Source organism: Panthera tigris, chromosome C1 (assembly GCF_018350195.1).
Source record: "Panthera tigris isolate Pti1 chromosome C1, P.tigris_Pti1_mat1.1, whole genome shotgun sequence".
NCBI lineage: Eukaryota > Metazoa > Chordata > Mammalia > Carnivora > Felidae > Panthera > Panthera tigris.
Genome location: NC_056667.1, coordinates 95,553,608 through 95,801,495, shown reverse-complemented (window position 1 = coordinate 95,801,495; position 247,888 = coordinate 95,553,608). Strand labels below are relative to the sequence as shown.

Sequence of the window (247,888 nt, the reverse complement as noted above, 5' to 3'; positions counted from 1 at the left end):
AAGCCACACCCTGCCTTCAAGGGCTACACAAGAAATTCTACTCCATTCGCCATTCGTAAATTCTCCCGCCACCCTCAGGAACCATTTCAATAGGTCTTGGAATCCACTAAAACTTAGGACACAAAAAAGGACTTCAGGGCAAAATGAATCAGTCCTCTTTCAATTGGAATTTCCCTTTATAAAAAATCCCTTCCCCAGAGGGAAGAAAGTAATGTGCCCAGCCAGCTCCTAGGGTCTTCTCTAAATTAAGGCTGCCCAAAGGAAGAAACACTGAGACTTTCCACAAGGGAAGATCAAGAGGTGCTTTTCAAACTTCTTACCTCGCTGGGTATTAGTCTTTCAAGCTCAAGTGACCTTTAGGAAATAGCACACATTTAGCAGGTGAGACAGGCAACTAAGGTCTAGACAAGCTGTGAGAAAAAAACTGGTGCTTAGGAGGAGTGGGGTCCAGGAGGCAAAAGTCCTGCCAGCACGATGCATTGCTTTTTCTCCGGGTCTGCTGTTTATTGTTATTTTTGCGCTTCTCCAAAATTCTCAGCACCGCACACTTGAATCTTAACCTTGAAGTTCCTTTCCAGTGAAAGCATACATGCATGGTCCCTGAGCCACCCTCAGGTTCCATGTATAAAGAACAGGGTCCCGGAAGCAACAGTAATTCACTGTTTGACAATTGTACTGCCTCTCTACATGGTTTCTGGCATAAAACATACACTCGTGCACTTGTCTCTGGAGCTTGCCCAAAAGAATAAATAATTCGCGCTAGCCTAGATCACTGCTGACCTTAACCGCAAGCCTATTGTTTCTGAGACGGAGGAATTCGCACTGGTTTTGATGGAGCATTTAAAAGGGACATGGAATTAAACTACTTGAGCTGGCAAAGAACTCAAGAGCAGCTGGTCATCCCACACACGGGATTCTACTTATTGATTTAAAAACCTGGTTTCTTGTGAGAGAAGAATAAAATAGGAGCTTAAAGGCACTTACTCTTGAATGCTTCAAATACCTGCCTCTTTGTTCCCAGATGCACTCTACTTGCACTTACGCTGTAAACACACGTCCGTTTCCAGCGTTCTGGCAAGCACTGTTCGGAGCTGCAGTCGCCTTTTGTTTGAATTTCGGTGAGGCTAGTGATGTGTGCACGTTGCATTGCATCAGAACTACAAGCACGCCAACCAGTGTTCCTCGGTTTCATTTCCAGTTTCTCTACAGGGCTTTTCAGTATATAAAGCACCAACTGGGGTCAGAGGACAATGTGATCCAGTATAAAGAACATGGGCTCTTGGGAAGCCCGGGTGGCTCACTTGGTTAAGTGTCCAACTTTGGCTCAGGTCATGATGTCACAGTTCATAGATTTGAGCCCTGCGTCGGGTTCTATGCTGACAGCTCAGAGCCTGGAGCCTACTTCGGATTCTGTGTCTCCCTCTCTCTCTGCCCCTTGCCTGCTCTCTCTCACTCTCTCAAAAATAAACATTTAAAAAAAAAAAAAAAATCTGGGCTCTGGAGTACGTGACCACAGGCAAATCACATAGTCTGAGTTACAACAAAATTCTGCCGACCTGCTTGGGTTACTGAAGACTATTAGTTTGCTCGGGCTGGCATAACAAGGTACCCCACACTTGGTGGTTGAAACAACAGTTGATTTTTTTCACAGTTCTAGGGGCTAGAAGTTCAAGATCAGTGTGTCAGCAGCTTTGATTTCTTCTGAGTTCTCTCTTGTTGGCCTGTGGATGGCTGCCTTCTTGCTACGTCCTCACATGGTCTTTCCTCGGTGAACATGCATGTCTGGTGATTACATTTTTTCCCTCTTATTTTCCTTTAATGTTTACTTATTTTTGATGGGGGGATGCAGAGAGAGAGGGAGAGAATCCCAAGCAGGCTCCATGCTGTCAGCACAAACCATGAGATCATGATCTGAGCCAAAATCAATAGCCAGACACTTAACCAACTCAGGCGCCCCTACATTTCTTCTTAGAAGGACACCAGTCGTACTGGATTAGCACCGACCCTAAAGGTCTCATCTTAACCTCATTACCTCTTTAAGAGATTGTCCAGTCATATTCTGAGGTATTGGGATGAGGGCTGCAACATATGAATTTGGGGGACACACAGTTCAGCCTCTAACAAAGACTAAATGACAAAGGTGATAAAAGCTCACATTTTCCCTGTCTTTGGCATAAGGAAAAAATGTGTGCTTTGGAATCATGTAGTGTTAATTTCAGCTCCTGGTTCTGTTGCTTGCTAATTAGATAAATTTGGACAAGTTGCTTGTTGGACAAGTTGTAAAATGGGAGTCAGAATATCTCCCTCAAAGGGACAGTTGTGAAGATCAAGGGCCAAAGCACTTAACAGTATCTGGAAAGGGTAGCAGACAGAATGTATTTGCTATTATTGCATTATTTCCTGCTGGCAATAATTGTGATCAATGCTTCCTATTTGCCTCTTTTTGTCGAAGTGCAACTAGTCTTGGTGATGGTCGGTGAACTAAATAAAGTGAGAACCTTCTGTCCTGGGGATTTCAAGAAATATTTCTTGGTTGGCTGAACACCTCCAATAGCAGCTGAAACTTCCCCAGTGGAGCCTTACCGAAGGCAATCACAGCAGCGATTACCCAAGTCCACATCAGATCCCCTGTGTCAGACCATGTCCCTCCCAGCATGATGTACTTCCTCTTCCCTTAGCCTTATGATGACCCATACACTTCCTTTTCCCCTTAACCTATCTTGTGACAGTTTCCCTTATAACAAAAGTCACAAGCAGCCCAGCCGGAGTGCATTGGCCAGAAAGACAGCAGGACTGGAAAACAAGCAGGATGCTACCAAAAACTCCACCATGCAGGGTGCCTGGGTGGCTCAGTTGGTTAAGCATCCTGACTTTGGCTCAGGTCATGATCTCACTGTTCGTTGAGTTCGAGCCCCACGTCGGGCTTTGTGCTGACAGCTCAGAGCCTGGAGCCTGCTTCAGATTCCATTGTCTCCCTCTCTCTCTCTGCCCCTCCCCTGCTTGTGCTGCCTCTCAAAAATAAACATTAAAAAAAAAATTTAAAAGCAAAACAAACAAAACACTCCATCATGCAAGCAAGCAGCTTTAGGGCAGGGGTTGCTGGCTGAGCTGAAAAGGTGTTTTAAATTGCTGCTTCCAGTCAGGAAGGCCTCAAGGGACAGAAGCCCAGTCCTCAGTTTCAAACTACTAAGAATAAAAGGAATCTCCAGAAATGAGGGAGACCAATCCCCATCATGACTCATAACCATGTCATTACATGGTTACAGCACTGTTCCTGTAAAAGTGGTCTGCAGATCAGTGCCTATCCATAAACTATTTGCTACTGGTCCATGACAAAGCACAGAAATCAAGAGTAACATTTAGAAACTTTAACAGCAGTTTGACAGAGTGATTTTATGTCCGTTAAATCTGTAATTTAATAAAATTATTAATAAAATTAATAAAATAATATAATAAAAATGTTATGGTTGTCTTTTGTCTTGTTTCGTTTTTCTAGAAATTCTTACTGTACTTTACACAAGTGTTGGTCCATGGCCACTAGCCCAGCAGCACAGGCAGCTTAAGCACTGGGTTAGAAGCTTCTAAACAGCCGAGTGTGAACAAGTCTCTTGCATAACTCAGCAGGATGCGGCTACTTGGGCTCCAATACATCCCCTTCCAAAACAAAAAATACTGAAGAAACTATAGCATTTTCCTTCATTCCACCTTGTCAGAGAAGAAATTGAGTGTTTTCTTAATCAGGAATATTGTAAAAATCAGCTTCCAGTATACATCCCAGTCCAAACTTCACCATATTGGAAATTATCGATGTCCAGAGGGCTTTGTATTCAAATAGTTCTGAAGACTACAGACACAACAGTATCTGTCCCGAGCTAGAAGGTATCAGTGGGGCAAATGCTGAATGTGTATCAGAAAATCTGGATTCAAGTCCTGGCTTTACTGCCCAAAAGCGTTTTGACGTGTGTAAGTGATCATCTCAAGCCAATTTCCTTAACTACAAAAAAATGGCGATTAAAATGATCTATCCAATCTACATTTTAGAGAAGCTTTGTGAGATTCGAATAGATGATGTCGGTGGAGCGTGCCCCATAAAGTGCAGCAGAAGTGCACGAGGGGTCCAGCCCTCAAGGAATAAATGAGGGGCTTCTGACAGTCTCAAAAGAAATAGCCCCTAACACAGTACAGTGAGGAAGCTGACCAGAAAACAGAGCTTCTTCAAGTATTTTGCTAATTTTGAATTCGAAAATGCTGCCTTCAAATCCTTCCTTGTGTAGGAAGCATTCTTATTTTTTAATGAACTATGAAGTGTGTTTCCATTCTGCCAGGCATCGCTAGATGCCAGGGTGGACAACAGGAGGGAGGCAGAGAGCCCCGGCCCTTGGGCAGCTCATGGGTGCAGAGTGTTCCAGAGGCAGGCTCAAGAAAGTCTGTGACTCAAACACAGCAGAAATTAGAGAGGGGCAATAACTTGCACATCTATTTGGAGACCCTCTCAAAGGACCACAAACTGAAAAATGCACCATTTCCCTCCTATACTTGAGGCAAGAGAAGACCAGAAAATGATAATGTATTTTAGCTTTATTGAAGACATGTTACAGTAGACAAACAGGTAGACAAACAAACACATGCTTTATAAAATATACATTCTCATGTGTGAGAAAATATAAATAGATACTAGGAAAGGATCACACTGAACACCAACTTGGCTTTTAAACTCTCTTTAGGTACATCTAGTACCAGGGCTACTTGGACCAATGTCCTCCGGTGGGATAAAGGGGGAAAAGGAGAGGGTAGAAATAGTCTTTCTATGGATCAAGAGGCCACTTTAAGCAGCCAAGAGATACTCCAAGAGCACTTGACCACCTGATGATCAATTTCTCTTTCAAGACAGTTACAGTTGATAAAAGATCACTTTACTCTTTGTATCTAAAAACAGGCTCAAATCAAGATGATTTTTCACCTTCACCCCACTCATTGGTGGAGATTATTAGGATTGCTAAGACACACTCAACACACAACCTTGAGGGAGCAGGTCCAAAGATTACTACACACACACACACACACTGACCTCTTATCACTCACAGAATCTTCAGATGTTTCATGGGCTCAAGGGTGTTGTTTTGTAAAGAGCAGTTTATAATACATCTCTTAATCCAGAACCTGTTATTTTTGTCAACAAACCAGGCAGTTGTCCAAAAAAGAAAAAAAAAAAATTAAGGCTAACTGATGGTGGTTTAGACTGCACTCTAAACAAAAAAGTTCTAAGTTAGAAGCTGGAGGGAAAAACATCTGCCAGACTGGAAAGAGGCCATGTCACAGAAGAATGAGACATTCCTTACAGGTTGCCAAAAATCTCAGCACAACCTCGTAAGGCCCAACTGCTTCACAATTACCCCTGTAATCTGCACTGAGGAGCAAACTCAGAAATGGAGCACGTAGCATGAAATGGCAGTAAATTTACCTCTGTGGCTCCATTACCTTCTAGCATTTCTGTGGATATTAAAATTATTTTGGAAAAGGCCATAACACACTTGGGTAAAATACTGGGTGTGAACACCACAATTCCAACCCCATTCCAATCGGAGTCCTGCTGGTAAGAAGAAACAGGAATAAAATTAAAGAGTAAAAAGGACGGTTATAATATTATATAGACTTTTAAAGTTTTTATTATGGTAATGCCATTTGTGTTAGTAACTAGTTATAGATTTCTGCAGAAGAATAAGCCCGGAGTTTCATGGTTTCAGCCATTAGCACAGAACAGGTTCCTTATGTCAACCCAAAACCAAAACTCTTTAGTTGAAAAAAATGTCTTTAGTGCTCTATACTTACTGTATATAAAAGACTTTGAAGGAAAAAGTTTTAAGACTGTCAGATTGCTTCTGGAAATTTCCAATGATAAAAATGAGAGAGATCTAACAGTCATCTCTCCCATATTCCCATTCTCAATGTAGAAATTTCTTCAATGCTATGAACCGATGATCATTTGGCTTCTGAGTGTACTTTTCCCACAAAACGCTGATTATTCCAATTACTGGATGAATTTGTTAGAAAATTAGTTAATATAGAATTACTGGCAAGTGTATACTGTACTTCCCTGTAACTTCTGCCCCACAGAATGGCGGCAGATACGACCCCGGTCCTCAGGAATAAAAATAGTGAATTTAATCCTATTTCATGGCAAAACTTTAAGTAATTAAAGACTTATCCCATCTCCCATCTCTTAGGAAAATGGGTAAGAGTCTAAGTTGCTCAGTATCTTAATGTTCCTTTTACAACCCACCAACAGGCAGTGTGAAGGCAACTCTTTTTAAATATTAAAGTTACCTTTCAGAAAAATACACATAAAACACTCTGAGATGGCACATTAGAGGGTTTCTGATACTTTGTATCCCATAGAGTAACTTGCACACTGGGGAAAGCACTTTAGAAGCTGCTGAATGACAGAAAGCCAATGGCTTAGGTGTAGACCATGTGCCAGGAAGGCATGGAGTTAAAGATGCTATTTCTTCTTCCAGACAGACTTAAAGAATCAGTCTAAGAGGGGCACAAATTAAGAGGACTTAGGCATCCCTACTGATACAGGGTGATAACTGGGTGAGGGGCAAGAGAGTATTTCTCTCCGCATTTTGACTTGCTTGGCTTTGCAACATCCCTGATTCAAGAGGCATTAGGCAGACCTTACATGCTGGGAGGAAACACTGATGAGCCACTAACCCTGTCTACGGGTAAGGGTTAAATCACTTCTTGGTCAAAAGCATATGCAGTAATGAAAAATTTCAGGAATTTCTTTTCCTAAGATTAGAATTTATTAAATTTATTATTATTTTTTAAGACCATGGGTAAGGCTCTTGATATTTAAACAAATTCTTGACTCGTTTTTTTTGGTTATTTAGGCAAGCTAGGAGTATCTAGGAGGACATCTCAGCTGTTTGAGGTGATGTAAGGGTGAACCTGGCCGTTCAGGAGACCAGACCAGTCCTAGAAGTAGTAGGACCACTGCCAGGGCAGAGGCAGCGCTCTTGTCTTCGAAGTTTTCTAGAACACTGGTTTGCAGCCTGTTTGTTGGCCCTATCACCCTTAACAATCTTGCTATAACTACACCTTTACACTCAAGAAAGTCTGCCAGATTCTGAATGGGAGTTCAGGGTAGTGACAGGGTAACCTTGAATACACTGGAAAGGTGAGGGAGTCACAAACTAGCCACAAATCAGCCACAGTGCGGCCTCGACGGACTCTGATGCTGTGGTGTGCTGGGGCACTAGCCTTCAGAGCTGCTGCTCGAGAGGGCAGTTGGTGGCTTCCATCGAGTCAAGATTCTTTGTTTGCTGAGACTGGCTCAAAGCAGAGTGATTCTTCTAGTTGTGAGTATTTCTTACGCTGTCACCCCTGCTATGGAGAAAGGGAGTCTGGCTCAAGTCAGAGGAAGCAGCACCACCCGTTACTCTAACAAACGTCCCATGAAAGCAGCTTTTTATTGGAGTAGCCTAATCCTCCTTGGCTCCTGGAGGGATCACAGATTCACAGGACGTTACAGCTGGAAAGGGCTTTGGACTAGCTAGCAGAATGCCCTCATTTCATAAGCGAGAAAATCAGGCTGGAAGTGAAGAGACTCGCCCCCGACTGCACAGCCAGTAAGGAGCAGAGCTGGGAACAAAATCCAGGTCCTGACTCTAAGTCAGTCCCGTACAGACCACAGTGCACGCTGGTAAGGAAGAAGAGGAGTCACAAACTGGAAGGAGAGAAAAATGGTGATATTTAAGAAGTTCAAAGTAAAAATGAACAGAGGTTGACAGTTTAAAAAGGAAAGAGAGAAAGGCTTGGCAGGAGAAACAGCTAAAGAGGTGCTGCTGTCTATGGGAGAAAAAAACTGAGGATTGAAAACCAGTGTGCAATTCAACTTTCTGGCAAAAAGCGAAGATATTATGTGAGTTGAGAACCCTTGAAATGCGCAGTAACTTAGAAACAGAGATTTGCATTTCAGTGATGGAAGTTATCCAGGATGTAACTAGTGCTCACTAGGTTTAGAGGACAGGATCTGACAGCCTAGGTAAGAAAATCTGAAAGCACAGACAAAAAAAGAACTTTGGTCCATTACATTCCATTAGAGTGTGAAGACCTTTGTTCACAGAAAGTTTTTTGCTATCACAGAAATTCAAGAGAACTTTTTGGCTTGAATAATCACTTGTACAAAACAAGGACCACTGTAAAGCTTTATAGTATAAGAATCTGTGCACATTCAATGACTCCCAAAAGCACTCTTCCCTTCTTAAGATATACTGTGCATTGGTAGAAGAGATATTATTTAAAAAAAACAAACAAATAGAAAAGAAGCAATCTTTGGTTTCCTCGTCAACAACGTACTTTGCTGAAAGAAGATATTCCCAAAAGAAAATTTCCTTTGTCTATGTGCACACAGCTATAACAAGACTGCTAGAGTCTTTTGAGTCTTTTTATGCTTAGAAAGGTAGTATTACCCGGCACTCGTAAATAGATGGCAAATGACTAGACGTATGAACTTTTAGGTATGAAGAAAGTGGTTAATTACACCAAGATTGTGTTTGTGTGTACGCAATCACTAGGTACCCTGCCTCTGTACATATACTTCTTAACAAATACAGTTTTAAAACTTTAAGCAAAGTCTTTAGGTTCACTAAACCGAGTTATACAAAATCTGTGGTCTGAGAAGCTGCTGTCAATATTATAACTGGATATTATATATAATTTTGGCATATCAAAAATATTTACAATACAGCCAACACATATGGTCAATGAATACAAAAATTATTTATAAATGCACATGTATTTACAATAAGATCCCTGGGCGATAGGGACAAAAAAAAAAAAAAAAAAAGATTCACAAGAATACAACACCCACTGACATGGTAACAGTTGGTCATGCCTGGGATTCTTATCAAAGACCTTGAATATCAAAGCCCAATCTCAACTATATGCTTAAAACCACTGAAGAATCCCAGACACACTTCCCAGAGGGCTCCAAAGTTATTTGTATTCCATGGAAGACAAAACAGAACAGTGATGTTTTCTTAGAATCATTCCGCAGGTTGAGACAATCCAGCATGTTAAGCAGCAATGAGACTCTTCCTAATAGGCAATGCACAGCTGGGCACATCCCTGTGGAACCATCAGGAGGCACATCTGTCCTGTATTTTCCTCTGCCCGTGCTGCATGTGTTTTATTAGATGTACCCATTTCTGTCAGCCATTACCCCTTCTTCATCAGGTATAAGCCCAAACAAATGCCCGGCCCACCTTGGTGTGGTCAGATGTAACTGCAGATAGGGAAAGCAAATGCTGACTTCGGGGTTTCTTCTGAACTCTGAGGTAGTAAATACAAAATTAATTACCTTGAGTCTTTGCCCAGATTTCATCCTGGAGTGGGTTTCATGTGCCCTCACAACCGTCTTGAATGTTCCGAGTCCTACTAAAGTCAAAAGCGTGGTCGTGCAACCTGTGACAGGGCATGGAGGATGTGGAACAATCTGGACCACTCTCCGCCAGACCCTCGCTCTGATGGAGTTGCGGTGACTCAATTACCGGCTGCTGGGAAAAGGGAGGATGAGGCAGGCCTCGTTCTTTGCTTGCGCTCCACAGAGGCCGCTGCAATGTTTCTGACAATGAAAGACAATAATCAGTGGCAAATGGAAGTTCAAAACGAATGGTCTAAAACTTAATTTTCTTCTATCCAAATCCTCCAAAAAAAGATGCTCAATATTCCTGAATAAGGACACTGAGAGCAAATGTATACTTGCCATCTTCTTGGCAACAATTAATAAAAGAAAACAAAATCGAAACGGGAACCATGGTCTTTCAAGCCCTTCTACCCAACAAACTTCACCAATTATTTACTGAAACCAGGAGCTATGTCCTCTCCTTTCATCTATTATTAGTGGTTCTGCTGCTACAAAAATTTAAAAATAAAATGCTTTAGACACATGGAAACAGACTAAAATAGCATCCATATTGTCGTGAAAGTTGCATGACACACAGACAAAAATCGCTCATTCAATGCAGCCATTACATCTTTAAATAACAAATGCCCATGTTTAAAAAAATTCTTTTAAAAATAAACAACCACTTCCCTCCAGCTTCTAGCATGCCAGTAATTCTAACAACAAAATAATAACCCAAAGCAGCAATTTTAAATCAGATTATCTGTACTTTGTGGTTTCAAAAATACGCATTTCTCATTCACCTTATCTACTGCAGTGGTGAACTCTTTCCCCAAATATCAGTTGCTGAAAGTTATATTAACTTCATGGGGATGCATTTTGGAAAAAGTTAGCCAAACATTCTGGAAACAAACACTCAGAAATAAAAACAAAACCCAAGGGAAAAGTAGACCAGCACAGGGGCTTTTAAGCTCTAATATGCATACAAATAACCTGGGGATCTTGTTAAAATAAAGACTCTGGTTCACTGGGTCTGGGGTGGGAACCTCGGTCTGCATTTCTAAAAGCTCCTAGGTGATGCCAAAGCTGACACCACACTTTGAGTGGGAAGGAGCTAGAACACCCCACTTAGGAATGAGCAGGGCACCAGAGCATTCATTTGCACACTTCCTCACTTACAGACCAGCTTAACAATAAGATGTCCCCAAAGTTAGGAAAAAGATGCACTGCATTTTTGCTTTTACTAAAATTTTTTCGTATGTGTCTACTTCTTTCAAGACACAGGAACATGGATTTACTGTTGGCACACTTCTAACATGGGCACTGAACTTCAGTGACAATATACTTTTCTCTGACTTGTATTCTCTTTAGAAATCTTTGGAGAGGGTTTCTTAATTAATTATTATATATTTATTCAAAATTCAGGGGCTCCTGGGTGGCTCAGTCGGTTAAGCGTCCTACTCTTGACTTTGGCTCAGGTCATGATCTCCTGGTTTGTGAGATCGAGACTTGCTTCAGGCTCTGTGCTGACAATGCAGAGCCTGCTTGAGATTCTTTCTCTCCCTCTCTCTGCCACGCCCTTCCCTCTCAAAATAAATAAACAAACTTAAGAAAAAATGTACTGCTAAAATTAAGAACTTAAATAAAAAAAAAAAAAAAAAAAAGAACAGAGCATGTATCTTAGAAGTCCCATGTCAGATCATTTACTCCCACCAGACCCACCACCCCAGGATGCACCTATAGTCCTCCCCCTCCCCAATTTCCTGTGCTCTTCCATTTCAGGTTGACAAGAGGGTGACAGTTGATGAAAAGCCTGGAGGGACAGGAAGACATGCTAAGGAGTGCCCTTCATGGTCTAGAAAGAGTTGTCAGCAAATGCCTCATCTGCACAATGTAACATATACTTCTTTTCCCAGGCCATGTGGGCCAGCAGACACTATCCCAAAACTGCCTCCTCACTTATGGCCCTGGATCGTAACACCCCACAGCACCAGCTAAGTGATCCTGGCATTCGATGTTTACCTGAGAGAACAGTGACCAAAACATTTTTAAATCTTCTCCATAAAAACCTCCACCGAATTATGCCCAGATTATATCCTTAGCATTTCCAATCTCCATTATTTACATAAGGATGGAAGAAACAATTAACACCCATATGACACCTTTTAGAAGCTTTCTCTGTACGGCTTCTGAAGCTTTAGGAGTGTGACCTTGATACTCCCACAAAAGCTGTTTCCACCCTACAGATACAGACTTCTTTGTAACCCTTATCTCTAAAAATCTCTGGCTCCAGTTTACACCAGCTAATAGTAGCTCATTACTACATTATACCAATTGGCTTGCTTCCTGTCAAATCAGAAGGAAAAATCAAGTAGGGGAGGGTAAAAACAAAGCAAAATAAACAAAAAACGCTGTGCCCTTTACCACTGTTCGTCTGTGTGGAGGGAAGTTTCTTCTCATTTATCCTCTCATGGTTGGCGGGAAAGGCGGCCAACTCTCTGTCTGCTGATGACACCAGGCTCTCCAAGATAGGGGCATCTTGGGGAGCATGTGCCAAATATGTTTCTTTGGGCATCTGGACCATGAGGCCGGACAGCGTGTGATCCAGAACATCCTCCTCGGCAATATAGGTGTACGGACAGTATTCTCGGGTCCTGGAGTAGATGTTGGCATTGTCGTAACAATCAGAGCAAATAACCCGGGTGCCAGTGCCACCTGATGACAACAAAGGAAAGAATCCTTCAGTTAAGGAATCAGCTTTGCCAATTACCAGTTTCCTTCACCAGCCGCCATCATTATCATCATAGTTGGCACTGATTCAGCACTTATTCAATAAACCGTTTCACGGTCTTTCTGTGAATTAACTAATTTAATCCTCACAACCTCCCTATGAGGTAGGTACTATGGTTATCCCCATTTAACAGATGGGGTAACTGTAACACAGAGAAATGAGGTAACTTGCTCATAGATGCCTCCACCTTGTTATGGTAAGGAGGTGAAATCTGAACTCAGGCACTCTGGCTCCAGAGCCCATGCTCTTGAATGCTAGGTTAAACCATCTCTGTCCAGCCTGTACAGGTCAGGCCGAAATCAAGGGCCAAGATAAGGTGGCACTGTGCTATAAGTCACATGTTTGAGTTAAGCAAACTAAAGCAGAGAACAAGGAGTTATGATGACTTCACAAAAACCCGCATCCCTTTTGTGCCATCAGGGAGTTAAGCAACACTCATTACTAAAAGTACCCCTCGAGAAGGCCTCTGATGGTCAAGAGTCCTGCCTGATACACACGTGTTTGGCAGAAGTAAAGTTTAATAATGAGCTCCCTGGCCAGTTATGTGTTTTGAAAACTGATGAAAGACAGGAAAGAGAGAGAGAAATAAAGAACAAGTAATTGTTCTTGACCAGGCAACAGTGTTAGAACTGGAAGAGACCTAGAAGTAATTTAGTTTAGCCCAGAAAGCAGTGTTATTGCCCACCAATTTCAAAGAGTAGAGACATTTAAAGATGCTTTTAAGTGCTAGCAGTAGCCCCCTTTCCATGGAAAGCCAAAATAAAATCCAATTTATCGATTAAACCGAGAAATTCTGTTAACCCTCGGCCTAAACAATCTCTGTACAAATAGAATAGACCTTTCATTTGAACAATACTTGAAGAACTACACAGATTTGTTGAAAGGATCTATGAAAATCTTGAGAGTAGTGCTTTATAAGACATTGCTTATTTATTTTAAAAATGAGAAAGTTACAAAGCTCAGATTTAAGTAACTTGTTCGTGGTCCCAGAGCTGGAAAGAGAAACTAGGAATCAAACCCAATTCCTCTATCCCTTAATTCATCTCCCTGAGCTCTGTCACTCCCTGCAGGAAGGGTGGAGCGAGGGAGAGTAGTAGTATTGAGAAGTGGGATTCATTTAACTAGGGAACATGTTGTATCTCTCTGCTGTTCTCCAACATATGCTGATAATCATCACTGCCCTTCAAACTTTAGTATCAACCTGCCAGCAGGAGACCCAAACCTCCCTGTATATGGTCTGAAGAGTGCTCATGCCTTAAAGGATCAGACACCCGAGAAAAGTTTCTAGAGCATCTCCTACTTTGGTTTGGGAGCCTTTACTGTGTGCACCAATCCCTTGATTTGGGATGTGTTTCTCCTTTCTGTCAGATGGTTTTCTTCTCTGTTAAGATTTCCATCCAATCAATTTCCAGTCAATTTCCATCCTATTTTGCATGCAGCCAAATGTTTTCCGTGAGTATCTTACTTTTAAAATGTTGCCTCAGGTTAATGGGGAAAACAGTACACTGAAAACTAAACTCAACAGAATAAGCTGAAATTGTAAGCATATACAACAAAGTGTCATTACCATCAGTGCCTTTGTGTAAATATCCATTGGTGGGAGGCATAAGTTGCTGATGACTGCCTGCCTCAGAGTTACTGTAGCCTTCCTGTGGCTCCGACAGTGTTCCTTGGGAAGACAAGTAGCTGGGAATGTCTGCAGGCAGATTAAGCTCCTCTGTAAAAGAGACATCTATAACTCTCAAATAAAGTTAGGTGACTGAAGCCAACACTCAGAAGACATTGTGCAAATGTGTTCTACTTTGATACTCTTGGCCAGGAAAATACTATGTACCTAGGAACTCGACAGCTCTTAGAATTTTCCCCTAAACTATTTCTCACTAAAATTCTTTTCAAAGCTTCATTTTAAGGGGTGCCTTGGTGGCTCAGTCAATTAAGCATCCTACTCCTGATTTCAGCTCAAGTCATGAGATCACAGTTCGTGGGACTGAGCCCTACGTTGGGCTATGCACTGAGAGTGCAGAGCCTGCATGGGATTCTCTCTCTCTGCCCCTTCCCCGCTCATGTGTGCACGCGTTCTCTCTCTCAAAATAAATAAACATTAAAAAAAAAAAAGTATTACTAAAAGAAGCAGAACATGAAGTCTGAAATCTTATCCATAGGCAAACTCTCACCATCTATCTGACTGACCTGTTCTCTTTCAGGATTTCCAGGGGAGGGCTATGAAAGGCTGATCCCAGTCATAAGAGCTCCACTCTTTCCCAAAGGGAAGCTTTGATGGAAATGAGCCCTTGGCATTAAAGAAAGAAGGTGTACCTGTAATGTGTTTATGAGAGCAAAGTCTTGGGGGAGTATCTACAAATTCTTAAAATTATTAATCAGAAAGGTTCTATTATATGGAGGAAGTAGGACACTTTAAGAAAGAAACTCTTCCTTCTACCACATGTAAAGTATCAAAGCTCCATAGCTTTTTATATTTTACGACAAATCCTACATTATGTTCCTGACTCAAGTACAAGCCATTGGTGTTAACTGGTACCACTCACCTGTGTTTGTGATACTATAGTCTTCATTCTTCCTTCTCATGTGGTAAATAACAATGACCCAGATCAAAGAGGTGCCCACAACACAGCAGACCACAACAATGATGACAATGCCAACTGTGGTCCAGCCATCATCTTCATGCCCAATGCTACTCTGGGAAGAGTCGCAATTGGGGGATGAAATGACATTGAGGTAAATGTGACCACGTTCTGTTCCAAGGGTGTTAGACATGATGCAGGTATATTTTCCAGCATCTTCCAGGCCAGCATCTACAATGATGAGAAGCTGGTTGGCTGCAGCAAAGAAGTGCCGTTCTGTCACCAGCAGTGGCCCATCATCTTTGGTCCAGTTGAGGCGAGGAGCAGGACTTCCTCCCGCTATGCACTGTAATACCGCAGTTTCACCTCGGGTTACTGTCTTGTCCTCCAGGGGTCTGATAAATGAGGGTGTCTCTTACAGAAAGATGTACAAAAGAATCATGTTAAACAATTTTATTTATTGATTTCTACTGAATTAGACAAATGAGGTGTTAATGAAGTAAGTAAGCACTTTCATATGCCCGTAGGAGGATTGAAGTTTGTGTTCCAGAAAAGCAAAAGACTCAAAAATCACTAATTCTACCTTGGGCAAGCGATCCTAAGCAAAGAAGTCAAAGATTTATACACAAAGATGTTTATTATGAAATTGGTGCAATTTTTAAACATAAAAGAAAGAGATCTTTTTAAAAAAAATTTTTTTTTTTAATGTTTATTTTTGAGAGAGAGAGAGAGACAGAGTGTGAGCTGGGGAGGGGCAGAGAGACAGGGAGACACAGAATCTGAAGCAGGCTCCATGCAGGCTCTGAGCTGTCAGCACAGAGCCTGATGTGGGGCTTGAACTCACAAACTGTGAGATCATGATCCGAGCCGAGGTCGGACGCTCAACCGACTGAGCCACCCAGGCGCCCCAAAAGAAAAAGATCTTTAAATCTAGCAGGAAAATGAGTGAGTATAGTACAGCCACATGGTATTTTTTCAAGACTTAATGACAGAGTAACCCTTCTGACACAATATTTAAGAGGAAAGAAGTAGGTATACATAACTACGTGAAAATGTATTAAAAAAAAAAAAAAAAAAAAGGTCCAGAACACGCCAAAATCTTTAACAGTGTTTTGGTGACTTTCCCTTTTTCTAATCTTCTGTATATTCTAAATTTTTAAAACAACAAACTTATTTTTCTGATTATGCAAGTAAATAACACAAAGCAACAAACTTAAAAAAAACTAACACCTAGGGGAATAGAGAACTAGAAAGCAGACTCTGCCTTTGATTTGAGTCCCATAAAGAAAAGTATTCTCATAAGGAAAAAAAAAACAGGGTGGTCAAGGGAACTCTTTAGGGAAAAGACACTTTACCAGAACACAGGAAGAAGAGGGACACAATGGAAGGAAAACAGGACACCTAACCAAAAGACAGGTCATTTTTGGTGCATTTAATTAAAAAAAAAAAAAAATGAACTAAGGGATGCACTGTATGTTAGCTAACTTGACATTATATTAAAAAATAATAAAATATGGGAAAAACAATTACATTGCCCTGAGTTCACTATGAAGCAGTATAAAACAACTGCCAACTCACTGCTGAACAGGTAAAAAAACATATACATGAAGTAGAAACCTTCCAGAGGGACAGGATAAAGGGATCCGAATTTTCAATTCATGTGATGAAGATCTCTAATTCTGCCCTCATTACTTTCGCAGATTTCAGTTATCTGATCCACAGATATCCTAGGCTGACATAACCCCATGTGTATTGGCAAAATACAGTGACAGAGATCCAAGGATCACAATTAAAATCTGAAACTTAGACTTTTTTTCACCATTAAGATCAGAGCAGGCCCCCTATAAAAAGGTTCCAAGCAAAGCAGGGAACCACAGGGCAGCACACATACCCAATACTGTGAGTGAGGCATTTGCTGAGAGGCCTCCTGCTCTGTTTTGTGCCATGCAGCTATAGATTCCCATGTCTTCTATTTTCACGTTGGCAATGAAGAAGACGTCATCTTCGGGCATGACATGCATGCGCCTTTCTCGAGCCGCAGGAAAATCAGTACCACCATCTTTCTGCCAGGAAATCTGAGGTGCAGGGTGCCCCTCTGCAGCACACTCTAATCTGGCCATGGCACCAGTGCGAATGGTTAGATCCATTGGAGTTTTCAGGAAAGATGGCATCTCTGTTCCAAGAAAAGATTACCGAAAAAAGTGGGTGGGTGGGGAAATACACATACACATATTTACATACACACATAAATGAGACAATCTGTTAGGCACAATATCAACTGTTGTAAATACTCTATTTCTTTGAGAAGACATGCTCTCTGGATGAACAGTAAATACAAGTTCAGAGGGCATCTCTTCTCCCAAAACCTCAGAATACTTGGAGTACAGTGATGACTAAATTCTTCCAGAATGCATGCCACATCCACCTGATGTCTCTGATGGGGACAAGGAAGGCAGAAGGCCACAAACCTTTCTGGGCTCCATATTTTAGAACTCACTATTTGCTACGCTTACTTAAGATACTAAATGGTGCTTTCCAAACTAACATCTACAAAGCTGGCATGGCAAATGCATGATAAAAAAAAATTTATGCTTTCAAAAATCTCATAAAACAACACAGAAGTAACACACAAATACATCCTGGGGCACCTCAGGTGGTTAAGTGTTCAACTTTGGCTCAGGTCATGATCTCACAGTTTGTGAGTTCGAGCCTCACGTCAAGCTCTGTGCTAACAGCTCAGAGCCTGGAACCTACTTCAGATGGATTCTGTGTCTCCCTCTCTCTCTGCCCCTCCCCGGCTCGCATTCTGTCTCTCTCTCTCAAAATCAAACTTTAAAAAAAATTTTTTTTTAAATCTTTAGGAAAAAAAAAAAAAAGAGAAAGACACAAATACATCTTTTGGTTGTACAAAACCCAAAATATTTTAATTATTCAATCTGATAGAGGATAGATTAAACTATTTTGGAGAGGTTTTATTTTCTTTAATTAATTAATTTATTAATTTATTTATTTTTAAAACCACAGTGAAAAAGAGCATTAATTTAAAAAATGATTCTGTGTGACTATACTCAATGATAATGATACTGTACCTAGAAATGCCCTAAATACTCCCAATTATTAGAAAGCCCTGTGAACAGTGTCAGGAATAAATTTCATAGTTTTCAGAGCCAAATTATGGTTCTAGAAAGAAAAGAGAATTTCCAAAGAATTTTTTCAAAAGCGTAAATAACAATAAATGTAGCCTATTTCCTGGGGTCATGGAATTGCCCCTTATCCTCAACCAAAGAGCAGTTAGGGACAGTAAGTAAGCAAAATGGTAATCCAGTCTATATATTATCACAACCCTAAAGACAAAACAGTAAAATGCCCCCCTTAAGTGTCAGGTTTAGCCTCATTTTCTTGGTTAGGTGGTTCAAAAATTGAACATGAAAAACCCTTCTAACTATAAAACTATCAGGGAGAATTCCTTACCATTCACAGTCAGCTTGGCTTTAAGAGAATAATTAGAACCAAAGTGGTTAGTAACAATGCACTGATATTTTCCTTCATCTGTGAAATTCACGTTGAAAAGATGTAGGACACTCGTATACTCCAGAGCTTCTCCAGCTTGCTGCTGATAACGAACAAAATTCTCAACATCGACATCATACAAGATTTCACTGTCTTTGCGCCACACAGTAGACGTGGGCGAATCGCTGCTGCTCACTGCAGTGCATGTCAGAGTCGCGTTCGTGCCTCTTAGAGCAACTGTAGTTTCAGGATGCATTCTTATTTGTGGCTTGAGAAAATCATCTAAGAGAAAAAAAATGGGGCAGGAGCCAAGTCACTTATTTATTTTTGCTTCCACAGCTTTTGAAACAAATAATGTAAAACTGTGCGTTCTGTTTACAAAATGGCATATTAAGACAGAGACTACAGAGCTAGCATCCAATTCTTTGGTTTAAGGATGAGGAAAATGAGGCCCAGAGGGTCAAACAACTTATTCAGAGACATGTGCTGAACCGGAACCCAGGTTTTCAGACTTTAGGGTTTAGCACCACTTTCTACTATCCCTTACAGTCACGTATGCTTAGAATGTCCTTCCTTAAGTATTACCAGTTACAGGGAAAAAAGAAAAACCCAGATTCAAATTTCAAGACAAGTTCTAATCCTATTAGCTCTTGTGTATACACAGAGCTTACATATAAAAATATGTATATAACAACACTCATTCTTTTCCGTGCCAATATAGAAAATAGGGATTATGATTCTATTATATTTTATGGGGAGTAACAACCATAATATACTTTGTATGTGGGTAACTCTCACCTAAAATAGTGAGAAATATCAAACATGTTAAATGTCCAACTGAAGACTGGCTTAGGACTGGCTAATATACTACGATTCATAAATAATATGTCATTAATATGTAAAAAAAAAATAAGCATTTTGTGGGCCTGAACTTCCAAGTGTCCTCAGTATCTTTAAGGAGATTATAAAAACAGATCTGGCCATACATGGGTATCTAAATGATCAGATACTAGAGACATGCAACACAAACACACTGATCTAAAAGTTCTGCTGCCAAGGCTAAGAATCAGTTATTCCACTTTAAACGAAATGTAAGTGTAAAGGAAAAATGTACAAGCTTGAGAAAAGAACAATATAGATATATACTTGAAATTATGAGTGTCAGAATCATGACAACTTTTCCATGACTGTCCGCCTTTCCCCTCCAAAAAATGCCAACACCTTAGTCTTAAGAAACTGCATGAAAAACAGGAACAACATGAACCTGGTATATTCATACATTGCTGGTGACAACCTAAACAAGTGCTATCTTTCTGTAAAATACCTGGTAGCACTTTTTAAGATCTACCTTAAAAAAAATCATTACTTTTTTGTTTCAGGAATCTTACTACTGGAAATTTATTTTAAGGTTAACAACTCCCTAAAAGTGAAGGCCTACATTCATAAAGATGCTTTTATACTGACATTAAAAATGATCACTGAAGAACACAAGAAAGGAAAAAAACTACTTATGATATGCTAAGTCAAAGAACACAAAATTTAACCTACGATTAACAACAATATAAAAATTTTAGAGAAGAACACAGAGAAATGGAAATGGATATGCTAGTGAGAAAGCATTCTGGTTTAATTTCTTTTTTTTTACTTTTGTTATTAAGATAGTGTACTATGCATCTTTTCTGACCACAACGCTATGAAATTAGAAATCAACCACAAGAAAAAATCTGGAAAGAGCACAATACATGGGGGTTAAATAACATGCCATTAAAACAACGAATGGGGGGCACCTGAGTGGCTCAGTCGGTTGAGCATCCAACTCCAGATTTCAGCTCAGGTCATGATCCCAGGGTCATGGGATTGAGCCCCGTGCCAGGCTCCACACTGAGCATGGAGCCTGCTTAGGAATCAATCTCTCTCTCTCTCCCCCCTTCTCTCTGTCCCTCTCCCCCTGTCTCCCACTTGTGCTTTCTCTCTCTAAAATTAAAAGAAACAAAGACAAAACAAAACAAAAACAATGAATGTGTCAGGCCACATGGCTGGCTCAGTTGTAGAGCCTGCAACTCTTGGTCTCAGGGTCGTTAATTTTTAGCCCCACCCTGGGTGTAGAGATTACTTAAAAATAAAATCTTTACACAAATGAATGAATGAATGAATGAGTTAACGAAGAAATAAAAAATTACATGAAAACAAATGAAAATGAAAACACAAGCGTCCAAAATCTTTGGGATGCAGCAAAAGTGGTTCTAAGAGGGAAGTTTATAGCAATACAAGCCTACCTCAAGAAGCAAGAAAAATTTCAAACAAACAACCTAACCTTACATCTAAAGGAACTAGAAAAAGAAGAAAACCAAAACCTAGCAAAAGGAAGGAAACAGTGCTGATTAGAGCAGAAATAAATGACATACAAACTAAAAAAACAATAGAACAGATCAATGAAACCAGGAGCTGGTTCTTTGAAAACCAATAAATTGATAAACCTCTAGGCAAGACTCATTAAAAAAAAGAAGACCCAAATAAACAAAATTACTAATTAAATAGGAGAAATAACAATCAACACCACAGAAATACAAATAACTGTAAAAGAGTATTATGAAAACCCGTATACCAACAAATTAGATAACTTAGAAGAAATAGATAAATTTCCAGAAATATACAATCTACCAAAACCAAAGCAGGAAGAAATACAAAATTTGTACAGACTAATTATCAGCAATGAAATTGAATCAATAATCAACAACCTCCCCAAAAACAAAAGTGCAGGACTAGACAGCCTCACAGATGAATTGCAGCAAACATTTAAAGAGGGGTTAATACCTATCTTTCTCAAACTATTCCAAAAAATACAAGAGGAAGGAAAACTTCCAAATTCATTCTACAAGGCCAGTATCACCCTGATACCAAGTAAAGACACTATAAAAAAAGAGAACTACAGACCACTATCTCTCATGAATATAGATGCAGAAATCCTCAACAAAATATTAGCAAACCAAATCCAAGAATGTATTTTAAAAAATCATATACCACAACCAAGAGGGATTTATTCCTGGGATGCAAGCATGGTTTAATATTGACAAAACAATCAATGTGATGCATGACATCAATAAGAGAAAGGAAAGCAATCATATGATCATTTTAATAGATGCAGAAAAACCATTTGACAAAGTACAACAACCATTCATGAAAAAAACCCTCTGTAAAGTAGGTTTAGAGGGAATATATCTCAACATAATAAAAACCTTATATGAAAAACCCCACTCAGCATCATACTCAATGGTGAAAAAGTGGAAGCTTTTCCCCCAAGGTCAGGAACAAGACACGGACGTCCACTCTCACCACTTTTATTCAACAGACTACTGGAAGTCCTAGCCACGGTAATCAGACAATATAGAGAAGTAAAAGGCATCCAAATTGGTAAGGAAGAAGTAAAACTTTCACTATTTGTGGATGACATGATACTACATATAGAAAACCCTAAGGACTCAACCAAAAAACTACTAGAACTGATAAATGAATTCAGTAAGTTTGCAGGATACAAAACCAATGTACAGATATCTGTTCCATTCCTATACACTAATAATGAAGCAGCAGAAAGTGAAATTAAGAAAACAATCTCATTTACTATTGTACCAAAAATAATACAACATCTAGGAATAAACTTAACCAAAGAGGTGAAAGACCTGTACTTTGAAAAGTGTAAAACACTGGTGAAAGATATTCAAAGAAATGGAAAGACATTCCATGCTCATGTGTTAGAAAAATATTGTTAAAATATCTATACTACCCAAAGCAATCTACACATTTAATGCAATTCCTATGAAAATACCAAGAGCACCTTTCACAGAACTAGAACAAACAATCCTGAAATTCGAATGGGACTGCAAAAGACCTCAAGTAACCAAAGCAATCTTAACAAAGAGAAACAAAACTGGAGTATCACACTGCAGAGTTCAAGTTATATTACACAGTGGTAGCAATTAATATGGTACTGACATAAAAACAGACATATAAATCAATGGAATAGAACAGAAAACCTAGAAACAACCCCACAAATATATGGTCAATTAATCTTTGACAAAGGAGGAATGAATATACCATGGGAAACAGTCTCTTCAACCAATGGTGTTGGAAAAACTGGACAGCTACATACAAAAGAATGAAATTGAAAATCGAATCACTTTCTGATACCATACACAAACATAAACTCAAAATGGATTAAAGACCTAAAATGTGAGACCTGAAACCATAAAAATCCTTGAATAGAGCACAGGCAGTAACCTCTTTGACACTGGCCACAGCAATATTTTTTCTAGATATGTCTCCTGAGGCAAGGGAAACAAAAGTAAAAATAAACTATTGGGACTACATCAAAATAAAAAATTTTTGCAGAGCAAAGGAAACCATCAACAAAACTAAAAGGCAACCTACTGAATGGGAGAAGATATTTGCAAATGACATATCTGACAAAGGGTTAATATCCAAAATATATAAAGAATTGATACAAGGGCATACTCCCAAAACAAATAATCCAATTAAAAAATGGGCAGAAGACATGAAAAGACATTTCTCCAAAGACACACAGATGGCCAACAGACACATGAAAAGATGCTCAACAGCAGTCATCATCAGGTAAATGCAAACCAAAACCACAATGAGATATCACCCCTACACATGTCAGAATGGCCAAAATCAAAAACACAAGAAATAACAAATGTTGGTGAGGATGTGGGAATTGCACTGTTACACTGTTGAGGAAGTGCAAACTGGTGCAGCCATTGTGGAAGAAGACAGCATGGAGGTTCCTCAAAATATTAAAAACAGAACTACTCTACGATCCAGAAATCACACTACTAGGTATCTACCCAAAGAATACAAAAACACTAACTGAAAGGGATACATGCACCCCTATGTTTACTGCAGCATTATTTACCACAGCCAAATTATGGAAGTAGCACAAGTGTCCATTTATAATGAATGAATAAAGAAGATGTGATACATATACACAATGGGGTATTATTCAACCATGAAAAACAATGAAATCTTGCCATCTGCAATGACATGGATGGAGCTAGAGAGTATAATGCTAAGTGAAATAAGTCAGTCAGAGAAAGACGATTACCATATGATTTCACTCATATGTGGAATTTAAGAAACACAACAAGCGAGCAAAGTTTAAAAAATAAAAGAGAGAGAGAGAGAAACCAAGAAACAGATTCTTAGCTATAGAGAACAAACTGATGGTTACCAGAGGTGGGGGGAGAGGTAGGGGAGATAGGGGAAATAGGGGATGGGGATTAAAGAGTATACCTATCATGATGAAAATATAACAATAATAAAATAAAATAATAAAAAAGACAGTAGATGTACAGTATACAAAATTTTAAAACAAAAATACAAACCGCAGACAAAATCTTTCAGATCCACATTCAGGATGCTCTGCCCTGCTAGCCATTCAGGGTGTGCACAGCTTACATTCACAGAATGTTGGAAGTTATTATCAACCAGCCACTGAAGTAACCACTTCAAATGACAGTCACAGAGTAAGCTGCTTGTGTTCAGAATCCTGCAGAAACAAAGAGGAAAACAAGTACTCTTTACTTTTCATTCTCAGTTTCTTGACTACTGAGAGCTTACTGCGCACCTATGCATTTTTCTCACCAAAAAATGTTTAACCTGAATTGAACCACAAGAAAAACTCAAACTGTCGGCCTCGATTCCTCAAATACGTCAGTGTCATGAAAGACATTAAGAAAAGGTAAAACAAGGGTAAAGGACCTATGTTAGATTAAAGGAGACTAACAAGTCATTACAACCAAATATGGTACATGATTCTTGACTGGAAAAAATATCTATAAGAACACTTTTTGACATTGGGTAAATCTGAGTATGGACTGCAGGTCAATTAATATTACTTTATCAATGTTAATTTCACTAACAGTGCTGTGACTATATATAGGAAAACACCCTTGTTCTTGGGAAATACATACTGAGATATTTAGGGGTAAATTACGATATCTGCAACTTACTATCAAATGGCTAAGTAAAACAACAGTGTGTGTGGAGAGAGAGACAAAGATAGAAAGAGATGGAGAGGGAGAGAGGGAAGGGAGCAGGGAAAGAGAGAAACAGATCACAAATTTAGCAAAAAGTTAACAAGTGGTAAAAAGGGAATATGGCTGTTAACTGTACCTTCTTTTCAATTTTTGAGGTTTAAACTTTTTCCCAGAAAAGTTTGGAGAAAAGTTTACCATACACACTGGAGCACAGAGCATGTCTGTTGTGGAGAGGACAGAACTCTTTTCAAATTATTTCATCAAGACTGACAACACTTCACCCTGTGACAATGTGTACTGCAACTCAAACTAAGAGGCAGTGAAATTTTGTTTGTTGTCTGTATATAATAGGCCTATAAAACACATCTGAAAAATCAGATAGCTTTTCTCTTACTGACCCATGAATGTCCCATCCACTTGGCAGCAGTGAGAGCAAATGATTTTGAGAACACTGTAACTTGCTTTGTGTGCATCACCAAGATCCCATCTAGTTTTAAAGTATCTAAGATTTGATTCCAAAGAAGTTTCAAACAGTCTTCAATGGTATCTCAAAAGCCTTATTTAACTAAGGGTAATTTTACTTAATCAGGCCAAAAGTTACCTTTCAAATGTAATAGGATTCTTAGGTTATATTCATTCACTGACACAGAAATACTTGAGTCTACTATATGTGAGGCACTGTTCTGCGCTGTGGGGATACAGGCCTCACAGAACTTACATTATTCATTAGCGCCAAGCAATAAACAAATAAAGGCAAAGTACAGTGTCAGAAAGTAAGTGCCAGCAAGGAAAACAAAGCTAAGGCAAAGATACAGACACAGTAGCTACTGGTTTAGATAAAGTTGTCAGGGTAAGATTCTTTGAAGAGAGGGCATTTGGGCAAAGACCTGAAAGGAGCGAGACAGCAAATCACACGAAGACCTGAGGTTAAGAGTGTCGCAGATACAGGAAATTGTGTGCAAAGGCTTTGGGGCAGACATGCCTAGGGTGCTCAAGGCAAAGCAAGGAGGACACTGAGCCTAGAGCACAGTGAGGGAGGGGACAGCGACAGGAACAAGGTCAGAGAGCAGGGCAAGGAGGACCAAGCCATGCAAGTGCTTTGCAAACTGAGAAAAGAACTTAAGGTGTTTTCTCCCTATATGTGATGGGAAGCCAATGGAAGGTTAAGAATAGAGAAGTCACATGGTCTGATCTATGCTTTCTTAGGTATAAGCTGGGCTCATGAGACCTGGACTCAATCCTAATTCTGCTACTTACCTTAGGCAAAATACTTAATGTCTCCAAAATCTCAGTTTCTATTTCTGGAAAATGGGTTTGAGAATGCCTACCTCAAAAAAAAATTTAAATATAGCATTTAGCATAGTGCCTGGACACAGATACCACTGAATTCACATTACTTCCCTTTACTTCTGTTTCTTTTGCATCTTTCCCCCCTCACACACTAACCAACCTGCCCCCAAGCACCTAACAGAGTACCCTGTTAAAGCCTCTCAAAAAGATACACACCAAAATATTAATAGTGGTTGTCTTTAAGTAGTGGGCCTCTGGGGACTTGGCTCTCCTTGGTTTAATTGTACTTTCTAATGTTTCTACCATGACTACAGAAGTTTAATGCAAAATATTTTTAATTTACATACAACTCTCCCATCTCCACCTAATATTTATGCAAAGCACTGAAGGATACCAAGAAGCATACAGATATATTTTAATAAATGTTGATGTAACAGTATTGTAAATATGACTTAGATTTAAATCAACCAAAAGCAACCAAAATGTCTCAGTAAAAAAGGTACATTAGAGTCTCCTCCACTAGCATTTTGTTCAAACCAATTCTCAAACTACCAAATGACTAAAGAATGAAACTACACTATTTGCTCTCGCCTACTGTCTAAATTACATTTTACACTGAGTTCTCATGACAAGAGTTAAAACTTCATTGGTGGCCCTCAAATTCTCAAGGGCAAAAAAAAAGGTAATTCTAATATATGCACTAGGTTGTACCCTTAAAAATTAAGCCTAGGAGAAATATCTCAAATATCTCAACAGACCCCACCCCCTCAAAAAAAAGAGCTACCTGAAAGTCTGGCAGAAAATAACTAATGATTATTTCCATAACATTTTTATTTTTATTATTAATATTATTCAACTTTTACTGTGTGCCAGGCTCTGTACTGAGCATCTTCTCAAAACCCTCCAAAGTTTCCTGAGACATTTAGAGGAAAAAAAATCCAAACTTCTCATAACTCATTGAGCCCTACTTGGTCTGGTTCCTGCTTAACTCTCTGACCTCATCTCCTAAGCACTCTTCCTCTTGCTCTCTTCCAACCACACTAGCGTCTCTGCTGTTCTTCAAGCATAAGAAACAAGATTCTACCTCAGGGCCTTTGCACTTGCTGTTCTCTGTGCAGAATGCTCTTCAACTAGTATTCAATGCTTTGCCACTCACTAACTCAAATTCTGTTATCTTCAAAATGGCCTTCCATCACTACTTTATCTAAATAACAATCCCAGGGGCACCTGGGTGGCTCAGTTGGTTGAGCGTCTGACCTCGACTCAGGTCATAATCTTGTGGTTCATGAATTTGAGCCCCACATTGGGCTTGCTGCTGTCAGCACAGAGACCATTTTGGATTCTGTCTCCGGCTCTCTCTGCCCATCCCCCGCTTGTACTCTCTCTCAAAAATAAACAAACATTTAAAAAAAAATAAAAAATAAAATAGCAATCCCCATCACTCTCCATAATTCTGACCCGCCTTTATTTTCCTTCAGAACTCTTATTACTTGATGAGAGATATTATGTATCTACTGATTTATTCTTTGACTTCCTTACCAGAATTTATCGTACTATGCTATGAGAACAGAGACTTTGTCTTGTTCACCACTGTGTTTTTACCACCTAAAACAGTACCTTACATAGCAGATGACAATACATATTTCTTGAATGAACAAATTACCTCATTTTATCCTCACATAACTCTAAGAGGTACAAGGCCCATTCTCAAAAGGGAAATTGAGTTTTAGGTTAAATGTTCTCAATGTCCCATAGCTGTAAAGAATGGGGCAGAATTTGAAATCTAGGCAGTTTGAACTTACACACTTCCAGTGCATCTCAAACTACCTGTGATGAAGAACCACTTTTTAAAATTTCCAATCTGTTGTAGATTAATACTTCTATAAAATTCAACAAAAGTATCACAGTAATGTCAAACTGCTCTACAAGCTTCTGAATGCTTCCTATGAACTTCTAGGCTTATCTCATCATGTACCAGTTTGGGACCACAGTCCTTCCTCTGAGTAGCTTTCAGGCAAGGCAAGATAAATTGCTTTAGTCTACTGATTCTTAACACTGGCTGAATATTCAAATCACCAAAGGTTAAAATGAATACCAATGCCCAACTAACCGCCCCTCCCCCTGGGAAAACCCTAAACATAATTTTTTTAAAAACCATGAATGAAAAAGGGTATAAAGTGTGTTTTTCCACTACAACTATTTAACAGTGTTTGACCATTTTAGTAGCTTGAACACCCATATCAGAACATCCCCTCTGACCATTATACTGAAAGTGCTAGATTATATGCAACAAATTACCTAATACCTGAACTGTGATCCACCCTAAGGGGACTGGGAACACATTTTTCCAATAATCCAAAAATAAATGGGAGGTCAGGGCGGATAAGGAACAGGAAGATATACAACAAGCACAAGGAGCAGTGCTAAGGTCTCTTTAACTATAAGCATTAGCAGCACAGGCAAAACAGAAGGTCTTGGTGCCACAAACTCTGGGCTTTTCAATCTTGGGTTATTTAAAAATTATATCCAGCCACTACAGTAACTGAATATTAACACTTTCTCTTTTTTTTTTTTTCCTGCCTGAATCGTGTGCTTTTGGAAACATATAGGTCACATTCATCAACACATTCATCACAAGCATGGATAATGATCTAATGATTGGTGACAAAAAGACTGAAGTTACGTACAGTTCTTTCAAGCGAGTCTGAGAGAAAGCATTTTCTTGGATAGACATTATAGCATTGTTGTTCAAATCTCTGAAATGAAGAGAAATGAAACATTACCGGTCACATTTCTACAATTAAGTTATATAAACACTTTAAATGGTCATGAGAACCTCTGCTAATAGCAAAGATTATTTATATACGGAGCAAAATGGATGCAAAATACTTACAGATGCTCAAGGGATTCAAGACCAATGAATGCTTTCTTTGTAATTGACTTAATTTGATTTCCTTGTAAGATTCTGAAATACAAACAGACCTTTCTAATAAAGCCTCCACGAAGCAAAATTTAATTCATTAAAGCAAACATTTACCTATAAAAAGTGAAAATAAGTTTAACATACATTTTTAAGAAAGTTGTAAACCTTTATTACCAACCAATGCAAAACACAGAATGAAGGCTTCTATTAATAGGTTGGAACTCAACGAGGTGCCTGTGAACAGCCATCTGGACCACTGATGGGCTGCTAGTTTTCATATAATAAACTGGATTATAGTCCCAGTTTCTCCCTTCTTAGCAAAAGATCAGGTCAAAGAAATTCAGACAAGTGTAAAGCCTTGGAGAAATTCTCAGGAGAGAAGATCTAAAATCTTGAATTCTCTTGAGAGAATTCCTCTCTCCCTAGATAAATTACCCATAAATCTCTTATGATTAAGAATATAGGGGTGCCTGGGTGGCTCAGTCGGTTAAGCATCCGACTTGTGCTCAGGTGATGATCTTACGGTTCATGAGTTCAAGCCCCACATCAGGCTCACGGCTGTCAGTGCAGAGCCTACTTCAGATCCTCTGTCTCCCCCCTCTCTGCCTCTTCCTCCTGTCTCTCTCCCTCTCTCAAAAATAAATAAATATTTAAAAAAAATAAAAGAAGAAGAAGAATACTGGTTCAACTCTGGAAGAACAATTCTAGTTCCATGAATAACTTCTCTTTGAGTGTCCATAAGAAAGCTCTTTCAGTAGAAAGTGTCCCACCAAGGAACACCTGGGTGGCTCAATCAGTTGAGTGTCCGACTCTTGATTTTGGCCCAGGTCAAGATCTCACAGTTCATGGGTTTGAGCTCTGCACTGGGCTCTGGGCTGACAGTGTGGGAGCCTGCCTGGGATCCTCTCTCCCTCTCTCTCTCTGCCCCCTCCTCCAGCTCATGCATGCACATGCATGCTCTCGCTAAGATAAATAAACTTAAAAAAAAAAGTGTCTTGCCACTAAATAAATAAATAAAATTTAAAACCACTGATAAACAAAAAACTTGATAAACAACAGTTTCTTCCTTTAGTGGATGAGTCAAAAGGCTGACTTTCCAGACACAGCAAAAAGACAATCCAATCACATATACAACTGCTTCTTAAAAACACACCTTTGTAAACATACATAAAGAGTATAAATACATACAATTTAGTGAGACTTGTGAGTCCTGCAAATGCTTCACTAGCATCTTCTATGGCCCATGAAATTTCATTGTTTCTTAAGTTTCTACAAAAATGTTAGGGAAAGACAGATTAGGTTAGTTAACATGACCATTATAGCACCGGGCATCATCCTGGCATGGCGATGCTAATTTTCATCCTTATTTTAACAGTTATTTACGACAAAGACTTGACTACGGTTTTTAAAGAATGTCTGCAATAAGCAAGCAAGAACTGATTCTCATAAGCAAAGAATTAAGCTGGCCTTGATAAATAAATTAAGCAACCTGGTAAGAGTATTAATCTTCCCAGCTAACAGCCCCTGATTGTGTTAGCATATGTAAAATTATAGTCCGGGTCCTGCAAAAAGCAGGAGGATTTCAAGATGCAGGGGATATGCCTTACAAATGTGATTTTAGACTAATGGGATTTCTGGGTGACCCAATCCTTCCCGCAGGCCCTTAAACCTAAAATGGCTGACAAAGAATTATGTCAGTAGAGAGCTTCATAGCTTGACAGCAATTAAACATGCCCTCTGGGAAGCGACACTGATACACCCATGCGCTAGAGTGATCACTGTTATTTTTAAAAGGAAAAGTATGGATCTTTTAAAATCCACTGTTGCGTCCTCAGAGGAAATGCAATTGTACTACACGATGCCCTGCTGGAAAAAGTACCAGTTATAGATAATCGCTTTTGCTTCCTTAAGTCATCTCATAATAAACACAAAGCTCTTTTCTTAATGAGACATTTAAAGTTGTGTGAGTAACAGGAGATAGGAGATCACGCTTCCTATTTAGCTATATCTTTACTTAAAGTGAAAGCTAACGGGTTCATTTTATTTTACTAAGCGATAAACACTGAAACAACTGACGACTCAACTCTTCAAGACTTTCCTCCATAGCACAGCACAAATACAACTCACTGGCCAAAATCAGTAAGTACTCCAGCAGGAGTATTGATCTAAAGCCAAAATTTCTCAGATCTTATTCTAGTTCTGCCTTAACCGTCTCTGTGGCATTAGACAATCATTTACTTCTGCAATTATTTTCCTAAACTTTAATATTAAAAGTAATAATCTGTGGTACTGAAAGAACCTGACTGCCAGTCTTTGAAATGCCAAAAGGCTGCACCTGCATCTAAGTTCCTGGGTTTAAGCTGGTCTAGGTTTACCTCTAATAATGTAGAAAAAAGAACAACAACAAAAAATCACTTTTAACTTTCCAGGGCCAAATCTGAAGGAAAAAATACCTCATTAAGCTAAAAAAAAAAAATTCCAATAAACTTGTGCAGGTATATACACACCTTCACAAAACTATCATGCTAACTTTCTCGCTGATGGCTAGGTCTCCAATTTGGGAGCCTGCCTCTTTTCTGAGACCATTTATCAACCCTGAATATGATGACCAAAAAGTCCCCTATTCAGGAACTTTACAATCTACAAATTCTACTAATTAGCCTTTTTCTCTTTATTCTGCTCTGTTTGAAATCACTGTATTTCGTTAAAATACCTCTTCTTTCAATTACATTTCATGACAGAGTAAAACATCCAACTTACAGAAACCCAGAATTTTAGAGTGGAAATTGCCTATAGCAACCACTTACTCCTATGCCCCTCCTCCACTGGAGGAAGACAAAAAGAAAATGACACTCATAGAAGGTTAAGTGATTTTGTTTTTCAGGCAGTATGGTAAAAAGCCAGTGTCAAACAGACCTGGCTCATTGACAAGCTGTGTGACTTTCCCCTGAACGCACCTGATTCTGTCTGGTCTCTGAAACTAAGCAGGGTCAGGCCTGCTTAGTACTTGGATGAAAGACCACTTGGGAACACAAGTTGTATAACTTTAAGCAAATCATTTTAACCTCTCTGAACCTCAGCCTCCTAATATGGAAAAAAGCAATAATATCCTGTTATTCTGAAAGCACCTAGCACACATGAGCTCATTGATAAATTTAAGGTTTTTTGTCCAAAGTCATGCAGGAAATTAGCAGCACTGAACAGGGTTCCTGCCATAGCTGTTCCCACTACACAGCCTGCATCCTTCTGAACGAGTAGCAGTTTTGAAAGTAGTTCAAGGTCAGAGGAACAAGAAAATGTGCATTCTTGACTAGCAACCGTGTTTTATTCCATGGTAACTGAAACAAGAGATGCTCCGTTGTTCAGTTGATTAAATTCGAAATTAAAGTACAAACTGAACTGGCTAGAGACAAGTAAGATTTATGTGTGAGGACAGAGACAAATAAGACTGTCTTGCTCCTAAGTCTAAGATAGAAGAACTGCAAAATGTTAACATAAACATAAATGTGCAGCTTATGATTAGTTATTTTAATTTGCTTTACTGTTTTATAAAAATTAGCAAAAAAGAAAATACAGATGTACTTACAGTGTCTGAAGATTGGAAAGAAACCTAAATACACCATCAGCAATGTGAGTGACTCTGTTGTCCCCTAAATTCAGTTTCTCCAGTAAGCTCAGACCCACAAAGGCAGATTCATCCAGGCGGGTCAACTGGTTATAGGACAAATCACTAAAAACCGGAAACATGGAAGGTAAGGAATTCATTGTATTTTAATTCAATTTTCCTATTCTCATTCTATTTACATGATAAATTTAGAGCTTTCAACAAACTTCTAATAAAGCAGGATGTTCCATCTCATTATTGGCCATGGGAGTGACTTATCCCAACCTACTCTAGTCTCACAGCCTCCAGCCAAATGCCATCCAGCACTCACAGTTCAGACAGTCTTTGGCAGAACTCCCATGCGTCAGGGCTGATTCTCTCAACAGCATTCTGGCTCACATAGAGCTGTTGTAACATTCGCAAGCCATACAACCACCCCTTGTTCACTTCTGTAAGGTTATTATGCTCTAGTTCTCTGCAGAATTAGAGAAAGAAAGGAGAAAATATGGTTCAGAACAAGACACTGCAATGAGAAGATTCCAAAACTCTTCAAGAGGTCCTGCTCCGTGAGGCCTCTATTTTTGCTAAACCCAAGTAAGCCAACCAATTCTACTTGGTAAATATTTAGATTTTACTTAAGATTTATCGCTAGGAGGTAGTAAGACTGTCTAAAATACCAAATCTATAAAATCAACCCACTAAGGGGTTTGATATACCTGTTTGAGGTAAATTCTGGTAATTTTCATTGGCCCCAACATTAAGAAAATAAAAACTTGTTAGACAAAATGCTTGTAAGAATGACGAAAAAAATACCAGTTCTATATAACAAAGCTTAAAGGGGGCGCCCAAGTGGCTCAGTCAGTTAAGCATCTGACTTTGGCTCAGGTCATGATCCCACCCTTCGTGGGTTCGAGCCCTGCGCCGGGCTCTGTGCTGACAGCTCGGAGCCTGGAGCCTGCTTCAGATTCTGTGTCTCCCTCTCTCTCTGTCCCTCCCCTGCTTGGACTCTCTCTGTCTCCCAAAAATAAATACTAAAAACAACAACAACGAAGCTTAAAGAGCTCTGTGTATACTTACTTCACATCAGAGAAGCGAGAAAGAACTAATGTACCTGGGTGTAATTAAAGCAACGATCTTAGCCATTGGGCACTGACAAGTCCCAGTCAGACTCCTTTCCTAACAAGATTCTATTCCAGTTCACAGTACTTACAATTCTTCCATGTTATCCAAGCCAAAAAAAGCTCCATCCTTAAGTTTGCTAATACCATTCCGCTGCATCTTCAAAGACCTTAAGGAGTCAAGCCCTTGGAATGTCAGACCTTCTATCACCTTAATCTTGTTTCTTTTAAGTTCCCTTTAATAAAAATTGTGTAACAGTCAGACCTTTGGTTTGCTGATTTGCTCTAATAATAATTAAAATAATTTAAAAGAAAAGACAACCTTCTTAAAACCCATCTGTTTAGTTACTCACAAGAACTGGAGGTGAGGTAGCTTGAAGATCTTGGGTGGAATCATGCTGATTCTGTTCCTGTTTAACTTTACCACTAGTAAGGAACTAGATAAATTATCAAAGCAACCAGCCTCCAAGATGGTTATCCTATTATTACTCAAATTCCTAAAATAAACAAAAGAACAAAAAAATTTAGTGCAATGGAACATTCTACCACCTGACAGCTACCTGAAGTCTATGACGACACCCAGCTCTACCACTTAGCAACTATACACAACTTTACAAATCATTTAACTGCTTTGTTTATGCAAGTGCAAAATAAGAATACCAACTTCATTTAGGTTCAAATGGTATGTATGAATACGCTTTGTAAAGTGTAAAACACTATCGCACATGTTAATTATCATTGTATAGGATAAACCACTATTTAACAAACCACTGCTATTTACCTTTTATAAAACTGTTTAGTAAAACACAATCCAGAATTAAATCTCAAAAATTAACCTGCATACTTAATATTTCCTGATAAGAGAAATAACAACAACCTCAAAAAACTGCCCCTAGGTTTGTTTCACATAAGCATATCAAAATCACAATAAATAACAGACATCTCTGGGAAGATAACTATCAATACATAAACATGCACTTTAAAATAAATCTACTTACAGGTATTTAAGCTGCATTCGAGGAAATGAAGATGTCTTGATTTCTGATATTATATTTGAACTGAGATCTAAATTCTCGAGAGCAGGGTAAAACTGAAACGCCTCTGCATTTATTTCTGGGATTAAATTATGGATTCTATTAAAAAAAAAAAAAAAAAAAAAAAAAAAAGACTGTAATGAAGCGACTGACAGAGACCTACCCCAGACCACAAGGATGTTAAATAATCAGGATCGACAAAAAAGCTACCTAAAACAAACATTCTAAAACTGTACTATTTATAATTTAAAAGATCTGAAATCTTACTTACAATGAGAGTTGAGTAATATTAGAGGTTGGTTCTCCAAAATATGGGATTTCTGTTAGCTCATTATAATTCATTTTCCTAGGCAAGGGGGAAAAACAGATTTAAAAGTTTAGAGAGGGAAATGTTGCCTGTTGAGTTCTGGTTTCTGGCTAATAATTATTCTTCAGGATAGGTGCCAAATTTAAAAAGGCCTATGACTCAGAATGAGATAGATTTAATGCATTATGCTGAGAAACTAAAGATTTTAATAAGAAATGCTTTTTCATGGTGTAGATCTATGATTGATACCAATATTTTGCACATGAAGTATTTTTAATCCCAGCAACATCCTTGAATTACATTTCTGACAGCTAATTTCAGTCTTCCTTAAAGAAGAAATAACTAAACCATCCATATCTTTTTATACATCTATTTATAAGATAAAAGCTTTAATTAAGTAAATTTTTAAAATACACACACATGTTTCTTGATATTACTCACAGTTAGAGAGGGTTGCTTGGGACCATGGATGAATCTGCCCACTGAGATATGGACCCTATCATTCATTAATTTTACAGATGACGTGACATGTCACGATCTGATCCTAGCAGCTCTTTAAACATATGGTCTCCCATGTTTTAGTACACATCTAATATAATCACGTTACATTAATCTGGTTTTCAGTCACTGAACAACCTCAATAATCTAGAATACAAAGAAACCAGAAGTAAAAGGCCTCCAAGAAACAAGGTGAAGTTACAAAATTGACGCGTTTTCAGGACTTTCTTCAGGGCCTATTCTTTCAGCTCATAAGCTTGTCAACTGTTTATTCCGTGCACAGCAGATCAGAACCAGTGAACGGGGCGGGGAAGCAGAGAATGCAAGGACAATGACAACATGAACAAGTTATCCCAGTCAGAAACAAATTAAACTGATAATATCATTTTAGAAAATTCCCTCCAAAAAATACATAATAATACATTTCAATATTAAAGGAAAAACTTCAGTGAAGTAGAAAATGAAACTATCATTAAGAGACTCTTGGATACTGAGGAACAAACTGAGGGTGGATGTGGGTGGGAGAGAGGGGAAAGTGGGTGATGGGCACTGAGGAGGGCACCTGTTGGGATGAGCAATGGATGTTGTATGGAAACCAATCTGTCAATAAATTATATTTAAAAAAAAGAAAATGAAACTATATTAACCACCACATTACAGACAACAAAAAAAAATACTGTATTTCACGTAAATCTACTTTAGACATGATGCCTCCATCTTGGACAAGTCAAGACATAAAAAAGTTTACACAATAGAGCGTTTCACTAGCTCAAATTGGCAAAAAAACAAGCAAAACATATTTACTCTGAAGAGGGGAAAAAAATCTTATTTTTGGTCCCAAGAAAGTAGATAGAATAATATTTCTACACAGTTTGCAACTAATCACCAACCTCTGGCACGATGTCCAGAGTCAGAAATAGTAGCAAAGCCAAAGACAACAGTTTAGGTTTTTAAACAACGTCTTTTAAATTTTTTCCCTCAATTTTTTGATAGCATTTCTGGATTGAACATCCTCAAATGCATAATTCACCATCAAATTTAAGAGTTTAATAAATATTTAAACAAATAAAAATAACTTACACTTCTTGTAATGTTTGAGACTCCAAGCTGATGTTCCAGTTAGACAACCGATTATGACTCAAATCCCTAATGGAGGACAAAAGATCATTCTTAGTTTAGTGTTGGAAAACAGACTTCAAGGGGCGGGGACTAAAACAATCTAAAAGCCCTATCAAATGTGAATTTTAATACACAAAAAAAGAAAAAATGGTTCTAAGGGATGAATAAATATCTAGATTTCAAAACAGCTATTTTACATTTCACTTTTATGAGCTTTTTATTTATTTTATTTTTTAAAGTTTATTTAGAGAGACAGAGTATGAATGGGAGAGGGGCAGAAAGAGACACACACACACACACACACACACACACACACACACACACACACAGAATCTGAAGCAGGCTCCAGCCTCTGAGCTGTCAGCACAGAGCCTGACATGGGGCTCGAACTCATGAACCGTGAGATCATGACCTGAGCCAAAGCTGGATGCCCAACTGTCATTTTTATGAGTTTTTTAATAAGTTACTAGGGAATACATTCACATGGTTCAATAATCAAAAAGTATAAAAGGAAATACAGTAAGTCTCCCACCCTGTCATCGGCCATACAATTTTCCTCCCCAACAGCAACAAATGAAAATATACCATTTCTTGTGCAGCCTGTCAAATATTCTATGCACGTACTAGCAAAATTTTATAAAACTGGTGGAATAATTTACACAGTAATGTGCCCTTACTTTTTTCACATAACAATGTATCTTGTAGACAGATCATTCCACAACAGTATTATAGAGTCCCTTCATCCCTTTTAGTGATTATCTTCTACTTTCTTATAATGGACTATACTTTATATATTTTTGAAAGAAAAAATATACTTTCTTTAAAGTAACATAATATGAATATATAATTTGCATAATAAATATTATAATATGTAATAATATACTACATTATACTTTAGGTGTAAATAAAAGAAGATTGACTTTACAAACAAGATAGTGAGCTTCTATATGAGAAATGAGGTTGGTCATATCCTTGACAGAGATACGGTCTTCCTAAAAAAAGCAATCTAACTTCAGGGAATAAAAATTCATCTCTAAATTATGTTGATGACGATGACTGTTAGTGGTGGCAGTGGCTAACATTTATTAAGTGGTAGGCACTCTCCTATGTATTTTATACATATTAACTGCCTAAAAATCCACACAACAACCTTATGAGGCAAATCCTTTTACAATTCTCACTTGCCCTAGACAGAAACAGGCAGATAAATAATTTGTCAATCCAAGGTCATACAACTAATCAGTGAGGAAGCCATAAACTTGAGATTCCATCTCACTTCTAGCACGTGGTTTGTTAGATATAGCGGAGATTTCGCTGAAATTAGTCAGGAGTCTAAATATTTAAATAGGCTTTAAAAATTCACCTTGATGCTTCCTGGCATCTTTACAGGGCTGAAGTGGAATCCAGCCCACTCAAGCTGTCTGCCCAAGAGATGTATTATACATTACAATATGGCTAGCAATAGGGACACACTAGAGAAACATTACAGATCACTTTATCTCACTGTGCCACCACAGGGAGTTGACAGATGCATGCAGGTTTGAATGTCTCTATCACAGCAGAACAATTGGTTCACAGCTAGATCCGTGTCTGTCCATATGTAAAATTTCAGCCACTTTCACTTAGGAGCTTAATTCACACATAACATAACTAAGCCTAGATGAAGCCATCACTTTTCCACAACAGTTCTAAAACCTTTATTCCAAGGTAACTGGCTGGCATCAGATATCAGCTGAAGGACACTCATGACTAGAGGTGTGTGCTGGGAAACGTGAGAGAAAAATAGGAATTTGCTCCACATAAAAACCTTGTATTTGGATACTTTCATCCAATTCACACTTGCGACTGAACAACAAACACTGAATTTTACACAAAAGATATTTACTGTGGCATTTCAACTAAAGAAGAAATTCAGCTCTTCTAATTTAAGTTAGATAGTCCACTTTCTGCTTCAACATGGTTGGTCTGGCAAGTAGAGAGCGAGTACCATCTGTGTAGCAGGCTAGCACAGTGTGATTTAGTTCCATATCTCATGCTTGCTGAAATTTAATTTTTTCCCTTTCATAGATTAAGAGCTTTCATTTTATTTTTTTTTTTTAATGTTTATTCATTTTTGACAGAGAGAGAGGCAGAGAATGAGCAGGGGAGAGGCAGAGAGAGAGGGAGACACAGAATCCGAAGCAGGCTCCAGGCTCCAAGATGTCAGCACAGAGCCTGACACGGGGCTTTAACTCACAGACCGCGAGATCACGACCTGAGCTGAGGTCGGACGCTCAACCGACTGAGCCACCCAAGTGCCCCAAGAGCTTTCATTTTAACCATACCCGTGCTTCCAAGGCCTTCCCAAACCCTAATCTCTCTGGCAATGTAACTCTTGACTGTATTCATCTCCTGCAGTTCTCTCATCGAAGTCAATGACAACCAGATAATCGCTTTTAAAGGAAACCATAATTTAAAAAATCTAAAGCAATCGAGTTAACCCAACTTACAGATGGCATAAACTATTTTGTATTAAGTATCAGTGAAAACTGTCCAGTGTCTCTAATGGGGGAAAGATTAATTTTCTCTATCTCTTTGAAGAACTTCTAAAGGCTTTTAAATTTTTTTTTTAATGTTTTATTTGTTTTTGAGAGAGAGAGAGAGCGAGCACGAGACAGGGAGGGGCAGAGAGAAAGGGAGAGACAGAATTCAAAGCAGTCTTTAGGCTCCGAGCTGCCAGCACAGAGCCTGATGCGGGGCTCAAACCCAACCGTGAGATCATGATCTGAGCCAAAGTCGATCAGTCAACCGACTGGGCCACCCAGGTGCCCCAACCTCTAAAGGCTTTTTGATAGAATCCAAAGGATACCTGAAATACTCTGGAGCCTCCCTAGAGGACAATGCTATCTTAAGAATATACACCTCAGATGCCACAAGTGCACTGGCATGGCGCTCGCTAGGGGTGTTGCCTTGCAGAACAGATTGCCTGGGCCCGCAAAAGGATTAATATGCCTTTCTTTGGCTAGAGATTTACAACACTGGCCCTCAATGGAGGAAAAGAAAAAAGAAACAGCTAATTCAAAACCCAAACTCCTATTTTATGGATGTCTGAGCCATGTTCAGACCGTGGTTCTTTGTGTAGGCTGTTCAACTGTGTTGTGCCAGCCAACAGGAGGAAAGGCCAGACTCACAGAAGGGTGTTCATTTAGAAGAAAGCAACACTAATGATCCACAAAACCTCCGGAACTTGTGTTATATCGCCAAAAGCCTAATCAGTTCAGTATTTCCAGTTAATCTACCAAAATAGTGTTTTAATTCTGTGAGATATACACTAGTGATATCCTATTTTGGTGTCAGTTTTTCAATAAAGTTTTGATTATGGATAAAAAAAAAGAATATATGCCTCAGAGGTCAGAACCCCATAATGAGGCTCTGTGGACCCCTTCTGTGACAAATCCACATTAGGTGGAAGTTTAAAAACACTAACAGTGAACTACAATACACTCCTAAAATAGTGCTAGCATTGAAAACAACTACAGTAGTTCCCCCAACCCCCTTATCCACGGTGTGGCTTTTTGTGACTTCAGGTGTTCACAGTCACCCAGGATCTGGAAGCAGATGATCCTAACACTATGCTGCAAATGCCTGCATCGTTCACCTCACTTCATTTCATCATGCAGGCATTTTATCATCCCACAGCATCATAAGAAGGGTGAGTACAGCACAGTGTTTTGAGAGAGACTGCATTCATTTAACTCTTATTATAGTATATTGTTATAACTGTTTTGTTATTATTGCTGTTAATGCCTTACTGTGCCTAATTTATAAATTTTACCATAGGTGTGTATGTGTAAGAAAAAACATGGTAATATATATAGGGTTCAGTGCTATCCATGGTTTCAGGCAACCACTGGGGGTCTTGGAATGTATCTCCCATGAATAAGGGGGGAGGGGGACTACTATAGTGTGAATCAGTATAACTTTAAGTTATCAAAATACCAGCTGTCTGACTAGAATTATATGGATTGATCTGCTCATCGGGTACCATGTGCCAGGCACTGTGCTAAATGCTAGGGTTACAAGCTGTCAACTTTAGCAACCTTTTTGTCTTTTTTGAAAGCAACATTGATAGTACTCAGGTGCAGTCACTGGAGAACTAAAGATAGATTTAACATCAACTTAACCCTTCCCCCTCTTCCCTGGAAATGGGCAAATTCTTTTATACCTAAATTTCACTCTGGAATTTAATCATGACATGTGAATATGGGAATGCATAGACACATGCTTTCCATAACCATGCCTTTCCTATTTCTTTTTGTAAAGTACTCCAGGGGCGCTTGGGTGGTTCAGGTGGTTATGTGTCCAACTTCAGCTCAGGTCATGATCTCACGGTTCATGGGTTCGAGCCCCAGGTCGGGCTCTGTGCTGACAGCTCAGAGCCTGGACCCTGCTTCGGATTCTGTGTCTCCCTCTCTCTCTCTGCCCTCCCCCACTCAAGCTCTGTCTCTGTCTCAAAAATAAATGCTTTTTAAAAATTAAAAAAAATAATAAAGTACTCCAAAACAGCTGAAGACTAAAATTGAAAGACTTCTATTATCAGATATAAAACTCCTAGATTATGAATTTGAATGATTTTTTAAAGTTTCTCATCATCATTCCCAGTGGCCAATCATTAATTCCATTTAGTCTGGATAATAAGCTAATGCTAGTGTTAGGCTTTTTTTTTTTAAAGTGGTAGTCCTGAAATGAAGAAGTATCTTTCAAAAATTTTCACTTTGAATATCCCTAAGATGAACCTGAAGTAATCTAATGCTTGATAAATATAACCTAAAGAGTCTAGCTTTGTAATAGCCAATTATCTTTCCTTTATTTTTAAACACCACTAATATCTGAATATTTATGGATACGATGTTTGGAGAGTAAAGGTCTCACAGAAGGCCTTATCTCAATGTTGTCAACTCAGCTCCCACTCATGCCAATTTACAGGGATGTAGCTGTAATAAGTGATGAATTATTAAAGTTCTTGATATCATGTGGAGCCAGAGGTGCCATTAATGTAGTCGTTTAGTACCATCAGGGTGTAAATAATTTATAGAATGTACAGAGCAATCACAATGCTCTGAGGAGGAAATTAAGGTCTGCAAGGCAATTGCAAAAAAATCCTGCAGCATCAGAGATGCACAGGTTCTCTTCTGCCCAGTCACATGTGTACACTTCTGAGTCATCATCAATCTTTTTTGTTTTTGAGAATCTGCAGCACTAATAGGCTATGCTGTGAACTTCAGCAACAACAATGCTTTAAAAGTGAAAAGGGCCCTTCACTGAAATTAAAAGGATACATCATATCCACTAGTTTGGGTATGACAATGCCACACGGATTTTATCCAGCAAAATTTGCCCTTTTGTGAATGGAAATCACTGTCTTGCTGATTAAAGTATATCTAGCATAATTTATTTTTAAAAATAATACTCAGGATTGACATTACAATCAATCACCATACTGGTTTTAAACAAGTTGATGGCCTTGAGTACTCCTGGAGTATACGAAAGACAAGGATTCCAAAACAACTCTTAAAATTCTGTCTGCTTGTAGGTTTTTCTTCTACTACTACCAGCGTTACACCAAAAGCTATTCCTTCTTGGAACTGTCGGCTTTCTTGTCTGTAACGGTGCTACCTGTGGTTTTTCTAATTCATTGCTTCTAATCAACTGTCATAGGTAGGAAACCCCAATGCATGTTAGAACTATCTGAAATGGGAGTAAATGAGATCTGAGTGAGAGTCTGAGCAGCTCCGTTTATGAAGAAATGCTTCCTGGAAGCATTTTGGTTTTTTGGTTGAACCAGAGATGGCTAGAGATGTTGGGTAAATTATCTTTAGCATAAATGAGATTTTATTATAGCATGAAGCATAATGCAATTCCAAATTAAATAGTCTATCCTTCACTTACATCACTTATTCGTAATATAATGTATATGAATCCAAAAAGTTGGAGGTGGTAAGAAGATGGCAGCATTCATTTCAAGAATCAGAGGCATGTTTTGTTTTCTTCCATTATCTTTTGCTGGATTCTTAATGACTGAAAATGTCGCTTCACTGGAAGGAATACAATTTTAGTATATGTGCTACCGAAGCAAGCACCCATTGGAAGGAATACAACAAAAAACCAGGAAATATGAATTCTACAGTTACACTTAGGAACAGAGTTTCCATGTGCCCAGTTCTGGGCCCCTGGGCAAGGCATTCAACCTGTCTAATCTTCAGTCTCTTCTACATTTAACTGTACCAAACTCACCCAACTGCTCAGATTTAAAAAAAAAATTATATATATAAAATGCTTAGAAGACAAATGAGCATGTATATAGTAAGCTACTACTGGATGGTCCAGCATTATCACTTTTTCTGAGTATTTATGTATTTTATACACAGATATAATCCACTTCCCAAGCCAATTAATTAATTGGAACTACTCCCCTACATTAACTTAAAAGTAGTAAACTAAATATTGCTTATGAGCTCCAATTTTAAACTTTTTTTTAAATGTTTATTTTTGAGAGAGAGAGAGAGCATGAGCAGGGGAGGGGCAGAGAGAGAGGGAGACACAGATTCCAAAGCAGGTTCCAGGATCTGAGCTGTCAGCATAGAGCCTGATGTGGGGTTTGAACTCAGGAACCGTGAGATCATGACCTGAGCCAAAGTCGGACACTGAACCACCCAGGCACCTAACTCAAATTTTATGAGAAAGATTCCAATAACAAGGCAGTCCACCAAAGGTTTGGTCAAGTTATTGAAATACATACCTATATCACAAGATTTGATGTTTTACAATAACCCAGTGATCTTTGGATCTATTCTATATATAGACACATAATTATGAAGAGATATCTACCAGGAACTTATTAGAAAAGCAAAATCATAAAATAAAAAGAAACCTAAATATTTATCAAAATGGGATCACTAAAATAACTTATGAAAGTTCCATACAACAGTTATTTCTGCAGCAATAACACATTTATTTATGCATGGTACACTATATGGCTTCCTTCATGTGTGTGCATACATATGTGGACACATTTAAAAAAAAAAGAAAAAAGATATATATATGCGTAGAACTTTGAGAAGTATACCCAAGAAACAGTTGACAGTGGGTTTTCCTTAGGTGGGACAAAGGAACTGTTATTTTTCCACTTTATATGCTTTAACAGTTTACTATGGGAAAATATTGTCTAAAATTAAACTCACAAAATCTATCTTCAACCGCGGTGCCTGGGTGGCTCAGTCAGTTAAGTGTACGACTTCGGCTCAGGTCATGATCTCACAGTTGAGTTTGAGCCCCAAGTCAAGCTCTGTGCTAACAGTGTGGAGCCTTAAACCCGCTTATTCTGTGTCTTCCTCTCTCTCTGCCCCTCTCCCACGTGCTCTCTCTCTCAAAAATAAAATAAAAACATTAATAATTTAAAAAAAAAAATCTATCTTCAACCAAGAATGTAACTAGGAAAGATTTTAATTGTTACTCTTCTAAGAAATTAGAATTCTTCCTACAGAATGTTTTTCAGAATAACACCCTAAATTGACCAAATTAGGCTAATTACAAACTGGACAAAAGGAAAAAAAAAAACAAAAACTAGATGTTTTCTTGTATTCCTAATCAGTAATATACCTCAGAAAGATAGTGGAAAATGCAAACATACTAGACTTAAGTTTTTGGACTGATTTATGAAACACTAAACTCCACTGCAGAACCCAGTGAGCAGGTAAAATTTAAGCAAGCAGCACAAAACCATTGCATACTAATAAAATAATAATTCAGCAATTGAAGAACAAATGCTGTTGCTTAGACATGAAAATATATAGAAAGCTACGCATTTTCCATCATCATTAGTAAGCATTTTCTGGGTATAACTGGGTTCACATCTTTATATCAGATTATTTATGCATTATTGGTGTTATAAAGATTTTTAGGAGTGAATGGATATTAAAACAAGTTATCTTATCATTTACATCATTGATAGAAAAGGAAGGTCTAACCAAAGCCAAGCATTGGCTGGGTTTTTCATTATTAATGTAATCCATCATTCCTTAACATCCACCTAGCTTAACCTGGCACAAAGTCTAGTATCTCCTCAAATAAGCATATCGACGCTCTGGGTTGGTTATGCTTTTCTTGCAGCAACCTGACAAGATTTTGATTATATAAGCAAGACATAATAGTGATTTTGCAAACAGATGTGTGAAAAATAAAAATGTAAGAGAAACCCAAAGCTAAGAAGTATTGTTACACATTTATTTATGCCACACTTCACTGATGTTGCACTATTTATGATTTAACTTTAAAACTGCTAATCACCATTAGTTATTCTGATAGTTATTTCTACAGTTGTTTGTTAAAATGACATAAGTTCTTTCTGGGGGAAAAACTGGGGAAGGACAAGGAAAGGAGAAAGGTAAAAAAAAAAAAAAAAAAAAAAAAAGCACGCACTTTAAAAAAAAAAAAAAAAGGCTTATAGCAAGGTAAAACTTGTATTAACTATTCTGCTCCTCTGGTTTTTGTCCCAAACATAAAATTAAAAATTTAGGTGGGATCTAGTTACTTAAATTGATTTTTTATTTGCATGAGCTGAACATCTTAACATTTTTGATGACTGGAATATTACAGAATAAACCAGGTAAGTCACTTACTTTGGAAAGGAAAAGAAAATAGTGCATAAGAATGCTGCATAAGATTCCAGATTTTTTAAAAAATATTTTTGTTACACTTTTAATAGGATGTGTTTTCTCTGCTAAATGCCAGTTTTCCATTAGTATTTAAGGACCTTTAAAACATAAAATGTACCATATAAAATGTCATGGACCAAAGATGAGGGAAATGTATTTTCTAGCATCAGGATTCTTTGAATATCCATGTGCAGACTATATATGTTGTGTATTAAGAAAAGCAAAATATTTTTAATATATTAAAACATAAGCAGGACAATATTCCCTATTAAAATGTAAGTGTCCTCCAAAGCATAAAGGACTTCTAAAGAATTAAGCACAGATCTCAATTAACATTCAATAAGCAACAACTGCCCATGGTTCAGTACTTCTCTACCACTGCTGCAGCATCATCAGAGAAGACCCTAACATACTGATGCTAGGGTCTCACCCCAGACCAATCAAATCAGAATCACTGGGGTGTGGGGCTCAAGTAACAGTATTTTGTAAAAGCTCCCCAAGTGACAGTCAGCCCTGAGAATGATTGCACTCATCCAGAAATCTAATACACCAAAATCTGTGGCCAGAGGATGCTCTGTTGAGATTCTTTCAATTCTTTCCCTTTTCTTGAGCCTATAATAAACCTGTCAACAAAGATTTGACACCCACCATTTGCCAGGCAACACGCTAAGCAAACATGAACAAAACAGACATTTTGGGAGTTTATATGATCCCTCTTGGAGTTTACAGGATCACCTTGAAGTCTCACTGACACCCAGATGCCACTAAATTGTATTTACTATCAAGATGAAATTCCTATAAAATAAATTCCTATTTGTAACACAGGAAGGAAGGATAAAAGGGGTAAAGGAAGTTATGGATGCTTTTATTTCTATTTAATACATTTGTTTTGCTTTTTTTTTTTTAAATTGAAATCCAAGTTAGTTAACATATAGTGTAATAACAATTTCAGGAATAGAACTTAGTGATTCATGACTTAACACATCACCCAGAGCTAATCCCAACAAGCGTACTCCTTAATGCCCCTAGCCCATTTAACCCATCCCCCCCACCCAACACGCCACCAGCAACCCTCAGGTTGTTCTCCATATTTAAGAGTCTCTTATGGTTTCTCTCCCTCTTGTTTTTATCTTATTTTTGCTTCCCTTCCCTATGTTCATCTATTTTGTTTCTTAAATTCCACATATGAGTGAAGTCATATTAGTCTTTCTCTGACTTATTTTGCTTGGCATAATATACCCTCTAGTTCCAACCACATTGTTGCAAATCGCAAGTATTCATTCTTTTTGATTGCCAAGTAATATTCCAATGTGTGTGTGTAGACACGCGTGCGCGCGCGCGCGCGCACACACACACACACACACACATCACATCTTCTTCATCCAGTCATCAGTCGATGGACATTTGGGCTCTTTTTATACTTTGGCTATTGTCGACAGCACTGCTATAAACATTGGGGTGCATATGTCCCTTCAAATCAGCATTTTTGTATCCTTTGGACAAATACCCAGTAGTGCAATTTCTGGGTTGTAGGGTAGTTCTATTTTTAACTTTTTGAGGAACCTCCATACTGTTTTCCAAAGTGGCTGCAGTGTTTTCCAGTTTACATCCCCATCAGCAGTGCCAAAGAGATCCTCTTTCTCTGCATCCTTACCATTATCTGTTGTTGCCTGAGTTGTTAATGTTAGCCATTCTGACAAGTGTGAGGTGGTATCTCATTGTGGTTTTGATTTGTATTTCCCTGATGATGAGTGATGTGGAGCTTCTTTTCATGTGTGTGTTAGCCATCTGGATGTCTTCTTTGGAAAAGTGTCTATTCATGTCTTTCACCCATTTCCTCACTGGATTATTTGTTTTTTGAGTGTTTAGTTTGATAAGGTCTTTACAGATTTTGGATACTAGCCCTTTTCTTGATATGTCACTTGCAAATAACTTCTCCTATCCCATTGGTTGCGTTTTAGTTTTGCTGACTGTTTCCCTCTCTGTGCAGAAGATTTTACCTCAATCCCAATAGTTCATTTTTGCTTTTGTTTCTCTTGCCTCCAGAGACATGTCAAGTAAGAAATTGCTGCAGCTGAGGTCAAAGAGGTTGTTGCCTGCTTTCTCCTTAAGGATTTTGATGGCTTCCTGTCTTACGTTTAGGTCTTTCATCCATTGAGTTTACTTTTGTGTATGGTGTAAGAGAGTGGTCCAGGTTCATTCTTCTGCATGTCACTGTCCAGTTTTCTCAGCACCATTTGCTGAAGAGACTCTTTTTTCCTGGATATTCTTTCCTGCTTTGTCAAAGATTAGTTGGCTATACATTTGTGGGTCTATTTCTGAGTTCTCTATTCTGTTCCATTGACATAAGTGTCTGTTTTTGTGCCAGTACCACACTGTTTTGATGATTACGGCTTTGTAATACAGCCTGAAGTCTGGAATTGTAATGCCTCCAGGTTTTCTTTTTCAGGATTGCTTTGGCTATTTTGGGTCTTTTCTGGTCCCATACAAATTTTATAATTGTTTGTTCTAGCTCTGTGAAGAATGCTGGTGTTATTTTCATAGGGACTGCACATTTGTTTTGCTTTTTAAAAAATGAGTATATATGCCCTTTTATAATTTATGTATGCTTTTAAAAAAATTTTTATTTTGAGAGAGCGAGAAAGAAAGCGAGAACGTGCGTGAACAGGGGAGAAGGGCCAGGGGGAGGGGGCAGAGGAAGAGAGGCTCCATGCTCAGCACTGAGCCTGATGCGGGGCTCAATCCCATGATCCTGAACTGAGATCATGGCCTGAGCCGAAATCAAGAGTCAGACACTCAACTGAATGAGCGACCCAGACGCCCCTATGTAAGCTTTTTAAAATAAGATTTTTTTTTTCAAGATTTTACTTTTAGGTAATCTCTACACCCAACATGGGGCTCAAACTTACAACCCTAAGATCAAGAGTCACAAGCTCCACCAACTGAGCCAGCCAGGTACCCCAAATAAGATTTTAAATTTATTCACTTATTTGGAGAGAGCACACACGCATGAGCACAAGCAGGAGAGACAGAGAGAGAGAGAAAGAGAGAGAATCCCAAGCAGGTTTTGCACCATCAGGGCAGAGCCCAAACTCAATGCTGGGCTCAACTCATGAATCGTGAGATGATGTCCTGAGCCAAAACCAAGAGCCAGATGTTCAACAGACTAAGCCATCCAGGTGCCCCACCCCCACCCAAACCAGGATTTTCAAAATCAATTTGTAGTTACATGCAGCAAGAAATATTAGTTAATTCTTGGATAATCCTTGGCTACATAATTTCACTGGGGAGGACTGGGATTTGGGCTGGGGTACGAGAGCCCATAGCAAAGCTAATGACCCTAGGTTTCTTTCCTTTTTGCAGTAAAGAAGTAAATCCCTTAACTATTGTTTCCATGCCCAGCAAGATCTTATCTGAAAGGGCAAAGGTTGAAGGTAAAAATCCTTAGGGGTTTACTAAGCACGCTATCACTCTTCTTTCCAAGTGGTTCTGACATCTAAAATTAAGTGCCACTCAGGGCAAGGCAAGCACTGGAGGCCAAGTTAATTAAGAGAAACAGACTACACAAAGAAAACTAATTAAAGCAATACCACTTTCCCCCTACCAAGTTATCAAAAACAAAACTTTTAATAATAATCAATGCTAGATAAAGTGTGTTAAGACAGGCACTTTCAGGGGGACCTGGGCGGCTCAGTCGGTTAAGTGTCCGACTTCGGCTCAGGTCGTGATCTCGTGGTTTGTGAGTTTGAGTCCTGCATCGGGCTCTGTGCTGACAGCACAGAGCCTGGAGCCTGCTTTGGATTCTGTGTCTCCCCCTCTCTCTGCCCCTCCCATGCTCATGCTTGCTCTGTGTCTGTCTCTAAATAATAAATGTTTAAAAAAAAAAAAAGGACAGGCACTTTCATAGTGCCAAAACAAGTTTAAATTATGCTGGGCTCAATGTAAAATATCAAGATAATTCAGGGTAGACCTGTGTTAACAACCAGTCCTAAATGATCTGTATCAGATATACATTAGTTCAGACATAAGGTTCTCTCATTGTAGGCTTTCTCACTTGGGTATCTTCTGAACTAATAAAAATGCCTTGAAGATCGCAAAAGATTTCATGGGATCACATCTGTTTGCCACTTCCCCAGACAGACCAAGATAAAAATGAAATATGTTAAATCTTTAGTACAATGAAAGAAAAGCATATTGTATAAGCTTTGAAATGATTTCTGGAAGTCAAACAATTCATTATAACAGTAGTATGCAAGCCAAGGACAATATATACTTGATTCTGGAAACACTATAGTAGTATATTCCCATCCCCCCAAAACGTACTTTAGGAATTTTCCAGCAGGTCTGTTTCTTTTGAAGAATAAAACTGGTGTTTCTCCTAGCGCCTAGAAAGACAGGGCATGTGAAAGACAAAATGCCTTTTGAAGTACCCCAACTCTAGAAACAGATGGCTGCTGTACAGGTAGGAATGAGGTTGTACAGGCTATTAAAAACTCCTCAAACCACAGCTGTAAACCATGACACTCTATGTGCTACTGATTATTCATTAATATTTAGTAAATATCTAATAGATGCTACAAAGTCCTATAAAAACAAAAATTATTTGTGCATGGAAAAAGTTTTTCTGAATTTTAGTACACTTACACAAAACACCTCAGACAGAGTAGGATGGGAGCTACAGTCAGTAGTAACTTAATGTGCCTATATTTAGAATTTTTCTCTTTTGGTAAAAAAAAAAAAAAAAGAAAAGAAAAGAAAGAAAGAAAAAAAAAGATGATGTTAAAATACAAATAATTAGCTAATACCCTGATTCATTCACAATGTTTCCTATAGAAAATGAGATGCCTTAAAAAGAAATCATCTAATAAGATATATAAAAGACTAGAGAAGCAAATGAGTAGACTGCTTTGAATTTATCCTGATCTACCTCCTCAGAGGGCAAAATCACACACTTTAATTCAATTACTTACTACATTCCTTCAACAAATGTTTTTGAGTACCTACTACTGCTGATCACTGTTCATCTACAGCAACGAACAAAAATCCACACCCTCATAATATTTACAATCTACTGAAAAGAAGACAAAGTAAAATATGTAGCATGTCAGAAGATGATGCCTGCTAAAGGCAAAAAGAGGGCCAAGGGAGTTGGGGCTGTCTCTGGGAGAGGAGAGATAACCTGAAGGTCCTGAGATTGTGGAGACTGGTGTAAACAAGAATCAAGGGCATAATGAGACTGGTGGTGATGGTCTCCTGGCAGACACTAGTTGTGGTGAGAATGTGACAGATAAGGGGAATGATGGGGTAGGGAATCTTTCCAGTTCTTTACTCCAAAGTGTAGACTTGGAACAGAGTGATATTATCCACAGCAAAAAGAGTTTCCTCTGATTTCTGACCTACGGAAGCCTAGAGGCCAAGAGAAGGAAGTTCTATCTGGGTTTGATCAGAGCAAACCAGGCTTCTTAAACCACTGCAGGCGGGGCGCCTGGGTGCCTCGGTCAGGCATCCCATTTCGGCTCAGGTTGTGATCTCAAGCCCCATGTCGGGCTCTGTGCTGACAGCTCAGAGCCTGGAGCCTAGTTTGGATTCTCCCCCACTTACATTCTGTCTCTCTCCCAAAAATAAATAAACATTAAAAAAAAAAAAATTAAACCACTGCAAGCTCAGTTTCATGACCTCTGTGTAAGAAGTATGGTGAGGGGCGCCTGGGTGGCTCAGTCAGTTGAGAGTCTGACTTTGGCTCAGGTCATGATCTCACAGTATGGGGTTGGAGCCCTGCATCAGTCTCTGTATGACAGCTCAGAGCCTGCAGCCTGCTTCAGATTCTGTGTCTCCCTATCTCTGCCCCTCCCCTGCTTGCTTGCTCACTCACTCTCTCTCTCTCTCTCTCTCTCTCTCTCTCAGAAATAAACATTAAAAAATTAAGAAAAAAATAGTATGGTGAAAAGTATCATGGACACAACAAAATGGATGGAGGAAGTGGAAAATAATGGATGATTGTAATAAATGAGGTAAATGAAGGACCTCAGAAGAAAGGAAATCACATCTGTACTTTTTAAAAGGACTCATTTTCGGTTTACCACCTTGTGGTTTAAAGCAATTAAAGTTCTTTTCACATTTCAGCTAGATTATACAACCAAAGAGTATCAAGTTACGTCAAAGTTATGGTCCTGCCTCTCATAGTTTTCTTCATAACATACAATGGAAGGTTGATAGTTCATTTTCAGAAAACATATGTACATCTGAAATGAGCTTAGGAGGCCCTCAAATCAACTCCCCTAACATATCACTTTCTAAAACCTAAAAATGTTTTCCAAAGAGTATCTTAATCCTTACCAGTATCACTATAAATGCAGAACAGAAGCATATTACAGATTACCTGCCCCTTTAGAAAGGAAGTATGAAGTACAGACAAAGCTATGCAGTTTTTCCTTGACATCACACAAGTTACTGATAGTGAGCTCAGGACCTTTGAAGGGATAAAGGATGGCTCCACCTGTTAACTAACAGTGAAAACATTTTGCCAATGTCACTTAACAGCAAGACACTGACCTTTGTGTAAATTTGGACTTCCTAGAATTATTCTACATAAGTTAATGTCCTCTTTGTATGCTAAAGAACTCATCAATTCACAACTATTCTCAAAGAACAAATGCAAACAAATCTTTTTTTTTTTTTAACGTTTATTTATTTTTGAGAGAGAGAGAGAGAGAGAGAGAGCACTGACACCAGTGCAACTGGGGGGGGGTCGGGGGGGGGGGGGAACAGAGGATTTGAAGCTGGATCTGCACTGACAGCAGTGAGCCCAATGTAGGGCTCGACTCGCGAACTGAGATCACGACCTGAGCTGAAGTCGGATGCTCAACCAACTGAGCCACCCAGGCGCCCCACACACAAATCTTAAAGTTGCTATAATGAGAACAGAAGAGACAAGAAAGAAACTATAATTAACTAAATACGTATGAAAACTCATTAATCTAATACAGCAGTGATTCCCTAATTCCCTAATACATGATAAAAGTTTTTACCAGTCCACAGTGAAATGAAAACTGTAAGGACAAGGTTACAAGTTTTCCATAACCTTGTTTTCCATTTTTCTTTAATGTACAGACTTGTCCTTATTTCTAAAATTATGTGATCCCTAATTTTGGGGGGCTGTCATGAAATGACCATGACAACAAATAACTGGAGGAGAGGAGGATTTTTTTTTTGTACTTTGTTGTTTTTTGGGGGTTTTTTTTTGTTTTTTTGTTTTTTTTTTGAGACTGTGCACCCACGAGCAGGGGAAGGGCAGAGGGGGAGGTCAAGGGCGAAGGGTGAGGGGCAAGGGACAGGGAGAGGGAATCTTTAATCAGGCTTCACGCCCAGTACAGAGCCCAATGCGGAGCTTGATCTCACAACTGTGAGATCATGACCTGAGCCGAAATCAAGAGTCAGATGCTCAGCTGACTGAGCCACCCAGGCACCCACAGGAAAGGGGTTCTAATGGTGTCACTTGGCAAAACAGAAGTTGACTAATACATCTGGTCCTCCAGTGTGTGTGTGTGTGTGTGTGTGTGTGTGTGTGTGTGTAAAATCGGAACAATGTAATACAGAGCTGAGCACCCATGGACAATCCAGTCAAATTTTATATTAACCAAATAAAATTTGAAAGAGTTTTTTTTTTTAAGAGTTTCTGATATAGAGAAGCATAAAGACAGTATCTAAATAGGTTTCTGTCTCAGAAAAACTCCATTCTCTCTTTGTCACACACACAATACTCCTGACACCAGATGTAGGATTTTTTTCCCCACACCAACCAATTTTCCAACACCAACTGGATGTCCCACAATTCAGTTCTGACATTCATGGGAGTTAGAGAAGACCCTACAAAAGTTCAGTCCCACAAGACTGCCCCCCACTTCAACCCCACAGCCAATCTTACTTCTCTGTAAGAAGTGTGGTGAAAATATCACAGATACAAACTCTAAGTACAAGTAGTAGATCCCCATAACTTCTATCCAGTTTGACTACAAATCCAAGGCTCCCATGATCCCATCTTTGGATACAACCATCTGCTAGAACAGCTTACAGAACTCAAGGAAGCAGGTTTACTGATTTATTATACAATACAGAATGTAGTAAAGAACACAGATTAACAGCCAGATAAAGAGATCCATAGGGTGAGATCCGGAAGGGTCGGTCTGGTGCAGGAGCTTCTGTCCCTGTGGAGCTGAGGTCTGGCACCCTCCCGGCACATAGATATATATGTTCACCACCCTAGAAGCTCTTCAAAGCTCATACTTTTAGAATTTTTATGGAATATTCATCACATGGGTATCACCAATTATTAACTCAACCTCTAGCCCTTCTTCCTTTCTAGGAGAATGGGAGTGGGGCTGAAAGTTCCAAGCTTCTAATCATGGCTTCTTGGTCTTCAGTATGGGGGATAACCCATACTGAAGCTATCCAAGAGCCCACCAAGAGCTGCCTCTCGATCAAAAGATACTCATATCACCCAGGAAATTCTAAGGGATTAACGAGCTCTGTGTCCAGAATCAGGGTCAAAGACCACGTATTAGAACACAAGATTCTCCCAGTGCTCTCATCACTTAGGAAAGGTTTTCAGGAGCTCTGTGCCACCAACCAGAGTGAGAGACCAATATATATATATTTTCTATTATTTCACAGCCCACCTTGGTCTCTGGCCACAGACCACCTTACAAGCAAAAAGATATACATCTCAAAAGATTGAGACACATTAGAATCCCGTTTAGTCATTAATAATTGCACTAGTCCAACATCATTATCATATGAAAATGCTTTCCAGGCAAGGCCACTCTGGCTTGCAAGCTTCCAATTTTGTCAGGTAACAAAAGCAGCAGTGGTGTTAGGCAAACACAGTTTCACCCTTTCAGGCATCTGGTATAACTGAGCTAAGAGATGATATTGTCTCTCACTCTGAGCCCCTTCTGAGGTGTTAACATTGGATTTTCCTCATTATACAATCCACTGATTCATTCCTTCACCCTCAGATACTACTGCCCCTTCTCTCCATTTATACTCAAACTCTTCTACCTTTGGAAGGGACATGAGGTTCAGCTACAGTGCTGATCTAGATTGCCAAGAGCAATAATATTCTAGCAGGTACCTCCCCCTCAGTCCACGCATTCAGTTATGAAAGGTTACACAGATGTAGAACCATTGGGCTATTTTTACCACCAAGCAATATAGTGGCATTCACCGTTAACCTCAATTTTGCCAGATGAGGCGAAGGCACAACCCACCCTACCAGGCCCTTAGGAATTCTAACCCAAGTTTAAGAATACAGTTTCTTGCTTAGGAATTATCACTTATTTTCAGAACTTTGTATCTGTAACACTGGTCCTATGACCAGTGTATCATGCACAAAAGAAAAAAGCTGAGGTGATGTGAGGAAGAAAGGAAAAGTAGAGACATTACACGAGGACACTCCTCTGTCGGTAAGAACTGCATACTCATCCTGGCATCCTTCACCACCCTCTCATCCCTTCAGATCTACCAGAAAAAGAGGACTCGATCCAGTGGTGCCGCTCCATCAGCCCTACCTCATGTTGAGCGAAAGCACAATCTCAGGAACTTATGTAAGCCATACGTTCAGGTCTTTATCTCCCATTTTAAACAACCAATGTTTTAACCGACCATTCAATTCTCTATTAAAGTAGTACTCTGAAAAGGATCTCTCTCTGCCCATTTGTTGGACATTATGGGTTGTGCATTCCTCGGTCTGAATAAATCATGGTTAGCCATCCAAACTGTTACAATTATCTTCTGTTCCTGTTCTTTTATAGTATCGTGAGCATTTGCATCTACTGTCAGAGAAGCCAAGCCCAGTCCAGAGTCTGTTCTACTCCTGGGTTACAGCATCAGTCTCATTTTCTGGCTATATTCAAGGCCTTCCCAACAGGAAATCTGCCACCTAGCCATCTAACAGTCTCTATTGTGCTTGCAGGTATAAAGTTCTTACCGGCATTTTGTGCCTCAGAAGGTACAAGGGGATTAGGTCTAGATTCATTTGTCTTTGCATTACTGCATATCCCATATCCACTTATGTCATGGCCCCAGGTGGTCACCTCAAGCTAGCGCACAGGGATATTTGCTTGTTGATTCCAGTCGCCTTACAAACCTGAAAGAGGGTTCTTCTGATGAGCATCGACATGTCCTACTTTAATGCACGCTTCAAATTCCCACAGCGATTTCCAGAAGGCTGTGCCCCATATGGGCAGTCCTTTAAGAGGCCAGGTTTCTATTGTTCTTCTGCCTAGCCATATGACCAAGCCTTTGGCTACTGCCTGTCAGTAAAAACCCAAACATAGGGGCTTTTGCCACTGTTCAATTTTTCCATTACTGCTAAGAAAACAGGATGCAATTCAGCCCACCAAGCTAATTTGTCTTTACCTTTTCCAATCAGAGTGGTGGCCTTCCAAACAGGATGGTGTCTGTTCACCTTGGAAATGCCACCCACAAACCAAGCAGCTCTTTGTTGGTCAGTTATAAGCTTATAGGACACTTGCCCAAGTGACAATAAAATCCAGCAGCTCCTCACACAGTTCCACAATCAGTCCTAGGGGAAAGAGGCTCCCTACTCTTGAGTATCTCCTCCTTGCATTTCCATTTTGTTACAGAACTCTTCTGGGCACTGCCTTACCTACTGAAGTGTTTACCCAACATTATGCAAGACATCATGAGTATTTCAGTTTTCAAGATTATTTTTATGACTTCTAGTCACAGTGGCTGTTTCAATTGCTGTCCAATGGTAAGCCAATAATTGCCCTTAAAGTGTGAATTTTCTAGTCCAAAGTCCAGTAAGTCACTGCTGGGAGGCACTCACAGGCTTTTGCCATAAGCCCCAGTCTATGGTACACTACAAAACACTATACACAGAGAATTTGCCCATACCAGCACTTCAACTTCTATTCTACATTGTGTGGCCTTGGGCAATCTTACTGGCTCCCATTTAACATATCCAAATTAATATTGAAGGGTGGATTTACACGACTTGTTTTACAGTAATAGATAGAAGAAACATCTGCCAGGCATATCTCCCTAATACAATCAGGAAAAAGCCTGTTCAAACACACCAATCAATTCTCTCACAAACTTTTACCTGACATTCCTACCTATAGTCTCCGTTAGGACCTTATTAATGGGTTTTGGTTTTACAATACTAGGAAAAGTGTTTCCCAAGCCAGAAATAACTCATTCCCATAAAACATTCAGGTAAAGGAGACACAACTTCTTTACAAAAAGCCTTGTTTAAACTTCCCAACTTCCATAATCCTATCAACCCTTGCATGGTTTTGTTCTCTCAACAGCATCAAGGCTTTATCAATGGGTTTTGGTATTTGGTACCACAGTACAAGAAGTTCCCGTATCAAGGTATCCTGGGAACTTTTCTTCCCCACCTCCTGATCATTTTACTCTTGTGCAAAAGGCGTTGGGTCTTGCCCAGGGGTTAAGCCAAAGGACCCTGACCCTTTGTCAATTTAATCTATCTAACCAATGCCCCAAGCAATTGCTGGTCACATTACTCACTATAATCTCTGCATTCAGATTTTTAAATTTCTCCAAACTGGGGAAAACAGAAAAGACTTGTTTGGGGCCCTTAAATGTTGGGGAGACCAGAAAGATGTCCCTTTAGGACTTTAGGTAGTATTGTACTAAAAACTTTGTTTTAACCCCATCAGTTGTCTGTTTTATTAATCCCACTTTTTTAAAGATTTATTTAACTAATTTCTACACCCAACATGGGGCTCAAACTCACAATCCTGAGATCAAGAATTGCACACTCTTTCTACTGAGCCAGCCAGGCACCCCCATCCCATTTCTTAATAACCATCTAAAGCTTTCCATTCTGATGGATTGAGTCTGTGATTCTTCCCTTTCTTTTTCCTTTGTTTTGCTCCAAATGGTATTTGCTTTATTCGCCTTCTTTCTTAAAAACTATTTAAAATTTTCCACCTTGGGGGTGTGTGGATGGCTCAGTCAGTTAAACGTCCAACTCTCAATCTCAGCTCAGGTTTCAATCTCAGGATCATGAGTTCAAGCCCTGCACTGAGCTCCATGAGGACCATGGGGTCTACTTAGCAATAAGATAAAATTTTCCACCTTGCCGAGACCAGTCAGTCCCTCAGCTCTCTCCTTTGCCTTTCCTCGTTCTTTTGTTAATTAACCTAATGGTTTTTTAACATCTATAAAACCTGAGAGGGGAAGCTGAAAGAGCAAATACACAAGGCTTCCTCAAGTGTTCCTAGGTTTTGCAGCAGTTAAGGTGATATGGGGTATTCATGTAAGAGTTCTCCAGGGCGCCTACGTGATTGTCAGCTGAGTTTCTAACTGCTGACTTCAGCTCAGGTCATGATGCCAGGATTGTGGGACATAGGCCCGCACTGGGCTCCACACCGAGCATGACGCCTGCTTAAGATTCTCTCTCTCCCTCTGCCCCTCTCACCCACTCACGTGCTTGCTCTCTCAAAAAAAAAAAAAAAAAAAAAAAGAGAGAGACTTTCCCTTAGCCACAACATTCACTATCAACTGAGTGACAGACATATTCAGCAGATGAATTATCCCAATTATTATAAAGATAATCCCACATAGCTTGTATATGAAACATACCATCTGCTTCATAGGGGATGTTCCACTTGGCATTTACAAGGCAAGGTGGGCAGTCCCCATTCTCAGGATAAATAAGACATTACACTAGCTTTTATCCAGTCCACCAAGCTGGCTGTTCCCTCGGGAATAACCTCCTTTGTGTCTGGATCACAAATACCTATCTGTGATTGTTCCATAGTGAGCTGTAGATCCTATCCTGAACCCAAACATGGTCTTCCACACTGCAGCATTTAAAATCAGAAACTACACCTAAGTTAATTACACTCACAATCCACTTTAATAAAGGTTGTTCAGGAAGCTAGTGTTACTGATCCACAAAATAAAAACAACTCCTCATACAATATTCCCCGGTTTCAATAGTTTCCTGGCTTTGACCTCCCCCTACACCAACAGCCTTCTTGGTGACCAGAGGTCTTAGAGGTACTTTTTGTTGTCTTTGCATAATTTTTCCCCTGGGGGACAGCTTTGAGGCTAGTAACCAAAACTCAGACTCGCTGAAATCTGACCTCGGTTTAGCATCAAGGTCTGACCCAGAATTCTAATTTCATTTTAGCTATTACAAATAACCATAACCAAAGGACTAAACATTTCACTTTTTCCTTATTAGCATCTATTTCCTTACACATCCAGTGAACCAAAGTGCTGGGAAACGGATCTATCTCTAAATTTCATTTGTAACTTTTACTTTCAGTATCTGGGAGCACCACAACCTCTGCTCCATACCACAGGTGGACACAAAGCCACCTGGGAATCAATGGTTCTACATTCCCCATCCTTTTGCCCTTTCTCTTCCCAAACCAGATTTCCAGAAGCCAGGGCCATTCTAGTAAATCTCACTTCTGTGACACCAATGTCTAAGAAGAACTCACTGTGTTAAAAGGAAAAATATTCAACAACACTTGTTAACACCTCGTGAGGAAGACTTTATTCAAGGTAGTGCAGGTTATCTCTTCAGGTACAGGGACTACTGCAATGACATTTTACAGTGACAGGAGACTGGGCTCAACTCCAAATACTGCATGGGCAAGTGGGAATTTATAGCTAAGGAGCAGGGTAGTCAGCCATTATCAGTGGATGGAAAATCACTAAGAGGAAAAACAGGGATAAGGTAGGTGCTGGATAAATAGACCTAACTGCTTATTGCTGAAGATAAGCCAGAGAGATGAGACATCACCTGGAGGATGTCAGAAGACAAGGAACCTTATCACGTATCAAGGATAATCAGGTATCAAGGGTGAGGGCTTCTTGCTAAAATGACTTAGCAGGGCTCTTGCTAAAACTGCATTTTACAAGGACATAAACAAATGAGCCCAGAAGATGGTTCAGGAGTCTAAAATTTGGCCAAGCAAAGAATCTCTGTCCCCTCTCTTGTTCAAGGAAAGAGGCATTCTCTCTTTCCTCTGAACAACAGAAGTCTATTTTTTTATTCAGTAGCCTTTTGTTCATTAAGGAACAAGTGAAGTTTCTGTTGGGACCTGGAATTAGAGGGTATCTATCTGCTCAATGATGCTAGTAGTCAGGCATTTAACGAGGGGAGTTTTCTACGAAAACACAGAAAAACAAAAAAATAATAGATTAGAAACCTAGTTTCTGAGTCCAGAGGTTAGCGAGTTGAGATTTTCCCACTTGAGCTCGAAGCAACTTTAAATGGAAGAGTGAAGGTGGCAATAACCATCTGAAGAATTTTCCTAGTTTGCAGTCTGAATGTCTCTGATGATGGCATTTGGTGTTCCGGTGAACCTTTGAATGGTCCGTACAGCAGGAGGCACAGAAGTGCCCATGTATGATATGCGGTAGTAATTTTTTTTTTTTTTTTTTTTAAGTTTATTTCAAGGACCCAGCTTCAGCTTGCAGGATTTCAGGAAAAGGGCAGTTTTAGTTCTCAGTGATACCAAGTCAGGAGGGTGGGAGAAAAACTGGAAACATTAGTTTGGAAAATTATAGCCAGATACTGCAGGAAACCAGAGTTGAGTATTTGGTAAGGACTTGCAAAATGTGCAAGACAGAACCCACAAGGGGTTTTGCACTGAATCAAAAAAAAAAAAAAAAAAATTTCTATGGTCAACCTTTTAATTCTTCCTTACCTAAGAATTCCGGTCTCGTTAGATTTGTCCTGATTATTTTACATAGGTGCACCAAGAATAGTGACTGACCACACAACCTCTTTCTGAGTTTGCTTTGCTGGAACTTTTCATAAGGAAATCTCAGATTAAACATTTAAAAGCCTCTCGAGGTTAGGAAGCCAATCCAGGAAGTAGCCACCAGACTTTATCTTCCCATACCTATAGACAGGAGTAAATTCCTCTTTCCTTGAGGTCCCCAAGATATCCTGAGACTCCTCGGCCTGCAAGGAAGTGACCATTCTTACCTGTAAGGCTGGGCACCCTGTAAGCCAGGTACCAGGCCAGTCTTCCCAAGAGCACTGGCTCCATGAAGACAACCTTAGTCCCTTAAACCAGATTCTATCCATGTGACTCTCAAATATAATATTCCAGTCAAAACCTTGGTAATAAAACCAATGTTTCCAATTATATCTTGTTACAAGAACAAATTCTTATTCACCTTACACAAGTAACTACAGTATCGTGAAAGTAAGAGTATTCACTACAAGTTTCCAAATTCCAGAGGAATAAGGAGAAAAAGTAATTGTTTCATCTTTGTTCACAAAGGTATAATCAGATTGTTGTAAGCTGCAGACAGCTTAAGAGGAAAAAAAGTTCTTTAAATCTGAAAAACATTACAGAAGTAGTACTGTTTCAAAGAGTCATAATAACCATCTTCAATCAGGTCATTCAGTCCCACGTAATTCTTATTCTGCTTGATCTTGGGTTAGCAGTTTTATGACTCCATCAGCTTCTTCACTGGTTCTGGAAACTCAGTCCAATACATGATCTTAAAATTATTCAACCGATACCATTATGGAGCATTCTTGCCTGTCGCCTACTGGAAGTGCTCTCAGAGAGGAAGGAGAGTAAAACAACAACTTGTCACACAGTATTTTGACATACTAACTGGACACCAACTGTGAACCTCAAACATTCCTGGTATGCCAATATTAGTAACATGGATCCATACACAAATAACCTAAGAAGGTTTGTCATCATTTCTTATTTGACAAGGTTTCCCATGTAATCATCTAACATTGCAAACAAACCTAATTAGTTTAAATCTCTCTTTTATAGGGTGAGCAACAAATCCCTTGAAAATTTTCAGAGACCTCTGGAATATCTCAAAGTTAGTTTGAGATCAAAGAAAAGTCCATTTAGGGGGCTCGTGGGTGGCTCAGTCGGTTGAGAGTTCGACTTCGGCTCAGGTCATGATCTCACAGTTTCAGGAGTTCGAGACCCACATCAGGCTCTCTGCTGTTGGCATGGACCATGCTTCAGATCCTCTTTCTCCCTTTCTCTCTGCCCCTCCCCTGTCTCTCCCTGTCTCTCTCTCTCTCTCTCTCTCAAAAATAAACAAATATTTTTTTAAATTCCATTTAGAATTTGATTTGGGGAAGTTGTCAAAAATGTCAAATGTTTTAAACACTTTAGATAACAGGTCACTGTGAATAATACTTATTCACTTAAAGTGGCAATTAAAAGATTTCAAAGGCAAATATAGGAAGCTACACAGTTGGAAAAAAATTTTTAGTTTTTGTAATACTGATAAGTCTCAATTTTTTAAAGTAATCAAAAACCTGATAAGCACAAGAAGCACAGAAAATCATTTCAATTGGACTTTAATTGGATTTTTAATTAAAATCTTTGTTTCCTAGGCAAATTACATAATAGGTGAAGGAAAATCTTTTTATAGTTTCTTAATAAGAGTAGATCAATAATTCAAAAAAACTTTGACATTCTAGCTTTACATCAGTAATAAACCTATTTTATTTAACCTTAGCAACTTGAGCACACATAAAATTCCTGTTCTGCAAATCTATAACCATTTTTCTAATATCCATTCAGCTTTTGTTCTATATTTTTGCTTTTTTCTTACTGTGGAACAACCAGTCTGCCTTAGAATAAAATTACTTTTTTTCCCTAAACAAAAACACATTCTTCATACCTTGCATACTCTGCATACAAAGTTGTTTTGCTTTATTCTTACAGTTTCTAGTAGTTCTACCTACATGTACTGATCACAAGTTTTAACCATTAATAATCTTTCTTTTACAGAGAAAACTATGAAGTAGACAAGTACGGTCATGTATCAGTATTCTGTAGATTAGAAAATTTATGAATATACAATTTCACAATTGCTAGAAGCATGATTGCTCACAATATAATTTTTCAATGTGGCAAGCAACAGGTTTACTTAGAGATCCAAGTATCTTAGTTTCTATACCACATAGAAACAAGATACCAAAAATACAAACCCAAACTTAGGTTCAGTAATGAATGTCTCAACAGTTTATCTTACTTAGAAATGACCTACATTTATTTTAGGCAGATAGTAACACCAAACTAAACTAGCCATCATCTCAAGCTATTTCCCTATTAACTATTTTTATAACATATGCATGGAAGGCAAGAATCACAAAAGTAAAAAACCGAGAAAGATTAAATACACGGTCTGTCCCCCCACCTTTTTTTTTTTTTAACTGCAGTGCTTAACATATATCAAGCAGTTCATTTTTATTGTATGTTTTATTCTTAGTTTGGAATTATAATTTTATCATCTTAAATACCTAGTAGAGATTACATAAACTTGACTAGTAAGCTTAGGTAGAAGACAAATTATTTTCTGTATTATATTTAATGCTGACAACTCTGAAGACATTCCTGTTTTTATTTTACCAACGATTTTCAAAATAGCTTTATTTACAAAAAAAAAAATTATCCCAAATCATGTGAACTTAATTCAGGAATACTTAATTTATATAACTGCCCATTTATCTCTAAGGCAGCTTGAACAGAGCTCCTTTTTAAGGGATTTTATAAAGTAATTTGGTAATACCATCCAAAGGTGTAAAAAATACAACACATCTACAAGACACATACATATATACACGTAAACACACATACATACAGACACAAATAGAGAGCTATTGTTTTCAATCTAAAATTTTAGCCATGCGTTAGTAAAACATAGTAATACAAATTCACTGGTTTATATAAAATAATTAGTTCTTGCCTTTTCTCCACTATTTTTTTTTAATTTTTTTGTTTTATTTATTTTTGAGAGAGAGAGGGAGAGAGAGCGCACTCATGCGGGAGTGAGGGCCAGAAAGAGAGGGAGACACAGGATCCGAAACAGGCTCTAGGCTCTGTGCTGTCAGCACAGAGCCTGACGCAGGGCTCGAACTCATAAACCGTGAGATCATGACCTAAGCCATGCTCAGATGCTTAACCAACTGAGCAACTCAGGTGCCCACCACTTTCTATTTTAATACAAATTGTGTTTCTGGAAAATGTCAGGCCATATTAATGTTACTTGTTTACCAATTGTGTAAAGACCACCTTTAACATCTTCCCTTGCAGGCACCTGGGTGGCTCAGTGAGTTAAACATCCAACTTCGGCTCAGGTCATGACCTCATGTTTGTGAGTTTAAGCCCCTCATCAGGCTCTGCGCTGAAGCTCGGAGCCTACTTTGGGCTTTCTGTCTCTCTCTCTCTCTCTCTCTCTCTCTCTCTCTCTCTCTCTGCCCTACCCCCACAAGTGCGTGCTCTCTCTCAAAAATAAACATTTTAAAAGAAAAAAAAAACAACAACAAAAAAAACGACCTTCCCTTGCACTGATATGTAATTTTATGGAGGCTGTGGACCAAATAAGTGGGTGGGTGACCAAGGAAGTGGGTGACCAAGGAAGACGTCTAGCAGCTGTCTGGATATCTCCAAAACCCATCCAACTGGCCAATTTCCAGTCTATTTTCAATTAGTCTTTTTCCTTTCCAGCTCAAGTAGTTGCTTTTGGGGGCCCCTAAATCCCCTGAGAGTCCCCAGTGGAGGGCAAGGGGCCCAAAATTCAAGTGACTATAAAGACTGAAGTGGAAAAAGTTCTGACGGGCGTAGAGAGGAGGAAGGAATTTGGAAGGGGATCTAAGAAAGGATTCAACAGAACTGGAGGGAAGACTGAAGGTGGTAAAAGGAAGAAGGAGGAGCAACAATGGGAAGGGAGAGCTCTCTGAAAAGCCATTCTGGGGGCGCCTGGGTGGCTCAGTTGGTGAAGCGTCCGACTTCGGCTCAGGTCATGATCTCACAGTTCGTGAGTTCGAGCCCCGCGTTGGGCTCTGTGCTGACAGCTCAGAGCCTGGAGCCTGCTTCACATTCTGTGTCTCCCTCTCTCTCTGCCCCTTCCTTGCTCATGCTGTGTCTCTCTCTGTCTCAAAAATAAATAAAACATTAAAAAAAAAAAATTCAAAAAAAAAAAAGAAAAGCCATTCTGGGGCTCAAAAGAGGCCAATGAAGTTCTGTATTATTCTCAGCAAAAGCATGCCAACAGGAATGGAAGTAGACAGCACTGGCAGAAAACATAGTTAGTAGGGGTTCAAGAAGAGTATTTGAGTCAACTGAGAAGTTCCCACAGAAGAGGCAGGATCCAACAAAGAAACGTATGAGGTGTTATAGAGAGCCAGGAAGACAGACTTCCAGTGCAAGGAGTTAAGGAAAAGAAAAAAAAAGAAGAGATTTCCAGTCTAGAGAATCAGAGAATAATCCTCATTCAGGGAAAAAAGAGCCAGGAATAAGAGATTTACAGACTGATAGGCAGCTTTCAAACGAAGAAGCCTAGGACTCTAACCTAGCTTCTTACAAACAGCTGTTTGCCTGGTACTCTAACTGAGCCTCTTACAGGGGACAAACATGGGACTCTAACCCAGTCTCCAGCCTGTGTTTATCTGGGACTCTATCCCATTTTCTAGGGTATACTCAGACTGTTAAGAATCAAAATCTGTCCTTACCAGCTTCCACGGACATTTGTCCGGAGCAATGGTTCAGGAGTCGGACTCACCAATGGATCCCCGATCAATCAGTCAGGAGTGAAGATAAAGCTTTCAAAGGTACACACTTAGGGTCCTGGGTGAGAGTTCTGGGGGTCCAATGATGAATCTGATCCTATCCAGTTTGTGGCACCAAAACTGTTAAAAGGAAAAAAATATTCAATGATACTTGTTGAAGCATGGTAAGGAAGACTTTGGGGGATGGTGAGGCTATGAAATTTTGTAGTAGGGGAAGGAGATTGGACTCAACCCTGAACACTGCATGGGCAAGAGGAATCTTATAGCTAAGGTGAAGGGTGGGGTCAATGAATGGAAAACTATTAAGAGGAAACATGAGGGGCCAGGGGGCTCCAACAGGATTCTTGCTGAAGATAGGCCAGGGCATTCAGACATCACCTTTACGATGGTGTAGAAGGAGGAACCCAATTAGGTATCAAGGGGGAGTGCTTCTTGCTAAACTGACTTAGCAAGGTTCTTGCTAAAACCGCATTTTACAAGGATGTGTACATATGGCCTAGGAAAGGTTCAGAAGCCTGACTAAAGCCTCAAGTGAAGAGCTTTTGTCACCTGTTTCTTCCTTTTATTCCACCTATAATACTCCTGACACCAGACATGTGGGGTTTTTTTCTCCCACACCAACCAATTCTAGACACCAGCTGCAATTCAATTCAATTCTGACACTAACCAGAGTTACAGACCTCATGACCTAAGAGCTCAGTCTCATAAGACTGTCCCCCACTTCAGACACCAATCACAAGAAGTGGGTCTCCATGTTACCTACAACTTGTCTGACTTGGTTACAATTGGGAGGTTCCCAAGACCCCCTCACTGATTGAATCACTTGCTAGAACAGTTCACAGAACTTAGGAAAACACTTACTTACGTTTACTGGTTTATTACATAAGAAAGGATATGGTAAAGAACACAGATGAACAGCCAGACGAGATACATAAGGTGAGATCTGGAATGGTCTGGCACAGGAGTTTCTGTCCCTGTAAAGTTGGGGTGTGCCACTCTCTCAGCATGTAGACATGTTCACCATCCTAGAAGCTCTTCAAAGTCCACACTTTTGGGATTTTACGAAGGCTTAATCATACAGGCACAAGCAATTATTAAGCCCCTCTGCCCTTCCAGGAGAATTGGGACAGGGCTGAAAGTTCCAAGCTTCTAATCATGGCTTGGTCTTTCTGGGGACTGACCCCATCTATCCAGGAACTTACCAAGAGTCACCTCATTAAGCCAAAAGACACTCCTATCACCCAGGAAATACCAAGGGATTTAGGAGCCCTGTGTCAGGAATTAGTCAAAGACCTAAGGGTTAGAACAGAAGATGCTTGTAGAGCTCTTGTCATTTAGCAAATTACAAGAGTTTCAGGAACTCTGTACTAGGAACCAGGGACAGATACATGCATATTTCAAAAACCAAGATTAATGGATTTCATCTATAATCTTTTTGATGATGGCCACAAGTTTCAGCATTTGAGTCTGAATCACTTATGTAATTACAGCATTATGTCTACTTTGAACATTCAAAATTACATTAAAAAAAACCCCATGTGTACCTGGTGGTTTTATAGCTGAAAGCAATTACTGAAGATGTTACATTTCTCAGTTTAAAACAGCACAATGCCATCTTTTAATATTCCAAGAGCTGTTCTGCTAATGTAAGACTTCCATCCAATTACACTTCTACAACAGAATTGCTCTCCAAGGCATTTTACTTCAACTGAAAATGTCAATTTCATTATAGGACATTTAAAATTTGGGGATGTCATTTGGCTTTAGCAAATTTGTCTAGATTACACAGAAATCAAACCCAAACACAAACTAATTGTACCTTACATAAAACTATTCCTAATTATTGTTTACCTACCAATGGAGAATCTTAAAAGTAAGCCACATTTTTTTCAATTACAGCTAAATAAAGTTGTGTTGGTTTTAAACCTGCACCAGATAATCAGGTAGCTGTTCCAAGAATTTCTTAGAAAGAGGCACTTGCTGCATTACAAAAATGCTGTGCTAGGTTCAATTCAGATTATGCTGCTCACCAATATCAATTTTTAAATTTAATCTGGGTCAACAGAACCAGAATTAGCTACAGATGCCACTATCATAAAAACAACAGAAACATCTTATTTTATGACAGGTCTATGCTACTATGACATTTGGTTATTTAAGTTACCTTAGTTTTCTCAAAGAATTCCTGAAATAGCTTTCCTTCCTATCTATCTTAACCTATTTGTAAATGTCTAATTAGTCTAAACAGCAGCAGAGAGATCTATTTGTATTCTACTTCCAAGGAAAATCCAAATAGTCCCTCATATTTTAATTGCACCTCTAACTATACTTTTTTGTAACACTCCTTTTAGAGACTATTTTAGACTCTATTAGAAGTCTGTCAATTAATAAATTCGGTGCTCAGTTAGCAGCAGAGAAATAACTGTATGTTAGTGGTTAAGAAACCCCGTAATTGCAGCATTTAATACCTACTGTTGCTCCTAATGCCACCAGGCTGACTCAGACTAATGAGCTCTCCAGGTGCCACTGTCTAACACAGGCCTGTCAAGATGAGCACTCAGCAGTGGAGTCTCCAGAAGAATTAATCCAATCACTGTACTTGTTTGTCACGCATAAACAAAGAGAACTGATTTCTAGGTTCTTTGCCACAAAGAAATGCACTGAAAACAATTCAAGTAACACATGATTAGGGAAAGAATACTCCTTCCCTTCTTTACAGTGAATCCTGAATCAGATTTTAAAAATGCTACTTATAAAGGTATTTGCTCAAAGTATTGGACCTCCTAAGCCATGATGTTTTAACCCTGTTAAGTATCAAAACTATGGCACCAAATGTGCAAATGCGAACTAGGGACAAAAGGACCATTCTTATGTCATTGGCGATCGTGGTTATCAAATCACGTACCTGGGGAGCATTCAAGTTGAGTTACACACTGGATGATGCAGCCCAAAGTGGGCGAGGATCCCCAACTATCCAGAGTCAAGGTCGGTGCCCAGGTCCAGTGAGCCCTTAACAATATCCCCTTTCCAACTCCTCCCCAGTGCAGGAATCACAAACTCCCTGGCCCCAAGAATCTTAACCCTGGTTTTCGTGCTAATTTTCATAACCTTAACTCCAGGGTTTTTAGGCTCCCACACCACCTCAAAAAAAGTTCACAACAGTATAATGGCATTTTTCTTGAGTACTTCAATTCGCAACCGCGACCTTCATCCAACTGTGTCTCCCTCCTGTCCCCTTGGAGAGGGAGCTCCCTTTCCTTTGGATCCCCGCCCGGCAACTCTACTCACAGGCTGGCAGTGTCGGGGGGCAGCGGGCTCGACAGCGCCCTCCAGCTCGGCGCTGGTAGTTTCCTGCGACTGCAGTCCAGCAGAGGGATGCGGCAGGAGCAGGGCGCGGGGCAGAGACCTGCCCGAGCGGCCGGCAGCAAAAGGAGGACAGCCTGGGCGAGGAAGAGGAGCCGGGAAAGTGGTCCGGACCGACAATCCAGCAGCGGCTCCTCCCGGACGCCTTGGGGCGCCGGCGCCATTTTCCCCCCGACCTGGACCCAGCCGAGAAGAACCGCCAGCTAGAAGAGACAGCTTGGCGGAGACGTTTGGTGGCTACGCTGCCACCCCAGGGCCCAGCTGTCGCCTGTACCCTCTAAAGGGAAAAGAGGGGCGGATACGGCGCAGCAGTGGGGGCGGCGGCCGAGGACACACGGCTGAAGCCCTACGGACAACGCTCCTCCGCCCCGCCCCGCGACGCAACGTCTTCACGCACAAGAGCCAACCAATCGGTGCCACACAAAGAGGTCGCGTCGGGGGCGGGACTCCGCGAGGAGGTGGAGCCAGTGACTGGGAGTTTCTTAAGGACGACTTTAAGGTGTCCGTCACTTTGCAGCGCCTCACTGGGGTTCCGCCGCTGGTCCTCCACTGGAGGGCGCAGTGGCTCCTTAAGAGGAAGAGCGGCTAAAGCTCTGCGAGTCCCAAGTCCTGATTTGAGGGATATCTACTATAGTAATAGAAAAGGATCTTTTTTCTGGACTCCAAGGGGAATGATACAAGGGCTACCTTCCAACTTGCGAGCACTGAAAGGGCCCTGGAACTTCCACCTGGCATTGGCCTCCAGAGCCCAGCTGGGGCCACCGCTGCCCGCTCCTGCTTGTCTGCAGCTCCTGCAGTCCTGCAAGTGGGCGGCAACTCCTTTTAACTCGAAGCGTGTTATCACTACTGGTTGCTGGACCCCTAAGCTCCTGAAGGCAGAGGCCCTGTTTATTCATCTGTGTACCTCCAGCTTCTGTTTTGCTTGGAGTTTAAGAAATGTTGATGGGACTGCACCTGCAAGGCATGTCTCTAAGGAAAATAGTCTTCTGTTTCAGCGAAGCTGTCCTATATCCTCACATTCAGAAAAGCAAGTCTGTGTGTCTGTGTGTGTGTCTCTCTCCCTGCCTCTCCCCCACTCGTGCTTGCTCTCTTTCTCTCTCAAAAATAAATAAATGTTAAAAAAAAAAAAAAAAGGAAAAATTCAACTGAGTAAATTTGAAGGTCTAGTTGGCTTTATACAACATTCATGAACGAGGATGCATCCCACCTAGGAAGTTAAAAAGAGCTCTGAGAAGCTGTACAAAATGGAAGGCTTTGTAGGCAGAAGTTAGCAGAAAAAGCAAGTTTCTAGCAAAAGGTCACCCTCCTTTAGGGGGAAAGTGGGATCTAACAGGCACATTACCTCACTAGTGCTGACCAGGTAATTCCAGACTGACTGATTAAAAGTCACAGTCCTGGGAGAGGTTGAAACTGAAATTAGGCTAGGTATTTAATCTTAGTTTGCTGATATGGGGCTTAGCACAAGTGACTCCATTTTGGATTTGTTATTTCTATTTCAATACCAGTTATCTGGAGACAGAGGCAGGCTGGCATTATTATAGGTTTTCTGACTTTTACGAATTAAAAGACTGAGCAGGTTAAAAAAAAAAAAGGCAGAATGCCTAGGTCATACTGTTGCCTTAGAAAGTAACTGAAATCAATCTTTCCATGGCAGGTTTGGAGTCACAACTATGCTTTTAAAACCCTTTTTCCATTTTTAAAATTGAAATATTTCTTGGAATCAAAGACATATCCATTGCTCCAATCTAAACTAAACTTTTAAAACCAAGACAGCAGGGTGAAACTCACTCTTAGTCTCCCTTCCCTGGCTGTTGAACATGCTTCACAACCTCCACTAAGAAATTGGGCATAGGCAGGAGTATCTTAGTACCTCTCTGGATTATAGTTTCAGAGCTTCTCTTTGGGCATGATAGAAAATCATGCTCTCTATCCTGTGTCCTCTCCAATAAATTGTACAGGTTACACCATCCAGGAGTCCCTCCCAGCCCTTAATTCCTCCTGCACATTATTTTTTACCATTCTTATATAGCACATATGTGCGTCTTATATACCTCTGTATTCCCCATACAGGCTAGCACAGTACCTGGCATATAATAGACACTCAATAAATGTATGATATGTGAATAGATGATGACATTATTTTACTCCCTACTTGATAAAATGACCTAAATTTTTTTCTTTTTAAACTTTTAGTATGGAGGCGCCAGGGTGGCTCAGTTGGGTGAGCGTCCAACTCTTGACTTCTGCTCAGGTCATGATCTCATGGTTGGTGAGTTTGCGTCCCACATCCGGCTCTGTGCTGATGGTGTGGAGCCTGCTTGGGATTCTCTTTCTCCCCCTCTCTCTCTGCCCCTTCCCCACTCTCTCTCTCTCTCTTTCAAAATAAATAAACTTAAAAAAAAGCTTTTAGTATGAATTTTTACTTTACAGCAATAAAAAGAATCATAGAATAAGCCCATATGCCCAACTTTACTAAATATGTTTTTAATAAAGTTTAATGACCTGTTTCTCATTAACAATGGAATAAAGAGTTTTTATATTTATTGTCCTAAAACTGTCTAATTAATCCTTGGGTGCCAAGTACCTGAGCAGAGTTTTTAGAATTCAGTGTGCCCATAAGCTAAGAATACCCCAACTCCAGACTCCTAAAGAAAATGGCTCACTTTGGATCCCTTGTTGCAGATGTTTCTATAAACACCAGACTTTTGTATAAACACCATCCCTTAAAATTTAGCTGCCCCATCTCCCCTTATCTCAGGACTTTGCTCTTTGCTAAGTCATAGCTAACTAATCTGGCCAATTCTGTTCTCCTAAACTAGAGATCCCAAAGTTACTCACACTTTCCCCTCTTTCTTTCCTCCCACATCCAGTCAGTCACTGGGCTCTATTGATTTCTCCTAAGGAGTGTCTGAGATCTTTCCCCACCTCTCCATCCACACTACTCTTGTCTCTGTTCAGACTTTTCTCTCTCTATGGGTATTAATGCAATAACTTCTGAACTCATCTCCTGTCCTCCATTTCTCCCCTCTGTCAGAACTATTTTTCCAAAGAATACTGATATAGGTATGTTGTTAGCTTCTCCCTACATAGAAACATTTGAGCCTGGCTGGCTCAGTAAAGCATGTGACTCCTGATCTTGGGGTTGTGAGTTCAAGCCTCACATTGGGTATAGAGATTACTTAAAAATAAAATCTTAAAAAAATTTTTTTTATGTTCCCAGTGGTTTTTATTTTGTTTTTGATATTTCCCCCCAATGTTTTATAATGAAAATGGATTATTTCAGAAAACAGGAAAAAATATTTTTTTTAATTAATGACTTCCCATTGACTGTAATATTGAATTCCAAATTCTTGTTTCTACCATTGAAGATTCCACAGTTAGGGCCCAGACTAACTACCTCCCACATTTCCCATTACCTCCTCACCATCTTCTCCATATTCCAGCCACAGGAAATTATTTTCCTTTCATAAATTGGGCCACGCATGTCTATACTTACTTGTACATGCTGTTCCTTCTACAGGTTGTCCTTTCCCACTTTCTCTGGCTAGACATTTCTTACTCTCCTTCTATGTTCTCCCTCTTTAAAGATTTCTCTGACTATTCTAGACATTTAGTGGTTTCCACTTCCATTTTTCAACCACAGTCCATGGCATTCCTCTATATATTCATATATATTAATTACATCCCATTGTGCTGAAAATTTTTTCTGGTTGTCCTCCCGCTAAGTAAGAAATCCCCATACTCATTTTATCTCCCTGGTGCTAAGTGCAGTGTCAGGAATATAAGAGATTGTAAATGAATATTTGTTACTGAATAAATTATTGTTAACTTCACTACTTCTCATTATCTACAATAGCCAAATTATGGAAGCAGCCCAAGTGTCCATCTGGAGATGACTGGATGAATAAAATATGATGTGATATTATCATATGATACACACACACATATATATACATATATAATGTTATTCATCCATAAAAAAGAATGAAATCTTGCCATTTGCAACAACATGGATGGAGCTGGAGAGTATAATGCTAAGCAAAGTAAGTCAGAGAAAGACAAATACCATATGATTTCATTCAAATGTGGAATTTAAGAAACAAAACAAATGAGCAAATGAAAAAAAAAGAGAGAAAGGCAAACCAAGAAGCAGACTCTTAACTACAGAGAACAAACTGATGGTTACCAGAGGAGAGGGGGGAGGGGAATGGGTTAAATACATGATGCGGATTAAGGAGTGCATTTGCTGTGATGAGCACCGGGTGTTGCTTGGAAGTATTGAATCATTACATTGCATGCCTAAAACTAACATTACGTTGTACGTTAAATATACTGGGATTAAAATTAAAAGCTTAATTTTTAAAAAGTGAAATAAAAAACTTCACCTGCTTCTCTTACTGAATAAGCACAAATCTATTTAGAATGCATTTGTCTCCTTCCATCTCTTCCTTCCTCTATCTCCTTTTCCTGCAAAAGCAAAGAAGAAATAATAATGATTACTCATTGATGCAAAATATAAAGCCAGAAAAAAACAGATAAATTGAGCTTCATCAACATTAAAAACTTTTGTGTAGCAAAGGATCCTAGCAACAGAGTGAAAAGACAATGTTTGGAATGGGAGAAAGTATTTGTAAATCATGTATCTCATAAAGGGTTAATATCCAGAATGTATAAAGAACTCCTGCAATGCAATAATGCAAAAAAAAATTTTTTTGAAAAATGGGCAAAGGACTTAGATACTTCTCCAAAGAAGACATACAGAGCACCTGGGTGGCTCAGTCGGTTGTGCATCCAACTTCAGCTCAGGTCATAATCTCACCAGTTCGTGGGTTTGAGCTCCGTGTCCGGACTCTGTGCTGACAGCTGAGAGCCTGGAGCCTGCTTCAGATTCTGTGTCTCCCTTTCTCTCTGCCCCTCCCACACTCACGCTCTGTCTCTCTCAAAAATAAAATAAACATTAAAAAAATTTTTTTTTTAAAGAAGATATACAATGGTCAATAAGCACATGAAAAAATGCTCAACATTCCTAATCATTAAGGAAATGCAAATCAAAACACAGTGAGATACCACCTCATACCCATCAGGATGGCTATTATAGAGTAAATAATAAATAAAATAAATAACATAAAATAACATAAAATAACATAAATAAAATAAAATAAAATAAAATAAAATAAAATAAAATAAATAAAGAGTGATATGAAATTGGAACTCTTCTGCACTGTTGGTGGGAATATAAAATGGTGCAGCTACTATGGAAAATGGTATGGCATTTCCTCAAAAATATAAACAATAGGGGCACTTGGGTGGCTCAGTCGGTTAAGCATCTGACTTTTGATTTTAGCTCAGGTAATGATCTTGCAATTCATGGGTTCAAGCCCCGTGATGGGCTCTGTGCTAACAGCTTGGAGTCCGCTTGGAATTCTCTGTCTCCCTCTCTCTCTGCCCCTTCCCTGCTCTCTCTCTCTCTCTCTCTCTGTCTCAAAAATAAATAAATATTTTTCTGGGTGCCTGGGTGGCTCAGTCAATTAAGCATCTGACTTCGGCTCAGGTCATGATCTCACGGCTTGGGAGTTCGAGCCGTGCGTCAGGCTCTGTGCCAACAGCTAAGAGCTTGGAGCCTGCTTCGGATTCTGTGTCTCCCTCTTCCTTTGTCCCTCTCCCACTCATGCTCTGTCTCTCTCTGTCTCTCAAAAATAAATAAACATTTAAAAGAAATTTTTTTAATAAATAAATAAATAAGTATTTTTAAAAGAAAAAAGATGATTCTTTAAAAAACAAAAAAAGCAAGGACTTGAAGACATATTTGCACACCCATGGTCATAGCAGCATTATTCACAGTAACCAAAAGGTGGAAGCAACCCAAGTGACCATCAACAGATGAATGGATAAAGAAAATGTATTATATACACTCAATGCAATATTATTCAGCCTTGAAAAGGAAGGGAATTCTGACACATGCTACAACATGGATGAAACTTGAAGACATACTAAGTGAAATAAAAACCAGTCACAAAAAAAAATAAATATCATTAATTCCATTTACATGAGGTACCTAAAGTAGTCAAATTCATAGGGACAGAAAATAAAATGGTGGTTGTCAGAGGCTGGGGGAGAGGAGGAGATAGGGAGTTCTTGTTTAATAGATACTAAGTTTCAGTTGGGATGATGAAAAACTTCTGGAGATGGGTAGTGCTGATAGTCCCAAAACAACACAAATGTACTTAATGACACTGAACTGTGACTTAAAAATGGTTGAAATGGTCAATTTTATGTTATGTATATTTTACCACAATTTTTTTTTAATCTAAAACCAGAAATTTAAGACTTCTCTTTGAGTCTTCCCTTTCCCTTTATTGTCCATCTGCTCCCAACTCTTACCCCATATCCAGTCCATCAGCAAATCTAAAATATACCTTAAAACTGACTGCTTCTTAGGAAAGAATATCCAATGGAAAAAAGACAGTCTCTTCAACAATGGTGTTGGGAAAACTGGACTGCGACATGCAGAAGAATGAAACTGGACCACTTTCTTACACCATATACAAAAATAAATTCAAAACAGATGAAAGACCTAAATGTGAGACAGGAAACCATCAGAATCCTAGAGGAGAACACAGGCAGCAACCTCTTTGACCTCAACTGTAGTAACTTCTTACTAGACATGCCTCTGGAGACAAGGGAAACAAAAGCAAAAGTGAACTATTGGAACTTCTGTGCAGTAAAGGAAACAATCAACAAAACTAAAAGGCAACCTATGGAATGGACGAAGATATTTGCAAATGACACATTGGATAAAGGGCTAGTATCCAAAATCTATAAAGAACTTATCAAACTCAACACCCAAAAAAATGAATAATCCTATTAAGAAATGGGCAGAAGATGGGGCACCTGGGTGACTCAGTTGGTTAAGGGTCTGCCTTCAGCTCAGGTCACAGTCTCATGGTTCGTGAGTTCAAGTTCAACATTGGGCTCTCTGCTGTCCATGCAGAGCTCGCTTCAGATCCTCTGTCTTCCTCTCTCTCTGCCCCTCCCCCACTTGCTCACACTCTCTCTCTCTCTCTCTCTCTCTCTCAAAAAGAAAAAAAAAAATGGGCAGAAGACATTAACAAACATTTCTCCAGAGAAGACATGCAAATGGTTAACAGACACATGAAAAAATGTTCAACATCACTCATCATCAGGGAAATACAAATCAAAACCACAATAAGATACCACCTGACATTTGTCAGGATGGCTAAAATTAATAACTCAGGAAACAACAGACGCTGTTGAGGATGTGAGGAAAGGGGAATCCTCTTACACTGTTGGTGGGAATGCCAACTGGTATAGCCACTCTGGAAAACTGTATGGAGATTCCTGAATAAACTAAAAATAAAACTACTCTACAACCCAGCAATTGCACCACTAAGTATTGATACAAAGGATGCAACAATACAGATTCAAAGGAGTGCATGCATTCCTATGTTTAGAGCAGCACTATCAACAATAGACAAGTTATGGGAAGAGTCCAAATGTCCATCCACTGATGAATGGGTAAAGAAGATGTGGTATATATACACAATGGAGTATTACTCAGCCTTCACGAAGAATGAATCTTATCATTTGCAATGACATGGATGGAACTATAGGGTTTTATGCTAAGTGAAATAAGTCAGAGAAAGAAAAATACCATATATAGAATATAAGAAACGAGACAGATGAACATAGGGGAAGGGAAGGAAAAATAAAGTAAGATAAAAACAAAGAGGGAGACAAACCATAAAAGACTCTTAACTATAGAGAACTAATCGAGGGATGCTGGAGGGGAGGTGGGGGGGATGAGTTAAATGGGTGATGGGCATTAATGAGGGCACTTGTTCTGATGAACACTGTGTGTTATATGTAAGTGATGAATAACTAAATTCTATTCCTGAAACCAATACTACATTATATGTTAACTAACTTGAACTTTTTAAAAAATGTTTTAATGTTTGTTTATTTTTGAGAGAGAGAGAGACAGTGTGAGTGGGGGAAGGGCAGAGAGAGGAAGACACAGAATCCAAAGTAGGCTCCAGGCTCTGAGCTGTCAGCAGAGCCCAACGTGGGGCTCAAACTCATGAACCACAAGATCAGGACCTGAGACGAAATCAGACGCTTAACCGACTGAGCCACCCAGGCACCTCTTAACTAACTTGAATTTAAATAAAATCTTGGAAGAAAAAAAACCTGACTGCTTCTCTCCATCTCTGTTACCGCCACACCAGCTCAAGGCACAAGCATGTCTGACCTATGCCACTTCAGTAGCCTCCTAACCGAACTCTTTTTTCCAACCTTATTCCCCTCAAAACCATCTGCACAGCAAACAGCATGAATGTACTCCTTAATAAGTAAATCAGAGTGCCAGCAACTTACTACATTATCAGATATAGTATGTATGTATATACATGTTATATGTATTACATATATATTATAAATATAATGTATATCATATATTTTTTCATTTACTAAAATACCTGTATGGTTTTTCTTCTTTAACACATATATACACTATATGATATATAATATAGATCACATATGCTGTAAGATATATGTAAATACCTACTATATGAGATATATCATATATCATATATGTGTGTTAGACATAATATTCCCGACATATTACAGACATGTTATAAATACTCTTTGCCAACTTGAGACACAATGAACTTCCTTAAGCTGATAAAAGATATTTACCAAAACCTGCAGCAAACATCATACTTAATATTAACATTAAAAATAAAATATAATTGGGGTACTGGGTGGCTCAGTCAGTTAAGTGTCTGACTCAGTTTCAGTTCAGGTCATGATCTCACAGTTCCGGAGTTCAAACCCCACATCGGGCTCCATGTTGATGGTGTGAGAATCCCCCTGCTTGGGATTCTCTCTCTCTCTCTCTCTCTCTCTCTCTTTCTCTCTCTCTCTCTCTCTCAAAATAAATAAATAAACTTTATTTAAAAAATACAAAATACAATATCCTAGGGGTGCCTGGCTGACTCAGTCGATAGAGTGTTCAATTCTTGATTTCGGGGTTATGAGTTTGAGCCCCATGTTAGGTGTAGAGAATACTTTTTAAAAAGCTCTTTAAAAATGAAATATAATAAGGCTCAGTCAGTTGAGTGACCAACTCTTGATTTGGGCTCAGGTCATGATCTCACAGTTCATGACTTTGAGCCTGGCATTGGGCTCTCTCAAAATAAATAAATAAACTTTTAAAAAATGCAATATTTAAAAAATGCAATATAATATAAACATTAAAAATATTCATTATACTGGGACACTTGGGTGGTTTGGTCGGTTAAGCATCTGACTCTAGATCTCTGCTCAGGTCTTGATCTCAGGGTCATGAGTTCAAGCCCCATGTTGGGCTCCATGCTGGGTGTGTAGTCTACTTTTAAAAAAGATAATTAGGGGTACCTAGGTAGCTGTATCTCAGTCCATTGAGCAACAAACTTCAGATCAGGTCATGATCTCACAGTTTATGGGTTCCAGCCCCACACTGGGCTCTCTGCTGTCAGTGCAGAGCTCGCTTGAGATCCTCTGACCCCTCTCTCTCTGTCCCTCCCTTGCTCTCTCTCTCTCTCTCTCTCTCAAAAATAAGTAAACATTAAAAAAATCTTTTTAAGCTAATTAAATATTTTTTAAATGTTTGTTTATTTATTTTGAGAGAGAGTATGCACACATGCACACACAAGCCAAGGAGGGGCAGAAAGACAGAATCCCAAGCAGGCTTCATGAGCTCCACACAAGGCTCCTTCTCATGAACCATGAGATCATGACCTGAGCCAAAATCAAGAGCCAGACACTTAACTGACTGAGCCACCCAGGCACCCCACTAATTAAATATTTCTTAAAATTCTCATTTTACATTTAGGTTAAAGACAAAGATGTCTATTACTGCTTCCATACAACAGAGTACTAGAGGTTGTAACGAGTGCAGAAGGAGGTCCTAACCAGTACAAGCAAAGTTATCAAAGGTTTAAGGATTTTAAGAGAAGATACAAAACTACCCTTACTCATACAGGATATGATTGAAGAAAAGCATCCAAAAGAATCTTCAAGTAAACTACTGGAATTATTAAAAAGACTTAACAAATCTCTGACTACAGGATCCACAAACTAAAATCAATTGTTAATGTAATAAATCAGCAATTATAAAATATAGTTTTTAAAAGACAGCATGTGCAATAGCAATAAAAATTACAAGACATCTAGGATAGAACTAAAAGATACCGCGATCAGGGGCGCCTGGGTGGCGCAGTCGGTTAAGCGTCCGACTTCAGCCAGGTCACGATCTCACGCTCCGTGAGTTCGAGCCCCGCGTCGGGCTCTGTGCTGACTGCTCAGAGCCTGGAGTCTGTTTCCGATTCTGTGTCTCCCTCTCTCTCTGTCCCTCCCCCGTTCATGCTCTGTCTCTCTCTGTCCCAAAAATAAAATAAACGTTGAAAAAAAAAAATTAAAAAAAAAAAAAAACAAAAAAAAAAAGATACCGCGATCAAACAAAGAAGTGCAAGAGAAAAAGCGTATGGAGAACATAATACAACATTATTGAGGGGCTCTTGGGTGGCTCAGTCGATTAAGCACCCAATTCTTGATTTTGGCTCAGGTCATGATCTCATGGTTTGTGAGTTCAAGCGTGTCAGGCCCTGTGCTGACAGTGCTTAAGATTCTGTCTCTTTTTCTCCCGCTGCCCCTCCCCTCCTTCTCTCTCTCTCTAAAAAATAAATAAATAAGCATTTAAAAAAAAAATTATTGAAAAGTATTTCTTAAAATGCCTAAGTAGCTGGAGAGTTATACTCTGCTTTTAGATTGGAAAAGTCATTGTCATAAAGATATCAATTCTCCCAGATTGATTGTAGACTTGATGCAATCCTAGTAAAAATCCCAAATGTACATGGTATTGCAAGGGAAAAATACCAGCAGGAAATGTAGAAAAATTTGCTTTACCAGATATCAAGTTAGATGTTAAGGGGCCACCTGGCTGTCTCAGTCAGAAGAAAGTGCAACTCTTTACCTGGGGGTGATGCGTTTGAGTCCCACGTTGGGTATAGAGATTACTAAAAAAATAAATAAATGTAAGAAAGAAAGAAAGAAAGAAAGAAAGAAAGAAAGAAAGAAAGAAAGAAAGAAAGAAAAAAGATAAGCATTAAAACTATAGTGATTAGGGGACACCTGGGTGCCCCAGTCAGTTAAGTGTCCGACTTTGGCTCAGGTCATGATCTTATGGTTCGTGGGTTCGAGCCCCATGTCAGGCTCTGTGCTGACAGCTGGGGGCCTGGACCCTGCTTCAGATTCTGTGTCTCCCTCTCTCTCTGTCCTTCCCCTGCTCATACTCTGTCTCTCTCTTTAAAAAATAAATAAACATTAAAAAAAGTTAATGAAAATAAAATAAAACTATAATGGTAGTATGTAGTACTGCCACAGGGAAATTTAGGTAGATTTTCGGTACATTTCAGAGACTTAGCCATACATTTGATTTTTTGACCCAGGTAGAACTTCAAATCATTGGAGAAAGGATAGACTTTTTAATAAATGGAACGGAGGTCATTAGATAATCATACAGGAAAAAAAATGAAACTGGATTCCTTCTCACACCATGTACAAAAATCAATTCAAGGCCTAATAATGAAAATAAAACCATGAAGCTTTCAGAAGAGAACAGTAAAGACTATCTTTTTCATTTTGGAATAGGGAAGGATATCTTAAAACAAACAAACAAAAATCATTCACCATAAAAGAAAACAATGATAAATATGAATACATCAAAATAAACTTCACAAAACATACGTAAAAAAGATATTTACAACATATATAACCAACAAACTATCCTGAATTTGCAAAAATAACTGAGATAAGGCAAACAATCCAAAAGAAAAATGGGCATAAAATTTTAAGGTGCACTTCAAAAAAAAAAAAACAAACAAACAAATAGCCAAAAAGCACGTGAAATACTGTCTGATCTCTTTATGTGTCAGGGAAGTGGAATATTAAAACCACAATGAAATAGCATTACACTTATCAGACTGATGAAAATGATAAAACCTGACAATCCCAAGTGTTGGTAAGAAAATGGAGCAATGACAGGAGCCTGGGTGGCTCAGTTGGTTGAGCAACCGACTTTGGTTCAGGTCATGATCTTGTGGTTCGCAAGTTTGAGCCCCACATCTAGCTCACTGCTGTCAGCAGAGCCCACTTGGGATCCTCTGTACCCCTCTTACTTCCCTTCCCCCACTTGCACTCACTTGCTCGCTCTCTCTCTCACTCTCTCAACAATAAATAAATAAACATTTAAATTTTAAAAAAAAAGCAGAAAAGAAAATAGAGCAATGAGGTGTCTCATCAAAGGCTAATGGGAATGGGAATTAGCACAATCACTTCGGAAAACAGCATGGGATTATCTAATAAAGCTGAAAATGTACATGTATCATAAGGCAGCAATTCCACATTTAGGTATACACTTTAGAGATAGGCATGCTTATGTACCTGGGCACATGCACCAAAATGTAGATGGCAGCCTTATTATAATTGCTCAACACTGGAAACAACCCAAACATAATATTGAGCCAATGATCCAAATTACTTTTTTCATATAAAGCTTACAAAGGAAATGTTATTGAGAGATGCATACACAGACAGTAAACTATAAAGAAAAGGTAATTATTCCTAGAAAAGCTAAGAGTGGTGACCTCTAATGCAGGAGGAGAATGATTGTGATTGGTAAGCAACATACAGGGAACTTCTGGAGTTCCAGCAATATTCTGTTTCTTGACCTGGAAGGTGGTTACATCGGTTTTGCTTGACAACCAAAATGTAGATTTCTATTTTTTTACACTTTTACATATGTTATAGTGTGTCATAGAAAGGTTAAGACTGACAAATCTGCCAAAATGAATCCATAAGTGCAACACAATTCCAAGAAAGAATTTTATGAAACTCGACAAGTTGATTCTAAAATTATAAAGAGCAAAGGTCCAAGAAGAACCAAGACTATCTTTATAAAAAAAACAGCTAAGTCAAGGAGCTGATTCTTCCAAACAATAAGACTTATAAAATACTACTCTAGTGATTAAGAAAGTGGGGAAGAGGTATAGGGATAAACAACAAGAACAGAATACAGAGTCCAGAAATCAAGTCACGCCCACAGGGAGATTGATATAAGACACAGGTCACAATACAAACAACAAATATGCTGGAATGTAAAAAAATAAAATAAAAGAGATCCCTAGCTCACATTATAACAAACATAAAACCCTAATGGAATAAAGACCTTGGGTAGAGAAGGTAGACAGAAACTACTCTTTGCTCACCAAATCTACTCTCCTATTCTTCCATAATAATCACATTGCAGATAGGTCTCATAATGAAATCAATTTCTTACAATGGGATATAAGCAGAAATGCTGACTGCCAATTACAGCTCTGGAACTTGACATTGGTATGCCTCCACCACGCCCTCCTTCCCTTTCCTGCTGGTTGGAATTTGAATATGGCAGCAATTCAACTTTGATTATAACCATGGTGATATGCCCAAGGGGATGGCAGACTCACCAGATGACATGAACCCGGGTCCCTGAATGTCTCTGTTCAGCAAAGCCACCTCAGCAATCTTCAGGACTGTTTTGTGAGAGAATAAATGTATCTGTTCTTTAATGCACAGCATTTTGGGGTCTCTTTGTTATGGCATCTCAGCCTTCACTGACACAGAAATCTTTTGTAACCATGACTCAAAGAGCACCAACTAGATGGAAAAATGTCGATAAATCTGACTATATTAAAATGAAAAACATCCAAACCACAAAACACCATAAATAATGTGAAAATAGTAGCTACGAATGAAAGAAGAAATTTATAATGCCTACCCAGAGTATGTAAAAAATTCCTCAGGGCTCCTGAGTGGCTCAGTCAGTTAAGCATCCAGCTCTTGATTTCGGCTCAGGTCGTGATCTCACAGTTCGTGAGATCTGAGATCGAGCCCCGTATTAGGCTCTGTACTGACAAAAGCATGGAGTCTGCTTGGGCTTCTCTCCCTCCCTCTCTCTCTTCCTCTCCCTGCTCGTGCTCTATCTTAAAAATAAATAAACATTAAAAAAAAATCCTCACTTCACTAGAGAAAAGATAAACAACCCAATAGAAAAACAAGGGAAAGAAATAAACATGAAATCACAGAATTAACCAAATGGCCAAATAAACATTATAAAAAATATTCAACTTTAATATTAATCAGATGAATGCAAATTAAAACTACCCCCCAAAAAATACCATTCACATCTAAAAATTGACAAATGTAACATAAATATTAAAGTCTAACAATACCAAATGTTGGCCATGAGCAACAGGAACTCTTATACCTTATTATTGCAGCAGCATAAATTAATATAACCACTTCAAAGAATAACTTGGATCTAGCAAAGTTGAAGATTCACACTACTATAATCCAGTAATTCCATTCATAGGTATATACCCTAGAGAAACTCTTTTTTAATTTATTTATTATTTAGTTTACATCCAAGTTAGTTAGCATATAGTACAACAATGATTTCAGGAGTAGATTCCTTAATGTCCCTTACCCATTTAGCCCATCCCCCCTCCCACAATCCCTCCAGCAACCTCTGTTTGTTCTCTATATTTAAGAGTCTCTTATGTTTTGTCTCCCTCCTTGTTTTTATACTTTTTTGCTTCCCTTCCCTTATGCTCATATGTTTAGTATCTTAAATTCCTCATATGAGTAAAGTCATATGATATTTGTCTTTCTCTAATTTCACTTAGCATAATACCCACCAGTTCCATCCATGTAGTTGGAAATGGCAAGATTTCATTCTTTTTGATTGTTGAGTAACACTCCATTGTATATATACACCACAGCTTTATCCATTCATCTGTCGACGGACATTTGGGCTCTTTCCATACTTTGGCTATTGTCGATAGTGCTGCTATAAACATGGGGGTGCATGTGTCCCTTCGAAACAGCACACCTGTATCCCTTGGATAAATACCTAGTAGCGCATTTGCTGGGTCATAGGGTAGTTCTATTTTGAGTTTTTTGAGGAACCTCCATACTGTTTTCCAGAGTGACTGCACCAGTTTGCATTCCCACCAACAGTGCAAAAAAGATCCTCTTTCTCCACATCCTCGCCAACATAGGTTGTTGCCTGAGTTGTTAATGTTAGCCATTCCGACTGGTGTGAGGTGGTATCTCCATGTGGTTTTGATTTGTATTTCCCTGATGATGAGTGATGTTGAGCATTTTTTCATGTGTTCACCATCTGGCTGTCTTCTTTGGAGAAGTGTTTATTCATGTCTTTTGCCCATTTCCTCACTGGATTATTTGTTTTTGGGTATTGAGTTTGATAAGTTCTGTATAGATTTTGGATACTAACCCTTTATCTGATATGTCATTTGCAAATATCTTCTCCCATTCTGTTGGTTGCCTTTTAGTTTTGCTGATTGTTTTCTTCGCTGTGCAGAAGCTTTTTATTTTGATGAGGTCCCAGTAGTTCATTTTTGCTTTTGTTTCCCTTTCCTCCGGAGATGTGTTGAGTAAGAAGTTGCTGTGGTCAAAGTGGTCAAAGTGGTTTTGTTTGCTTTCTCCTGGAGGATTTTGATGGCTTCCTGTCTTACATTTAGGTCTTACATCCATTTTGAGTTTATTTTTGTGTATGATGTAAGAAAGTGGTCCAGGTTCATTCTTCTGCATGTTGCTCTCCAGTTTTCCCAGCACCACTTGCTGAAGAGACTGTCTTTATTCCATTGGACATTCTTTCCTGCTTTGTCAAAGATTAGTTGGCCATACGTTTGTGGGACCATTTCTGGGTTCTCTATTCTGTTCCATTGATCTGAGTCTCTGTTTTTGTGCCAGTACCATACTGTCTTGATGATTACAGTTTTGTATTACGTCTTGATGTCCAGGAGTGTGATGCCTCCGGCTTCAGTTTTCTTTTTCAAGATTTCTTTGGCTATTCAGGGTCTTTTCTGGTTCCATACAAATTTTAGGATTGTTTGTCCTAGCTCTGTGAAGAATGCTGGTGTTATTTTGATAGGGATTGCTATCCTAGAGAAACTCTTATACATCGACATACTTGAGTGTTAATTGCAGGATTAGTTATAATAGTTGAAAGTTGAATGTTAACTAACTATAATTTAGTTTTTAATGTCTATTTTTGAGAGAGAGAGAGTGGGGGGAGGGGGAAAGAGAGAGGGGGACAGAGGATCTGAAGCAGGCTCCACACCAATAGCAGTGAGCCCAATGCGGGGCTCAGTTCTCACAAACTGTGAAATCATGACCTGAGCTGAAGGTGGATGCTCAGTTGACTGAGCCACCCAGGCACCCCTTAACTAACTAGAATTCAAATAAAAATTTGGGGAAAAAAAGGAAATTGGATCAATCTAAAAGTCCACCAACAAAAAAATAGATGTAGTAGCACCTAAAATAAATCTCAAAACTTAATGACAAATGAAAAAAGCAAACTGCCAGCAGATATGTCTGGTGTGTCCAAAATACACAAAGTTTAAAATATGCAAAAAATTATATGTAGTAAATATGTAATAAAAGCATGCATGTAAATGGTAAACACAAAATTCAAGAATGTTGTGGCCTCTGTAGAGAAAAGGTGGGGAATGGGTTCTCGTGTGTGCGTGTGCATGTGTGTGTGTGTGGTATGTGTGTGAGCACATGCTTAGGATTGTTTTTATATGGGAAGAAATCAACCTCTTCATGTGGGCCTCCAGAGAGGGAAGCAAAACTCCATGAAAGACACTTTTTATATTCCTATGGGCTTGTAAACAGTCCTATTTACAATTCTGTTTGAATTTAGTCTCCTTCCCTATACTGTGATTTTTTTCAAGGTATCTTCAAACATACAGTAATGGTCCTTAAATTTCAGCAGGTATCAGAATCGCTTGAAGGGCTTGTTAATAAACAAATTGTTGGGCTGGCTCCCAGAATTTCTAATTCTGTAGGCCTGGGGTAATGCTGAAGAATCTGTATTTCTAACAAGTTCCCAGGTGATGATGATGCAGCTGGCCCATGGACTATATTTTGAGAACCACACTCGGAGACCTACCGTGAAGTCTATTATACACAGCACGTGTGTTTTTGTGGTTGTGGGGAATTAGACAAAGAAGTGAAAGAAAACGTATCCCTCTCCACGTTCAGCTTGGGCTAAGACCAGCATGGAAGCTCATAATTCTGGGTGGCAAATAGAAGTGCTGACAGGGCAGCAGGTGAGAGCCAGGTGTCAGCGCAATGACTTTGATAGGAACCCCGTTTCCCCTAAATGTATGCCTGAACAGGTATGAATGATATAACTGGCTGGGGAAATAACTCCCCATCAAACCATGTCCCCTACCCTCCCCTGTCCTCAGCATAAACTCCAGTTTCACACCATAGGATGTCAGGGAGGAGGCTGTGAATGAGGACTCCATTGTGTACCTAGCAAACCAACCTGTCCCCGGGCTGCTGGAGCTTCTGAGCTAACCCAATAGTCCCATCTTCTTGTTTTCAGCCAGCTGGGCCACTCCCCAGGCCTGGTCCTTTATCTTTCCAAGGCCGGGGAGGTGGGGGACTGCTCTCACTAGGGATGAGACACTTGTGATGGTTTAATGGGCTCTTGGGAACCTCAGGGCTTGGTTATTCTCAGCAATCAGCGAGAGCAGTCATGCGTTTCTGGGCCCTCCAGCATCAGCTTCACTCGGCTCACCAGCCTTCCAGGCCTGGAATGTACCCACAAACTCTTTAGCTTACTAAAAGCCCAGGGAAATTGTGTGCGTGCCTGCATTGTGTGTGTGTGTGTGTGTGTGTGTGTGTGTGTGTGTACATGTTTAAGGGGGAGCTGAAGGCCAGTGCGTGGAAAGCCAGAGGCCTCAGGCCAGAACCTTCCAGCCCATAAATGGGACCCTGGTGATGTGCCAAACAGCCAGACTCTCATTCTGGATAATGAAGTTCTCACTGATTATCCTGTTGATGTTCTACGAGACTGGGGCCCAGGGAGGTCCATCTCCTGCCAACCCCAGGTCCTTGTTCCACTCCCCTGTGGAAATGAGGGTGCCCCACAATTCACTTCCCCAGCATAATGGCGCATCCACAAGGGACGCTGGCCCTGGGGCTGAACTGAAGTGACAGCAACAGTTTATTAATTGGACTAATGAGAGGCCTAGGCAGGGAGACAAGGAGAAGCTGGAAGAGCGAGAAAGGAGATGAAGACGGAACACCTTACAGGACAGGAGTTCAGGAGTAGATACGGGATTAGAACCTGTTCATTCTCTGAGCCTTTGGGGACTGGGCAGCCAGAGGTTTAGAACTGGTTTTGCAAAACTCCTATGTTTTACAGGAAATATGCCAATTTTTCATCAGCAAACTGTAAACGCCCCCATTTCCTGAATGCCTGTGTCTGGCCACCTTACTGTTTTGTGTGCATGATGCCAGCTCATCTTTACAAGATTCCATATGAGATGGGAATCCTTATATCCATTTTGCCCAGGAGAAAATGGAAGCCCAATGAGGTTTGCTCAAAGTCACACGTGTAATAAATAACAGAGCCCAAATTCTGAACCACTGCCATTGTGGGATGTGAGCGCTAATGAGACCCATACAGGTCACACTTACTGACCCTTCCTCTTTCCAAACGGACAGTACGAAGCCCTTTATAAGTCACAGCACCTCCAACCCTATAAGGCACCAGGTTTATTTTCCCTGTCTTACAGATGAGGAAGTTTAGGTTCAGAGAGGTGAAGTAATTTCCCTACAGCCACACAGCCAGGAAGTGTCAGAGCAGGGATTTGCTATCATCTACCAGGAACTCTCACCTTATTTCCTTGCCTGCCTTAATCTCTCTTTTCCCTGAACTCTTTCCAGCATCCTGCATAAGAGAAGGCAAGCTGCCTGAATGGTGGGGAGGTTTATTTTGCTGTAGAGGAGGCTCCAGTTTCACAGAGGGGGTCAGGATCGCCATGAGATTACGGAGCCAAAGCCGTAAGCAAGTGTGGAGGACAAGTCATCAGGACCTGGGACTGGAGGCTTGTAAAGGCTTGTTAACACAGGCAAGTGCAAAGGTTCCTCCAGGGCAACCTAAAGCTGGCTCGTTCCCCTCTCCAGGAAAAGGCTTGAGGAGTTATTAATAGCATGAAGTTCTCCTCAATGTTGTAAGATTTAAATTTTTTTTTTTTTTCTGTCAATGAGGCCAATGAGGGAAGCTGCTTCACAGGCTGCTTCATCCTTCCTGTTTGTCGTCAGGAAGCAGTTCCAGCTGACCAGCCACCAGGAACCTGCTGGTTAAGCAGCTGGTAATGGACTGCGAAGCAGCACAACACGAGGAAGGCCTGCCAGGCAAGGGTCAGCACCCTCCAGGGACCGCTGGGCCTGCCTGCAGAGAGGAGCCAAGGATTAAGAACACAGGAGCATGGCTGATGTGTGCACATCTAGCTATCCTCTGCATTTCTCTCTCTCTCTCTCTTTTTTTTTTTTTTTTTTTTTTGCAAAAAATGCCTGTAGGCAAAAGTTCAAATCACCCAGAAGAATATAAAGTAAAAAGCGAAACTTCGCCTCCCAGACACTGCCACCTGCCAGGGATAACCACTGCTATTCGTTATCTATCTTTTCTATCTTTTTCTGTTAAATCTTGGTATAAATATGAGCTTACATTTTTAAATTTTGTATTTATCACAAAATGGGATCGCTATGGGGAGCCTTGGTGGCTCAGTTGGCTAAGCGTCTGACTTCAGCTCAGGTCATGATCTGGCAGTCTGTGAGTCTGAGCCCTGAGTTGCACTCTGTGCTGACAGCTCAGAGCCTGGAGCCTGCTTCGGATTCTGTCTCCCTCTCTCTCTGCCCCTCCCCCACTCGCTCTCCCTCTCTCTCCAAAATAAATAAACATTTTAAAAAAATGGGATTGCTAGACTGATCTCCAATGTAAGGAGTAAGTCTCCAAAATGTTAGTGCAATTTACATCTCAACCGTGTATAAAAAGGCCCATTTCCTTCCATCTGAGCCAACGGTGACTTCTTTTATAGTAAAACAACAAGGCACTATGTAAATTGTAAAACTCATAAAAATGCCTCTCCCACTCTTTCCCTTTCCTCTGTCCTTTCCTCTGCTTTCTATTAAATTCACGACCTCTGATCCATGCATATTATACAGAATCCAAAGGTTTGTCAGTAGACGAGAAAGCAAGAGGAGGGGGACCTCAGGGCTCATCAGTAGGAGACACAGAAACGCAGTATTACTCTGTAAAAGACGATGCCAACCCATCATATGTATTTACAGCTCATTAGCCAGCAAAATATGTACGCCCAAGACTCCTTGCTGCATTTGGGATACCATTTGATCCTCAGATAATCATGCAGTTAGAAAAAGCAAGCATTGGGGCACCTGGGTGGCTCCGTCAGTTAAGTGTCCGACTTCGGCTCAGGTCATGATCTCACGGTTTGTGACTTCGATGACCGCCTCTGTGCTGACAGCCCAGAGCCTGGAGCCTGCTTCGGATTCTGTGTCTCCCTCTCTCTCTGACCCTTCCCCCCTCACGTTGTGTCTTTCTCTCTCTCTCTCTCTCTCTCTCTCTCAAAAATAAATAAACATTAAAAAAATTAAGAAAAGAAAAGCAAGCATCATTTTCCCATTTTAGAGATGAGAAAAAGGAATTAACAAATTTAGGTTGATTTGCCTAAGGTCACAGTGCTAGCTAGTCCTGTTCTCTCCCTTACACAATATCGACAACTTTTATATGTGTATGAAATATAGGTGTATGTACAGATATAAACACCAAATGCACAGTGTGTAATTTGTGAACACATATTTAGGTCACACCCCATTTTATACCTACAGATATACACTGGGTGTAATCTGTGTGTGTGTAATACAAGGTATATAAAATGTGGTAGGTGGCATAAGAGACACTAAGAGGTGGCTTAAAAATAAAACCCACCCAAATGTCACCTGGCAGGGCCTGACAAAAAAATGTATCAGGGCCTAAAAACGGTTGGGAAATGAACCATAAATGAGATCTCTCATACTCATGGCTCCAAACAATGTATAACAGGTTAAGTGCATGGAACTGTGGAGTCCGATCTACCTGGGTTCAAGTCCTATTTTAACCACATCCTAGATGCAGGACCTTGGACAACTAAGCTAAGTTCTCTGGGTCTCAGTTTTCTCACCTGTGAAAAAGAGATATTATTCTCTATCTCAATAAGATGGTTGAGTGGATACAATGAGATAATGCAGGTAAAACACCTTGCAATGTGCAAGGAACATGTAAATCTGAATTAGTGTTAGTTATTACTAATTTTTATTATGTTTGCCTATATTCTTCTTATTTGTTTAGATTCAGCCCACTTCAGCTGTACATAAAACCGAACCTGAGACTGGAGAAGTGGCATTAATAAAAGATAAAAGCAGTGGTTCTCAGCTCTGGCTGTCCACTGGAATCATCTGGTGAGCTGAAAACACAATACTGATGTCTCGGCCAATGAACTCAGAATCTCTGAGGGTGTTAGGAATCACTGGATTAAATAGAGGTTGCCGGGAGTATGAAGTTTGGGGGGGGGGGCACTAACAACGATGAAGGAGGTTATGTGAAAACCAAGGCTTTAACTGAGCGAGTCCTCTGAACCTCTAATACCTGACTGCCGAAGATGGCTGTTCATTGACCCCTTTTCACTTTTCCAGTAGTCCTGTTTTATTTACGTTTGGAAGTCTGTGTGGCCCTAGGGAAGACAACTCTTTTCCTGACTTCAGAGGTCAAGCAGTAGACCCCTGAAAGCTAAGGTAATCACTGCATTTTATCCACTGCCACTATGATTGATTTAAAGGGTGCATGTGACCAAAGCTGTTGTAATCAGGGTGACTCTCAGACAAAGACAAAGATGCTCTTTCCTGCTGAGTGTGAATGAGAAAGCAGGTAGCCCTGGGAGCTGTGTTAACTCATCCTGGGACCCCAAAGGGAGTCAGCTTTCTTAAGAAGAGAGCAGGGAAGAAGAGAAGGCATTGTTTTTGCTGCTAGATCGAGCCTCACCTGAAACTAGCCGCCTCTGGACTTTCTAACATCATGAGCTGATAAATTCCTTATGCAACTCGATTTTTCTCTCAGTTGCAGCTAAAGGCATCCCAACAGAGTACCTCTCATGTGGGTAGCAATAACAATGGACAAGCGAGGCTACATGGTGTTCTTTCTATTTCACAGGAAAATAGCTAGTATTTTGCTAGGGCCGCTTCCTGCCCCTTCTAGAACCAACAGCCCAAGCAAAAACAAATCAACGATAAACAGAGCTAGGCAGAACCAGTTTGAGCTCAGGGGTTTTTGAAACTGTGGCAAAAGTCTCAGGCTCTCCTCATTAACTTGTCGAGGTGAGTTAAACCAGAATGGTTGCCATAGCTCTGACCCTGTTACTCTGCTCACCCACCTCCTGTGGCACCTCAGCTCCTGGCAAAGCCTCTCAAAGCTGCTTCCACTCTCACCTCCTGCTGCACCACCCTTTTCTCATTTCAAACTATTGCTTTTCTCCAAACCCGATATGCTTTCAGGTTTCATTTTCCATTGCCTTTTGTGCCTGCAGTTCCCTTTACCTCCATACTCTTTCCCCCTTCTCTCCATGGAGGATCCCACCTATACCTCAAGGTCCAGCTTAAATGCCACTTTGCCTATTTTCCCCAAGGCAAGGCAGGGAGCCTTCCTTAGTCCTTTCGTGTTACCTCATATGCACCTTCGTTATAGTGCTTTTCACATGCTGGAGTCAATGGTCTCTGTGCCAATCTCCTCCACCAGATCATGGGCGCTTCAAGAGCAGGGACTCTACCTCTTTCATTTCAGTATCCTTAGAGAGGCAGTATAAAGTCATGGTTAAGTACACTGGTTCTGGAGGAAGGCTGCCTAGATTAAAATCCTAGCTCTACTACTTATTAACTCTATTACCTTGGGTAACAGATTCAGTTTGACTCAATGTCCTTACCCATAAAATGACGGTTAAAAATAATATCCGTATCCTAGATGGCTGTGAGGACTAAAGGAGCTACTGTATCTAAAGTCCTCAGGCAGAATGCTTTGCACAGGTTAGCGGAGACAGTGGAGCTTATAACCGACAACAAAGACGATTAGTACCCATCCTAGTGGCTTGCGTGTTTTAAGTACTAAGTACGTGTTGTTAACAGTGAACAATAACCAGATTTCTTAACCTAAAGACCTCTCATTTAATCCCAGGGCGGCAGAATGTTATTCTCTGATTACTGCTGAGTCCCGAAGACTTTGACCCCAAGGAAAGAGGAACGTGAGGAAAGCTCTTGAGAGGACTTACAGCTCAGCCTTTAAGGTTCTCAGTAACGAGGTCACCCCTGCACAGCTTCTTAAAGCAGCCTGTTTTGTTCCGTACGCAAGAATTTTGAGCAGTTTTTCCAAACCCATTAATTTCTAGGCTCAAAATGGCCTGGATTTTTTTGTTCGTGTGAACAGTTTTATCTTTAACACGTTTTGTTTCAGGGGCGCCTGGCTGGCTCAGTAGGTGGAGCATGTGACTCTTGATCTCGGGGTCATGGCTTTGAGCCCCATGTTGGGTATAGAGATTACTTGAAAATAAAAAATCTTAAAAAAATAAAAATAAATATTTTGTTTTACCTTTTTTTTCATAAAATTTAAACAGCACACAAAGGAAAAACAAACTCATCCCTTCCCCAATCCTAACCTTAGAGCTAATTGCCACTTCCAGTTTCCTGTATGTCCTTCCACGCAGTTTCTTGTTTTCATGTCAGCTTTATTGAGGTATAACAGACATATCGCAAAATGCCTATGTTAAAATGTATATAGGCTGGTGAGTTGTGACACGTGTGCAACCACCACCATGACGAAGAGAATGTATGTCATTACTCCCGAAAGCCTCCACACACTCCTTTGTAATCCACCCCTCCCTCCACCACCCTCCAGCCCTATCCACAGGCAGCCACTGATCTGTCTTGTCACTAGAGATTAGTTTACATATTCTAGAATTTTATATAAATTAAATAGCATATAGCACAACAGGGACTCTTTCTTTGTCTACCTTCTTCCAACTTTCAAGAACCATCATGCTTTTGTGTGTATGCACATTTCATTCTTTTTTATTACTGTGTAATACTCCATGTTATTATGTTTTCCATTCATTACTGCTGGACATTTGAGCCATTTACAGTTTTTATCTTTTAAAAATAAAACTGCTCTGAATGTTTGCAGACAGGTCTGTGAAGACATATCATGCAGTCTGATTTGAATAATTATTGAGACAATAGCAACAGCTACGAGTGACTGAGGGGGGACAAAATGGAATGAGCTGCTCAAAAAAAGAAAAAAAGAAAGTGTGCACACGCGTGTGCCTGTGTGCATGTGTGTGTGTGCTCTGGGTGCTGTATGTGTATGTGTCTGTGCTCTGGGTGCTGGAATACAGGAGTGACCAAAGTTTCTGTCCTCAGAAATGATAGTGGTAACGTGAGCTGTTTCTTTCAAGTATGTGTAGCTAACAGTTGTATAAAATCTTAAATATCAAATCACCCAAATATTTACAAATAAGAATCATTGAATTTATTGCAAACTTAGATTTACCAGTCCAAATTCCCACCTAGTACAGACCCAACTCAAATGTCATCACCTCTGGACAGGAATCCAGAGAGTCACCAGCTATCTCGAACACATTTTGCAAAAATCTGAAACACTGAGAAGAACTTCTTGAGGACAGAAACTTTGGTCAGTGCCATATTCCAGCACCCAGAGCACGGACACACACACACACATACGCACACACACACGCACACGTGTGCGCGCGCACTTTTTCTTTCTTTGTTTCGAGCAGCTCATTCCATTTTGGACAAGTCTAATGATTACAAAGTCTTTCTTTATGTGAAGCAGATACTGATCAAACTTTTTGTCCTAATTATGCCCTCTAGAATCACATTTTCCATACAAAATAAAAAAATATTTGAAAATGCAGACCCGCAATCTTTAACCACTTGTGTTAAGGCACAGTTTAAGTTAGGATCATACTGACTTGGTCATTCTTCTGCAAGGTAGCATCCATAGTGGCTAAGCATAAGGGTGGAGAAGTCTGCCAGACTGTGTTCAAAACTTAATTATAGCTGTATGATTTGGGGCAAATCTTATTATGTCCCAGTTCCCCATTTGTGAAATGAGAGTAGTAATAGCTATCATACAAGACTATTTCAAGAATAGTTGAGAAAATGTATACTGAAGCCCCTTGAACAGTGTTATTATCATTGAATATCCCCCTGGTTTTTTAAGGATCCTTCCATAGAATGGCATAGCTCACCAAATTATATACAGATGTAACCACCCAGGGAAGAGTTCTTTAAGTTTTTGTTTTTGTTTGTTTGTTCATTTGTTTTTAGTAGTTATAGTAAAAATAATGAAGACCACCTTGCCAGCCCATAGTTCTTCATAGGATATTCCTTTGAGCCATTATCCAAAAGCTCATACCTGTTCAATCTAGCCCTAGACTTAATTGTAGGATTAAATAATATTCTTGTTGGTTTGAGGTAATGATTCCAAAATAAGAAGATCATTATTAATCTTGACTCTGTTATTTAACTCATTAAATATTGCTCCCAAATTTGTCATCTAGAAATTTAATAAAAATGCTTTCTTAAGTCCTCGACACCACGCAGGACAGTTTTAAAGGCCCTGAATCAGTTCACATTGACATGAGTGATTTAACCCATGTAACCCAGCAAACCATATTAGAATCTTGTCACATTTTTCATCATTTCTATAGTGACATCAACTGACTCTGTAAACATCTTGCTAAAACCAGGATAAGGTTAACTATTACTTCCCCTTAATTTACATATCTGGTAATTTTATCATAAAATAAAATATAATTTGACATGAAACATTCCGAGAAAACTCAAACTCATTCCAAGTGTCAACAACTTTCTTTATGAAGTATCCACAGAACATTTAATACACTATTTAATACACTACTAATGTATTTAATATACTATTTTGGGATTTTTTTTTTCCTGTGAACAACATCCTACTTCCTGGTATGAGTTTCTGGAATCTGCCCTTCTCCCATTTATGAAATGTATGATGTTTTCCATCCTCCTGACACCCTTTTATTTTCACCACGATGTCTCAAGAATATTTAAAGTTAAAATGTGTATATCTTTATGCTTAAAGATAGAAAATTTCTGGTAGATTCATGATCCCATCCACAAATCATTTTACTACTATGGAGTATAACTCTCTGGGCCCAGAGATTTGAAGGGAAGTATGTATGTATGTATGTATGTATGTATGTATGTGGTTTTTTTTATTTTAAGTAGGCTCTATGCCCAACATGGGGCTTGAACTCACTATCCTAAGATCAAGAGTCCCATGCCCTATGGACTGAGCCAGGCTGGTGCCCCTTGGGAGGCATTTTTAAAAAGTTCATTTACAATCTCCTTACTCTCTCCAACTCCAATTTCTTCTTAGCATTGACCTTCAAGTCTTTTACTTGCTATGTTAATGCCCTTTTACTCTGCAGTGACCAGAGTTTTGTCCTCAGGGCTTCTTTAGTTTGCAAAAGAAAAATAGAAAACAAACAAATAAATAAAAATCAGTCCTGGCACACATTCCTTTTTGTTGCATCTCTCTATATAACAAATTTGATCATTTAAAATTTATTCACCAGGTATTTCATGTATAACTTTTTGTAACTTTGAATAACTGGAATTTAGATTAAAAATAGCATATTAATATCTAGTGATGTTTCAAAATATATTAACCATGTGTGACTATAGGAAAATTATTTGCCCTCTCTCTATCTCAGTTTCTTCATCCATAACAACGGAATAATGACCCTCACGCACTATCGGTAGAAATGTAAGTTGTGGGGGCGCCTGAGTGGCTCAGTTGGTGAAGTGTCCAACTCTTGATCTCAGCTCAGGTCGTGATATCTCATGGTTCATGAGATCGAGCCCTGCACTGGGCTCTGTGCTGATAGGGCAGAGCCTTCTTGAGATTCTCATTCTCCCTCTCTCTCTCTGTCTCTCTCTCTGCCCCTCTCCTACTCATTCACTCTCCCTCTCTCAAAATAAATAAATAAACATTAAAAAAAAGAAATGTAAATTGGTTCATCCACTATGGAAAACAGTATGAAGCCTCCTCAAAAAATTAAGAGTAGGAATACCATACAATCCAGCAATCCCACTTCTGAGTATTTACCTGAAGAAAACAAAAATGCTAATGCAAAGAGACATATGTACTCCTCTGTTTATTGCAGCATTATTTACAATAGCCAAGATGTGGAAGCAACCCAGCTATTCATCGGTAGATGAATGAATAAGAAGATGTGATATACAAAAATAGACACATAGATCAATGTAACAGAATAGACAGCTTAGAAATAAACCCAGGATTACATGGTCAATTAATCTACAACAAAGGAGGCAAGAGTATACAATGGGGAAAAAAATCTTTTCAACAAATGGTGCTGGGAAAACTGGACAGCTGCATGCAAAAGAATGACACTGGGCTACCTGCTTACAGCATATCCAAAAATAAACTCAAAATGGATTGAAGACCTAAATGTGGGGTCTGAAATCATAAAATTCCTAGAGAAAATACAAGCAGTAATCTCTTTAACATGAGCCATAGAAACATTTTTCTATATGCCTCCTTTGGGAAAGGAAACAAAAGTGAGAATAAACTATTGGGACTTCATCAAAATAAAAAGCTTTTACACAGCAAAGGAAACCATCAACAAAACAAAAGGCAACCTACCAAGTGGGAGAAGATATTTGCAAATGATATATTGGATAAGGGGTCCATATCGAAAATATATAAAGAAGTTATATGACTCAACACCAAAACCACACAAATAATCCCATTAAAAATGGGCAGAAGACATGAACAGACATTTTTCCAAAGAAGACATACAGATGGCCAACAGACACATGAAAAGATGCTCAACATCACTCATCATCAGAGAAATGTAAGTCAAAACTACAATGAGATATCACATCACCTCACACCTGTCAGAATAGCTAAAATCAAAATCACAAGAAATAAGAAGTGTTGGTGTGGATGTGGATAAAAAGAACCCTTGTGTAGTGCTGCTGGGAATGGAAGCTGGTGCAACCACTGTGGAAAACAGTAGGGAGGTTCTCTTCAAAATTACTATAGAATTACCATATGATGCAGTAATTCTACTACTGAGTATTTACCCAAAGAAAATTAAAACACTAATTAGAAAAGATATATGCACTCTTATGTTTATTGCCACATTATTTACAATAGCCAAGATATAGAAGCAGCCCAAGTATCCATCCAGAGATGAATGGATAAAGATGTGGTGCGTGTGTGTGTATGTGTGTGTAGCTATAAATATAGATATGCAATGGCATATTACTCCGCCATAAAAAAATGAAATCTTGCCATTTGCAACAACATGGATGGATCTAGAGGGTATAATGATAAGTGAAATTAGTCAGTCAGAGAAAGACAAGTATAATATGACTTCACTCATATGTGGAATCTAAAAAAATAAAACAAAGGCACCAGGGTGGCTCAGTTGGTTAAATGGCTGACTTTAGCTCAGGTCATGATCTCACAGTTCACTAGGTCGAGTCCTGTGTTGGGCTCTGTGCTGACAGCTCAGAGCCTGGGCCCTGCTTCAGATTCTATGTCTCCTTCTCTCTCTGCCCCTCCCCTGCTCACGCTCTGTCTGTCTGTCTCTCTCTCTCTCTCAAAAATAATAAATAAATAAGCAAACAAACAAATAAATAAACATTAAAAAACAAAACAAATGAACAAAACAGAAACAGACTCATAAATAGGGAACAAACGTGTTTATGAAAGGGGAGTGGGAGAGGGTGGCAGACTAAATAGGTGAAGGGGATTAAAGGGTAGGAACTTCCAGTTATAAAATAAATAAGTCATGGAGAAGAAAAATACAGCACAGGGAATATAATCAATAATATTGTAATAGCGTTGTATGGTGACAGATGGTAACTACACTTATCATGGAGACCATTTTGTAATGTATATAAATGTCAAGTCACCATGTTTTAACCTGAAGCTTGTACGTCAACTATACTTCAATTTTAAAAAAAATGGAACAATAGTACCAACTTCATAATTTTATTATGAAGATTAAATAAATTTGTGTCTGTAAAGTTCTCACAATAGCATATGATACATAGTAAGTATTATGTGTTGTTTGTTCATTGTTAGCCCAAGGCACCTGTGTGTGCAACACACTTTACTGAAGATTTGGGGACAGGAAGAGATTTACTTTACAGAAAAACAACACAAACTGAATTTGATCATCATTTCTTCCCGAAAGCCTCCTTGTTTATCTAATTTTCAGGCGTCCCCTTCCTTTGGTCTCTGGGAAATTCACCCTATTATGCAAAACAACTGACCTCTTCACCCACTACTCAACCCCAGGTCTTCTCTGCAGACTGACCTCCTCTAACCTGCAAGCATTTTTCTCAGAGCCAACTCCTCAGGGCCACTTGGAAATCTTTTCCTTTCTCCTTCCTCAATAGCTCCTGGGAGGACTAAGGACCAAGAGAGAGATTTATTTCCATATCAAAGTGCATTCCATCACCTCCCTAAGCAGGAAGCAACAGCAACAATCAATTCTTGTCTTAAATGGCAATTTTAATCATTGAAACTTAGAAATAAACATTTCATGGGCAAAAGACATGAATAGACACTTTTCCAAAGAAGACATCCAGATGGCTAACAGACACGTGAAAAAATGCTCAACATCACTCATCTTCAGGGAAATACAAATCAAAACCACAATGAGATACCACCTTACACCTGTCAGAATGGCTAACATTAACAACTCAGGCAACAACAGATGTTGGCCAGGATGTGGAGAAAAAGGATCTCTTTTGCACTGCTGCTGGGAATGCAAACTGGTGCAGCCACTCTGGAAAACAGTATGGAGTTCCTCAAAAAACTAAAAATAGAACTACCCTATGACCCAGCAATTGCATTACTAGGTATTTAACCAAAGGATACAGGTGTGCTGTTTTGAAGGGACACATGCACCCCAATGTTTATAACAGCACTATCAACAATAGCCAAAGTATGGAAAGAGCCCAAATGTCCATCGACAGATGAATGGAATAAGAAGATGTGGTGTATATATATAATGGAGTATTACTCGGCAATCATAAAGAATGAAATCTTGCCATTTGCAACAATGTGGATTGAACTAGAGGGTATTATGATAAGTGAAATTAGTCAGAAAAAGACAAATATCATATGACTTCACTTACATGTAGAAGTTAAGATACAAAACAGATGAACATAGGGGAAGGGGAGCAAAAATAATATAAAAACAGGGAGAGGGACAAAACATAAGAGACTCTTAAATATAGAGAACAAACACAGGGTTGGTTGCTGGAGGTGTTGGGGTGGGGGATGGGCTAAATAGTCAAGGGGCATTGAGGAATGGGCTAAATGCTGGGATGAGCACTGGGTGTCATATGCAGGGGATGAACCTCTGGATTCTTCTCCTGAAATCATTATGGCAGTATATGCTAACTAACTTGGATGTAAATTTAAAAAATAAAAATAAATAATAAATAAATATTATTGCATATACCTTTTGGAAAAAAAAAAGAAACAAACATTTCAAATACATATTTTAAACACATTTTAAAATACACATTTTAAACATATTTAAATATATTTCATTATCTTCCTTAATATTAAATTTCATCAGTGTGATGCCTAGGTCTTGATATTTTAATGACTGGATAAAATGACTCACTATGAACAGTGAGATTTGAATACTCAGCAGGGTTTCCTAATTCTGAGAAAGAAGTCAGGAAGGATGTCCTTAGGTCATTCATGCACAAATATAGCACTGATTCTGCCCAGGAGGGGAAGGAAATAAAGTAGAACTTGAGTGGAGCTGCTTTCTCAACCTCGGTTAACACTCGGTATCATCTCTTCCTCCACTCTCTGAGCTACTGGTTATGGCTGTTTCCTCCTCCCAGACAAGGACCTGGCCAGACCTACAGAAGCCCCCTCCCTGTTCTTGAACAACTCACAAGGATAATGGTAAGGTCTCCAGGGAGATGTTGGGCTTCCTGCCACTAAAGGCAGTTGCAGGGGGGTGGGGTGGGGGTGGGGGGAGAAGAGTGCACCTGGCTGGCTTAGTAGGTAGAGCATGTGACTCTTGATCTCAGGGTTGTGAGTTCAAGCCCCACATTGGGCAAAATAATTTTTTGGAAAAATAATGAAGACAGTTGGCTGGCTCAAGTGATTAATGAAAACCTGAAAGATAAGACTATATTTATACCCCAAGCCATAAAGCATGTCATACCAGTTATGCCTGATTATATATGCAACCCAGTGTCCCAAGACTTCATTAGCCCAAGACTACAGAATCAGGTCGCATTTCTTCAATAGACACATTTCAATGACTCCAAGTTGTCTCCTCTGGAATATGGGAAGCATTGTGATTCTCATTGGATTTCCCCTTTTGTTTGTTTGTGGAAGAAAGCCAACATAATCCTGGCCTTTGGAGGTTTTCCCCCTAAGTACATATGCCACACTTGGTGCTTCTCCACAGCTCTGGGGCCACCCGAAGCCATCTGGGGATTCACTCCTCCCAGACTACTGCTGCTCTCCCCCAGCTGTGTCTCCCCCAACTTGAGCACAGGCTCTATCCTCCTCTCCCCAAAGTACAGCTAGGACCAGCAAGTGGGTGTTGAAAAAAGCCTGCCAGATGTCTTGAGGATCGCATAAATGGAGGGAAACTTAAACTGGACGAGACATATCACTCCTCCTTAAATTTGTTTTCCACATGCTCCCTACAGGATCCTCTACCAGAGCTGTCTCCATGGGCCATGTGCAATCACACAGGCCCTGTGCTTACAAGGGCCCCATACTTATTAATCTGCTGTTGCCATCTTGGAATTCTTAATAACTTTTTATCAAGAAGCCCCTGTTTTCATTTTGTATTGAGCACAGCAAATTAGTAGCTACTCACACCCTCTTTTCTTTTATTGAGATATAATCAACATACAATATTATATTAGTTTCAGGTATACAACATAACAATTTGATATTTGTATATATTGCAAAATGAACACTACAGTAAGTCTAATTAACATCTGCCACCATACCTTGTCACAATCACACCCTCTATTAAATACCATCCTTCTCCTTAACCCTTAGCTTGCCTGTGTTTGCAGCCTAAGTACCTATGATTATGCCCCTTCTTCTTGGAGTTCTGATCCAACTCCAGGCACAAAATGGCTCCAGAGATGCAACCCTGCTCACAATGAAGGCTACCAAGTAGATGAGTTACAAGAGATGAAATTGTCTTTCAAGTATCATAACCACAAGGCAGTGGAAAGGTGCTTTGATTTCAAAAAAAATTTTTTTAATTGAAGTGTAGTTGAGACATAATATTATATTGGTCTCATGTGTGCAACTTAGTAATTCAACATTTATATACATTAGGAACTGATCACCACAATAAATCTAGCTACCATCTGTCATCATACAAAGTTATCACCTATTATTAACTATATTCTCTATGCTGTACATTGTATCTCCAGGTCTTATTTTTTTTATAACTATAAGGGTGCTTTGATTTTTTTAAGGTTTATTTTTGAAAGAGAGAGCACGAGCGGAGGAGGTTCAGAGGGAGAGGAGGTCAGAGTACCGGAGAGGGCTCTGCACTGACAGTCGCAAGCCCCGATGCGGGGCTCAAACTCACGAACCGCAAGATCATGACCTGAGCCAAAGTTAGACACTCAGCCGACCAGGCACCATCCAACTTTGATTGTAATACAAATACACAACAGGCATATATACCTGCGGTCATATAAATAAAATTATCTAAATGTGCTTATCTAAAGATCCAGATATTCGGTCCCATGTAGACCAAAAAAAAAAACCAAGCAAACAACCAAACTTTTATCTAAAGACAACTGTTTTGGTTGAGGGGCTTGGCATCACAGATAGACTTATTCTGTACATGAGGATATTTTGGGAAGAGACTAGAGTATTTCATGACACCAGAACATTCTGAAAAATTTGACCTCCACTCTCATCTCTACCGCTCTCTCTTCATCTCCCCCATCTCTGACCCTCTCCTCCCCTCCCTTCTTCGACTCCATCCCAGCCCCTTTGGGGCAGTTATTTTCCAGACCTGGCTCTAAAGGTATCTCCCCAGCAGGAGTCCTACACTCTGCAGAAGTCCCAGGACAGAGGGTACAGGCATGACTGCCTGCCAGGGGCCAGCCCCAGTCAGAGCTGAAAAGGGGCAAAAGCAAGAACTAGGAGGAAATGGGTCACTGCCCCGCGGTTGGCAGGAGCATCTGCTGTGCCTGAACTTTTATTCTGGGAACAAATCTTTGCTCTCTTCACCAGTGACCCACATGAACCATAATTCCCAACAGCAATAAAGTGGGGCAATAAAGAAGGTCTGACTCCACAGCTGCGGGGTAAGAGTTCCCTGGCAAGAGAATAAAGACAGAGAGACCTAGAGACAGAAGAAACAAAGAGATTCTGAAAAGGAGATTTTTTAAAAAGTCTGAGCCTTGACTAACTGCCTCTAGATGCCTCCATAGTAAAAAATTCCGTCTTTCTTTTGTCTTCCTCTGATTTTAAACACCCTTTCTTTTCAAGGTGAGGGAAGGGTGAGGAAGAAGGGGGAGAGTGTCTGCAGAGCCAAATCAAGCTGGGAGCTTGGAATCATGGGAGCCAGTGTAGGGCTTGGCAGAAGCCCACTGTTGGATGGATCCTGGAAACACCCACTGAATTGGCAACATTTTCCTTCCCTGCAAACAAGATCCTAACAAGATTCTTCTAGCCCAAAGTGGTGACTTTGTCACCTCTTGGCCTTAGTCACGTCCTCTCTCCCACCTCAGCCCCAGAGACTCTTTTCTCTGGCAGTTCCCGAGTCCCAGAGTGTCATTTATTGGTAGGCAGCAGAGGGCGATCTGGCTCTGGAGAATGACCGGGTCAACTCCTGCCATGTGCCCGGATTGCTAATGACTTGCAGCTCCATCAACATAAAGCTAACTCTTGACAAAGGAACATTGTCACTAAGCATTTTCCTTTTCATTCTTGAAAGCTCCACTGCCTTAGCTAACCCCAGGCCCCTCCCTCCTGCCTTCATTCTCACTCTCTTTCCTCTCCCAACCTCTTGGAAGCAGCAGGAAATGAACAAGGTCCACAGTGGAGAAAAACAAATCCCAGGGCCCTGCCGGGGAAAACCACAGGGAAACGACCAAGTGGCATTAGCAGCTGCAGGAGCTAGAGGCAGCGCTCTGTGTGTGTGGTGTGTATGTGTGTGTACTTTCGTATACATAAAAACGACCTTGAGAGATTGTTAAAACACAGTTTCCTGGGCCTCACCCAGGAGTTCTGATTTAGTAGGTCTGGAGCGGGGCCCAAGAATTCGCATTCTTAACACTCCCAAGCTATTTTAATGCTATCACTGGTGGACCACGTTTTCAGTAGCCCTGTTGTACACCAAATGCAGTGAATAAGTTTATAAATCTGGGTCAGGGGCTTGCTTGGATAAAATCCTGATAAGATGAATTTCCCCTAGAATAGTAAGTCCAGATCCTTCTAAATCTAGGCCAGAAGATCTCATGGATCAGCCTGCTGCTGTTCCCTCCCCTTGGAAAAGGAGCAGAGAATGTATCAACCAGAGCATTGTTTGGAGGGGGCTGAGTTCAGATAATAAGATGGTTCTCCATTGACTGTTTTTCATCCCAACTGGCAGGAGAATTACAGTAGGCCCCTCCTTCACCCCTGGGCAGGAGATGGAAACTCTGTCTACAGAACCCTGCTGTGTGTAACAGCTTATGTCCAAAGGCCTCTGTCCCCTCCTCAGCACCCTCCAAACTCTAGAACCTCTGGATCCCAGGGCTCAGTGGGATGAGCTGGTTATCCTCAAGAGAGGTGAGCACCCAAAGGCACTTTGGGTGATCGAAAGAGAGCCACTCACTTCTGTCCATGCACCAGAACATAACAGAACAAAGTATCAACGGACACTGCTTATCCTCGCCTTATCCCCATTTATGGCATAGGCCGAAATTATTGTCCTTTCTCCCCCCTCTAAGTTTGTCTAAATGGCGTGACATTCAATTCAACAAACATCCTTTGAGCACCTACTCTGTCCACACCCCATGTCAGACTCTGGGGACACATAGTCTCTGATAAAGCTGGACCTAGCTCTCAAGGAGCCCACAGTTTAGAGAGAAAGACTAACAAATATGTAAGAGATATGTACCAGGATAGTAAGTACCCTCTAAGAACTGTCAGCTGGAGGTGCTTCCCCTGCCAAGACCCCTCATCCCAGGGAGAGACACTGGGGGAGGGTGGGGACACTTCTCCCTCTGAAGGGCCACTGTTTGAGCCAGAAGAAGCCTATGGGTGTGGGGTCTGAAGCTTAATTTCCTCAAGTGCAACTGTCTACACTAGATCTGGCAGCTAAGGGGTGAGCAGCTCTGTTGCACAGAAGATAGATCAAAATGGGCAGAAGCCATAGAAAAACCAAGAAGACCAGCTTGTGGGCACAAGAAAGCCACCCCAACGGCTCCAGAATGACTCAGGAAGACCTTGAAGGGGCTGTATGTGGTGCAAACCCCGTGGATAGAGAATAAAGAATACTGCTTGGTTACTGCTATACCCAGTTTCTCTGCTAGGCTGGTGTGGGGCACGGGTGTTAACAAGGCAGGTAGTTTAGGTACACAGATACTTTCCAAAGGGTATGGGACACTGGTCAGTTTCAAAGGGATCAATTTGCAGGTCTTCAGTTTCCATTCATATTCTTCCCTAAACGGATGTGCCTCAGAGGGCATCTGCAGCCCTGATTTCCTTTGACCGCCATTTTTCTTTTCTTTTTTTTTTTTTTGCCTGGGTGGCTCAGTTGGTTGCGCATCTGACTTTGGCTCAGGTCATGATCTCATGGTTTGTGGATTCGAGCCCCGTGTTGGGCTCTGCGCTGACAGCTCAGAGATGAGCCTGCTTTGGATTCTGTGTCTCCCCATCTCTCTCTCTGCCCCTCCCTGGCTTGTGCTGTCTCTCTCTCTTTCTCTCAAAAATAAATAAACATCAAAAAATTAAAAAAAAAACACACTTTAAAGATTTTATTTGTAAGTAATCTCTACAGCCAACTTGGGGTTTGAACTTAAAAGCCCGAGATCAAGAGTTGTCTGCACTTACTGACTGAGCCAGCCAGGGGCCCCTCTTTTCCTTACCTTTTTTTCCTCAATTGCCCTCCTCCCATTTCACACACAAAAAAAGTTTACTGCTCATTGTTCTCTAATCCTGCTAGCTGATGCATTGCTCTAAGGTATAAGAACCTCTGGGACATCAAAGGGACAATTCCACAATTATTCTAATCAAGGAACCATAAATACCTCCCCAGTCTTTCCATCTCCTTATAAGACAAATTCCCAATAAAATTTCACTTCTTAAGAAGTGAACCAGTGTTTACTAATTATAAAAATTTGTAATACCTGTTGTTGTGATAAATGTTACTAATCATATATTTTCAAACAATTAGAACCTTCTGTCACTGGAAATATCTTTTAAAATGATTTCAATTTATGTATTTTTGTTGCAGAAAAGTATGTGTAATCAAAGACCAATAAAATGTTTTTATCACTAAATCATTTTAAGATTACATGGAAGAGGAATCGAAATGTGATAATGTGACTTCAAAGAGAGAAAGAAACAATATAAAACTTCCATTTTAAAGAGTTTCATCATGAATTAGCTAAATCGACAAGGGTAATATCCAATTACTCTGGTATTTATTTGAATCCTTTAGATGCATTTGAAAGAGTGATTTCACAGTTTTTATTGATATTTACAAAAGGCCAACAGTATTTTACAACTTTTAGAACTCTTCGAGCTAATGATGAAAAATGTTAGATGCCAACTTTAAATGTACGAGGAGGTACAAGATTTTTCAAAACTCTTTTAAAAGATACAGGAGCAAAAATGTTAGAGGACCGCGGCTCCAACCAATGTCATTTCCGGAGGGGGACCTCGCAGGGCTGTGACTCAGCATCACTTGGAGACTCCTCTGGGGCAGGGCCAGACCTGTCTTCCCCTTGTAGCAACTTCCACCCCCTGTTCCCAGCAACTGACACCAGTTACTCACCTCCCAGTCACATAACCTCTGGAGGCTGCGGACTCAGTCACGTACACAAATGCCATACCCCTGGGTATGGTACTTAACCCCTCTGTACCTCAGTTTTCTAATTTATAAAATGGGAGTGATATTTACTGCTTCTTCTATTTCTACTTCTTTTTCCACTACTTTTAATTTATGTATGTTACCTTAAGAATGCTTGGCAGTGGAAGCAACTGTTGTTTATCTGAATACTCACTTAACAGAAAAGGAAGAATGAGAAACAGAGGTCAAGCCAGATGTCAAAGGTCATTTGATAGGTCAGTTGCAAAGGACTAGAACCTTAGAAAGGTAGCATTTAGCCTACTGGCCTCTATTTTCTGGCAGTGACTCAGAGCTCATCTAAGAATCTAGAGGCACGGTTCATAACATCTTTTCCCAACACGGGCCTTGAGGACAGTCTATTCTTTCATGGATTTCTGCCCGCCCAGAAGCATCTGTAACCAGAGTAGGGGGGCTAGGCTTACACATTGAGGTCTTATGTCTCCGTGTCTTCAGGCTGTGCCCCTCCTCCCATAACAGAAGAGTAGTTAACTGCTAAAATCTTCTATCACTTCTCATTTGTTCATTAAATCATACAAATCTTAGATTTTAAGAATCTGATAACTAAAAGGGACTTTAGAAATCAGATTGCCCCTGGGGCCCCTGGGTGTCGGTTAAGCCTCCAACTCTTGGTTTTATCTCAGGTCATGATCTCATGGTTTGTGAATTAGAGCCACACATCAGACTCTGCACTGACAGTGTGCAGCCTGCTTGGAATTCTCTCTCTCTCTCTCTCTCTCTCTCTCTCTCTCTCTCCTCTCTCTCTCTCTGCCCCTCCCTTCCTCATGTGCTCTGTTTTCTCTCTCTCTCTCAAAATAAATACACTTGTAAAAAAGATCTCTAAAAAAAAAAGAAAGAAAGAAAGAAAGAAAGAAAGAAAGAAAGAAAGAAAGAAAGAAATCAGATTTTCCCAGCTTTGAGGCCCAAACCTTTCTCATCAGTCACCCTGCAGCAGGGTTCCAAAAAAGCATTTCCACCTGTGTTCTCTGTGCTGGCCCGCCAGGCCACCTTGAAACCAAGACAGGTGACTAGAGTTGGTGGAGGTACTGTTGCTACTGCTGCTGACTCTGTTGAGCCTCCATTCTCCAAATTTTAAAGCTCATGATCTCCTTTGACTAAAACATAATAATAATAAAGTCCTATACCTTTTTTTCATGTAAATTGACACAATGTTTGGAATGAAAACAGAATTTTTTAAAAATGTTTATTTATTCTTGAGAGAGAGAGAGAGCATGAGCTGGGGGGGAGGGGGGGGGGAAGAGAAGGAGCAGAGGATCCTGCCTCCTTGGGAAGATTCCTCCAAGAGAAACATTCCACCCCTTTATCTACACCTCCTAGACCCCACATTCCAACACACACTTCTTGGCTCCAGGAGTGTGTAGGGTACGTGTGGCAAGACCACCAAAGATGAACAGAAAGAGGTGAGAGCAAGACACCCAGCAAATTAGGCCCAGGGCCTGTGCATATTTGTGGGCAAACCGGGATGGGGTCAGGGGGAGGGGCACAGAGGAATTATCTATAACCAGAGGAGAAGAGTAAGGGTGGGGCTGGAGGGAACGGCTCATAAAAATCTGTGCCAATGTTCTTCCCAGCTAACAGAAATAAAGGCAACAGACAGGTCAGAGATTTAAGGTCGGGAAGGAAGGTGGGGAAGAGCCAAACTCACACTTCCCTGAAGGATTTCTATTTTGTACCTTTCAGGTGCTCTTCTGTCAGCTCATCCTGTTCTACAGTTGGCCAATGGTTCCCCGCTATTCCAACTGATCTCTCTTTCACTCTTGCCAGTCCCTCTTTCCCTTGTGTTTTAGGTGACTTCACTGCAGTCCTGCCACATCCACACACGTTAACATTGGAAGGGCCTCATTTGCCATCCAACCCAATTCTTTGAACATTTGGACCGTGGCAACACGGTAAGAAGTGCATTTTATATCCTGACCTAGTACCTGTGCACATAGAGTACAACCAAACCAAGTTTCAGGAAACAGCCCTTGCTTTACCACAACTATTCAATGGTTTCAATGTTAAAATGCCAGGTGTCACTGGCTAAATTAACACAGGCTATTAATGGCTCACAATTCATTCTTAAACCCAGACTCATTTTACAGATGAGCAAATTAAAACAAAAGGAAAGGCCCCAGGTCACACCACCAGCGTCAAAACCAGGGCTAGCACTCCCAACTTTTCCTGCAAGGAGTTAGATTCCACTCAGAACAACACCTTTGATTGGAAAGGGATAATTTTAAAAATATGCTATCTTGGGGGCACCTGGGTGGCTCAGGGGGTTGAGCATCGGACTCTTGATCTCGGCTCAGGTCTTGATCTCAGGGTCATGAGTTCAAGCCCTGCATTGGGTTCCATGCTGGGTGTGGAGCCTACTTAAAAAAAAATTTTTTTTTGTTTTAAATGCTATGTTGGTGCATAAACGTCTTGCCTATTTTTGTGTGGGCTCTCTGCCATGCTCAGTTATTTGATGCCAGAACACTGAGACCTAGCAAATGGAGAAACTTGGGTGAATTAGGAACCCAAAATGCATTTGCTTTTTATTTATTTATTTATTTATTTATTTATTTATTTATTTATTTTTTAATGCTCAAAGACCTCTACTGCTGCTCCCTGCTAGTAGCTGGGTAGACTGGTCCTCTCATCTGACAGAGCTGGGCAGGTGGTGGGGGCTGGGGGAGAAGTGGGGTAGGGGAGTGAAGAGGGGGATGGATGGGATTTCCTTGACCTTCCTTCCTCCCTTCCTCCATCCCTCCCCCCCTCCTCCCTTCCTTCCCCCCTTCCATGAGCAAACCAATATTATATACCTATTATTTACCGGGTCTTGTGCTACTTTCTATAGACAGGGTGAAAAAAATTCTCTTGGGAAACACACTCTGGCAAAGCAATAAATTTGTAAGCAGCCCATTATAATGCCACACAGAGGTTAAGGCTTTATGAGAAGGAAGTTTAAGCCTGTATTTAACCCAGACTGATGAAGAAAGAAGTGACTAGAAAGGCCTGCCCTGAGAAGGGGATGGCTGAGTTGACTCCAACCAGGTGAAGACATAGGGAAGGAGGTCTCCGGCAGAAATCCTGCTGGACCAGGGGACGGTCTTGGTGTTTCATAACATTGATGTGTAGCGCTCCTAACTTGGGGGAAATCTGCTAAATATACACTGATTTTCAACTCCTGTCTCTGAATACAGCTGGACTGGAGAGAGAAAGGTATCCATCGAGCCCTACCTGCCCAAACCAGTTTCTGAAGGGACAGAGCTCTCGTGGGGCGGGGAAGAGAGATAGCACACACCTACTCTGCTCATTCTTTGAATTTTATTTTGTTACACTTTTTGAAATTATTTGAATTCAGGGGCACCTGGATTGTTCAGTCAGTTGAGTGTCCGACTTTGGCTCAGGTCATGATCTCACAGTTCGTGAGTTCAAGCCCCACATCGGGCTCTGTGCTGACAGCGCAGAGCCTGGAGACTGCTTCAGATTCTGTGTCTCCCTCTCTCTTTGCCCCTTCCTTGTCATGTTCTCTCTCTCTCTCTCTCTCTCTCTCTCAAAAACAAATAAACATTAACCCCCCCAAAAAATTATTTGAATTCAGAAATCCGTTAAGAATATCCACTGAATATGCAAATGTTGTCACTACTTGGGGATGCTTAAAAAAAACAAACCAGCCCCCTCCCTACTCCCCATTCATAGCCTTGCTTAAGAGGCACTTGGAGTAGTGCTAGAGAGACAGCCTCCCCACTCCCCTTCCTCCCTGCATTCCCTGGAGAGATTGTGAGATAGGGCCATTTGTTTAGATAGGACTCTGCCTGCCACTAAGGTTCAGCATCTGGCCTCAGGCAACAAAATAAAACAAAACAGGAAAGTCAGGAAGAAGCTAGGGAGCTAAAACTAGACCCCTGAAATATCAAGCCTCCAACCCAGCAGATGTTGGAATGAGGACTCTACATACAGGAATAAACAAAAATTATGTCTCAAGATCTAACTTGAAACAACCCCACTTAGTACGTCCTCGGTGATCTTCATGTTGAAAATAATCAATTATCAGTCTAAAACTGATCCAGACGGTGTTAGAAAAGCTCAATGAAAAATTCTGACAATTTTGTGGCTTCTTCAACATATTGTCTTCCTGAGGATCAGCAAATCTGTTAAGGTCTTGCTCTTCTGTTTGGCTGACCACTATCATCTACTAAAAATGTCTGATGTCTTTCTAGTTTATTTCAACCATTACTTTTTAGTGATGACAGCTTGAAATTCATAAGAAAGCCTGAATTATGCAAGTTGTCTGATTCTGAAACCTCTTAGATCAGTACCAAATGGTGGTTCTCAAGACTTTCACTAAGTGACCTTTATTCAATGCCTGTTAATACCAGGATTTAAAAAAAAAAAAAATCCTATCTCATATATAACCATCCTAAAAGGTAACTGTTTTGTTCCATGAGATTCAGAAGTTAGGCAAGGTAGTGAGAAAAAGCAATAATTGAAGTCCAAATGTGCCTCTCTTTACAATCCAAGATCTTTTTGTCCTAATACTGCCTTCCCAACTGAACCAAAGCAGGCTCTAATTTAGCTAACTAGCTAAAAGCTAGAAGCATTATCTTAAGGCAGGAGAATAACCGGAACGGGGCTTTCTGACCCTCTCTGTCTCAACTTCTGTCTCTCTCACCCTCCCTTCTCTCCCTCATTACTTAGGTGTCCTGCTCTCTTCTCTTACCATCAAACAGAGCTCTCTAGAATGCATTCTACCATAAAAGGTCAGAGCAGCATTTTCCAACAGGGGTCCAGGACTTTTACTACCTCCCCCAACCCAATCCCCCACTCCTGCCCCCACACTACTACCTTGGAGGCTCCAAAGGGAGTCTGAGAGCTGTTGTCTCCATTTCAAAGGAGTCTAAAGAGAAATTGTCAATTCTTTTTAGGCTACTCAGATTCCTTTGTTTTTTCTGGTGTCCCATCAACTCGGTGTAGTCGGCCTGAGTTGGGAAATTGAATTAATCAATAAAGGATATTTGTCTGGCAGGTTGAAATCTTTTGAAGCACTGAGATCCCCCCTGAAAGCTGTAGAGTGGTGAAAGGTTAGGGCTTTGCAACTTAATCTCCACTAACACAGTCTTAATCCGAATGGATCAACTCTTTAGTAAAACATTCAAGCAACACTGCCATTGTTCTGGAGAAGAAGGGTATGGGTTGAAAGGCTGAAGATACATTAACCTGGATATCTAGGTCCATAATGCAAAAGAAGCAATAGACCACAGTGGTTAAGGTAATGGACTTTGACAGCAGAGAGACACTGTTCAAATCCTGACTCTGTCACTTGTTAGGAGTTATTGACCAAATTGTTGAACTTTGTACATCAGTTTTCTCATCTGTAAAATAATAGCAACCATCTCATCGGATTGCCAACTGGATGCAATGCCATAACGTGTTTGGAGTGCAAGGTGCCTCACACTATAATAACCGTTAAGAAATGCTGCCTTACATTTTTTTCAAAGGACTATAACCCAAATTGATCTTCTGTTATGCCACAGGACATCTCCTCCTCCCCCATCTGCCTACTGACTATTTCCTTTTCAAGCCCTGAGCTCATTGGATATTTTGGCTGATGTTGGAAAACTCTTGGAACAAAAGCAGAAGGAAAGTGTAGTCTGGGTCCGAAGGCTAAGCAGCAATCTTTTCGCCCTAAGTGATGACTACAGCTGGCTATGGCATAGAGGGCCTTGGCACAAAGAGGAGGGTGAAGGACAAATAAAGGTCCTGTTTACAGGAAGCTCACTGTCTGATGGGGAGCCAGGAGTCATGCTTGGAAAAGAGAGAGACCCATCAAAACCAGACTCAGGTAAGGATAAATGTTAAATGTGCAAGTGCTAGGAGGGAAATCCTTCCTTTAACAGCAGTGGACTCAGAGGTTCATGGTGGGCAACTGGTCAAGGAAAGCTTTGCAGTACTGTGCCCTCACCTCACTGAAGCTCCTTTTATCCCTCCAAGCTGTTCCCCCCCCCCACCCACCCCCGCCGCCGCCCCGCCCCACCAGCTGCTATAGTAATCGCCCTAAAGTACTAGGTCAATCATGTCACTCTTCACCTAAATGCTGGTGACACCTGCGGAATTAAGCACAGACTTTGTAGCCTCTCCAGTGTGAACCCACCTTATCACCTGTGCTCCCTGTCATGTGCCAGATTGTGGTACTCATTGTCCCCTGAGCTCATCCTGAGCTCTGGCTCCTCTGCACCTTTCTTCCTTCTCCTCCTCCTCCTCTTCCTCCTCCTCCTCTCTAAAGACCTTTATTTTTCAGTAATGTCTACACCCAACATGGGGCTCAGACTTTCAACCCCTAGATCAAGAGTCCCATGCTCCACGGACTGAGCCACCCAGGCTCTCCCTTCCTTTTATTCTTTATTCTCTCTCGGGAATGTCCTCTGGTTCTCTCCCATCTCAAACGCCACTCCTCCCTTAGAAGCTTCCTCTAATCCTCTCCCAATTCCCCCAGCACTCCCTCCTCTGAAACTTGGGGGATGGAAGGTTCTCTGTAAATCTTGTTTTCTACCAGTTATCATATTGTTGACTGCTTAAGCATAGGTGAGATGTCTGACTGGATGGTCCCCTCTGCTGACACTTAATATGTACTCAAGAAGGGATTGCTGAATTGGATCAGAGCTGAATAACCTTCCTTCCCCCTCAAGACTCTCTTCATATTTATTCTCCTAACAACGCTCCTCCAAGGGAAACAGAATTGATTCTTCCTATTTTACTGAGCAGGAAATTGAGGCCTGGAGAATAAAAATAATTGGTCCAGAGGGGGTTGGGGGTGTGAGGGCGACAGAGGCCAATATGGAAACGTCCATAGCAAAACAAACCCAGTGATGATTTTGCTTGTCATTCTGTTTAGTCTCTCTTGTCTCAAGGCTACGGTGACAGCCTGGAATGGATTAAACCGTGACTAGCAACTGTTGGTCTCTAGGCCTGGGGTGAAGTAATGTCTCTTTAACTCCGTCCTCAAAGAGAATTTTAAAAAGGCAAAAAGAAAGAGGAAAAGAAATTTTGCTCCCCGAGAAATGGAGAAATGTACTGCAACATAAAATCATACACGGCTTTAAAATTCAATGTTTTCCTTCTCTGAAGATAACCCAGGACAGCCCGTCTCTACTGTTTCTCATCATACAAATTGCTTTGCTTGAAAGACAAGTGGAGGTAAATATAGCAGCAGTATCTCTGATGTAACATTCTCTGACCTGGCCTAGACATGCCCTTGACATTGTCCTTCAGCAAGGAAAGAGAAGGAGAGAAAGTAGGTCCTTGCTACTGTGTGTAAGAGAAACTGCCATGCCCAGCCGTTATCGGGGTACAGGAGACTGATGAGTATAAAGAATAAAAATAAAGAAGTGAAGGATGTGAGGATTTGTCAGGTTTCCTGTGTTTGGCTGTCTGGCAGGCAGGCCAGAGCCAGAGCCAACCAGCGGTATTTACCAAGGTGGACGTGGCCCGAAGCCCTGCCCTGGAAACCACACACGGCTCCACTTCCACTTCTGCCCGCTGCATTTTGCAAAGTGTCCTGCCTAAAATATTTTGTAGGTTACTGAATCCCACTTTCCCCTTATTCTTTCCAGGCTCTTTTTCCTTAAGGCAACAACTTAAGGATAGCAATAATGAAACTGTAATTTGAAAGTGGGCAGAACACACACCAAAATGATCATTGTGGTTACCTCTGGTGAGAGGTCAGCGCAGCTGGGGCTGGGAGGAGGGCAGTGTGAACGCCCCAGGGCTCTTGGCTCTGTATGGCTGGACTCTTTCACAATGAGAATGATTTAGTGAATTGCATGCGTAATTTTTTTTAGCCAGGGAAGAAAGGAAATAATGGATTGAGAAATAGCCCACCTGTGATTTATACTTTGTTTAAGCATATTATGAGCTCTCAATTCCCCCCAAAGTAAAGTATCTATTTGGTAGGTTAACTGCGATGTTCTTACTTCCAGTGTCCAGGATAACAACTCTTTCTTTTCTTTACTTTTACATTCCTAATGTAAAATTTCAATTATGTGCCACACATATATATGTAATTTATGTCTGTATAAACCATTTAGAGTGATTTTATATGCACAGATACTTCCATCTATCCATTTCTGTCGATTACCTATTTCCTTGTGTTCTTAATAATACATAAATAAGAGAACCTCGTGATACCACTCGTGTGTGTGCCCACCCCCTTCTTAAGATCACTAGTCAAATTAAGACAGCTCTGCTGTCCCACGAGTTAATGTATACATTAATGTACACAAGATCCCTCACGCAATGCCTGGCATGTGTTAGCTGCTCTATCAGAACTGGGAAGGCTTCTCTCCTCCCTCTTTGTCCACAGAAGAGGACAGAGTTGACACAGAAGAATTTCAAAGAATTTCAGCGTGTAAGCCTCTGGCCTAGGAAACTTAGAGCTAGGAAGTGTTAGATAGGATTTCACCGATTTTCCTCACCTTGAGACAGGGAAATTGAGACCCAGGGAGAGTTGCTTATTTAATAAAGACTACAAATCCACTAAGTGGCAGAGCCAAGCGTCTTAATGACTTTTCTGAACTTCCACTTGTACCCCTGGCTCATGTCCAAACTAGTTAAAATGACAAAATTGCCAATTTTTAGAATAACTGTCCTCTCTCTTCCCTTCTCTTAGTGTGTCTGGCTTAGAACTTTTATTCTATTTTATACCTACCTAGATGAGCTTGTAGGAGTAAAATCTCAGAGGAGATACAAATGCAATAACTTTTTTTTTTTTTTAAGTTTATTTATTTTGAGAGAGAGAGAGTGAGCTAGTGAATAAGGGGGAAAGGTCCAGAGAGAGAAAGAGAAAGAGAGAGAATCCCAAGCAGGTTCTGTGCTGTCAGTGCAGAGCCTAACATGGGGCCGACATGGGGCCTGATCTCACAAACTGTGAGATCATGACCTGAGCTGAAATCAAAAGTCAGACACTTAACCGACTGAGCCACCTAGGAGCCCCTGCAATAACATCTTTAATAATCAAGTACTGGGCTGAAGGCATTCTGACTTCCCCCAGAGCACAGTATACATAGTGAACAGCAGGTGTGGTTTATTATTACTATTATTAGCATTATTAACATCATCATCCTTATCTGTCTTCTGTATGTGAATAGGTTTTTAATAATGCACTATTAGGGGCATCTGGCTGGCTCAGTGAGTAGAGCATGTGACTCTTGATCTTGGGGTCGTGAGTTTGAGACTTTGAGTTGGGTGTAAAGATTACTCTCATTTAAAAAAAGCGCTTCAGGGGCGCCTGGGTGGCTCAGTCGGTTATTTCGGGGCAGGTCATGACCTCCCAGTTCGTAAGTAAGTTCGAGCCCCACATCAGACTCTTTGCTGACAGCTCAGAGCCTGGAGCCTGTTTCAGATTCTGTGCCTCCCTGTCTCTGTGCCCCTCCGCTGCTCACACTCTGTCTCTCTGTCTCTGTCTGTCTCTCTCTCTCAAAAACAAACTTAAAAAAAAATTAGAAAGAAAGAAAGAAAGAAAGAAAGAAAAAAAGAAATTCGAAAGCCTGAGCAGCTTCTCACCTGGAGGCAGTGAGCCAGCACCCAGGTGGCCCCACCCTGCTGAGTCTCTTCTGCTAATGATGGGAAGGACTTCAGGAAGGTAGTCCCCAGCCCCCAGCTTGTTGCCTGGGGCAAGCTCCCAGAAAAGTTTACCTAACTTCCACCTAGAAAAACAGAGCTCTCCTCTGGAATTCAAGCACAGTTTAGAGAGGTCAGAGAAATTCACTGCCTGGGGCCCTGTTTCTGTCTGCCTGGTGCCAAAACAACCACATATTCTGCTTTCTGCTTTGCAGTTTATAAAACACGATGAGAGGCTGGGGATCTGGATAACAGGCCGGTTTTACAAAGCAACACAAACAAGGAAACAACAACAGCAACAAAAACAGAGAGAAGGAAGTGAAGAGGAAGAAAAAGATGCTAATATGTCTTGAGAGCCCCTGTGTCTCAGACGTCAGCCGCTTGTCAGCCACCTCGTATCCCTGATCTCTTTCACAACCTCCCTTACTCCCAAAAATAAGAGTTGCACCCATTTCATAGAAACCAAAGCTCACAGGCCAGGCAGCATATCTGAGGTCACACAGCAACCAAGTGGCAGACCCAGAAGTTGAACCCACCCGCTCTGACCCCTGATCTAGTGGGTGCACCTTCCACAGCCCCACACAAGGAAACCGAATCCCAGAGCATTTTCTGTGCCCTGCAGAAGGTCACATAGCTAGTAAATAGCAAGGCTGGCACCTGCCTGTAATCCTGATCTCAAACTTGAGTTAGATCGTCTGTGCTTAAAAAGATGTTTTGTTTGCTGATGGCAAACAAAAAGTGGGGTGGAAGAAAATGAGATGTCACACAGAAATTGACCTGTTTAGATTCTATTAGATAACCCAGGTTGGGGGTGTGGTTCTCAGGAAGAGGTTCTTAAACTAAAAGATCACACAACAAAGTCGTGAATCAGATGAACAAGTAGGTTATATGAAACTACTTGTAAATCCAAGTACAGATTTACTACAGTAAATCCAGGAGGCTATACTGACCAGACAACAGAGACTTCAGTTTTCCTTCAGTCTCAATCAAGTCTTTAAAACAACTTAAGCTTTCAAATGAAATGATACATGTTCACAATACAATTTTCAAAAGATGCAAAATAATAATAGATAGAAAAGTCATCCTCCCACCTCTAATTCCCCAAGCCAGCTTGACCACCACAGGGTCTCCAGAGACCTTGATTCAGCCTAAACACAGAGGGTTCTAGGTAGTAGAAGAGAAAACTGTTCATATGGTGTGATGATAAGTGTGGAAAGATCCGATGCCTTGTCTGAAATATATCTCCATCAGCCGGGTATCACTTTCCCCTTCAAACTAGTAGGAAATTCGCCCCCGTGAGTGTCCTTAATACCCATCACCCACTTTGCACTGAAGCATAGATGGGGAGGGGCGCCTGGGTGGCTCAGTCGGTGACCTGAGACTTCGGCTCAGGTCATGATCTCACAGTTCAAGCCCCGCATTGGGCTCTGCACTGCCAGTGCAGCTTGAGATTCTCTCTCTCTCTGCCCCTCCCCTGCTCATGTGCGCGCTCTCTCTCTCTCTCTCTCTCTCTCTCTCTCAAAATAAATAAATGAAACTTAAAAGAAAAATTTTAAGCAAATATGGGGATATTACCTCCAGAACTACACAGGAAAAGGGAAATGGTCAAACTCAGTAATTTTGCCTAATGGGCTTTCTGTTCATCAACCCAATAATTATTTTCTCTGATGATTTTGTTCTCCCCATTCTCATCCTCAAAACATATACTCAACTGAGGAAGCCTTAAGGGGCCCTCACTAAGGCAGATCTAATTTTAGGATTTTAAATGTGATACATTCTTCCAACAGCCCCACATTTTCTAGAAGAGCCAGCTGGACACAAACGAGATTTTGCTTATGGGTGAAATGTGAGGAATGTATAATCAAAAGCTTCCTCCCCTTCCCAGTGCCCTGACCCTGACCTCCCAAGAGCATAATTTATGAAGACCCTTACCCTCTGCTCCCCTTTTTTTTTTGTTTCAATTTTTTAATTTAAATTCTAGTTAGTTAACATATAGTATAATGTTAGCTTCAGGAGAAGAATTTACAGATTCATCACTTACATATAACACCTAGTGCTCAACACAAGTGCTGTCCTTAATATCCATCATCAACTTAACCTATTCCACCCCTGCCCCACCTCCCTTCCAGCAGCCCTCAGTTTGTTCTCTATTTTAAGAGTCTTCTCCATTTTTCAAAGTAAAACAACAACAACAAAAAGGGGTGGGGGGGCGGGTAGAAGCTCTCTTTGCATGCTATCAACTTTCCACTATTAATCAGGTCTTCTTCAGACTTAGACTTGCAATTGAAATAGTCAAGACCCAGAGCTTATACCTCTCTTGTCTGTGTTTTTCCAATTCAGAACAAAAGCTTTGCCCAACTCTGCCGCTAAAGGTTCTGTCCTGTTTCTACCCTTCTTTGCCAAACTCCTGTGACAAATTATCTGCACTCACATTTATTTTCAGCTCTTAACTTCCAATAATTCAGTTTTGGTCTCTATTGAGAATGTAATTAGGGGTCATTATCTACTCTGGAATAGGTGGATTCAAATGTCCCTTCTCAGTCTTGACTGGCATCCAGAGTCTCTTACTCAATTTGTTACTGCAAATCACACTCTAAAGGATGGGTCTTTTTTTTTTCAATAAGTTAAAAAAATTTTAATTTCATGATCAGTATAGTAACATTAATACAGTTCTACATAAAAGGCAGAAAAAGTCACCCACAATGCCACTACCCTTAAAAAAATAAACATTTTTTAAAAGTTATGTTTATAAGGCACTAGCTCAATACATTATAGTTCATCTTGTGGAATGTTATGCAACATTTGAAAACAATGAGATAAATCTATGCATCTGAAAAAACTCCCATAGTAACTGTCAAGTGAAAATAGCATGGTGTATAACAATATCTATAATGCAATACTATTTTTGTATGTTTATAAATATATCTCATGCTGGGATAGGTATGCAAATTTTCTGGGAGGACATACAAGATACATTCAACAGCTACTACTTGTAGACTCTAAAAAAAGGGAATAGCTGATATGAAAAAAGATTTTACTTTATACTTTCCTGGATTGAGTGATTTGTTTACCATGTAATTTAAAAAATAACTACCATCTAAAAAAAATTTTTTTTAACGTTTAGTTATAATTGAAAGACAGAGAGAGACAGAGTGTGAGCAGGGAAGGGGCAGAGAGAGAGGGAGACACAGAATCTGAAGCAGGCTCCAGGCTCTGAGTCATCAGCACAGAGCCTGATGCCGGGCTTGAACTCACAAACCGTGAGATCATGACCTGAGCTGAAGTGGGATGTTCAACCGACTGAGCCACCCAGGCGCTCCCCCTTTTTTTTTAATTTTTTTAACGTTTATTTATTAGTATTGAAATAAAAAATAACTACCATCTAAAAAAAAGTTATGTTTGTGCACAGTTTTTTTGGAAATAAATAAAACAGTTAAATGTCTACACATGCAACATGTGAAGTTCATTGCTTATGTAGTTGATATTCAAAAGAAGTTTATTACATTTGAAAAGTATTTGAAGGTTAAAGACAGAGAGAGATAAACCAAGAAACAGATTCTTAACTATAGAGAACAAATGAGGGTTAGCAGAGGGGGTGGGTGGGTAGGGAGATGAGTGAAGTAGGGGATGGGGATTAAGGAGTGCACTTGTTGTGATGACCACTGAGTGTTGCATGCAAGTGTTGACTCATTAAATTCACAACTGAAACTAACATAACACTGTATATTAACAAGTATTTGAAAGTAAATTTTACTTCATTCTGCACAAGTTCACAAAATTATATAACAGTTTTTGAGAAATGATAACCAAACGTACATTAAATGTTACTTGCTCATGGGCGCCTGGGTGGCTCAGTCGGTTGAGCGGCCGACTTCAGCTCAGGTCATGATCTCACAGTCCGTGGGTTCGAGCCCCGCGTCGGGCTCTGGGCTGATGGCTCAGAGCCTGGAGCCTGCTTCCGATTCTGTGTCTCCCTCTCTCTCTGCCCCTCCCCTGTTCATGCTCTGTCTCTCTCTCTGTCTCAAAAATAAATAAAAAACGTTAAAAAAAAATTTAAATGTTACTTGCTCATAGCTTAATAAATTTCAAAAGAAAAATTATACAAAATTCTGTCAACATTTTACAGCGTATTTTGATATTTGATTTGGGAGGTCATTATATATATATTTAAATTTTTTTAAGTGTTTATTTTTGAGAGAGAGAGAGAGAGAGAGAGAGAGAGACAGACCCCCAGTGGGAGAGGGGCAGAGAGAGATGGAGACACAGAAACCGAGGCAGCTCCAGGCTCTGAGCACACAGCCTGATGTGGGGCTCGAACGCACAAACTGCGAGATCATGACCTGAGCCGAAGTCAGATGCTTAACCAACTGAACCACCCAGGTGGCCCTGGATGTCATTATATATTTTAATATGTATATAGGATACTACACAGGATCTCCTCTATGTATATAGGATACTGCAAAGAATACTACAAATGCCTAGAGCACAAAAGGCTCTTAAATTAGACCTGGGTAGCATAACACTCCAAACTGTATAAAGAATAAATCCACATCTAATTCTGCTTTCACTATTGCCCTCCCTGCTTACTTTGGCTTTGGCTTCTAGAAAACAGTAGAATGTCTGCTGATAAACCAGGTAAGGTCTGGTTTTCTTTCTATCGTCTTTAAGACACTTTTTTTTAAAGGTGAATTTTATGGTATGTGAATTATAACTCAATGAAAATAAAGAAAGATAATTTTCATGCTGGAAGGGGAAGAACAAACATAGGTAAGAAATTTGAAATTCCACAGAGGTGAAATAATATGAAGTATTCTGTCACTTTTAACAAAGCAAGATTTCTAGTCCCAAATACTGTAAGGCCAGTGTGATTATAAACCACAAATGAAAATATAAAAATTATTTTGACAGTGGGAAAAATGTCAGAAGGTGAGATGTATTGATTTTCAAGGGTGAATAAGGTCTTCTTTTAAAGACAGAAGATTGGTCAAACCTGTTTAGTTTGAAGTAGCTGCCTACCTCAAGAGTATTACTCTTTTCATTATAAATATTTGGTACTACTTCTTCACTCAAAAAGTGTTTTTGGCAGGGGTGCCTGGCTGGCTTAGTCAGTGGAGCATGCCATTCTTGATTTTGGGGTTGTGGGCTTGAGCCCCACATTGGATGTAGGGATTGTTTGGAAATAAAATCTTAAAAAGAAAAAAAGTGGTTTTTGTGTGTGTGTAAAAAAATGAGATCCTAAAAATTATAGTCTGAAAATCTTCAGCGACCCCTGGGAGATTTTGGTGTGAATTATTAAAAGGTGTTAAAAATTTTTTTTTAAAAAGAGGGGGTGCCTGCATGGCTCAGTTGGTTGAGTGTCCGACTCTGGATTTTGGCTCAGGTTGTGATCTCACAGGTTTATGGGTTCGAGCCTCACATCAGGCTCCACAATGACAATGTGGAACCTGCTTGGGATTTTTTTCTCTCCCCCTTTCTCTACCGCTCTGCAGCTCAAGCTTATTCTCTCTCTCAAAGTAAATAAATAAACTTAAACAAAATTTTTTTAAAGGTGTTTTATGAGCACTTAAAGGAATTGACTCTAGGAACCAATATGGATCCACTAAGGGCAAGTTCATTGACTGAAAAAATATTTATTGTGCACCTATTTACTGGTCCTGGTTACTGTGCAAGGCACTCGGGATGAAGCAGAAAACAAAACAGGTATGTTCCTGCCCCTTGTGGAACTGAGGAAGACAAATGATAACAAAAATTATGGCATAATTACAACTTGTGATAAGTGCTATGAAAGAAAACATAGGGATTTATGTGAGCACATAATTAGAGGAACTGGCCTCATTGCAGGAGAGGGTGATGCTAGAGAAATCCTCTGTGAGGAGGCAGCATGTAATCAGAGCCCTGAAGGATGAATAGAATTTAGATCGGCAAAGTGTGGGGAGTGCTACAGAGAAAATCTGAAAACCACATGTGAAAAATGCATGAGGCAGCAATAAACTTGGCATTCTAGAGGAAGGAGAAAAAGCTGATGTGGCTGGAACAGTAAACAGGAGGTGAGTGCAAGAATGAGATTATCCAGGTAATTAGGGGCCATACCACGCAGGCTATTTCTTTCTTTCTTTCTTTTTTTTAAAGTTTTTATTTACTTGAGTACTCTCTACACCCCATGCGGGGTTCAAATTCACCACCCAGACATCAAGAGTAACACACTCTTCCAACTGAGCCAGCCAGGAGCCCTGTGGCTATTTCCTTTTTTGAAATGACAGGACAGTAGATTAAAGAAATACAAAGACACACTAAATTTATTTTCAGCAAGCCATTTGATCAAAGCACTTGGGAAGAACCACAGTTACCAGTTTTATAACCAAATTCGGTCCAAAATCCACCCACTTCTCCCCTACCTTCTGTTTCCTCCCTGGATGAGGCCACCACCATCTCTCTCCTGGGCCACTGTTTTCACTTTTACCCCCTCCCCTTGCAATCCATTCTCTGTACAGCAGCTGGAGTGATCTAAAAACTAAATTATACCATTTGAATTCTTTGCTTAAAATCCTTCAGTGGCTTCTCATTTGTAACAGGTTGGGCTCTCCACAGACGTGGGGACCAAGCTTGGGATCCAAGATGTATATCAGGGTTTAACACCTCTGAATGGAAAGAAGAGGAAGCAGGACTCGGCAGAGGAAGAAATCAGTGATACACACCCAATAAAGCTTGGGCTAACCCACCAGGGAGCCCAGGAATGAGTGCGGTCGGTCAGAATTGTGCGGTGCAAGATCCAAATGATCCAAATGATTGAGCCTTTATATCCCCGCCCACTCAGTCACAGATACGGTCTGTTCTAAGCGGGGTATGTCCTCAGGCAGCAAGGCTCTCGGCACCTAAGGTAGACCTGAAAGAGCTGTCAGCTCAAGGCTCCTTGCTGACCACACTCTCCATTTCTGGGCATCAAGCACTTCCTTAAAGGGATATCTGGTTGTTGCATCTTCTTATCCATGTCAGCATTGCATTTAGACATGTAGGACTTCAAAACCCTGAATGATCTGGCTCCTGTCTACCTCTCCTCCACTTGGCTTCTGTTCACAATTGGCTCTAGGCACACTGGCCTGCCTGTTTCTTGAAGCTTATCCCCTCTTCAGGGTCTTTGTACTTGCCTCAGTGTTCTATTCCCGGCCTTCACGTTATATTCCTAGCTTTTTCTAAAGTTGTCTGCCTCCCTCCTCAGCACTCCCTATGATGTTGCCCTGCTTCACTTTCCTTATGCACTTACCTAACATTATCCAGAGTATTTGATTTTTGTTTACATTGGTCTCATCAACTAGAATGTAAATTCCACGAGGGTATGGATCTGATCTGGTAGGTTCACTGCTTCATCCCCAGTCAATACCTAGAACATAGTATACCTTCGATAAATATTTGTTAAACTGAATTCAGATGAGGTGCAGAAATGTGCGCTAAATGACACTACAGACAGTTCCGTGTTAGCTAATTGAACGACTCGCCCGAATACTATTTATTACTGCATTAAGATTAACCTGAAGAGAGATCTCTAATTGTCTGATACAAATCTATCTGGTCTTGTCAAACGGATAAATGTCAATGATTTCTGTAGACAAAAATGGTGTGATCATCCAAATTTCTGACGTACAAATCTGGGAGTATTGGTGGTTAATGTATTGGATGACAGCTTTCAGATTCAAAAATACCTGAAGGTCCATCAACAACACAACAGGTTATTAGTTGTAGTATATTATTCATACAACGAATTATTGTGCAGCAATGAAAATGAGTGAACTACTGGTATCTGTCACACGGAGGAACCTCACTAAGGAAATGATGAGGGAAAGAAACCAGACACACAAAAAAAAGAGTATGTCCTACATGATTCTATTTCTATATACTTCAAAATCAGGCAAAACTATTCTGTGGTTCTCTTAAGGAAGGAGGAAGAGAGCAATGGGAGGGGCATGAGGAAAGCTTTTGAGGTGTTTATTTCTTGAACCAGTGTCTATTTCTTGACCTAGGTGGTGGTATAAATGTGTTTACTTTGCAATAACTCATTGATCTGTGCAGTTATGATTTATCCACATTTTTATATGTATATTATACACTTTTAAAGTTGAGGTAAAAAGGACCTGACAGGTATATTTAACACTTTTTTAAAAATATTTATTATCTATTTTTGAGATACAGGGACAAAGCACAAGCAGGGGAGGGGCAGAGAGAGAGGGAGACACAGAATCTGAAGCAGGCTTCAGGCTCTGAGCTCTCAGTACAGAGCTGTACGTTGGGCTCAAATCTAGAAACTGTGAGATCATGACCTGAGCTGAAGTCAGACGCTTAACCGACTAAGCCATGCAGCTGCCCCATTGTAGTTCCTGATTTTAAATGAAAGAGTTATAATATTTTGCCAGTTAGGATTATAATTGCTGTTGACTTGCAGTAAATAATTTTTATTATATTGCAACTATGTGGATGGAACTAGAGGGTATTATTATGCTAAGCAAAATTAGTCAGAGAAAGACAAATATCATATGACTTCACTCATATGAGGACTTTAAGACACAGAACAGATGAACACAAGGAAAGGGAAGCAAAAATAATATAAAAAACAGGGAGGGGGACAAAATATAAGAGACTCTTAAGTATGGAGAACAAACAGAGGGTTACTGGAGGGGTTTTGGGAGGGGGGGGATGGGCTAAATGATTAAGGGCATTAAGGAATCTACTACTGAAGTCATTGTTGCACTATATGCTAACTAACTTGGATGTAAATTTAAAAAATAAAATAAATAATTTTTATTATATTTAAGTAGTTTCCTTTTACCTTTTGTTTCACAGGGGTTTTTATTAGAATGACTGCTGTAATACCTATTGCTGCAGGGATATAGGATAAAGAGTATTTTCATGTGTCACTATTGAAATACAAAGCATTACAGGCTTTTTAAAAGCAATCTGGCAACACCTATTATTTAAAAATACAAAAAATGGGGTGCCTGGGTGGCTCAATCTGTTAAGCATCCAACTCTTGATTTCAGCTCAGGTCAGGATTTCACAGTTGGTGAGTTCAGCCCTGTGTTGGGTTCCACGCTGGATGTAGAGCCTACCTAAGATTCTCCCACTTTCTCTGCTCTTCCCCTGCATGCAATCTCTCTCAAAATAAATAAATAAATAAATAAATAAATAAATAAATAAATAAAATAAAAAATGTAAATATATACACCCCTTGGGGTGCCTGGCTGGCTCAGTTGGTAGAGCCTGCAACTCTTGATGTTGGGTTGTGAGTTCAAGCCTCATGTTGGGTGTAGAGATTGTTGAAAAATAAAATCTTTAAAATACATATATCCCTTGACCTACCAATCTCAGTTCTGGAAATCTATCCTACTAAAATAAACTACTAGTTTCAATAAAACTGTTGAAAAACATCATAGTACATAATGTACCAGGATATTTATTAGAGCAGTGTTTTCAGTGTTAACACATGCACACACATACACACACGTTGTAAATAGCATGCATGCCCGATAGGGGAATGGTTGCAAAAATTATAGTACATCCACATTTGGAACATCCATTAAAAGGAATGAATTTGATTTAGAAACTTAAATTTTTTTTAATGTTTATTTTTGAGAGAGAGAGATAGGCAGAGCGTGAGCAGGGGAGAGGCAGACACAGAATCCGAAGCAGGCTCCAGGCTCTGAGCTGTCAGCACAGAGCCTGACATGGGGCTCGAACTCACAAACCATGAGATCATGACCTGAGCTGAAGTCAGACGCTTAACCGACAGAGCCACCCAGGCACCCTGGAGATTGTTTTGTTTTGTTTTGTTTTTAATGTTTATTTTTGAGATGGGGGGGTGGTGCAGAGAAGATCCAAAGCGGGCTCTGTACTGAGAGCAGAGAGCCCAATGTGGGGTTGGAACTCACAAACCGTGAGACCATGACATGGGCCAAAGTTGGACACTTAAGCAACTGAACCACCCAGGTGCCCCTAATTTAGAGAGATTTTATACAAGAAATTGTTTTAAGTAAAAGTGAGAGGCAAAAATGTAGTCACTTCTTTTTTTCCTTTAAGTTTTTATTTGTATATTGTGAAGGGGGTAGGGGCAGAGAGAAAGGGAGGGAGAGAATCCCAAGCAGGCTCTGCACCGTCAGGGCAGAGTCCCACATGGGGCTTGAACTCATGAACAGTGAGATCATGACCTGAGCCAAAATCAAGGGTCACATGCTTAACTGCCTGAGCCGCGCAGGCACCCCTAGTCACTTCTTAAATTACAAAAAAGTCTATAACGAATATGTGTACATTTGTATTTGTCTATATGTTATTATAGAGCATGGAGAAAAATATTAAATAGGTTGATAAAATGGTTACGGAAGGGTTAGAACTGTTGGGGTGACAAAGGAGGAGAGATAAGGTGGGAGTCAAAGTGAAAAAATAAAATAAGAGCAAAGGTCTATATGAGTCATATACCAGGTGAAAAATCAAATAAAGTCTTAGGGACATTAATATATTGTAATGTGTCCAAATCCAAGGGCATAATAATCACAGTGTACTTTATGCTCTCCAGATCAAACCTAGAATGTTGTGTCAATTTCTGGGCACCACACTAAAAATAAACATTTTTCCTGCCCCTCAAAAAATTGTTTTTTTGCGGGGGCACCTGGCTGGCTCGGTTGATGGAGCATCTGACTTTTGATCTCAGGTTCAAGCCCCACATTGGGCAAGGAGCCTATTTAAAAAAAAAAAATTGTTTTACTTTTATAAGAGGAATGGTCAAGAATTAAGCAAACCTGGGTTTCAATTTCTTTTCAGCCACTTACTTAATTAACTGTGTGACCTTGGCAAATTACTTAATCCCTCTATGCCTCAGTTTCTTCATTTGTACAATGGGGAAAATTATAGTTCCTATCTCTCAGGTTTATTATAGGATAATTCTATACGCATTCTAGGACTGGTATCTAGAATAAACCCCCCCAAAATAATTTAACTGTCAGATATTAAAGTAAATATTTATTGCAAAAATTAGAATCTACATAGAAGCAAGAAAATTTAAAAACAACCACAATCTTACCTTCCTAGATTAACTACTATTAACTTTTGGATGTTTGTCCATTATTCAACGTGATCTGAAAAAACTATTATGAGTGATGATACTTAGTTAGGACAAATCAGCAGCATCCAATGGTGCGTCATATGGACCAGGGGTAGACATATTCTGTGAAGCTGCAAAGAACCACAGCAAGCAGCAAGTGTTATGATGAGAGCTGTCCAGCAATGAAATGGGCTGTCCAACACCATGGCAAGTTCCTCATTATACTAAATAACTGAGTCTTGGCTGGTGACCATTTGTAAGAAAAAGTATGGAAGAAATGCTGGCTTTGGAAAACAGGTCAAGCCAAATGACTTCTAGAACTCTTCCTAACTCTAACATATGATCAAGAAATACTTCTTGGAGGAATGGATATATTAGACTCGCAGCCCTCATAAAACAATTTGTGTGGTTCTTACCGTAATACTGGGTGGTAAGAACAGTTCTAAGGTCCCATTAAAGTTAATAGGAAATTCCTAGCATAGGTCAGGCAGAGGAACTCTCCCTCGTACAACACTGAGGACGTGCAATTCCACCAATTAATTACATTCAAATGGAGAAAGAAATCTAAGGGAGGGGCAGGCCTGAAAAGAGTTACATCTTATCTTCAGGTACTGTTTGTCTGCTTTCTTAATACTCAGGGTCTCTTCCTTGGAACAGTTTCTGACCTGGCAGAAATTCATAGTAATTACTCAGGGGAAAGGAAAGGAGAAACCAACAAACAAAAAATACATTAATGTGGGTGGGTAAAAAAAAAAATTTAAGAACGTGGTGTTGGTGGGAGAGAAGACTAAAGGCCTATGTAAGACCCACCCAAGTGCTTTTGATGTTTGAGCAATTATTATCTTATTATTTTTCCTGCTATAGATGCAGCTGCAATTTATGTAACAGGATGTTTAAAAAGATTAAAGAGAAGCTGTAGTAGAGTTCTGAGGTGATAAGAGTCCCTGGAATATGTATTTATGGACGTTTAGAATATAAGTTCCTGTACGTTCTTAGAATAAACCATCTATTTGTTTTTCTTTTTTTTTTAAAGAAACAAGTAAAATTTGTATTTCAATATGGCTGCTTCCTGCCCACAAGTGATACTGAAAAAAACAGAGCAAAGAGAGCAAACAAATAACAGAGCAAAGAAAGGTTAGTGATGGTTCAATCTGTTATCTGTGCTGTTTTTTAATCAGCTATGACTTTTAGGTCCAAAATATTTTATCGCTATATTAAGATAAGTGTTTAGAATTTATTTGGATTAAACCTGTTCATCAGTAAATGGATTATTCTATTGCTCAAGCAGGAGAGTTGCATGGAATTTGTGACTATAATAACTCTGTCTGAATATGAAAGTTAAAGAAAGAAATAATTTTTGGTAGAAGAACCTGTGGTATTGAAGTTGAGGTGAGTTAAATTGACTGGGTTGGAAGAGTGTGTTCTATAGGTGTCTCAAATATAGAGAATGACTCATTGGTATTCAAGACTTTCTGCCGTATGGGCTGCTGTCTTATCTTACATCTTAAATTGGCACCAGGCACCAAATAAAAAGAGCTTTGAGGCATAGTCTCAGAATTTCTGATTAGTCATGTAAAAATTGCTTGTTAATTTTAATTCTTTCTCCTAGCAACCTAGGCCAACCTTGTGTGCACTTGTGTACTATCTGTACATATTTATTTATAATTTTTTCTGTTGAAGAATAAGTTGGAGGGGCGCCTGGGTGGCTCAGTCGGTTAAGCATCCGACAGATCATGATCTCATGGTTTGTGGGTTCAAGCCTCGCGTGAGGCTCTGTGCTGACAGCTTGGAGCCTGGAGCCTGTCTTAGATTCTGTGTCTCCCTCTCCCTCCGCCCCTCCCCTGCTCACGCTCTGTCTCTGTCTCTCAAAAATGAATAAACATTAAAAAAAATAAATAAATGAAGAATAAGTTGTAGACATGATGCCCTTTCCTAAGTACTTTAGTGTGTATTTCCAAAACACAAGGACATTCTCTTTCACAACCGCAGTGTAATTATGCAAAGTTAGAAGTCAATATTGATTCAGTAATACTATCCAATCTATAGACCTCATTCCAACTTTGCTCAATTGTCTCAGTAATGCCCATTAAATAAAATTCCATACCATACGCTGTTGTCAAGATCAACATTCAGTTGTCAAGTATCTTTAGCCTCCTTTAATCTAGACTAGATTTTCCATACTTTGTTTTTCATGACCTTGACATATTTGAAGAGTTATAGGCAAGTTGTTTGTAGAGTGTTTTTCAACTTGGGTTGTCTGATTTTTCCTCATGATTAGATTCAGGTTATGCATTCTTAGCAGAAATACCTCAGAAGTGTTGTGATCTTCTCAGTATATAATATTAGTTGATTTGTTCCATTACAGTTGAAGTTCCCTTTAACGACTTGGTTAAGGTTTTTCCACTTTAAAATTACTGTTTTTTTCTTCATCATTAACAAGTATCTTGTGGGGAGATACTTTGACACTATGTAACTATCCTATCCTTCATCAAACTTTATCCACTAGTTTTAGCATGCATGATGATTCTTACCTGAGTCAATTATTACCACGATGATTGCCAAATGGTGATTTCATAATTCTTCCATTCTTTTTCTATTTTTTAGTTGGTGTTCTACTGTAAGGAAAAATGTACTTTTCTCCATGATTTGCTTGGGTGTTTATTTATACCTGTAGAGACTCATAGATTCCTATTTTATTCCATGGGTTATAATCTGTTACTGACACTATTTATTAGGATACTCAAATTGTCCCTGATACAGCTAGTGGGAGTCCCTTCAAACTGTCCTTTTGACATGTCCCTAAAATTCTTTGAGCTTCCTAACTTTATGACACAAGAAGATAGTCCAGGTTTTTCTAGTGTTTTCCTAGCACCAGGCTTGAAATCAGCAACTTTTCTAAGAAGCACTGGTTCCTTTGGTGGAGAATAGCATTTAGAAAGACTTGGGTTCTAGGTGTGTTAATTTGCACTAGTGTGTCATTGCCTGTAGGTCCTCTCAGAGAACAAACTCCCCACTCCCCAACACACACACACACACACACACACACACACACACACACACACACACACTTAAAAACAATGGTTTCATACTGATATTTCCAATTCCAGTCCAGCACCGCAGGGTTTGTTCGAGCCTTCTCCCTTTCCATACACTTATAATCCCCTTCTCTGACAGTGAGAAATCTGCAGAACCACAGTCTTAACTTCTACACTTAACCACTCCTACATGCACTCTTAACCTTCCCACTTCACTTCAGTGCAATCTCTTGTTATCCTTAAGCCAAACTGTATACACACACTGATACTGGGGCCGAAAGCACCTGAAGCACTGATAATTTCGCTACATTCCCAATGCTCAACTGAAGGGTAATGTCTCTTCTGCTTCTTTGGGGGGCCCTAATGTTGACTGATTTCTCTGGTTTTCAGCCTGTTAATGCTTGCGATAGAAATTCCACCAGGAAAAAGCATTCTTCACTCCAAATTTTCTCCACACAGTGAAACAGCTAATCTGGAAGGGCTGCGTTAAGGTCCTGATGACTCAGAGATTTAATGGAAATTACTCTTTTGAAATTTACATGCCCTTTATTTTAGCTCCCTTTCCCTAGGATTCAAACATGAATCTGGTCTGTGCCCAGAATCACTCCTTTCTTATGGTCAACATTGTCCTGTGGTACTCTCTTCCATTAGAATGAAATAGTTCTTAATCTCTCACATATACGGAACCTTGGCAGACAGGTCCTCCAGGTACGTCTGAATGTGAGAATGTGTCAGCCTAAGTTCTCAAAACACCCCGTCACGTTCATTACGCTCTTAAAATCACTGGCATTAATAGTTTAATTGAGAAACTCTCTTGAAGACTGAGGACTATACCATGGAAGCAGCGCAGAAATAAATGGACTGCAATCTCATCCCAAGGATCTTATTCAAGGAAAAGAACTCCTTCATGATTCTCCTGGCTGGCAGAGACAGAAGCCTGGAGAACTTTCACTTTGAAGATGGCCCTGCACCATATTTGATCACAATGACACTATTGTCTGGCATGCCTCTTAAAACACCATCATCAGGATATGGGTGTTAAGTTGTTTTTCTAACAGTGCTAACAGACACCTAATCTATCATCCCCTTATTTCTCTTGTTTTCTACGGGATGCCTCTGGAGGACTGGCCAGGTTAGCAAAGTAGTCTGTGGCAATGAGACTGAAAGATATTAACTAATATTAACTAGTTTGTGTGTAGAATAAGCCCAAGAGTTAATGACCTTGATGTCATCATACCTTTCTCAATCTATTGAGCTAACTAGTCACAGACAGGTTACATTTGGCCATTTTATTACTAAATTGGTATTTAACAACACACAGTTACTTTACTTGAGTTGAGATAAAATCTCCTGATTACATGAATAATTCTGAATTAAAGCCAGAGGATACTAAATCTGCAGCGTTACAGACATTAACAATAGGAACTCTATCGTGGTTACTGAAATTGTTTCTTTTACTAGATGTGGCCCCCTCTCTATGATGAACTGTGAAAAGTCTGTTCTGCCAGTCTTCTTGCTGTTTTGTGGGTTTAGGATGTGGCTGTTATCTAGGCGTGTCCATGGGACAGGTGGGCTTAGGATCCTCCTACTCTGCCATCTTCCTGGAAGTCTTGTTTCCTTCACTAGAATGCAAGTTTCATGAGGGCAGGGAGCTTTGCTTTGTTCATTGCTCTATTCCCAGTACAAGTATGCCTGATTTGTAGTAGGAGCTCAATACACATCTGAACACATGAAAATGGCGGCATAATACGAAATGAAAAAGTATTAAAACTAAATCCTGAAGGAATTATTGCCCAGTTATAACTATTCCAAACAATATCCGTGAGAATGCTAAGGAAGAACTTGGCTACTATTAATGTGGCCTGAAGAATCAAACCTCCCCTCCATCTCCAGTAGTTCAAAGGCAGGGAGAGAGGAGAAGTCTTGCTAAGAACTTACCTAGATCCTTAAGGGAACATTTAAAAACTTTATGTGGTTTGGGGGGGAATGGTTGGGTGGCTCAGTTGGTTAAGCATCCAATTCTTGATTTCGGCTTAGGTCACGATCTCGTAGTTTGTGGGATCGAGCCCTGTGATGGGTTCTGTGCTGAAAGCATGGAGCCTGTTTGAGATTCTCTGTCTCCCTCTCTCTCTGCCCCTCCCCTACTTGCATGTGCATGCACATGTGCTCTCTCGCTCTCTCTCAAAATAAATAAACATTACAAAAAATTTTTAAAAATTAAAAATAGTAAAAACTGTATGTGGTTTGGGATTAGCTAAGGGAGTGGCCTGCTATAACTTGAAGACCCAAGGGGCAAAGTTTAAAAGCAGAAGGGGGAGAAAGGAGATATGTTCATATATTAAAAGTAATTAAGAAAATGTATATCTTCCTCCTTATGGGTTTAAATGTTTATTTATTTTAAGAGAGAGAGAGAGTGCATGTACGTGTGAGTGAGGGAGGGGCAGAGAAAGAGAGGGAATCCCAAGCAGGCTCCATGCTGTCAGAGCAGAGCCTGATATTATGCTTGAACCCATAAAACATGAGATCATGACCTGAGCCGAAATCAAGAGTTGGATGCTTAATGGACTGAGCCACCCAAGCAGCCCTCATTATGGGTTTAGATGCAGGGATCTCAAACTCAAACGTTTTTCAAGATCAGGCCAGTATATAAATGAGTGATGCAACTGGATGTGAATAAGGGGAAAGAGTAGAGACTGGGGGGAAACAACAATTGCATGCCCCTTCTAAAGACATTACAAATCATTTGAAGACCATAACAACAACAACAACAACAACAACAACAACAACAACAACAGGGAGATCAGATATTGTCTGTAGGAAGAATTCACTATGTAGGCAGTCTGAGGGCTTTTGGTTGTATATTGTCTCCATGATTAACATTTGCCCTTGAAAGGTGTTTTGTGTGTGTGTGTGTGTGTGTGTGTGTGTGTGTGTGTGTGTCCATCTGTGTTCTAACAGTTACTAGCTAGACAATTTTAAGAACAAAGAGGCATATTTGCTACTCACAGCAGTGAGGAGACAAACAGGGATCACACTTGGAGGTCTTACGTGCCCACCTGGACTGTTCTGTAGGGCTCTAGCACCAAAGAACCGTGACTGGTCTGTGGGAGTTGTCTAAAGCATTTGGGCTGTTTTAACTGAATAACTCAGACTTGAAGAATGAACTACTGGAATAGTTCCTGGAATGAGACCAACTCCATGGGTGATGACTAGAGTTTGTCAAAGATAGGCAGACAGCCAAATAGCAGAGGTTAGGAAATGGCAGGGCTCTCAAACTTGAGGGTAGGGCAGAAAGATTATGAATTGGGTTATCTAGAAGGCAATCAATCTCCCGGCAAAGGTGTAATGTCTTATTCACTTTCCTGGGATGATGGGAAAGGTTATTTAGCTGAATTACCATTGATACACTGAAAGTAGGATGTACAAAAAATATGTAACTTGATCAACTAGTATCACTATTCTCATTTTGTTCTTCAACCTCTGACTTTCCCTTATGGTGGGGGAGAGGTCAGGGCACTTAATTTTGCTGGCCTCCCTCCTGCAGTCTTTTGTGGGTCACTAGGCTGAAACCAGAGTGACATGAAAAATTCAAGAGTAGAATGTGGACTTCACTCTTGAAGCAGCAGGTTTATGTGGCCAGGAGTCTAAGTTTCTTATTAATGTATTAAGTGGAAGGCTTGATGCGATTTCCAGGAAGGTAGTTTAAGTAGAGTTCCTACCTATCAAATGTGCTGTGAGTTGGGTGATTATAGCAGGTTTCACATTCAGTTTACATTTTTCCCCTTCCAACACTGTGATTTCCTTAAGTTAATCCAACCATTCACTAAGTCTAATAGATGTACACTACCTTGTGTAGTGGAGGTGTGGAGGATAAAGGGATGAAACTGTAAAGAGAAGCGTGCCCTGCCTCACATTTAATCTTATGTTGCACCCATCACAGAAAACAACATCCTACAAGAGAACTGTGTCCAGGAGTTTGAAGCATTGATCTGTAGTTAAGTGAATGGTGGCCCATGATGGAGCAAATGCGTGGTGAAGAGCATGTAATTTCCAAATTAGGAGAAGGATGCTCAAGGGAATATAGGGACATAAACCAATACCCCTCTCCTTTCTCCACTTACACTAGAGGACAGAGGTCAGGATAATTTAAGCGGTAATTGTGTTATGCTCTGTTCTTTTCGTGTGCATTAAAATCATACAGGGATATGACTTGTTAATTACATTGGTAAGATTTCATAGATGGTGGATGGTAACTATTTGTATTTCAATAGCTTTCCCTCAGTTTAAAACATGTGAAAATTAATAAAAAAGGCACCTCACTGAAGTGGACTTGGGAATCTAGAATGGGAGCCTGGAAGGGGGTGCCCTACATTAATTACAAGAAGAACTGTCAATTACAGACCCCAAAAGAAGAATCAAAGGAAAGAATCATCAATTACACGCATTGCATCTCATGCAAGAAATTGAGTGCCCCAGCAACCCAACCAATGAGAAAGCATCATCACCCTGAACTCTTTCTTTCCTTCAATGGACTTTCATTCAAAGTAACCCCGACCCCCAACCTCCTTTTCCTCCATAACATGAGGTTCGTCTTTGTTTGTTGGAGTTGCCTATGGCTTTTCACATGTCACATGCCCCGAATTGCAATTCTCCATTATTCCTGAATAAACCCATTTTGCTGGTAAAATAACTGACAATTTGATTTTTAAGATTAACAAACAGCTTTCCACATCTTTATTTTTTTTTTAATTTTTTTCATGTTTATTTATTTTTGAGAGAGAGAGAGAGAGAATGCAAGTGGGGAAGGACAGAGAGAGAGGGAGACACAGAATCTGAAGCAGGCTCCAGGCTCTGAGCTGTCAGCACAAAGCCCAATGTGGGGCTTGAACCTGCTAACTGTGAGATCATGACCTGAGCCAAAGTCACATGCTTAACCAACTGAGCCACCCAGGTGCCCCTCCACATCATTATTTTTAACAGAACTTATGAGCTAAAATAATAAAAATTATCATATTTTACAAACTGAAAAATTTCTGAACTTCATAATCTGAGGAGTAAAGGATTTCTGAGAGAAGATATATAAAATCTGGACTTTCCCTGATAATTTAGCACATATAGTTGCCATAACTAGAGCACACTGGCAGACACATGGACAAGTAAATACCTTCATACTCTTTAAGTAGTAATTACTTTTGGCCTTTTCTCACTTAGAGCTTCATTAATTAAGGATTGAGTTCATTTTTCTCTTAAAGATTCCCTTAAAGGTTAAAAAATTAGTTTAAATCAGGGGAAGGGTCAGACTGGCTACATTTTCAGTTCTGGGTGGTTTTTATTAGGCAGCTCAAGAATCTACACTGGGACTGACACAGAGCCATGGGAGTGAGAAAGTTTCTGCTACTTTTTCCTCTTGCTTTCTAATCATTAAAAACTATTCACGAGGTTATTGCCAAGTAAAGACCAACCCTGCTGAAAGTCATTGCCAACTTCTAGACCTAAACGCCCAACTGCTGAACATAGTGTTTTCTGACTCCCCTAGTATCAAAGATGAACGTGCAAAATATTCTGAGAGGCAAAACAAGTCATGTCGGTGCTCTTGAAGGAGGCCAGCCAAGGTGAACGAAGACCTCTGCTTTAAAGGTGAAGGCCATATTCCACTCTCAAGTGTTTCTATTGTTTCAGCCTGGTGAACTTTCACCCACAAAAATCTTTCTTTGAACAGTCTGATCAAAAACAAGGTCTTTAATTTTTTTGGTTGTTTGTTTACTTACAGCTAAACCTTTAGACAGGAGGCCAACTCCCAGTGGTCAGTTTCAAATAGGTTAACTTTGGACTGAAGTGATTTTTTAAAACTCCGCAATTTTCTGACAGATGTGTGAGCGATGCCAGTATGCTTGACTTTATCTGCTCTTCTGAAGAGTTTCCTCCCTCCCAGGGAACACCTAAAGGGAGTAGTATGGAGTTAAGAGAACGAGTTTAATGGGTAATCTTTGTCCAGTCTTGCAATGAAAAGTGCAGTTGATTACATGATGACCCACAGATTTGGGTTGGCATGGTTAGGTCTGCAGGTAGAAAGAAGAGAAGGAAGGATAGGGAAAGTCAGCACAGCCATGTTAAATGTGCCTCCATGTGCCTTTTTTCAACCTTTCTTATGAATCTCGCAGACATGTTTATCTACTGCTTTTTTGCATAGGACCAAGGGGTAAAGTTATGAGGGAAAAGCAATTACGGACTTGTGCTTTAAGAATGTTATCCTCTTGGGCTTCCCAAAGAAAACTAATAAAGTTCAGATGCATACTTTGTCCAAGTACTTTGGTATTTTAGGAACCGTAAGAAAAGAATAAGGATTTTTTTTTTTTTTTTTTTTTTTGGACCAAATGGGTGGTAGAACAAAGAGAAGAGCCTTTGTAAAATTCTATTTGAAAAAAATCATTTAGGGGCACCTGGGTGGCTCAGTCAGTTAAGCGTCCAACTTCGGCTCAGATCAAGATCTCAGGGTTCATGGGTTCGAGCCCTGTGTCAGGCTCTGCACTGACAGCTCAGAGCCTGGAGCCTACTTTGGATTCTGTGCTCCCTCTCTCCCTGACCCTCCCCCACTTGTGTTCCCTCTCTCTCTCTCTCTCTCTCTCTCTCTCTCAAAAATAAATAAATAAAAACATTTAATGCCTTTAAAAAGAAAACAATCACTTAAACTTTGAACTGCTGGTTAAATAGGCAGATTAATCAACTGATTTCTGTAATGCCACACTTATAAGTAGGTAATGTTTCCAAAACACTCCAGTATTTGGAATATAGTCCAGGGACTAGAAATCAATGAGTAAACAGACATCAAAAAGCACATGCATTTTGTTCTTTAGGAAGTCTAAGTGTTCTCACATAGTCATTCAATTATGCATAAAATAAAGATCAAACACACAGACCAGAGATTACGATGGCAGCATCAGAGTCCATTCAGATGATCTCGAAGATGGTGTAACCAGCTGCAGCTGTTTAGTCCAGACAATAACTCTAGGGGTTTTAATAATGATGATAAAACAGCTACTATTTACTCAGTGCTCTTCATGGTCTACCGGGCACTATTCTATGCAGTAGGTACATATTACCCCCAATTTACAGTTGAGAAAACTGAGACACAGATTAAATAACTTGGCATGCTATAATGGATAGAGGCCAGTTCAAACCCACCTCTGTAAAACTTAAAAACTTAAGTCTTACCTATTTTGTTTTATTGCCCTATATTCCAATCCTAATTCTTTCCTAACATATTTTCAAAAGAAGACATCTATATGCCATATTATCTGATAAACAGCACAGGGAACTATGTAATATGTTTTAAGACATTTTAAATCTAATACAGGGGCACTTGGGTGGCTCAACCAGTTAAGCGTGTGACTCTTGGTTTTGGCTCAGGTTATGATCTCATGGTCTGTGTGTTTGAACCTCTAATCAGGCTCTGTGCTGACAGTGTGGAGCCTGCTTGGGATTCTCTCTGTCTCCCTCTCTCTCTGCCTCTCCCCTGCTCATGCTCTCTCTCCTTCTCTCAAAATAAGTAATCTTTAAAATTATTTAAAAAATCTAATCTAATACATATAAATTTGTTGGTATTTAAACAGTAAGTTTCGAATATCTGGAAATTTCATTTATATGGAAGACGAGACAACTCCTTTAATTCATGAAGGTTTATAAACCAAACCTTCAGTGAAGGTTTGATTGCATATCTTCTATGTTTGTCTCAACCACAACTTAAAGGACATTCTTTTTTTTAATATTTACTTATTTTTAGGAGAGCACAAGTCAGGGAGGGGTAGAGAGAGGGGGACAGAGGATCCAAAGCAGGCTCTGTGAGGACAGGCTGACACCAGCGAGCCCAAAGTGGGGCTCCTACTCATGAGCTGCAAGATCATGACCTGAGCTGAAGTCAGATGCTTAACTGACAAAGCCACCCAGGTGCCCCTTAAAGGACCTTCTTTATCCAAAACTCCTTCTGCTCTGGGGTGATAAACTTGCTGCGGTTCACATGGGACCTTTCGTAGTTTTAGCAAACTAACTCCCACACTCCTTGGAAAAATCAGGACAGTTGGTGGCTCTAGCTTCACAACACATAAGGGGTGCTTTAAAGGGGCTTTTGGATGGGGGCACCTGGATGGTTCAGTCGGTTGAGCGTCAAACTCTTGATTTCGGTTCAGGTCATGATCTCATGGTTCATGGATTAAGTCCCTAGTCAGGCTCTGTGCTTATATCACAGAACCTGCTTAGGATTCTCTCTCTCCCTCTCTCTCTGCTCCTCTCCTGCTTGCTCTCTCTCACTTTGAAAATAAATAAACTTAAAAAAATAAATAAATAAAGTTGCTTTTGGATGATAGTGGTGATTACAAATAGGATCTGATAGGCTTAAGACCTTTCTTAGGGAGAAAGAAGTGGTTCAGTTTCTGTTTCTGTGGGAGCAACTCAAGTGGTGGAGAAACTTCTTCCTGAAACCTCATTTCATTTTTAGTTTGTCAATTTTATACACTTCTTCTGCATTCTGAACTAAAACTCTTATCTCACTGAAGCTTCCACCCACTTTTCTTATTCCACCCCTTGCTACCATATGAAATGAACCAAATCCTTTCCCCGTGTGATTGCACATGAAATATTTAAAGAAATCTATCATGGCCCCAATATTTTCACCTTCAAACAACACATCTCCAAACCATTCAACATTTCTCATGCTCTTTTACCATGATTACTCTCTTCTGAATGCAGTATGGCCATATTCAAATTGTAGCCTCTGAAATTGTAGCTTCCAGAAATCTAATCAGCAGAGTAGAGTGGATAGGTCACCTCCTTCATCTAGAGTCTAGGCTTCCTTTAATTCAGCGTGACACCTTAGTATTTTTCTCGGCAGTCATTAACTTAGATTAAGTTCTTATCTACTAAAACTTCTAAGCAATTTTCTTATATACTTTCAGGCTATATTGTTTATATTCTGTATATGCAGTTATTTTTTCCCAGCTTGAAGTACAGGATCTTACATTTAACTCTGCTAAACTTAACTTTCAATCCCTCATCCTTTTTTAAAAATCACCCATTCTCAAATTATTTTGATGAGCATATTTTTGTGTCAATGATAGAGTTGTTAAAAAGACATGGCCTTCGTTGGCAATCTTTCTTTATGTTTGTATTCATCTGCTAACTTTAGTTACCATAATTTAACCCATTTGTACCTAATCTAATTTACAAATAACAACACATATTTTCTTATTTAACCCCATAAAAAAGGAGTGGGATAGGAAAGTGAAGTCAGCCACAATGGAAAATGCTTTGTGACAGGGTGCCTGGGTAGCTCAGCTGGTTAAGCGTCCGACTTCGGCTCAGGTCATGATCTTGCCAGTCCCGAGTTCAAGCTCTGCGTCCGGCTCTGTGCTGACAGCTAAGAGCCTGGAGCCTGTTTCAGATTCTGTGCTTCCCTCTCTGTCTCTGCTTCTCTCCCACTCACACTCTGTCTCTCTCTCTCTCAAAAATAAATAAACATTAAAAAAAAATTTTTTTTTAAAGAAAATGCTTTGTGACAAAGAAATATTTGCTACTTCTGTCAAAACTGTGGGATTGCTTTCTTAGCCCCATGCTTTCAGCCACAGATGGCATGTCCCAATGTAATTCTCCACTTTACTTACTGGGCTTGGCATTGAGTAAGTTTTGGTTATTAAGGAAGATCAAATCTTCTCTCAAAGAACAACGATTTGCCCTTCTTAAGAATGTTAAAAAAAATAAATCACAGAGTTTTCAGTTCAAAACAGGAGTCCTGAATAGGCTTAGGAATAAATATACAGACTTCCAAATTTATTCCTTTAAAGGAGGCAACACTTTCTGGAAGCGCAAGGTTTGCTGTGTTTGTTAAACCATCAGAGATGGTTTAAGCTAGTAGTCAAATACATTGGCTTTGGCCTGGTTCAACTCTCAGTTCTAGCACTTGCCAGCTGTTTGACTATGGACAAATATATTCATGCTTACCACAGTGTCTAGCATCTAGTAAGAGCTCTAAAAAGATGAGTAGCTACTGTTTATTAAGCAACATTTTATGTTAGGTGTTACATAAGGCCTAGTACACATAAAGTGCTTAACATGCTGTCTTATTGTCTCCTAACAATTCCATGAAGTAGACACTCCTGTTATGCCCAAATTACAGATGAGAAAATTGAGGCACAGAAAGATTACACAATTTGCTTAAGTTAAACATGAAAGATAGGATTTATACCAAGTCTATCTGACTCCAGACCAGGATCCCAAATATAGTTCTATCCTGCCAGTCCCTGAATATAGACAAAACTCCCAGTAGGCCTGATAACATCAGCAGTTTGAGTAGTAAGGATATTGACCACTGGCCAGTTAGGGAGTTTCTAGGAACTCCCAAATGTCCTCCATTGGTATGGTCTTATCTTTCATCAGAGTGAGGTTCTGGTCCTCAGCCGTATAGGCTTAGAAATCCAATATGCTAACACACAGACTATAAATTCATCTCCCAAAGCAGACTCATGCTCCCAGAGCCTGGTGTTCAAAACCACAAGTTTGTCCATAATGAACATCATGAATATAAACAGAAAAAGATATAATAGCCACGGGCTAAAACATTCATGTCCTGGGGCACCTGGCTGCCTCAGTTGGCAGAGGTTGTAACTCTTGCTTATCGGGGTTGTGAGTTCGAGTCCCACATTGGGTGTAGAGATAACTTAAAAAATAAATAGATGAATAAAAACATTCATGTCCTGTGACCAACATTGGGGAATCAGATTGTAAGAGTAGGTTGCTTACAGAGCATGGAACTAAAAATAAGGGTGTCTGTTTTATGTGTGAACGTTTGACAAAAAAGCCATCCAACTCCAAAGCAACAATTTACCTGCCTCCAAACTGAACAAACCAATGTAACCTCTCACCTAAAACCACTTGGATAAATACTACCAGGATTTGCCTCATAGATCCTCTTTATTCCTAAGTTTTCAGGGCTAACCTTCCCTGACACCATGTTCTTTCTTGAATTTAGGTTAGTTTTTTTTTTTTCCAGGTTACAGCATAATTCTTTTTCACTGAGATTTTGAACAACTATACTTTGATGTATTCTGCATTGATTTGAAGGTTTAAATCTAAAAGCGCAACTTGAAATTAAAATAAAATAAAATGATTAAATAAAATAAAATGGCAACTTGAATTCCAGGTTCTTGGTGGGAAATCTTCTCACTGAGGCTCAAAGTACTACTAGCAGCAATAAGAGACAGAACCCTCTGGTGGAAGCTGCCTTCTCTATGAAACTCCTGCTGGTTGGCTCTCCAGCTTGAGAAACAGGGACTGTTGCCAGCAGTTTTCACCCATCTACTAAAATCTAAAAGGTAACAAACACCATTTCTGGAGCTACCGAAGAGACAGACTGCTTGAAGGGAGATTTACATGGCTCTGCAGACTTCCTGGCTCTGCCAGCACTGGGGGAATTTGGTGTACAGAGTGTGAAATGATTTTTTTTTTTCTTGGCTCTTTGCTGTAGGTCCAGGCAGCTACAGCAACAGCAACAGCAGTGGTTCCTACCCTCATGCAAAGTTTCCAGAATGCCTGGGAGTCTCCTGCTGATAACAATATGGAATGCCTGGAACTAGTCAAAGAGGTTGGAAGCCCTACCACCTACAGCAGCCAAGACTTAAAGCAGGGCAGTTACCCCAGAACCTCTGGGCTCAGGGTAACTTCAGAACTTAAAGGCAAGGGGTGCCTGGGCGGCTCAGTTGGTTGGGCATCCGACTCTTGATCTCAGTTCAGGTCTTGATCTCGGGGTTGTGAGTTCAGGCCCCATGTTGGGCTCTGCACTGGGTGTGAAGAATACTTTAAAAAAAAAAAGAGAGAGAACCTAAAGGCAAGGAATGGATGCTTCAGTGTGTACACATGCCACACAATAGCCATGCACAGCAGATCATATGAAAAAAAAAGTAGTGTGGACAAATTCCTGTCCTCTCCTGCAGGTGCAGCATTTACATATCTTCGGGTATAAAGAAAAGGCAGAGCACCCTGGAAGAGGAGAATTTTTCCAGCATTACTGGGAAGGCACAAGAACTGAAGCCTTTGGCTTTTGGGGCCTACCATTCCCACTTCCCTTCTACAGGATAAAAAGAATCTCAGGGGCACCTGGGTGGCTCAGTTAGTTAGGTGTCCAACTCTTGATTTCGGCTCAGGTCATGATCTCATAGTCTGTGAGTTAGAGACCCACGGCTGGGCTCCACATTGACAGCATGGAGCCTGCTTGGGATTCTCTCTCTCCCTCTCTCTGCCCCTCCCCTGCTCATGCTCTCTCTCTCTCTCTCTCTCTCTCTCTCTCAAAATAAATAAATAAAACTTAAAAAAAAAAAAAAGACATCCTTAAAAAAAAAAAAAAAAAGTATCTCAGAAGATCCAGAGCTCCTAGTGCCTAGACAGGACACTGGACAGAGTCCATGATACCCACAGCCTCTCTCTCCCTGAAAAGATACCTCGATGATGCTGGGAAAGAGGAGTCGGGCTGATCGGGAAGTCAAAATACAGTTATTAATTCTCTTCACCGAAGGCCAACCAGGGGACTAGACTATCAAGTCCACTCACTCAAGATATCATGATTTCTCACCATATCCCACGTCTCCCCAACATTCACACATTAAAATGAAGCTCCCACCAGTGTTTAGGGGTTAACTGAGTAGGAAGACTTGGCCCCTTTATGACTCCAGATTCTTGCAAGACGTTTGTTTTCTGAATATTCCCCTCTGTGTACTCCCTTGTTGTCTTAATTGGCCCTACCCACTGAGGTAGATTCCACATCTTTCTCCTGTATCTTTCAGTTGGCTAAGCCTCTGACCTCTCCACTGCAGAGTCTAAAAGCAGGGAGATGGCCAAAATAGGCAGTCAGGGAAGAGGACAGGCATTCCTATCGCATCTGCTCAGTCTCTCAGCAGTCCTCGTGTCAGGGAACCTCTCAAGTTTACAGGCTGGGGCCATAGAGAGTCTCCCCTTCCTCGCTCACTGTGTTAACACATGAAGCAAGGTCTCTCAGAGGCTGTTTGCGGAGTGCTGAGAGAGATGCTGTTGTTGAATGCGGGTGTTTTCCAGCAGCCCTGTTCTGGATGTAATTCCTCAGAGCTGCTCCCTGGGTCTGTGTGAGCTAGGTTCTGGATGATTCCCAGCATGACTCCTTACCCTTTTTCTTGTTGTCACCAGCTGTCAAGGGAATTGCTGTTCATGATTGCCACAGGTAACTCCTATTATGATTGCTGTTGTTATTTTCCTGTTTCTTTTCAAAAATATATTTACTTATTTATATATATATATATATATATATTTTTTTTTTTTTTTTTTGAGAGAGAGAGAGCAGGAGAGAGGCAGAGAGAAATAGAGAATCACAGGTAGCTGTCAGCACAGAGCCCCACGCAGGGACCAATCCCACAAACCATGAGATCATGATCCAGGCTGAAATCAAGAGCTGGGCACCTAACTGACTGAGCCACCCGTTATTTTTAATACTTAGAAGGCTGGAACACAAAGTAGAAAGACTTCCACAAAACTAGAAAACAGGTTACCACTTTAGCAAGGCTTGCTCAACTGATTGATTCAAAAACATCTATTGAGCACTGGCACATGCAATGTACAACCTGATGATGTGGAGGGGAAACAGAGATAAGAAAACAGATCCCTCCTTAAAAAGGCTACATTGTAATGGAGACATAGATGCACACAGAAATCACTGTCATACAAGGTAAGCATGTAAGGATAGGTCACAGTTATAACCTGGAAAAGTTAAAGGTGAGTCTGCGAGGCCACTAAGCCTATGCCTGTTGATCAGCTGGGGTAGTCTGATTGTTTTTGCCTCAGAAGCCAATGCCAAGCCAAGGTCAATGCCAATGCCAACATGTTATGCACCATAAAGTAAATATTTTGTAATGCTCTATGTGCATGTAACAGTAGCTCAGTGTAACACTTTCCTTTAAATGGATCTCTTTTAGGGGTACCTGGGTGGCTCAGTTGGTTAAGCATCCCACTTTGGCTTAGGTCATGGTCTCACAATTCATGGGTCCGAGCCCCACATCGGGCTCTGTGCTGATAGCTCAGAGCCTGGAGCCTGCTTCAGATTCTGTCTGTCTGTCTGTCTCTCCCTCTCTGCCCCTCCCCCCTCACACTCTGTCTCTCAAAAATGAATAAACGTTTAAAAAAATTAGAATAAAATAAAAAATAAATGGATCTCTTTTAGGGGAGCCTGGGTGGCTCAGTCAGTTAAGCATCCCACTTTTGACTCGGGCTCAGGTCATAATCTCAGTTTGTGGGTTTGAGCCCTGCATCGGGCTCTGCGCTGGCAGTGTGGAGCCTGCTTGGATTTCTCTCTCTCCCTCTCCCTCTGCCCCTTCCCACTCATGTGCTTTGTCTCTCTCCTCAAAATAGGTAAACTTAAAAAAAAAAAATAAATGAATCTTTTAAGTTAATGAAGTAGGTTGACTGCCATTTACTTCCTTTTCATCACAAGAAAAATAGAAGTTGCACTTCATTTCCCTGTTCCTCAGGGCAACTAATAAGAGAACAAACATCGTTCCGTACCAGGAATAAAGTTGACTCATACTCTTAGGCTTTCTCTCCTTTTAGAACACATTGATTGAAGACTTGGAATGGGATAACATTCATTCGTGTAGAGAAACAGATGAAGTCGCCAAAGAAGAGAGGGTAGGGAGGGAACAGGGAAAATGAGGTGAAGGAATAGGGAAAGGGGCTATTACACTACTTTTGATAAAGTCTCTTCATCTCAGAAGAAAAGATTGTTCCAGGAAGATCATATTCTAGGCAGAAGGATAAGGATGAGTAGAAATCCTATATATTCTGGCCCACCATCCTAGAAGAGAGTCAGTCTTGTGGCAACAGGAATAAATAGGTCTTTGTGGCCTGCTACCAGTCCAACATCCCCAGGTCTACAAAACTTAAAAACAAGCCAACGAGAGTACGGGCAACTGATTGGCTCAGTTAGTACAGCATGTGACTCTTGACCTCAGGGTCGTGAGTTCAAGCCCCATGTTGGGTGAAGAATTTACTTAGAAAAATATATATATACTCTAATATATAGAGTATAGAATTAGTAGTAGACAGGAGGTGAACTTTTCCCAAGGCAGGAATCTCAATGGGTGCCACTGAGTGACCTCAGGTCAAGAGGTAAGAACCTAAGACCCAGGAGGTGACCCACAATACACAAAATATTTATAGGGGAAAAGGACACCATATTTTTTTCCATTAGTATACTTCAAAATAGTGACACAAAAGAAAGGACATGAGAGGCTCCTACACTGGGCTCTTGGCTTTCTAGATAGAAGGGGGTAGAAATGATGTCTCATCTTCCTGTGAATTCTTAGTCTTTTTTTTTTTTTTTTTTTTTTGCACCATTGCCTTTGCTAACCCTTCTACAACTGATGACTGTTAAGTAAGTCTTTACCTGGTATTTAAATATTCATATGTTTGTTTTCATATACACCATAAACTACTTGAGGGCAGTGATCATATCTCTATACCTTCAATGACAGCTAGCCAGTGCCTGTTCTCAGTAGGTCATTAAAAAATGTTGATTTGATGTTATAGGAGAATTAGGGCCAACAGCTGCAAGGGCTGGCAATCCATAGGTTTCTGGCCAAGAATTTCCATGAGGCAAGGCAACATTTGGCAATTACAAGGGCATTCCAGTGAAGTGAAGAGGAGTGTCGGATTTTGCAATAGTTCTGCAAATAAGATAGATTTTCTGGAGTGGCTGGGTTCATGGAAAAACATGTGCTGAATGGCAAAAAGGAATCTGGGTTTTCACCTTTACAGTAATCATTGTAGCAAGATATAATCTCTGCTAGATTCAAATAGAAAGGAGTGACATTAATAAGTTTTCTTAGCACTACACAGCATTATGCCATACATGCAGAATATTTTTTTTTAATTGTTACTATTGACCTCAAGCTTAAAATCTCAATGGGAATTCAGAGGCATCTCAGTAGCTCAGTTGGTTAAGCGTCCGACTCTTCGTTTTGGCTCAGGTCATAATCTCACAGTTTCATGAGTTTGAGCCGCACACTGGGCTCTGTGAGCCTGCTTGGGATTCTCTGTCTCTCTCTGTCTCTCCCCCTCCCCGACTTGTGCTGTCTCTGTCTCTCTCAAAATAAGTAAACTTTAAAGAAAAATCTTAGTGGGAATTCAATGTGTACATACGCAAACTAGTTAGAGAACAAGGCAATGAGTGTTACATTGAGTTACAAATTAAACATTATACCATTGCTCTTGGAGATGGATCTTGGGAGTCCCCTAATTTTTGTAGGTCTTTGTTCTTTTGAGCCTTCACAAAGTTCTCTATCCTGTGGACATTTGAAACATAAGACATTTTATTGCTTTAACCGCCCCCCCCCATCCACTTTATCCCCACCTATTAGTATTTCAAGACACCATTTCATATATAGCTCATGTAATAGCATGCTTAGTTCTTAAACTCCTATCTCTCTAGCCTTTGAGCTTGAATCTGTAACTCTAACTTATAGATTAAGCTTTGCTCCAACTCAAGGACCCCAATTCTTCCTGGTAGAAGAACATGAGGAGAATGGGTCATTAGTTCAAAGAGTCAATCTCAAAGACAATCAGGCTTTGGGGCGGCTCCTGCCTTATATTTCTATTCCCCAGTACTTCTCTTGCTGGTAACTTCTCCTTCCCGAAATAGAATTGCAGCCCCCATTGAGGCCTCTGGTTTCTATGGTCAGGTTTTTTGGATATCAACTTTCTGTGCGCCTGAATCTGTGTAAATTGCCTAATGCCCTTTTAGATCCACACCCTGGATCTCACATTCATTTAGGACTTTTTACCATAGATTAATAACTTTCTGCATGGTCCCCAGGGGCTAGTTTTGGTGACAGAGTCACAGAGAAGGTGGTACACTGGTCGCCCAAGGTTCTCTTATTTCAAATGTTTCTGGGCTACAAAGCAAAAACAAGTGAGAGGCTGCAGTTCTGTGATGGGATCATGGTTATCAGCTTGTTTTATGATCCAAAGAATTGCCTTAGACGATTTGTGCTTTAAAGTGTGAGACAATGTAGAGAGAGAGGATCTTTTCTGCACTGCTGGTGGGAATGCAAACTGGTGCAGCCACTCTGGAAAACAGTCTGGAGATTCCTCAAAAAGTTAAAAATAGAACTACCCTACGACCCAGCAATTGCAGTACTAGGTATTTATCCAAAGGATACAGGTGTGCTGTTTTGAAGGGGCACATGCATCCCAATGTTTATAGCAGCGCTATCGACAATAGCCAAAGTATGGAAAGAGCCCAAATGTCCATCAACAGATGAACGGTTAAAGAAGATGTGGTGTATACACACACACACACACACACACACACACACACACACACACACACACACACACAACGGAGTATTACCCGGCAGTCAAAAAGAATGAAATCTTGCCATTTGCAACAACGTGGATAGAACTAGAGGGTATTATGCTAAGTGAACTTAGTCAGGGAAATAAAAATATCATGACTTCACTCTTATGTGGAATTTAAGATACAAAACAGATGAACACAAGGGAAGGGAAGCAAAAATAATATAAAAACAGGGAGGAGGACAAAACACAAGAAACTCTTAAATATACGGAACAAACTGAGGGTTGCTGGAGGGATTGTGGGTGAGGGGATGGGTTAAATAGTAAGGGGCATTGAGGAAGACACTTGTTGGGATGAGCACTGGGTGTTATACATAAGGGATGAATCACTGGGTTCTACTCCTGAAATCATTATTGCACTATATGCTAACTTGGATGTAAATTTAAAAATAAATTAATTCATTAATTAATTTTAAAAAAGTGTGAGACAATGAAAGGGGTATTTTGGGAAAAAAATTAACATAGCATAAAATGTATCAGATGTCAAGGTGACCATCAAGACACTATATGCCTCAGAACAAATGAGATGATGCAAAGTACCCAGCACAGTTCCTGGCACTTAATGAAAATGTTGGTTCTCTTCCCTTTGCATGTGGATTTTACTGTTTACAGCCTGCTTTCGTACATATTAGCCCCCCACCCCAAACCTTAGTAATTTCCCTCAGAGAAGTAACTTGACCCCAAAAACAGTACTTCTGAAAAATGGCAGGGTTGAGAGTCAGACTCAGACCCCAAAGCGAGTTCTCTGCCTGGCACCCAAGACTCTTCTTACTGTGCTGTGTTAGACGGAAGATTGTGTAGGCCTGGATCAGAGTGCTACAATGAGATGGAATCAAAGAATGATCTTGAAGCTCCCGCATAGCTGAGCTTCCTGGGGACTTATTATTGTTTTTTTTTTTTTTAATATCTTAATTTTATTTAAATCCAAGTTAGATAACAGTGTAATAATGGTTTCAGGAGTAGAATTTAGCAATTCATCACGTACATATAACTCCCAGTGCTCTTTCTGAGGCCTTATTATTATACACCTTTATTTGTAAAACACAACAAAAAACTCAATACTTTATTTTACCTATTCCAAGATACATATACTGTCACCTTTTAACATCTCTGAAATTGAGACAATTGGTGTTCTTCAGCTGTTTCCACCACTATGCACTTTCGATATCACTGCTATTGTCTGCTTATCTGCAAATTTGGTTGTTACTCCTGGTTGAATGATTGGACAACTAAAACCCAGGGACATTTCAGTCAGCCAACCACTTAAGCAACATTTGCACAAGAAATATGATCCTAGTTGTTGTCTGAAAAACTTCCATTGACACCTTTTTGTATATAGCTTATCAGGCACAAGAGCGCATCAACATCAAAATTTGCGGAATTGATGCCAGAAGGTTTGAAGAAAATCTTACCCCCAAATGGAGCCCTGTTTAAGGACTGCTGCATTGCCACTGCTTTTGGTGGCACAGAAGGTAGCACTGTATTGAAAATACAGTATATTGGGGCACCTGGGTGGCTCAGTCAGTTAAGTGTCTGACTTTGGCTCAGGTTGTGTGTTCATGGGTTCGGGCCCTGTGTTGGGCTCTGCGCTGACAACTGGAGCCTGGAACCTGCTTCAGGCTGTGTGTGTGTGTCTCTCTCTGCTCTTCCCCTGCTCATGCTGTCTCTCTCTCTCTCAAAAATAAATAAAACATTTTAAAAAAAGAAAAATTCAGTATATCAATTATTCAGAGTTGAAAAGTTATTCGTTAGATATAGACATTTTGGACTACCTTAACTGAATTGTTCTGTTTAATGCACAGCTTTTAAATATAACAAAAATCAATTTTACATACACCTAAATAAGCCCTTTAATAAGGACTGAGTGATAAGAAAGTATTGTGTAACAGATTAACTTGTATCATTAGTTTCTTAGTGGACTATAAAATAATGGTGTGCTCTACAATCTGTGGTGTCTCAGATTCAATGAGAATAGTCATATTACATTTGTGTGTCTCATGGTTTATATATTAACTCATTTTGGTCATCATAATAACCTTGTAATATTAGCAGCAAACTATTAGCCCCAATTCTATCCATGGAAAAATAAGGCAGATTAAATAACCTATTCAAACAGCCAGGATAAGGACTCATCCTTATTTAGTCCTCTAGAATAAGCCTAAAATCCTTTTTTCCCTCTAAAATTACAAGGCTGATATCAATCTTACTACTATATATATAAAAAAAAGGCAGCTCTGATGAAAATGAACATAGTAATTCAGGAAAAACATTGAATGTGCCTCCCTTTTGGCAAGGAAAGTGAATTGTCAGAGTTTTAACGATAATAAATCACTATTACAAACAGCCTACTACTCTGCCTAGCACATAAAAGATGTTAAATAAATAATACATGTTGCATTACTCAGGATAGCTAGTGCTGGCTTAACCAACAAAACTTAATTCAGCTAATGCTGAATCTTCTGTGGCTTAACCAACAAAACTTTGTCTCGTGCAGGTCACAGATCTAGCACAAGTTGGCAGGCAGTGAAAGCTGTGTGTCACTCTATTCCACACCTTTACGCAGTAGCCAACATGACTCACATTCTACCATCTTCTAGCTGCACCAAGTGGAACGTGTAACCTCCAAGATTGCTGTGACGGGGTAAAAAGGGTTAGGAAAGGCACATGGGCTTATAACTTGTCTGGTCTGAAAGTGACGCCCGAAAGGGATACAAATCACTTCTTTCACAGGCCATTAGGCAGAAGTGATCACAGGACCCTAACCTACCTGAAGGGAGCTGGCAAAGCAGCAATAGAATATTTGGTGAGTACTATCTATACCACAGTAGTCCTATTTCTTGAGGGCAGGAATCTTTTATTTACTGGTATTCCCAAATATCTAGAATTGTGTCTGGCCTACAGTGTTCACTAGCAATTATTAAATGAATAAACGAATGAATGAATAAATGGCATCTGAAGCTGCTTTTCCTCATTTTAACTACGAATCTGCAGTTTCCAGGTAGAATTAGAAATTCAAGTTCAGGTTAATATTTTAGAAACACCTAGTGTTAAAAAGAAGAAGCCAGTTTGATAAGAAGTTATTTGAAGTTGGCACACTCATTCTTAAATGTAATTACAAATTACATGAAATCTTTTCTATGGGAGCTTAATGATTCTTTAAATTGACAAAAATATGAGGAAATACAATACTGAACTCTAAAAGCCAGTTTGGGTTGTTGGTTTCATTTAACAAATGAACACAGACTGCAATCTTCCCAAAAATGATTGCTTAGGGAGTTGGGAACAATTTGCCAGGATAAGAATTTAGATTGTGGTGATATGAGAAGGCAAGCAGCAGTCAGGCATGGGGAAGGCACAATAAGTAGCTGTCCTTTTGGCTCTAACTCAACACCTGTTCTTAACATTATCCACATGATTAGGAAGGCACAGAAGGTTCAATATTTGGTTTTCACAAAGGAATCTCAAAACGATTATAAGATGTAATTCATCATTTATTCAGAGCACCTGGGTGGTTCAGTCGGCTGAGTGTCTGACTTTAGTTCAGGTCATGTCTCATGGTTTGTGGGTTCAAGCCCCACGTCAGGCTTTGCACTGAGAGCAAGGAGCCTGCTTGGGATTCTCTCTCTCAAAAATAATTGGGATTCATGCTCTCTCAAAAAGAAACATTTTAGAAAAAGATGTAATTCATCATTTATTCAACTAATGTTTATTAAGCACCAAATACGTGCATGCAGAATGCTTGGTACAGGAGATTCCAGTGCAAAAGACAGATATGAGTCCTACCCCAATGGAACTTATGATCTAATAGAGAAGAGAGACACTGAACAACTATTATAATAAGCATGACATAGGTTACAAAAGGGGAAGTAACAGGTGCTATTGAGTGAACTGGGAAACTATTGGTCTTCAGCAATAAGAAAGTAGGGTCAGTCAGGGAAGATCTCAAGAACAGGTGTTTCAGTTTAAATCCAGAAGATAGGGAGGATTTGGCATGAAAAGTCAGGGAAAGAGAATTCCAGATGGAGGGAATAGCTTGTCTTCTCAACCCCACTGTGAAATCTCAACAGGATTACGTGCTCAATCATATAGCTGGAGAGATGGCAGAAATGACTTCTTCAAAGGATGCTGTTTAATAAGTAGCTTAATTAGGACCATAAGCCATATTCGTTACTTTACAGAGCAGGGCACACAATTGTAGAAAGTAGGCTCTTTCCTGACTCAGACGTAGCTAAGCCAGTCACTCCTGTAGTCCATCAGGTGCATCAGTCAGCCATGAACCAGACTGATGTAACAGATATAAATTTTCAGCCTGTTTCACAGCGTGCAGGATGAGAACTAAAGAGCCCTAAAGGCTTTTATGCAGGAAGGGAGGGGTGTGGTAGCAGAGGGGGAAGCTTCATTGGTGAGAGCCAAGCGCTAAAAGCAGCTGCGTGTGACATTTCCATCAACAGCACTCCCTCCCTCATTGTGTATGAGACACACATCAGATGTTCTGGTTTATGATTTCAGCTTCAGAGTACATACCCTTCGAGGTCTAAGCTCATGTATCTCTTCCTGGCATGGTGCCTGCTCATTAACTGGACTAAAAAGCTCATCTGAGAGTGATAACCAAATGCTGAGAATATTGGGGTCCCTTTCTCCTACCCTTAAGGAGGTCTGGAGTCTTGGTTGAGGCAGGCCGACACGTCCAGCCTCTGTACTTGCTAGAAAGTGACAAAGCACAGGCCACCAAAAAGATTCTGTCCAGATGCCAGAACCGTATCAGAACACAAGGTCACATACAGCTGCTGTCTTCCCCCGTTTATATCAGCCTGGAGGACAATCCATTCTCTTTCCCTTGGAGGACACAGTAGAGGCAAACTCTTGGAGGTCCCAGGTAAGTGCCACTTTATCTGTTAGGTAGACTAGACCTAAGGAAAGCTAAGTCTTTGCCTTTTTGTATTGTGTTTACCTCCCCAGGTAAATTAAGGTAGAAAAATCTATTATTTTCGGGGGAGATAACAGGAAAGCCCTTATAGGCCTTTGCTTCTTTGATTCAAGAGCACACTGAGATGTCAGTAAATGGTATGTTTGCACACCAAAACTTAAAAGTGTTCATGATGTTCTGATCATTTGAAAATGTATTACTTTAGAGATTTCTGTTAAGTTTTGGTGGTTGAAATCTGTTACTTGCTCTAAAAATGCTGGGTCATATAATCTCATATTACTTTTCCAAATATGTCATGCAACTATAAAAACCACTGTAAACGGGGCGCCTGGGTGGCTCAGTCCGTTAAGCGTCCGACTTCAGCTCAGGTCATGATCTCACAGTCCGTGAGTTCGAGCCCCGCATTGGGCTCTGTGCTGACAGCTCAGAGCCTGGAGCCTGCTTCAGATTCTGTGTCTCCCTTTCTCTCTGCCCCTCCCCTGCTCATGCTCTGTCTCTTTCTATCTCAAAAATAAATAAAACATTTAAAAAAAAATCTTTAAAAAAAAAACCACTGTTTTTTAAAGAGCAAAATTACAATAATAACAATAATTTGTTCTAATCCAAATGACTACAATCTCTGAGCATCAAGGCTGCTTGTTTTATCACTGGGTGGCCACATTTATATACGGTTGGTTTTTTTTTGTCAGAAATCTTTTCATAACCAGACATTAGACCCAATTTTAGATGATTTGAAAGACGGGTTGGCTTTGGAAGAAGTATGCTAAAGTTAGTAGTGAGGTTTTATCACGGTTTCTTAGTCCACATTATTCCTCAACTGCCACAAGTCCATGTCTGAAGTAGTAATAACAACTTCTCAGTTTAGGGCAAAGTAACTCCTGGTAAATTCATTTAGTCTACAGATATTCAAAGAAAATCTACTATATTCATTGTACTGAATAAGACATGATTCCTGCCTTTTAATATGCAATTTAGTGGAAGCTATTTATACACTAGACTGTAAACTCCAAGGTCAGGTTTTGGGTGTGTTGCAATTACCACTTTATATCAAAGTATAGCAGTGTCTGTCTCATGGTAGGTGCTCAGTAAATATTGGTTGAATGTGTATATGTATGAACAGATATGTATATGATGCTACTTTTTTAATATGTGTGTATTACATTCTTTGACAACCACATTGTTGATTAAAATCTCATAAACATTTCAACATCATCCATCAATAACTCAGATTTTAGTAGGGCCCATGGAAATAGTTGATTTTCATTTTTACTTCTTGTAATCAGTCTGTGGCCTTGAGGAAGGTTAATAGCATTGGCTGGGGGAAAAGAGAGAGTATAAGAAAAAGGGATATTTAACTCACCATCCTGAAGTTGTATTTCAAGGTTTTATTTCCAATGGGCTATCCTGAAGATAAGTACAAAGTATGTATGTATTTTTTTTTCTTGGCAAATGTAGATTCAAAAATAGGAAGAACAGTTATGTTACTATGTTTATTTGAGATATCCTGTATCTTAAACCTTTTCCTCTTTATCCTAAACTTTTTCCATTTCCATTTTTCAGACTTAAAAAACATAGTTGCCAACTATGGCATTATAACACATAAGTAGAAAGGAAGAAAGATGAGATAAAGATCAATCCAAGTATTGTTTGAATTCTAAACACTCTGTGGCCTTGGTTAAGTTTGGACTTAATTTTTTCATCCATAAAATAGAGGGAGTTGGGTTATTTCTAACCTGTCCTCCAGTTTGAATTTTCTGTGATTTCATCTGACAAGCAAACTCTCCCCTTTGTCATTCTTGTCGTTTGTGGAATCCTCAATTTTTTCCAACTTATTTTTTAATCACCACAGATGCTCAGAATAAAATAGCTTTCTCTATATAGAATGTATGCCTTTTTTTTTTTTTTACCCCAGGTAATCATGGCACTACTTGAAATTATAAAATATATCCAAATAAAAAAGAAAATACCTCTATAATCTGAGTTATAATCTTCTAATATTACTTTAGTTTTTTATGCGTATTTGTTTAAAAAATAAAATTGTGATCACTTTGTACTTATTTGAAACCTACATTTTGTTGTTGTTGCTTTAAGAGAGAGAGAGCATGCTCACATGTGTGAGCAGGGGAGGGGCAGAGAGAGGGGAAGAGAGAGTATTCTAAGCAGGCTCCATGCTGTCAGTGAAGAACCTGACACAGGGCTTGAACTCACAAACTGTTAAATCATGACCTGATTGGAGATCAAGAGTCGGATGCTTAACTAAGTCACCTGGGCGCCCCTCTCATGCTGTATTTGTAACCCACTATTAAATACTACAGTTTAACTCATCTATTATTGTTAGACATCTAGGTTATTTATAATCTGTGTTATAAATAACACTGTAGTGAACAAATTTGTACAAGAATAAATGATTAGTTCTTAAGAATAAATTTCATAACTAGAGTTACTCCCACTAGCAATTTTTGAGTGCTGGTTTCCAGACACCCTGGGGGTTATAAAACAGGTTTTATAGTTTTTATTTATATTTCTTTTCTGTATTTGTTTTTATTTTAGAGCTAGAGGGAGAGCAAGGGAGAGGGGTAGAGGGAGAGAATCCTAGGCAGACTCCACGCTCAATGCAGAGTCGGATGTGGGGCTTGATCCCACAACTCTGGTATGACCTGAGTCAAAATCAAGAGCCAGACGCTCAACTGACTCAGCCACTCAGCTGCCCCATGAAACAGGTTTTATAATTTAAAGAAATCCTTGCTAATATGCCTTGTGAAAAAAACCTTGAGGTTCTAGGCTTTGTAATTTAGAGGAGCCCTTGTCAATATACATATCTGATTATTACTGAATATTTTTCTATTTGGTTTTGGTCATTTGCACTTCTTTTTTTGGTTGTCTACTCCATTACTTTGTTCATTTCTCCACTTGCTCACCACTTTCCTTTTTGAGACACCTCAAAATGCCTCATTATTTTTGATGGGATAAATTTTATAAGGTACCCTGCAGATTCAGGGAGATTCAAAGTTGTTTTTGGAGATCATAATCATCATAATTATGGTCCCAGACCAAACTTCAACTAATGTCCCCCCCTTTTTTTAGTTTTCCTCTGGACTATCCATGAACCACTTTATGATTTTGTTTTGCATTTTATTTATTTTTTAATTTTATTTTAACGTTTATTCATTTTTGAGAGAGAGAGCGAGCGAGCATGAGTGGGAGAGGGCCAGAGAGGGAGACACAGAATCCAAAGCAGTCTCCAGGCTCTGAGCTGTCAGCACAGAGCCTGATGTGGGGCTCGAACTCACAGACCATGAAATCATGACCTGAGCTGAAGTTGGGTGCTTAACCAACTGAGCCACCCAGGAGTCCCTGTTTTGTTTTGCAATGTAAATCACAAACTTACCAATAAATCCTTTGAGGACTCTTTTCTGGAGCACCATTCCCAGCAACATTTTAAAAATGAAGTATCTTGAATTAAAATACTGAGAACTTCATTAATTTTGTGCATTGAAACATTAATAAATCTTAAACATTGGTAGGCCAATACCAGATAAATTGGCAGGACATTAGCACATTGTGGGTATTCAATTTTAAATGTACAACTTATTACAGTGTATGTATCAAAATTATGGCAGCAAAAGAAAAGATTTACATTCAGGTATGTACCTACAATTTGATTCAGCACATTGTGTGTATGGACTAGCTAGGTAAATAAATAGGCAAACACCTTGAAGTGGCTACCTTCACCAGAACTTAAAAAAAAAAAATAAAAATAAAAATAATAATAATAATAATTAATAAATAAGTCTTCTGTGGCCTAACAAATGTGGTGCTCTTTAGAGCCTTTAGGATATTAAGCTAGAAGCACTGGAAACCCACAGAACCCCCTTGCTGGGCTCTGACTTACTGGCTCAGCAGGTTATTGTTGATTGTTGATCATTCAAAAGAACAAGTTGTAACTCACTGGCCATGTACGGAATAACAAAGCACATCTTCACATAACTTACTGTCCCTTTACCTTTCTCTGAGCCTGTGTCTATTCTTTTTTGGAATATATCTTTTAATTTCTCTTGTATTTTGGGTTGTTTCATGTGTATAACTATTTTTAGAATTTGTTTTTTAGAAAAGACAAAAGTTTGTGTTACTTTTTGATTCTGTAACAAACACTGTCCTTACTGACATTAAGGAAATCACTTCAAGGTCTTTTCTGGGACATCCTGTTTTTTAACTAACACTTTAATATTGAAATGTGCTGGTTGTGATGTTGAAATTAATCCAATGTACCAAAAGAGCAATAAATCTTAGAACCAGTTAAGTGAAAAACAGAGAGAAACATGGGGTGCCTGGGTGGCTCAGTTGGTTAAATGTTTGACTTTGGCTCAGGTCATGATCTCATGGTTCGTGAGTTCAAGCCCCGCATAGGGCTAATTGCTTTCAGCACAGAGCCTGCTTCAGATCCTCTGTCCCCTCTCTCTCTCTGCCCCTCCCCTGCTGGTTTTCTCTCTTTCTCTCTCAAAATAAACTTAAAAAAAAAAAAGAGGGACAGAATATTATATGCAGTATGCCACCATAACATAAAAAATGTGTATTTATATACATAGAATATACACAGGATACAAAGTACCAAAATGTTAGTATTAATATTGGTTTTCTACCAGGTGAGGTGAATGGCTGGGTATCAGGGGTGCAGGGTTTCCTTTTCACTGTATACTTCTTGTACCTTATAATTTTTATTCCACGTACAGGAATTAACAATTTAAAAATAGAATTTAATAAAAATTTTATTACACATAGTAGGCACTCAGTAAACACGGAGTGAAAGACTAAATGAATAAATGGATGAATTAAGTAAAATGAATCAGTGCCTTACACTTGCCCTTGCACTTAAAACTTGCACAAAAGCCTTGTGTAATCCATAATGTATAGCAGTGGCGTTATGTGCCAAAACCACAGCAAAGTCTTAAGGCTGTAAATGGTCAATATCTGTAAATCTTCAGAAATGGCAGAATTGTGATATCACCAAGAAAGGAGCTTTGGTTGGCAGAACAGCATTTTTGTAAGTGTGTTCTAGGCTAGTGCCTTAAAAATTCCTCAGTAAACAAAGCCAGATTATCCTCCACCCTCCAGGTCTGTGAACCACCACTCTGGCAGAAACACCTCTTGTGGTCTGGAAGAAAGTGTACTAACTCCATTATTAAAGAGTCAGGTCCCAAGCTTGTCTAATGGCAGTTTTATCAACCTTCATCTCACTGCTAAGCAGTGCAATTTCCTAATTGCATGAGACTGAATGGCTTTTTAAAACAGAAATCAAGACCGAATGGGGAGAAAAAACTATTATCACTTTGTTAGATTTCTAAATGGAAACAACCCATTACTCTTTATTATATTACAAAGAAGTTTCATAATGTAGATGGTCCCTGACTTAGGATGATTGGACTTAACGATTTTTTTGACTTACCCATGGTGTGAAAGTGATACGTTCAGTAGAAACCTTACTTCCAAATTGTGATCTTTTTCCTGGCTAGTGATATGCATGCAGTATGATCCTCTCCCATGAAGCAGGGCAGGGGCAGTGAGCTGCAGCTCTGTCAGCCCTGTGATTGTGAGGGTAAACAACCCTGTGCTTACAGCCACTTTGTACCCACACATCCGTTCTGCTTCTCACTTTCAGTATTCAATAAATTACATGAGATATGCAACACTTTAGTATAAAATAGTCTTGTGTTAGATGATGTTGCCCAACTGTAGGCTAACATAAGTATTCTGAGTAGGTTTAAGGTAGGTTAGGCTAAGCTATGATGTTCAGTAGGTTAGGTATATTAAAAAATGCATTTTCAACTTAGGATATTTTCAATTTACAATGGATTTATTAGGATATAACTCCATCATAATATCCAGGAAGATCTGTTATCTCCCTACATTTGCTGAGGAAGCTGGTCCTAATATTTTTCTGAAAAATAGTAAAAGGTAGGGCAGACAGACTTCAAATCAACATGTTTATTGTATCTCTCACTTCGGTGAAGGTGAGCAAGGATTTACACCAACTGCAAAATTACTTTAGGCTTTGTTTACTTCTTTATGTCCTAAGATAAGCAAAGCAGCAACCTGCTGTGTGTATTCAGGTCAAGCCTTAGGGACAAGCATGGATGGAAAAAGTGACAGTTTCCTGGAGTCAAAATAATAAAGGATGAGAGTGGAATTCTAGCTATTCTTGTTGGGGAGATGAAGGCTGAATTGTGGAATTCACTGTAACACAGATTCTGAAAGAGGTTTGCCAAAAAATTAAGGATGACTGGATAAAAGTGGTTTTACATTGAGCAATTCTGTGTGAAACGTTTACAACGGCGTCTAGCACAGACTTTTTATATAAATGTTAGTTGCCATTTACCATCATCATCACTACATTGAGACTCGCCGTTTTAAAATACTCAAGTTTTTATTAGCCATATGTAGGTCTGTATAAGGCAATCTGCAGGATACCATGAGAAGAAACAGTCCTTGTTTGTAAGAAGTTTATAATGATACATCTTGAAGGAGAAAAGATAGAAAGTTAAATTGTTAAAGAAAAAAAATATTTAGTTTCTTTGAGGCAGTGTCTTTTGCTAGTTTAGCTGGAGTCCTGCATCAAAGGCTGAGAAAAGTTCATAGCTTGTTCTTTCCCAAACAAGTTAAAAACAGAGATTATTATTTAAAATAAAACAGAAATTATAGTAGTAATTTATTGCTTTTCAACAATTCTGGTGTCATAAATCTAACTGAACCAAACTCCACATATATCTTGAATACAAGGATCAAAATTCTCAGGAAAGTGAGGCACTTTCATATAGTGAGTCTAAAACACAGTCCTTTTTCTTTCTTTCTTTCTTTTTTTTTTCTTTCTGATAAGGGTAGAATACCAAGACGAAAAGACCAGGAAAAGATTGCCTAGAGACCTAGATACACGGGACTGTCCTTAGCTTTCATGTATGTATACCTCCATTTCTGAACACGTTTATTTTTGGATATCTTCCAGTCTATGAAAATAAAGGGAAGTGGGATAAAAGGAACTGTACTACACTACACTGGATAACCAAAAGGTGGCAAATGTTCTTCAGTCAAACATGTCTTGCTATCTCTCTGAAAAGGAGTAGGCAAAAATCTTTTTGAAAAGAAAGCTTGGGGTGGCTCAGTGGCTCAGTCAGTTAAACATCCCACTCTTTTTTTTTTTTTAATTTATTTTGAGGTGGGGGAGGGGCAGAGAGAGAAGGAGGGAGACAGAATCCCAAGCAGGGTCCACACTGTCAGCACAGAGCCCCAAGTGTCCAACTCCCGATTTCGGCTCAGGTCAAGATCTCACCTGATTTGTGAGATTGAGTCTCGTGTCAGGCTCTGCAATGACGGCAAGGATTCTCTCTCTCCCTCACCCTTTGCCCCTCCCACGGGTATGCTCTCTCTCTCTCTCAAAATAAATAAATAAACTTTAGGGGGAAAAAAAGCGCCTTAATTTCTGGTAGAGATTGTCCTGGAAAGGTTAACTTTCCAAACTGACAGGAAAGCATACCAAACACTAACACATAATTTAAATTTCTCTTCAACATACAAGAGAAAAATCTATCCTTGATTTTTCTATTAGGCCTTTCATACCTAGCTTAAAATACACCCTGTTCTTCACTCACCCTAGCTTTCCCTCTTCAGGTGAAAATTAAGGAGAAATTTTATTTGCTTTGCTAACGCGAAGAAAAGTTTTCTACATGGAGAATGTTTAATTTAGATCACAACATGTTTATATGGCTATCTGATATTGTTAAGGTAATTTCTGAATTCTGAAGCTTTTGCATTTTTAATAGTGGACAACTCATTAGGGATTTAGAATACACGAATTTTACTCCCTTTTTATTTATTCATTTTAAAGAGAGAGAGAAGAGAGAACATGAGCAGGGTAGGGGCAGAGGGAGACAGAGAATCCCAAGCAGGCTCTACATTCAGCATGGAGCCTGATGTGGGGCTTGCTCCCACGATCCTGGGATCAAGACCTGAGCCAAAATCAAGAGTCTGATGCTCAACTGACTAAGCCACCCAGGCTTCCCGGAATACCTGAATTTTTAAAATACAAAGACTGCATACAAGTTTGCCTGAGGTCTGTAATACTTCAGGGATCCACTAAGAGCCCTTCCTTCCCATCCATGGGTTGGTAAGACTTGTGAATATGTAATGTTAAAAAATAATTAAAAGAGATCTAGGTCTTCCCTAGGAGATACAGCAAGACATGGAATTTAATTGTCAAGCCAATGCTTTTCCCAAAATAATCATGTGCCCCCATCAAGGAAATAGGAAATGAAACATTTAATTTGGATTTGGAGGTGGCCTTCCTAAGCAATTTGCTCAAGTACAAACAATAATTACGTAGAAAGAACCTGATTATAAATATAATTATGAAACCTGATTAATTCACAACCAGTGGGGAAGCTAAATTGCATTACAAGGAGGTTTGAATTATATAATAGAATTACTAAAATTACTCCCTTGTTGGTCTATCTGCCTCTCCTTTATTTCCATGTTGTCCTGTACACAACTTACCAGGTAGGAGAAAGTGTCTTCTATGAAGAAACAGTGTACAAAAGATAGAAGGCTCAGGGTTGAGACTTTAAAACAACCCAGCGTTTTCTGCCTCCTATTATCCACCTCATCACTACCCTTCTATTCTTCTCTATGACCTCAGGATTTTGAACAAAATAAAATGAAAATAGCCTAGTATTTAACACAGGCTAAGTAAAATAGACCTAGGTTTAAATCTCAGCTTAATAGGGGCGCCTAGGTGGCTCAGTTGGTTAAGTGTCCAACTCTTGTTTTCAGGCTCAGGTCGTGACTTCACGGTTCATGGGACTGAGCCCCATGTCAGGCTCTGCACTGATGGCAGATCCTGCTTGGGATTCTCTCTCTCTTTCTCTGGACCTTCCCCACTCTCTCAAAATAAATAAACATTAAAAAAAAAATCTCAGCTTTTCTTTAGTGTATGTGCTACCAAAGTGAGCACAATCTCAGCTTTATAGTACTTGTCAGGTAAAAAAAACCTTAGTGATGTTATCTATAAATTTGGGGAGATGGGATGGGATTTTCCTAGATTCTTGGCAGAAAAACCTGTTTAGGTTTAGGTGCATGGCTGCAGTGATGAAGAGTTCTCCCCAATGACTCTCGGAGTCCATCTGTCTCTCATTCCACTGGATTCCGTAAGTGAGCTATGTTGCCGACATAGTCTGAATCATGTACTCCCATGTTATGGTTGAAGCACGTCTGGGCTGTTTCATGCATGATGTGGTCACACCTGCATTGGTCAAAAGAATGACTAGTGAACCATAGGAGATATACAAGATGGGAGTTAGGGGGCTCCCAGATTAACTTCATCTTTTCATTGCAAACAGAAGCAAAACCCTATTACCAGCCTGTCTGGGCCTAATGGAATATGAGACGAAGGCCGTATGCAGTCTTCTACTTAGACGTCTACACCTGATGAGTCTTACCTGTTGCAATTTATGTCTTTGTGCCTCTTGTTAACTTCCTGCAGCATTTAACTTTTCTAGATTCTTGTTCCCACTGATGTGGCTATGGTGAGTATACAAACAATAAGGTGTGTGTGCATGGTGGGGACGAGAGACTGGTGAAAACAATGGCTGAAGCAGAAATGGTGTATTCTTTTTTTTTTTTTAATGTTTATTTATTTTTCAGAGAGACAGAGAGAGAAAGCATGAGCAGGGGAGGGGCAAAGAGAGAGGGAGACACAGAATCCAAAGCAGGCTCCAGGCTCTGAGCTGTCAGCATAGAGCCCGACACAGGGCTTGGGCCCACGAACTGTGAGATCATGACCTGAGCCGAAAGTCAAGATGCTTAACTGACTGAGCCACCCAGGTGGCCCCAGAATGGTGTATTCTGAGCTTGATGAGAGTTACTATACTTCTGGCCCTGAGGTACTGAGCAGGCCAGCAGTCCTCGAAGTTGGTAGCATAGTACAAAGGGTATTCCTCTACTACAAGATTTTCCAGTTTCTTTCTTGCTACTAGATTAGAGGTGATAAATAGTCAGAGGTATATATGCACACCTAGAAGACTTAAAGAGGGCTCTACCAAAACAGGATAAAATTAAAGCCCTCAGTGTGAGACTATGAGTTTAAAGACACTAGAGAGAATTGTCTATAAGCAGTTAGCTTGGCACCTGAGGCTGAAGGCTGTCCACCGCCAAGAGTATAGTGGGCCATTTCAGTCACTGTAGCCATGACCAAATGGAACCATGGCCTGAGATGAGAGAAAATTGTGGAAGAAGTTGTCAGGAAATCCACTGGGTCTCTTAAACTTGAATCTTGATCTGCCAAAGGTGACAACGAAAGGAAAATCTCCACATAGGGAGGAGACTGCCAAATCTTGTTACTAAGACTCTTGTTCTGACTTAAACTTTTCCTTGGGGAAACTTTCATAAATTATCACTGACACCACGAGGAAGACTGGGGGTTGGGAGCATTCCCTTTTCTTTCCTTTTTTTTTTTTTTTTTAAGACATAGAGTGTGAGCAGGGAGAGGGGCAGGGGGGACACAGAGAGAGAATCCCAAGCAGGCTCCATGCTGAGCCTCAATCCCACAACTCCTAGGATCATGACCCAAGCTGAAGTCAAGTGCTCAACCGAGTGAACCACCCAGGCACTCCTTACCTGCTTCTTAAATAGCTCAGCAGAGCTCAAGCTGGAACAGACTAGCTGCCGTAATATGTGTTTGGCCTCCTCCCTACTGCCTGCCCATTCCTCATTTTCAACCCTCCACACAATTTCCTGTCACTATTGTTTTCCCCTTCATACTGATTAAAAATAAAGTATTAGGAGTTTAAAAAACTCTATTTTCTTCTGCATTATTGAATGTATGATGTAAAAATGTCCAGTAAACTTGTACTGTGATTAGTATTATTTAGGGAAGGGCTTCATGAAGCACATTTGAAACATCTGAACTTTGAGGCCTAGATGGGTATGGTCACTTTCATCATGCTGCTCACCACTCCTTATACTGGGCTTGGTTACCTCTTCCTAGTCCTTGAAGGCTTTTCAATTTTCAATCGGTGATTTAGATTAAACTTGGCTAAAATTCAGGGATAAGGTAGAGTGATGCATTAATCAACAGACTTATAAAACATGAGTACTTACCTTCCCTTTTGGGTATCCACAGAAGCCTGTCAGCCTGGCTCCTACTAGGCAGCTCTGTGGCACAGGCCATTTCCCTTATGTAAGTGGGGAGGGCCCTCAACATTTTCTAACTCCTCTAAGTTCAAACCCTGAAAAGGTAAATCCACCAGTGCCACCTTCTATCTGTTCTATGTTCCAAGTTTTTCCTGTATGAGGACCTTCTTCTTCTTTGAATGACTGATAATAAGAATGTCTTATTTAAGGAAACTCTGCACCCTACCCAAAGGTAGATATACCTACCAAACAGGTATAACTTCACTCTATGGCCGTAAAAATAATCCTACCAAAGCACAGCAGGCATAACATCTGAACTCATGGTTTGTGCAAAATGTAAGGTGGTGGGGGGAGGGAGGAGGCTTCACTCTATTAATACACAGTTCAGAAGTGAGGTTGGTAGCCCCTGGACCTCACTTGGGCACAGGTGTCATAGATATTGTGTGGCACGGGGCACTGTGGCAGATTCACAGTTCTCAGAGGTCACCACAGATTAAGCTCATGCTTTATTTAAGCCTCATCTCATTCACCAGTGCAGCAGCATCAAGGTCCAGTTAGAACACCCAGGTCTGGCTACCCAGGCAGGTGGATACATAAAGCTAATCATTATGATCTAAGAGGTCTCCTTCATTGCATGCACCCCTCTTCTAACTCACATCAAGCTTGAGGTGCAGCTGTTCAGAATTTCCAACTGCCTGCTGCTGCTGTTGGGTAAGAGCCATAAGATCCAAGTTCTCACAATGAAAGATCTTACAGCATGGAATATAGGCGCCAGGACACCCAGAACTTCCTGGAATACAGGTAATCTTAAAATTAAGCTTTAAAAAATATGTCCCAATGTCTCCACCCCCAACGTACTGCCTAGAGGCTCACAACTATCCCAAATTCAGATAATCAGGGAGTAGTTTCCTGCAGTGCACTTTCTGGTTTCAAAGGCAGATTTTGTGGCCAACAGCTTTTATAAGGATTGTTTAGCCCTGTGATGGGTAGAAGGAAACTAGAACAGGATCTTCCTAAATCAAGAGGTCTTCAAACTCTAGGGATTAGTTTCCTATGGTATTAATAGTTATTTATAACCACTTCTGCTCCTGTATTTTTGGTGAAAACTAAATGAATACTTCCTGATGATTCCAGAAAATATTATATGCCCGTAAGCAAGTTAACTTCTTGTATCTGTATCTGTCTGTAAAATGGGGATTATAACAGTACCTAGTTCATAGTATTTTTATGAATAGTAAATGAATTACTATATGAAGTGCTAAAATCAATGCCTGGCATATAATAAGCACTCCCTAATTATAACACCAATTTATCATTATTATTATTATCATTATTATATTTCCAATCCCTACCCCATCTGCCTAGAATACTAAAGACAGGAAGAAAGGGAGGGAAGGGAGGAGGGAGAAAAGGTAAAAGGAAGGAAGAAGCCCAGGGTTAGCCAGGATCAAGGAGGTAGACAGGTCTGGCAAATATGGAGGGCCACGCCTAGAAGGAATGCTTACTAGGAAAGATCCTAAACAATGATATAGATTAGAAAGAGCATAGACCAAAACTGTCTCTGTGCTGGCAGAGAGAAGCAGCAGGAGACAAGCTGTATCAAACCATGAATGGAGTAAGGGTATAGGAACTGGACTGCCACATACAAACAGAGCCTCAGGCAATTTGGTTGAAAGCAAATTTCAAATTTCATTTTCTATATTCTGTTTTGAGTTATCATAAATTATAAATGGGGAATTTTTCTTAATCAATTAAGTATTGTTGTGTTTATAATAAAAAACCCTTTCCTGCTTTGTTTGGTGCTAGTGAAATGTGAATAACAGCATCTTCCTATTTCCTAACACAGACAAATGATGGAATAATTAAGGGGAATGTAAGTGTAGTATTTTAATTCCAGAAAAAAATAAATTATAATTTTATTATTTTCCTTTTTAGATAAAGCAACTGGATAACTTACTCAGCTTAAATAGTAACTGTTACACATTTTCAAATTTTTTGCATTTCTCATCCCATTACAAATTTCTGGTTATAACTCTTACCTTAAAATCTTCAGAAGTTTTGCTCACTTAACAAGCTTGCCAACAGCAGATTACCCATGCATCATCCAGTCTATCAGCCTCTAAAACAGGAAGGTGAATCTGAAGAATTTCATGATAAAACCAAAAGCCACTAGAGAATATCATGCCTTCTCTGGTTTTGATGTAATGATTCTGAAAGACTCCACCGTGAAATGCTTTTTACCTTAAAGATTACTTGGTACATGCCATTTATTAGATGAGTGACCTTAGAAAAATCTTTTAGCTCTCTGGACCTTAATTTCCATTTCCGTAAAATGTGGTGGGTTGTGTCAGATGATCTTCAACCTCCTCTCGGCGCTAAATTTCTGATCCTGCAACTACTACAATTTTATTTCTTCAATGTCTCATGGATTAATCAGGAAGAAACTTGGCAGAAAAACATTTTACCTGTATTATTTCATCAGTTTTGCCAGCTCACCCACCCTGTTTCTACTTTTTCAGCTAAGAACCTTTTCCTTGCTTTTGATCTTTCCCTCTTATGCACTTTATGAACAAACTATAATGTTAATCATAAACACTTGTGGAGTGCTTTCCAAGTTTTACCAACCCCTTCTGCATATACTCTTACTTGATTATCACAATAGCTTGGGCTGATAGATATTATCTCCAATTTACCTGGCCCAGAAGAGTTCAATGGTTCAATGAATTAACTGTCCAGAGTAACACCAATAGTAAATTATGGGAACAAACATTCTGATCCCAAAGTATGTACTCTTCACAACACTACAGTTTCTACTAGGGACAGATCCAGATTTTGTGGAACATGCAGCATACACAATTTTGGTGGACATTTTCAAGAAAAGGAATACAAAATTACAATAAAACACTAATATAATCCTGTGAACACATTGTTAGGGCCCCTGTCAGGTCCTGGAAGGGGTCTATTCAAGTGAAGTGCCTTTAGGATTAATCTTTAGGGCTCGGTTTCACGGGTTTCCACGGTTATACAATTATTTAGTGCTTACTTTCTGCCAAACACTTAAGTAAATAGTATTTTTATTATAACAACCCTAGGAGGTAGGTACTATCCTTGTTTTACAAAGCAGACAATGAGGCTTAGAGAGTAAAATAATTTGCCTAAGGATATAGAGCTTATAAGTGCCAAGTATCAAAATTGAAACTGTGGAGATCTGGCTCCTGGGTTGATAATATAAACCCATCCCACCCTATATAAGTCTTCTTTTCGGGTTTCCTAGAATCATCTTAATCTACTGCTTCCCACTCCATTCTATAGTTCGGGCCCTGATAAGCTCATGTCCGAACCAGTCCCATGCTGTCTCCTTAACTCAATTCTCCTACCGTCTACCATGAATGCTGCTACCACCCTAATAATCCTAAAGCACTACTGTTCTAAGTCCTAGACACCCCCATGGCCTAAAGTGCCTTCCTTCTCAGCATTTATCAAAGGTGAGAAGCAATTAATTGCTGCTCATACGCAGTACTTGGCCATAGATTCCATACCGTCTTTTTTTTTTTTTTTTTTCAACGTTTTTTATTTATTTTTGGGACAGAGAGAGAGACAGAGCATGAACGGGGGAGGGGCAGAGAGAGAGGGAGACACAGAATCGGAAACAGGCTCCAGGCTCCGAGCCATCAGCCCAGAGCCCGACGCGGGGCTCGAACTCACGGACCGCGAGATCGTGACCTGGCTGAAGTCGGAGGCTCAACCGACTGCGCCACCCAGGCGCCCCTCCATACCGTCTTCTAAGGTGTTGAACTATTACTGAAAACTTTTCGTTGTGTGAAACAGAAGCAGAGTGGGTAAGGGGAAAGCACAATCACCTCTCAGAACCGGACCCTTCAATCCCCACTCTTCAATCTCAGTTCTTCACTTGTAAAACAAAACCTTAGAGCCAATCTCACAGGGTTTTTGTGAGAATCAAGGGTGGGAGGAGGAAGGAAGGACTCGGTTGGGGGAAAGAGCAAATGGTCATCAAATGCTGGCTGATTTCTTCTGCCTGAATGGGAGATTGCCCCTAAAATCTGTAAACTCTCTGAAGGCAGGGGCCTTCATACATTTTTGGTATTTCCTGAAGGCCAACTTCAGAGACACCTCATAATTATTCAATCTGATCACTTAAACAGAACCACTTCCCCTGTCAAGACTTGCTCAAGAAACTACAATGGCTCTTAGGACAAAATCTGGCTCTGGAGTCTGACTGTAGGTGTTGGCCACTTACTCTGTGACCTCTGGAAGGTTACTTAACCTCTCTTGAGCCTTAGGTCCCTAATTTGTAAAATGTTAATAGTTACCGACCTCATAAGATTATGAGGATAATTCAGGTGAACTAAGTATATAATCGGTCCCTCAAAACTGCTAGCTCTGATTATGTCCTGTCCCGAACATTCGGTGTCCATAGAAATTTGGCTTTTGCATTCCCTTGTCTCCCCGTTTCTGGCATACACACCTTCCCCCTAGAGACAGGGGTCGCCACCCTCTGAACCGCTCTTCTTTCCCGGTTTCTGTGTTTAACCACCACCATCCACCAAATACCACAGGGCAGGCTCTGTATTAAGAAAGTTCCATAAATTCGTCAAAACCACCAAAAGCGCCTATGAGGTCGGATCTACTACCGTTGCCATTTTAGAGAACAGGAAACAGGCCCTGAGGGTTTGGGTGACTTCCCCGAGTTCACCCAACTCTGCGGAGGCCACAGCCCGCGCTCGCACCGCCCGCCCCTCTGCCTCTTCCCGGGCCCGAGGTGCACCCGCATCCATTCACACCCCGCCCAGCCCCTCCTCTTCCAGCAGCTTCCCGGCTCCCCCGCGCGCCCGCCCGTCGCCCCCCACACCTGAGTCAGGCCCCCGGGGGTACGCCCCATCCGTCCTTCGCGGCTTTTCCCTTTTCTCTGCCAGAGACTGAAGGGTAGGCCGGCGCCGGCGTCCCGCGCGCGTGTAAGTCACCGCGAGCTCCTTGGACTGAGGACCTGAGGGGCAAGCGCCGCAGAGGAGCGCTGCGGCTCCGTCCGCGCCGCGTAGCGGGGGTGCAAATCGCGGGTCGTGCTGAGCCGCCGGTCACGTGGCGGGGAGGGGGCGCCGGCGCGCGCGGGCGGGCTGGCGCGCGCGCCTGCGAGCGTGTGGAGGCGCGAGTCGCGGTTCGGGCGTATGTATAGGGGGGAGGGGGCGGCGGCCGGGAGGGCCGACTCCGCCCCCTGTGCGCATGCTCCGGTCCCGGCGGGTTATAAGGCAGCCCCGCCACGGGCCTGGCCCCACAAAGTGCTGGCGAGCTGCGACGTGACCAGCCGGCCGCGTGGGTTCCCGAACGAGCGAACGAGGCAGCTGGTGAAGGACGCGACCTGGACCCTGGGCCCTGCGGAACTCCAGCCGCGTCACGCACACGCTCGGCGCCGCGAGCCGCGCATAACGGTTAGTTGAGTAACGGCCGGCGGCGGCGCTCGGCGCGGACCCTGCGGTGCCCCTGCTGACCTCGCGGATGGGAGGGAGCCTCGGGAGCCATGGGGTGGGAGGCATGCAGCCTTGAGTCTCGGGGGAGGGAGGCGGCCCGGCAGGGGCATCGTGGCCGCGGGCCGCCGCGTGGCCCCGGAGCGCGGCGTTGGTGAAGGAGACCTTGAGGCGGTGGGGACAGCGCCTCGCCCCGCTGAGCTGCGGCCCCCGTGGTCAGGTGCCGGCTACCGGCCTGGCCGAGGAGTTGGGTCTTGGTGCCGGTGACCTTGGGAAAGTCGCTCTTCCCCAGCCTTCAGGAGTCTTCTCAAGAGATGCTTTTGATTTGGAAAAGGGACGACGTGGGGCTGATTCACGTGGTGCCTCCCGGCTCTCCTGGCCGCGTTCTGATCCGAGGGAAGGGACTCGGGGCGGGAGTTATTTTGGACTCGTGGCATGCCCGCCCCAACCTTCTGGGCTAGCCAATCCTTGCCCCACCTGGTGACTTGCGAGGGTGGTTTGGGGAGCCGCAGTCCCTGCAGCTAAGGCGTGACTGCAGGGTGCGCGTGGACTTTGCGGAGGGAACAGTGCAGCTGGCCGGCCCCGGGACTGGTGCTGACGGAGGCTCTTTGTCATTCAACCTGTGGCTGCGGAACGTCAGCTGTAGCGCCCTCGCGCTCCTGGGCTTGAAGGTGGCCCTGTTTGAGAGCAGTCTAAAGGATAGCGTTACACTTGGTCAGATGCACTCGGTTTGTTCCAAGTACATCCTTTTTTCCCCACGTGCATTTTAACATTTCATTTCCTTGCCATGACTTATTTGGTGTGACACGCAGTTGCCAAAACTACTTTGAAATTATTTTCAACCAAGAAACAAACGGATTTCTACTTGACTGGAGTTTCCATCGTTTGCTTACAACCTAGGCGTCTACTGATAACAGTAGAATGTTTACAGAGCTTACCATAGCTAGTTTTTTTTTTTTTTCAAAAGTTATTCCGGTTTCGAAATAAAATGCGTACACGTCAGTGCCCTAATGAAACAAATGTGGATTTAGTAACTACTGGAATGTCGTGATAGGGTGAACTCTGAATTGTGTGAGAGTTTGGAAGAGTATGACCAGGAATTAGGCATTAATAAACAACTTCAATGTCAGTTACCAGACCTATGAGTGAATTAAACTATGAATCTTCAGCTTTTTAGTTTGGCATTAAATTGTGCCCATAAATCCAAGTCTTATGCCCTCAAGTACAACTTTGCCTTCAAACTGCCATGGAAAATATCAGGAATTCAAGACATCTAGCATTTAATATAGGTAATGGGTAAGTATTATTTAAAAGTTTAACATACTTGAGTAATTCAGGGTTTAGATAAATGCTGTTCTTTAATCATACTACAGTGACTCTTGTTAAACATGTAAGTTAATGGTGTGGAGAGCTTTTTGTGAGATTTTTATAGCCGAGTAGGTTTAAAGGTAACCTAACAGGCTATAACATCCCTAAGCAGATAAAAAAAGAGGTAAAAGGTCATAGGATGAAACCAGTTGATAATGTTTCAATAGTTTACATGTGTTTTCATCTTTTAAATATTAATGCATATAATATTAGCCCTGGAAAAGATCTTAATCACTACCTAGTGAGATTCTCTTATTTTACACATCAGGAAACTGAGGTTGGAGAAGTTAAGTGACTTAACATTCTAGGTCTGAAAACTTGTTAATACTTGGGTGGGAATTAATGTGTCTTTTGACTCTCATTTAATCAGATTGGCACTCTTGAGCTTTCTGTAAAATTGTTAATGTGGGTATAAATTATACTAAAATTATTTTGAGTATTTTTTTGCCAATTTATGTTCTTCATTCCCATTGTGTTTTCAGTCTACTTTATAGTACATGCCTTTGTAGGATTTAGGTCCTGTAAATGCCTACATGGCCAGTCTTTTTTTTATTGCAGATGAAGACTTGGAAGATGGAACTTAGTTATAAGAAAAATAGACCAGAAAGTTATAAATATTTATGTATTCAGCAATTTGGTACTAGCTACTAGGCACTAGGAAAGACTTAGGATTCAGCAGTGAACAAGTTCCAGCCCTATCCCTTCTGGAGTTTGTAGTTTAACTGAAGAGCAGATAGATAGGCAAAGGTGATTACCACAAGTATTGAGTGTCCTAGTAGAGGAAGTGCAGGTTCCCAAAGAACCAAATAGTGTATTCTGGAGATATGAGAAGACACTCAACTTAGTATAGAAGCGATCTGGGTAGGCCTCTCTGAAGAAATGGTACTTAGCTTTTTAGACTTGAAGGTTAGGAGCTAACTGAGCCAGGAAGTGATGGTGGAAAGAGCATTCCAGACATGAATACTGAAACTGCAGTCAGAGTACAGGGTACATTGGAAAAACTGCAAGAATTTAATCAAAGCTAAAGCATAGAGGGAGAAGGGAGATTAAGGAGAGATGAAAGTTGGATGAAAGTTGGAGAGGTAGATAATCTCAGATAATGGCCTTATAAGTTATTTTAAGGAATTAGGGAAGGGACTACGTCAAAAATTTAAGGAAGCACTCTTGCCTTGAAGGCAGTCTAAAGCAGTTTAAGGGTTTTAAGTGGGACTGGGAATGACCTGATCACATTTTTCATTTTAGGAGCATCATTCTGTATACAAGCATCGTTCTGTATACAATGTGGGGAATAGGCTGATGGGGAGGCTGTTGGAATGTGCGAGACCACAGTGATAGGCAGTAGTGGGAGGATGGAAGAGAGAGGGAACACACAGGATTCTGTGGCAGACCAGATGGGAGAGACTGGGACATCCAGAAGAGTTAACAATATCTCATCGGTTTCTAGCTTGACCAAATATGATTTTACAGATTTATTAGATGGTATTTATCTCCCTTTAATCAATGGGGACATTTAAGACATGTGACTAGTCCAGGGCTGCTCAGGTTTGAGTGTTGGAAACAAAACAAATCCATTCCTGTCTTTTTAGTTCCATTGGTGTTATTGATAGTGATTTTTTTTCTTAATCCCTTCTAAATTTTTTTTTTTTTTTTTAGTAATTTTTTTAAATTTATTTTTGAGAGAGAGACAGTGCAAGCCAGGGAGGGGCAGAGAGAGAGAGGGAGACACACAATCCGAAACAGGCTCCAGGCTCCAGGCTCCAAGCCGTCAACACAGAGCCCGATGTGAGGCTCGAACTCACAAACCGCGAGATCATGACCTGAGCCAAAGTCGGACGCCCAACCATCTGAGCCACCCAGGCGCCCCACTTACTTATTCCCTTCTAAACAATTTATTATTGAAAATTTCATACACAATTGAGAGCCAGTACTGTTTCATCTATACCCTTTCCCGTTCCCCTACAGCTGCTACTGGGTTAATGTGAAGCAGATCCTAGATATACAATTATTTCATTTGTAAATATTTCAGTATGTCTCTAAAAGACATGACTCCAAAATATCATAACCACATACCATTATCTTACCTGTAAAAATGAACATCATCAAATAAGCAGAAAATTCGAATTTTCCTAAGTTTTTTTTTCTTCCCTTTTTTAAAGTAAGCTCTATACCCAACATGGGGCTTGAACTCATAACCTCGAGATCAAGAGTCCCATGCTCTGTGGACTGAGCCAGCCAGGTGTCCCCCTAAATTGTTTGAAATAACTAGGTTGCTTGGTTTGGGATCCAAACACAATCACACATTACATTTGGTAGGTATGTATTTTAACCTGCAGTTCCCCCCCCCCCTTCTCATTTTCCTCATAATTTATTTGCTGAAGGAACCAGGTTATTTTTCTTAAAGTTTCCCTCATTCTGGATTTAGTTGAATCTGTCCCTCTGGAATAGTTTTAATATGTTCTAGTTAAACATGTCTCTTGATTCCCTGTATTTCCTGTAAATTGGTGGCTAGATTTAAGACTTTGAGCATGCTTAGATCTGTTTAGGTTTGATTTCTGAGGGTAGGGACAGTGTGGGGGAGAGGGCAAATATAATCCGTAGATGATGATATATATTTCCATCAGGAGGCCTATGTTTGGTTGCTACTGACTCTGCTATATTAATGGCATGGTTCCATTTTTTTCATTAGTGGTTTGCAAATGCCCTCTAATTCTAACATTCCTTCTCCGTTGATCAACTGGAATACCTCTATAAAGAGAAGTAGGGCTTTCCCCCCCCACCCCCAGTTTTAGTGGGATATAATTGACATACATCATTGTATAAGTTTAAGGTGTACAGTATGATGGCTTGAGTAACATATATTGTGAAGTGATTACCACAGTAAGTTCAGTTAGCAGCCATCAGCTCATTAGATACAATAAAAAGAAAGCAAAAAAAATTTTTTTTTGTCCCAAAGAGAGTTCAGGATTTATTCTCTTAACATTCATATGTATCATATTAGTGTTAATTATAGTTGCCATGTTGTACCTCCTATCCCTTATTCTTATAATTGGAAGTTTGTACCTTTTGACCACCTTCCCCAAGTGGTTTTTGAATGTAAGGGTAAGTTAAAGTTTGTGTTTTAATACAATATCCTATGTGATTGAGACACTGTCTTTTTGGAGAGGTGTATTTAAGTGTATCAAGGTTCATTTTCTTTAAAAGCCAGTATTTTGTTAAAATGTTTTTAGTACCTGATGTTAATATTTCAAATGGTTTTTACTATTTGGGATATTTAGAATTTCTGTTCTTAAATTGATAGGGTTTCTTTTGGTCTTCTCTGCTATTTCTTTGAAGAACTTATCTGTTCCCATAGCTTTTGGGGAGTTTCTGGTAGAATCACTACCAAATCTAAATCTCTAGCTGTAACCACATTACAGATTTTAAATTCCTTGAGGACAGAGATTGATTACTCTTATCAATGATCTGCTTTTCTAATTCTTGGGCATTTCAAAATTAAAATGTTGCTTAAAGTTCATTATCTCTGCCTGTTCCCAACTTCCCTTCATTCCTCACACCCCCCACCCCCAACTTACTCTTTTCTTCTGATTACCATTCTTTCAGGTAGTCAGGGTTAAAAACCTCTGAGTCATCTTAATACTTCTCTAGTAGGTCCCCTGCCCTACCAAGTGCAATTAAGTGCCAAACCTTTCCTTTGTTGTATCCATTTGCTTCCCCCGCTCTACTTTTCATTTTTATTACTACTCCCTAGTTTAGGCTGCTGCCATGATTTGTGGCGTGGCCTTATACCTTCTCTCATTGCCATCCCCCTTCTCTAATCTGCTCTATAGTGTGCTGCCAGTTCTGATCATGTCATCTCTCTAATTAAAACCTTCTCATAGCTTTCTAGTGCCTACCAAATTTAGTATTTGCCTGTATAGATTTGTCTTCTACAATATATAACTCCAAATTATCCTTCTAAGTTGTATGCTATTCTTCCTTTAACTTGCACTGACAAACTGAAATTTTTCTCCATGCTTTTTTCCCCTGTAATTTTGTTTTCTCTTTTCCTGGTCATGGGATCCATTTTATAATGGATCTTTATGCCAAGATTAGTATAGGTGACATATTTGAACCCTTGTGTTCTATAAAGAAGTGATAAAACAGCAATAACAATCTTAAGGAAATGGTGATTTCTCTTCTGAGGTCACAGCACACACAATGACAGCATGAGTTCACATCTATCAACAGCGAGACTGGCTGCAAAAGGGCTGAGCCGTTTAGGAGTACCACTAACCATTTATGCAGAAGTAGTGGGATCCAGCTGTGTTGTTTGTCCACAGTAGTCTGTTGCTAATCACATCTCATAATGTTGTTGAATCTAATCTGATTTGATTACAATGACTTAGTCCTCCTGTGAAGGAGAAATTCCTCAAAACATACAAGCATTGTAAGCTGCATATTTGATCATTGGTTGAAAAGTATTTTTTCTTGGGGCTCCTAAGTGGGTCAGTTGGTTAGACATCCAATTCTTGATTTCAGTTCAGGTCATGATCTCACAGATTGTGCGATTGGACCCTGTGTCGGGCTCTATGCTGACAGCGCAGAGCCTGCTTGGGATTCTCTCTTTCCCTGCCCCTCCCCTGTGCTCTTTCTCTGAATAAACACTTAAAAAGAAAAGAAAGGGGCATCTAGGTGGTTCAGTTGGTTAAGCGTCTGACTTTGACTCAGGTCCTGATCTCGCAGTTAATAAATTCAAGCCCTACATCAGGCTCTATGCTAACAATGATGACCCTGGAGCCTGCTTTGGATTCTGTGTCTCCCTCTCTCTGCCCCTCCCTCTCTCTCAAAAATAAAAGACAAAAAAATTTTTTAAAAAAAAAGAAAAATATTTTTTCTCTTTGATTTTGCTCTTCCTATGTAAATCACCAAAGACTATTGAGTAAATGAAAGTCTGATAATACTGCTCTAGTGTGTTACTATTTTGGATAGTAATGGAACTTCTTTTTTATTAAATTTTTAAATTCCAATATAGTTAATATACAGTGCTATGTTAGCTTCAGGCGTACAAAATGGTGATTCAACAATTCTATATGTTACTCAGTGCTCATCATGATAAGCATACTTGTAACAGGGCTTTTTAAGTTGCCTTGAATAGTTTTGAGACTCAAAACTTTTACTGTATTAACTTTCTCTTCTGTTCCCGTATCAGGGGTTTGTACCCTAGAATCTGCAGATTGGTCCTCCCTGATGGATGGAATTCAGAGAGTCTGTGAACTTGGCTAAAGAAAAAAATTACACCTTTTCATTAACTTCTAAGTAAAATTTAGATTTATTTCAACTATGAGTGTAGGCAACTATAGCTACAACTAAGCTATAGTAGTTTTAGTAGTGCCTGGTGACAGTCACCAATAGAAATCACATATTTTCATATCATAATGTGATTGTAGCCATCTTAAAATTGTTTAAACTTATAATTACTTCAAAATTACTGTGGTTATTAGACCTACTAGATTTTATCTAATTTGTTAATTTTGAAAAGACATATCAATTAAAAAGTATATATCAATTAAAAATATTTTGACAATTATACATTTGACAATTATACATTTGTATTTTATGCATTTAAAAACCTCATTCTAACAAGAATAATGACAGTTTTTACCAAACTGTCAAAGGAATCTGTCAAAGGCACCAAAGAGCCTAAGGACTCCTGTTTATATTCTTGTATGTGTATTCTGATAGAAGAGTAGTTAGCCAGAACCTGTGATGGAATATACAATACAAATCATGATGTCACAGGTTTATGTAAATTATTTGGCCATTGACTTCTGTGTACTAAATCATCATAAATTTTGACCTCATAAATGGTAGGGAACAAAATACTTGTGTTTGCTAAGGGCTAGTAAGATGATTTCCACAAATATGGGCAGAATAATTTTCCTTTGTATTCAGGAAGTATATGTTTATATAACTTAAAATTAATACATCCGAAATGGTTTTTTTTGTTTTTAAATTAAAAAAAAAAAGTTTTTAAGTAAACTCTAGGCCCAATATGGGGCTTGAACTCATGACCCTGAGACCAAGAATCACACACTCCATGGACTGAGCCAGGCAGGTACACCCAAAATTCTGTTTTAAATGCCGTAGTTAGGGGCACCTGGGTGGCTCAGTTGGTTAAGTGTCCTGACTCTTGATCTAAGCTCAGGTCTTGTTATCAGCCCGCGATGGGCTCTGCATTGGGCTTGGAGCTTACTTAAAAAATACACCATAAGGTAAATGGAATAGGGGGTGTCTTCATTGACTTGGAGTTTTCTTGCCCTCTTTTGGATATATCAGCAAAGGTGCTTCAAATTGCTTCAGATCTTAACTTCACAAGCTCGCTCTATTAGATGTAGGGTTTTTTATTTTGCTCAACTAAGTGAACCCCTAAAGAGGTCAGTGGAAGTCAGGTTTGAAATACCTGCTCTGTAGATTAGAAATACACGTCCTTACTTCAGTCTGTTGTGGTTGTGTAATGATGTTGTATGTATTTACTTTGTTACTTGGAAAACTACCTGATGGAGTTAGTAGAGGGAAAAAGAATGGTTTAACAATTACTGTGGTTTCTAGGAAAATAAAACATTAATTTGAAAGTTGTATATTTTTAGTAAAGGAACTTAATAATTATCTTTTTATAATTTATTTTGAGAGAGAGAGAGAGAGAGCGAGCGCGTGCACAGACGGGGGAGGGGCATAGAGGGAGGGAGAGAAATTCCCAAGCAGGCTCTGCACTCTCAGCACAGATCCTGACACTGGGCTTGATCTCACAAACTGTGAGATCACAACCTGAGCCCAAATCAGGAGTCAGACGCCCAATCTGACTGAGCCACTGAGGTGCCCCGGAACTGATAATTATCTTAAAGACAATATAATCTAAGATTTATAATGTCAGCAATTAAAAAGACTATTTCAGTTTAATTGTAGTATGCTGTTTGCTACATCTTTACTGTCTATGAATATCTTCTAAAAAAGCTTTGCAAATACACATTTGAGAATGGTGGGTAATGATTTAATTCCAAACAATACTCAAATTTAATACTTTCGTGTGGTTTGTTATTGATGAAACAAACAAAACAAAACAACTTAGTTTTTTGAGATAATGAGGGTCAAAGTTTGAACTTAATGAAGTTCAAACTCATTCAGGGCATGTTTATTAAATAGTGACTATGTGTACAAGAAATTACTAGAAAGGGATGAAAGAATATATAGTTTAAAGTGTGCTTTGAGGAGTACCTCAAACTGTGGCTCAGTTGTGGCTCAGTCAGTTGAGCATCCGACTCTTCATTTCAGCTCACGTCATGATCTCACAGTTTCGTGAGTTCAGGCCCCCTCTGGAATCTGTGCTGTTGGCTCAGAACCTGCTTGGGATCCTCTCTCTCTCCCTCTCTCTCTGCCCCTCCTCCACTCATGCTCTCTCAAAAATAAATGGATAAACTTTAAAAAAATAAAATGTGGTTTGAGAACATTCAGAATGAAAATAAAGCTTTGAAATGAAATGTTACTATGTTACTCTGTTGTTTTTAGTCCTCGAAACTTAAGATATTTTTATGTGAAAGTAAGTATAGTGTTAATTATTTCTGCCAGTGAATAGTTCAAATCTGCTTTTTGCAAGAAAAGGAAAAGGTTTCTTTGTTTATCTTTTAATGAATTGTAATCCACTTATATTCCCCATTAGGCTTCAGAATACTGGGAGTGAAATAGATTCTAGCAGAAATATCACCTATTGTATTCAAATACTCATTTATATTCAAAGTAATATAAATGACACAACACCGACAACATATCTATTTGTAATTTTAGTCTAGTACATTTTTTTTCAAATTCTGAAACAAGGTAGGTCTTACACTAAAAAATTGAAATGGCACACCTTAGATACTGATTGGGTGAATATATTTTTGGATTGCTGAAGAAAAACAACATATTCAGGTATTCCAGAGTATAATCTGGAATTCTGCCAAACAGAACATGCTGTTGAAGGATATAGTCTCCAACTTCCCCTTCTTTGCTACTATGCACACTCTTTGTTTTATATAATGTGAAATGGGTCTGTATTTGGAAACTCTTGCCCAAGCAAGAAACAAATTAGCATGTGAAAGGGAACAGGACTTGGCCTCAGCATAGAATATAGCCAATTTTTCAGTGTGAGAAACAGGCAAAAATGAAGCATTAAAGAAGGCCTAGATCTGCTGGTGTAGTAATAACTCAGAGAGTGAGACTGATTAGATCTTTTTGTTGTTGGTGTTATTAAGTTTATTTATTTATTTTGAAAGAGAGAGCATGGATAGGGGAGGGTTAGAGAGAGGGAAAGAGAATCCCAAGCAGGCCGTGCACTGGTCAGTGTGGAGCCCGACATGGGGCTTGAACCCACAAACTGTGAGATCATGACCAGGGCTGAAATCAAGAGTCAGACGCTTAACCAACTGAGCCCCTTAGCACCCCTGATCAGCTAAGTTCTATGTGCCAAAAGTTGTATTCAGTAATTTTTTTTCTTTATGTAAAAACAAACAAAAAACCTTTTCTGCCTCTTTGTAGAGGACACTAGGTCCAGAAAGCATAACATGACATCACTGGGGAGTTTTTCCTTGTTTCATATTTTTCTCTGCTTCTCAAAAACTGGGGAAATCAGAGTCTTTGAAGTTCACCTAATGCTAACTTTTGGGGGCAGGAGGAGGTTAAATTTTTAAAAGTGGGAAGAATAGCCTCTGTCCTTAATTCATGATCTAAAAGCACACACCTAAACTAATTAGGGAAATAATTACTTACAAAGAAAGAAAGAGACATATAGTTTAGTATCTTAGAGTTTTCAGAATGCTACCCAAGAAGCACTAAGATATCATGGAGGAGATTCACTTATGTGACATGGTGTATTCAGAAAAGCAGTAAGGATATTGGTGGGCTAGAGTAGATTTTTAGTATTAGATGAAATTAGAATTATAGAAATCGTCAGTGAAAATTAATTTCATTTTTACAAGTTACTAAATGCTTTTATCACCTCAATATGTGAATATGGAACAAAATGATACTATCTTTTTGCCTTTGTTTCTCATTTGGCCTTTAAGACTAAGGTGTCCTAAAACCATGGTGCCTCTTGATGGCCTGTTGTCCTTTTCTCCCTGGGGAGTCATACAGTTGATTTTCTTTCTTCTTTTTAATGTTTGTTTATTTTTGAGAGAGCGCAAATGGGGGAGGGGCAGAGAGAAGGACAGAGGATCTGAAACAGGCTCTGCACTGACAGGCTGACAGCAGCAAGCCTGATGTGAGGCTTGAACTCATGAACCGAACCGTGAGATCATGACCTGAGCTCAAGTTGGACGCTCATCCAACAGAGCCACCCAGGTGCCCCCAGCTCACATTCTCTTTCCTTCTTTGCTCTTCCACAACTGAGATTGCCTGAAGCATGATTTCATCATGAATTATAAATACATACTTTCAGAGTCCCTCACTTTTCCTTCCTCTACTTCCAACTCTTACACAGTAGCATTACCAGAATATCTCTTCCTTTTCCCTTTCCTTCTTTCCTCTCTGGTTTATGAGACAAAAAAGCCTCAATCTTTGTTAATAAGTGTGAGAAGTGCTAATGATATAACAGTGTCAAGGAAAAGGGAAACTTGTAAGTATACATTTTAATCATGACTGATGTAATAAAGAATTGGTTCTACTAACTTCTCTTAAAGCTTTGAAATATCCATAGAAGTTATTACTAATTTCTGGACACCCTTATCTGCTTCCTTATCCCCACAAGTGAGTCCCAGTATTAAAGAGAACTAAACTAACTTGATCTCATGGGTTTTGTCTTAGTTAATTATACTGTTGTTTTCTAATCTGTTTTACAGACCTACATAACTTCAGCTTCTCTGAATGTGACTTTCTCTATGGTATGACTTTGAGGGGTAGCCTAGGTGGCTAACCACAGCGAAGTGGGAAAGTTCTCTAAAGTTAGGGATTTGCAGTGAAAAGTAAAAATGAGTTTGCCACTTTGTTTGACTAGGTGTCCCCAACTTTCGTTCAGGAACCTTAATGCTGAGCCCTAAGTAACCACCCCAGGCCTGTTATATTGAAGAGTTACCTATTTTTTAATTCATCTGATGTTAAACAATCCATGAACTTTAAATACAGAAAAAAATGAAGATGTTGGTTATTGTCTTAAAACAAACCTTACCATAAAGTAGAAGAAATAATACCATTGATCTGGATACATATTCAGAGATATTTCTGGTATTGAATGGAAAAAGCGTATAAAGCAGCATAAAACACAATCCCATGTTTATATCACATATATGGTTATGCATGCTATCCTAGAAAGAAATTTAAGAAAATTCTCATCAAAATGTAGAATAACTGATACAAGGATGATAGAATGGCAGAGATATTTTATTTTCAATTAATATATGTATACCCTAGGGGCGCCAGGGTGGCTCATTTGGTTAAGCGTCCAACTTCAGCTCAGGTCATGATCTCACGGCTCTTGAGTTCAAGCCCCACATCAGGCTCTGTGCTAACAACCCAGAGCCTGGAGCCTGCTTTGGGTTCTGTGTCTTCCTCTCTCTCTGCCCCTCCCCCACTCATGCTCTGTCTCTGAAAAATAAACATTAAAAACTGTACGTGTGTATATCCTCTAATTTTTCTATAATGAGTATGTATAACTTGTCATCTTTTAAAACTTTGCTACTTTGTGTTTTTTATTATAAAGTAATATATGTTCATTGGAACAAGTCAAACAACACAGTTATCGTAGGAGGATTATTATCTACTCCTCACAACCTCCAACCAATATAAAGTTTCAGATGCATTTATTTGAACATATTTATTGAATTCACTTAATTTACCTTTTTTCCCCCTTTCTTCCCTGTAATCTAAACTCCATGAGGCAGGGACCATGTCTGTTTAGTTCACAGCTTTTGCTGCAAGCACTCAAATTTTATTAAATGAATGGCAAAAAAGTTTGATGTATATCCTGATACAATTTTAAAATGATTATACAGTTCTATTATGTGTAGCTTTAAAAATCTGAATTGCAGGGGCACCTGCGTGGCTCAGTTGGTTGAGCATATGACTCTTGATTTTGGCTCAGGTCATGATCTCACAGTTGATGGAATTGAGCCTGGCTTCAGGCTTTGCGCTGACAGTGTGGAGCCTGCTTGGGATTCTCTCTCTCTCCCTCTCTCTCTGTTCCTCGCCTACGCACTCTTTCTCTCTCTCCCCCTCTTTCAAAATAAGTAAACTTAAAAATTTTTTTAAAAATCTGAGTTACAAAAACATTCATGAAATTTAGGACATTGATAGCTGATCGTCTTTGGGTCTCGTGACTGTAAAATCCTGCCTTTGTATGAACATCCTGCCTTTATTGTTAACAAGGTATGCCCCTTTCTTTATTGCACTAATGAAAACTAACACTTGTTTTTGGGATCATAGTGTTCATAAAGAAAGTTACACCACAGTTTGTGTTTGGGTAGTAGAAAGGAAAGGTGAAATGGCCAAGAAATGCAGTGTGTCACTTAGGAAGTTGTTATATAGAAGAATAAAAGAATCTGCTACTATAAGACTTAATTTTTTTAAGTTTTTTTTTTTTTAAGTTTATTTATTTTTGAGAGAGAGAGTGTATGAGTAGGGGTGAGCGAGAGAGAGAGAGGGAGACAGGGAGAGAGAGAGAATCCCAGACAAGCTCCTCACTGTCAGTGCAGAGCTGGAAGTAGGGCTTGAACTCAAACTGTGAGATCATGACTAGAGCTGAAATAAACAGTTGGATGCTTAACCAGCTGAGCCACCCAGGAGCCCCTATTTTAATTCTAGTCGTTAACATACAGTGTTATATTAGTTTTAAGTGTGCAGTATAGAAATTCCAACACTTTCATACATCACCCTATGCTCATCACCACAAGTGCACTCCTCGGTCCCCATCACCTATTTAACCCATTCTCCCACCCATCTCCCCTCTGGTAACCATCAGTTTGTTCTCTGTTTCTTTGTCTCTCTCTCTTACTTTTTAACCCTTGTTTGTTTTGTTTGTTAAACAAACCTATGAGTGAAATCATATGCTATTTGTTTTTCTCTGACTTCTTTCACTAAGCATTATACTCTCTAACTCCATTGCAAATGGGAAATTTTCATTCTTTTTTATGGCTGAATAATATTCCATTGTATATATATGCCACCTCTTCTTAATCCGTTCATTGACTGATGGGACACTTGGTTCCGTGTCTTAGCTGTTGTAAGTAATGCCATAGTGAACGAAGGGGGTGTATGTATCCCTTTGAATTAGTGTTCTTATATTTTTTAGGTAAATACCCAGTAGTGTAATTGCTGGATCAAAAGACAGTCCTATTTTTAACTTTTTAAGGGACCTCCATACTGTTTTCCACAGTGGCTGCACCAGTTTCCATTCCTACCAACAGTGCCAGAGGGTTCTTTTTTCTCCACATTCTCACCAACACCTGTTGTTTCTAGTGTTGCTGATTTTAGCCATTCTGACAGGTATGAGCATTTTCCTGATGATGAGTGATGTTGAACATCTTTGCATGTGTCTGGATATCTTCTTTGGAGAAATGTCTGTTCATGTCTTCTGCCCATTTTTAATTGGATTGTTTTTTGGGTGTTTTGAGTTTTATAAGTTTTTGAGTTCATAAGTTTATAAGTTTTTTGTATATTTTGGATACTAACCCTTTATTGGTTATATCATTTTTTAATGTCTTCTCCCATTCTGTAGATTGCCTTTTAGTTTTGTTGATGGTTTCTTTCATTATGCAGAAACTTTTTTTTGATAGTAGCAGTAATTTATTTTGGCTTTGTTTCCCTTACATCGGAGACCTATCTAGAAAGAAGTTGTTATGGCTAATGTCAAAGAAGTTATTGCCTATTTTCTAGGTTTTATGTTTTCAGGTCTCACATTTAGGTCTTTAATCCATTTTGAATTTATTTTTGTGTATAATGTAAGAAAGTGGTCCAGTTTCATTCTTCTGCATGTAGCTGTCCAGTTTTCCCAACACCATTTGTTGGAGAGACTATGTTTTTGCCATTGGATATTCTTTCCTGCTTCGTTGAAGATTATTTGACCATGTAATTATGGGTTTGTTTCTGGGTTTTCATTCTCTTTCATTGATCTTACATGTCTATATTTGTGCCAATACCATACTGTTTTGATTACTGCAGCTTTGTGATATAACTTGAAATCTGGAATTCTGATGCCTTCAGCTTTGCTTTTCTTTTTCAAAATTGCTTTGGCTATTTGTGGTTTCATACAAATTTTCAGATTGTTCTACTTCTGTGAAAAATGCTATTGGTATTTTGATAGGGATTGCATTAAATGTATAGATTGCTTTGGGTAGTATAGACTTTTTAACAATATTCTTTCAATCCGTGAATATCTTTCCATTTCTTTTTTTTTTTTAAGTTTAGTTAGAGAGAGAGAGAGAGAGAGAGAGTGCACACGTATGCCTGTAGGAGGAGGAGCAGAGAAAGAGGGGGAGAGAGAGAATCCCAAGCAGGCTGCTCACTGACAGCACCCATCTTTCCATTTCTTTGTGTTGTAAGACTATTACTTTTCATCCCGGATAGTATTCAATAGCTAATGGGCTTCACTTTTTTTTTCTTTTTGAAATACTAATTCACTAGGAGCAATGTTAAACTGGAGATTTATGTTTTTCATGCTGTGGCCCCTTAGATGAAGTCCTCTTAGTTTTAGAATTGGGAGCCATAACCCTAGTAGTACAAGATGCTAAGTTGGGTCTTACTGTTTTGTTCTGTTGTCATGTTTTGCTATTTGTCAGCTGGAGTAGAAATAGTTGCTAGTTTCTTGATACCTTTTTATAATAAACATTTTAAAAATTTCACAATTTTTCATGGAAGTTTTGAGTTTCACATTAAATTATTAAAGGGAGAAAGGCACCTGGGTGGCGCTTGTCAGTGAAGCATCGACTCTTGATCTTGGTTCAAGTCATTACCTCACAGTTGGTGAGTTCGAGCCCCACATCAGGCTCTCGCTGATGGCATGGAGCTTGCATGGGATTCTGTCTCTCCTGCTCTCTGCCCCTCCCCCACTTGTGCGTGTGCACACTCTCTCTCTCTGTCTCTCACAAAATAATTTTTTTTTAATTATTAAAGGGAGAAATATTTTTATTGGCATTAGTTTGATTATGCTAATAGATGGCAAATGAGACTTTAAAAGTAAGTGGAGGTTTCTCTTTTTTATTTTGAAAACTCTTGTTCTCAGTATAAACTGCATATTAATTGGGGCATCTGGGTGGCTCAGTCAGTTGAGTGTCTGACTCTTGATTTCAGCTCAGGTCATGATCTCACAGTTTTGTGAGTCTGAGCCCACTGTTAGGCTCTGTTCTGACAGTAAGGAACCTGCTTGAGATTCTTCCTTTCTTTCTGCCCTTCCCTGTCTCACAGTCTCTTAGTCTCTCTCAAAATAAATAAACCCATCTATTCTGTGGGTCTACAAGTAGATTACTTTTGAAAGAAATTGCACTGGTATGGAGAGAAGAGAGAAATAAAATACTAAAATTAACCCTCAACAGGGAAACCAGAACCCAGATTCAGAGTTTCTACACATTACAGGGACCATACTTCCTCCCCCATCCACTTGCATAAAATTATGCTTATTTGGGTGAATAGATGCCAGAAATCATTTTCTTACAAGGAGAATTGAGAGTGGTATAATTCAGATTGCATATGACATTAACTGAGATTAACAAAAGCAGATTAAATAAGTAAATATGTATACATACACACGTACACACACAGATGTTCATATATGTATATTCACTACCTTTAAGTTTGCATATTTGTTCATTTGCAGATATGATCAGTTTCACCCGTTCTCTGTGGTACTTACAAAACTTTAATCCTCTCTTTTAAAACAGCTACAAGAAATTAGGATTGACATTTAAAAATTTGGGTTGCTATAGCAACTTCATAGGGCTATTGTAGAGCATTAAACAAAGTCAAGATAAATTAATTTGAAGTGCATCAGTGTAGGCCCATTCAAGCAGATATAAGCAAAAATTGATTTTCACTCACTATTAATATTAAAGTCTTGGGCATTTTGTAGTTTCTTATGGAATTTAGTTGAAGTTGGAAATAGCCAAAATATACCATGTTTGTTATTCATTGAGTTGCTTACCTGGCTTTGTTCATAGTACAGCAAAAGTAGTTCTAACTGTTGCTATATAGGTATATTGATATAAAAGGTGATATATTGAGTGCCAGGAAGCCCTGTAGGAAAACTTAAGCCCATTTCACAAAACAAGCCAGGAATATTTACGATGCCTGTCATTCAGTTGTGGCACTAAATTCCATTCTCTGGAAACCTTTCTCAGTGGTGAGTCTTTATGTCCCCATGTCTCTATGTTATTGACAAATATTTATTTCTGCCTTTTCAAAAAATTTTAGCCTTGTGGCTTTGCTCAGCTGAGCATATGGTAGCTGACTAGTATTTAAAGAAGATCCTTCATGGAAAGATAGAAAAGTGTTATGCTTGAACAATCTGTACATAAGACCACAGTGGACAAAGAGGTGGCAGAAAAGCTGGAAATTAAGGGTATTGGTTGTTTATGTTGGAGAAACTCTTGCCCCTTGACTTCTGACCCCCCCCCCTTTCAGTCTTATTTAGGTGGTGAAAGGGCCCTTAGATCCTACATACACTCTCCATTTCATCACATGTCCTTTGGCACATGATACATTTACTTAAAACAGCAGCCCTTTTCTAGATCACAGTAGAAATGAGGACAGTTACAAATGTTAGGTTTCATCTGTTTCATGGTGCTCAGCCTCCTGACAAGTATGTATTGTGTGAGCTTTCTGTTGGGAAAAACTTAGAAAAAATTCCCCAGTTTGGGTAGAAAATACTCTCCAAGACTACGTATGGTATTTGAGACTAAATATTTTAAGGGATTGACAGGGAATACCTAGTAAGACAAAGAACTCTTAAAGGAAGCATTACATTTTTTTCTTTTGACTGACTAAAAAATAGCAAAGATTTGACATACTTACTCAAAGTTATTTTAAAATTATTTGTTTGTTTGTTTAGTGAGAGAGGGAGTGAGAGTGCTCTAAAGGCAGGGGCAGAGAGAGAATCCCAGGCAGGCTCTGAGCTGTCAGTGCAGAGCCCAGCGTGGGGCTTGATCTCATGAACCTCAAGATCATGACCTGAGCCAAAATCAAGAGTTGGATGCTTAACCGACTGAGCCACCCAGGCATGCTCCCAGTTACTTATTAAGCGAGAGGTTATATACATACTTATAATTGTATCAAATTATAAAATACATGTGTATAGTTTAAATAGATTTACAACTTACAGTGAAAAATAGAAAAATAGTACATTCTGTACCATCTCCTACCATTCTCTCAAAGTGTGGTTTATGGGCCCCCCCAAGGGCCCCCTCAAGACTCAGGGTTGGAGTTTGCACATTGTAACTAATCACTAAGAAATGATAAATGATAATTTATCAAGTTTTGGTGTAGGATCAATGTAGAATATCCACAATTATCTGAATAGGCTGCTAAAATACTCCCTTGTCCAATTACGTGTCTGCTTAAGGTGGCTTTAGACCAAAAACTTATGAGATCTGTTGTATTAAAAAAGAAATATATCTTATATTTATTGGTAGGATAGTCTGAGCATGTAAATAAAAAATCTGGAAGTTATTAGTAATTAAAATATTGATATTTTTAGAGATTATTAATATGAGCTAAATAAAAGCATAATCTAGAGTTAATTTTCATATATTAAGAAGGACAGACCCAAAATCTTTAAGCAACTGTTCATTTCTCTTCAAGAATAGTGTATTTAGCGGTGCCTGAGTGGCTCAGTTGGTTGAGTGTCTTGACTCTTGTCTTGGCTCAGGTCATGATCTTACACTGGTGAAATCCTGAGCTGCGTCAGGCTCTGTGTGGACACTGTTGAACCTCCTCGGGGTTCTTTCTATCCCTCTCTCAAAATAAATAAACAAACTTAAGGGGGAAAAAAAGGTGGTGTATTTAACTTCTTACAATGCGAGTTGGATTTACCCTCAAGTGATAAGTTGGAAGTTTGCAGAGCCAGGTTTATATTTTTCTAGGTTCTTTATATTCCGTTTGATCAAAATCATGCATTTCATAACTATTGAGTATTTGGCTAGCCAACAATAGTATAGTTATGGTTCTGCTTTCACTGGTGCTTTATGTTTGTTTTTTTACTGTTTTTGCTTTCTTCACAATCATTTGTTTCTTTCTGTTCAGTTTCAAGTGGAAAAGAGGGTAAAAAGATGAGGCTTCCTAGACCTTGAATCTTGGGATTTACCTTGGGGTGGGTGGTTCTGTAAGCTATGAAACTGGACTAGTGCCAGTAGTAATGAGTAGTAATTTAGCTACTTTAGCAGTAATAGCTTTAGTAAATCAGCCTTCTGGATTTTCCATGTGAATGTTTCTATGTAAATTCGAAACCTTAAACTAGTCTACACTTAGTAACAATTTATTTTAAAATTATTGATTTTAGATACTTTCTGCCTCTTTTAAGTTCACAAACTGGCCATTGTCATTTTAAAAAAATGGCTTTGTTTTCAACGTTGATCTCAAAAGTGTAGGAAACATAATGAGTAGTACTATTTGCAAGGGCTTTTGTAACTCTTGTGGAGTGGGGGCAGAGCACAGGGGGTATGGAGAAAATTTTCAGCTTTCCAGATGAGTTTACTTGCACAATTCCTGAGAGTCATGAAAAAAGGAAATAAATCAGAAGACAATTAGAAGAGAAATTAGGCGATTGTTGCACTACAGTCATTGCCAAGAAGTTAAGGTTGTTTCTCATTGTCCTTTACAAGGCAAAGGGATGAAGAACTTTCTCGTCACCATATCACTTTTTTTAAATCTCTCCATCATTTTCAGGGAACTGCTAGAGAGTCATAAAATAATAGCTAGCTGATAGGAAGGCTACTGTGCACACTGTAAGGATTAAAATCTTAAACTTTAATCCCTTTTAGCCTCTAGACTTGGGCACTCTTTCTCAGCAGGGCTCTGAATACTGTGCAAGGGACCCTGTTCTCATAATTTACTTTTTGTATGAACCCTTATGCTTATAGCTGAGATATGGTCAGTTTAAAAGGAACTAATATATTTAATTTTTTTATTTTTAAAGGAAGTACTATATTTAAATAATGACATTACACAATTTTTTACTAGGTGCCATCAGAATTTTTAAGTTAATAAGGAGAGCCATTTGTTAGATAGTAGCAGAATTATGTTGAATCTGTATCTGGTTTTTTGAAGTGTTTTCACAGTTTGTATACTCTAATTTTTTAGACTTCTTGTTAACTTCTGAATCTTTTTTTTTTTTAAGTTTCTTGAAGTTTTAAATTTTTGACACTGTGGAATAAGGTATTTTTAACTTGATGAGGCAAGTCTTAGTGACTAAAAATTGTAACTGCTTTAACTAACCGGGACAAATCATAGCTGGCAGCTAAGCTAAAAGTTTAATCACGTCCAGCACGTATTAGCTTTTCGAGTCAGAGCTTGATGCATTAAATAGCTTTGCCATCTGCATGGATGTCTATGTGTGTAAACAATCTGGGGTGAACTAATCTTTTTAGTGGTTCTTTGAAAAATTTCATGTGCTTTTCTCTTTTTTCATACTTAAGTGAGGGAAAAACTCATGAAACTAATGTTTGGAGCAGTTCTGTTTAATATAATTTTAGAATCAAGACTGTTTCCTTTAGCAGAACTGAGCTGTTAAATAACTTTTTATTATATTTATTCCAATAGAAATTTTAGGAAGTTTCAATTTGTAAATATTTTTATCCCACCTGAATCATAGGTAAATGCCCTAGGACAAAGATCTTTAATCTTTAAACTGGGTTATATTTTTAAGGGAATTATTCTTCAGATTTTCAGATTCAGATGTACTCTAAACTAAAAATCATGTCTCCTGAAAATGGATGCCTGAAGTTTTCTCCTTTCCTTTTTCAGTTTATCTAAAAGCCCTTAACCCCACTATGAAAGAAAAGTATATCTTTGACTTATCCTAATTCTTACTGTGGCTCATTGCCCCAGACTATCAAAGTCTCTGGAATCCCCAAACAAAAGAAAATTGCAGAATGCATTGTCCCAGAGAGTCTTATGACAGAAATCCAAAGAGGGGTTAGGTGAGAAATATTGGAGGAGGCAGGACTTTATTCCTTCTGGACGACAAACTCCTTTCCTCTCTGTTTTTTAAGTTAGATTTTAAAAATGAAATAGTTACCACAGGATGTGGGTCAATACATTTATTTCAATTAAAATGAGGTATGACTTTGACAGAAATCTGTTTTCTTGACTGGTTTAAAAATGGACTGGCCGGTTAGATTATATGGTATTTTCTATAAATTGGGCTAAATATTTAGTGCCAAAATTTTGAAATCTATTTGAAGTGCATAGAATACAACATATAATATGCCAGAAATTATATTCTATGTAACCTAAGCTTAATAATAAACTTTAGATGTAAAATTAATATACAAGGCAGTAGGTTATTTTCTATATGCACAAAACCCTGCATATAGAGGTTACACAGCTTTATTCACAACTGCCAAAACTTGGAACCAAGATTCTGTCAGTAAGTGAACAAACTGGTACCTGCCGATAATGGAATATTATTATATAGCACTAAAAAGAAATGTGCTATGAAAAGACCTAGAGGAAACTTAAATGTTTATTACTAAGTGAAAGAAGCCAGTCTGAAAAGTCTGCATACTGTATGATTCCAACTATATGGAATTCTGGAAAAGACAGAACTATGGAGACAATAAAAAGATCAGTGGTTGCCAGGGGTTAAAGAGGAGAGAGGGATGAATAGAGGGAGCACAAAAGATTTTTAGAGCCATGAAAGTACTTATTATGTACTATAATGATGGATACATATCATTATAAATTTGTCCAGACATAGAATGTACAACACCAAGAGTGAACCTTAAGGCAAACTATAGAGTCAAGTAATGATGTGTCATATAATGATGTGCACACTGAGTAAAACTGAAGACTACAGTTCCAAGGAAAAGAATATTACTTTAGAATGTTGACACTGTTCTCACATAGAGAACAAGCTATGGATCCTCGGATAGGCGAAGTACCTGAAATCCAGAGAAGCCAGCAATTCTTGCTGTGCAAACAATATTCTTAGAGAAGGGAGAATTATGCATCAGATTAGGACCTATCTGCAACTCTAGTGAGGTTGTGAATAACTCTTGGAGATGTCCTCTCATACCGTCTAAACCTCTTCTATAAGGGAAATGGGACAGTATGTTCTTCATTTCCCTGGGCACTTCACCTTTTCATTAGCCCTGTTTGTTTCACCAGTGAACAAGAATAGGTTGGGAATTATATTGTGGCATAATTTCACCCATCCTGATGAATTAACCAAGGGAAACTCCTGATAAGAACAAATTTACAATTGTGGTGGCCTCCCGTCTATATCTGATCCTCTCAATCTTGGCTAGTTCCAATGCCAGGAGGATATGGAGGAGATGCCCTTGCCTAGCATTCTTGAATCACTTCTCCCAGATAATTTTGAAGGAGCACTACTAAGTATGGCCCACAGATCAGTGCTGGTCTGTTGTATATTGCTAGTCCATGATGAGATAAATACAAATACTGACAGTAAGTAAGCATTTAGAAATTTTTATAACAGTTTTTCATTTTTTTATATACCCATTTCGTGTATGTCTGTATATAATAGTATCAATGTACACTTTTTATAAAGACACTGGTATGGAGATATGTGTGTGTATACATATATAGTTTTACATAATTTAGATTTTACATAAATCATACTGCATATGTCTAAGGTATATTTTGGAAATGGTGTTTAGCATCCATTACATCCTCTTTTCTAGTGTACATTAATATATTGCATAGGCTTTAAAGCTAAACTACATTTCTCAGGTTCCCTTGCAACTATATTTCTGAATTTGATTTAAATTCTGCCAGTCATATAGATCATCTGACATTTGTAAGGCAAAATTAGAACAGAGGTCTCTATGTCTACTCATTGGCTTTGAGATTTTGAGAAGCAGAGCACATGAGATCCATCTTGATGATGTCATAGGAGGTACATATTGTTCTTGGGCTAACTGCAGATATTAACAGCCTTTGTGCCGACTTCCTGATTTTGATGATAACGTGATTTTTGGCAGCTTCTTATTTTGCTGGCTTCCTAATTATGGCAATAGTGATATGATTATGGGGTCAGCAGCTTTCTGGTTATAGAAGGAGGAGCAACTCTCTTGGGAGCCTGAGTAGTGCTTTGGAAAGCTTCAGAGATCCAAAGGAACAAATTTTGGAGTCTAGGGCTCACCAAGAGTAAGAGCTCTGGTAAATCCTGTTCTTTTTGGTTGGGATCCTAAAGGGCTGTGCCATAGGAGTAAGGGTGTATTTGAGATAAACCAGTCCTCAAAGGAACTGCAACGTGATTTCAGATCATCTGGATGAACAAAACATCTTGGTCCTTGAAACATTCTTAAAGAGATTCTGGGTTTATATAGCCTTAGGTAAATGAAAATCATCTCTGGAGGAAGATAATATCCAAGCCTCAAATTCTCAGTACGGATGGAAGTGTACTAAGGGTGGAAAACACAGAAGAAAAAGAGAGTAGATACCTTGAGAAGGTTCAGTCCACATCCAATTGGAGTCTCAGGGAGTGGAAGGAGGGGAAAAGGGAAGAACAAATATTTGAAGACATGGTGGCTGAGAGTTTTTCAGAATCAGTGAGAATTCTGTTTTGTCAGTGTGATTATCTCCAGATTATGTAATCTATATTTTCTTGGTGGTTTTTTGTTTTGTTTTTTTTTTTCTTTATCTGGTTGAGTTTCCTCAAACTGTAGGTTCATATTCATCGAAGCTGGAATAGGTATAGGCATTAACTCTTGAAAATTGCTTCTTCCCCATTCTTTCCATTGTCTTCTTCCAAATCTCCATTAGATGTATGCACATCCTCCCATTCTAAAGTCTATTTTTCTAAATTTTTCACAGATCGAGAAGAAAGCTCTCCCCTAATTGACTTTTCTTCAAACCTGTCGTCAGGTTCATGGTCTCTCTAGCTATGTTCAGTCTGCTGGTTAACCTGTTATGAATTTCATTGTGTACACTTTTTATTTCTAGAAGTTCTGTTTCAAGTCAACTACTCTTTTAATAGTCTTTAATGTGTTGCTTTTATTTAGTGTTCTTAATTTCTTATTTCATGCTTTTAATCATTTCAAATATACCATTGTCTTTAGTTCTTGTGTCTAATCCAGCTATATTGAGTTGGCTTTACTTCACTCATGGTTAATTGGTTCTTGAGTGTTTTGAAATTTTAGATCATCAGCTTATGTTTGGCAGGGCTTTGTCTGTGGGAAATCTTACTGGCAAAGTCAAACATATCTCTGGAAGAACAACGGAAATTTCCCACAGACATTGCCCTGCCAACCATAAGCTCACCCAGGCCTGTAGTTGTGAATTCTCAGAAGAGAGCACTATCTCCTCTTCCTTGTCTTCTTCCTTTTCCTCTTCTTACTTGTTAAAAAAAATTTTTTTTTAAGGTTTATTCATTTTTCAGAGACAGAGCATGAGCAGGGGAGGGGCAGAGGGAGAGGGAGACACAGAATCTGAAACAGGCTCCAGGCTCTGAGCTGTCAGCACAAAGCTGGATGCGGGGCTCAAACCCATGAACCATGAGATCATGACCTGAGCTGAAGTCGGACACTTAACTGACTGAGCCACTCAGGCGCCCCTCCTCTTATTTTTAACCACCAGATGGCCAAGAGAGAAAATTTGCTTGCCATCATCTTTTGCTTTTGTATTGTCTCCATGTGCCACTAAACAGATTTTATCTGCCTTGGCACTGCCTTTGAACTATTTTTTTAAATCAATTTTATGTACATACAATAAAATTAGCCAGTTTTAAATATACAATTTGATGAGTAACTACTGCCAAATCATAAGAGTATTTACATATCCCTGAAAAGTTCTTACATGCCCCTTTGCAGTCAGTCTCTTCTCTTCACTCCTTGATAAGTTTTCTATTATTAGAATTTGGCCTTTCTAGAACTTGATATAAATGTGACCATATAGAATATAGTTTTAGGTCTAGTCCTTTTTCACTTAGCAGAACATTTTTACGATTCACCCATGTTCTTGTTTGCATCAGTAGTTCTGTTTATTGCAGAGTAGTATTCCATTTTATGGCTATCTCATGATTTGTTTTTCCATTCACTTGTTGATGGATATTTGGATTGTTTTCAGTTTTGAGCTATTATGAATAAAGCTATTAGAGAATTCTCATAAAAGTCTTTATGAAGATGTATGTTTTCATTTCTTGGATAATGCCTAGGGATATAATGGCTGGATCATATGTTTGTGTAACTTTTTAAGGAATTGCCAAAATGTTTTCCAACCTGGCTGTACCATTTTGCTTTACCACCCGCAACAGAGGGTTCCATTTGCTTCATATCCTCACCAACTCTTGGTATTATCAGTCTTAATTTTAGTCATTCTAGTAGATATATATTAGTATCTCTCTCTTTTTTTTTAATGTTTATTTTTGAGAGAGAGAGAGAGAAACGGAGATAGAGCACGAGCAGGGGAGGGGCAGAGAGAGGGAGACAGAATCTGAAGCAGGCTCCAGGCTCTTAGCTGTCAGCACAGAGCCCAATGTGGGGCTTGAACCTGTGAACTAACTGCAAGATCATGACCTGAGCCAAAGTCGGATGCTTAAACCGACTGAGCCACCCAGGTGCCCCTATATTAGTATCTCTTTATTATAGTTCGCATTTCACAAGTGACTAATAATTTTGATCATTTTTTCATGTACTTCTTGGTTATTCATGTATATTGATAAATTACCCAAATCTTTTGTCCATTTTTATTTGAGTTTCTTGTCTTTTACTACGGAGCCATACAAGATCTTTTTATAAAAGATTTGGACATGTCTTTTGTTGGATATATTTTATATATATTTTCTCCCAACCTGTAGCTTGAAATCCAATTTAGATACTTTTTAATAAATGTGTTACATGCTTTTAGAAATATTTGCCTAATTTAAATATTGAGTCTTTCAAACCATGAGGATGGGTTATCTTTTGTATTTTTATTTATTTATTTATTTTTAATTTCTTAATAATATCTCATAGTTTTCGGTGTATACATCTTGTACATTATTAGATGTATTCCTATTCAGTAGTTTTCTGATGCTGTTGTAAATGTTATTTTTTTTACTTGAAAATTCTGATTGCTGGTTTATAAAAAGTTGATTTCTGTTTATTAATCTTGTATCCTGAAACCTAAATTTATTTTTAGTTCTAGTACCTTTTTCTTAATATTCTTTAGCATTGCCTATATGGACAATTATGTCCTTTGTGAATAAAGACAACCTATGTCCTTGCTTTTAGGGAAGCTTCCACTATGGGCTACTTTTTTCCTATCCTGCAACATTCATTTCTTAAATCCTATTTGAAGTGTTCAGATGGATTGGAAGAAACAGTTTTTTGAGGAATGTCCATACTGTTTTCCACAGTGGCTGCACCAGTTTGCATTCCCACCTACAGTGCAAGAGGGTTCCCTTTCCTCTACATCCTCGCCAACACCTGTTGTTTCTTGTGTTGTTAATTTTAGCCATTCTGACTGGTGTGAGGTGATATCTCATCATGGTTTTGATTTGTATCTCCCTGATGATGAGTGATATTGAGCATCTTTTCATGTGTCTGTTAGCCATCTGGATGACTTCTTTGGAAAAGTGTTTATTCATGTCTTTTCATTTCTTAACTGAGTTTTTTTGGGGGGAGTGTTGAATTTGATAAGTTATTTATAGATTTTGGATACTAACCCTTAGTCAGATAAGTCATTTGCAAATGTCTTCTCCCATTCCGTAGGCTGCCTTTTAGTTTTGTTGATTGTTTCCTTTCACTAGTATCTTCTTATTCATAATTTAACAGGAAGTTGCATTTTCTTTTTTTTTTTTTTTAAGTTTATTTATTTTGAGAGAGAGCATGTGGGCAAGGGAGGGGCAGATGGAGGTGGGGGGGGGAGAGAGGGAGAAGAGAGAGAGAAAGAGAGAGAGAGAGAGAGAGAGAGAGAGAGAGAGAGAGAGAGAGAAATCCCAAGCAGGCTCCACGCTGTCAGCACGGAGCCTAGTGCAGGGCTTGATCCCACAAACCATGAGATCATGATCTCAACTGAAACCAAAAGTCAGACGCTTAACCAACTGAGCCACCCAGGCACCCCAAAAGTTGCATTTTCTAACCATACTATTCATTAGTACTAGGTCACTTCAAGAAAAGGGGACAATTTTTAATTTGAAGTATCATCTTTTGACATCATAGTTCAATTTGTGGATTTAACGATACTTGACTGAGCTATTGTTTAGGGGCTTTTCTTGTCATATAATGGAAAAAAAATATCTTGAGTCAAAGCAATTAGATAAATAAAAAGAAACTTTTCTGAGATAATTTTCCAGCCCATTAAATGAAATTCTTGTGTGTTCAGAATGATCTATTTTGCAAATTGATATGTATCTGGTGACTTGGGTACCCACTTCCTAATATTCTGTCAGCATATAAGAGAAAGTAAAAAGAAAGTAGTATTGAAGAATACATTTTGGGAAAGGGGAAAACTTATAAAAGTCTGTTTTAAAACTTGAAACTTGTGTGTGGCATGTGTTACGTGGATTTTGCATGCAGATAAATCAAATGAGGCATTTAGTTATTCACAATAATTTGAGGAATTATATTAACTTCTAAAACAAGTAGGCTTACTTGAAATACAAAGGCTATATTTATTGAACAGGGTTTATTTCCGTTATGGTTCCTTAAATGGTAAGGAGCTATTTTCCTACTAAAAACTATGGGCAATACCATGGCTCTAAGACTCTTTTTCTGATAATGCCCTTAGAAGATAATCTCTATTGGAAAAGTAATATTGAAAAACAATTCAGTTACTTGAGAGCTGGCCATAAAGTGTGCAAGTGCCTTGCTGGTGGGAGTGCTTTATTGTTGACATGGTATTTTAATTTTATATTTTTCAGATATTTGGATTTGAACTGCATTTTGGAATTCATCTACACATAAAATGCCACCAGCAATTGGAGGTCCAGTTGGATATACTCCCCCAGATGGAGGCTGGGGGTGGGCGGTAGTAGTTGGAGCCTTCATTTCCATCGGCTTCTCTTATGCGTTTCCCAAATCCATTACCGTGTTCTTCAAAGAAATTGAAGGTATCTTCAATGCCACCACCAGTGAAGTGTCCTGGATATCTTCAATCATGTTGGCTGTCATGTATGGTGGAGGTAAGAACCCCCAAGGCCTGCTGTTTTATTCATATTTTTCATTCTTGTTAACCATGACAACTCTTGCTCTGTTTGTTCCCCTGTAGTATTTTGAAACAGAAATGAGAAACTGTGAGGAGCTGTGATTTGGTCTAACTCCTAATCATTGAGCTTTAAAAAGCGCTCAGAAAAATGACATGTGCACAACTGGTTTTTCTTCTTGCTCTCTGCTAGATTCTTGAGATGTAAACATGAAGGTTTTTCTTAAATTGATGTTGGGAGAATTGAAATAAATCAGGCTCACCTGAATAGTAGCATGGTTCAAAGTCTCAGATAAAATCTTTTCATGGCATTAGCATTAAAGAACTGAATAAAATCTTCCCCTTGTTCCTTGTGATGTTATTTGTCCTAAAAGCATTTCAGGGGCACCTGAGTGGCTCAGTCGGTTAAGCATCCGACTTTGGCTCAGGTCGTGGTCTCACAGTTTGTGGGTTTGAGCCCCGCATCGGGCTCTGTGCTGACAGCTCAGAGCCTGGAGCCTGCTTCAGATTCTGTGTCTCCCTCTCTCTCTGCTGCCTTCCCGCTCGCACTGTGTCTCTCTCTCTCAAAAATAAGTAAACATTAAAAGAATTTTTTAAAAAGCATTTCAGCTTTGCCTTAAACTTAAGTTTTAGCTTAAGTTTCATCACTTTTTCCTTTCTGTTTTCCTTGACATGTTGTAAAGGAGATACAGAGAGTAAGTTGCTTACTTAACATCATTTAAAATAGTTTGTTTTCACCTTGGAACATCAAATCACAATGTAACGTGTAGAAGTCAAAACCTTCCGTAATACTTAAAATGTATAGTTGCTTAGTGAGAGATTCTAAAGCCAAGTGTATTTATTTACTGAGATTGACAGTGTCTCATGGTGCTTATTTAGCCAAGCTTTCACCTCTGTTAATACTATTTTTTGGTGGCAGTTTAGTACCTTAGCTTATTTTCACATGTAGCTCCTTAATAGCCAGCCAATATAAAGATTCTATACTTCAACTGTAAAACTTTAGCCTTGGGCTTCTAACCTGGTGGCAGATTGAACCAATATTAAGCACTAGGCACATATTTCACCCTAGGCTGGGTCTTGTTTGTTTGTTTTTTTCTCTCCACCCCACCTCCTCTAGGCTAGGTCTTGTGAGTGACAGAGAACACTTGATCCTGATTCCTGCCTTTGGGGAGTTCATAATCCAACTGAGACAATAACATAAACTTCTGAAACAGTAAATAGTTGAAGTCCTAATTTAATTAAGTATATAATTTCATGCACAGAAAAAACAGGTAACCTAGTGGCCTTACAGAGAGGTGAATTGGGTGACTTGGAACAGGAGTGGGAAGGCTTCTTTTTTCACTGCGTATCTTTTTATGCCTTTTGAATTTTGAAGGTATGCCTGTTTTGTTTAAGTACTTTTAAGAGAGCCTAAGTGCTATATTGTAGTAGTTATTTTCTTTTTATAAATTCAGAGAAACCAAAAGGGACTTTGGACATTATTTAGATTGTAAGAGCCAGTAGTTTTAGAGGCTTTGAACTCCATGTGCCTGGATTTTCAAATCAGGTTTTGACTATGATGGCTTGAAGAAATTTTTGGCATAAGTATTATCCAGAAGTACTCCAGGTGTGTGTTCAATGTGTGTTGAGCTGAGGATGAACCAGAGGTTCACATGTTGCAGTTTGGAGCTGTCACAGAGCTTGAGAGCCACTTGTATTTTGCATCAAAAGTAAGTGATGTCAGTTGTGCTAATTGCACATGACACTTTCTTCTGGGAAAACAGTTCCTTCTTTGTCCTCACCCAGAGATAACTAGCACATTTTCTCTGAATTCGTGTTATAATAGGCCTATGAACTGTACCCCTCTCTATTTTTAATGATAGCTAATTGGGGCCATCCTTCCTGAAATAACTCTGAAAGACAGATTGCCTATTGAGAGCCTGTGGTGGAATTTTTCCTAAATGGGTTATTTTGTTTTGATTGGCTCCTCAGTGGTATATCCCCTAAGAATTATCATCAGTTTTTAAACTGCCATAATTCTGTAACTTCTGTATTTGGGCCACACCCTCAACGCTAATATGTTTTGACCTATGAGTGGTTTAGTGGGCTTTTTTAATGCTTTGGTTCAGAGATACATACTGATGCTTGTTAGAGCATAAGTGTATTTTTAAGGGAGGAAATCTTAGTTGCCTACTCCTGATTTATTTACTTGAGTTTTTTTTTTTTAAACATGAAAGTGTAAATTTGCATATTTTCAGTTTCACACTAACGTCATTTTGACATCCCTACTTTAATATTGTGGGCTTTACAGTATTAACTTCTAATTCACAGAATCAACGATGTGGCAGTTATTTTGATCTTTGTAATTCTGACTATACAGAATGTATATGGAAATTTATATGGAATTTATATGGAAATATTTCATGAATATTCTTCCAGTATTTAATTATTTTATCTTTTTTTATGTTTATTTTTTGACAGAGAGAGAGAGCGCAAGCCAGGGAGGGGCAGAGAAAGAGGGAGAGAGAATCCAAGGAAGGCTCCGTACTGTCAGTGCATAGCCCGATGCAGGGTTCAGTTTCATGAACTGTGAGACCATGACCTGAGCCAAAATCAGGAGTTGGACATTTAGCTAACTGACTGAGTCACCCAGGCGCCCCTTTAATTATTTCATCTTACATAAGCTATAAATTCAAATTATTTCCAAACCAGCCGTGGTCTGATATTTTCATGAAGTGACTTAGAAGGTCAATGAAAAATTTTTATACAAATTCAAGCTGAGCCTGAAGTCTCTCCTAGCAGCCATTTCTGGAACCAGCCCCTGAGATAGACTTAGTGAGTACTCTGAAACACTAGGATGTCAAAAGGTTTGATTCCTTCTTGCATACATACCATAATTTGAATTTGGATTCCCTGGGGTCAGAGCCTGACCTTTTAATTGTATCATCCTGCAACTTTGAGTATAGTACTACAATATAAGTAACTGCAGAATTTTCCATAGTGTTTATGGAAATAGAATATGTCAACATATAACCAGTAGTATATTCTGAATACATACACTGTATATTTGTTTTAAAAAGTAGACTGTCTTCTAGGGAGCTAATTATAGAATGAACAGAAGAAGGTCAGAATTTGCTGTGCTAATAGAAGAAAAACATGATTTATATGACTTCTGCTTTGTAGCTTAGTTCCACACACATAGAGTGCATGTAATAGGGAGAAACGGGCTGGATTTGAAACTTGGTTTTCAGTAGCTTTGTGACTTTGCAGTGCTCAAACAGCAGATCATTTCCTTGTGTCCCCTTCCCTACTGATGCATTGCAGTGATCCTTTCTGTTTGCAGTCATCTACCTTTTCCAGGCAGACGAGGTACAGTGTCAGGTAAACAAAGGTGTCGTTCCCACAAGTCCATATCCATGAAGTAGAGACATAAGTATTCTTATACATAAATGAAATTCAATGAATGTCATTCAGTGTAATTAGAAATACTGTTAGTCTACTTAAGAATTGTGTTACAGCTTTTAAAACATTGGTTTGGATAAGACTTTCTTATAATTAACATTTAAAAGTTTGGTAAAAGGACTTACAGATTATACCTATTTGTAGCAAGTAAGGAGAGGCCATTTGATATTCATATTTGAAAACTGATAAATACAACAAATCTTTTTCTTCCTGATCCTTATGATACTTCAAATTTTATTTGGTTCCTTCTCTCATGTTCAAGAAAAGCTGATATTTTGGTATTCATCTGTTTAGCAGAGGAAATTTAATCAGATTTTCTTTTGTTTTTAATCTGATTTTCTCAGAATAACACTCTATTTTCTATCTTCTTGAGTTGTTAGACCCAAGATATTTTGACCATTATTTGACTTAATCTCCCACAAGCTTTTTTCCCCACAGTATTGTTACCATGAAACAGTAATATAGGCAAGGAGCCAAGTTAACTCTGAAAGAAAGACTCAATTCAGTACCTGAGACATGTAGGTAAAACTGAGAACAGTTTTTTTTGTTTTAAAGTTAGATTTCCTAATTGAAAAATTACTTAAACTTGGAAAAAATATTGGTCATTTTCATTTTTTTCTTTTTTAAAAATATGACACAAACTGCATTTATGATAATGTATAAATAATACTCTAAAATCATCTCATCATGTCAGAGTGCCTGTCCAAAAAATGAAAACGGAGCAAACTTATTAAATACGTTGATCATATCCTAGATATGACAACAAGCCTACAAACATCCATTACCAAGGTGTTTTCAGCCAGTTCTGCCTTATAAGAAGAAGACCAAGGAGAGACAAGAGCCCTTTTATATTTTAGCAAAATTCTGTCCAACATTTATAGATGTAGAAGGCACACAGTGATGATTTTTAGCATCTTTATTTCTAATACACTTTGACTATGAAATAATTATAGAAAGCAATATTCTTACCATCGTCTTTTGTTGTTTTCTGTTTATTTTGGAGAACTTGTCATTTAGTGTCATTAATGCCTTGTATAGATGTGCAGGAGTTGGTTCCTTTCTTCTATGCTACTAAATTTCTGGTTCTCTCCCAGGTCCTATCAGCAGTATCCTGGTGAATAAATATGGCAGTCGTCCAATCATGATTGCTGGTGGCTGTTTGTCAGGCTGTGGTTTGATTGCAGCTTCTTTCTGTAATACCGTTCAGGAACTTTACTTGTGTGTTGGAGTCATTGGAGGTGAGTTGCTGTTGGTTCATTTTCAAGCATTAGTTTATTACTGGCTATTTGCTTTTCACTTACATTCATCTTTCAGATCTTTTGAGTGAAATTCCTTCCTTATGGAAATTACTTGATTATCATTTTGAAGAGCTATATAAATACTTTTAAGGGTACTAGAAAATCAAACTTTCAAAGAAAATTGCTATCATACAGTATGTGTTCATTGTTGAATGAATGAATCAAAGAGATGATAGCATCTCTTGTCCTAAGAATAGTCAATGGTGGTAGACAAAATGTGTCAGGCAACTTCTTGCAAGGTTGATCATTGGTTATTACTCTTTCTCATTACCTCTTCCTCACACAGGGAATAGCCTTCTATTGGAGCAGGAGAGCATAAAACATAAAGCTGGAATTATCTGACAGAATGTCCAGATACATTTCTGAGGGATAAAAGATCCACTTAATAACTCCCTTCTTCCTTTTTTGATAGCCAGATTAAAATAATGAACTGCTGATGAGTATAATAAAGATTACTTATAACTTCACAATCCAGAGGATGTGACTGTTAACATTTTAATGTATGTCTTTCCATACTTTTTTCTGTGTACAAACATACAGCCTTTTAATACAAAAAATGATAAGATTATGTTTTGTAACCTTTTTTTTTTCACTTACCAAGATACCATGAACATCTTTCCATGTCATTAAATATTCTGATAACAATATTCCATTGAATAGATATATACTAAAATTTTTTTTTATTAAGCTGTATGCACAGATCTCATGACCCTGAGATCAAGAGTCATATGCTCTACTGACTGAGCCAAACAGGCTCCCTAATATATACCATAATTTTATTTGACCAGTCTCTTAGTTAATTGTTCAATATTTAGGGTTTAATTTTTGTTTTTTGGGGTTTTTTTGCATTTTCTTACTGTTAGTAAACAGTATTACATTAATAGTCCTTTATGAACATGAATATTTTCTTAGGATAACTTTGTAAAAGTGGAACTGCTATTTTTTTGAAAAATACATATAAGCTAAATTGCCCTCCAGAAAGGTCATGCTCACTAAGAGCTCTACCATCATGTGAGAGGGGATACAGCCTTGGCAAAAATAGGATATTATCTTTTTTAAAAATCATTTCATCAGGTGAATGGTGTCTTCTCCTCGTTTTAATTTAAATCTCTTTTGATTATTGGGAAAGTAAATATTTTTAATTTGTCTGTGGCTGTGTATTTGGGGTTTTTTTGTTGTCTTTGTACAAAATTCTTATTAATGGCTTTTGTGTACTTGTTTAAGAATAATGTGTAGTAACTTTACATGTTAAATTATTGTCCCTTTGCATAAGACACAGTTATTTTTCCAAATTTTTTTTACATTTGTGAAAATACACATAACATAAAATTACTTTCCTAACCATCTTTTCAGTGTTCAGTTTAGTGGTATTAACTATATTCACATTGTTTTGCAACCATTTCTACCATCCATTTTCAGAACTGTTTTCATCTTGCAGAACTGAAACTCTGACCCCATTAAACAATAACTTCCCAGTCCCCATCCCTCCAAATATCTGTTGCCAATTTTTTTCTGTTGACTTTTCTTTGGAAGAAAAATTTGGGGTGGGGGGCAGTGCCTGGGTGGCTTAGTCAGTTGAGAGTCCAACTTCAGCTTAGGTCATGATCTCATGGTTCGTTAGTTCAAGCTCTGCATCGGGCTCTGCGCTGACAGTTCAGAGCTTGGAGCCTGCTTCGGATTCTGTGTCTCCGTCTCTCTCTGATCCTCCCTGACTCACGGTCTGTCTCTCTCTCAAAAATAAGTAAACGTTTAAAAATTTTAAGTTTTTTTTTATTTTTATAAGATTTATGTATTTATTTAGTGAGGGGGAGAGGGAGAGCGTGCACATGAGCCTGTATGCACCGGCAAATGGGGAGCAGCGGAAAGAGAAAATCCTAAGCAGGCTCCCCACTGCCAGGGTGGAGCCTAATGTGCACAGGGCTTGAACTCACGAACACGTGAGGTCATGACCTGAGCCAAAATCAAGAGTCAGATGCCTAACCAACTGAGCCACCCCAGGCACCCCTATTTGCCTATTTTTAAACATCTGGTACCCTACCCTCCCCCTGCCATGTTTTACATTTAAAACTTCTGAATAGAAGAAAACATTTTACATAAAATGAGAAGAAACATAAAAGTCTGTTTGCTCCTACATGGTTACTCAGCTTATTCTCTTTTATTCGTTCCTCAAATATTTATTAACAACCATGTGTGTATCAAGCAGTGTTCTAGATATTGTTGGGAATAGAACAACAAAATTGGGCTAAATCATACTCTTTAATGGGAGGGGGCAGACAGTACTACTCACAAATATATGAATAAATAGGGAAAATATCAGCTAGTAATAATGCTATACAAAGCCTCAAAACAAAGTGTTCTGACAGAGAAAGACTAGGTGGTCTATGAAGGTAGGGTGCTCTGGAGACATGTCCTTAACCAAGAAATCTGAGTAAACAGGGAACTAGCTTTGTGAAAATCTAGGGGAACCTAAGCCCCAGGTCAACAGTGTACTTCTTGGCACAGGTGAGAATGGTCTGGTATGAGATGAGGAAGGGAGTTAACCTAAGGGAAGGTTATGGTTGGGAAGCCACTATCAGGCTTGAAACATTGGAGTGATCTGCTCTGGTGTATTGGTTTAATGCTCTGTGAATGGCTTAAATATAAATGGTAGGGAACAAGCAGGGACCAGGGAAAGCATCTAGAAGTTATTTGAATATTCACTTTTACTAGCACTGTTTATTGAACAATTCTTTATACAGGAATTAAAAACTTCACTTTTACATTAAGTGTATGCATGTATAATGTTTACATTAAAATATATGTGTTATATATATACATAATATTTATTTTGTATACATATATATATATATAATATATTTTTTTACATTAAATGTTCATGGACTCTGTCCACTTTCACAGATCAGTGTTTATGCCTGAGTCAGAGCCACACTGTTGTAATGACTGTAGCTTCTGTAAGTCCATTTAAATATCTGTTACTGTTTGTCCCACTCCTCCTGTACCACAGGAGGACTTCCTGATTGACTCCCATGCATTCTCTTAAGTGTGTTTTAGAGTCATTTTACCCTATTCCAAAATGAAATGCACTGACATTTTCATTGGAATCACATTAAATTAATACATTCATTTGGGGAGTATTGACATCTTGATGATGTTGTGTTTTATTGTCCAAAAACTGTGTGTGCGCTTGTGTGTGTGTTTTCATTCTCTGACCCTTTAGGAAAGTTACACAGTTGCAGTGATTAAAATTGCACATTTTTTACTTTTGGTGCTATTGTAAAGTCATTTTTTAAAATGTTTCTTTATTTTTGAGAGGGATTGAGAATACGGGCAGGCGAGGTGCAGAGAGAGAGGGAGCAGCCTCTGTACTGACAACAGGAACCTGATGTGGGGCTTCAACTCATGAACTATGAGATCATGACCTGAGCTCAAGTTGGATGTTTGTCCACCTGAGCCATCCAAGTGCCCCTTTGGTGCTATTATAAAAGGAATAATTTTGTGTTGCACTTTCTGTTGTAAAACTTGTCTCTAGTTGATAATTATCCACTTAATGATTTTTCTGTCATTACAGTGATTCCTCAGGTGGTTTTGCGAGATTAGACAAATAGTTATTCACCTTCAAATACTATAAACAATAATAAAAATAACTAACATTTATTGAGTGCAGACTCCAATGCCATGCACTGTTTTAACCAACAGCACTGTGCACCTGTTTTACGTATTAGGAGACACTCACATGTCCGACATTACCAGCAAGTCGCAATGCTGAGATTTGAACCCACATATGTCTGCTTTTAGATACCACACTTTAAACCATTATACGGTATATCCTGTAATGGTGAGGATTTTTGTCTCGTTTGCATTATTTATAACTCTTATTTTAATTTCTTTGTTTTGTTAACTAATTCCAAATACGTTGCTGACATTTATTATAGTATGTGATTCTTTTTAACCCTCCTCCCCAGGTCTTGGGCTTGCCTTCAACTTGAATCCGGCTCTGACCATGATTGGCAAGTATTTCTACAAGAGGCGACCATTGGCAAATGGACTGGCCATGGCAGGCAGCCCTGTGTTTCTCTCTACTCTGGCCCCCCTCAATCAGGCTTTCTTTGGTATCTTTGGCTGGAGAGGAAGCTTCCTAATTCTTGGGGGCCTCCTACTAAATTGCTGTGTAGCTGGTGCCCTGATGCGACCGATAGGGCCCCCGCCAACCAACGCAGGGAAAGATAAGTCTAAAGAATCCCTTCAGGATGCTGGAAAATCTGAAGGAAAAAAGGGAGTAGGTGATGCAAATACAGATCTTATTGGAGGAAACCCTAAACAAGAGAAACAATCAGTCTTCCAAACAATTAATAAATTCCTGGACTTATCTCTGTTCACACACAGAGGCTTTTTGCTATACCTCTCCGGAAATGTGCTCATGTTTTTTGGACTATTTACTCCTTTGGTCTTTCTCAGTAATTATGGCAAGAGTAAACATTATTCTAGTGAGAAGGCTGCCTTCCTTCTTTCCATTCTGGCTTTCGTCGATATGGTAGCCAGACCTTCTATGGGACTTGTAGCCAACACGAAGTGGATAAGACCTCGAGTTCAGTACTTTTTTGCTGCTTCTATTATTGCAAATGGAGTGTGTCATCTGCTAGCACCTTTATCCTCCAGCTACATTGGGTTCTGTGTCTATGCGGGATTCTTTGGATTTGCATTTGGGTGGCTCAGCTCCGTATTATTCGAAACACTGATGGACCTTGTTGGACCCCAGAGGTTCTCCAGCGCTGTGGGATTGGTGACCATTGTGGAATGCTGTCCTGTCCTCTTGGGGCCGCCACTTTTAGGTATAGTATGCCTTACTACCTCTTTGGTCCTCTTAACATAAAACAGGCATAGAAAATTGGGAAGGTGATAAAAAGCAGAGATTAGTGAGCCTCTGGGTGGCAGAGAGCATTTTTCATCTCTGTAGCCTCAGTGCTGACACAATGCTTGGCACAGCATAATTGCTCAGATCCTTACAGAATCAAATTGCATTGAACCATCAAGTTGAAAGGGGAGTCCAATATTTTTACAAATGGCATTCTTTTTTGAAGTGTTTTATCTTCATAAAACTTAGGTGCTTATTGTAGAAAACATGTAAAATACAACACCTCTGATAATAGCTACCATGTGAGCTCCTGGTTTACCAGGGACTGTCCTAAACATTTTCTGTATCCTCTTACAGCTCATAAGCCTATGAAATAGGACTGTCATAGTTCCTACTTCATAAGAAATAGAAGCTTTGAAAGGTTAAATAGTTTGCCTTACATCACATGGCTAGTAAGTGAGTATATAATTTGGGAACTGTTTCTTAAGGTTATCTTTTCAGTTAATAGCTCACTAGATAACAAATTAGTGAAGATGTATACTTTTTAGAAGTATGATTTGGGGAATAAGGATACATAAAGAAGACCTATAGCTCTCCTTCTGATACTGCTCTCTTCCTCCCCATATCCAGTGTTTCTAGTCGGCCCACTTTTTCTGTCACAACACCACCCCATCCACAGTTCCTGTCCCCTATCTGGGTTGCTCCAGCAGCCTCCAGGCTGGTCTACCCATATCCACTCTAGCCAGCCTACAATCTGTTTTCTACTCTGCAGGCAAATACAAACTCAATGTTCCAGCTGATGAGATCTTTCCAGTTGCTTCCCATTGTTCTTGGGGTGGAGAGCAAATTCCCTTGTGGCCTACAAGGCGCCCCCCAGCCTGGCTTCCAATCTCTCCAGCCTCATTTCCTGTCACTCACCTTTTGTTCTCTCTGCTCCTACAGCCCCGCCCTTCCTCCTTCCCCTCTCACACCCCAGCTTCCTACCACCTGCCTTTGCACTTGCTGTGCTCTGGCCTCATCCTTCTCCCATCCCCTCCTCCTAGATGGGTCCCATCCTCCTCTAGGTCCCTGCTTCATTTACACTGTAAGAGAAGCTTTCCTGACCCTGCTTGCTGCTCCCAACCCCCTATTTTCTGCTTTCAAACACTCCTTGTCACGGCTTGTATAATTATTTGATTAACATTTCTCTTCTCCACTGAACTGTGGATGTTCTCTCCTCTGCTCTCCCTTATCCTCAGGGCCAGCAGCCCGGTGCTGAGTATATGCGTCAGCCCAATAAATATTGCTGAATGAACGATGTCCTGAGTTAGAAAAGCATATGGAATCATATTTGAATTGGTTGTATTAAGTCTTCTTGGGTGTTTATTCCTTAACTAACCAATTGGGTGAGATGCTAATAAATTTTACTATAACAAGGATTTCATGGCCAAAAAATTTTTGGAAACCCCAAGTTTGATAGATTACCAGAGGACCTTGCAAAGCCTATTTAATATGCACATGGTGAATCTTTACCAGAAAAGAATATGTTATGCCATTCCCTAAGTTTGACTTTGGGAACACTCAGGAGCTTACAGGTGCAGCTTCAGTGTCAGACTTCCTGGATTAAAAGCCATGTTATTTCACTTATGAGCTCTGTGACCTTGGGCGAGTTACTTAAGGTCTCTGTACTTCAGTTTGTACATCATACAGCGGGAATGATGACAGAATCTGCCTGTTATGAGGATTAAGCACTTCGAATGGTGGAAAGGTGTTGCTGTTAATTGTATAGCACAGGCCAAGTGTTCACAGGGACCGCTCTTTGGGAAATGCTGATGTCAGCGAAAGAGCATTGGCCAGGAGACTGCAGTTAGCTCTGTGGCCTGGGGCAAGACTCCTAAACCTCTCTTGAGCAACAAATTTTTCCACTGTGAATCCAGAGAATTGATTCTAGATGATCTGTAGGTCTTTCCTGGCTCAAATTTGGAAAGATTTCGTTATTTTCAAGTTGCTAAAAATAACAAAATATGCAAGGCCATCTAAAACCCAAGTGTGACATCATAAAAGATGAGATAATTTTTAGCAGTTCTTTTTTTTAGACTAATTTGTCATTTATGGGCTCTTTGAGGATTGGTTGACATCTTTCTGAGTAGATCCTTCAGCTTCATTTGGGAAAGGTATACTTGTTCACTTTTGCCCACATAACTGTGTTTTGGATATCTTCAGGTCGTCTGAATGACATCTATGGAGACTACAAATACACATACTGGGCGTGTGGTGTGATCCTAATTATCGCAGGCATCTATCTCTTCATTGGCATGGGCATCAATTATCGGCTTGTGGCGAAAGAACAGAAAGCAGAGAAGCAGCAGAAAAAGGAAAATAAAGAGGAGGAGACCAGTGTAGATGCTGCTGAGAAGCCAAAAGAATACACAGCAGAATCTGAAGAGCAGAAAGACACAGAAGGAAGTCCCAAAGAGGAGGAGAGTCCAGTCTAAACGTGTGGGGCCCAAGGGTCAATGGAGCAGCTTGTGACCCAAGATACCTGAAAATGTTCTACTGGCCTGTAATCCAGCAGTGGTGCTCAATGCAAATAGTGGACATTTGTGTGGGAAATCATACCAGGTGTTCAGTGATGGAATTTTTGTTTCACTCCTTACCAGTAGCCTGAATTTAAAATGCCATACCTTTGGAAAGGGAGTGGTTGGCAAAGAATGACAGAAGGAAGTAGTATGGGGTTTTTTTTGTTTGTTTGTTTGTTTGTTTAAATCTTAGCTTTTACCAGTGTCCAGAAGATTATAATATGTGCCTTAAGTTTTAGTCTTTAGAACTCTTTAGGGAGCCTTAACTTTTTAAACCATTCTGCTGAATTCATCTATTTTAAGTGTTACGTTGTAAGGAAGAGTAACAACTAACTTGTTTGAGACCAATCTAAAATTTAAAATTAATCTTTGTTTCATTGTTACTTGTAATATAGTGTCATACATCATCACTGGAAGATTTATAAGTAGAAATATTCGTTGCAAGTTGGGATTTTATAAAATCCTGACTAAAATATTTTCCTAGCATCAATAGTTGCCTGGCATAGTGCCTGCTAGCTATATATTTAGGAAATTTAAGGCATAAAGCTTTGGAAACATCTTGGCCATTCTAGACACATTGTACTCATCAGCACCTCTCTGGAATCTTTTCTTGGGATGCTAATATTATTAGTGTTTGAGAATTGATTTCATTACATTACTGTTTTCCCTTTTCAAAGATGCATTTTGAGTGGTTATAGGCCATTGCCCCCTTTGAGGTCACTTAGTATTTTTCAGTGTAAAAGTTAATTTTAAAATATGCAAAACTATGTATTTGTGCCTCCTTAGTAAATACAACACATCTAATTAAATGCAGACAGATATTTCAAACAGCAGCTGAATTCAGCTTCAGTTTTACCAAAACCTCAGTTAAACTGTGAGACTTGGAATCTTTTTTTGTTAATGATTTTCCTGAAATTTCCCCCCATTGATGCATAGTGGTTCCATTTATATCTGTGTCTGTCTTAGAGCTGCGTGTGAGATATTCAATCTTTGTATATTTGGGGTTTTTTCTTTAATGTTTGCTAATTAAAGAAAGCCAGAGCAATTTGGCCCCAGGCAAACAAATAAGGGTAAGATTTGGAGGAAAGTTGCTCCTTTTCTTTTTCTCAGGCCTGACAGAAAATTATGTTTTGCTTATAATTATTGGATACATTCTTACTTTCCACACAAACCTAAAGATATTGTGACCCTTTTTACTTACTTGAGAAGTAGAGAAATGGGTTTAATATAAGGATAGGGAGGATGGACCAGAATGAAAACTGTAAATATTTTTTAACCTAATATCTTCTAAAATGCGCAAGAAGATAATGATAGACACTCGATAAATTATATTCCGTGAATTTAAAAATATCATTGTAATTGACACAGTGAAAGAAAGTATAGGTACAAAACCTTTTGTGTAAGAGGCTGGCTTTTCCAAATAAACTTTTTTTTTCTTTTTTTTAAGAAATGTTTCTCCCTCCAAATGTTTATTTTCTTGAGAAAGTATTAGTGTGTCTTTATTTTCAGTATCAAGATCCATTTTGGCCCTTGCTAATATTAAATCATTTAGCTTATGTGCTGTGGGAATTGTGTATATTGCTAATTTTATTTATATTTTTCTTCTTTCATCTTTTCTTTAAGGCAAAGAAGAGGGGAATTTTGAAATCACCTCTCTGAAAGCATCCAAAGCAGTTAGACTTAAGGACACAATGAAAACTCCCTTTCAGTGCCTGAGTGTCATGGCAGATGGAGGAGGCATTGTAGGGGAGAACCCTGCTGTGATTGTTGGCAGGCTCGGCTCCAGTTGGGACTCTGCTATTTTCCATGGCCCCGAGTCCATAACCTCTATGTGCTTCTTTCCCCTTCCATAAAAACGAGGATCACTGTCAGTGAGGTAATATAAGTAAAGGAAATGGGAAGGGGAGGTAGGGTGGAGGAGGAGGAGTGCAGGATTATTTTCCCCAGTAGGGGAGGAAAACTTTTCCCTTCTTCCTTCCTAGGTTCTTTGGCTGGCCTAATAATTATACTGACCTAAGACAGATTAACAGGAGAAAAATTTAATTTCATACATGTGGGAACTTCACATATTCATGACAGTATCATAAATAATTAGGCAACCAAGGCTTACAAGCCATCTTGAGCTAAGGAGAAGGGGGATAGGGGTCTTCAGCTTCAAAAGGAATAAAAACAATTTATAGAAAGATGGGAAGAATAAATGTTTGGTAAACTATGCCATGTGGAGAACTCTTATGTTAAGAAAAAAAAAAAGTTAACTTTGGTAATAGTTCTCTTCCCTGGTACAGACTCCCTGTCTGAATTCTTTCAGGCAGTACCAGGGGAGGTAAAAAGTTCTCCTTGAGTCTGTTAGGCATTGGTGGCCTTCAGCTCAAATAATCCACATGCTAAAGTGGCACATTTGGGGCAGCCCTGTCCTGGACCCCATCACTCCCATCACAGTTGAGCTACATCCGTACCTAAGAGCCTGCTTAGTCTTTGTTTAATAGCTGAATCTTTTTAGTGAGGTGAGGGATTTGGGGTGCAGACTGACCACTACTCATTAGCAAAAAGGGTTGAAAACCGCCTCCAAGCTGGAATTAAACATTTTATTGCCAGTCCAACCCTGACTTTCTCCCCCTAAAGAGGGAGGATTTAAACTATTTATTCAACACCAATTTTGGTAACAGCCAACATTAAAACCTGATACAGGCCTACTCTGTGCCGTCTTCCTTGCTAACAGTCCCCGTGAATTTTCTCTGTGTTGTAGGTTATGTTCAACACTGGGAAGCAGCCGAGCTTTCTGATCCTGTCTGTTGTCCTTTATTCCGTGTGAGGACTAAGTTTTATTCCAATTTACATGGTTTCAGTGGCTGCTTTGGGAAAATAGATGTATGTAAAAAAGTACCTGCCTGTATTTGCTTTTTCTCTGTGCCACACCCTCTGTAAGTCACAGGACATATATAGCTCTTAGGTAGTCGTAGTGCTTGGCTCTGTTCAAGAGTATACTCTGAAACAGGCTCCCAGGCCAAAGCTGGGAAATTACTTAAGAAGCTGATAGGTTGGACAATTGCAGATTATCATGGTGACAAGACCATATTCTCATGCTCTACACAAGTTTGTTGAGAATTTAAATTATCTGAACTAGTCATGATAAGTGAATAATTTCTATAAAAAATATTCAGGAAAACATGATGGTAAAACAAATTATGGGAAATTCAGAGGTGTTTTATCCCTGATTTAATCACACTGATGACTAGTCCTGAATTCTTGGGTTATCTGAATTTAGTTTATGTGTGTATTATAGATACGTATGTCAATATTAATCCTGTATTTTTAAAAAGGAAAAAGTTTTGTCAAAAACCACTTAATATTTTTGTATGAGCCAGTGTTTTACTGTGTTGAATTTCAGACTGATAAATTGGGTATTGGTTTGTGTGAAAAACCTAAATGTCTGGGTTTTACCTTCCCTAGCAAATGGTTCATAGTATAATAAACTTAATAATCAGGTAGCCATGTGCCCCTCCACCATTTTGCTTGGAAAGACGAGGAAAGGTGAACAGCAGATTTCCACCTTTGCAACATGACTTGTTTTAATAATCAGATCAGGCATTTGCCTGGAAGACATGAAGAAAGAGGTTAATGACAGACTTGTGTCAATATGAAAATTCTTTCAGTTCTTGACAAGAAGCGACAGCCCAAGCTTGCCTGGCTTCCCAGATGTGAGCAATGAAGCCAGGTTGCTTCAGAGTTCAGAAGCATCTAAGGGGATTTCAGGTACATCATTTCTGAAATGTGTTTTAGCTTTAGCGTTTTAGATTCTGTCTCCCCTTTTCCCCCATTCAGTCTGGGCCATAGTGACTAAAGCTTTCAAATGAGAGTAGTTGGAAAAAGTACCATGTGTATGTGTAGGTTATTTTTCTCCTCAACTGAACAGCATTGATCTACTCCATTTTGCTGAGCTTTACCCTGACTTGCCCAGAGGAGACTGGGATAGCTAGCAACGGAATTGTAGCCTGCTGGTTGCTTAACAGTATAGGCCGCCTGGGTTCAAATTGAGGCTGTGTGACTTCAAACAAATTACTTAGCCTCCATAAGGGTCAGGTTTTCTCTTCTGTAAAGGGGTTAAGAATAATTGGTAGCGCACCCCCCCCACCCCCCCGCAGAGTTGTCCGGAAGGTTAGTTGATATTTGACAGCTGGTGTTAAGTAAGGGCTTAATAAGTGTAAATACCTGACTATTAAAAAAAAAAAAGTCTTGGGGAAAAAATTGAGCTCTTCTAATTCCCAAAATGGATCCTTACTTGGAGAGGATAGTTTGGAAGAGACTCTTAAAGATAAGAATATTAGCTAAATTATCAGATTCTCCTTTCTGATGAGATCCCCCTTTTATTCTTATAAATGTAATGGTCTTTCTTTGGTAAATGAATGAGTGAAATGAACAATTTACACGGTTGGTACATACATGTCTAGCTCTGTGAGCAAAAGGGTTGTAAATCTCAAAGCCCTTGCACTCCTGATATTCTGACAATACACTGTCTCCAAGGAAGAGATGCCTGACTAGCAGCACATAAAGCTCTCCTCTCAATATTTGTGATGATTCTAAAAGAAGAAATATAACTAAGCCATAACTAGTCGTGATTAAAATTGTCTGTCCCTACCAATGTTCTTAAATGCAAATTGAAAAATTGGTGAGGTTTTAGTTTTTACCTACTATATAGATAACATGATTTAAGTTATAAATTATCAGTTGGTGGCTGAATAAATTGGTGTAACATATTGACAGTATATGAGACATATTTCATGATGTGTGTCAAGTGCCATGAGTTCACATCACATTCCAGGTACGGAATTTATGTAAGAAAAATATGTCTGTCTTTGAAATTGTCAATTTCTTTGGAAAGTCCTAAGGTGTATATCAGTAACTAAATGGATGGTTATGATGTCCTTGTGGTATAAACATGGCACAATGTTAAACAACCAGAACACAAACTACTATGATACATGTCTGTCTATGTATATATATATATATATATATATATATATATACACACACACACATACATATATATACATACATACATATATACATACATTTATATACACTACGTACATACATATACATACATATATATGTATGTATGTATATATACACACACACATATATGCATAATGCCTATACACACTCACATTGGGGGAAAGAACATACACAAATAGGCTAATCACTTTGTGACCATAATTAGAGATTACTTTTTCTATATTTTTTCCATATCCTAAATTTTCTTAATGTGATGATAACTTTTATACTAAAAGAAAATATTTAATGTAGGAGATACTACTGGTTTACAGAGGGGAAAAAAAATAGTACATTTGATCTAGAAGTGTTCTGACAAGAAACACATGACTCCTAAGAAAATGAAGCTGATGATTATTACAAGCAGGTTATTTTTTCCTGTTTCTTCGATAGTTGCATCTGGTGAAAGGGAGGGGAATAAGACCTGGACCTCAAGAGCACAGTGCTCTCAAGGCATGATCTTGCTGGTGCTGGACCAGAGCTGTGGAGCATAGAGTCCACGGGCTGCCTGTGCCAGCCTCCAGTGCTGTCTTCCTGGAGACAGTGCTCTTGGGGACAGCATTCCTGTAGTTCCCCCTCTGATCATCATTTAGCTGCAAGTGAATGTTTAACTCAGAAAGCTAGAGCATTTGGCACTTACCCACATCACAATGTTGCAGTCTTAAGCGTTATCTTACTGAAATCAGCATCGAAAAAAAATTCATTGATGTCACACAAAGGAGAATTTGCTTGTCTGCACAGCTATCATTTATTTACCAGCAAGTATTTATTGGACTCTTACTATGTCACAGGCACTGTTCTAGGCTTTGAGAATCCAACCATGAACAAAACACGATAGGTCTTCCCATGCGTTTACATTCTAGTGGCAGAAGAAGGACCGTGAACAGTAAGTTCTAAGGAAAGTAGCAGTATTTTTTTTTTTAACCATCTTGTGCCTATTTGCTGGATAGAGGAGATAATAACAGTGAGCAAAATTTGATTCCTGGCACTCACAGCTTCTAGTGTAGTGGGTAGGACTGTGTAGTCAGTGTTGTAGGGCAGAACATGGGGAATTCTTTAACCCAACCTCAAGAGGGCCCTCAAAAGGACAAAAAGTATATTCCTTTGCAAGTTAACTTCTCTGAACCTCTTTGGTAAAATAAACACAGTAAAATTGTGAGGATTAAGTGTGGAAGTACTTGGCATGCTGCTGGGTATATAGTAGCATTACATTGAGCTCATAGTGTTAAAAATTAAGTGGCAAGTGGCAAGTCACCAACCAGAACAAGAAGGAATAAACAGCTGCTAATATATGTATGGCTCATCAGAGTTTTCAAAGGCCTTTCAAGTATATTCTATCATCTGAGTCACACAAAATCCTGGGGAGGTGGGTGTAATGGAAAATACCCTTTAGTTGGGTCTTCATCCCAGCAGGACATCTCCCCTGCTGTCAGAAGAGTGCAAAGCAAGACTGCAGACAGCTCAGTGGCTAGAGCCAAAGGTACCTAATGGAAGAGGCCGAATCCTGGGTAATCCTGGAACAGTGACCAAACCAATCACTTGGGTCCTACACCAAAAGGAGTAAAATGGTCCTGTCCCCAATGTATTCACAATATAATTTAGAGTCCTTTTCCTTGGCTTTGGAATTCATAATGTGATTTCTTCACTTGTGGATTTCCTTTCCTAATATGCTTTACTAATTCCAGAATTAAAAGTTTGCACTTCCTGAGCTTACCCTGGCCAGGTCCCAAGAGGAAGTGGCCAGCAGCCATTAAGAAGCCAGGAGGAGAACTGGGCTGGGATTACAAATCACCTGGTGTGCTAACAATCTGTACATCAATAATTATCAAGAGAAGGCTTCTAATGGTTCTTGTCGTTGTGATTCATCTTTATTTCCTTTCTCACTGCTTTATTTTTTATCCCTTTTAAGACCAAAAAAATAGGCCTGGGCGCTTTTATGTCAGGCCCTGTTTATTTATATACTCTTCTCAAAAGGGGAGCTTTACTTTTGATTAACAACCCTTCTTTTAAATTCCAGGTACCATCTTGTTTCTCAAATGCTGAGAATGAGCAAGATCAGGCCTGCAGTAGGGGGTCAAGTGAGCCAGGCACTTTGGAGAGGGTTCCTAAACTTCTGCCTGTGCCCTAGCCCCTCCCTCCCCTTCCCCATTCCTACCCCCACATGCTTCCTCAGCTGCCCAAATGGGTAGACTGAACAGCTTTCCCGTTTCTCCTTTCATCCCTTCCTCTTTCTCCCCTGCCATAGGCTTGTCTTTTAACAGCCTCCCTACCTCTGTTCTCACCACCTCCCATCTAACCTCAACACTGATGCCAAAATGATTTTTTGGCAGTCTCTCAGCCGCTTTTATAACTTCACATAAAAGCAATAAAGATAAAAATAATAAAACTCATCTAATCATGTCACTCCTCTGCCTAATATTCTGTAGTTTGAGGTTAAAGTCCAATCTCAGTTTGACCCCTGCCCAGAGCCCTTCTCTGTCAGCTATCAGCACCTGTGGACTGCTTCAGTCTTATCTCCTGCCAGTCCTCAGCCGCACCCTGCTCTTGAGCCAGCTGAATTTCTTAGTAATGCTGGCTCTAGTTCCACACTTCCCTGCCTTCCTACATGCTGACTTGTGCCTGGAAACCCCTCCCTCCTCTCTCTGCACCAACTCCTGTTCATCCTTTGCAATTTGGTTCATGTCTTTTAAAGGAGGCCATGCTGATTCCCCAATTTGTTTTCAATTGCCCTTAGGTCTACAGCACCAAGAATGATTCTGTGTCAAGTCTCAGGTCTCTGGGTACAAATTCCAGGTAGGCCACTTACTAATTCTGAGTCCTTAAGCAAGTTACTTAACCTCTAGGCCACACTTTATACATCCATAAATATGCACTAATAGACTAAGGGCTGAAAGAACTTACCTTATAGGGTTGCCATGAGGATTAAATATGGCAATGTCTATAAGACCCTTAGCATAGCACCTGACAGAATAAATGCTCAGTAAGAATTATTGCCACCTCTGTCCTAGATCTTCCTACTGCCAAAGAAGAATTTTCAAAATGGTAAAATAACTCTCATATAGTTATAAAATGCACATGTTTATATAACTCATTAAGGAGGGAACCAGTAAGGTCTTACAACTGTTTCAACTGAGAATTGGATTTATGGAGATTTATTCTCTACTGGACAAAATGCTTTTGCATTGCCATGAACCAGGAACGATTTGCATCATACATCAGACGGAGCACCTGCACCACTGTCAGCCCTCCACAGGTTAGCTTCCATCTCTGCAGAGCTGAAATGTAGCCCAGCAGAAGACAGATGCAGACGTCCCTATAGAACCAGGTGGCCTGGAACCCTAGACAACACCCAGCATCCCATCAAGAGAACACCCAGGAATCCTTTGCCCATTTGTAAAACCTCACAGTTTTTCCTACCACAATAGTTGCACTATTTTTTGCCTTTCTAAACACCCAAACCCCACCAGCTATGAGTTGCTTAAGATGAGAGGGAGCAACATGCAAACTCCTTGATCCTTTTTGATCTTAGGGGCTGGAGATGACATTTGAGCTGGGTAGAGGACAGGAAGGCTACATGTCTCCTGGAGAACAGTGTCCACTGTGTGGGGCCATGGCAGAAATGACTGGCAAGCAGGTGTTAAACATAGACCATACGCCAGGCCCTGGGCTAGGCTAGAAAGACAGATGAATGAAGCCTGATCTCTATTTTCAAGAAGCACTCCATTGCAGGCAATAAAAGGAGATCAAGGCTTACAACACAGTATGAGGAGGGCCCTAAAACCCACAAGCCAAACTTTAGAAACTCAAGTAAATTGCTGGGCCCAGGTTTGATGAAGGACCAAAGACAGGAGATTGCTGGGAGCCTCTGGGCAGCCTCCGAGAAATCAATGAAAAAATATCTGTTCTACACTCATCGTCAGACCTGCTCTTGCTCTTCATCAGACTTTTCTGGCCAGATGGGTGGCAATGTAGAAGTAGGGTGAGTTCCCTCAAATCTCTGGGAATGGAAGTCCTCACTATGGGCAGGGGCAACCCGGAAGCATTTCCAAAGTCTTACTTCGGGAACTAGCGCACAAAGCCATTGCATAGAAAATAGTCCTTGCCAGCTGAAAGGCAGTATGTTGAAAGGGGGCTAATCAACAAGGAAACTCAGGACGATGTGTTCTCTCCTGGAATTTAAGGTCTGTGAGGCAGGGAGTATCTGAATTTGCTTATTATCTGATAGGACTCATTTGTTGAATATATAAAAAGAAAGAATGAATGAATGGGGACTCCAGAGGATTTGTCCAGGGAGAGGAAACTGGCTGACTGGCTGCCCTGCTCTGCCCTCAGAGGTAGTCAGCTAAAGACCGGCAGCACTGACATACTCGAAGCACCAACCAACTCCTTTGATTTACTTTTCTCCTCGCTTGGCCTCCTCTATATGTTTAGTTACCTGATAGGAGATGATAAACTCAGCACGTCAGCAGGAACATTCAATCTGAGTGCCTGCCATACTCTCCCTGTGAATTCTGGTATATACCGTCCATCAGGCTCTGGGCTCCATTCAACCCTGGGATACCGACAAGACCAAAGCACTGTAAGTTCAACAAGGCAGTGCCACCCATGTTAGCCTCCTGACCCACGGGCCTAGTGGCACCTCCACCGTACCATCCACCTCTTTTGATGTTGCACCCATCACTGAAGTGTTTCTCCCAACACTGCTGATCTGTTAACCACGGGAGGTGGCTGGGCGGGCTTACAGGCATGGGCTGGGCTCACTGCCATGGCGGGTCCTGAGGAGGCAGCACAAGTGGGGCCAGTTCCTGGGGACCATCCCAGAGGTTGGGGCTGACCCAGATGGGATGTGTGGGGCAGGGAGGCTGCTGAGAGAGCCAAACTGTGTGGGCACCACGTTGATCACGTTGGGCACCTGGCACACCTCAAAGCATTTCCACTGAGGCAAGGGGGTGTGGTGGCCCCAGACTCAGACACCTGGGTTCAGAGCCTGGCTCTCCCACCCTCTGGCCATGGGTATTTTGAGCAGAAAGTGACTAATACAGGGGGTTGGGTGCTCATGGGATGGTTGGAGTGGCTGGATGGGGGAAGAGAGGAGAGGAGGCTGAGGCTTGAGAGGATCTGCTCCCCTGGCCTGAGCAGCAAAGGCAGGTGGGCGTCCGGAGCTTGCCTCGGGCACTCTGCGTTAGGGGACATGCTGACATGGCCATGATCCGGAGAGCAGGCAGGGCCTCCCCCACCAGGGGTGACCGCACCCTGGACACCAGTGCAGGAAAGGATGCGCGTCTGCACGAGCCTGCCTGTCAGAAGGGTGCGGCCAAGGCACAGGAAGGCGGCCTCTGGCTCCTTCCACCTTCAAGTCCCACATGAGGGTCTCAGCGCTGGCTCACGATAGGCACCCACCACTCTGGAAGGAGGCAGTTTGGGAAATGGAGCTTTATTTAGCTTTCTACCTGCAAAGGACAGGAAATAGGCGGGAACAGGTCCCTCAGCCCCATGAGGGTCCAGCACCTTTAAGCCTGGAGAGCGCTCACCACTCCAGGCACACAGCACTTGCTGGCTGGAGGCGGCTACATGGCTGCTGGGTGGCAGCTCAGGGCTAGGCCCCAGGAGATACACCCGCAAACAAGACAGGGCCTGACCCTGAAGATGCGATGGCCCTCCAGGGGCAGCAGAGACTGGAATCATCAAGGAAAGTGATCAGTGTAACCGTGTGTGCGAAAAGCCTGGGGTCACGGAGCTGAGAGCACAGGGGGCCCACCTGGGCCAGTCTGGGGGTGGGAAGCGGAATGGTAAAAGCCAGCTTTCCAGTAGTAGCAGAGTCTAATACAAAGCTTAAAGGGAAAACTACAAATTAACCAAATCCAAATTAAGCAGGAGGGAACAAAGGGCGTGTGTGTGTGAGAGAGACACAATGCTACTTCCATCTTAAGGGAGCATATGTATATCTACAAACCCCTGGAAGATGCGGGGGGGGTGCTTGGCATTTTCCACCAGTGGACAGTTCAGTCTGACCAGTGCACAGAGTGATGAGTGAGGGCAGTGGGTAAGAAACAAAATTGGAGAGGAAAGCAGGGAACTGGAGACCTCAAGGAGCTTCCACATCATTTTGAAGAATTTGAGTTTATCCTGTGGGCAATGGGGAGCCATAGCAGGCATTTAAGCAGGGAGAGAATCACCATTCTGGTTTCTGAAATATCACTTCAGTGCAGTGTGTGCTGCAGGCTGGAGAGGGCAGGACTGCGGGCAAAGATCTCAACGATGATATTGTAGCTGTCTGGGCTGAAGATCATGGCTGCCGAGAGGAGGACTAGGGAAAAGACAAGGCAGGTTGTTGGGAGTTTAGGGAGGCGGAGCAACCGGGAGGGGGTGGGAGTGGGAGCAGAGAGAAACCTGGGGTGGCTGCCAGGTTTCAACACCAGCTACACCCAGAAGGGTGGGCCCCCACCAACTCCTGGCACTTGATCCTGGGGTGGTGCCCACCTACAGGCTCCCTGCCTCTGAACTGAACTGAGTTCACAGAAAGCCTCTTCCCTCCCGTGAACCTTATGGCCTACATGCAATTCAATGCCACCAACATTTATTAAGCAGCTATTATGTGCCAGGAAGCAGGGAGGCTTCTCCCTGTCTCACCTAAGGGGGTTTAAACTGGATGACTAAGAGACTCGGGAGTAGGGATGGGAGGTTGAATGTGGGCAGGGAGAAGCTGTGGATACATAGCCCACATTCAGGCCTTCCCTCCTCTCCTTGTGTAGGAGGTGTCTTGACCCATGACCTCTCACCCCCTATGATAGAAGGGTACAAGGGGCATCAGCAGAGCCTTAGACAAAGCCCTTGGGCCCCAACCTCTACTGGAACAGGCAGCCACCCCTGGTCTCTTTCTCCTCAAAGAGTTCTGCGTTCCATCTGCCATGAGGCCCAGATGGAAGGAGAGATCCATCTGCACATTCACGGATAGGACTTGCTGTCTGCCATTCAATAGATTCATTCCTTGGAACCAAGGCATTTTCCCAGAGGCTGTTAATAGGAAGATATTAGCCCATTATTGCCTGGGTAATGTATTAACTCCTTACCAATGCAGTAGCACAGTAGTGCAGGCAAATTATAGGATTGCTTTTGTCTGAGCCCAGAAGGGAGGCCTGCTTTTTAGAAAGGTGAGAGGCCTGGACCCACCCTCTGGGGGTCCGGGCACTGGAAAACCATGACAGGAACAGCGTTTACTATTGATGGAATGAACGAACACACTACGTTTCTAATTTCTCAATCTCCATAATTCTGTAAGGTGATTATTGTTCCCATTTTGCAGATGATGAAACTAAGTTTCAGTTAGGTTCTGAAATTTGCTCATTTAGGGTCACATGGCTAACTAGGTGGCTGAACTAGAATTTTAACCAACCCAAACCTGATGCCAATGCCTTTTTCTAAATGACTACATGGTAATTAAGCCTTGCTCCCTGGACCTCCTGTGCGCTGCTAGGTCCTGCTGCTCCCTAGAGTAGTCATATCCCAGAAGGAGATTATTCTCTCAAATCTTTCTCATGGTTGTTTGGCTTGGCCTGGGAATGGAAGCTCCTGGAAGAGACGAAGTGTACAGAACCAAGGAAGGGAAGGTCTGCTGGGAAGAAGCCTGAACCAGGACAGCAGGGATTGATAGATGGGAGCCCTGGAAGGCTCTGTCCTTATTCAACCCTCCCCCGCAGGGGGTCTCCTAGGCCCTGCAACATCCTGCTTTTGTCCCCAACCTGTTTCAGGACCCTAGGAACAGTCCTTCTACTCTGACACTGAGAAACCTCAGGACTTCCTCATCCTGCTCTGGGACACTGTCCAGGGCCTCAGCCTACTAGCCTGGGGCTCCCACCCTGGGTTTAATTCCAGCAACCCTAATGCTCTCCAATCCCCGGCTGAGACGCCAGGCCAGGGTACAGCCTGCAGAGCTTATTCATGTGCCGTAGCTGCCCAGTGACCAAGGGGATGGGGCGGGGGGGGGGGGGGGGGGCGGACAGGGGGAGACAGAGAAGCCTCTAAGGCCCCTGGTAGCTGTCTCCCAGGCAGGGGAGGAAAAAGTATTTTTCCTCTACACTTCTGAGTTCGTGACTGAGACCCCTGTAATAAAAGGCAGTTTAGCCAGAGAAAAACAAGTTTATTCACATGTATACCTCGTGTATATTTGGGACAAGAGAAAAACAAGTTAACCCTCGCAGGTGGCCTAAACCAGAAGCTTAAATACCATCTTCAGCTAAAGACAAAAGAACAAAAAGGTGAGAGGGGGGAGGTCTGTATGGGAGATTAGCAGGGAAAGCAGGGTAAACAAGGATAAAGCTTGTTAGGCAGATTTAAATCACTGCTCCCTCCATTGGTTAAGCTTCTCTGGAGACTTAAGAGTTATCTTCTCTTCCCAGTGCGGAGACGGAGACACACTTAGAGATTTCCTCTAAATTTCCCGTTCAAAAGAGTAAGTTCCACGGTTTCTGGAGTTTCTCCGGTGTCTGTTCTTCGTCAAAATAATCAGCTCAAAATAATCCTTAGGACAAGAGGCATATTTTGGGGTGGCATATTCTGCTACCCTTACCACCCCCCCCCACCCCCCCGCGCTCAGCCTCCCCCCCAACCACCCCTTCCAAACCCGGGCTCCCTGCCATGGCCCCAGGCAGCTTTCGAGAGAGAAAAATGTTCTGGTCAGAGTGAGAACCAGTGGCTTCTTAGGTCACAAGACCTCTGACGGACTGTGCCCCTGGACACATCTTGGTCACACCAGGTCCCGGAGCAGCAGGACTGGGTGGGCTTCGGTGCCTGGCAGTCGGGGGACATCATAGCCTTTGATGGGTGATTAGAAGGCTTGGGTAGTTGCAAGCCCACCGAGCTCTCAGTGTACATCCCGCTGGGCCGGGCTGAGGAGGGCGCCCTCCACCTCCAACCAGCCCGGGTGCTGAAAGCAAAGGCTGATCTCTCCCGCGGTCAGACCCGGGACTCCGGCTGGGAGGGAGCGCCGAGTCTACCACTTGGGCTAGTTCTTGCTTCAGGTTCCCCTCCTTGTTACAGCCCTCGGCAGGCAGGAACCGCTCCCCACCCCCACGCCCCCTCCCACTCGCCACTACATCCCCGGGGAAACCTCCACACCCACACCCCTACCTAAGGCACACACCCCAATAAACAAACATTCCCCTCCTCCACTAGGCAGCCGCGACACATGCGCACGAATTCCTCAGGCCTCAAGACAGGCTGTGCGTCCAGTTGCCAGGGGGACTTCACACTGACCTTCTTCGAGGGTGACCACACGAAGAACCCGGAGAGGGGGGCGGTCGGGGAGCAGACAGGACCTCCTCTCCCTACTCGCCCCCAACCCCCCAGAAGGCTCCCTCCCAGGCTTTCCTCCAGTCCAGAACCCCAGGCTGGATGTGGCAGCGCGGGGCGCCCTCGTGTGGGCAGACGCGGTGCTGCAGCTCCTCCGCGGCCTCCCGCTCCTGCGCCGCGCCCGCGCCCGCCCCCGCAAGCAGAGTCCTGTGCCCGGGGGCCTTGCTCACTGACCCCGTGGGCCTGCGCCCAAGCGACCGTCTGTCTGTCTCTTACCTTTTAATATTTACTCCCTCTATTTTCTAGTTCGATATTCATGCATACGAAAAGACAATTTAACAAAACGGTAGTTATAAAACAATATAGTTAATACCCACGAGCCTGCCCCCTGACAAGAGAGCTGAATCATCACTTTGTAAGTTACATCTTCCTTTGTGTTCCTCTTCACCGTCCCTAATTTCATGTTTTCTCTTGCTTTTTGTTTCACTTATGTTTATTGTGGTAAAATATATGTAAACTAAAATGTACAGTTCTGTAGTATTAAATGCATTCAGAATGCTGTACAACTACCAGCACCACCCATCTCCATAACTCTTTTCGTCTTGTCAAACTGAAACTCTATACCCATTAAATAATACCCACTCTCTGCTCCCTTAGCCTGGTAACCACCATTCTGTTTTCTGTCTCTATGACTTTCACTAATCTAAGTATCTTATATAAATGGAAGTATGCAGTTTTTGTCTTTGTGACTGTCCATATATCACTTAGCATAAGGTGCTTAAAATTCATCCATGTTGGAGCACCTGGGTAGCTCAGTTGGTTAAGCGTTCGACTTTGGCTCAGGTCATGATCTCACCGTCCATGGGCCCGAGCCCCTTGTCCAGCTCTGTGCTGACAGCTCAGAGCCTGGAGCCTGCTTCAGATTCTGTGCCTCCCTCACTCTCTGCCCCTCCCCTGCTCTCTCTCCCTCTCTCAAAAATAAATACACAGTTAAAAAAAAAAATTATCCACGTTGTAGCATGTATCAATTTCCTTCCTTTTTAAGGCTGAAAAATATTACATTGTGCATACATGGCATTATACATTTTACTTATCCATTCATCCATTCATGGATACTTGGGTTGCTTCCATGATTTAGTTATTGTGAATAATGCTTCTATAAATATATGTGTACAAATGTTTCTTTGAGACCATGCTTTCAATTCTTCTGGGTACATACTAAGAAGCAGAATTGCTGGGTCACACAGTAATTCTATTTTTAACTTTTTGAGGAATCACCATATTGTTTTCCATAGTGGTTGCACCATTTTGCATACCCACCAACAGTGCACAAGGGTTCTTTTTCTTTTTCTTTTTTCTTTCTTTCTTTTTTTAAGTAAGCTCTACGCACAACATGGGGCTTGAACTCACAACCAGGGTTCTAATTTTTCCACATCCTTACCAATGCTGGTTGTTTTTGTTTTTTATAATAATCATCCTAATGGGTGTGAGGTGGTATCTCATTGCAGTTTTGACTTACATTTCCCTCGTGATTAGCGATGCTGAGCATCTCTTCATGCGCTTATTGGCCATTTGTATATCTTCTTTAGAGAAACATCTATTCAAGCCCTTAGCCCATTTTTGAATCAGGTTATTTGTGGTGGAGTTTTAGAAGTTCTCTATATATTCTGAGTAACAGTCCTTTTTCAGTTATATAAGTTGTAAACATTTTCTCCCATTATATGGGTTACCTTTTTACTCTGTTGATAGTATCTTTTGATACACAAAATTTGAAAATTTTCACGAAGTCAAATTTGTCTTTTTTTCTTTTGTTACCTGTGCCTTTGGTGTCATATTCAAGAAACATTGCCAAATCCAATGTCATGAAGTTTTGTCCTATGTCTTTTTCTAAGAGTTTTATCTTTTTAATTCTTATGTTTAGGTCTTTGATCCGTTTTGAGTTAATTTTTGTATATGGTGTTAGGTAAAGTCCAACTACATTCTTTTGCATGTGGACATCCAATTTTCCTAGCACCATTCACTGAAAAGACTGTGCTTTCCCCCACTGAATGGTCTTGACAGCCTTGTTAAAAATTGTTATACTACATTTGCTAGTGTTTTTATCGGGGGTCTCTATTCTACTCCATTGGCCAATACGTCTGTCTTTATGCCAATACTACTGTTATGATTTTTGTAACTTTGTAGGTGTTTTTTTTTTCCCAATATTTATTTATTTTGGGGAGAGTGCAAGCAGGGGAGGGTCATAGAGGTGGGGACAGAGGATCTTTTTTTTATTCTCTATTTCATCTATCTCTGTCCTAATCCTTCCACTAGCTTTGGGTTTACTTTGTTCTCCTTTCTCTACTTCCTTAAGGTATAAAGTTAAGTCGCTGATGTAAGATTGTTCTTGTTTTTTAATGTAGGCGTTTATAGCTATAAATTTCCCCCTTAGCACAGCTCTCACTGAATCCCATAAATTTTGTTATGTTGTATTTTCATTTTCATTAATCTCTAAATCTTTTCTCATTGCCCTTGTGATTTCTTCTTTGAGCCATTGGTTGTTTAAAAGTGTGTTCTTTAATTTCCACAGTTCTGTGAATTTTCCAGTTTTTCTTCTGTTATTGATTTCTAACTTCATCCCACTGTGGTTGGAGAAGATTGTTTCATAGATCTACCTTTTAAAATCTGTGGAGACTTGATTTATAACCTAACATATGGTCTGTTCTAGAAAATGTCCAGTGTCCACATGAGAAAGATGTGTGTCTTGTTGTTTGATAGAGTGTTCTCTACATGTCTGTTAGACCTAGTTGTTCTGTTGTGTTGTTCAAGTCCTCTACTTCCTTACTTATCTTCTCTCTGGGTACTGTATCCATTATTGAGAGTTGGGTACCGAAGTCTCCAACTATTATTGCAGAACCTTCTAGTTCTCCTTTCAATCCATCCATTTTCGTTTCATATATTTTCCTGGCCTGTTATTAAATATGTGAAGGTTTATAATTGTTATATCTTCTTGCCATATTGAAACTTTTATAAATATATAATGGCATTCTTTGTCTCTTATGAACTTTTAAAATTTAAAGTCTATTTTGTATGATATTCTACGGCCACTCCTGATCTCTTTGGTTACTATTTTCATGGACTGTCTTTCTTCATTCTTTCAATCTATTTGTGTCTTTGGCTGTAAGGTGAATCTCTTGGTAGCATATAGATATGTGTTTTTCTCCATTCTGCCGATCTAGGTCTTTGATTGGAGAATTTATTCTATTTACATTTAAAGTAATTACTGATAAGAAGGAACTTCTTGTGCTATTTGTTTTCCATATGCCTTATATCATTTTTTTTGTCCCTCCTTTCCTGCACTACTGTCTTCTTTTGTGTTTTAGTTGATTTTTTTCTAGTGAATGTTTAAATTTCTTTCTCATATCCTTTTGTGTATATTCTATAGTTATTTTCTTTGTGGTTACCACAGGGATTACATTTAATGCCCTAAAGTTATAACACTCTAATTTGAATTATTACCAGTTTAACTTCAGTAACCTAAAAAATCTGCTTCTTTTTTTTTTTTATTTTTTTCAACATTTATTCATTTTTGAGAGATGGAGAGAGATAAAGCATGAGTGGGGGATGGGCAGAGAGAGAATGAGACACAGAATCCGAAGCAGGCTCCAGGTTCTGAGCTGTCAACACAGAGCCTGATGAGGGGCTCGAACCACAGACTGCAAGATCATGACCCAAGCTGAAGTCAGCCACTTAGCCAACTGAGCCATCCAGGTGCCCCACCTTCTTTTTTTTTCTTTTTTTTAAGTTTATTTATTTATTTTGAGAGAGAGTGTGTGTGTGTGCACACAGGGTAGGGGCAGAGAGAGAGAATCCCAAACAGACTCTGCACTGTCAGCGCAGAGTCTGACATGGGGCTCAAACCTACAAACCATGAGATCATGACCTAAGCCGAAATTAAGAATTGGAGGCAGGCTCCATGCTGAGTGTGGAGCCTGCTTAAGATTCTCTACCTTTCTCCCTCTGCCCCTCTTCCCTGCCCATGCTCTCTCTCTCTCTCTCTCTCTCCCTCTCTCTCTCTCTCTCAAGTAATACATACATATATTACATATATAACATATATTTAAATATATATAATATATTTAATATTTATAATATATATATATTTGTAATATATAAAGTAATCTGAAATATGCTTCAACGGAGGGTATTCATTTAAAATAAAGCATATTAGGGGCGCCTGGGTGGCGCAGTCGGTTAAGCGTCCGACTTCAGCCAGGTCACGATCTCGCGGTCCGTGAGTTCGAGCCCCGCGTCGGGCTCTGGGCTGATGGCTCGGAGCCTGGAGCCTGTTTCCGATTCTGTGTCTCCCTCTCTCTCTGCCCCTCCCCCGTTCATGCTCTGTCTCTCTCTGTCCCAAAAATAAATTAAAAACGTTGAAAAAAAAATTAAAAAAAAAAAAAAAGAAAATATTAAAAAAAAAAAAATAAAATAAAATAAAATAAAATAAAATAAAGCATATTAGAGGGGAAATAGGTGAGAGGATGGGTGAAAAATGATGAGCACTGAGTAATGATGTCTAGAATTGTTGAATCACTAATTGTGTACCTGAAACTAATGTAACACTGTATGTTAATTAAGATTAAAAACTAATTAAAAAAAAAAAGAATTGGATGCTTAACCAACTGAACCATGTACACGCCCCTTCTTTATAATAGCTACATTTCTACTCCTTTTAGTTGTTGATGTCCCCAAATTACATCTTTGTACATTGTGTGCCCCAAAACCTAAACTATATTTTTCAATGCATTAGTCTGTTAAATTATGTAGAAAACAATATTTGGAGTTACAAACCAGTTAAAACAATACCAACTTTTATACTAATAATTATTTTTTTTCTTTATATAGTCTCTTAAATCATAAAGAAACAAAAAGTGCAGTCATAACCATTGTTACAATAAAACTTGTTTTTGTAATTGTCCATATATTTACCTTTATTGAAATCTTTACTTCTCCATGTGGCTTCAAGTTACTGCTTAGTATCCTTTCATTTTACCTTACAGCATTTCTCAAGCATTCCTTGAAGGGCAAGTTTAGTGGTGATGAACTTCTTCAGCTTTTGTTTATTTGGGAATGTCTTAATTTCTCCCTCACTTTTGAAGGACAGCTTTGCCAGATATAGACTTCCTGGTTGACAGGTTTTTTTTTTTTTTTTCTTTTAACTCTTTTTATATATTGGCCCACTGCCGTCTGGCCTCCAAAGTTTCTGATAGAAATCTGCTGTATTAAGGATCTCCTGTATGTGATAATTTGCTTCTCTCTTGCTGCTTTCAAGGTTCCTTTTTTGTCTTTGTCTTTGAAAGTTTGATTAGAATATGTCTCAGTGTGGGTCTCTGAGTTCATCTTGCTTGGAGTTCACTGAACCTGTATTCATGTATTCATGTCCTTCATTACATTTGGGAAGTCTTCTGCTATTATTTCTTCAAATAGTCCCTCAGCCATTTTCTGTTCTCCTTTTGGAACTCCCACCGTGCATATGTGGATCCACTTGATGTGTTCCACAGGTCTCTTAAGTTCTGTTCACTTTTCTTCAATATTTTTTCTTTCTGCTCCTCAGACTCCATAATTTCCATGATCCCATCTTCAAGTTCATAATTCTTTCTTCTTCCTGCTAAAATCTGTCTTTGAATCTCTCTAGTGAATTTTTCATTTCAGTTATACTATTTTTTTTTTAAAGATTTTATTTTTAAGTAATCTCCATACCCAACGTGGGGCTCAAACTCACAACTCTGAGATCGAGAGTTGCACATTCCACTGACTGAGCCAGCCAGGCACCCCATTTCAGTTGTACTTGTAAGCTTCAGAGTTTCTTTTTGGTTTCTTTTTAGGGCCTCTAATTCTTTACTGATATTTCCATTTTGCTAAGACACCACTGTCTTGACTTTCTCCACATCTTTATTTAGTTCTTTGAGACAGTTGTTTTAAAGTCATCGTCTAGCATATCTGCCATCAGCTCTTTTTCAGGGACAGTTTCTGTCATTTTTTTTTTCCTTTGAGTGAGCCATACTTTCTTGTTTCTTTGTATGTCTTGTGATTTTTTGTTGAAAAATGGACATTTTAATATAATAATGTAGTAACTCTGGAAATCAGGTTCTTCCCTTTCCTTAGGGTTGTTTATTATTAGTAGTATTAGTATTTGGATTTTTTAAAAATTTCATTTATTTATTTTGAGAGAGAGAGTGAGAGAAAGGAGAGAGAGTATGAGCAGGGGAGGGGCAGAGAGAGAAGGAAAGAGAGGATCCCAAGTATGTTCTGCACTGACAGTGGGGCTTGAATTCAGTAACTGTGAGATCATGACCTAAGCTAAAATCAAGAGTTAGATGCTTAACTGACTGAGCCACCCAGGCACCCCAGTATTTGGATTGTTGTAGGCTGTCTTGTGCCAAGGATTAACCTGAGGTATAAATTTAAGGGCTTCTCAGAGGCCTTTTCTGGACACACACAGTCACTTTCTAATTTTCCCCCATATATATGCAGCTGTTTCTGAATGTCCTACCTAGTCTTGAATGTCTGGCTCCCAAAAGGGGAAATGGAGAAAAATTAGGAGGAAAGGAGTTCTGGCATTTTAAATCCCCTGGAAGTTACCTTAGCCAGAGAGGTAGGGGCTTGCGACATGGGGTGGGGCTGCAACAGCGAGTGCCCATCTCTGTCTGCACCTCTGTGATTAGAAGTAGTAATCAGCAAGCAGAGCACAGGTCCCAGATATTTGGAGGACAGGGTTGCTATCGTCCACTCTGGTTCCCATAATCTGTGTGCGAGCTGTTCCGGGAACACATGCACAGCTGCCTGCCATGTGGCTGGGGGTGGGGAGATGGATAGTTGTTACTGTGATAATAGCTAAAGTTGGCCAACACGAACCACAACTTATAGCAAGCCTTCGGTAACCTTCAGCGTTTCAGCCAGGTTAACATCAGATGGACTCTACCAATGCAATGTAGTCCAAATGGGATTCCCAGTCATCTTCCTACCATTCCTACTCATCTTCTTCCTAGACTTCTCTTCCCTTGTTTTTTTTTTTTTAATAAAATTATTTCTTTCATCAAATAACTAAATATGCCTAAATTATATATTTATATAGATTTGGTTATTTTCGAGCTTTTTAAGAAATATGTTTGATACAGCCTTTGTTTTTATCCAATAATGCCATAAATATTTATGTTTGTCCTGTTTGAGACCTGACAAGATAATTGAAAAGATTTAATAACTCTGTGTTCAGAAATTTGGCCAATTGGAAGCTGATATTCAGAGCCTGATAGGAATTTTTTTAGATCTCCTCCCTTAAGCTAAATGTGCCCAGAGGGAAAAGCTCTTGTAAAAGGATTTATGGGTAGATCAAACTATGATGTCACTTAAATTACAACCCAATTCCTTGAGGAATTGAAAACAATTGTCCTTATGAAGCCAAATCTAGCCTTCTGGAGGGTGAGAGGCGGGGGGAGGGGGGGGGGTGGCCGGGAGGGGGGGGAGGGACCCATTGGGATTCCCCAGAGTTGGTAAGGTGAAAGTTTTCAGTGATAGAAGATACAGAAAGAAATCTTATCTTAATTTCCCTTATCTGACTTAACTTCTTGAAAACACCATTAGCTCCTCCTCCAAGGGAGTTTCCTGTGAGTTCAGCTGCCATGGAGACAGATTAACCATTTCCATTACCCCAACAGAAACTTCCAAATTTCCCAGTGAAGCCCTAATAACTCCCCCCACCTTTTTTTAATGTTTATTTATTGAGAGAGAGAGAGAGAGAGAGAGAGAATGCACATGTGCACATGAGTGCGGGAGGGGCAGAGAGGGAGAAAGAGAATCCCAAGCAAGCTCCAAACTGTCAGTGCAGAGTCAGTCATGGGATTCCATCTAATGAACCTTGAGATCATGACCTGAGCAGAAATCAAAAGTGAGATGCTTAACTGACTGAGCCACCCAGGTGCCTCGATAGATTCTTAAATTGGGTGCTTAGAAGAGGCATTTCTGAGGAGGTGACATTTAAACTGACATTCAAAAGTCAAAGAAGTGCCCAGATGCATGTTTGGAGTAAGAGCATTTCAAGGAAAGTGAACACCTACAGCACAGGGACAAAAGAAGTAAGGGGGAATCTAATACCTTAAACTTACACAATGTTATGTTTCAAATATGTTTCAATTAAAAAAAAAAAAAAAGAAAAGAAGAAGAAGAGGAATCTGGAAGAAGAGGGAGTTGATCCTAAAGTTAATGAAGTGTAATAAAGTGTAAGCTTCCACAGGCACCTGGGTGGCTCAGTCAGTTAAGCATCTGACTCTTGATCTCAGCTCAGGTCGTGATCTCACAGCTCATAAGTTTGAGCCCCACATCAGACTGTGTGCTGATAGAGGGGAGCCTGCTTGGGATTTCTCTCTCTCTCTTTCTCTGCCCCTCCCTGGCTCTCTCTTTCTCTCAATAAATAAATATAAAAAAATTTTTTTAGAAAAGTGTAAGCTTCCGGGGACCCTCATAGAGGCCTCCAAAGTTCTGTATTGATTTGTCATTTTATCTCATTTTTCTAATCTACTTCCCCATTGCCCACAGCTTATATAAGCTTCCGGTCCCTTCAAACCTGGGTCTGCCCTGGGCTGGAGCATAGAGGAGGATAGAGCTCATAGAAGGATGTGTACAGAGAAGAATGATGGGACCCGGTCAAGTACTTGGTGAGCAATGAAGCTTAAAGAGTTTGGATTTTATTCTAAGTGTAATTGGAATGCATCAAAGAGCATATAATTGAAGTGAGATACAATTGAGTGAAATTTTCCAAATTTGACTCTGGCTGCTCTGTGGAGAATGGGTTGTGGGGAAGCAAGAGGCAAGCAAGGAGAATTGTAGAGGCCACCGAGAGATGATGGTGGCTTAGACTAGTGTGGAAGCATTGAAAATAATGAAAAGTGGTCAGAGGCAAAATGAAAACCTATGTCCACACAAAACTTTTTACATGAATGTTTATAAGGACCTTATCTGTATTTGCCCAAACTGGAAACAACCCAAATGTCCCTCAGCTGGGAAATGGATAAACAAATTGTGGTATATCCATTCAATGCAATACTACTCAGCAATAAAAAGAACAAATTACTGTAATTTGCAATAACATGGTTGAATCTCAAATACATTATGCTAAGTAGCCAAACTAAAAAGGCTTTATTTATACTTTATTATTCAATTTATATGATATCCTTGCAAAAGCAAAAGTGTAGGGACAGAAAACAGATCAGTGGTTGTCCGGAGCTAAGATGAGGGAAGGGGTGACTGAAAGGAACATGGAGGACGACTTTGGATTTAGGAGGACTGTTCTCTATCTTGACTGTGGTGTTGGTCACATAGCTGCATGTACATATTTGTCAAAAAGGGTAAAATTTTTTTGTGTGTATAAATTATGCCTTAATAAATAAAATGGGAAAGCACGGTCAGGTTTGAGATATATTTTGAACCTAGGGAAATAGGACTGGCTGATGGAATGAAAAAGGACTAGAACAAAATATGTCTACAAATTTTTTGATACTTCAAAAAGTGAAGCCTAATTCTCCTCCCTTTATGTTGTGGGCTGAATGTCACAACTCACTTCTGTCCAGTAGAATGTGGCAGAAGCGATGGTATGTAACTTTAGGACAGAAAAAGCATCGGGGCTTCCTTTGCGCTCTCTCTCTGGGATCCCTCACTCTGGGAGAAGGCAGCTGCCATGTCATGAGGACACTCAATTCAGGCACAGCCCTCTTCACAGGTCTTCACAGCAAGGGGCTGGGCTTTTCTGTCAGCACCCAGCACTGACTTGCCTGAAGAGGAAGTGAGAAGCTAAGGGAGGAGGGTGGAAAGTATAGGAGGGAGAGCGGGAAACTGTGAGGAAGGCTCTGTGCAAAACTGTAACTGTCATATTAGGAACATCGAAGTTGACCTTTAGAAGCTTCTTGACACAGGGTATCCAAGGCCTCAAACTGTCTACCAAAATCTATCTCCATCCCTTTTATTCACACAAGGCGTGCTTGATGACAGATTGAAGTACTCACTTTACCAGGGGTATCTGCATTCTTATCAAGACACATACAGGTAAGTAAAGCAGGAATTATTTGGTGGGAAACAGGAAGATTTCTTGAAATCCCACACTTGGTGGTTTGCCAGCTGCCTAAGATCACTCGGAGTGGTAAGGCTTTCTCCCTCCCCCTGGGTGCTGGCTGACTTAGAGCTGAGAGGTGGCTGGGTAAAGCAAAGATTAAGGAAAGAAGGCAGCAGCTGAGAGAACTGCCATACTGGAGAAAGCGGGTCCACCTCTTAGCTCTGGGATCAGAGTGGAGCAGCCGGGAGCCGGCAGTGAAGGGAACCCACAGTGAAAGCACTTGAGTAGCCTGAGCTGATGGAGGAGGAAGAGGCAGGGGAAGTCCAAACCACATTCCCTAAGAATGAGGATGAGAAATCACTTAGGTGTTCAGCTAGGCTTGGATTCAGGGGGTGGAGATAAAGGAGATGTGTCATCTTAGAAATCACTCTCCCTGAGCACCTGGGTGGCTCAGTCGGTTAAGCGTCCAACTTTGGCTCAGGTCATGATCTCACGGTCTGTGAGTTCAAGCCCTGCATCGGGCTCTGTGCTGACAGCTCAGAGTCTGGAGCCTGCTTCGGATTCTGTGTCTCCCACTCTCTCTGCCCTTCCCCTGCTCGTGCTCTGTCTCTCTCACTCTCTCAAAAATAAATAAACATTTAAAAAAAAGAAAGAAAAAGAAATCACTCTCCCCATATCCATCTTTGGTCCAGGCAGGGGAGAATACAGGGAGGCCTTGATGGAACTAACACTGACCTTCCTTTCAAATCTTTTTTTTTTTTTTAATGTTTTATTTATTTTTGACAGAGAGAGAGAGAGAGAGAGAGAGACAGAACATGAGTGGGGGAGGGGCAGAGAGAGAGGGAGACACAGAATCTGAAGCAGGCTCCAGGCTCTGAGCTGTCAGCACAGAGCCCAATGCAGGGCCTTGAGATCATGACGCCTAATTGACTGAGCCACCCAGGCACCCCCTTTCAAATCTAATCTAGCATTAGATTTTCGATGTGCCATGTCTGGGGTGGGCAGTGAGGGAAACTCCAGAGATCTGGGAAACAGGAGAAGAGGATTTGGGGACACAAGTGATGGGGAAACCTGGACAATTCAGTTGTCTGGAGAGCTCCCAACCAGGGCCAGTACTATCTTGGGGCAAGGAGGCACGAAATTTAAGGAGATGCTCACTCAAGGTCATACACATGTAGAGTTGGTCCCTATGGGTGAGTGGCTCCTAACATTTTGTGCCCTGGGTGGCTCACTTGCATTCCTATTCCTGATCCTGATCCTGATCCATCCCTACACCAACTCTCTTTTGACTCTAATCATGTCCTAAAAATGAACAAAAGAAGATGGACTGGACTGCAGTGCTGGACTGCTGCTTTCATCGTGCTGAGTCTCTGACACTGCTCCTGTTGGCCTGTGCTCTCAAACCCATCCATCTGTTGGGGTCCGCCCAAGAAACAAACCTCTCTGCATTCCAAGCAGAAAGGCTCAGATTCACTCAGTCCTGCCAACTCATACTTCAGACTTCCCATGCTCACCCCCTGCCAGTCAGGACTACAGCTCCTCAGACATGATTTATAGACATGTCAGCCATCTCTGTATTGACAGGGTATCTGAGTTGAGCCTTCCCAAACCTCCAGTTGTCCAGAGTTTCCTGGGCAGGACTGAATGCTTGGTAATTTGAGCCCCTCTCCCAACTATGCTCCTATAGATTCCTCTACTCTCATGTGTCCTTTTATGGCTTCAAAAGACTGGCAATGCTTAAATGCTTGCAATCAAGGACTGGGGAAGACATCCTAAAATGCCTTGATCTGGCTTCCCATGAGCACGTGAGTCTGTCAGCAGAGACAATGTCGGGCTAGGGACAGAACCCAGAAGTCCTAGATCTGAATGGAGGGTTCTGACCATTTTCTCCTGTGACATCTTCCCATACCACATAGATCCCCCACCTCCAGGATGGGGTGGCACCTCCATTTGGCGCTTCTCTCAGAACTCTCGGTCTGTGCTCCACATCTAGGCTGTGCAAAAATATGATGAAACTTGAGCCCACCACTGAATTGGATGAAAGCCCTGGCGACCATTTAAACTGAAATGCATTTTTAGCTCTGAATATTTCATGACAGGTGATCAGAGTAGAACTGACATGATTTATTAATGGTTGGTTAGCCATCATGGGTATTAATATATCTGTCATCCAGAAGGATATTAGCTTCACAGGAGAAGTCTAACATGGCCAAGTGGTATTACCCAACCGCACTTTGACTTTTGAAAAAACTTGTCCCAGGGATTCATCACGAGAGCCTTTCAACCACCATTTGGTGAGGAAGGGAGGGCCACAGTCATGCGCCAGGCTCAGCCAGGCTGGGCTAAGACACAACTTTCTCTAGCAGAGATGTTAATGTTGATGTCTAAATTGGAGCTCAACATGTGTAGCTGTTCAAGTGGGGATTGAAATGAAGTAAATAGTTTTACTTGTCTTAGGAGGGATTTAGGTTGCCAGGAGAGAAACTCACAATAATCAGCAAGCTGGTCTCTCTTGCTGGAATGCTGTTTCCATACTGCCCGGTCTCTGACACTGCTCCTGCGGCCGATTCCGTCAAACCCAACCGGTAGTTAGGGTTCTGTGCAAAAAGTCCAGACCCCTTTAGGTGTCCCAGGTATTCTAAGTAGAAAGGAATTTGATCCAGGGCACTCAAGATTGCTGGAAGGGTTGGAGCAGTGGGATAATTCCCTGGACTCCACAGAACTGGCCACCTTCAAGTCCATCAAACCAAACTTGACCCTTTCAGACTTCGTTGTCATGTACAATATTAAGCTACTGCTACAGAAATTAAGAAACTATTGAACATATATCCTGAGAGTAATATAATACAAAACCTATTCCATTTTGCATTATTGTTTTCATTAATTTCTGGCTTTTCAGGCCTATTTTGTATCCACTTGAGCTACTGCAGCCTTAGATGAGTACACCTATCTCACCCCAATTTAATAAGCATTTGGGCACTTACAGTAAACATTTTTCTCTAAGGTTTTTATAATTAAGAGACATTTTATTTTATGGGGCACCTGGACGGCTCAGTTGGTTAAGCATCTGACTTCGGCTCAGGTCATGATTTCACAGTTTGTGAATTTGAGCCCCGAATCAGCCTCTCTGCTCTCAGCACGGAGCCTGCTTCGGATCCTCTGTCCCCCTCCTCTCTGCCCCTCCCCTGCTTGCTCTGTATCTCTCAAAATAAATAAACTTTTAAAAAATGCCATCACACTTGAAATAAAATTCTTTTTTAAAATTTAATTTTAATTATTATTATTTTTTATTTTAGAGAGGGAAGGTGAGCAGGGGAGAGAGGGGCAGAGAGAGAGAGAAAGAAAGAGAGAGACAGAAAGAGAGAATCCCAAGCAGGCTCTGGGCTCAGCATGGAGCCCCATGCAGGGCTCAATCTCACAACCCTGGGATCATGACCTGAGCTGAAATCAAGAGTTGGACACTTAACTGACTGAGCCACCCAGACACCCCTTGAAAAAAATTCTTGAAGATTATCATTTTTGCTTCCATCTGTGTGTGGTTAGTCTACTTTCTCATTTTCTATTTGTGAGTTGTGCCTTCCTATTCACTGCCTATTTATTGAGGGCCTATTTATTTATTTATTTATTTATTTTTAAGTAGGCTCCATGCCCCATGCAGGGCTTGAACTCATGACCCTGAGATCAAGAGTCACATGCTCTACTGACTGAGTCAGCCAAGCACCCCAAAAGCCTATTTTAATCATAACTTTATTTATTTTTTTAAGTAGGCTCCATGTCCAGTGTGGAGCCCAACGTTGGGGCTTGAAATTACAACCCTGAGATCAAGATCTGAGCTGAGATCAAGAGTCCAATGCCTGACTGACTGAGCCACCCAGGCGCCCCAATCACAACTTTAAATAAGGTATTTATTTAGTACAGATTTTAACCCTTTGGGACCTCTTAACGATACAAGAATTATTTCCTATGTTTTCTCAAATAGGATCTGTCTTTTTTTATGTCTTCCACTAGTACAGGACTCCAAGCCCATATATATGTAAATAGCATATATATAATCCATATATCCTATGTAAATAGCATGTTAATAATAACAGTTATCAACTGAACCCTTAATCTGTGCTAGACAACAGGTTGTTGATATACAACATCTCCTTAAATCTTCTAAACAATTCATTTTACAAAATAAGAAACAGTTTCTGAAAACTTCAACTCACCCAGGAGACTCTGTCTAATGCTGCTTTAATTACTTTTTTTGTCAATATTTTTTTCTGCATTGGAGCCAGTCATATGATTTCTCCCCTATATTCTGTTAATGTGGTAAGTTACATTGATTTTTAAGGCAATTTGATTTTTTATATTAATGTTTTTAAATTATATTAAATGTTTTTTAAAGATTTATAGTGAATATAAATATAATAGAAAAAAGGAAATTTACAAGCTTAAATTAAAACATTCTATTATATTTAATCAGCATAAATGGGCTATGTTGCAGAAGAAAGTATACAACAACATTTTAATGACATAAAAAAAACAAAATTTAAATTCCCTGGTGTGGGTTAGTGGGGGCTCTTCTCCATCCAGTGATTCAAAGTATTCTTTATCTCAATATGTTCCTACCACACTTTCCATCTTACTCTTGTTCCTTCTTCCTTCCTGATGTTTAAGATTCCTTCTTTCATCATGTACTTTCTGTTTAGAGAACCCCCTTTAGCTGTTCTTTTAGGGTAGGTCTGCTGGACAAATTCGCTTAATTTTCCTTCCTCTGGGAATGTCTTCATTTCTCCTTCATTCCTGAAGGATATATATGCTGGATATTGAACACTGGGTTGACAATTCTTTTTTTCCAGCACTTAAAAAACATACTGTACCACCTCCTTCTGGCCTCCATGGTTTTTGATGAGAAAACCTGCTATCATTCAGATTATTTATCCCCTATGGATGAGGTGTTTTTTCTGTTTTGCTGCTTTTAAGATTCTTTTTCGTTTTTAGTTTTCAGAAGTTTGACTATGATGTGTCTTGGCATGAATGTCTTTGAAGACAGTTTTTACTATTGGGGATTCACTCAGTTTCTTGAACTTGTAAGCTTATGTCTTTTGGACAATTTTCAGGATAAGTTAGGAAAAGTTTCAGCCATTATTTCTTTGAATACTTTTTCATCTTTGCCTTCTTTCTTGCTTTTTCCAAGACTCTGGTAACACAATTATTAGATCTTTTGTTATAGTTCCACAAATCCCTGATTCTATGTTCATTTTTTCCCCCCTATTTTCTCTCTTTTGCTCAGATTGGGCGGTTTGTATTGTGCTATCTTCAAGTTAATGGATTCCTTCCTCTGTCCCCTCAGTTCTGCTGTTGAGCTCATCCATTAAGTTTCTATTTTGGTTATTATATTTTTAAGTTCTAAAATTTCCATTTGGCTCTTACTTGTCTTCAATTTATTTACTGAGACTTTCTATGTTTGAATTGGTTTCAAGTGTGCTCGTAATTGCTCATGGAAACATTATGATGGCTGCTTAAAAACACTGTAAGATGATTCTAATATCTGTGTCATTTAGATGTATCTGATTATTGTCTCTTCTCATTCATGTTGAGAGATTTTCCTAGTTCTTTGTATGAGTGATTTTTGATCAAAGCATCAACATTTGGGGTATTATAAGACTTTTGGGTTTTATTTAAATTTTCTATTTTAGCAGATCTCCTCTGACACTGCTATGGTAGTTACTACCTTACTTTTTACAGAGAAGGCTTTGCATGGAATCTGGAATTCCCAGTCTGGTTTGCAAAGCCTTTGGTGAGTTTTCAAAGTATTATTAGATGCAACAATAAAACCACTGGAAGAGGTGAGAAGTCCAAGTAAATCAGCCCAGGTATGTCTACCTGGCTGACTCATTAAAGAGACAAATTGGTTGATAACTAGTGAGAACAGGCTTTTTTATAGTCTGAGTGTTTATGAATCCCCAAAATTCACAAAGTTGAAATCCTAACCCCAAAGGTGATGGTATTAGTAGGTGGTGTCTTTGGGAAGTGCTTAAGTTACATGGCAGGGACCCTCATGAATGGGATCAGAGGCTCCAGAGAAATCCCTAGTACTTTCATCATGTAAGGATGCAATAAGGATGCTTCTATAACCTAGAAGAGAGTCTTCCCCTGACCATGCTGGCATCCTGATCTCAGACCTCTAGCCTCCAAAGCTGTGAGAAATAAGTTTATGCTGTTTATAAGCTGTCCAGTCTGTGGTATTTTGTTATAGCAACTTGAAAGAACTAAAACAGGCCCCCAGTGAGTAGAGGCCCAGGCCAGGGCAATGGGGTGGGGAAAAGGGGGCATTTTGCAATTTACCAGAGTTTGAATGGCATTCAATTTTTAAATCAACATCAGAAAAAGTTATTATAAACCTATGATTAGAAGAGGCTGCAGTAAGCAATAGGTCTCTAATGATTTCTATGAAATTGAGTCTGGACAACAAGGACCTATCCAGACTGCTCATGTACAAACAAACAAACAAAAAAAAGGTTTATATTAATTAGGTAGTTCCAGATTGAAGGAGTTGTTGAAGAGCTAAATTTATATCACACAATGCCTGCTCATGTTTAGGTTTTCAAAGAAGAGGTTGAGTTACTGAGGACTTCATTAAATAGCAATTTTAGAAAAGTTGGGAATCCATTGCTGGCAATAATTGGGAGTCCTAGCCAAAAATCCTATTGATTGACAGTGAGCATGGGGAATGAATGCTTGCAGGTAATCTGTAAGTGAGGACTTTACTTCCTTGGTATAAATCATGCCCTAGGGATTGCACTTGGTTTTTGACAAACTTATAACTTTTCTTTGGAAACTTCTGAGCTAAAACTTAAATAAACTGATATCTGCCCTAAAGCTCATTTCATCTTTAGAACACAACAAGATGTTAATTTTGTACTGGATAAACATAAAACAACAAAGTAATTTCAGGTATTTAAAGTCCTAGTAAGAATTTATGAAGAGTAGGAGGGTACTTCAGTAAACCCCTGAGGCATAACTTGCCCCATATATTATTAACCTTCTGAAAAAGGCAAATAAACATTGACTAACCCAAACTAAAGAAAACAGACTTATAGATGTAAAACATGTAGCTTCAAGTGGCACTGAAGATAAAATAGCCTTTGAGTGTGGTACTGCAAGGAAACCTGTAATGACTATTTTTATTTATGGTTTGAACATCCTGAACAAGTGTATATCCTCTCCTATTACATTTCTGAACTGGCAGGACAGGAACAGTACAAGGAGTAGCATAAGGTATGATAAATCTTGATTAAAATTTCAAGTGTTGGCTTTTTAGTTTCTACTTCTAGAGGGTAGTATGCAAGCTTAGACGGAGTTTTGGATGGGTCAACCTAACCTTGAAAGGTGCAGTCTCAATGATTTTAACACTTTCAGTAGACTTTTTGACCAACCAGGATCCTGATACCTCATGGAGATCTTCAGTTTGGACTTTCGTTAGACACAAGGATATGAATAAGTCTGGGTCTGAATGAACTGTAACTTCATTATGAATTGAAGAATCCTTATGAATTTCAAGGTAAAGGTGATCAGAAGAGTATTTATTCTGATGCCATCTGCACTATTCAGTTAGTGGATATGTCACAAAAGAGAAAGAATATTCCATGGTGTGAAGTCTGAGAATAACAATTATGGAGAGATATGGGAAATGTCTGAAGGTCATTAGAGATATCCCTCACCTGAGTTCATTAACTCCAGGGGAGAGGTTGTATAAAGGTGTTCCAGCTTAAGGCTGATATTGTACCTCCTGCGTCAATAAAAAATTTGCAAAGTTTTTCTTTAATATTTTAGTTCTCTTTTAGTTTAAGGAAATTGGGTGCTTGGTTCCTCCCTCAGAGCTTCTTCATTGCTCATCTGCCTTATTTCTTTCCTTCAATTTCTTAGTTAGCACAGTATAATTGTTTTTCTTAGTGTCCCCTTGGCTTATAATATTTACAAGTATCTTTATCAAAAGTTTCCCTCCTTTAGTTTTTAATGATGAGGATGAGAGTATTTAGTTTTATTTGTAAGAGCATCAGTTTATGCTGGCTCTTAATCTGATTATTTTCTAAGGCTTTTTGAAAAAATATTCAGTAACACACTCACTAAGATGGCTCTAATAGAAATGGCCATAATAAAAAATAATAAGTTTTGAAGAGAATGTACAGAAATTGGAACCCTTACCCACTGCTAGTGGGATCATAAAATGGTGCATCTGCTTTGGAAAACACTTTGGCATCTCATCAAAAAATTAAATATAGTGTTACCATATGACCCAGAATTTTCGTTCCCAAGTATATACCTTAGAACACTAAAAATATGTTTACCCAAAACCTTGCTCATGAGTGTTCATAACAATACTATCATAATAGCCAAAAAGCATAAACAACCCAACTGATGTTCATCAACTGATAATGGATAAACAAAATGTGGTATATCGATACAATGAAATATTACTCAACAATAAAAAGGAATGAACAATTAATATATACCATATGGGTGAATCTCAAAAGAATTATGCTGATTGAAAGAAGTCAGACAGAAAAGGCACATGATGTATGATTCCACTTATGTAAAACATCCTGAAAATGCACATGCATAGAGACAGATAGTAGATTAGTGGTTTCCAGGGGCTGGGGACAGCAAGACTAGGAGTGGCTATAATAGGTACAGAGTTTCTTTGGGGGGATAATGAAGACATTCTGCGATTAGAGAGGGATGGTGATGATTGTATATATAGCCTTGTGAATATTCTAAAAATCACTGAACCACATACTTTATAAAGATGATTTTTATAGTATGTAAATTATATATTGATTTTTTTTAAATGTTTAGTGAGAAGTTGGAGTTCTGACAATAAGGCTTTTCCCATTCCAAGTTTTGCTTGTATCCTAAATCCTCCATTTCTAGCCTAAAGCCATTAACAGAAGGTGAGGAGAGAGCTAGAGTCATATCTGCCTCCAACTTTGTTCCAGAGTGCTCTCTAAAGGTATTAAGGAGCCTATTCCTACCATCTTCTTTGGACTCACCCTTCCTTTGCTTGCAGTATTGAATTAGACTTCAGTCTGTTCTCATAGGAAAAACTTTGGGGATGGCTTCCAAAAAATCTTGTGCAATATCTCCAGTTTTTTTCAAACCTTTCTGGTTTCCTATACAAGTTCTGGTCTCTTAGAGTCTACTCACTCTGACTTTCCCATCCAGTAGTTTTGCATGTGGAGTGCCTACTAACGTATGAACCAATTGATATAGATCTGGCATCTTGGATTATATGTTCCTGGAACTACTCTAAATTTGTTGCTAAATTTCTGTTTATTTTCTCTAGGCTTTGGAAAGTCCTTGGCAATGATTCACAGTTGTGTTTGTAATTCATCTCTTAACTTTCATTTTGTAAGATTCGCCAGGAAAAGGGGCCAAACAGCATCCTGGTAGAGTTGCTCCCAAAGCTTTTATGCAGCCAGTGGATGTAAGAGATAGAAAGGGTGGATGAAGAGATGAGTCCTCCTCCTCCAGAACTGATGTGCTCCTTTGCCCAGCTGCCAAGAGAATTAAAGGCTGACAGATTTCAAGTAAGTCCCTCTCTGGGAATTGCCCTCAGCTGAAGAAGTCTACCTCACCTGACAACATGTCCCTCTCGGTGGCAGCCTGCACCACCACTGAAATAGTATAAACCCCCTTCCCAGCCTCAGTCTGGGACATTTCTGACAGTCCGGCTCTAAAGTTTTCACCAAGGGATTGCCCGAGGCCTTTGCTTTAAGTGCACTGCAGTTCAACTTCCCCTCTGCCCAGTGCAGCCCTTTTTGCTCCCCACAGGCACTGTTCCTGAGACTGTACTCCCCAGCAAACTCCTTGCATACAAATCTCCATCTCAGAGTCCATCGTTTTGAAGAAACTAACCCAGAAAGAGTCAAACATAAACTTGGAACAGAGAGGTCTTTAGGCACTATTAACATACTGACTTTTCTGTTTACTATATGACTCCAACTTGTTGGTTTTCCTTCCTTGTAAAGACTCTTCTTGCCTAGTCTGGGAGAATCATCAATAACAAAGACAGTAATAGCAGCAAAACTGACCGAGTGCTTACTCTGTGCCATGCACTATTCCAGGTTCTTTAGATAAAGTCATTTACTATTCACCACAACCCTCTAAGTTAGTTACTAATAAAGTAATTATAATTAAACTAACATATTTAATAACATATTATATATATGTTAATAATAATAAACTAATAATAATATTGCCCAGAAAAGGACACTAAAGCACAGATAGTGATTTCCCTGGGGTCACACAACGGGAAGTGGAAGTTTAGAACAAAACTGACTCCATTTGTTTCCATAAGCAGCAAAACTGCTAAGACAGAAGGTTGGGAAGAGGGGAGCAGCAGAAGGGGAAGAGGGGAGGGGCAGCCTGTCAAGTGGACAGGCTATGGCTGAACTTGTTGGTACATAAGAAGTTTTGACTGAAGGCAACAGATAGGGAGGATGGAATTTGTCTCCTAGCCAGTCAGGTTCACCGATTTTTTTTTTTTTAGTCTAATTATTTTTTTTAATGTTTATTTATTTTTTAGAGAGAGAGAGAAGGAGCATGAGCGGGGGAGGGACAGAGAGAGAGGGAGACAGAGAATCTGAAGCAGGCTTCAGGCTCTGAACTATCAGGGCAAAGCCTGACGTGGGGCTCGAAATCACAAACTGTGAAATTATGACCTGAGCCGAAGTTGGACACTCAACCAAATGAGCCACCCAGGCGCCCCTTTTTTAGTCTAATTAAAGGTTTGCCTGCCTCTCACCCCTGGTTGGTGTTTGTGGCTTTCACTGTGTGTCTAGATGAATGTGACAATGTGAGGTGAACACTATGTAGGGCCATGAACTTAGAAACCATCCCTCTTACTTTTTAAAAACTACCTTTTAAAAATTGTGGTAGAGGGGCGCCTGGGTGGCTCAGTCAGCTGAGCATCCGACTTCAGCTCAGGTCATGATCTCTCAGTTCGTGAGTTCAAGCCCTGCATCAGGCTCTGTGCTGACAGCTCAGAGCCTGAAGCCTGCTTCAGACTCTGTGTTTCCCTCTCTCTCTGCCCCTCCCCTGCTCACGCTCTGTCTGTTCCTCTCTCTCAAAACTAAATAAACATAAAAAAATTAAAAACCATGGTAGAATATACATAACATAAAATTTACCATTTTGACCACTTTTAATTCAATAGCATTTAGTACACTCACAATGTTGTGTAACTATTACTGCTATCTGTTTCCAGAACTTTTTCATGATCCCAAACAGAAACTCTGTACTCATGAAATGATAATCCTTCATTCTTTCCTTCTCCCAGCCCCTGGTAAACCTTATATAAATGGAAGCCAAAGGGACATGCTCTGGCAAGAGTAGGTGACAGACAGACTGCTATCCAAGGTGCACGGGTAATGTTATGCACGACTACAGTAGCCTAGTGTTAAGAGTAGGCACTGTCTTTAGATGATCTGAATTTGAATCCTAACTCCACTGCTTCTTTTTTTTCTAATTAAAAAGAAGTTACAGGGGTGCCTGTGTGGCTCAGTTGGTTAAGCGTCCTACTTTGGCTCAGGTTATGATCTCACCGTTCGTGAGTTCAAGTCCCGCGTCGGGCTCTGTGCTGATGGCTCAGAGCCTGGAGGCTGCTACGGATTCTGTGTCTCCCTCTCTCTCTGCCCCTCCCCTGCTTGTGCTCTGTCTCTCTCTCTCTCAAAAACAAATAAACATTAAAAAAAAGTTTTTAATTATGGTAAAACGCACATAACATTAAATTTACCCTCTTAATCATTTTTAAGTGTACACTCAGTCATGTTGAGTACATTTACAGTGTTGTACAACCAATCTCCAAAACTTTGTCTTGCAAAAATGAGACTCTATACCAGTTAAGCACTTCCCACTCCCTCCTCCCCCCAGCCACTGGCAACCGCTATACTACTTTCTCTCTATATAAAGTTGACTATCCTAGGTACCTCAGATAGGTGACATCCTTTTGTGACTGGCTTATTTCACTTAGCATAATCACCCATGTTGTAGCATGTATCAGAATTTCATTCCAGGGTGCCTGGCTGGCTCAGTCAGTAGAGCATGTGACCCTTGATCTCAGGGTCATGAGTTCAAGTTCCATGTTTGGGGTAGAGCTTACTTAAAAAAAAGAAAGAAAGAATTTCACTCTTTTTTGAGGCTGAATAATATTCCCTTGTATGTACACACCAAAGTTTCTTTATGTTCATCTGTCGATGGACATTTGGGTTGTTCCCACCTTTTGGCTATTGTGAATAATGCTGCTATGAACATGTGCAAAAATCTGAGTCCCTGCTTTCAGTTATTTTGGATATATACCCGCAGTGAGATTGCTAGATCATGTGGTCATTCTGTTGAACTTTGTGAGGAAGTGCCAAACTGTTTTCCATTTTACATTCCCACCAGCAATGTATGAGCGTTCTAATTTTTCCACATGCTTGCTAGTATTTGTGATTTTCCTTTTTTTTTTTTAAAGGTTCATTTATTTATTATTTTTGAGAGAGAGAGTGTGTGTGTGTGTGTCCAGGGGGTGGGGTGTGGGGAGGGGAAGAGAGAGAGAGGGAGAGAGAGAGAGAATCTCAAGTAGGCTCTGTGCAGTCAGCACAGAGCCTGACTCAGGGCTAGATCTCACAAACTATGAGATCATGACCTGAGCTGAAATCATGAGTTGGACACTTAAACAACTGAGCCACCCGGGCGCCCCTCCTTTTTGTTTTTTGTGTTTTGTGTTTTTTGGTTTTTTTGATAATGGACATCCTAATGGTATAGGTCACGTGAAGTGGTATTTCACTGTGGTTTTGATTTGCATTTCTCTAATGGCTAGCCATATTGAGCATCTTTTCATGAGCCTATTGGCCATTTGTCTATCTTGCTTGAAGAAATGTCAAGTCCTTTGCTCATTTTTGAATTGGATTTTTTTGTTGTTGTTAAGTTGTAGGAGTTCCTTATATATTCTGGATAGTGATTCCTTTCCAAATATATGATTTGCAAGTATCTTTTCCCATTCTGTAGGAGAAAACTCCCACTCACTTTTGCCTTCTCTAAACTCTAAGGTGACGTCTTCAGATACCTTCCCCTAGTTGTGACTGCTCTGTGTTATCATCAAGTAGTTCTGTTTGCACCTCTCGTGATTTTTCAGCTGGCATGGAGACTGTGGCTATGATCTGTGCTTTGCCTGCTCCCTACCCACCTTGTTCCAACAGCACTTAACACAGTTCTGGGATAGGTGGTCCCCAGAGACACAGCCTCTCCGAACTAGAAGGAGTCCTAGGTATCATCTAATCACCCTTCCTCTCTGAGGTTCAGAGACCCACAGCTAGTTGGATGTAGAAACAAGACCTAGTCCCACAATGTGGGGTCCACTTGTCTCTTTCTCCCCTTTTCTCTCCATGTCCTCTCATATTCCACCCTCCAAGCTCACTGAATCGTAGGCAGTTCCACACATGCACCATGTCAGCTCTCTCGGTGGAACCCATAGATTCTGGAGCCAGACTGCCTAAGGTCAGTCCCAGCTTTGCCTCTTCCTAGCTGTGTGATCTTGGGCAAGTTACCAAATCTCTCTGTTCCTCAATTTCCATATTTATAAAATTGGTACAATATTAATACCTACCTCATATAATTGTGAGAATTCGTGGAGAATACATAGGCACAGTCCCTGGTCTATAGTAAATACACAATACATGTTAGTTTTTACCATTATTGCCTTTAGGCCTTCAAACTTGCTGTTATCCTTGCTTAGATCAAATTCCCTTATCCTAGATGTTACCTCCTACCCTAAATGTCTTTACCTAACTGTATTGTCTCCTCTGGAAAATCTTCCCTGATTCCTCTAGAGTGGATTGTATTAAGTGTACTTTCTCTGTTTTCTTAATATCTCTTGCTAAAATATACATCCTTACCGTATACTAGGTATTGCTATCAGCACTGGGGGGTTACAACAATGGACGAAAAAGGAAAAATATTTCTATCCTCAGGGAGCTATAACTCTAGTGAAGGAAAGGCTCATGATAAGATAATTATAGTATCTTAGTGATAAGTTCACCAAAGACAAATAAAGCAGGAAAAGAGATCTAAATGGTCAGGGGTTGCAATTTTAACTGGGGTTGCCAAGGACCACTAGAGAAGATCACACTGGAGTAAAGATCTGAGGAAGTGTATTAGTCAAGATTCAACCAGAGAAACTCCTAGTTGAAACTCCTAGCTTGATTAAATAACTGGAGCCTATATTCTAACCAAGCTGACACATAAAACTGACCACGAGGGGAGGTGAATGAGCTAGGCATGCAAATATTTGGCGGGGGAAGTACTCTAGGTAGAAGAAACCTTGGTGTAAAGCCCGGGGTTAGAAGCACTCAAGGAGTATTCTGAGAACAGAAAATACACGAATGTGTTTGGAATCAGAAAGCAAAGAAGAGAATAGCCAGAAATGAAGTCAGAGAGCTACTGGGGGGGCCAGATCAAGCATAGCTTTATAGCCCATACTTCCGATCTTCCGATCCATGTAGGCCTTTGTGTTTACTGGTCGGTGGTGGTTTTCACTTTCAAAACAGTTTTATTGAGATACAACAGACCATAAACTGCACGTATTTAAAATACAGGGGTACCTGGGTGGCTCAGTCGGTTAAGCATCTGACTTTGGCTCAGGCCATGATCTCACGGTTCGTGGGTTCAAGCCCCACGTCAGGCTCTGTGCTGACAGCTTGGAGCCTGAAGCCTGCTTCAGATTCTGTGTCTCCCTCTCTCTATGCTTGTCCCCTGCTTGCACTCCGTCTCCCTCTCTCAAAAATAAATAAAAACACTTTTAAACATTTTTAAAAAATAAAGTGTATAAGTTTTGACATATGTATACTCCAACAGAACCATCACCACATTCAAAATAGTGAAAGTATCCATCATGCCCAAAAGTTTCCTTGTGCCTTTTCCTAATCCCTTCTGCTGCTCACCACTGCATTTCTCTTTCCCCAGGCACCTACTGATTAATCTACTTTCTGTCACTGTAGTTTACATTTTCTAGAATTTCATATAAGCAGAATCATACAGAATGTATGTTTTTGTCTGTCTTCTTTCACTCAGGGTAATTATTTTGAGATTCATACATGTTGTTGTGTATATCGATAGTTTATTGCTTTTTTAAAAAGTTGAAGTATAATTAACATACCATATTATATCAGTTTCAGGTGTGGAATATAACAATTCAACAATTCTCTCTACATTACTCAGTGCTCATCACAATGTGTAATCTTAATCTCCTTTATCTGTTTCCCCCTCCCCCCGCCCCCCGCCACCCCTCCATCTTCCCTAGTAGTTCATTGCTTTTTATTCCTGAATGGCATTCCAGTACGGTTATATCACAATTTGTTTATACATTCACATGATGGAAATTTGTGTTTGTGATGCTTAATTTTATGAGTCAGCTTGACTGGGTTAAAAGATGCCCAATAGCTGGTAAAATGTAAAACTCATTTATTTCCAGCAAACAGTAAAGGGAACCAGGAGAGGGAGGAAAAGAACATAGTGACCAAACTCATTTAAACACTAAGTTTCTTCTCTGCAGAAAATCAAATTGCTTGACAGAGGGAAATGGCTTTCCCTTTTAAGATCAAATTGGGTTGGGGTTTTTCCTTTACAGTAGCTAGCCAGGAAATAGAATAATAAGCCTTTTCCTTGCAATGGAAAAAAGTTCTCAGTCCTGTTGATCTGACTTACATGAGTAAGGAGAGTGCTATCAGTGGAGGTGGGTGATGTAATAGGCACTGTGATAATGGGATGCTACTGGAGAGCAACTTGGACAGGATCTCACCCCGTCTTTCTTTCCTGTGGTCTCCACCCCAGTCACTCA

General features: G+C 39.9%; 2 protein-coding genes and 1 long non-coding RNA gene across 12 annotated transcripts; 1 reads left to right on the top strand and 2 right to left on the bottom strand.

The window, feature by feature from the left end:
* Positions 1-4,560: 4,560 nt before the first annotated feature.
* Positions 4,561-167,437, bottom strand: LRIG2 (leucine rich repeats and immunoglobulin like domains 2). 6 transcript variants are annotated; one of them, XM_042998214.1, is made up of 21 exons: positions 167,181-167,437; positions 166,797-166,895; positions 164,350-164,429; positions 72,266-72,334; positions 36,197-36,262; positions 34,583-34,657; positions 34,276-34,410; positions 33,631-33,774; positions 33,370-33,513; positions 32,491-32,634; positions 32,142-32,285; positions 29,744-29,824; positions 28,526-28,597; positions 28,320-28,388; positions 23,689-23,852; positions 18,254-18,574; positions 16,674-16,955; positions 14,747-15,196; positions 13,768-13,917; positions 11,834-12,124; positions 4,561-9,628 (listed from the first exon to the last, which is right to left on the bottom strand). In XM_042998214.1, the coding sequence occupies exons 4-21, from the start codon at positions 72,307-72,309 to the stop codon at positions 9,402-9,404; spliced, it is 3,003 nt and encodes a 1,000-aa protein (XP_042854148.1). In that variant the 5' UTR covers positions 72,310-72,334; positions 164,350-164,429; positions 166,797-166,895; positions 167,181-167,437; the 3' UTR covers positions 4,561-9,401. The 6 variants fall into 6 exon arrangements, with proteins under 6 accessions (XP_042854148.1, XP_042854150.1, XP_042854149.1 ...); XM_042998216.1 differs by lacking the exon at positions 166,797-166,895; XM_042998215.1 differs by lacking the exon at positions 167,181-167,437 and having other exon boundaries at positions 166,797-167,100.
* SLC16A1 (solute carrier family 16 member 1) lies at positions 162,953-212,360 on the top strand. Of its 5 annotated transcripts, XR_006221819.1 has the most exons (7): positions 167,541-167,754; positions 195,176-195,436; positions 199,992-200,135; positions 204,158-205,024; positions 207,250-207,648; positions 209,229-209,481; positions 210,352-212,360. XR_006221819.1 is itself a non-coding variant. In XM_007076361.3 (5 exons), exons 2-5 carry the CDS (start codon positions 195,220-195,222, stop codon positions 207,519-207,521), a joined length of 1,500 nt encoding a protein of 499 aa, XP_007076423.1. In that variant the 5' UTR covers positions 162,953-163,111; positions 195,176-195,219; the 3' UTR covers positions 207,522-209,043. The 5 variants fall into 5 exon arrangements, 3 of the variants coding, with proteins under 3 accessions (XP_007076423.1, XP_042854154.1, XP_042854155.1); XR_006221818.1 differs by having other exon boundaries at positions 209,229-212,360; XM_007076361.3 differs by lacking the exons at positions 167,541-167,754; positions 209,229-209,481; positions 210,352-212,360 and adding an exon at positions 162,953-163,111 and having other exon boundaries at positions 207,250-209,043.
* Positions 212,361-220,776: 8,416 nt separating this feature from the next.
* Positions 220,777-222,028, bottom strand: LOC122241211. The gene is made up of 2 exons (XR_006221240.1): positions 221,907-222,028; positions 220,777-221,172 (listed from the first exon to the last, which is right to left on the bottom strand). It is a non-coding gene; the product is annotated as an uncharacterized LOC122241211 (long non-coding RNA).
* Positions 222,029-247,888: the final 25,860 nt, after the last annotated feature.

What these genes read in the sequence shown, in the direction of transcription:
- LRIG2 (XM_007076360.3), bottom strand. Translation starts at nt 68,031, where the DNA reads ATGGCGCCGGCGCCCCAAGGCGTCCGGGAGGAGCCGCTGCTGGATTGT. An exon ending in CGAATGCAGCTTAAATACCT is followed by an intron (nt 33,775 to 34,275) that starts GTAAGTAGATTT and finishes TGTTTATTTTAG; the next exon opens with GAATTTGAGTAATAATAGGA. An exon ending in CTCCACACAGACGAACAGTG is followed by an intron (nt 9,629 to 11,833) that starts GTAAAGGGCACA and finishes TTTCATTGTCAG; the next exon opens with AAACATTGCAGCGGCCTCTG.
- SLC16A1 (XM_007076361.3), top strand. Translation starts at nt 195,220, where the DNA reads ATGCCACCAGCAATTGGAGGTCCAGTTGGATATACTCCCCCAGATGGA. An exon ending in GTGTGTTGGAGTCATTGGAG is followed by an intron (nt 200,136 to 204,157) that starts GTGAGTTGCTGT and finishes CCTCCTCCCCAG; the next exon opens with GTCTTGGGCTTGCCTTCAAC. An exon ending in CTTGGGGCCGCCACTTTTAG is followed by an intron (nt 205,025 to 207,249) that starts GTATAGTATGCC and finishes GGATATCTTCAG; the next exon opens with GTCGTCTGAATGACATCTAT.